We start from the raw sequence: 288,358 nt of genomic DNA on the forward strand, positions 1-288,358 counted from the left end.
GGAAAGACACATTGCAACTGCTAAGAACAACCTTAAACTGCCTCAGATACGCAATGGGGATGAGATGAAGGCGAGAGAAGAGAAAGCTACGCCAAGGACTTGTTCTTGCTGTGATTAGCAGCAAGTGAGGAAGGTCCCTTGGACCAGAGGGCAAAGTACACTTTAGATAGTAAGGACTTGGGAATCCCAACCAGGAATGGATAAGAATTTTGGTCAGCTTATTGAATTCTTACTGAATTCTTTTAATGACCAAAACTGACCTCTGAGGCAGGCCTGGTCAGGAAGTAGATGCCACAAGAAATACAAGAACCTTACTTCACTGATAATGGTCTGAGCTCATATTTTGCTCACCTACCTTCTCCAAAGGCATCTCTGTAATCTTCTACATTAAGTCACCTTCAAACTCCCACTTCTTTGCTTGAAGCCTAAGAAGGCTTTGGTAGGCAATGTTGAACCCTCTATTTTGGGGGATTTTTGGCTCTAAGCAAGTCTCTTTCCACTCTTTGTCCTGTCTCTTACTCTAAACTGGTGGAGTCCAACCATTACAAGTAATCTTTGCTAAGAGAGTACCAAGAGTGCTTATTTGTTCTCTGTTTGGGCCATTTAGAGAACCATTCTAGAATAGTTTAGATTTGCTCATAGGGTAGGCCCAGAACAATACAACAGCTCGTTTACAACTTCTCTTGTCCTTTGTCAAGTGGCAAACTGGGGATTTCCTAGAAAAGTTTTTAAACCCTACCTTAGGTCTCTCCCTGTACCTTTCCTGCTTTCCCTTCTTACAGTTAGGATTCTTGTTTCATTTCAAGCTGAAACATCTCATTCTGCTCCAGTTCTCAAGTATTTTAATACCTCGCTTTGCTTAAACTTAATCCTCTCTTGAAATCCTCCTTCTTCCTACTGATGCCACTAGCTAGACTAATATAATATATTCCTTGAAATTGGTGGACATTTTGAGCTGATAATGAACTCTTGATTTGCCCAACATTCTGTGGCATGGATAACTTTGATGAGTTCTTGGCTTTGGTTTGGTTTATTTTTTGATATTTTATTGAGATATAGATGAAGTCTAGACTACTGTTTTTCAAATGGTGGGCCTCAAAAGTCGTTAAGGACAGGTCACACAAGATATACAAGGTAAGTCATTGAAACTTTAGTTAATCCTTTAAAATTTATCAGAAATGATAACTATAACAACAGAATATCTGGACACTTGTAAATATTCTTAGAAGAAGTGGCATTTTTGTTTCACTTGTGGTGGAATCCAGGTTCAGTTGGTTAGACTTAAGGTATGACAAGCAGAGAAACACAGAGCTGTAATCTGTAAAAGTCTTGCATTGTTTTTTATTTATTGAATTTTATTAGACTTAAGGGCTACTCCAGTCATATCCAATATGGAGTGGTTTACATACCTAAATTCAATAGTATGATAAAAAAGATAATTTTCAAAACAGTTGCTGAGGTCAATCCATAGCCAGATGCAAACCTTTCTTCCTGCGGGGGGGGGGGGGGGATGTCAAATTCAGCCACATCAGACCTCAAAAACTTGATGGAAAGTCAGGTTTTAATTGTTTTCAAAAACCGCAGGGAACTGAGTCAGTGTGAACCTTGGGAGAATTCAGAGAAGCACGGGAATGACTGAGAAGGGCTGACCGCCATGGTTCCTGAGATGTCACTTGCTAGTGTTAGGAACCAAGAGGGATCCCTCCCTTCCAGTTCTCATTGTATGAGTAGATACCACTGGGATTATGTGGTCCTGAAGATATCCTGAGCCACGTAATATTTAAAAGTGACAATCAGGACCTTGAATTGTACCCGGAAGCTAACTAGCAACCAATGCAACTAGTACCCTTATCTGCTTCAGCCACTGCATTCTGGACCGGTTTCCAAGCAGTCTTCAAGGGCTGCCCCATGTAGAGTGTGTTGCAGTAGTCCAAGCAAGATATTAGGTGTAGATAACCTTGTCTGATGGTAGACCAATAATACAAACAGAGAACAAATAAACTTTACCCTATCCCTAGCTATGACTCTGACTGACCTATCTTTGGGTTTAATTGAGGTTCTACCACTTTAAAAAAAATTGTAGAACATCTTTAAAGTAATTTTCACAATTAAATGGAAGAAAAATTAATATGATTATAAAACATTTTTAAAATTCACACATTTGCAGTGGCATACAATAGCTTTTAAAATGTTACACCTACAAATAAGAGTGAATTGAATTCATTTTGAGATAACAGACTTGTTCCCACATTCCATCTTTCGAGAATTTGAGAATTAGATAAATACATTTAAACTCAGAAGCTTCTACTGAAATTGGCGGTCTGATTTTCCTATGGCAATGAACATATGTCTTGTAATATGAACAAACATTTAACAGGAGCCAAAGTAATTCCAAAACAACATTTAAAATATAAGAAATCATAGCGGCATCAACATAATAATTTATAGATGCTAGCATCTGGTCTGTGTAATATGATTAAAAACTGGCAGTGAAACACTGTGTGCATGTGTAAGAGTGTGTGTCCACCCAGAGAAATGTGTGTTGATATAACCTATCTTAACCTGAACTCACCATCTGTCAAGTGAAAGAGCAAAGCTGTCACGGGTACAAACTTGTTGAGAGCTTAAGTGGAACAAGAAAAATGGATGTTTCACTTCATGGGTAAAGGGCAGGGAACGTGATCTAGTTTGCATCAGTTAGTGACGTGTGCAGCCAACAATTCTGTGATATGGGATTATATCAAAGGAAGACACTCTGAGATCCTACTCCAAGGAACTTCTTGGAATGCCCAACTACAAAGAATTCTTCCGGTGAGATGTATGGATGGGCTTAACAGCAGCTATATTGGTAAGAAAATATAAAGTCACAACACTCAAAGATGTTGAGTACTAGGATATATTATATATCTAATCAAATGATTATTGGCAGTGGTTGGCATCATCTAACAGTTCTTTATAATATTGACTCAAGGCTTTCTCTACACCTGTTTATGTCCATCTGAGATGTATCAGTAGAGAAATGCCAAGTACCCTCTTCCAAGTAACCTAAAAGCAGTCTCTTGAGAAGTAAGTAGAAGAGAAAGATGAGAGGAAATTTCCAGACATCCATAAATACTTTTCAAGGCTACCATCTGACTGGAATATTAGGTGGAGAAAACAGGGAAGTGTAGACCAGCAGATCAAGTGGGTTACTTCTCAGATGTGTTGGTTGGGACTACAAATCCCAGTTCTCTCAGCCAGCATGGCCTTGGTTTAAGGCACTTATTTCCCCACTTATCTCCCCCCACCCCAATGCAAAAGTGGCTAATACATTTGGCCCCACCATTCCAGGACTTCTGAGAGGATCGTGTGCTTGCTGTAAAGGAAAATCTCCTTTTCGTTGCGCTCAATTTGATGACTTCCTGGACCCTGGATCGATATCATTGCTTTGGAGACAATACGTGTGTTTTTTCTTATTTCTCAGTATAGTCTATACCTCTGAGTTTTATCCAGTGTCAACACCCATCTGGGTACTAATCAGCTCTGGTTCTGCTTAGCTTTTTGAGATCAGCCAATGTTGACTAAGCGCTGCCAATCTAGCTATATCAAGGGACTTCTACCTTAACTATTTGCATTTTAGGGAATGCCCATGGCTAAGGGAATAAGAATAGTGAAATGGATTAAACACTGCTCTTTTGAAAGAAAGGCAAGGAACAGAATTGGAAACTGTTTCTTGCTGACTTTCACTGGCCAGTTTTCAAGGGAAAAGTGTACATATCCAAGGACAGTTCTCTAACAAGATCTGGAAAAAAAGGATTAAGGAATAATAGGATTAATTATTCTGATTCTAATTAAGTGATCTAAAAATGTAATAACATGAATGGTTGTTGAATAGATCATAAGGACCTATAGACATGTATCTTAACTCTGATATTAATTATGGCCTTTAATTATTATAAAAATGGAATTAGCAGATGTCTAAGAAGTAACTTGCCCCATGTCCCATCCTTCATCCCTTATTTTTCCTTTCTATTCTGTTCATTTCTAATGCACCGGCTTTTGGTGCTTTTCTTAAGTCTTCAAACAATGATTTTGGTATAGTAAAAAAAAGTGTGTGTGGGGGGGGGGAAGTTAGGGTAATTGAAATGATAGTTTCGATTCTTCTAGCTTCTTCCTCCCAGAAGAAGAAATGCTAAACAGCAAAATCAGGTCAACCTACTTTTTTCATTTAAGAAGAAATGCTAAACAGCAAAATCAGATCAACCTACTTTTTTTATTTAAGAAGAAATGCTAAACAGCAAAATCAGATCAACCTACTTTTTAAATTTAACTTATAAATAACTTGCAGTTGGCTTCTTGTTTTACGACTTTTCTTTAATTGCTACTGTTGCATGCCAGCTTGATGATTTCCACAAGCATTTGTTTTTCAATACTGCAACAAATAAGATCCAAACATAAATTGAATTAGAGTCGCTGCCTATCAATAAACTTTGGATCTTTTCCAGTTTCAAAACTTTCTAAGCCTCAAATTAGGTGTCCTTCTTGGGATCTCACGAAAAGCCATGATTTTCCACTATTAAAGTACACTACTGTTGTATTTAAATGCACAGCCCCTTCATGTGCGAGGCAAAACAATTTAAAACTTTTTGGAAGGAATAGCCATTTCGAAATTGATAATTAGCCTGGCTCTGAAAACCACCGTTTTCTGTATTCAGATGTAGCTGGAGGTTGCCAGCTGTTCCAAACCACAAAAGTTTAATGTCCTTTTGTGTAAAAGGAGGAAAGAGAAAGCTTGAAACGTGCAGCAATGCATTTCATAAAAGGGAGCTAGGGAAGTTACAGCTGAAAATGTTTCAACCAGCTGAGCGCCGCTAAATGTATTCTCGGTCAAAGCAAAATCAAGAGACACCACCAACAAAGCAGCCTGCATCGTGTTATGGTTTCAGCAGTGAGGTTGATTTCAAATAAATTTATTCGGACATAAATATCTAGCCCAGCGAACTACAGGATGCCGTTCAGACATTGGCAGTATACTTAATTGAATGGATAACCTGTTCTCTAATATACTGGATTTCAACTTTCTTCTGCAGTGTAAAATAATTTAAATCTTGGTTTGCGATGACTTTAGCATCTCACACCATTGGACAGATGTGTGATTTTATGTTATTCTATCCCTCCAGCTGCTCAAAGACTAGCTGATTTTTTATACAGCTTAACCGTATTATGTTAATTTCATGAGTTGTAGCTGCGTTGACTGATTGTTTCTCTGCCATCTAGTCAGTGTTGACTCTCAGCGACCACCTAGATAGATTTTCTCCATGAAAATCTGTCCCTAACCAGACCAGGTCTTCCAATGGTGCCCCATCTCCACTGTAACTGAGTTCAAAAGCAATAATGCTCTTCTTATCCTGTTTCTATCCTGTAGCTGCATCAGAGATTATTATCTGCCTTCAGGGAGAGAGGACAATTCGATCTGAGACCACAACATGCAAGTTATCAGTGGACTTCCAGGAACAGTTCAAGTATCACCAATAAATGCCTGGATAGCTCAGAGCCTTGTTTATGGGACTCCTTTCTTCAATTCTCTCTCTCTGTAAGAGAATGTAGATTAGAGACCAGGTTAGGGACAGATCATCATGGAGAAAATCTAGCTATGTGGTCGCTAAGATTTGACAATGACTTGATGGCACACAATCAAAGGAATGCAGAGCTGTCCTTGGGGAAATATAGAAGAATGAGGAGATAACCTTGATGAAGGAATGGATGAGCCATTAAGGAAAAAATGACAACTCAGTCCTGAGAAAGTATAAAGTATAAGAAAGAAATTCAGCATAACCCCACCTTGATTTTGTTGGGTATAAGGGGCAGGGAAATTCTGATGGACTTTGAAGTTTTGGTTTCTTTCTTTCTTTCATTTAATTAATTAATTAATAATTCAAATTTGTATGCCACCCATTTCACTATACCCTACAACAATAAAGGAACATTTCCTGTAATCTTTATGGTGTTTGTTTCCTGACCTAGCCTATCTCAAAGGGCTGACACTGCCCATCCTATGATTATCATGACTAGGCAAGAAATAGCTATATGGCTTTAGAAGAAAGGGGTGGTGGTGGTGGTGGTATCACATTTGATTTAGAAGAAAATGATAAAATGAAGGTTCTCTAAAAACAAGACAGGCTTTAATTTTATTAATTTAGTAATGCTCTAACCCAGTGTTTCTCAACCTCAGCAACATTAAGATGTGTGGACTTTGACATTAAACATTAAGACATGTAGATGCATGCTGGCTGGGGAATTCTGGGAGTTGAAGTCCACACATCTTAAAGTTGCTGAGGTTGAGAAACACTGCTCTAACCAATTACTTAAAATTTGTGTTGATTACACAATCAACATTACAGTGAAACCTCATTTTCACAACTAACTGGGGAAAAAGTCATGAACAACCATTAAATATTAGTCTATTTGCATAGGGACATCACTACCTAAATGATGCAATTTGCCATTGCACGTAAAGCCTATTATACCCAAGTTTGCCAAATTGAAGTTTCACTGTAGTTTTTCACTTACTATTTATAAAATTTCTATGCAAGAGAAAGACTGTGTAAAATTAGAGAAATTACTCCCCCCCCCACATACACACACTTCCAAGAGGGTGATGGGTCATGTAAAGCCTTGTCGTCAGCCCTATTTGGTAGACCAGATCAGGAAACTGACTCCACACGAAGACTAGAACTCTACTTGGTTGAGATCATAACAGAATCTTACAGATCTGACTGTGCTTTACTACCCCTCCTCCTTATACCCCACTGAATCAGAGGGGCTAGTCTGAGCGTCTTCCCAATACTATCTCCCTCCCCAGGACTTAAGGAATCCTTCTAAATGTATCCTCTTTGTTTACATAACAGCTTCTGAATATTCACTTCAAAGTCACGTCTACACTTACACACAGGGACGTAACATAATGTAGCATCTCTCTCTCTTTGAGAGCTTAAGGGAAGGTGCTCTGTATGTACCATTCTAGTTTTTCATGTAGATTTCAGTTTTCACGTAGAAGTTCATGCACCATGTACCATTCTAGTTTTTCATATACCCATCTTGTTAGTAGAACCATCTCAGAGGTGCCCTACTGAAGATGGACTCAGAATAATGGTACAGGTATGTTGCAAATTTTCTCCCACAACACACAGCCATGTGAGGGTCTAATTATGCTTGATGTGATTACCAATATATTCATATTTTTAGTGGTTACAGATACTTTTCACTGAAGTCATGTGCCCTCTAGTGGAGACGTAAAGCATGCGAACATAACATTTGCCGAATTGGGCTGACAGCGACAGCACCCTAACCTTATTTTTCAATCCTGGACAATTCCTTCATTCCAACTTTTCCAGCATATCTGAAATCTACAAGGTCTCCTCTCATGAGTCTGCCACTTTTAAACGGCACTGTGGGGGTGAGGCACTAGTCAGTACACAACATTTCATCACCTACCCATTGCAGGTAGACACCAGTGATGTATCTACATGGGGTGAAAGTCATCATCTTGTTCATGAGGCCTCTGTAAATTTGAAAGGTCCTGTCTTTAACCAAGACATCGACACTGGCCACCAATACAAAGTGATTTCACTTTTCCAGGAAAGACAGATGAAAACAGGTTAAAATGGCTATTGTTAATCTGAGTACTTGCACTGTAATATAGCCATAGACTTGAAAATATGACAAAGGCTGTAATTCTATTCAGTTGACACAAACACCCAAATCCGGTGGCAAGTGTACAAAATAATTTATTACAGCATTACATTGTTGACTTTTTACAGTAAGTTTTCATTCAACTATTGATCCTAAGTAGATGACAAAGGAGATTGTCTTAATGACATTTACCTCGGTAAAACTTCCCTTTTTGAATTTTGCATAGGACCTAAGTAATCTTAAATATTTACATTACTCAAAAAAATGAAAACAAACTGGTTCCATTGTTTTCCCCCCAAAATGAATTTTTTTATACAAGCCACAGTGTATTTTTACTTTTTTACATTTTCATGTCATTTAACTCCTGAAGAAAATCCCTTAAAACAACTGAATCAAAACTTCGATATGTTGTAGGTGAAATGCATTTAGATTAACTCATAAAAAATAAACGGGGAAAAAAAGATGAAATGCACTTTATAATTAGACTTAATTGTGCTTTTTTAAAAATAACATCTTAACGTTAATAGCTTTACAGCATGTAAAACAATAATATTTTTGGAAATATTGATTTCAGGTTCATTTCTTGAGAATTTTAATGTAGCTCACCATTATTATTAAGACAAGACCATATTCTCCATTAACTGTTTTTTTCTCTGTTTTTGAAGGGAAATGTTTTAAAATTCCTAAGTAACAAAAAGGTATCTTAACAGTCTAATGGCAACTGAATGGTACTAAGCGTTTAATGAATTGTTGAAATGAATAATTTTGGACCAAGGTAATCTGCAGTTTTAAAAAAATACATATTCCAATTTAAAAACCCAAATGAGCCTTTCCAATTAATCAGCAGCATTTCCATACAACACTATGAGACTGACACACTACTGTATGCCAGGACCTATCATGAGGATTCGTGCTTTGAAAGAAACAGAGAAGATGAAAACAATGAGGAACACATGTGATGTTATATCTATTCTGGTTTGCCAACTTTCCCATCCAGGGCTGTCCGGGGCCGGGGTGGGGGAACAAAGTCAAGATGACGGCATCTTCTTTGATCGCCCCATGGACATCCCTGTCTTCCACCCAACATGTTTTGAAAGAGGTGACTGTATTTATTGGGCTATGCAATAAAATTTATGGGTCCATGATTTAAAATAGAAAGATTCATAGCTGTACAAGTATAAACATGACCAGTATTATGCAGAGAGAGTAACAATAACATTGGCAGCTCTTGTTGAGGGCAAAGGAGATACAGCACAGTAGATTTGCATCCAGTTGCCTGGGCTTGACGCCTGAATCGTTCCGATTAGATCCTGCAGAAACCTGACCTGTCAGCAGCCAGTCTGTCTTCTGTTTTACATTTCATTGGACAGCACATCATGATTAATGGCTGTATGATTCATTGGTGCAAAGCAACTGTCATCTTCATTGGCGGGAGGCATAAAGGCAGACGCTAAAGGAAACAGTTTGTGGCACGCTGTCCGATACCCCTCGCTCTGGCTGTGGCATTCTCCAAAGGTGCCATCAAGTAAGAAATCCAAAACCGTTGTTAAAGTCTACAAATACACATACGCAGAAACGTCAAAAGCAGAAACACCATCTCTAACAGCCTCTCCTTTTTAGTACTGAAAAGAATACCCCGCATCTTTTCCCTTTTCTACAGAAAACCCAAATACCATATTCTTTTTGCCATAAGACAGAGTATCCTATGCAAGCCACTAGGCTAATGCTAAACATTCAATTAGGAATCAATTTATGTTTTTTTTTTATTATTTAATTAAACATTTTAAAGAAAGAATATACAGTGGGGCAAAAAAGTATTTAGTCAGCCACCAATTGTGCAAGTTCTCCCACTTAAAAAGATGAGAGAGGCCTGTAATTTTCATCATAGGTATACCTCAACTATGAGAGACAAAATGGGGAAAAAAATCCAGAAAATCACATTGTCTGATTTTTAAAGAATTTATTTGCAAATCATGGTGGAAAATAAGTATTTGGTCACCTACAAACAAGCAAGATGTCTGGCTCTCACAGACCTGTAACTACTTCTTTAAGAGGCTCCTCTGTCCTCCACTCGTTACCTGTAGTAATGGCACCTGTTTGACCTTGTTATCAGTATAAAAGACACCTGTCCACAACCTCAAACAGTCACACTCCAAACTCCACTATGGCCAAGACCAAAGAGCTGTTGAAGGACACCAGAAACAAAATTGTAGACCTGCACCAGGCTGGGAAGACTGAATCTGCAATAGGCAAGCAGCTTGGTGTGAAGAAATCAACTGTGGGAGCAATAATTAGAAAATGGAAGACATACAAGACCACTGATAATCTCCCTCGATCTGGGGCTAGCCAGTCTCCAGATCTCAACCCCATGGAAAACCTTTGGAGGGAGTTGAAAGTCCTTGTTGCCCAGCGACAGCCCCAAAACATCACTGCTCTAGAGGAGATCTGCATGGGGGAATGGGCCAAAATACCAGCAACAGTGTGTGAAAACCTTGTGAAGACTTACAGAAAATGTTTGACCTCTGTCATTGCCAACAAAGGATATATAACCACGTATTGAGATGAACTTTTGATATTGACTAAATCCTTATTTTCCCCATGATTTGCAAATAAATTCTTTACAAATCAGACAATGTGATTTTCTGGATTTTTCTTCTCATTTTGTCTCTCATAGTTGAGGTATACCTATGATGAAAATTACAGGCCTCTCTCATCTTTTTAAGTGGGAGAACCTGCACAATTTGTGGCTGACTAAATACTTTTTTGCCCCACTGTAAACAAGGAGAAATAAAATACAAGTATAAAAAAGTAAAGTACAAAGAGTGAGACAGAAGTAAGTAAGAGATTATATGGAGATTACATTTTTCGAATATATCATACATTACATGAAATGTGTTATAATACTTTTTGAAAAGAAAAATAAAAAAAATCACCATTAAGCTGTGAGTTAAGGATACCTAGTTAACACAGTACAAATCCACCAACTAAAATTAAAAGCTATAATAAATTAGGTCAGTACTGGAAATCTAATTTCCGAAGTACAGTGGAACCTCGGTTTACGAACTTAATTCGTTCTATGACTCTGGTCGCACCCTGAATTGGTTGCAACCCGAAGCAAATTTCCCCATAAGGTTCAATGTAATTACCGTTAATCCGTTCTGGCGTGGAGGGGGCTATTGTTTGGAGGGAGAGTCCCCCTCCCTATGACCACGTGTCAGGGACGGAAAAATGGCCGTGGACCACGTGTCAGGGGCGGAAAAATGGCCGCGGACCACGTGTCAGGGGCGGAAAATGGCCGTGGACCACGTGTCAGGGGCGGAAAAATGGCCACGGACCGTGTCACGGGAGGGAAAATGGCCACGGATCCAGTTCGTAACCTGAGGCGGAGTTTGCAAACCGAGGTAAATTTTTGCAGCCGGAGCTGGTCGTAACCCGAAAAGTTAATTAACAGAGGCGTTCGTAACCCGAGGTACCACTGTAACTGAAACACAGACTGTATGCATAGAATTTGGGGTGTGGTACAAATCCATGTATTTAGCTGCAGTCTAGGAATAGTTTTCAGTCAGAACTTAATTCTACATCCGATTTACTTTTTACATATGAAATTATTCTGGACATCAAAGCACGCTTCCACAACCTGGCAGGCCATTCCTTCACGAAGGAATCAAACATGTATTTAAAGGATCTGCTATCTGCGATCACAAACTAGGAAGAAAAGTTATTTTTACCTTCACATTTCTGTCTCTCATGGCTTCATCTAGTCTAGTAGCAATAGCAATCGCTTTCTCTTGCCTTGAATTATCCAGGAAATACATCATTTTGGCACCTCCAAGAGAAAAAAGCAGCTTGTTAAAAGCAAAAGGAGATTTTAGTTTTATAAAAAGAAAAACCCAGTGGTTTTATGCATTAGAGGAATACATTCGTCATTATAGCTGATCTGAGATACGAGCATCAGAGATTTTTATTGCATGGAAAAAGATCTTTCTGCTGATGGCATTATTCACTGGACTCTTAGACAACTAAATTAAAAGGCAGTCACAACAACACGTACGCATCTTTTTTTCCTCTCTCTCTGAAGGGGAAGACAAATTAAGACCCAGGTATTCATCAGAAATTATCTAAGTAAAATGAAAAGATAATCTAGCTTCTTTATTGCTCTATCTATGCTTGTGACCATGTATTTTACAATACAATAAAATGGTAATGAATTTGGAACATTTTGCCATATGAATCGAGCATGCAATGTTGTGCTGTTCCTGTCCTTTTGTATACAGTTTATCCCTACAGTGACACGCAGGCTTGTCAACACATCACCGTTTATATACACCAGTCAGTACAAACCTGAAAGCAGATGCCGTATAGAGGTAGAATTGCGCTTGAGAAATTCTTCATTAAAACTTTCCAAATCTTTGCTAATAAAAATCTTCTGCATTTCTTGGGTAAGGACTTTGTTCACAATTTCTGGCAAATTACTATGATTTGACACTAAGAATATAAAAAAAGAATGTTATTGCCCCAATCCAGGATGTAGACAAAGGTGTACTGTGTATTTTATTTCAGGAAACTCAGCACAATTTTACGACAAACTGCTAATTTTATTTTGTACTTACCACACTTAGAAAATTTAATCAAACATTCATGTAGCCAAGGGTTATTGTCATCGATAGCAAAAGCTCTTTTCACTGACTGCAACATTAGCAGAAACTTTCCTGAATAAACAGGAAAAAATGCAATATTATTACTTAAATAAGGTTATCCAATTGACATCAAGGACTAATAAATTTATGCAGCAAATGAAACATATTTGTCTGTTATTATAACAATCTAAAATATATTTTATTAAACTAATCTAGAACTTCTATATGTATTCTGTACAGATAATTGTAGATGCTAAAATATTAAATACATATTGATCAGAATATGGTATTGGGAGAATGTACATATGTAAGCGTTACAAAATCATCTACTTGTCATATTTTACAGCTGCACGTATTTTACCTTTCCTAAAATATATTTCAAAGGCTAATAGATGGGTGTCTATGTTATCTGCCACAAGATTCTTCAGAGGTATAAGAAACTTAATAGCTTCCTCCAATGGATTCTCAACCTGTTTCAACAAAAGAAATTTGAATAAGTTACAAACAGGAGTACGAGAAAGTAATTTCAAAAGAGTAAGCTTGTTAAAATTTGATGCCACATGTTTGCTCTTTTCCCCTTTTTATAATATTTAACTGAGTAGTGTTACTCCTAGGATAGAGAGAGATCAAAGAGGATTGTTTGAGGTGCACCATCACTTCAGAAGACATCTGATATCTGGGTTCTAACTTCCATCTACCCCAATAGCTACAACCAAATTTAGTCATACTTGTCCAGCTGTTAGCTAGGGACTGAAACTAAAAGCAAGCCTTCAGGTTATAGGAATTGGTTAGGACATAACCTTTCCCAATTGGAAGAGGAAGGGAGAAAGATGACAAGGGAAACACTTATTTCTGATCTCTTATTAGAACCTCTGAAGAGTCCTCCAAAAGCAGGAAGGTCTCCAAAATCAGCTCAAACGTCATCCTGGGATTAGAATATGTCACAGTTCACAGGCTAAGGTTAGATGAAATGCACAGGCAGATTTGTTTCCAGGCCCTGCATCAGCCTGAGAAAGAGCTTACTGGCATGAGTTTTAGGGTTCTGTCTTGCGTCCCCATGGGGGGTGCCAGTCACATTTATTTTTTATGAGTTAGATTTATCTCCTGCCTTCCCTCCAGGAGAAAAGCCCTCCCTTCTCCAGTTTTTCTCACAAACGCAACAATGCTGCAAGGGAGGTTGGGCTGAGAGAGAGAGAGAGTAACCCACAGTCACCCAGTGGCAGGCTAAGAAAATTAACCCAACCATTCGTAACCGTTTTCCTTACTCAAAACAACGTAGGACAGACATTTGCAGCAGGCAAAAAGTAGAGTTCAAGTTTACCCTTTCCAGTTTTTCAGGAACTAATTCTTCCTTGGGGCCACTAGTTTCTTCTTCTTCTTCATCTCGTTTCTTCTTCTGATTCTTCTGCTGCCTCTCTCTTTCTGCATGCTTTCTCTCCTCTTCAAGTTTAGCCTTTTTCTGTGCTCGCCTTTGCTTACTGAGCATCTTCTTAAGTTCTTTGGCAGAAAGGTTTTCTGTAGCAAACAGAATATATATTTTAACAGGAGCTGAATCAATGTCAGGGGGACGACGATTCAAAAATGACAAAGGCAATAAAATGCAAATTAGCTATTGCATTCGGCTATAAGAGTTACTACTTACCCTCGCTTACAAAAACAGCTGAAATGAAATAATTAATTAAAAATAAGAAGACATTCACTAGGGTCAAACAGTGCTTTGGACTCAAATGAAAAAATGGTACCATAGAGTGTGAATTCCTTAAACCAGATTTCTCCAGATTTCTGCAGTGATTCCCAGAGATCCTGGGAAAAGCAGCAGCTTTTAGAGTTAGTTAACTGCTCTGAGGCATATTTTTCCCTTTGAATCCAAAGCAGTGAACTGCCTTAGCATTCAGAGTATATGCGATGAATCAGCAATGACTGGGTTTAATGTTCCAGCAGGGAGGGAGAGTTTTTCCAACAATCATTTGTGAGGTCACTTATGCTGTCTGTGGCTAGCCAGAGTTTCACTTGGAGAACAGATGGCAATTTTGCAAAAAGGCCCTCTTCTATCCCTCTGAACTTGCTTCAACAGCTTATAACAACAGCAGTAAGGCAAATATAACAAACTTGCAGCGGCCTAAGAACCTGTCTTAGCCTTCTTGAGTTAAGAATCCATGCCTTACCTGTCAGCCTTCCCAGGTAGACCAGACAGGAACCATGACCAGATGAGCTAATTCTACTTTATTGTAAGGCTACATTAACAGAATCTTGTAAGTCTGAAACTCCCACCATCACTTTTACAGCCTGATATGTTAGGGAGGTTCCTTTCTGAGTTGCTTTCTCTTCCCGTTACACAGCTGCGGGCTATGCCCCCTCTTACCTGATCGTTCCCTAGGCAGCATCTCTTCCCTGTCTCCCAAGGTCATTCCCACATACCATTATGCTACCTCAGCCTTTCCTTCAACAGATCACTCAAGGATACCAGCAAAATGTCTTCTTACAGTCATGGAAAAGCTGTGCCAGATCTGTATCATTTCAGCCTGATGGCAGGGGGTGATCCAAATCAAATGCTCTGCTATTTATTTTCTGAACTTGAAGGAACGTTTACAACTCAAGGCGGAAAAGATATAGCTCAAATACACATTGCCAACAAGTCCAGCTGTCTAGCGGATGAACATCATGTCAAAGATTCTTTTTTCTTTATTTTTTCTTTATTTATATTTCAAATTTGTCACCCCCCATCTCACTGCAGAGTGGCTCTTTCAATTACAAGCTTTTAGCAGTAACTTATATGCTGATTTACAACTGTGCTAGATTCTTAAAGGCACTCTGATTATTCCCAGAATGCTCCCTGCCCTCTAAATCACCAAAGATAAAGGCACCAAGTTGAAACTTTTTAATTGAAAGCAAAACAAAACAAAACGTGGCTTTTAAATTCTTAGAGCAAATAATCCAACTTTTGGAATCATCTTTTGGAAATAAATTCTGCTCAAAGCGTAAATACCTGAATTTACTTCTTGCTCTTTGCTCTCACTGGCTAGGGGGTTGTCATGAAGCTTCAAGTAAATTTCAATTGCTGATCGAGCAGCCTTGAAATAAAAAGTGTGTTTTCTCAGAACATCTTCCAACCTCAAGAGATCAACATAGGCACGCAGGGTCATCTTTCTCATGCAGTACGTATGGAAGTCAAACTGATCATCTGTGATCTCGAAAAAGTGCTGAAACAAAACAGAAAAAAGGAAACCATTTCCACAATGCAGTTAATTTTTTAGGGTTCAGTGTATCACTGAATACACCTAAAAAGATGGTGTATTGCTTCTCAGTAACTAGTGCATCAAAATGAATTTTAAAAAATCTAACAATGAGAAATACTTTTTCAGCATTTGTCCAGAATGGGATGAGCAACACAACGCCTAGCATCTTATTTACCACCTGCTCCCCAACAAGAAGAGACTGCGCAAAAGGATTTGGTGACTGAATGATCTAATATTGGCAGTATGAATTTGGGCAAAAAACAACCTAAAAATGTAAAAAAGGGTGGAAGTCGGAATGTGAAGCTTCTGGATATAAAACTTTTTCCTCATCCCTTAAAAAAGCAGAAGAAGAAAAAAATGGTTCACACTCTTCCAGGTATGTGGCTCCTTGGCTGGAAACAGACCCACAGGGATCTGTGGAGCAGAAGAATGTTCATATGGTTTTCTCCAAATGCATTTGTGCTTCACTACAAATGCACACTTTGCTGATCAGAGCGTTTAATGCCTGCCTGCTCCTGATTTCTGGAGGTGTACCCGCTCTTGAGTTCCCTTTGAATCATGGCGACGCAACAGTCAAATACACAATTTGTAGCAGGAAAAAAGGCTTCCAACTTTATAAAGCCCTTTCAAACCCTGCAATTGCTGTGAAAGGAAGGTCAGGTGTTTTTCCAAGTAAGTTTAAATCAGAAAAGTTTTCTTAGATGAGCTGAGAATATGGTAACGGAGATCGAATTTTCCCCCCCTTCTATTTGATTTTGTTTTGTGGCAGGATCGTTTTAAATTCGGGATCCTTCTCTTTCCTTTCGGATGCTCTTTGCATGGTGACTAATCAAACCCACGTCCCTTATGGGAAGTGGTACTCAGGAAAAAGGGTATCTGTTGGCTGACTTACCCTCTCCACTTCGTGGCACTGTTTCAGAGCATCCCCGTATTTTCCTAATCTTTGAAAAGCTAACGCACACTCTGTCTGAAACCACATACATTGCATTTCATTGAGATTCTCTGTTGCAGAAGTCCCCTCCTGAAAATAATAACAGCACTTCAGAAATACTCTAGAAATAGTCTTATCCATCAAGACATCTTATAAGAACACTTCTGTTATCTTATGCTTCATCACTGTCATTATCATCATCTTCGTCATCTCTACCTCTGTCCTTCTTCTTACAGCCCTTGGAGATACTTACGTGTCCTCCTGCAGGTCACAATGATACGATTTTCTGCTTTTTACAAACAGATTTTATTTAGAAGAATACATTTCCCCAAATTTAGCCTCCAGACGCTTTGGACAGCCTTCCATCCAGACTGCAACTGATTTAAGTTTTATTTTTAAGAAGGCATTTTTCAGAATTTTTAAATTTTCATTTTTAATTATTTTTTCATTGTTCCGTTAAGTGGGAGATTGTGAAAGTGGCACTATTCCAATCAGAGAGGACTGTGGAAACTTTCAGCGTCAGATGGGGGAAGAAATTAAGGAGGTACAGGTAGGTCACGATTAGTGTGAGTTCGAATAATGCAATATTCGATTTAGTGAGAATTGTAAATTGATACCAGGCCGTGTTTAATGTGACCCAAAATTCAGTTAATGCAAAGCTAGTGCATGCACAATTGAGGGTTTGTGCCGTTGCAGTTGGGGGTTTAGATGCCGCTAAACTTTGTGGGTGCAAAATGGAGAAAAGGAAGATTCTGTCAGAGAAAACTTGTACTAAGTTTTAAAAAGAAGAGGCTCGTTATTATATTAGAGCAAAAATCCGATGTAATTGAACAACATGAATGTGGTCATAGGAATGCTAAAATAGGATGTTGGCATGCTTGAATCTATGGTAGAATTTTTTTTTTTTTTTGCTTTCTATAGCTATTCTGTGACGTCGTTCACCATGCAATTAAATTGTAAGTACATTCTTTTTATCCTTTACTGTAACATTCCATTAACGTACATATAAAAATTTATGCTTAAAAATTTTCATGGCCTATTTCTGTCGAGCTAGAGGCAATTACCATATTTTCCATAGAAATATCACTTTGAATAGCGCAAATTCAAATGACGTGACCATTTTGTGGACTTCATTAACTGCGCTAATCAAGACCTATCTGTATTTCAAAGTGATTAAACAGTATTGTCATATATATATATCAGTTGCAAATAATCACCCTCTGGGGGAGATGGGCGGTGTATAAATTTAATAAATAAATAAATAATGATAAACATAATAACCGACAGTTCAAGAATCCAGGGAATTTCATGAAGAGTTCTATAAATGCATTATTATAAATGGTTACGGTTGGGAAGAGATCTTGTAAATCAGTCTCTCTCAACCTTGGCAACTTGAAGATGCATGGACTTCAACTCTGCTAGGGAATGCTGGCTGGGGAATTCTGGGAGTTGAAGTCCATACATCTTCAAGCTGCCAAGGTTGAGAAACACTGTTGTAGATCACTTAGTCCACCCCAGCCCAGTGCAGAACTCCACTACTATAGCATCCTTGACAGATGGTCATCCAGCTTCTGTTTAAACACCTCTAGCTAAGAGAAGGCCAGCACCTCCTAAGACTAAAAGCACTCCACAACCCAACCATACAGGCATTTATCCCCAAATGTAGGATTTCAAGCTAAGAAAATCAAATCCAACCAATTCCTTTCACTTAGTGAACAAGGCTGTAACTCTTAACTCACACTAGCCATTTCATAACTGAAGAAATATTGATCTTTATAAAACAGAAGAGCATAAATGCAAAATGCAATGTACAAATAGCAACACGAACACACAATAGTTGCATGAACTGGATGATCATTAATATGACTTGAATTGGAGGTTTAAAAAAATAGGATGCAGTCTTAAAAATTCAGTAGTAAATCCCACTGAGTTACAAAAGTTCACATTTGCTAGGGAAATACCACTGAAAATAGAGTTGCTTCCATTACTTTGTTCACGAATAATATAGTAGATTATACTTGCCACAAAATTATTTATAATGAAACTATTCCATGTTCTAGTCCACATTTTAAAGACTACAAGGAAAACTAAGAAGACTGTTCTTCCTAGAAATTAATCACAACTTCTATTTAGACTCAGTTAAAAACCAGCACCACGTTATATTTAACGGGCATCTGTTAAGTATATCAAAAGTATATTTGAAAGGATTTGGTAAAAAAGTTTATAATAGCAGATGCTTTTTTTTTTTTACAAGGACAAAATCAAGCTTTAATTCTATTAATGTTTTGTAATAATATAATTCTTTTTTTACCCTTGTGAACTTGGAACACATTTCCTCAGCATCCTTGACCATGTTTGCCCGTAGCATGTACTTTGCACACTTGGAATTGATGAATCTGTCTGCTGTATCTAAGGATTGTGCCTCATCCATCCATTTCGCAGCTTCTTTGAGATTGCCTACATGCTATTGGACAAGTGAATCCATTTTTAATTTCATCGCCAATTATAAGTACACTGTACAGAGTCCAAAAGGGTAATATTTTAAAAATCTTCCTTTGGCTTGGAACGTTAGAATGATAAAAATTACAGCCATCCTTCCCATATTTCATTACATGAAAAATAAACTCAGAATATACGGATGAAAATTAAAAAGATCATAATTAGAAAACTATCGTGGTGGACAAATCACATCTATAATTATACAGCACTAGAGCGTAGATCAAACCCAGATTTTCTCAAGAACGAAAAAAAAATGCATCTTTTAGATTAGAAACACAGCAAATAACTAAATGCAAACACTTTCAGAACACATAATTCATCACTTAATGAATCTTCCACTTCTACCCTATTCATCTAATATGTAGGAAACATTATGTCATCCATTTATACACATACTAGCATATGTGTACAAATGCCAGTACTTAATATGGAAATAAAAATACAGAACCATACTTAATCTACTTGTACAGACATCACTTAATGCTATTATATACTAGCCTAGTAAAATTTGCTCTCTTTTTGCCTTCTCTTTAATGCCTTTTTTCTATTCTACTTACCAGAAAAAGTAATTTACTGTATATAAGACCAGCTCAATTTGTATAATTCTTTGGGTTAATTTGCCCATATCCCCAAGTTTTGATTGACTGTGAATTCAGGTCTGCTGATCAAGGAAGCTTGGTTTGAAAAGCAGACCAATTCCAACGTTTTCCAAGCTCTGTATACAAAATAACTGAATCTGCAATGCATAAGTTCATTATCAATAATGATGGAGAAGCTAAATCTTAATTCTCTTTCTTCCGAATATTACAGGTTCAAAAGCACCGGCACCCTAACATCATGTTCTGTTTGAGCTGACACTCGTGTATTGGGTATCAACCCACAGATATTTTCTACCTAGGTTTACAACATTGTCGTCTTGAAAGTACAGGTCATCCTGATCTTCACTATCTACCTTTGATTTTAGGTGTATTATCAAGATGTATGAAATATACACACACAGATTACATATTTATTCAGAATATGGGATAATTAAGGAAGTGTAATTACCTTATAAATTTTGGCTTTCAAATAGAATAACTCTATTAGTGTTGGAGTACTAGTAACAGCAGAATTAATGTAATCCAATGCCAAGGAAAACTGGCCAAGCTTGTCAAAATGCTGTGCAAGGAAGTAACGAACCCAAAGCAGCGTTGTTGGAGGTTCTCGCTCCCCATTTTCTGCAACAACGTATACAACATGTCACAAAGCTTAGTTTGGAAGTATATTATTAAAATGCTTGCTTCTCAGGAAACGGTTCCCTCCTTGAAGATATATCAGTCCTGAATACACTTATTAAATATTGTATTTCAGCTACATTCCTCAGCACTGAAGCTTACCATGTGGACTAAACAAGTGACAGGTTTTCAAAGAAGTTTCGTAACCGGTAACAAGCTCTTGGATTGTTGAAATCTACAAAAGAGAGTTAAAAAGTTCATTCTAAAATGCTCCTGTGGTTACTGTCTTAATGAATCTTCATTCATTCTCTAGATAAAGCACATCACTCAATGAACAAATAACATTACCCCTTCTAACTTGTTATAAAGGAAGGTACTTTTTTACAACTCGCTACATTCTTGAAAACACTCCCCTGGAAAACCATTAGATGGTGACAAAGAGTTGCCGGTATCTCTTTGCTGCCATCTACAGGTTGTCTCTTTCTGCAGCAGCCCTAGTTATCTTCCAAATAAAATGTCCTACGTTTTCATTCTTTCTTTTTCTTGAAGTTCCACTGAGTGCTACACTTTGGCTTCTTTAACAACTGCATGCTTCCCCACGTATCTGTGGGGAAAGATACAGCCAGAAAAGGATGTTATGTGGAGAACAGACAGAGTGGGCACTGTACAAGTTTGCATGCAAGAAAAGCTGTGTGGATTCATACCAAAGATTGATCTATTCCTACATCTTACTTGTCGCAGTAGCAAATAAGAAAAGCCTGCAAGACTGATGAAATGTTAGTAGTCCGTTGCAAATCTGAACAGAACCGTCGCCAGAGAAGATGCATAATTTAAGGGTTCCAGCCAACTAACCATACATGCATACATTTTAATTGTGAGCCACCCGGAGTCGCCCTCTAGGGGAGATGGGCGGCATATAAATTTAATAAATTAATAAATAAATAAATTTTCCCAGGATATTCCAGGCCATTCTCTTCCCGCACAAAGAGATATTCCATAGTCAGTGGCCACTAAGGATGCTTTTCATTACACTGTGCATAGTTTCTCACTTTAGGATTCTGATTTTTTTTTTAAAAAAAGCCTTTTTTGTATTTCGTTGCCTCTCATAATTTGCCCAAGCCTGTTCATATCTCCTTGTTGTGCAATTTCAGCAACCTAAGGATGACATTCAGAGACTGGGCTTACTGGTAGTGTTACAGAACAACCCGACTGTCAACTTTCACTATTTAAACCATCAATATAAAGTAGATTATAATCAAGCATTCTAATTTCAGAGGTAAAAAGCTAAGGGAAAAGAGGGTCAGAGAGCAACTTATGATAGCCTACAACATGCCATCCAGAAATTCACATGGTTCTGCTTCTCTGAAAGTCCCGTATCGATTTTTTTCTTGCCACCGCAAAATTTAGCAACCAGGGAGAAAACTACTGGTGTGCTTCCATAGCTTGTATTAGGCCAATATAGTTGGACATGGAGTCCTTTCCAGCAGTCACAATGCATCACTCAACGGAACAATCTGCATCAAAGAACATTAACATCTAGTTCTACTTTTCCTGCAGAAGCAGAGGAACTGGATTTAGCAGGAAAAAGAGCAAGCCATGAGGACCTCAGCAAAGGGCCAAATACAGTTTGTTTTATATTTTGTCCAGAAACAAATGGCCAATTATTTTAATTTGTCTGCGTGGGTATAGGTGTGTCTTCCAAATCGACTCCTGGCAACTGCCTGACAAGTCCCTGCTGCAGTTTTTTTGGCAAGATTTTTGGAAGGAGCTTGCCATTGGTCAACCTTCTGCTAGGGCTGAGAGGGAGTGACTGGCCCAAAGTCACCAAGCTAGCTTCCTGCCTAAGGCAGAACTAGTATTTATGGTCTTCCAGTTTCTAACCCAATGCTTTCAACTCCTCCACTGAACTGGCTCTCATTTTAACAGCAGCTGTCTACGGTTCAGCATATACCACTTTGGTTCAAGCATCCCAAACCCTGGGAAGAAAGTTCATAGGTTTGTTGACTATAATTTGCCAAACTCCTCTTTCCATCCTTTCAGGATCAGTCTACTTTAACTCATCTCATGCAGTACTTTCCATTTTAACGATATTTTTGCAAGTAGTCAGCCAAGTTCAATGAAACTGAATTAGAGGACGGCTTCTTTTATATGATTTTCTCTTTTGATATAGCATCTTTACAGTGAAGCCCAGGTTCTGACTGACTGTACGTTTTGCAAAATGTAAAATAAGAGACTGAAAACAAGTGGGAGAGTTTGTTAAGAAATGTCTTTTATGTATGATCATTACTATTATCTGTCATTGGTTCAGCATACCTCCAAAATAACACGGTTTAAAATCTTCAAGAATAAAAGAAGATATCCCAAATGTTCTGAAACCCTTTTTCTGTGTTTTGCTTCAGGTATACAATTACAGCACTTACCCAATTGTTGCTAATTACAAATATGGCAACACGCTAAGTGATTTGGGTTGATCTTTATTGTGATTTGTTTTTTGTTGTGAGCTGTCAAAATATTGAGAGTCTGGTGGCATACAAGTTTAATACATTAAAATTAATTAATTGATCCTACATGCGTGAACTGGCCGTTCAGCTCAGCCCAAACATCTCATGAAATCATGGTTAAGGTTATCTATCTATTATGGGATGGGATAGATATCATTACCTATGATATCTAACAAGTGCTTAGATTGTGTCCGTTCCTTTATTTCCAGATGATGCTACATCACAGAGAAAAGATGTGGTTGAAAGGATTGAACCCAAAATATAAGAAGCTCTAAGCCATGTTTTATCTCTTGTTATAAAATAAATCTGCAACAGGTTTTATATGAAAGTGACATCTCAGGAGAGCATAGCAAATTAACAAACCTTTTGGTATTATCAGTCTGGTTTCTAAAGTGGGTGAAAATTCCACCCAGTAGAAGCCAAGCTGTACAAATCAAGCCCATGAAGACAGACAAGAAAGTCACAATTACTGTTAAAAGATTTGTAAAATATACAAAACTACATACATGTGCTCTGTGTGTGTGTGTGTGTCAGTCCGTGCGCATGCATGCGGGAACTGTAAGAAAACTGACCTTTTCTGTACTGTAGTATAAAGATTTCAAAGTGGTAAACAGAGGAGGGCAACCTTTACTGAAGTTAACCCTCAGGAATGTATCCATTAGCTCTCTAAATTTTTCACCTAGAAGCAAAAATATATTGGTTATATTACAACGACTCAGTGTGTTCATTTTGCATAAACAGTACGAAAAACCTAAACGATACAAAAAATAGCATTTTGAGAAGTTAACGTTGTAACTTGCATTTCTCTAGAAAAACTGTAGAAATTTGGTCACTTTGCATAATGTATACAGGTTGCGGCTAAGTAACCTGAACTTTGGATTGCCGGGAACAAATTCATTTCCAAAATGCATACGGTACATAACGGCTACTGCCACTGAACACCTCTGGATGGAATCAATGACAATCATGAATTGTTCAGTCCCTACACGGTAGTTTTAAGGAGACCCTGACCCACTAAAACCACTGGCTATTATTAGCTGCTGGAGTACATCAAATGCTAAATTGACTGTGATTATATACAGAAAATATACAAATACGCGTAAGAATCAGCTATTATTATTATTATTATTATTATTATTATTATTATTATTATTATTATTTTGTGGCTGATCCATATGCAAGTGATCCAAGTTTTGAGAAATAATCTTAATTTGGAAATTTCAATTTAGAAGGTGATGGAGTCAATCGTTTTATAATAAATATCTAATTCTTATGCAGCTAGATGAACATTCCACAGTAAGTCCAACCACTGGGCTCAGAGATGCCCCAACAGAACTTTACAGGCTTCCAAAAATTACTTCCTTCCCCTGTTTATAAATGCTTTGTTGTACTAACTGTACAAGGGTGATTCTAGGACTAACTGAAGTGGCCTGAGAATTATACCTGCCATTAAGGACAGGCAGCCCCAAAATACTATAATAAGTATTTCAGCTTAAATCTGGGGAAGGAGCCAAACCAGATTCCGAAACTTCTGGAGGGCTACACAAGGACATCTGGTGGCACTTTGGCATCTCCAAAGGGGCTGCGTTGATTTCTTTTTTGCCCTTTGGGATGGGTTCTGTGGGGTTTCTACGGTGAAAATAGAAATGAGATGTGTTTTGGCAGAAACCACTTCCACCCCAATTCCTAGCCCGCCCTTCCAACCTCCTTCCAAAATGGCCTGAGATCACATCACCAAAAATTGACAATTTGCAGCTGAATTTCAGGGATGCAATATTAGCATTAGGCAGGGGACACATAAGGAACCCATACTTTTCAGAAACAAGGCTGGACCCATGAGAATCCTCAAATTAGGAATATAATTATTTAGGGGAACTGCAGGTTGAAAAACAGGTTGAACATTATTAATTGGACGAACTATTTACAGCTTTTCCATCTTGCCTCTACTGAATTTCAGTTCAATGGATTCCATCTAAGACATTATCTTGTCCCACCACCTCATCTGGTAGGATGAAAAGCATAGATAGAACCGAGTGTCACTCTCCTAACGGTGACACTTCAGCCCACATTCTGGATCACCTCTCAGAGACTTTATGGAGAAGCTGAAAGGCATTAGGAATGAAATTAAGAGCCTGATATTAGAACTGCAGGGACTCCACAGTTTGAAAAAAGGAGTGGACCATAACAATACAGCAGCTCCACGTAGAAGAGAAGAAAAAGCTAATACTTCACACCTCTCCCACCCTTTATCACATTCTTATACCCTTACAAATGGTGGGTCTAGACGCTCTGCTGTCAATGGCATTGATGGGGAGATTCAATCATATTCCCCATCAAGAATATTTATATGTACTGCTCTCTGCCATGGCAATAACTGTTATAAGTTATTGGATCTGAACAAAATCCAACCATGCATAGCTTCTGTTAAAAGCTCTTAAGCTTTTATGCTGGATGCTTTGTATCTGAAAATTGCTTTTTGGTCTATGACTGTATCTAAACAAAATAAAATATGTTGTGTTAAAAAAAAAGAGAAATCTTTCACTGAAGATGACATGCAGATGGAAAAAATACCAGGAACTGAAAGTGATCTAAAGCTTTTTAAGTGTCTTAGAGTGGTACTATAGAAATAACGCAACATTACCTGTGACAAAGTTTAAAGGTAACCTTCTAGGTGAAACAGCTCGTGGATGTCGCTTGCTTATTTCTTCATACAATTCTAGCCTCTCTTCTAAAGAGTCTATTGATGGATGACAAATGTAAAATTGGAGTTGTTAAGTTTTAAAGTCCTACAATTCAGGAACAAACAGCAATGTAAAACACTGTATCAATAGGGCTTTATTGAGCTGAATCCAATTATTTTGTTTCACCTGCCTGAATTTGTTCTATTAGCGGAAGGCCCGTATCCATACTTGTGCAAGAGTTAAATCCAATACTTCTTTTCCATTTCTACAAGTCACTTTACAATTCACAGCCGCTCCATTAAACTAGAGAATTCTTGTGCGAATTATTCCACCTCAGCAATTAGCATGCCATCCTAATACGTTTTGGCTTCACTTAAGCGGATGCATCTCAACATAGACTTTCTAATTTGAGGAAGTTTCCCAATAAACACAGGGCATAAAATTCCCTTCCACAGAGCAACTCAGAATTAGAAGTGATAGTGAATTTGAGATGCTGTTTTCGAGAATAACAAACAACTGAAATAGTTAAACATCTTATGTTCAAATAGGGAGATATTCTTTTTAAGTATCTTCTTACAGCGGAGTCGCAATCAAACACTACACTGCGACACACAGTTTAAGCTCAGAGAGATTGTAATGAATATTTATTTCCCCAAACATAAGGCTCCTGTGACACCATATTTATTCAGAACCCCCAAAATGCTTTAGACAAAATGTACAATTCCACCGCTTACGTGGCTGTAAAGCTTTTTCCAGGCCTTCGTAGTAACTCCAATTTTCTGCATTCCGGTCAAGAAGTTCTTTGTATATTTCAGCAGCTTCTTCGAGGCGACCCAAATTCAGCAACATTTCCCCTACAGCAATAATATAATAACACCCAACTTCAAAAATGGAAAAGCTTTGGAGGCTGAAAAGGGGCAATTCTTACATTTGCTTCTAAAACACTGGCTGGTAACAATAATAGTACACATATTCTGACACCCACGTGTCTCCCTCAACCATAATATGCCATGAGTCATAAACAGGACTGATGTAAGAAACTGGTCATCATAATTTTCAAAATACTTTGCACACATAGAGAAGCATCCATTGATTATATTTATATCCTGCCTTTCCTCCAAGGATCTCCATGTATCATATTAATCTTTCCCTTACAATTTTGGGCAGCGTATTAGGCTGAAAGTACAGTGAATGAAACAAGGTCTTGAATGAGCTTCACAACTGAAGGCAGATTTAAACCTGGGACAAGTGCAAAAGGGTCACCACACTACAGTGCCTTTCTATTCTTAGTTTACTGCATTGTTGTGCAAACCTACTTGAGAATACGGACCTCTCAGTAGAGTGAAGTTTTATTTCTGAACAAATATCCATAAGATCACAGAAGCCCAAAGCATTTTTTCCAGGCTTCAACTGAAATCTTTGGGCTGCGAGATCTAAAAGTAAAACTTGGCTAAAGTTTTCTAAATGAGCACCAGTTTGGTGTAGTAGTTAAGGCATCAGGCTAGAAATCAAAAGCGGTGGATCCTGAAAATGCCTCTTCCAGTTATCTTCTCAAACTGGTCCCAGCTCTTAGGGATTTGTCAGCCAGTGACAAAACCTTGAATTCAACTTAAGTTTGCTATCTAGGAATGGCTGTAAAGCTGGGCAACCTTCAGGTAAACAGAATGCAGAGTGAAGAGGAAAGAAAGAAAGTAGGTCACATTGGGAACAGTTACAGCCAGTGAATAAAAGCGTGATTTGTAGCTGAAATTGCCCAGCAATCTTTTAGATTGTTAGAACAGCTCAAATGGTGCCAATGTGTCACAGCAGTGGTACACAGGACAATCAGGACTACAAACCTTAGGCAGCTAAAATGCTTGTCGAAAGTTATACTTTGTAGGTTACCAGTTTATATAAGGGATGGCCAAGGGAAAAAAGGAACCTCTGATTTATAGTTCCATAAGAAAAGAAACATGGATATGAAAAAATTAACGACAGAGGCACGTGAAAAGAAAAAGAACCTACCTTTAATTTCGTCTATCATGAGTTTATCACAGATTTGCCTCTCATAAGTTTCTATATGTTCCAAAGATTCTTGAAACAGATCTGCTTCTCTCATCACTTGGTTCTGGTACAATATTAATTCACTATATTCGTAGTCTATTTTGTTAGGGGGAACCTGAAACATAACCCGACAGAGAATACGTAACTGGTTGGGAAGCATTAGTACATTTTTTTACAAATTAGTAAAGAGACCAGGAGGCATTCAATACTTGGCTTTAAACAGTTTAGCAAAAGTCTGCACTTGAAACATTTCAGAGCAGAAGCTGATCTGTTGGACTGTTTCCTCCATTTCACTGGACTTTTCTCTGCTGCTTTTGAAATGGGCAACTTCAGCATCATGAAAAGGCTGTTTCAACTGACAACAGTTGCGCTGGCATTATAATATATTTCAGTACAAGGATAGCCCCTCTGAGTGTAAAAATCAAAGCATCACTTTGAAAGTAATCAGTAGGTCACTGAACTCAGTGGTGAACATACAAGAAGTTTGCATTGTAAATTATACAACATAAGGAATATATTCCAGGTTGCTTCATTACCGTGCTCTGTACAAAGGCCACAATTTGGTTTTGAAGAGCAAAATTGCTTTATGGAAAACTCTAGTTTTTTTTACTCAAAATGCACATCACATATTCCCACTAACTGAAGCAAAAACTATTAATTAAGGCAGAATTTCATTTTAAAAGCTGCACTTTCTTTCCCTTAGGCCTTGGTGATATAATTTTTAAATACAATAGAACAGAGTCGCTCTCACAGAACAGTTCAGCTACTCAAATTCTCATCTGTGGACATCAGGATGGACCTCTTCTGAATAAAATCTTACCTGCTGTGTTTTCCTAAATTCTTCTAATAGTTTTAAGGCCATGTCATAATCTTTTAACAAATGATATGCAATTGCATAGCCAATCCACGATGCCCTCTGAGTGGGCCGCAGCTGCAGTAACTGATATCTGGTCTCCTTTAAAGAAACAATGAACGCAACTAAAAACAGTACTCCAAATAATATAAATTCTTAATAAAGATTTAAAATTAATGCTAAAAAGGATCAAAACCATCAGAAAGACAAAACCATCAGAAAAGCCAAAGAAGACTGTCTCAGAAGTCAACTTGGGATGTTAGTTTATTAGTTTTGACAATCTTAGTGTTAAAATATGCTGTCTAAATAGAGTCTGAATGAATCCCAATTCACACATGCCGGCAGAAGGGTTCTGCTGACTGACTCTACAGTCTACCTAAAGAACAGAAAGAAAGGTCTACTGAAATGTTAAAAGGGAGAAGGGGCATTAAAGGAATGGAGCAAGGACAAAACCAGGTTACTCCATTGTCAATCCAGACCAGTGTGTCTCAACCTTAGCAATTTTAAGATGGGTGGACTCCAACCCCCAGAATTCCCCAGCCAGCATGGCTGGCTGGGGAATTCTGGGAACTGGAGTCCACCCATCTTAAAGTTGCCAAGGTTGAGAGACACTGATCTAAACAATTAAGGAGACACCTACCATTACCAGCACAAAGAGAAAATTAGCTGAACATAGCCTTGCTAAATCTATCAAGGGTCTCCCTAAACCACAGTCTTTCCTCTATGGGTTGGGAAGAGTTTGAACTCAGCACAGTCAGATTAATATCCACTCAACCTGGGCCAAACTCAGGCAGTAAACCCCTGATCCTACCCACATTGCCTAGGAAAGAAATGGACAGTTTATTGTTAAAACTGCCGTCCTGGCATTAAAGAACACAAAGGGCAAGCAGGGAAGCTAGAACCCCAAAAGAGCTTGCAAATTTTCTACCCAGAACATTATTTGTTTGCTATAATTGTGTATATATCTCCTTTAATTGTTCTATAGAAAGCTTTGTTAGCTGCCTTAGGTCCTCTTCACACTGCTGAGCTGAGCACTCTCCACACATCTTGAGTTGGCTGAGAACGATGCTGGCATAAAATTTGCTTCTCCATTGCTACTCGGTTCTATAGCTTCTCTTCCCAGTTCTTCCCACTTCCTTTGACGGTTATGAGTAACAAAGCCTAAGCAATTTTACACGCCATGAGTCTGCTCTTGGCTGGTGTCAAATAAGTAGGAAAACACTACTTTAACACAGATACAGCTAAGGATAACTTATGGCTGTTTCACTCATTGTCTGAGGACAAAATGAAGACAGGTTTGTGCCAGGTAGGAAAAAGCCCACAGATACAAGATTAAAAAAAAATTAAGGTAATATAAAAATATATCCAATATGCAATTTTCCATCTAATCAGTAGAATTCAAGTGTGTATCTCTCTCTCAGCTCCTCAAATCCACTATGTGCTAAGTTCTGCACAAAAACAGATTTAAAGGAGACAATGATTGATTAAACATAAGTACTTACTCTATATCCTTCAAGATCTCTCATTTGGATCTGCAACAGTGAAAGATCTCTTAGGATTTGTAGATTGTCTTTATCTAACTTAAGAGCATTTCGATAGCACTTAATCGCTTCATCGTATTTTTTATCGGAGCGCTGTAAGAGTCCATAAACATGCCAACCTAACAGAGTTAAGGAAATGGACAGACCCTGTATTCTGAAGACAAATTATACAAACATTAGTGCAACTCATTGATCACGGGGTTGGTGTCAGCCGTACAAGGTAGTCCAGAAAGAAACACACCCAGGAGTGCCAGCTCTATCTTTGCTGTAAGGTTACGTTAACAGAATCCTGCAAGTCTGAAAGTACATCTCTCCTCACATGCCTTTACAGTGCAAGAAACTAGGGAGGGTCCCTTCTGAGATGTTTGCCACCCCTACATTCCTGCTGCGGGTTCAGCTGCCTCTTACCTGATCGTTGTCTAGTCTGTGGCTCTTCCTCCTCTCTCCCAAGGTCATTCCCACATACCATTACAATTGGATATATTATTATCATTCTTTGTTATGAAATTAGCTACAGGGGTGATCTCTGATGTGGAGTAATAATACCGTTTTAATCCTCACTTACAAGCTAAAAATGTATTCTGTGCTAACAGTGTAGTTGTAAATATGTACTTCTTTCAATTAAGGGTTGTACAGAATCACTTTCTAATATGGAAAACATGTATCTGCTAGTTGTTTTGTAGCACACAAGGTCAGACTCTGGTTATGACCCTCCAACATGTCCCAGCACATGTCTGTTCTTTCCAGAAGAGTTCCCAAATGCATTCAGTTAACTGATACTACTAATTGGTACAAAAATCAATTGGTCTGGATCCCAAATCAATAGATTCCAAATATATTGTATGTCTTCCTATCACAATATGACACACAAATGTGCTGGATATATTGCAGTTATATCCTTTTTTTCAGTTATGAATTACTGTAGTAGATAAAAGAGTGTCCTCTGATCCTGCTGCTGTTTTAAAAAGTGGTATTTGAACCCACAACGAATTGCATTTTAACAGAAAAACTGTAAAGGAGTTTCTTAGGTTAAAAAGATGTCCTGCTGTTTTGGAGTTTGTGTTGGAATATAAAATATGCTAGAGATCAGAGAAAGGGGGATTGAATCTATTCAGAGATCTGAACCATTGCTAGACAAGATCTAGAGCCCCAGGCCTGAGAACAAATCATTATATGCTGTAATGTCAAACTAGTCTACGAACACAGCAACTTTGGTTTCGCAATGAAACTGAAGTACATCTGACACAAAGACATTTCTCAATGTCTTTCTACAACTGAGGCATCTTTCTTGACTTTGCACTGACATCTTGCACCTTGTGGCATTTTTCACCAGATTGTGTAAACTCTAAACAGGTACAGTGGTCGGGGAACCCCTACAGTGACTGTGCATTTTGTTATGTCTTTCTCCTTCCCTTTCTCCAAGGAACTTAAACCTGTACAGGTTATTCCACTCCATTTCCTCTGTACCCCAATCTGATAAGGTAGGGTAGTCTGAAAAAGTCACTTTAATGAATTTTATGTAGACAAGAAATTTACACATTTCAGAATGAAGTTTGAGGGAGGAGAAAAGACATATTAAGCAAAACTGATGTACAATTTCAAAGGATACACACGTGACTTTTGACATCATTACGAAGCCCTTTACGAACAAATTCATACGCTTCTTCTTTTTTTCCTAAACAGTTCAGTGTCAGGCCTTTCATAGCTAATGTCTCTGGAAAAAAGATTATATATATTTTTTGAATAATGAGTCAAGGGATACAGCAACATATGCTTTAAGGAAGTACAGGTATAATAGCTGAATCTTCCCAAAGACTGCTTGGGGATGCAACAATGCTTACATAAGGCTGAATTTCTACTCTCCCTCCCACCCACTAAAACACAGCAACCTTCAGACTCAAATGGTCCTCAGTTCGCCTTACAAATTGCATTCTGAAGTGAGGATGACATGAAAGTGGTAATGTTAAGACGATAAAATATGATTATCCTGGTTAAAAATGAAGTTTCTGCTATAAACTCAGTTGCACATTTCTGCTTTGTGACCATCAGCCCCTCTGACTCTGGTCATCCAAAGATTGTTCACCTGAGTCTTAAAGATTCCCCAGATCACTTCAACAGAAGTGGTAACTCCTTGTGGGACAGCATGCTAGTCTTTCTCCTGAATATGACAGAGGAATGCCCTATCCCACTCCTGTCCAAACACAAGGCAATTTTGGAACAGCTTTTAATTCTTTTCGAAAAGAAACAACTTCCACCAAACAGAGGTTCATCTTCAAAAGTTCTCCCAGTTCATGTATCCTTTTTGAGACCCCAGATACACATAACAAGAGAAAGAGATGGTAGAGTGGACAACATTAACTTCAAGCAGATGATGAATCATATCTGAATACTTTACAAAATACTAACACAAAGAAAGGGAGGTGCTTTTTTTTTTTAATGAACTTTAAATGCAAGGCACATCCAGGTTAAAAAAAACAAGTATACACAGAGAAAGAACTCTTTACAACGAGTAAATAATTTTTTACTAGTCTCCTCCCCATGATGGAAATTTTCTACCTTTTTCTAAAAAAATAAGCACTGATCCATTGAAAGAAATTGTGTGAGATGGGGAAAGAAAGAAAGAAAGAAAGAAAGAAAGAAAGAAAGAAAGAAAGAAAGAAAGAAAGAAAGAAAGAAAGAAAGAGTTAAAATGATTGAATTTACCCTGTCATCTCATTCTGCAGTATGTGTAGACTAGGCCATGACTGAATGCTTTAAGTTCCATTCAAAAAGGTCATGATATTCGAAATTGGTATTTTGAGAACTGAAAGGACTGCTGATTGTGTTTTCATTTGTATTTTAAAGTTCTGATTTAGGATTCAAAACAGTATCTCACAATTATAAACACTTCGCCTACTTCCTCACTAGATGTATCGTATCTTAGAGCATCCTCCAAGTCCCATTGCACCAACATAATGAACACAAGCTTTGTGTTGTTACAACAATGGTTGGGTGACATCTATAAACTATTTGTGAGGAAAGTGCCTTTGAATATCTCTTAGTAAACAAAACATTGTTGTATCATTTTAAGGAAATAAAGTAACCAAAATTTCAAATGTACCTCCATGTTCAGCAAACTTTGGATTGGAGAGGATCATCTTACAGAATTTGAGTCCATTTTTGTACTGTTTTTGTTCATAACATTTCTAAGGAAAAAAAAAAAGAGAACAAGTAATTAGATCAAGTCAGCAACATACACACGTGCGCGCACACACACACACACACATATACACATAATATTTGAACATGTACAAATATATTCTACCAGCTACTTATAAAAATGAAATATAACTTCAAGGAGGTGTCAGTCTTGACCAGGGAAGAGAAGTCAGTTTTCTTACTCCAAATTGCCTTTGATAAACTGCTTTTTGTCCATTTCTTTCAAATATGACTGTCCAAATATTGTAAAATCTTGGTGTATTTTATCCGGCAAACAATTTTTATTATTAACCATTCCACTTGGTCCAAGGAATGAAGCCAGCACAGTTTCATCACATGACTCAACATAACTTTTTTCTTGTTAATCAATGAGAACTGACAGAATTAGCTTAAGTTTTTTAAAAAAAATCTCTTATATTTTACATTATTTCCCTTTGCTTGATAGCCTAAGCTTTTTTTAAAAAAAATCTTTGTGTGTTACCTATATACTTAATTCATTAAAGATGAGAAAGAAATTATTTCTCATATGAGCAAAAATATAAAATAAAATAAAAATGCCAGAGATTTTGCCATTAGGAAACATATAATTAATCTTCTATAGTGAACAGGTAGTCCTCAGTTTAAGAACAAGTTCCATTCCCAAGGTCTGTCCTTAAGTTGAATTTGTATGTAATGCGGAACCACATTATTATATAACACTGTATCAGTAGTACTGTGTAATGAATTCAAACCACTGTGAATTTAACTCGAATTTTGCTACAATAGGCTCTGTTCTTAACTATGGTTGTCTGTAACCCAGACATTCTTAATCCAGGGACCACCTATACATAGTTCATAACGTACATGAAATGGATTAGAAACCAAATGACTCTTTGTTATTAAATTAGAAGTCCACTAATTGATGGTGGCTGGATGAGTGAATTCATTGTACACCTCTTGAGACAATCTGAAGTAGTCCCACAATTAAGATATTCCTATCCTCCAGCTGTAATGGAAGATTATTTTATTCCAATTCTAAAGTAAGCCAAGCATTATTGCTGAATGTTCATGTGAACTTCCATGCGTATACATGAGAACTAATGAACTTAAAAAATATTGATACTTTTTGCAAAACTCTGCTGCATGTCGATTGTTACACACTGTCAAACTAAAGTGGGGATTTAGTCAGTGACGGTGATTAAAATGAGCAACACCAGTTTTAAGTAATCACAGAAAACACATAAAATGTTGAGACTTTATGCAAAAGTGTGGTGGAAGCAGCTTCATGGCAGCAATTTATGATTCAGGACAATAAAACTGTAGCCAAGGAAGAACAATCTCTTATCTAGAATGGAAACCAGGTTATTCAAACAATAAATAGCGAAAGTAAAACTCTGGGTTGGAAACAAGAGTTAGGAATGAGATATTGACCCACGAAGTATTAAAATATGACTATGAAGAGTAAGTATTAAATGAAATGAGTGTGTATCAGATTTTGGAGTACAGTAATACAATGGAAATTCCCTTCCTCTCATGTCCTCCTGTGTTGCCTCATCATGGTGGGGGTTGTTCCTGGACAGGATGAGCAAAGAATGCTGGGCATGTATGCCAAGAGTATACATTCCCTGCAGGGTCACCCAAAACATGAAGGTCATCCCAGCTGCCCAGGCTAAAACAAGCAAGCACCTTGACTGGGCAGTTGTGATACAGGAAGATGTGGGGGCAGATGATCACTTGAGTAACAAAAATGCATCCATTCATACTGCAAGGATGAACTGAAACCACTCCTATATTTTTACCAAGAAAACCACATGGATAAAAAATGGATGATGATGGATGATATGGTGCTGGATGATGGGCCCTTCAGGCTGGATGGCACTCAACATGCTACTGAGGAAGAGCTGAGGATCTTTCAGAGTACTAATGGTGTTAATAACATGGCCAGATTAAAACCTTTAGTTGCTGATGTTGCCACAGGAAAAGAAAATCTGAAGCCCACAGAAGTACAGTGGGAACATGGAACGTTAAGAAGCATGAACACGGGAAGGATCAGCACAGTGAAAGATGAAGTGAAATGACCACAAATTGACATCATAGGCATCAGCAAATGGAGATGGACTGGGATTAGACACCTATAGTCAGAAGGTCACACCATTTATTACTCAGGAAATGAAACACAAAGAAGAAGAAATGGCATTGTTTTTATAGTTAGGAAGAATATAGCAAGAACAGTGCTTGGCTACAATGCAATCAGTGACCAAATAATACTGATTAGATTCCATGGACAACCATTTAATATGACGATCATTCAAGTTTATACTCCAACCACAATCATGTCAGAACAAACCATGAAAACTGACAAGTAGGGAAGGGAAGCCCAGAAAGACAAAAATCTCAGGAAGGAACTTAACAAAAAGAGACAAGAAGCAGTATTACAACTTCTGTACAGATACTGAAGATGGAAGCAGACAGGGAAAAACAAGGAAAGTCTTTCAAAAGATGTTTGAACTCAGGAGATTCCAAACTTGAACTGGTATACTAAAGGATGCCATGAACAGACAGTGACCGATTCAAAGGAGAATAAACAAAGATGGAAGGACTATACCAAAATACTGCATACTCCTAAGATACCTTAGAAGATAGTCCTTACTTATAAGAACCTCTAGTGCTAGAAGGTGAAGTTAGATTAGCACTCCAGCCATTACCAAGTTGGAAGGCTACAGGAATTATTGGAATATCCACAGAAATATGGCAAGCAACAAAAGAAAAATCAGTCAAGGTTCTAACTAAGCTATACCAGCAAATCTGAGAATGACACAGCGGCTAACATATTAGAAGAGGTCAATCGACATTCCAGTTCCCCCCCCCAAAAAAACCCCAGAGTATGCAAACTATTGTTCAGCATCTTTAGTTTCACATGAGAGTAAAGTAATGCTTAGGATCATCCAATGCAGATAAGAGGCCTAGATAGAAAAGGAGATGCCAGATGTTCAAGCTGGCTTTAGGAAAGGCCGAGGAACATGATGCATTATTACTAATGCACGCTGGTTAACTGAGAAAGCCAAAGAATACTAAAAATAAGTCAGTATGGGCTTCATGGATTATAGAAAGGCCTTTGACTGTGTTGACCATGCCAAGCTGTGGAATGTGCTTAGAAAAATGGGAATTCCAGAACAACCCATCGCAATCTGTATGCAGGTCAGGAAACCACAGTACAGACAGAATATGGAGAAACAGATTGGCTCCAAGTTGGCAAAAGAATGAGACAAGGATGTATACTCTCCTTTTATTTATTCAAACTATATGCTGAATATATATTAAGGGAAATTGGAATAGAAAAAGACGAGCATGGTTTTAAAACTAGAGAAAGAAACAATAATCTGCACTATGCTGATGCTGCTGCTCTGACAGCTGAAGATGCAAAGGATCTGCAAGCTCTAGTAATAAAAACAAGGAGCACAGTGAAAAAAATGAGACTAAAATTAAACATAAAGAAGACCACACTACAGGTAGTCTTCACTTACTGGCCACTTGAATATTGCAAAGGGCAGGGGAGCAGTTAGGAGGCAAACAAACCGCAAAGGTGTGAAACTGACTAGTCTTGGCTCTTTCCAGCTGGAAAGCACAGTCATGGTTACATGATTTCCCACTTAGTGACTGCTTTGCTTAGTGGCAGAGTTGCTGGTACCAATTAGGTGTCATTAAGCAAGGACTACCTGTAATGGCAATAGATACAACAACCAGCCTTAGAATTGATCATGAAGATATTGATGTGGGTAGATAGCTTCTGTAGTTTAGAATCAATCATCAACAGCAGTCAAGAAATACGGTGCAGATTAGCACTTGGTAGAACAGTCATGAAGGTCTTGGAAAAGATATTCAGATACCACGATGTGTGTATAGCTATAAAGATCAGAACAGTGCAAGCAACGGTATTCCCTGTGATACTATGGAAGCAAAAGTTGGACTTTGAAAATGCTAGATAGAGTACTGATGTTTTTGAACTATGGTGTTGGAAAAGACTCCTGAGAATACCATGGACAGCCAAGAAAAGAAACCAACAGATCATCGAAGAAATCAACCTAGAGTTCTTACTGGAGGTACAGGTGATTCAAATTAGGCTCCTTCAGATGCATTATGGGAAGACCTAGTTCTCTGGAGAAGACTCTGATGCTGGGAAAGGTGGAAGGGGACAACCAGCAGCAAGGTGGATAGACTCAGTTACAGTGGCAGTGAGTGCACCACTGAAAGGAACGGGTTAGGAACAGACTGTCATGGAGAAAATTTATCTATGTGGTTGCTAAGAGTCGGCACCAATTTAATGGCAATCAATCAATCAATCAACAATGGAAATGTCTGTCAGTGCTGAATCCTACCGTCAAAAAGTGTACAGAGTGGCTGGACTAAAAACGCAAGTGAAACCCTTTGAACTTTAAACTCACTGCCTTGAGTTGTTTTGATTAAGTAGCCCCATAGGTTGAAGGAATGATTGGACAAATAAACTTCTATTCATATCTGAAAAAGTAAAAGTGGAATTGTATAACTGAAAAAAAATGCTAAAGATTCTGGCTAACACTCTTTCAGGCTACCTGTTTATAGGTAACATTCAAGCATTTTGTGCTAAAATAGGAGTTAAACTGATCCTTGGCAAAATACTTGTAATCATAGATACTGAAACTGATCAAATCCGTAATTTTTGTTTAGGTGTGTTAATATTTAAAACACCGAGGAAGAAACATGTCAAAAGTAGCCAGTGGTATAGTGAACTTTGCTGTCTTCTAGAAAAAGTAATCCCTTAGCTGTTCTAAAATTAGTAATTTATTTTTAGCAAAGAGAGTAGAGTGTTAGAGTGACTTGCTAAGAGGCATTCCATAACCACATTGTAAGCAAGAAATATCAGGAGCAATATTCATCTGCATTTTCTACTAAATAGGTCCAGCACTGTTAGGCCAAGGAAAGGAAGAAAACATAAACGTAGTAAATCTCACCAGTGACAGTTATTTCCCTGTATGATGCTGAAAGACCTTCACTGTTATTGATATAGCTCTACCCATCATAGACATTCAAAGACATGAGAAACTTTTCATACAACTCTAACGTATTAAAACTCTTGCACAACTCTGAACAAGATGTTCTCTGACAAAAATCCAAGAACTCCTATTCACAATTAAGATGTGGAGAATGAATGATTTTAATCAACTTTTGAAATAATGGAACAATGTAAGGTAATCATGAAAAACAGCTACTGGAATACAGTATACCAGTGACCGGGCAAGGTATCGTCACATGGAATAGTACTTGATTTCACAATTGCAAGAATCAAATTCTGATATGTGTACTACAGGGTAAGAAGGAGTCTTTCAAAACACCAAATGTTGTTCTGTTTCTTCTAGTATTACAGTTGTCATCTACAAGTAAAGCTTTTTCCGAGAAGAAAGCTTCAACAAATGCTAAAACAAGTAGCCAAATGTTTACTTTTGATTCACATATCGTTTTGCTATAAAATCTACTTAGTATAACAGAAGAGAAAAATCACATCAAGAAAGTGCATGTTGGACGCAGTTGCTTCCATAGCTGCTTTACAAAAGTTGCAATTATTGAACAATTTAAAGACAATAACACGAGAGAAATGTGGCTGCATTCCAAGCAGTAAGAACATTCAGAACAATGCTTTCTACATTTAATTCTTAGTTATTTTTTGCTGCATGGAAGTGCTAGTGATAATGTGTAAGACCATTTAGATGTGAAAGTGCGCACTTCACATTGATATGATCTAAAACAGAAGATCAAATAATATATTTATGGTTTTCAAAGTAAATAACATAAAGTTAGGAAATATGAATTCATGCATCATCTCTATGTAATGTAATATTACTTATTTTTTTAAAAAATAAATTGCATAATGTTAAAAATATGAATTCATGTGTTATCTCTGCTATTTATATAATGGATATTTATGACTTTCAAAATAAATGCCATCATATTAAGAAATATGATTTCATGTGACATCTATTTATGTAGTGGTAGGTCCACACGTTGCATGATTTTTTTCAACAAATCACCATCTGACTGGGGTCAAAACTCATCAAACTACACCATGGCTTATATAATTAATAAACCTAACCAGCATGTCCAATATTGGCGAGTTATTCACAGGCAGAGTTTGTAGATTACGTCAACCAATGGTATATTTTATCATGGTTTGTTGGATAAGCCACAATGGCTAAATTCACACATCACAGTAAGCCATAAATCTTGGATTACAAACCCATTGTCTAGATTTCCATAACTTGCTAAATAAACAGTATAATGGGTTAGCATGATAAGGATCCCGGTCATTGTCTACCACTGAGAATGGGAATTCCCTGTTGTACAAAATGCAAACTGTTAAACCATAAAGCTATTTTTATTTTATTTATTTAATTAATTTCTACAGCCGCCCATCTCAAGCAAATGACTCTGGGTGGCGAACAACTCTAAAACAATTAAAAACAATACAAAAATAAATATATAGAGCAGCCAAGAAAATTATCATAATAATTATCCATATAGCCAAGAGACAGGGCCCTTAATATATTTGGGGCCTGAGGCCTGGGCACACAGCCAGGTCTTTAAAGCCTTACAAAAGGCCAACAGGCCTGTCCTAAACTCTGAAGGGAGGATGTGCCAAGGGGCAGGGGCTACAGCAGAGAAGGCACGTCTCCTGGTCCCGGCCAGCCAACATTCCTTGGCTGATGGGACCCACATCATACCCAACCTGCTGGACTGGATTGGACAGGTAGAAACTATTAGGAAAAGACGGTCCCTCAGATAACCCAGTCCCAAGTCATGCAGAGTTTTAAAGGTGACAACCAACACCTTGAATTGCACCTGATTTGTTTTCAATTTATTGCAATTTATGAATCCAGCAACTGTGGCTTCTTCAACAATCGATGTTAAAAATCCTGGCTCAGCACTGTATGTGACCCAGGTGTTAACAAAAGCAACCACAATGATTGTTAAGTATCCTGCACATTTCAAGAGTATATTGTTTTCTGCTGCTCTAATTTTTCACAAATAGTTTCTATTTCTAGAAATGTACTCGCTCAACATATTACTAACATAATGAATGGGTGTTTTCGTTCATGGCTATCAACCAACAATCAATTCAGGGTGCTGAATTTTCAAATACAGAGCATGTAATGTGAGAAGAACAGGTGAGTAAGCTTCAATCAGCAAGCAAACTCAGAACATGTTCAATCAGAGCACAAACCAGTTTAGGATATAATAATTATTAACCAGAACTCAACATCTACAGTAGTAACACTTAAATTAAAAGAATTCAACCTGTTTCACATGAATATTTATGTGAATATTTGCAATAACACTACAGATATAAGTATGTCTCTATCATTTGCTGGCTAAGTAAGACGATGTATTTCTATAATCTGATTTTTTTTTTAAGCTATGGAGATTTTAGTTAGAATTCAGTGTAAAGTTCATTATGTTTCACATATTATATTTTTACCTGGAAGCTTTTACACAGACTGACAATAGTAAGTTAGCTTCATAATGTAATACAGTATTGCACTAGACAAGCATACATACATACATATCTTCTCCCTTTTGGGGTAAACAATGTTATTCAGAGCCCAGAAAAGGAATAAAAATAGTAAACCAAAGAAATTAAAATTATGAGATAAGGGAAAAGTAAAAAAAAAAAAAAAGATATGTTAAAAAAAGTTGAGGATGAAGAGCTGAAAATACTTGTGTATTATGCTACAAGCAAGCAGATCACAGTGGGGCAGAGCATATCGCCCACAGCCAGCCACTATGGTTTGCAAATCATGTTTTAACGCTTAAGTGTTACGGAAAAAGCACCCCATTCCTTTCCTATTTACTGAACTTCTTGGATGCTTCTGGATTTTACCACACTGTTAATTTCAACGAAGTAATGTACCTTCCATTTTTATTTCAGTAAAATTAAAATGTGGATCACTCCCAACCCAAGTCCCAGTATTTCAGATCCTGGCAGTTGATAGAGCGAAAAAATATCTTTCAAGTATTGTCAAAATAAGCAAACAAAAAAAGACATACAGTATATTTAATGTGTCTATTTATTAGAACCAGACAGAAGCTACTAATATAAAAAAATGAGATTTCGTAGAATACCATGTCAGAGCCCTGTTTCTTCACAGCTATTAAGACTATATGTACATCCTGTTTGTCCCTGAACCTTGCACTCCTGTTCAGAGACACCTGAAGTTACAACATATGAACAGTGGAAACCAGACTATGATTTAGCTGTATCCTATACTATCAGAATACAGTCCTCTAAATGTCAGTGCACTAGAATTCGACAGCCTTCAACCTGCAGGTCAATAGTGAGGGTTAGTGGGAAGTACAGTTCCCATCTACCCCTAGTGTAAAAGCTTCTTCAGAAGTAGGTCTCTCTAAACTCACGGAGCTCATTTTGAGGTCAGTGAACAGCAATCGACTTGCAATTAAGAACTGCAACCTTCACTGGAACAAAACAGGTTGTTTCTGGAGAAATGCATGAATTCTGGAGAGGACTCCTCAGCGTGGTGTCACCATAGTTCCTGGGGACTGCCCAGACACTGCTATTAGAAGTCGCCGTGAGGCAACATATGACAGTCTAAGTGACTTCCTCATTTGCTTGGTGGACAGTTGACCAACGGTTCCCCAGAAAGAGCAAAATCTCACACCGCAAAATGCTTCTTCTACAGCAAAAGCATTAAAATGTAGGCAACTTACTACTGTACATGCAACGATACTATTTTGGCAGCTATCCTTCGTGTCCTTTATATGAAGAAAGAGAAAAAGGGTTGCACCATGCAACCTATGAAAAAAAAATGTGGGCCTCTTAACAGCCTGGCACGCTTACTACACTTGGCCGTAATGTGGTCTGATTTCATTCCGGCTTAGCTGTTGCATGGGCCCACCTGTTAGAGATCAGTGTTATGTTTAGCATGTGCAACAAATCAAGCTGAGTTTATTTTGCTTCGGGGGCTTAGGAGAATCGTGGCTGGTGACCTGATATGAACAAGGGAAGAAGGGTTAAGAGAGAAAGCTGCGGAAGGACCTGAAGTGTGTTTATCCCCAACGGCGTCGCGTTCAAGCTCAATCAAACTCATCCCCTGGAGCAGCGGTTCGCAAAGTGGGTCCCGCAAAGTCAAATCAATAAATACTTTAACCTTTCTCGCTCTTAAGGTCCAATACGGCACGGACTGACAGATGTAACCCACGCAGCCTCGTTGGGCTCCCCAGTCCTTTGGAGGCGGTCGAGGGGTCCGGAGACCAAAGGGCTTGCGCGGCGCTGCCCTGGAGCCAGCCAGCCAGCCCGCCCAGGACCGAGCCCGCCGCCCTAAGTGCGTCTGCGGCGCCTCCGATCCTAGCCTGGCCCGGGCGTTGGAGGATCGCGGCGAGGCAGCCAGAAAGCAACGCCCGCTGTCTTTCCCGGGGCTGCATTTCCGAGGGGGCCCCAGGACCCCCGAGACACCCTTAGCCACCAGGGGTGCCGAGCCACTGGATAAGGGCCGGGGGGGGTCAGCAGGATGGGGCCAGGCAGCTTTGGGAGGGGGCGCGCAATGCGGGGAGGCAACTTTCGGGGGTGGGGCGGGGGCGCTCTGGGAGGCTAAGGAGCCGGGGGTCCGCTCTTCGCAAGGACAAAGGGCCACGGCCGGTGGGCACGCGGGTGCGTCGCTGCAACGGAGGCGCGGCCCCTTCCGGGGCTTTGGGGGACCGCTCCAACGGGGGCTCCCGGGGCAGGCGGGGGTGGGCTGGGCAGGGCCGGGCCGGGCCGGGCCGGGGCCCGGGGCGGGCGGCCTCGCTCACCAGGATCCGCTTGAAGAGGTTGCTCTCCTTGGGCGGCAGCGGCGCCGACGGCATGGCGGGCGGCGGCCTCTCCGGGCCAGGAGCGCCGTCCGGGGCTTCGGCGCCGCGGTGCGCCCGCTGGGCCGCGCCAGCCCGGCTCGGCTTGGCTTGGCTCGGCTCGGCTCGACGCCCGCGCTCGCGACGCCCGCGCCGCGCCGCGCGCTCCGGGCTTCCTCGGCGGCGGCGGCGGCGGCTGGCGCGCGCGGGCCGCGAGGCGGGGAGGCTGGCGCGGCGCTCTGCCCTGTGCGTGCCGCGCGCGCCCCGTGGCCTGAGCCCCTCGGCCGGTTCGCGCAACGGGGGGGACCCTGCGCCCCCCCCACAAGGGGCCGCGCGCCTGGACCCGCTTTCCCCGGAGGCTCGAGCGAGGTCCAGAAACGGCTTGGCAAGCTAGGCTGGGCCCCTGGGACGGCCTGAGCCCCTCTTGCGAGCCTCGTCTGTGCGCTACGTGGCGGCCCAAATGCTGCTGGGTTCAGACAACAGGAGGGGTTCTGTGGCTCCCACTGGGCTGGGTTCCCGGGACCCACTTTCCCTGCAATGCCTTAAACCAATGTTGTCCAAACTTGGCCGCTTTAAGACGGGTGGACTTCAACTCCCAGAATTCCCCAGCCAGCCATGCTGGCTGGGGAATTCTGGGAGTTGAAGTCCACCCGTCTTAAAGTGGCCAAGTTTGGACAACACTGCCTTAAACCCATTTTTGTGCACCACGTGCACTCTGAACTTGGCAAAGCGGGCTGGGTTCCCACCACGTGCATCCTTAGCGTGGCCCGAGCCCCGTTTGCTGTGTTCACACAACACGGGGGACTCTAAACTCTCCCTGTAGTTGTGTTCCAACCTTGGCAAAATGGGCTGGGTTCCTGCGACACGTTTCGTAGGACGGCCTGAGCCACTCACTCCTACAAGGTTCACACGTTGGTGCATCCTTAACTTTCTCATATCTCATGTTGGTATGACACCCACAGTCCCACCTTCCCCAAAAAACTGAACCGAGATTAACTTAGATCAAGCTTTCCTTATTGTGTGAATGCCCCAGTTGGTGACTAGGAGAATTTGGATACTTTCCCCTGATCTGGAAGATATTCACAGTCATGACTTGTCTTATAGCTTCGTCCCACCATTTATGAGATGATCCAAAGCCTCTCTACAGTGACTTATGATTGGACCAAACCTGAGTCAAGATAAGATCAGGAGCACAGATTTATAGCAGAAGGCCAGGTGAATGATTGAAATAGTTCACCATGCCAAGATATGATGGAACGATGTCTTCAATACGTCTCCAGGCATACGTTCAGTCTCCCAACAAAGATATACAAAGGTCCCATATTCAGAGAGACTATGTTGAGAGAAGCTCCAGAGAAGTTTCACTGGGCTCTGTTGCAACTATTATGAGGATGTTCCTTGAGAATTTACCTTGGAATGCAAGGATAAAAAAAATCATTAACTACTAGATGAAGTTAAATCAGCTTATTGGAAGCACTGATAGAGAAGCTAAAAATATTCGGAGCAATAATTCAAGGACAGGACTTACAGAAGACCTGATGTTCCCATCAAAGGCAATCAGTATAGAGGCTAAGAAGAGATGGGACAGATACTAATGCTGTTGACACAAGCAAGAGTGTGCAAGAACTCAATCACAATCCTGGTGAAATGATGTCCATCTGTGGACAAAGAGTTGGAAGGGACTAAGTGACTGCAAGAAAAATAAGTCCCTTCTCTAACAAAATATCCAGGTCGGCCTGGCCTGTTCTGTGTTGTTTATCTTTCATCTGACCATCTTGACAAAATCACCTTGAAAGCCATTAAGCTTCTTGTTGCACCTAACAGATCAGAGGGGTGACGAATAGTGTTACTTGAAGGTAAAGGAGCTAACGTATGTTACGTTGCTATTGTTTGGCAACATACCTGTAGGCTTGCATTTCATATATATGGTCAATGACAGAAATATACATTGGCTTTGGATCTGAATCTGCATATCCATCATGGTGATGGCTGGATGGGCCCCGTGGCCACGTTTGCACAGCTCAGTCAGCTGGTTGATAAAATGACCCTAAACCCATCAGACCAAGCTTGCATGCTCCAAGCCATGAAAAAATAACTCCAGGAAAATGATAGCAAGCTTAGCATGTGCAGTTGCATCTACGGTACCTTTCATTAACCTGGTTACATGCATTGCGGAGACCCAACCATCAACCAATCAGTCTAGCTGGTCAACATCTTCTCAACCCCAGGTTGAGACATACAAGTTATGGAGTTAATGCAGGCAAAGCAGATTAGGATGACTTGGGAGATACCCAGAACTTTTCTTTGGAGTGATAGATATGCACTCCAGGAATATTTCAGTTTTGTGTTTGCCTTGAGCAGAATTATTTGCAGGGAGAAAGCTACTTTTCAAAATAATTAGTCCAGGTGGATATCTGTTTGAAAGATCTGTCTTACTTCAAGGTAAGATAGACCACTGAGATGAAACTGTGGGGAAAGAGATACCTACAACTCAACTTGGCCAACTTTTCCAAATCATACGATTGAAGAAGAGCTGGGAGGGTTTGAATTCAGTGTGTCTGGTTCTTGGGTGTTGTGAAAGCACACCTTCTAAATAACTGCAGGTCAGACTAACTGACAGTGGAGAACAGGGCTAGAAGCCTCGAGATGAGAATAAAAGTTGCTCTCAGTTAAAGCTGATTAAGTTTCTAATTTTAATTTTTATAGGCAGGTGGACAATTAGGGTGCTAAATATATTTCACTATACTGACCATGATAGGCTGACATTAAAAAGCAAATCACTTGGGTGTTAACAAGGGCTGGGAGAGGGTAGATAAAAAAATTAATTGTGCAAATGCCCCAACTTAGATTTAAGCTAGCCACTTTAAGTAGCACTAGAGGGAGGTGGAATAGGAAAGCTTCATTGCATTTTATTATTTGCAGAATAATGACTAAGGCTGCCAAAATCCAGACGACCACAAGATGGCAGCAAAATGCGAAAACTTTTCTTTATATCTCAGGGACAGCTGGGTCGTTAACCCGCGTGGAAAGTGCTTTTAAAAGTGATTGGCAGGTTTTGTGTGCAAAGGGTTTTTACAAAGGGTTTTTCCTGGTCTCTCTACCCCTAATTATGGCAGTGTGGCATGGAGTCATTCCAAAGAAGCACAGTTCACACCTGTGTTTCTCAAACTTGGCCCCTTTAAGATGGGTGGACTTCAACTCCCAGAATTCCCCCAGGGAATTCTGGGAGTTGAAGTCCACCCATCTTAAAGGGGCCAAGTTTGAGAAACACTGATTCCCACCCATATTTACCACTGCAGGGAAAAGAGCCCTTTAAAAAAATGGAGATGCGTGGAAGATGGAGATTTAAGGAGGAGGACAGAACTGAACTGCAAAGCGCTGAGCCACCAAAGAAAGTAAAACAGGGTTTTTTTTGCAAAACGGGAAGTGCCTCTCCCCCTTCTTGAACCATACTGCTTTCCTACGTCTTTATTAGACTGCAGCCTGGCAGAGGTTAACTCGAGCCTCCCCAGTGGCATTCTGGGAGTTGTAGTTCACCACGAGAGGGCCGCTGGGAAATGTCGTTTTCTCCCACTTCCCGGCTAGCTCTTGTGCAAGCAAGTCTTGGCGCTGGAGGCGGGTCGGGCTGGCTGGCTTCAGGTACCGCCGTATTGTCTTTTGGACCGCATTCATGCCCGGTCTTTTGCATACTTCCCAGGAATGATTTTTTTGGGGGGTGGGGTGCGGGGATCCCCTAAATGTGCAATAAACCTTATGGAGCTCTGCGCTTAGCAATGCCGTATTGGTAGCTCGGGTCCTTCCAGAGGTGCCTTCCAGCTTTGAAAAAGTTTTTGCAACTTTCTCCAGTTCGTTTGCTGGAGCGGTGCTCAGAGGGGACCTGTTCAATTGCCTTAAAACTGGCAGATCTTTCACGCCGTTTGAAAACAAACCTTTGGAGGGGATGGGTGGGTGGGATCCCTTTCTTGATCAGCACGCGCGAGATCGAGTTGAACCGCTGTTTTGGGTTGTTTAATGCATAGGGTAGGTCCCCAGAGCATCCCGTATCACTTCTGGAGGGAGATATTGGTTTATATTCCCACCCATATTTAGCACTGCAGGGAAAAGAGCCCTGTAAAAAATGGGGATGCGTGGAAAAGACAGGGATGGAGATGTAATCTTATTTGTTTAATTATAACCACCTCTCTTGACAAAGGCTCCTGGAACTGCGTGTTTCGGGGGATCCAGTTGTTCCTTGCCTGGATCCGCTCACTTCAAGTATTTTCTCCCCCCGCAGGAACCATATGATTTTCAAGAGTCCCTTAGTGAACTTCCACGTCTGTTATGCTTCTCTTAAATGTTATTGCATTCAAAGTATTTTTTGTCTGTGTTTGTAAATTACATCAAGCGCTTCTGAGAACATAGCTGTGATTTAGAACCTTGAGCAGAACGATGGCCTGTTTTTCTGGGATTGTGTTAAATGACAAACCATTGTGATTGCTGTTAACCAGAAAGGCGTGTGCTAAGCACATAAGTAAGGAAGAAATACTGCTCAAATTACTAGAAGAACAGTTGCGGTTGTAGACATGAATTTAATTTTTAGATTTATACTCCGCTTTCCCTCTGGGAGCTCACAGCAGTTTAGAAAATACTTCTTCCTCCATATTTTCTCCCCCATAGGAACCATATGAGTTCAGCTGGATTTTCAAGAGTCCCTTAGTGAACTTCCACATCTGTTATGCTTCTCTTAAATGTTATTGCATTTAATGTATTTTTTGTCTGTGTTTGTAAATTACATCAAGCGCTTCTGAGAATATAGCTGTGATTTAGAGCCACATCCCAGCCACAGACTGAACCTTTTACACAGTGACTCAGTATTGGCATACCCTTGTTACATGCTCGTTCTAACATTAGTACTAATATTAATTCATACTAATATATTTGATAAAATGTGTGATTTGCTCCTTTGGCACTTCTGAATCAAATGCTTCTAGCTTTAGCTGAAAGATGCAACTTAAGAAGATGGAGGAAGCTAGAATTTGTTTTACTATGGGTCTACCACCTGTAGGAAACGTGTTGAAATTGCAATTATAACACATCAGCCTTTTGCTAAACTATAGATCTTGCAATTATTGCTTGAGAAAGATATTTCTTGGGGGGGGGGAAATGAAGACAGTGGTTCCTACAGTAGGCTTCATCATGTTAGGAAAGATTTTCATATCTTCTAGATGGTGTTTATATTTACAAATGGTTGGTTAGCAGTAGGTTTCTAATGTAAAAGCGTGAGAATCAAGAATATTTGCAAACAGCAGCACTTTCAGCTGATTATTTTCTGTGACCTTTCTATGTATAATCTGAAACTTGACCAATATACTCCAAAGGGAGTATTTACCAGATACATAGAAAATTACAGGATTCATCTTTCGTTACTCTGTATTGTTTTGATTAAAGCAGTGCTTCTTAAAGTGTGGTCAGGGGTCTGCACAATAAAAATTATTTGCCAGCCTATGTTGAAAAATAATTAAAATTCCATCAAACAATCGTGAGAAGCAGTAGAAGCAGTGAATGCATCAATTTTAATTTTTGATATGGTAAATATCGATAAATATAACCCATACAAACATAGGCTCTTTTGGGGTGCTCCATAATTTTTTAAATGTGGGAAGGGGTCCTGAGAGAAAAAAGTTTAAGAAACACTGGATTAAAGTTAATGTACCCTTAAATGAACTTGTCTCTTAGTACCTGTTGCCATGGAAGGAATTTTGGCATAAAACCACATAAATATGGCCAGCCAATCAAATCTTGAATTCCTATAAATATTAATATGCTGTCTCTTATGATTCCTGGGATAGTAAATGAGACTGGTGTTGCAGAATGAGTTACAAGTATAATATTTTTAACATAGGTTTTTAAACAGTGGAGAATAATACCAGTGCCTTTAAATATACTGTTGAAAGAAAAATGAGAAATTCTGTGATTTTATTTCTGTATTCCAGAAGGTTCAACCTGAGATGAAACCTCACCAAGCAACTCCTGTTTTTAGAGTATTATTTAACAAATGCTACAGGTATCACCAAAGGTGCCATCTTCCATTTCTTGCTAAAAAAAGTGCGTTTTTGGTGGAACTGAATATACTTCAGCACAGCTGTAGGTGGAAAACAGTCACATCTGTGAGGACCTTCCATTACAGCCCCACAGCTTTTAGAACACACTGGGACAATGACACTTTGCAAGCATATTTACAGACTTTGAACCAAGAATATGAAAAGATTGATTTGTTGCTAAATTCCTGCTCAGTGAATGAATTTAAGAGAAAGGACCTCAGCCAACGGCTTGCTGAACTATCACCATTTGTGAAGACATTCCAGGAAATACAAGAGGCTGAAAAACAAATTCAGGAATTGGAGAGAATGTGTACAGGTATGCTGTGTTATACAGAGCCCTCTTCTTCTGCCACTCTTTTTGGGGAACACCATCATTTCTTTGTTTCCATTACATCTAAGAGAACCATCACCAATGTCGCAGTTTCAGATGCTCTTCTCTTTTCAGTTTTCCTAGACACCTCAAATTTCTCTCACTTTCACTTACTTCTAAAGCTCCTGTATTCCTCCTTAAATGGTAAGGAGTAAGGCTCGAGATCATCCACAATGGTAGATGTGCAGGCATCTGTCCACCATCATGAGCCCTTATGGAGAGTGATGGTGTAAAAATATGGTAAATAAACAAATCTTGGGGTGTATTAAAAAAAGCAGTACTCTATTTTCTCACACTGTCAGCACTTTCACTGCTGGAATCTACAGCAATGTTCATTTTATTAGCAGGGTTATTTTGCACAAGTTTCTCAGGAAGTGCCTTTCTGAAGAATTTTTAGAGATTGTTCCACTGTTGTGCTTTTCCTCAACCCTGAGTAAAGTTCCAAAGCTGAAGATCACCAATGAGACTCACGTGTGACCCCACATCTTGCTGCAATGTCAACCATCTTACAAAGGAAGTAATGATGCAAATCAAAACATGATATTTCTTGCTGTTATATTCAGTAACCATTACAAAAGGCAGTCTGGATATTCTCTCCCTCAGAAGGAAGAAGATAAGGTGCTTGATAACAGATTGGAATAAGGAATAATTTTGTGGTGCGTAGTTATTGTCTCACTATTACTTCCCCTGCCTGTTTTTGTTAATCATCGACCTAAATGCCTTTTTAAAATTTCATCTGGTTGTTCTTATTATTATTTGTTAAATTTATATGCCACCCAACTCCCAGCAACTCTTGTAGCAGAAGTTACAGCACCAGCATTCTAAGAAACCTTAGAATGCTGCTGATATTCTCCATTTCATTTTTTTTCTGGTGAAATCTCTTTTTGAGTTCAACATCTTTGTAGTTTTCTGTACATTAACAGAGATGTGGCACTGCCTTCTTCTGGGGTATTTTTTAAACTTTTCAATGTAGCCTACTGTCTTGAATGGTCTTCCATTCAAGTGTTAACCTGGTCTGACCATGCATAGCTTTCGGGCTTAACACAAGGTTGCATTAATGTTATGTTGCATTAGATGTCTTTGGATGAGTCTGGATGAACATTTGTGGTTTAAGTCTTAGCTTTGCAAGAGGGAACATTGTGCATTTATAGCTCATATGTGTGAACAAAGAATGAAAGTGAAACAAAATGAGTCAAGTTAGAATCTGTCAAGCTGAACAGGACTGTGTTATCCTTTCTATTGCCATTTTATTACAGAGCTCACCAAATCAGAAGAACAACCACTGCTAGAACTTGCTGTAGAGGAGAAGGAAGGCATGAACCAGAAGATTAGAGCACTGTATCTGAAGGTGAGCAGGAGGCCGGATGCATCCAGCTGTTGTGGTCTCTGATGTCAAGAGTCTTGCGGATGTGAAACTGCTGATGGGAACTCATCCACTTCCCAAACAACACACTGCTTGGAGAGAAAACGTGGATGATTAGATTAAACCAGTTTCTCCATATCACATAGACTGTGATATAGTGTGTAACCAGTCTTTGTGTACTTGAAGTCTTCCATAAGGATAAGGACAACACATGCTGTCTTTTAAGACAGGGCAGAAGTTACCAAAAAGCCTCCTGAATTGAGGGAGGCTTCTTCGGCGAGAGGGTCACAACTGCATCCTTTGACGCAGTTAAACCTCCCTCAAAAAAGCATTGACAGTTTCCCTGATCCAGGTTGGTGAGAAGAAGGAGATGCAACCATTGCTAGGCACCTACTTTTGAGGGTATTAGAGTGGTTTGGCAAGGTCATTGCAGGGTATCTTAAAATCTCAGTGTTGTAGCTGATTGCTCAATAGTTAGCAAAGGCACACTATTCAAAGTATAGATCAGCTGATGTGTGAGAGACTCTACAGGTAATTGAGCTAAAGTATGGCTGGTGTGGGTCTTCTGGGCTGTGTGGCCGTGTTCTTGAAGTTTTGTTTCCTAACGTTTCGCCAGCACCTGTGACCGGCATCTTCAGAGAGCAGGAGCACAGACAGGAGCAGTTCTCTCTGTGCTCCTGCACTCTGAAGATGCCGGTCACAGGTGCTGGCGAAACATTAGGAAACAAAACTTCAAGAACATGGCCACACAGCCCGGAAGACCCACACCAGCCATTGTATGCCGGCCGTGAAAGCCTTCGACAATACATTGAGCTAAAGTATGTTCCTGGGCAGTATTTTCATGTGTTAAGTGAAGGGGTTCGCGGAAATAAACTTCATAGGACAAAGCTTATGAGAAACTCTGGGAATACCCAACACAAAATGTTTCTGCATTATGTTATAAATATGTGTGTTAATATGTACAAAATTCAGGTAAAAAGAAAATTTTGTTTTGTCTCACATGAATTGCAGCTTTGATGAATATTGCAAATGCTGTCTAAATGGACATACAAAATTATTGTCTACTAATTCATTTTTCTTTTTCAGCTTTGTGAGGAGATAACTCCAAGAGAAAAATATGATGAAAGTAGTGTCCTATTAGAAGTGACATCTGGCAGGACAACTGGAGGTCAGCAAAGATGTCAGATGTAAAAATTATTCCAAACTGAGTTCTTGGGTTTGTAGAACTGATTTATTGTGTTGTATTCCACATTTATCAGTTTTTTGTTTAGTTATATTGTCGTTAGTCCTGCTTGTTAGGATTGCATTAAAAATGTTGCTCATGCTGATAGTTCAGTAAATGTTACAGGTTTTTATGTTTCAGGTGATATTTGCCAGCAATTTACTAAAGAAGTCTTTGATATGTACCAGAATTATTCAGAATACAAACGCTGGACTTTTGAAATTATAAAGTACTGCCGAGCTGATTATGGTAGGAAAAACACCTCTTACAGCCTCCACACAGATGACTCCAAAGGTTGCCTCCCCTTTGCCCAAAATGAAACACCTTTGCTTTTTGTTTGCAAGGTGGGCTCCACCACGCTGCTGCCCGTATCTTGGGAAGCCATGTCTACAGGCATTTGAAGTTCGAAGGCGGTACTCACAGGGTGCAACGAATCCCTCAGACCGGCTTATCTTCGAGAATGCAGCGGATTCACACCGGCACCATGACAGTCATTGTCCTCCCTTTGTCTGAAGAGGTAGCTACTAGTTCACTGCTTTTAGTCCAGGGTCTCTCTCCTTCTGTTGAATGCCATGTGCAAGTTAGTTTCAAATAAACTATTTCCATGGGCATTACTCCATCTTGTAAGATGCTACAAGCATTTTCCACGTTTTAGAGGGAGGAAGTCCAATTATACCAATTGCTGGAGCTCCTTCTTTCCTCCTCCCTTAGTTGTCCTTCCTCCCTCTTTCCCTTCCTTTCCTCCCTTTCTCTACCCTTCCTTCCTTCCTACCTTACCTTACCTTACCTTACCTTACCTTACCTTACCTTACCCTACCCTACCTTACTCTTCCTTCTCTCCCTCCCTTTCTCCCTTCTCTTGTCCTCCATCTCCTTCCTTCCTTCCTTCCTTCCTTCCTTCCTTCCTTCCTTCCTTCCTTCCTTCCTTCCTTCCTTCCTTCCTTCCTTCCTTCCTTCCTTCCTTCCTTCCTTGTCTTGAATTGTTGTACAGCCAGACTTCTAACAGGTCACAACAATGTGCAACGTATAAAAAGTAAAACACCCCTCAAAATGTTATAAAATCATCATAAAATGATGAAAAGGCAATAGCAGTGAATACAAACAAACAGCCTGATGCCAGTTCTCACTCCTCTAATTCTGCTAGCAGGCAATTCCTTTGGGTTCTGTATTCTTCAACTAAGGATCCACGGAATCTAATAGTATCCTGACAGCTCTCCCTGATTATATCCCAATTAAAAGACAGTCTGAAAACATGACTTTATTGTAGTTGTTATACTTCGGAGTTGCTCTTCAGGTGCTCTTCGGGAGACTGCTTGTAGCTGGGGTCTGTCTCAGGGGGGAAACGCTATGCCTAAAACTTGTTTTACCTATAAAATTACACATCAAACTCCTATTTCTCAAGGTACAGATAAAAATCAACCCCAGTGATTTACGGATCGATACATTTCGAGCAAAAGGAGCTGGTGGACAGCATGTTAATAAAACAGAGAGCGCTGTTAGAGTTGTACACATCCCTACAGGTATCGGTGTTATATATTTTATCATTATTCCCTTATTCATATAAATGCATATAAATATTAGCCCAATCAGCTGCAAAACCTCCTGGTCAGAAACAGGATGGTGCTGCATTAGGGCTCAGCATTTACCTTAATGTAATACTGGTTTTTGGCAAGGAATCCCCCCCCCTTATTTTAATACTATGTGTTTGTTTTATGCTATGGAGGGAAAACTATTTTTTTTCCTAACCAATTTAGCTTTTAAACTTTCATTTTACACTGTGGTATGCTGAAGAACTTATATAGATTTTTGTTTTTATAACTTATAAACCAGGGGATGGACAATTCCCAAGTTCCTTTACCCTTGTTAAAGGCCAGCTTGATAGCTGCTGGCATTGGCATCTGGCACAAACAGGTGACACCAAAAATGTGTGTTGTGACAGTGCAAAACCTGGGCTTTCATACGGGCATCCCCATACTGGACTTTTCATAATTTTCTCCTTTTCTGCACTGTTGCACCTTTTTGCAAGCTGCATTGTGAACCTGAAAGCCAGTGGAAACTGCTTGTCAGCAGAATGAGATTTGTATTGACAGGCGTCATACTTACTCCAATGCTTTTCAGTTAATATACTGTGTAGGAGAGCAATGTAAAGCAAAGCCTTTTAGCTCTTCTCTCCTCCGAGTTATTCCATATTGTCTGTCTATATTTTAAGAAATTAAGTTTTTTTAAAAATGGAACTCCTTGGGGAGTCTGACTTAAAAAAAAACCCACGTGCATTTGAAGACAGAACTGGATAGGTGGCCTGAAATTCAGGATCTATTTCTCATCTATAAAACAATGCAGTTTGTAGAAAAGTGCCATAAGGGTGAAATGGTGCTTAACATCTTGAATGTATTTTTCTTTTCTGCTGTTTTCCCCTTCCAGCAATGATTTTCTTCCCAACAACCTACACAAACATATGTAGTCCTATTCAGAATTTGGGATGGAAATAGATCTGGAACTCTACTCATAAGGGTGAAAATGACATAGAAGAATTTAAATAATGAGGGCCTATGTGACTCATGCTTAGTACAGTGCAAATTATATTCTCCCTTTTTTATATAGGATCTTGCCATAATGGCCAAGAAAGGACAGTTTGTAATAGAGATAATATTCATAATATTATGGAATATTAATGTCCTAATCTCTGTTTACTATATTCTAATAGGCTATTTTTTTTTCTTTTACACCTGAAGGTTTTCTATGCTCCTTTACTTTCTTATCTGTTACTTACATAAAATTTTACCTTATCCTTTTCCCCCAAATATAAGAACAACATTTGTTGTGAGGCTTCTTTATATAAAAAAATCATTCTAGGGGAGAAGAATGGATTTTTAAGCCTAAAGTAAAAGATGCACAGACGACAGCCTAAACTTCACGCTGTTTATATACACTGTTCCTTGAAACAAGATTTTTGGGTGTTAATTAAACTGGGAGAGGTGTTCTTGTTAGCCTCGCTGGCTCGCAAAAGTTACTTTGCAGATGCCTGACGGATGTTTTCTCGCCTGTTGGAGGGATCAGTGTTGAATGCCAGCAGGATCGATCTCAGCTGATGAATAAGGAAACAGCGTTGCAGACCCTGAGAGAGAAGCTCTACCTTCAGAGTGTTATGAAAGAAATAAACGAACAACAGAGTACGAGAAGACTGCAGGTGGGATCATACTTCTTTTGCCTCTGAATCAGCGTTAGGGATGAGGACCCGCTTGCCTCTGTAGAAGAGGGAGATAAAGACCGCCATCCCTCAAAGACTACATGCTTTGCATAGCCCCTCCCAGCCTCGCGAGGTAGTCCAAACTAGAAGCACACCCAAGAATTCCAGCTCTTTGGTAAGACTACCTTAGCAGAATCTTGCAGGTCTGAAAGTACCCCTCCCATCCCTTGCTTTTACTCTCCCGAAAACTAGGGAGGGTCCCTTCTGAGTCGCTTTCCCCATCCCTCCTCCTCCAGACTCAAATTTTGTTTATCAGACTGTGGTCTAGGCTGCGGCTCTTCCTCCTGTCTCCTAAGGTCATTCCCACACACCATTACAGCCCCAACATTGCTGTTTTAAGGGGAGCACTGAAAAAGATTGGCTAAGCTCTTGCGTGGGAACTGAGCAATCATAGCTTGCCAGAGTTGACAGGATCTAACTGGTTGATCTGACTCATCATCACTGGGAAGCCGGTGGTGTTTTCCCATGTGCTCTAACCAGGAAGAACTTTCCTTCATGCGCAATAGTGGCTGATGTTCCTATTTCTTCCAAGAGATGCACAATACAGCCTCCATAAGGAACTGCAGGAATGATCTTGGAGAAACTCTGTTGTGATCATTACAAAAACATGATTTAAGCCCAGGACGGGAAGAAAACATTAGAAAGATGCTGACTCCACCTTAACTCCCTGGCATATACTGTAAGAGGGAAGGACAGAAAATGCTGTTAGGCCTTCGAGATTCTGTTACTATAGGCCAGTGTTTCTCAACCTTGGCCACTTTAAGATGAGTGGACTTCAACTCCAAACAATTAAAGGAGACACCTACCATGGCTGGCTGGGGAATTCTGGGAGTTGAAGTCCACTCATCTTAAAGTTGCTAAGGCTAAGAAACACTGCTATAGCTTGTTTCAATAAAGTAGAGTTCCTGTATTACTTGGGTAGTCTGTTTCCTAACTTGGCCTACCTCAAAGAGCCAACAGCCTCCCAAATCTTTAGCGTATAGCCCAGAGACCTCCAGAAGTGACCAAATTGTTAATGTGACAGCAGGCAAAATGATTCACTGCATGAGCAGAGACTGGATGTATAACTAAACTTTAATTCGGTGGAAATTGAATTTTGTTTTTGTCCTTTTAATTGAATAGTCATTTACCCAAGAAAGAGAAAGAACTAAAGAAAGAAACAATGTTAGAAGGACAAGCACACACACGAAAATAAACAAATGAAAGTAAAAGATGCTCTTAAGAAGAAAAGTCCAAAAGTTGCTCATGGTTTCCATATGTCGTAAGAGTTGACAAGATTATACCTGTTGCAATTAACGTAATGAATATATTATTATATTATTATTTATTTAAATTTGTTATGGCCACCAGTAGACTCTGAGCAGCTGACAAATTCTAAAAAAGCAGTAAAAACATTAAGAACATAAAACAACACAAGGCAGTCTGGGCTACAACAGCTGTAACAATAAGCAAAACACAAAGTACCCACAAACATCATAACCCCAGGACTGGGACCATGTAACTGGGCCCAAACGTGATAAAAGTGTGATTCTTGCCTCTGGATGTTCATTGTTTTAAGTTTATCAGTATTTTTTTTTCCTAATAAAGCAGTTGAAAAAGCTTTTTGAATCCACAGATCAGTTGTTAAATTTTCAAGAAATTTCCACCGTGGAGCAATACCTGTTTTGCTGTCAAAACTATATAGACAATCAGCTCCTTATTTTTGAGTGGAGCATTGGATTGTATCCAGTTCAATTCAACCAGCCTAGCTCTGTGAAACAGGTGACTCTTGGTTTTGAAATAATGCTAATTTTGCATGTCCATACTGGACAGATGATAAAATATCCCTTCCATATCCCTTCCAACATTTTGAAGAGACATTGCATAGTATATATGCTAATCTAGCAGGAGTTAAATGCTGCCCACGTATCACCTTCAACCCAAGCGTCCCTTAAGCCAGAAACAGGATCCCCTATTTCCATGTACAATAACTACTTACTTCTTTATTGCCAACTCATACTTAATGCTTCTGCTTTCTGTTGTTGCCACGACAACAAGGTGGGTTGGGCTGAGAGAGATTGACTGGCCCAAAGTTACCATTATAGATCTTTCGTGTCATTCCTTTTGATTGTGCCAACTCAAAGGAATAGACTCTAAGTCAAGCCTAAGCAGAACATTATTAAGTGCAGCCTGTAGTTAATTCTGTGCCAACTTTGGGATGTTGATAGAGTTCAGGACTTCCCAGCCTACGTAGCCTGGAATGACGTTATATACACATGTATGTTTGCATGACTACCCCACTGCTGTTAAGCTTTTGTTGCCCTACTGTGGTTTTAGTTTAGATTTATTTTTGTTTGTACACTGGTATTGGACTTCAACAATAAAGATTCATAAAAGATTTGTTCACTAGATACCTCTCTGAATATAGAAAAACATCCAATGTGATTTTTGAAAATTCACTGAGGGACCTCTGACCTCCGCAGACCCATTAAGTCACAGTAGCAAATGCCCAGCTGGTCTTGTGCATTCTTCTTCTTGGTCATAAGACAGATGAAAAACCATTCCTCATTTGGGCTCCTTGCAACCCAGCAAAAATCTGTTTCCTGTGCTAAAATGTAAGGTTGTTATAAGAAATTAAAAACAGCAAAGTGCATGTTATAATACACTGTAAACAAGCATTTTAAGTCTTCTGTTAATTGTGTGTTGGTATAGATCTACATAACACTTTGCCTACAGTAAAAACAAAACATTCTCAGTGTAGGTTTGAACATTCCTACTGTATGTGTATTGCACAGTGGTGTTTCTTCTTTTAACTTATACTGTTTTTAAAATAGTGAAATGAAGTGTAACAATATCTTCTTTCACAGTTAGGGACAAGAGCCCAATCGGAGAGGATTCGCACATATAACTTCAACCAAGATAGAGTGACTGACCATAGGATTTCCTATGAAGTCCGTGATATCAAGGTATCTATTCTAAGCCAGATGGGCAGATTTCTGGCAGCTCCAAGGACCATAGAAGGTGCAATGATGATGTGCTGAAGGGCCAACTTTGAATATATTACCCCTTTTTCAGTTTTTTTGGGGTGTTTTTAAAGATGGTCTTATTTCAGAAGCTAACCAAGAACAATTGCACTGCTGAACATTTGCATTGTGCCACTGATACTCAGTGGCAAAACTATAGAGGGCTCTGAAGCCATAAAACCCAATGTGAGAGATGGGTTGATAGCTGCTTTTCTAAGATGATGACAATATGGGGCTGTCTTACTGGGAAGACTTGTTTGCCCAGTATTCCTTTTCTGATTCTTTTTTCTGTCCAGTTTTCCTTTTCTAATCAACCGAGAAGAGACTCAATTTTTTTTCTTTAAATCAAAGCTATGAAGTGACCTCTTTTAAAACGGAAGCTTCTACAGCTTCAGCTTTACCATTAAGCTATAACTGTGCCCCTTTATCATGTCATCAAAATCAAAATAATGTATTTATATTGTAAACTAGGTTTTTTTCAGAAGAAGGGCTTTGTATTTTGTGTGAACACAGCACTTCTGCTATTCCTTAAAATAGCTCATCTTTTTCAAGCTTCCAGTGGGCCTGAAAAAATGATGCAGCTGCTTTAAAGAATCCATCCATTAGAGTTATTTTGACTCGTAAGTGCAGAAGCCTGAAAAGAGAAGGCTGCTCTGTGAATAACAGAGAGGTACTGTCTTTTGGCTTGCATGAGATCTGAAGTGTTATGCTAATAATTGACCCCCAGGAGGCAGCCAATGACTGGTTTTGCAGTTGTGGGCTACCTTCTAGTGGTCAGTTAGTGACATAATGTTACAAGAATGTAGATGTGGGTTGTTCCCCCCAATCCACCAAGTTTTGGCAGCGGGAGGTGGATTTGTAACCTCACATAGGAGGGAAGGTCACTGTAACATCTCAATTTTTCTAACAAGTTAAAAAAGAAAGGTGTACTGCATTATAGATGTACACCATGAGATCTGAAGTACTTCTGAATCATTTCAAAGCCCTCTAGACAAGTAGAGTGTTGTGCTGGCCAGATCTGTACTGATAAAGATAAACAAAGGTTACTTTGATCCTCTCTGTCCACAGTAACTTATTCAAATTTTTGCTTTGTTTGGTAGGAATTTTTAAATGGTAAAGAACATCTGGATAATCTAATCAGCAGACTGTTGGAGGCTTCACAGATGAAACTTCTGACTGAGCATTTGGAAAACAATTTAAAATCTCTATAAGCAGGCTCCTGAATTGATGAATGTACTTTAGAAAACCCTTTTATTGTGTTTGTAAAATTAAAGAGAACCATCTAAGAAGCACTAGTATCTTTGTTTGATTTCATATTTGGTTAACATGGTCTGTGGTTCCACAAGCATTTTCCAAAGAAATAGTCTACATTTTTTCCCACTATATACAAAGTGAGTACATAACTTAGTAGAATTTCACAGAGAAGTAGTTTCTTTAGTATCCAGTTCTGGCTTGGTGATTGGTCTATCAAAGTGGGATGAATAGATTAATAAGCGAGTAAATTAAAAGAAATCAGTAGTCTATGAAGGTTGCTGATGAATGTAACTCTTATAGGGACATATTCTCTAGAGAAAAAAAGTAGTATTTGAAGTCATTTTCCAGGATATATTCTGCAAAGTGCACAGACAAAACAAAGAAAGGAAAACACAGGGGTATTCACAATGGCCGTAAGAAAAATTCCAGCAAATATATTGAGACAACACTCAAAATAGATTAATCAAAGACCACACAAAGGGTGTAGATGTTCACTGCATGAATATGATAAGGGAAACGAATTGATGAAAATGGGGAGCACGTAGAGAGAAAGAAAAATAAATGCTAATTTGATACTGAAAACTGGTGGTTATTTCAAGTTGGTTCTAAGTAGAGATGGTTCTGGACAGAGTTTGCAGCCTTTCACCTGGGCTCCACCTGTGGCTGTGGCGGATTCAGATTGTCTCAAGGATGCAGAGGGTAGACCAAGCCAAAATGCGGAGTAATCACACATAAGCAAGCACATTCTAGTTTTTCAACTCTTTTGATTTCAGTGTGCTTTTATTCTTTTAAGATTAAAAGTCACAAAAGGACGATTATATTAAATCTATTAAAATGTATTAAATCTATTAGAAAGCTTACAGCATTTCCCAACCAGAACATATAATTAATAGGATTTTATTTTAAATTACTTTGCTGTTTTGTTTTTTTTTTAAACTTCATTTCAGACATCCTGGATCCAAAATTTTAAAGTTTCAAAATCAAACAGTAGTTGATAGTATAGAAGGGCCCAGACTACAGTGTAGGAAACTGATTTCACTCCATTGCAATCTTGTTCTACACTCAGCATATGTTCTGCTCTTAACTTCAAGAGTACTGCTAAGTTCAGCTTTGCTCTTGATTTGTGGGTTTGGAGCCTCCTAGTTTACCCGTGAGTAAGCTGGTTAATTTTCTTAAGCCCTTCTTTGTTGTTAATAGTCTTATACACTGTAATGAGAAAAGGAAAGGCAGAAGGCAGTTCCACCTTATTACTCAACTTCTGATGGCCCCAGTGAAGACAACGAAGCTTATCAGCCAAATCTTTTCTCCCTGACCTTTCCAAAGCCTCTTGAAGCAGCTTTGTCTTGTTCGGTTTCTCCCATGATCTTTCATACCTGGAAGTGAATGGACAACAGAGAGAGATTCAAGGTAGTTGTAGAAGGAAACAATCAATTCAATAGAGCTTTAAAAAAATGCATGCAGTTCTCAGGGCCCAGTTTTGGGGACTTCAAACTGCCTGCAACATCTCCCTACCAATATTTCAATTAACTGACTTTGAAAAAGGTTGCATTTCCCACATCAAAAGTTATGTACATTAAAAATAGTATCTGTCTTTAAAATTAGTATAAATGTAGGGTGTATATTTAAAACCATGATTTAGATATATATGCAACTGAAATCCCATTTTAGTGGACTAATTGGAAGAAATTTCCATTGTTGAAGGAAGTCTGTTGAATTAGAAAGAACATCATGGGGATTTATGTCATTTTTGTATGATGGGGTAGTCACAAAAATTACATCATTTGTGATAAATCATCTCATTTGCACGATCACCTTATGCAAATGTCCTTTACATAATGTTACTTAAATAATGCAAAGCACAGCAGAAATTTGGTCCTGCTGTCTGCATAAACATTGCATTACACTGAAGTCTGGTAAAAAGATGTTTCACTGAATAATGAAAATATTAGATACACTTAATACAGTTTCAAAAATACTTTCCCTCTTCCAAAAGGGGGAAAAATCAGAAACTCCTGGCCTTACCTACCCAGCATTCCTACTTCTCCAGCTGAAGCTTTTATCTCCCCAAAATTTAAGCATCAGCCCCAGGCTTCAAAGGTTTCTGAACTCTGCCTTGGGGACTTTGTAATTTAATCTTCAAACAGTGTTGACTAGTTTAGAGTAGCGATGCATCAGTCTTGTCTCTTTGTAGTTGTGCATCACCTTTGCCTGTTCTTAGTATGGCCAGATCTGGTGGTTATCACCTTGCATCAGTTACATCCCAATTAGTAACGTGAGTCCATTCTTGGAAAGCATTTTAGGGATGTCTGTGCAGAACGCTACTTATGAAAGCCTACCTAGATCTAAGAGTTTGGATTGCCTACGTCTTCTATTATATCCAATATACTGAATGCTGGATTTCTACAGTTCAATTCAGTGCAGCTCTGTTTTCAAACAGCTTGGGAAGACTGTCTTCTCCCAGATGAATCTGACTCTTCTTTAAAAATCACTGGAAGCAGCCTTCTTGCATGCGCCATTGGCTTTGGCGATATGGCAGGAGATTAGGGACCCTTTTGCACACTAACACCCATCATTCAACTGTCTGGATATTCAGTCTGAAGACTTGTTTTTCTCAACAAGTCTTTGATCCTTTTGCTGTTCAAGTTATTTTCTCTTAGTTCCGCATGTTTGAGTTCACATTTATGCTTTAGGTCCTCAGCTACTTCTTTGATAGTAAATCAATCTTGAAAAGTTGTAGCCTGGTTTTACATTTAAAAAACAATAACATTTTTTTTAGTCCTCTGATTTTACCAGCTTGTCTCAGGAATAGAAAATAGCCTGATGAAACATTCCAGACGTGGAAAGCTTGACCTGACCAAAGAAATTAGCACCAGAAGAGATGTTGCCACTTTTATGTAGAGGAATAGAGTGATGTATGATTTTGAACATGGAAGAATGTTCCTTGCACATCCAACTTAGGAGTATAGCAGGTCATCATTATTATGAGTCCGTTCTCTGTATTTTTTGCCAGTTATCTTGAGGAAGGAACCATGGGGTCTTTTAAGTTTCTTCTAAGTTAAGGAAAGAATTATGCTTGAGGTGTAATTATTTTCAGAAAGGTAGCCTTAAGTCTGCTGTAGCTACAAGAAATAATTTATGGTGCCCTAAAGGTTAACATTGCATATTCTTGTTTTATAATCACAACTGTTGGTGAATGGCTACTGTCAGGAATGTAGGTATCCTTATCAATATTCACACCATCTACATTTCATGACCTATCACCACCACCCATCCATTCATCCTTGGGTCATGATAATTCTAGATGAGTTTGAAGACTATATATATATATATATATATATATATATATATACAGTATTATACCATAATACATTTGTTCGCTTTCACAGCGCCAAAGACTCTTTACACTGGATAGGTTTATATACTTTGTCAGGATTACCTTACCAGTGTTCCAGCATTTTCTGGGCTTGACTCTTCTTATCTGTGGTGAGGACATGGATCTGGCTTATTTCAGCACGACTGAATCCCAGTTCATAGGCCACCATTGGCCACTCAAAACCCAGTTGCTTACCAAGATCTCTGATTGACTGGAGATTGATAACAGCATCCTAGTAAATAATATACATTGGTAGAACATGGTCAAGTACTTGACAGAGTCAAAAGGGTGTTAAAATCAGAGTTGCACTTCCTTTATTCCCCACAACTCCACTCTGTTAGAGGCTGGAATGACATAATGTATTCCTATAAAGTCTTTTCCTAAAGTGGAGTTTCATCCTGACTAAATAAGGGATGGAAGCAAAGAGAGAATTCATCTGGAAATCATGCTCCCCCTTGACTTTTTCATTTATACCCCCCCTCATTACAGCAAATATGTAACTTTACAGACAAACCTACCATAATAGCAGCGATATGAAGAATCAAAACCATTCCCTACTTTTTACATTTAGATCAGTGTTTTTCAAACTTGGCAATGTTAAGATGTGTGGACTTCAACTCCCAGAATTCTCCAGCCAGTGCTGGCTGGGGAATTCTGGGAATTAAGTCTACACATCTTAAAGTTGTCATGTTTGAAAAACACTGGTTTAGATGAATTGCTTTCTCTTCACCTTACCTCCTTTTTTAAAAAAAAAATTTCATCCAGAATTTGAATATAACATTGAAAAACTGCTCCAGGTTCCATCAAAGTATTTGTGCAATCTTATTCTCATTAACACTGACATTTAAATCATAACTAATACTGATATTTTACTTTTCTTTCTTTCTTCCTTTTTTTGTATCCTTAATGGTTTAAGTTATCTAAACATTAGAATGTTAATAATCTTTAATCAACACTGTATAAATGCCACTGTATCGAAACAATATAAAGCATTATGCTGCTGAAAGGATTAGTGAAAATCTGAGTGAAAGACCTGCAAGATTTACATGAATACAAGACTCTATTATTTTGATGGCACCATGGTGGCATTTGCCAGACATGCATTCCATTCAAAACTCAAGCAGGACATTCAGAACCTTGGTCTCAGGCTTACGATAATTAGAATCGTGTGAGTCCAAAGAAGGGTTCTGACAAAATAAAGAAATCTATTGCTTACCTCTTGGGCTTTATTTGGCATTCTGGTTCAGGATCCACAGGGTGCTTTGTTTCAGGAGGAAAGCTGACAGGATGGAAATAAAGATTTTTTTTTCTATTAAAACTTTGTGGCATGTATCATCCTATGCCATAATTTTTATCAGTCATCAGAAGGAGTCTGGTAGCACTTTTTAAAAAATTATTTTATTAAAAGGCATGAAAGTGTCTGCCTTTTAATAAAATGGGTTAGGCTATAAAGGTGCTACTGTTTCTTGATTTTTTGATATCATAGACAAACCCAGCTCTCCTCTGTCTGCAATGAGAAACACAGAGTTTTAAATCAGTAATGTCCTACGAATTACGTTTGGTGTCGAAGCTGAATAAGTTGGTCCCAACTATTTTGATAATCCTTGTATTAAAAATGACAATTCTTTAAATACTGGTTGACTGTTCATTCATTGTTTACCAATGAAAAACAGTATAAGAGAATGAATCATAGCTTATGGTTTTATTGTAGGTACTCCCACTCTTAAATATGCTTAAAGGCAGTCAATTGAATTCAACATAATGGATCTTCTGGTGGGAGCACGCAGGGCTGAACCCTGCCTAGCTCTGGGGAAGCAATTACCTTCGATTAAAAGATACCTTTTGGAATTCTGAGGACCCAACTCTGCAAATATTTCTAAAGACAAACATAGACATGAGCCCACCACATCATTAAAATGGTAAATAATAGAACTACTCTCTTCCTGCAACAGTCAACAAAGTTTCTTCCTTACTTATCTTACTGTTTTTTTTAATCCTATAGTTGCTTTTCTTCTTCTTCAATTTCAAATATCTCTCAGGTGCCTGTGCAAAAGTCAGAGCTTTGAGAAACATCTAGAGAAAACTGATTTATGTTAGGACAATTATTTGAATATATCCAAGTGTTGCTAGACACTAACTACAACAAAACTAATGTTAATTTTTAACATGCTTTAAGCTATTTGTTACCCATGACTGAGTACATCTGAAAACTTTATTTCCTAGTAACTGTTGTATAATACTACATTTTGTTCCAGTCAAGGAGAACATACATTTCCAGAATGTCCAATACATTCTTGAAATGAAGGTCACCCAGTTGAACTGTGTATTTTATACAAAAACTATATAAACAAGGTAACTTTGGATCTTCTTATTTGTGGCAACGTTAGTGACAGTGTTAAATTAGAGATAACTCTCTACTGCTTTTGAGTCATAATCCCTGAACTGATTTTGATTTAAAAGCCAAGTATATTGCAATTCTATATTTTTTCTACTTTTGTTATCAATATTCTAAAAGGACATCAGCTATTTTCAAATTTAACATCATGGATCTTCTGGTGGGACCATGCAGTGTGAAAGTTAGGAATGGAAAACCCAAGTAGATAAAGAGATTTGCTGAGAATATAATTTTTTATTAGAGATTTTAATTACAGTAATAAAAAATAATACAAACTAAATGCAGAGAAAGTAAAGTAAAAAGCAAGTAAAAAGTGCAAAGAAGGAAGAAATAAAGAAAAGAAAAAGGAAAGAGTAAATAAAGAAAAGGAAAAGGAATGAGAAGTGACTCCCAATGGCTCCTCACCCCTGTAAGGTTACAAACAGGTATCTCTTCTTCCCATAACCCATCCCTTATCGATAAGCAAATCCATAAGACATCAACTTTTCAATCCTGGTGTCAACAAAAAGTCTGTAAAGCGTTGCCAGAATTTCACAAAAACATTTATTTCAACCTTGATTAAATAAACCAACTTTATATTCCTTCCTTTTTACCTCTGAAAATCTTAATCTTTAGTTCATTCAAATATTGTCGTAGGTTTTGATCTCTCATCAATTCTTCTTTGTCCCATTGTACACGCCACTTGCATATCTACTTTAAATACCTTCTCTATCTTGTAATCCATCCTTGTACTTTATCCAATATTTCTGATTCCATTATTTCTGCATCAAGCAAGATTTGTTTCACATCTGCAATTCCTTCATTAACGAGCTTTAAACATAGTCTGTCCATACAGGCAGAGATCATTATTGATATTGTTGATATTGTGGCTACTAATTTCTGGCCCCATTCTTTGAAGATCTCCTTTAATATTTCAGATGTTATCGTGCTTTGTATCTTTTTGAAAATCCCAGTTCAAATCAAAACCAAAGGCAATTTTTTTTTTCTTTTGGCCTGGAATCTTTAGTCCCCACTAGCGTCCAACTTAAATCATAAAGTCTCTCTTCTCAAAATTCTGAATTACACTGACCAACAAATTGTGAAATGAGCAAACCCATAATTTTACTTGTTGTGATGTGCTATCCTGGTCATGTCTGAACCCAGCAACTTTAACTGGTAATGGGATTGTTTGAGTTTACTTTTGAAGGTGTCAGCCTGCAATCCAAAAGCATGCTCAATTCATCAGATTTGCTGATCCTTTCCATACATTCAGCTTCTTTGTCTATCATATATATTATCCATTTCTATAAGGTACGTATATTTAATCCTTGAGAATACCATACGAATTGCCAGTTTGAAATGTTAAGTATTTTAAACTGTAGACTACATTCAAAGTGAAAGTGTGTAATTCCTAGCAACCAGCTTCGTAAAACTGATATAATCATTATATTCTAGAGGAAAGTGTAATTTTTAGGTTTAAAGAGGGTACCACAGAGAAACAAATATGCTTTTTTTCAAAATGTCTTACATTTGGTAATTGGTGTCTGGCAATTTCCAGCTGATTGACTTGTTTGAAAAGTCGTATTTAACATCTTTATTTACAAAACAACTGTCACAGTCCAATCCAAAAATATTTTACAGCTTTGGAAAATAAAATTAAAAGTGTTTTAGAGTATTGTACAATAACTGATAGTGGCAGATTTGAGCTAAATATTTACAGTCCAGATTTTAAAAAGTTGAAAATACTACTAAGCACATAACTGGTTTTTTTTCAGAGCTTGGCTGTACAGGGAGATTTCAACGTTCAGTGGATTGTAGTGAAACAAACAGAAAAACGAAGGTTGGAGTGAGAAGGAGATTGTAATTGGAACAGAGTGGATTTTTGCTTTGGTCTTATATGTATTTGTATGCCTTTTTTTTTTTTTAGGTGCTTTCAGGTCAGTGTTGACTCCTAGTGACTGCCTGGACTAGTTCCTGCAGTTTTCTTGCAAGGTTTTTCAGAAGCGATTTGCTGTTGCCTCATCTTCTTCTTATGGCTGAGAGAGAGAGACTGGCCCAAGGTCACCCAGCTGGCTTCGTGCCTAAGGTGGGGCTAGAACTCACAGGCTCCTGGCTTCTAGACTCACATCCTTAATCATTACACCAAACTGGCTCTCTTACAGGCAAATATGAGCAAATATTTCATAAAAGTCTATTCTTATTGGTAGTTCTGAAAATGACAATTAAAAGAGCTGAACGCCTTTGTAAGAGAAAAAAAATAGCAAGAGCAGACATAGCCAACCTTCAGGCAGTTTTTTCCCTAAATCTTTTCTTTAACACTCTTTTTCTTTAAAACAGCAGGACACAATTAAAATAACCCGGAGCTTGAAAGTACTGTCTATCTTAACAGTCAAGGAGAACAATATATTTTGGGTCTGAATCCTGTGGCAGCAGCACAATTAAGGCAGAGGGGCAGAACTCAAGAGTATGCAAATACCAGCACAGAAAGTATGTGGGTGATCCTTTATGAGTACAGGAACAGAGCAAGAAAGCAGTCCCAGGAGAGAAGATTTCTTCAGAAATCATTCCTGCATTAGAATTCAAAGACATGCAACAAAGAAAATGTTAAAAATCTTTTCTTAGTCCTAATAAAACTTAGTTCAAGTCATCTGTAGGGTGGAGGGGAGAGGGAGGGAGGGAGAAGAGGATGTATTTCTAAATGGAAGCCCTCGCTCAGGGTTGCGCCCAAAACATTTAAAACCAATGAACAAAAACTGTTAACTGCATTTAAACTGTGGTAAACGTTAGAGCTGTGTGAAAGCCTTGAAAGAGGGATTTGGCAAAAATGTTAGTGTAAATGAAGCCCCCCCCTTTTAAAGCATTAAAGCAGCTGTGGCCCAGGAACACACCTGGCCCAGCCCAACTCACCATACTGAAAACCTGTTTCTTTCAAGCAGTAAAGCTTTCTGATGTTGTCCATAAATACTAATTTCTGCCAAGGCGACTAAAAACAGAATTGATCCTTATTGCTGGATTAGTTTCTGCAACTCCATAAGGAATGAAGAGCTACAGTTTCCCATTCACTGTCTTTTTAAAGTTTATTCTAGCAGAGTGATGGCGAACCTTTTGGGCTCGGTGTGTCAAACATCTGGAAAATGCCTAACTTGATTCTGCTGATGCATCACCCCTCCCCAGACAAAAGAGAAACAATTCTTTACATATTCATTAATTAAAAAAATAGAGTCCAATCATGCGTGGTGCTGTGTATTACATAAAGAAACATCAAATAATTACAAAAATGAAGTACGAGTGAAACAAACTCAGTGTCTTTGGTAACTCAAACAGGGAGAATAGCTGTTGTTGGGTGTTGGTGTCACCCAAAACGTGGCATGTCACCTTTGACACTTGCGTCATAGGTTCGCCATCACTGTCCTACGATCTGTAACGCTAGCAGAAACAGCCATATAGAGTCGATTCTTATTATTTGTGGTAGTTATGCTCTATAAAGTTGCCGCAAACACTGAATTAGCAAACACTGACCTGCTGCCCCTAAGAAAGGACACTGGTCTGACAGTTGAAACTAGAAGCAGTGTGTCACCTCGTTTGACCTCAGCTGGGAATGTGTGGTCGGGTGACTCAAATTTTTTCACTGCTGTGCGCATGTCTGTGAGTAGGCCAAATCACAAATACGGAATCTGCAAATAATGAGGATCGAGTGTGCAACTAACACTACAGTTTTAGAATGAAGCTGCCATGGGATTTTATTTTTACTCCCCTCCCCCAACCCAGCATTCACTGAAACTTATAAAGAAATATGGCATAAGTAATGACTGTGTTTATTTTTCTTGGAAAAGGATTCACTACAACATACTGATTAAGATATCATGAACACCTTTGACATGGTATTTAAAAATATTATATTTACACGACCTCATAAATGAAAAAAGAAAAAAAAATCCAGCAAACAGAAAGAACATCACCTGGAAAAAAATGTTTTGTACATTTTATACCCAAGATGTTTTTGAAAAACGATGAGCTCTAAAAATTGTGTCTTTACAATCATGTCTTGTAAAGAAATTGTTTAAAATAGTTCATTCCCCGCCCCCCCCAACATCCTTCTGCCTCTTCTTCTGAAGATGCTTCTAGACAGTGCAGTTTAAGACATCAGTGATCATTCAGTCTCTGTCGAATGTTTCGAGATTCAAATTTCCGCTTTTTGAAGACCGGCATTCCTTCGGTTGTGTCGCCGAGAGAAGTGACGGTTTTTTCTTTAAAGATTACTTTGGCATCCTCTGGTACTTCTAAAACAGGGGCTGGGAGAGTGTCACTCTCTGTACTGGGAAGCTCCAAGTCTACATTCTCACTGAATGGAAAAGAAATGAGACGATTGTTGAACAAAAGCTATTTAAAAAATAAAACTGGCCCAGCGTGGCAACTTAGGTACAAAGTTGCCGACCGAACCCTAGCCATATATAAACATATTTCAACTCAACCTATCTTTCCCTCAAAACAGCAGGCTGAAAGAACGCTGTGACCAGCAAAAATACATTTCACAAAATTTATAACCTGCAGATAGAGAAGTAGTATAAATCTAGCTCGGTGTTCCTCAACCTTGGCCACTTGAAGATGTGTGGACTTCAACTCCCAGAATTCCCTAGTCCACACATCTTCAAGTGGCCAAGGTTGAGAAACATTGCTCTAGCTATAAATAATAGCACATATAAGATGGGAGAAGAGATTTTTGGCAAAAGTCACCATCCTGAATAGGCTAAGAGCAATAAGAAAGGACTTATCTTCCAACATGCAAGGATTTTCACGAAGCTACAAGAATGAAATCCTATGTATATCTACTATTGCACATAAAACAAGAACTCTATTTGCTTTTCCCTCATTCTGCTGATCCTATTCTTTAAAACAGAAAATAAGGTGGGGCAAAAAAGTATTTAGTCAGCCACCAATTGTGCAAGTTCTCCCACTTAAAAAGATGACAGAGGCCTGTAATTTTCATCATAGGTATACCTCAACTATGAGAGACAAAATGGGGAAAAAAATCCAGAAAATCACATTGTCTGATTTTTAAAGAATTTATTTGCAAATCATGGTGGAAAATAAGTATTTGGTCACCTACAAACAAGCAAGATGTCTGGCTCTCACAGACCTGTAACTACTTCTTTAAGAGGCTCCTCTGTCCTCCACTCATTACCTGTAGTAATGGCACCTGTTTGACCTTGTTATCAGTATAAAAGACACCTGTCCAAACCTCAAACAGTCACACTCCAAACTCCACTATGGCCAAGACCAAAGAGCTGTCAAAGGACACCAGAAACAAAATTGTAGACCTGCACCAGGCTGGGAAGACTGAATCTGCAATAAGCAAGCAGCTTGGTGTGAAGAAATCAACTGTGGGAGCAATAATTAGAAAATGGAAGACATACAAGACCACTGATAATCTCCCTCGATCTGGGGCTCCAAGCAAGATCTCACCCCATGGGGTCAAAATGATCACAAGAATGGTGAGCAAAAATCCCAGAACCACAAGGGGGGACCTAGTGAATGACCTGCAGAGAGCTGGGACCAAAGTAACAAAGGCTACCATCAGTAACACACTACACCGCCAGGGACTCAAATCCTGCAGTGCCAGACGTGTCCCCCTGCTTAAGCCAGTCCATGTCCGGGCCTGTCTGAAGTTTGCTAGAGAGCATTTGGATGATCCAGAAGAGGATTGGGAGAATGTCATATGGTCAGATGAAACCAAAGTAGAATGTTTTGGTCTAAACTCAACTCGTTGTGTTTGGAGGAGAGAGAATGCTGAGTTGCATCCAAAGAACACCATACCTACTGTGAAGCATGGGGGTGGAAACATCATGCTTTGGGGCTGTTTTTCTGCAAAGGGACCAGGACGACTGATCCGTGTAAAGGAAAGAATGAATGGGGCCATGTATCGTGAGATTTTGAGTGAACACCTCCTTCCATCAGCAAGGGCATTGAAGATGAAACGTGGCTGGCTCTTTCAGCATGACAATGATCCCAAACACACCGCCCAGGCAACGAAGGAGTGGCTTCGTAAGAAGCATTTCAAGGTCCTGGAGTGGCCTAGCCAGTCTCCAGATCTCAACCCCATGGAAAACCTTTGGAGGGAGTTGAAAGTCCGTGTTGCCCAGCGACAGCCCCAAAACATCACTGCTCTAGAGGAGATCTGCATGGAGGAATGGGCCAAAATACCAGCAACAGTGTGTGAAAACCTTGTGAAGACTTAAAGGAAACGTTTGACCTCTGTCATTGCCAACAAAGGATATATAACAAAGTATTGAGATGAACTTTTGATATTGACCAAATACTTATTCTCCACCATGATTTGCAAATAAATTCTTTACAAATCAGACAATGTGATTTTCTGGATTTTTTTCCCATTTTGTCTCTCATAGTTGAGGTATACCTATGATGAAAATTGCAGGCCTCTCTCATCTTTTTAAGTGGGAGAACTTGCACAATTGGTGGCTGACTAAATACTTTTTTGCCCCACTGTATATCTCTAAATATCACACATAAGCAAAACATGTAGGTAGAAAAAAAGAAATCAACGAAAAAGAACGAGTGTACTTTTAAAAAAATTAAAATTAGAATTTGCTTTGAACATTACAGTTCGTTTAAATGTCAAATCTTTCTAATAGTAAATTACTCTGGAGTCTAGGTTTGAAGTACCGTATTTTTCCGTCTATAAGATGATACTTTTTTTCTAAAATCGTTACACTAAAAATTGAAGGGCATCTTATGCGAGGAAGTAAGCCAAGGAGAGAACCGCGCGGTTGCAAAACTGCCCGTGCTTTGTCTCTGCAAACAGACTTCCTCCAATCACGAGCCTTATGTAACTGACGTCAGCTGATGCTGAACAAACCAAGGAGGAAGTCTGTTTGCAGAGACAAGCTATCGGCAGTTTCACTCACGATTGAATGTAATCAGTTATGCAAAAGAGCATGGAAATAGAGCTGCAGAGAGACAGTTTGGACCTCCTCCCACTGAGTATATCATGTAAATGTTACCTAATTACTAAATAAAAATGTGTTCTGCTTTATCTTTAAAATATTGATTTCCTAATTTTGGGTTGGAAAAGTGGGGGTCTTATACATGGGGGGATCTTATAGATGGAAAAATATGGTAAGTGTGTATAAGTGTGTACCACCTGCTTCCTTAACCTAGTGTCCTACTCCTGAGCATTCCCAAACATGTTTATATGACTGTGTTTATAAAGTATGTCATATCTTTATGCAGTAACTAACTGCTTGGACACATGTGTATTGTAAATACAGGTATGACACAAATGCATGGTGCCCCCTTGTACTTACTAAGCAAGTTCCTTACGGAGACAACAATATCTTCAGCCATATCAGTTCATACTATAGCTATTAACCATTACGCTAAACCAGCAAAATATAAAATAAATGTAATTGGGACATTGGCTAATCAGTGTCATTCTGGCCAAATCTAGCTGTCACTGGTCAAGCACCCCCAGGTACATAAGTAGGTCTTACTATGGATCTTCTTCAGTGATCTCCTCCCATTTGCCATAAGGTGTGACCTTTTGAGATGAAGCCTGTGATGTTTCTTGTGGAACAGATGGACTATTCTCATGGTCAGTCCTATCTTGTTTCACCTCCTGCCATTGTCCGTAAGGGCTAATCTTTTTGGGTTTGTGAGGCTTTTCTTCTACTTCTTCATCACTATCCGTCTTCCTCTGAGAAACAAGAGAGGGGATGTCTTGTTACACAGTGATGTTATAACAACAACATTACTTTCTTTGAAAAAAAAAAAAGGAGCCCAAAGTTCAGATATTAGGATTTTTATATTCAGTAAGCATACAGTCCTGGAAATAAGAAAATCAACAATTTTTCAACCACCACCTTGAGTTTACTCAAGCTTTTCTTCCTAATTTTACTGATACAATTTGGACTATTTTGTCAGTAACAGCTACTAACTATACAAATGATAACTATAGACTATAACTACGCTGTATACCTTTATGCCTCTAATTACAATATAATGATAGAAAGGTAGATTTTCCTTTAAGATGACCCAAGTGCACATTTGTTGGAATAGACTACTTTAAACAAAATATTTATGGGCAGGCTAACAGCTTGATACAGTATTAAAGGGCGTGGAACAAATGGCCTTAGCTATACATATTCTTAACAGGGTTGGGCTATTGACTGTATCTTGGCATCAACATTCAATTGTAGAGGGAATAGGGAATGGCCTTGAAGGACAGGAGGAAGAGCTGCTACCAAGGCAACGGTCCAGTAAGTGGGGCCTGAGCCCAGGCCAAAAAAATAACTTGAGAAAACATCTCAGACAAGCCCCTCCCTAGTTCACATGAAGATAAAGTGAGGGTGGGGGAAGCACGTTCGGACTTGCAAAATTCTGTTACTGTAGCTTTTACAATAAAAGTAGTCCTAACCCTATATGGCTTTGGTTCCATATTCTGGTCTACTTAGTTGATATGTTTTCATAAATCTACTCCAAGTAATTAATTTCAAATTAGGAACTTCCTAATTAAATATGACATTTTCTTGCCAAAGGTAATTCCTGAAAGAACAAACATTGTCTGGGAATTTTAGAGCATGCTGATACTGGTCAAACAATGAAAAAAATTATCTATTAAACAAGAGCTGAACTTTAACTGAAGCAAGGTCTAAAGCAGTGAGCAATACTACTTGGAAATAGTCATAGATGGCCAATCTAAGAAACATATTAAAACTGTATTAATATTTATTACCTGAAGGGCTCGTTTTGGCTTTCGTAATTCATTTTTGCTGCCTCCCTTTCTGGCATCTGATTCAGCTTCTTCTGCACCCACTCCTTGGACCTCTTCAGAATGGTTCTCACCTGGATTATTCTTTATTGAAGGAGATACGAAACCTTCTGGCTTCTCCCACGTTGATACTAGGCAACATCAAACAGCTGTTATATGTGACCAGTCTGGAAATTAGCCTTCTGAAAATCTGAAGCATCTGAGTCCGAAACACGAAGGCCCTAACATATATGTCAGTGGGGTCAAATTAATAAGATTAAATTAAACCAATGTTTGTTTCACACTTCACTAGCATAACAGGTACACTCAGATCCCAACTGAAACTGCTGGACCCAATTAAAAATCAAGGATGGACTTCTGTAGCTTTTTTGTTATTTTATAGTTGTACACCACCTTTTAAAAACGTGGCCTCAATTTATAAAGTAAACAATGCAATAAAAATAGCAATGTCTCAAAGTAAGAAGTAGCATCATCCTGCCAGATATAAGGATTTAAAACTGCATATTTATTAAAGCCATAGACAAATAAAAATTGGAATCATGTTGGTAATCTTTATATAACCTTAAAAGGAACAGCTTGCTCTTCTGCTTGGTACCAACAGTCTTTGAAGCAAAAGCTCAACACCCAAAATAGTCACTTTTATGTGAGATGGGTGGCTATATAAATATGATAAATAAATAAACAAATGAATGAATGTGATGAACCAGGGTCTGTTTGAAGCGTCACAAAATTCCTACATAGAAAAAGTAACTACGGCCATCACCAGCAAGCAATGCACGGGAAAGTCATGAGAAATGGAGAACATAGGATCTAACTCTTAGGTATGAATGCTGCAGCCAATTGTTCTCTCTTAGCTTCTTGGGAAAGCAAAACAGACACTATGGTCACTTGCTAGGGCTGGACAACACGGTGACCGTGGACATCTCCATTAGCACCAGGCATCTTTCCTGCCAAGATTTTTTTTTTAAATGGGAAGGAATAGGTGGGAACACTTGGCCAACCTTGTGCATGCTCAAGAGCTAAGCAATGTCAGGCCTGTTTAGCACTTGGATAAGAGTACCTGCAGGCCAGACTGGGAAGTTGAAATCTGCAGGAAAGACAGACAGACAGAAAGGGATGGCAAATCACTTTTGCAACAGTGGTGTGGAAATTGCATGAAGTCATCATGCAAAGTTGAGCTTTATTCCAAAGATGATTTTTCCTTTATACATGCTGCAAAGTAAAGTGGGAACTTCCACCATTATCGTCATGGTTACAATAATGCCTCTGGGTCCATAAAGCTTAACTGGTAGTTAGCTGCCACCCAGTGTGTCCACCTGCCCAGAAAAAAGGCACAAGTAAATCTTTTCTGGGGATGGGAGGATGGACTGGCCACTCCATAATGGAAGCCGTTTTGTGAGACCACCCAGGCAAATTCTCAAAATTCCAAATGCATCCATTGCCTCTCCTATTTTATCTGAACAAAAATATTCCTTGTCTAAGAGATTTGGCTTTCTGGCTTGAGGAGCAGCCAGAATAAAACCTCTTACCTCCAGTTTCCTTGTTGTAATAATAGATGCGGCCATCATCATTCGATCCCGCTACCCACACTGCTGCCTGAAAAACAAAGGGAAAACTAGAACAACCAAGCAGTAAAGGGTTAACTAAAACCTTATTCATATACTGGAGGAATGTAATCAAGTAAAATTGACATCTTTTTCCCCCCTCTCAAACACTGATTTTACCTTGTCAGAACTGGCATAAAGATACATTTATTTAATTTTTTTAACCGAAAATTATAACTTATCTACTCTAAGCTTGCTTCCTTTTTGGCAACAATAAAAGTACAACTGTTGCAGAATCCAATATTGTGGTCACCATACATATCGGAAATTACGCTGTTAAATTAACCTATGTAAACTAGAGACTTCTGGCTAATAAATGTGTTCCTAGATAATCCTGTTCCTAATCACATCCATTCAAAACTGATACAAGTAAACTAATTTTTCAGTGAATTGAGAATAATTTTTTAAAGTTTTTTTTGCAATGTCTCTGACAATAAACAAGCATTCAGTTACCTTCTGGGAATTCTGAGAGGTGTCCCGAAATCCGTCTGGTTTCTCCCACTGTGATTCTTAATAGTAACAGAAATAAAAAAAGATTTCAATTCTATCTGCATTCAGGAAAAAAAAAATATTCATCTTATGAATGATATATATTAAAAGAATAGAGAGAAGAAGAATAAATGGCAACTATAAAAAAAAGAGAGAAATCTGTGGCTAAATATCACTTTGTGTTTTGTTTTTATGGCAACCATAACAGTTTCTGGATATATGACTTTTTAAAATGAGCTTTCCTGCATTTTTACCTCCAGATATCGTGTTGTAATAATAGGTGTAGCCTTCTGGAGAAAATCCTTGCACCCATTCCTTCGTTCCATTGGATGAAATTCCCTTGGTTTGTCTTCCTTTTTTCCTCTTTTCTTTTTTCTCCTTCTTTTCTTCTTGTTTTTTCGATACTGAAGGCTGTCCTACAGATTCTGAGACATGAAATATTAGATTTTAATGCCCACCTGAGAAGTTCCTTGGAGAATCTCAAGGCTAAACAACTTTGCATCCATAGGATATTCAAAACATCTTTGAGGCTCTAGCAATGTCTGCCAAGCAGCATCCTTCATGGGATACAGTGTACAGTGGGGCAAAAAAGTATTTAGTCAGCCACCAATTGTGCAAGTTCTCCCACGTAAAAAGATGAGAGAGGCCTGTAATTTTCATCATAGGTATACCTCAACTATGAGAGACAAAATGGGGAAAAAAATCCAGAAAATCACATTGTCTGATTTGTAAAGAATTTATTTGCAAATCATGGTGGAAAATAAGTATTTGGTCAATATCCAAAGTTCATCTCAATACTTCGTTATATATCCTTTGTTGGCAATGACAGAGGTCAAACGTTTCCTGTAAGTCTTCACAAGGTTTTCACACACCGTTGCTGGTATTTTGGCCCATTCCTCCATGCAGATCTCCTCTAGAGCAGTGATGTTTTGGGGCTGTCGCTGGGCAACACGGACTTTCAACTCCCTCCAAAGGTTTTCCATGGGGTTGAGATCTGGAGACTGGCTAGGCCACTCCAGGACCTTGAAATGCTTCTTACGAAGCCACTCCTTCGTTGCCCGGGCGGTGTGTTTGGGATCATTGTCATGCTGAAAGAGCCAGCCACGTTTCATCTTCAATGCCCTTGCTGATGGAAGGAGGTGTTCACTCAAAATCTCACGATACATGGCCCCATTCATTCTTTCCTTTACACGGATCAGTCGTCCTGGTCCCTTTGCAGAAAAACAGCCCCAAAGCATGATGTTTCCACCCCCATGCTTCACAGTAGGTATGGTGTTCTTTGGATGCAACTCAGCATTCTCTCTCCTCCAAACACAACGAGTTGAGTTTAGACCAAAACGTTCTACTTTGGTTTCATCTGACCATATGACATTCTCCCAATCCTCTTCTGGATCATCCAAATGCTCTCTAGCAAACTTCAGACGGGCCCGGACATGGACTGGCTTAAGCAGGGGGACACGTCTGGCACTGCAGGATTTGAGTCCCTGGCGCTGTAGTGTGTTACTGATGGTAGCCTTTGTTACTTTGGTCCCAGCTCTCTGCAGGTCATTCATTAGGTCCCCCCTTGTGGTTCTGGGATTTTTGCTCACCATTCTTGTGATCATTTTGACCCCATGGGGTGAGATCTTGCTTGGAGCCCCAGATCGAGGGAGATTATCAGTGGTCTTGTATGTCTTCCATTTTCTAATTATTGCTCCCACAGTTGATTTCTTCACACCAAGCTGCTTGCTTATTGCAGATTCAGTCTTCCCAGCCTGGTGCAGGTCTACAATTTTGTTTCTGGTGTCCTTTGACAGCTCTTTGGTCTTGGCCATAGTGGAGTTTGGAGTGTGACTGTTTGAGGTTTGGACAGGTGTCTTTTATACTGATAACAAGGTCAAACAGGTGCCATTACTACAGGTAATGAGTGGAGGACAGAGGAGCCTCTTAAAGAAGTAGTTACAGGTCTGTGAGAGCCAGACATCTTGCTTGTTTGTAGGTGACCAAATACTTATTTTCCACCATGATTTGCAAATAAATTCTTTAAAAATCAGACAATGTGATTTTCTGGATTTTTTTCCCCATTTTGTCTCTCATAGTTGAGGTATACCTATGATGAAAATTACAGGCCTCTGTCATCTTTTTAAGTGGGAGAACTTGCACAATTGGTGGCTGACTAAATACTTTTTTGCCCCAGTGTAAATGAAATTTAACAAAGCAAGTTCTGCTGGACCTGTGGATCTTTTCTTTAGGCTTAGTCACTCTTCACAGTTAGCAGAGATACTATCAGTGAATGGTATCAAACTGGTGGTGGAATGCGATTATTTTTATGGATTTTGTATAGCTGTGTCAAGTGAAGCTGTTAGGAAGAGCCAAAGTTTCACATTATGGCTCTTCTCTTTGATAATCTTGGATCCTACCTGCCTTATGTCCGAGCCTTTTCAAATCTTCTTGGTAAGCCTTTGTGGCGGCTTCTTCCATAGCTGCAAACTCCTTTGCCATGTTTTCTTCTTCTTTTGCCTTTTCTAAGCTTTTCTTTTTAATCTACAATTAAAAGAGGAGTGAGCAGGATCCGTGATACAGGATTTTAAAGTAATCCATTTAGGTTTAAGGAAATCACTTGGAATTACCTCACTAATTTTCTTCGCCACATTTTCCTTATGGTTCTTTCCTCTTTCATGGAAATCAATGCTCTGTAAAAAGAGAAGAGTCATTCCTAAACTACAGAAAAATAAATTGGATGGAACCCATTTACAACTGGGCATAAATACTAAAGCTAAGCACATCTACCAGAGGCCTACAATTAAGGAGAAGGGCAGGAGATATTTCAATCTTGCCAAATGGTTGTCTGAAGAATGTCTATTCTCTCAAAGAACCTGCCCAAGAATTGTTTCAAAGGCAATCAAATCAATGACGTTTGATTCATGCAGGCATTTTAGGTGATTTAGAGAGGTGTCCTAAGCCAGTATAACCTTGTATGAGATGTATTTCAGCTCTTAACTAGAGGTGAAATCTGAAGCAACAACAAGAGTTCCACATTCAGCCCCAAGAATCCAGATCCAACTAAACCTGAAGGTATTAAGCATTAAATGTACAGGGATTAGCTTACATTGCCTACATTTATTCTGCTCTGCCAGCCACAGGAAAAGGCTAGGAAACTAGCAGCACATCAAAGGCTTTCTAAGGCTGGATTGACCTCCTGATGAAACTTAAATCTAAAACTTTACAATCCAAATTCCAGAACGTAGATCCACTTAAGAATATAGTAAAAAGCCCATCATACCGGTTTGTTGTCTGCTATCCAGCACTTGCAATAATCACAGAATTTCTTGGGCTGAGATTTCCAGTAATCGGCCCTAGAAAAGAGATGTTGGAAAGGAAAGGTATGACTTTTAAAAATAAAACGCTCTTTTTTACTTTTGGCAAGAGGCAACACAACAAAACCCAGGTTTCTAACGGAGCACTTTAGTGCCACGGATTTATCTTCTGGACCTAGATAGACCAACCTTGGTGATTTTCTGCTAGGTCTCAGAACAGGGATGGGCAGTTCCCCATCTGTCAAGGATCACAGCTCACTCCCCGAAGCAGAGAATTTGGCATATAACCTGAATAAGGAGGGCCTAGAATTTTCAGCCATCATTTATTGCTTCAGGAGGTTCTAAGGGAAGCAAACTGGGATGGGAGGCAAAGCAGCCCACCACTGTACCTCAGCACAACGGCAGAGTTTAGGCAGTATGATTTTATTTTGCTCCTAGAGCTTTGCGGTGAGGCAAAGCTTAAGGCTGAGGAGGGGACCAGTTCAGCTTCCACTCATTATCAGCTTTGCTTTTGGGGGGGGGGACCACACATTAATCCAAAGAGGGAAACAAGCCTGATGAAAGTTGGCTAGGTTGCCCCCAAATTTCGCGCCTGTCTTGCTGCAACCGGCCGCTTTCCCACCCAGGTCGGGCCCCCCGTCGGAAGTGGCTATTGTTTGACCCCTCCGGGCATCCCACCAAAGCTGGCCGACAGACCACAACGGTGGCATTTCCGGCCACAGCAAGCCAGAACTCCGACGCAGCACCTGGGCCGAGGACACCGTGTGAACGCAATCCGGAGTCCCCACAGAGGACCACCTCTGACGAAGCCAACGGAAACACGTTACGCAGCCCGCCACAAGCAGCGCGCAGAAACCGGGGACACGGAGGGTTCCGACCCCGGGTGTGAAACTGCACGGGATTCTCAACCTGGGTGGCGTTCCCTCCCCACGACGGTTACAAACACGTGTTGAGTCAGTCTGTGAAAGGACCGGCTATTCCGGGAAGCGTGACGCGCCCGTGGGGTCCTTAAGGGTGACCCAGATAGGAAAAAATCGTCCGATCAACTTATTACAATAACAATAATAACAATAATAATAATGGTGTGAGATGAGGAAGGGCGGGGCGGGCCGGGGTGACTCACATGGCTTTCCTTCGTGGAGGGGGGGGCGGCGGCGCCACCCGCAGACGGCCGACCAAGAACTCGGCGCCAGCGGAGGCGCTGTTTGGTGACGTCAGCCCGCGCCGGGCGCAGAGGACGGCATCCTCGGAGGGCCAAGCCCGGCGGCGTTCTCGTCCCAGAGCTGGAGCGCCAGAGGCGGAGGGGAGTGTGAGCGCTCGGCGAGGCGGCGGCTCGGGGCTTTCCAGGCCGGGCCCGGTCGGACGGCTCGGGTCGGGACGGAGCGGGCGAGTGGGCGACGAGTCTCCTTCGCTCGGCCTGCCTCACCTCCCCTCGCCTCGGCTGGCCTGGCCCTCCCTCGGCACAACAGCCCTGCGAGGTAGGCTGGGGAGGCCCGGCGGGGCTCTTTCCCTTTTCCTCCCTCTTTAACTGGCGAGTCGCGGGGAGAGGCGTGAGAACTGCCCGTGGGGCCAGCCCGGGAGAGCCCTCCAGGGATCGGCGTCGAGAGGTCCGGCTCCTCCGGGGGGCAAAGAGCGGCCTGGGAGGGGCTAGGATGGCCGGGCCCCCTTTAGCGCTTTTAGGGGCTACGGGGGCTCAGGAGCAGCTTTTTTATCCCTAAAACCCCAAAATCCCCCCCTTCCGTGAGGCTCTGCTTTGCTGGCTGTGGGATAGGCCCTTGAGGTGTGAATCCGCCCCCCCACCCCCATTTACGTTTAAACAGGCGTGCCTTGATCCCAAAGTGGTAATAATTTGCAAAAATCTCACTAAATTAATCCCATAAATAAATGAGGAGTAATTCCTCCCCTCCCTCCCTTCTCTTTAAAGCCTCCTAAAACTCCTGACCCTCCTGTGAATTTCAGAGTTTAAATATACACCAATTTTCTACCATTCAGCTTTATTGGGTGGGCCTGTAATTTTAGATACTATAATAAATCAACAAGGGGCAGATTTCAGGTTTTTGAAGGAAACCTCAGGAGCCGTCAACCAGAGAGGTGCCATGTTGTACTTGGCTATGGTTTGCCCTAACTGTTGTTTATTGAACAAGCCATCATGGTCTGCTTTATACATCATACAGTATTTCTGGCCGTGAAAGCCTTCGACAATACATACAGTACTAACCTAAAACCAGTCAAGCCGCATAGCTTCGTGAATGTCTGATCCAGGCTGCTGGGATTTGGCTCATTCGAAGAAAAAGGGTGGTGAAGTTGAAAAATTATATTATGGGGGTGCGTTGATATGTTGCAGAAGCTTTGGTGCATCTTCTTACAATCTCCTTTGCTACTGAAATTTGGGGGTATGGCTTCAGTGGCAAAGCAGTTTGAAACTGTTTCTTCCATACTGGCCACTGAACTGAAAACAGAAAATATACATGTTATTTCATACATACATTTGATGTATTTTTATTTTGTAATGTTTTGCTCCAATGCTGCCTGCTTCGCCTGCGGCCCACCTACCAGCCACCCACTCACTTCATAAGTCAGAATGCAATACTTAGCCCAGAAAAAACTCTCCACCCTTCCCTAAATCCTGTTTTCACATGACAGGGTCATGCCTGTCTGTGTCTCCCTCTAAGGACTCCCCTCCCTTTCCTTCTTTGGTTTAGCCATGTGGCAATCAGACACTTCTGCTTTTTTTTGTTAACTAGAGTTTAGCCTAAAATCCAGTTCCTAAATTTTGGATAAGTATCTGAAGCACGACAGCTTTGTGAACCATGATTTGAAGATGCCTTATTTCAGTGAAAACATGGTTCAGATCCTCAGTTTATTCAGATAGAGCTGTAATAGTAATGTGGATGGTCAAAACAGGATCATTTGCTTTTGGACTTTTCCTTGCAATAGAAGTTGCGCTCAAAGAGTTGCTTAATTCCAAGGCTCTCATCAGCTCATCTTTTAACTGTGGTTTAGCTTTAGTGCATGGATAGCTATAAATGAGAACCAAATAAAATAGTTTGAAATAAGCATTTTATTCTTCATATCATCCTTGAAGCATTGAGCATTTTAAATTAAATACTGAACCTAAAGAAATGAAAATGAGGCCTTATTTCTGACATTTGATGGATGCTGTAAAAAAGGCTAACTATGAGAAAGCATTCTAAAAACTACAGAAATTTGGAGAATAATCAAAGTATGAACAAGGTTAAATGTTATAGACGTTCACTCACAGCTCTCTCCCTGTGTTTTTGTGCATTCCCCCAAATACATTTCACAATGTCTGTAACTTATAGGATTGTATGGCAAGCTGTATGGTGAGCAGATGAATGCAGTAATGACTTCATCCCAAGGTCAGCATTAAAAATAAATGTAAACTAATTATATTTTCAAGATAATAAGTATGTTGTCTTACAAAGCCTCACAGATAAATATCTACCTATTTACTGGTACATGAAAGCCAAACCAGATGTGATAATAGCAGGCAGTTTTATTTTCTTTATGGTCAACAAAATGAGGACTGGGATATATGTATCTTATTGTGGCAATAGAAGATCTTATACTGTACTGTAGAAGAGAAAAATATAACTTCTGTTCTTCAGAGTCTTGTTTTCTCTCAGATCTGATCCCATTCTGGACCTAAACCTATGAAGGTGTAAATACAGTGTACAAATAAGAGTCCTATCATAATCCCAAGTACATAATTCTATATTTAGTGACTGAATGACTGCCATCAAGTGGATAAATATGTGTATTGTACCATATGGATTTAGATTTAAGTTAGCATTACATTTTATGGGCAAATACAGATGGATTAATCTAGTGACATTTATTGTGAATTCATGAAGTAGTCTATGAAATAATAAAAGCTGATTTCAGTAGGCAGTAATGTGTGCATAATTAAAATGCTTAAAATTTTTGCAGGCCTCTTTATACTAAATAAACAGGTGTTTAACTTGTTGGGATTATGAAATCTTGTAAGCTTTCACTTGCATGAAACTAAACAATTGTACATTATTTTTGCAATAAATTACTGTAGGTCTGTTGTTTATGGTAGGTTATTTTGAATGTAGCAGATATAGTATTAATTGAGCGCCACATATACTGTTATGGTAGTCTTATAAATTTGTTAGATTAATATGATATTTTTCATATATTTGTAAGAAAAGCTTCCAGCATCAGGCCAGTCACCCATTTAGTCTCCTAGCCAGATGCATTTAGGAAACTCTCAAACTTCCAGAACATTCACTGCTGCTCTTACAGCTGGCAATTAAGGTACGTTTGGTGGGATTTCAGAGATAATAAACAGCCATAAATCCAAGTAATTAATGCTCCATGCATTTCTTCAGCCCCTATTAAAACCATCTAAATTGGTGGCCATCATTATATCTGATGGCAGCAAATTCCACAATGTAATTATAGTATATAATGAAAGATAATGTGTGTGTGTGTATAATATGTGTGTTATATAATTATATTATTTAATATAACTATTACTCTAACCCAAATCTCTTTATCATCCCCAGTTCTCCTTTATTTAGTTCCGAGCTCTAATATTGTGAAAGAGGAAGTAAAACTGTGTATTGTCAGCTGTATCTCTTATTTTGAATCTCTATTGTATCTCCTTAACCTCTTCACTCCAAGGTAAATATTCCCAAATGCTGTAGCTTTTCCTTTTAATAGAATTTCTCTAGTTTGTTAATCATTGTGGCTGCCTTTCTTTGCAGTTTTTCCAGTTTATCATGTCCTTTTTTCAGACGTGATGGCAAAACTGTCCCCAGTATTCCAAGTGCAGTTTTATCGTTCCTACATCCCCTGCCCTTTTTCAGTTCCTTTCCTGATTAGTTCAAGCACGGGATGTGCATTGTTCACAGCCATTGCACATCGGTTCAACATTCTCATTGAGCTATCCAGCGTGACTGCAGGATCTCTTTCCTGATCAATCCTTACCAGCTCATAACCTTTTGGTAGTTCAAATGAGGCCTGGAGGCCTTGGGCTCAGGGGAGTAGAAGACTCCTTGGGGTGAATGTGCATGCAAGGTTGGTTGTGGGCTGTTCCTTCCATGTGAACCATGGTTCTTTGTTTCCCATCTTCTGTTTTTATCATTTGCTGCCCATAATCGTTTGGAATCAGGTGGCCTTACAAATACTGTGTGATTTATAAACAAACAAATAATGTGCCTATTTTTCACCAGTCTTCAGCATTTTATTCTTGCTTACATTATACAGTTGTACCTCGGGTTACGAATTTAATCCGTTCCGTGACTCTGGTCGCAACCCGATTTGTTCGCAACCCAAAGCAAATTTTCCCATAAGGTTCAATGTAATTACCGTTAATCCGTTCCGGCGTCCGCGGACCACGCGTCAAGGGCGGAAAAACGGCCGCGGACCACGCGGCAGGGCGGAAAAACGGCCGTGGACCACGTGGCATGGGTGGAAAAACGGCCGCGGACCGCGCAGCAGGGCAGAAAAACGGCCGCGGACTGCGCGGCAGGGCGGAAAAACGGCAGCGGATCACGTGGCATGGGCGGAAAAATGGCCATGGACCATGTGGCATGGGCGGAAAATGGCTGCGGACCACATGGCACGGGCGGAAAAATGGCCGCGGACCACGTGGCACGGGCGGAAAAATGGCCGCGGATCCGGTTCGTACCCCAAGGCGGAGTTCGCAAACCGAGGTAAATTTTTGCGGCCGGAGCTGGTCGCAACCCGAAAAGTTTGTAAGCAGAGGTGTTCGTAACCCGAGGTACCACTGTATTTGCCATTTTGTCACCCATTCAGCCAGTTGGAGACCTCATTTGGGGGACTTTTCACAACGCTTTTTGATTATACTACTTTGAATAGTTAAGTATTATCAACATACTTAGCTATGTCATGGTTCAGTCCTTAGTCCAGATTTTTTGTAAACAAATTAAAAAGTATCAGTTCTAACACTGACCTCTGAGAGACCTTACTTTAAACATCTCTTTCATTTGAAAATTGTTTATTCCTACTTTAGTTAGTTACTAATTACTGAAAATGCCTGTCTTCTTAGCCCATGGATGCTGAGATGGCTTATGAACCTCTGGTGAGGAACTTTGGCTTTTTGGAAGTCCAAATATATGTTACCTATATGTTTATTGACATTGTTATAATGATCTTTAAGTTATATTTGCTAGTGAACATATTTAGATGTGCGATAATAAAGATTTGGGGTTTTTCTGGCTGTGGTTTTGTTTCTAAGAAATGATTTTTTTTAAGGAATAGAACATGAAGATGCAATAAGAATCTAAATTTTATGAAAAATGTTTGCATTGAGACATCAGCTTAAGGTATTACTGAGTCTTGTGAGCAATAAGTTATATTTCTTGTGCCATAGAAGGTTTCTGGTGGAATTGTAAGTATTCTGGAGGTTTTGATTTAAATCATGTGATTTAAGGTGCATCTATTCATTTTTTTGCAATTGGAGCTGGAAAATCTTGAATTGTTTCAGGTATATGTCACCCAGTGTCCTTTGGGATTGGAGCAAGTTATAAGTACTGCAAGTAAACAAACAGTGAGGCTTTTAACCCCATCAGTAACAAGTGCTTTCATTGTTATTTATTTATTTATTTAATTTATATTTCAAATTTAGATACTGCCCATCTCACAAAAAGTGACTCTATTACATTTTTAAAAATTGTTAACCTATCTCTGAAACATTTGCTATTAGATAAAGATATAACAGTCTCGTGGTGGCTTTCAAGGTTATAAAAATAAAATACATTTATGAGCGTCCAAGTGGTGACCTCGGTGATCGGGTGGTGTGGACCGTTGATCTTCACAGTAGCGCCTGGGTAGCCTGGGGAAGACGCTGAATGCAATAATCACCCTTTCTTCTTTCTTCTCTGTTGGAACATGTTGCTGTGGTGGTTCCTGGTAGCTGGCAGTTTTCATTTCGCCCTGCTGGGCCCAGATTTAGTAGCCAGAAGTTTGTGAGGTCATCTTGATTGCCAAGGGTCCCCTGCCGTGGTAGTAAATGGAAAGGAGATGTTGAGAAAAATAGTCTTTTCTTTCTTGCTGCGGTGTCTGGGCAGCCAATAATATTTTATGGCTGATAATAATGGCTGCTTGCAGGTGACCTATCTGGAAACAAAAGAAACCCTGCCTGCCTGCAGCTTCTCTGCTGCCATCCTAGCACGCTTTATATATTTTTACAGTTTGCCCCATTTACGTTCATAGACAGAGGCTTTTTGATTGATAGAGGCAAGCTATTTGAATGTGTCAGCATGTTCAACCTAGGTTAGGTAAAATTGGCAATGTGACTTTAAGATGTAATGGCTTAATCATAAATGCAGAGACCATCAACTGAAAAAAAAATGTGGAGGCCATCAACTGAAAACAGATTTACACTATAAAGGATAAATTGTGTAATGGATATTGATTGGCAGCCACTTCATGGGGCATTGATCAAAGCCTGTATATAATTAAATGGCTGTCAGATGTGGTGGTGTTTAGAACCAGTTAACACAAAAGATTAAATGTAATCCATGGAATCTAATGCTGAACAAAATTCTTCTTCCAAAGGAAGCAGAAGAATGCAGTTCTCTTGTCATTTCCAAACTGGCTGCTGAAGTTTGGGAAAGCCTTTGAGCAGATTTTGGGATATGCGGAAGATGGCAGAATAGAGGGGGAAATGCCATTCTTATGTCTGCCAACAGAAGCATTTGGTCTGCAAGTGCAGGCACTGGATTCCTCTAATGGCTACTTTCACACATTGTGATGAGCTAACAATTTGCTTTTTTCTATAGTTTGTTAAACTGTACGTGGCCTGGGTCACGTAATCCTAAGTATGAATCATGACTTACAAATCACAGAAGACAACATGCTACACTGAAACCAAGCAAACCACATACAGTAGTGGTTTTGTGTGATATGTGAAACAGTTGTCCTGCTGGGCGTAGTAGTAAATGTTGGCGTTTGTACCTATTTTCCATTTAATCTTACTGTCTTTCCTAATATACATACTTCTAGAGTAGTCATCTTTAGCCTTTTTAAAGATGGACCTTCTTTAGCCACACATGCATTTGGAAAGACTTCTTAATTTTCAATCCACTTTGTTTGGGTCACTGTGTGTCCTGTTTCTAAGGCACTTGTTGTGAAAGTGTGTAAGTCAAAATGAGGAAGGCCAAGGCCCTTCTCATACATGGCTAATTTAGAGCAGCAATCAGCAGACTTCAGGCTTGTAAGAGATACTTCAGTGTTCTTTTCTAAACAAGGGTTGCCTGACCTGTTTTGCGGCAGGATCCTCAGCTGCAGAGCATGACCCCTCTTACGGTCATTGGGGGTGGGGGAAGAGTGTAATTTGACTTTACTTGTTCCCGACTTGAAAGTGCTATTCAGGAAAAGCTGAGTTTTGCCTTCCCATTATCCAAATGGAAAACAAACAAACGTAAGCTAAGCATGGCAATAGTAATGTGTTTACTTTTTCATCAGAATGGGATGACATTTGCAGGAAATGTGTACCATTATGAAAAAATGAACCCTGCCAAATGTTGTGGTAAGTTGTGCAAGTGTTTTCACATTTCACTCTTTTATAAACAAGGTTATTAATATGCCCCTTTTCTTTTTGGTATTTGATTGGCAGAAAGGAAAGCTGTATCATTGGTTGAAGTTTAATAAAAATAAGTACAGGAATTTCCAGGTTACCCAGTCTTATGCTTGTTCCGACTACTGCTCCAGTATTCCCAGAAATCCTTTGCCAGCACAGTTTGAAACACTGCCGCTCTCATCCTCAGTCTCTCCAGTGACACTGTCTAATATACAAACATATACACACCTGTGAACACAAAGCTCAGTAGGGCCACAATAAAATTAGAAGGAATGCTGCTGTCAAAGACAGAAGACAGGAAAAAGACCAGCGTGCACAATTTATATACATGAAAAAAAGAAGCTAATAATAAATTGCATTCAGGAGAAAAATAAATGAGGGAGGAAGACTGAGTTAAAAAACAACAACAACAACACCTAGTACAATTTAAAGTTGTCGGGAGGGAAAGGACAAAAAAGGAACTTGAATTAACCCACCTCAAGAGGATGAAGCAAAAATGGAAATGAAGATGATGAAATAAATAGGTTGCTTGAAAGAGACACTACGTAAAAGGAGATCTTGAGCTGTGGTGGGATGTGCATACAATGGCAGAGGATATGTGTCAGCTACACTGCAACCCTGCAATTTTGTCACCCTTTTCAAAAGACTGATTGGGGCAGCCAGTTGCAGATACTCCTCTGATTTGAGGATGGTCATGTTGATTCCTGAATACTTTCTTTTCTTCCCCATTATATGTCCAAGCACCAAAGATCACTCTTGAAATCATACTTTTTTGGGTGCGTGTGTGTTGAAAGATGCCCTTGCCTCCCTAGCATACTGTCTTGATACCCCAAATTGCTCCTGTTCACATTGGGTTCATAGTTCAGCCACATCAGGTCATACTCCTGGAAAACCATGTTTCTTTTACTTGAACGTATACAAAGAACGTGTTCATTGAATTAAGGAATTCTGAACCCAAGAAGTTCTTTAGACTACCAAAGCTGGCTAGAACTCATCTTCTGTTTCTTTTGTCCCAAAATCCAGTTCTGGTTATCCCTTTTTAGCAATAACATTAATATTAGTTGTCTTGCTACTATTGTTAGGCAATTGGAGTAAGAAATCCTGGCCAGTAGACTGCAAATCTTTCTATCACTGATTCAGAGTGTTGAACTTCATAACAACATACAGGCTTCTGAGAGTTTTGAATGAACTCCAGAAGAGCCTTGTGCTGAACTTGTAATACTGTGGACTTTATTCTGTAATTCGTCTGTGAATCATGGATTCAAGATGGACAACATGAGTTCATATAGTAGGAAATTTTAGTTTGTAGTAACTTTTGTTGCAATATTTGCTGTTACCTTCAGGAGAGTCTAGTGGTTCAATATTTTCAAATATTTATGTTATGAAATATTTCAAAAATCTGCTTTCTCAAACAGAATATATGAGTATTATAAACCTTTGTAATAATTCCATAAATCTTGACCCTGAAAAGATTGTGTACATAAGATGTGTAATAATTGGTTGTAGTGTTGATGTTGCTGTGTATCTGTCTTGTCTCTGAACAGATCAAAGTAACATTTCTTCTATGCCATTTTATCATTGCAATAGTTCTGTGGAATAAACTAAGCTTAGAGATGGTGCCTGGCCCAGGGCTATCCATTCAGCTTCATGACTAGGTATAGAGAACCACGGAGATGACCTTGGAGAAACAATGTGACATCAGTTGGCAAAGCATGATATAAGTGCAGGACAGGAAGAGAACATTAGAAACAAACTCAAACTGCCTCTGCCTTAACTCTCTTGAGTGTAAGAGGCAAAACGCTGTCAAGCTTTCAAGATTCTGTTACTATGGAGTCTGTTTCCTGACATGGCCTGCCTTAAAGAGCTGATACCAAGTGAGATGTGAATCTGCATCTCTTGGATTCTAGTTCAACAGTCCAACTGTCATTTATCTGGGTTAGAACGTAAAGATCTGGAAATCCTTAATGTATAGTGGAACCAAGTCAGTATCCATCTTTGAGCTCTTCTCAGATACTTGCTGGTTTGCTTTTTTTTTACACATATAGGGAAAAGAAGTTGAATTTTATCAGAAGGATCTCAGGGAGCAAGTATTTCCTCTTTTGGTTCCTTTTCTTAGTCTTGGAATCAAGTCATCAACACTCTCCAGCTCAGTTGTTCTCTGTTGTTGATTTTATGTCAAATTATGAATTAGTAATGCAGGCCCAGGCTTGTGTTTCTATCTGTAGCTCATTTCTTATGGCTATCCAGCAGCATCTCTTGGTGTAGAGATAACTCATTTCCATAAGTAGGGCTTAAATGATGCCATTGCTCTTCCCCGAGCCAGCATATATATGAAAATTCTCTTGATTGATTACCATTCTATAACCATGAATATTGCCTATAAATACTCCAAAAGCAACTGTGCTAGAAACGACCAAGCCTTATGAGTGATTTGCATGTAGCAAATCTTGTTTTTTTAAAAAAATCATTTTAAATTAAGGTGAAAATATATTTAGATTTTCAAAGACCTTGAAATTTTTTAAACAAGGTTTTGAAAGGAACATAAGACCAAAAGGGGAGGAGGCACAGAGGGACCTAGTAACACTTTGTATCTGAAGAATGAGATTCTGCATCATATTTATTATCTGTATGCATTGAATAAAAAGGTTAGTACTGTAATATAAACTATTTTTTATGATTACCCACGTATGTCAAGCTTTGGGTAGGCTTGGTAACTAATTATTATTATTTTTTTTAATCAAAATTGCCTAGCTCTCATTTTGACAATTAAAAGATATTTGCTAAAGGTTTTGCTTATGTTTGGTTCTTCAAGTGATATGAGGACACTGTCACTACGAAAACTAGCATAAGTTGTGCACCAGAAGTCATTGTGGCCTTAGGTTATGAGAGGTGTCCCATCCTGTAGCAGGAACTATGGAAAGAGCACTGTGTCACACTCTCTCATGTGCTTTATGTAAATGCACGTTGGCTTCAGTGCCTACCTCAGGAGGAAAAGCTAGGTCAAGTGCAGTGTGAAACTGGGGGACTGCCATGTGCTGGCTCCTATTGCTGGCAACCTGTTTGTGACTCCCTGACATTAATCATTTGTGATTGTTCATTCTAAACATTACATTTCCTCTTTTTCTTCATTGCCCATATTCAGCCTTAAAAATATGAACCCTCCCCATTGAGCTTGCTTAAATGATCTTAAGTTGTTTAGCTGCTTTTTCCTTCTGTTTACCATTTAACAGGTTGAAATATATTTGCTAATGTGGCTACAGCTTGTGTAGTCTGAATATTTGATCAAAGTGTTCTTCAGCCCTATTTCTTATACAAGAGTTCTTTTTAGTCCATTAGTCCAAACTTCTTTGTTTTGTGTTCATGCTCTGAGTATTTGGCTAGGGAATGCATATTTTGATTAAATTCCATATCTTCTCAGATAGGGAGAACCTGTTGGAAAACTTGTAAGGAAAGTAGGTGCTGGTTATAGCCATCCTCCCCAGTCTGGTTTTATGTACTTAATGCAACAGAATTGCATGTGCAAACAAGTTTCCTATTTCTGTTTCTGCATTGTCTATAAACAAACTCAGATTAATTTCTTAGGCTGGGGTGGGGAATCTATGATTCTCAAGATAGCTTTAGAGTTTTAGTATGGAACTATCTTCCATGCATACCCAGTGGTGAAAGGTGCAGACAGTTGTAAGTCAGCAACAGTTGGAGACTACAGGCTATTTGTTCAGACTGCTTAGAAGTATTTTCTAATCCTAGTCTATTCATATTTTTAAATCGTATGTTAAAAACTATGCATCTTAACTTCATGAAGTCATAGGGCTTCCGTGATGAGATTGTTGCTTTTTAACTAGCTTGCTGAGGAATGATCAAGATGCATTCATTTAAAATATTCCCCCAAATATACAGTATTTGTTTTTTATTTTTGTATGCTCACAATATACTTGTACCTTTCCCTTTTGGTTGTTTAGGTACTGTCAAAACCTAAGGAAAATGAATGACTTTTTTATTTTTATAAAATGGTTATAATATCTTTCAAAAATATTTGACATGCCAACGTAGAGGAAATATAAAATCAACTTGTACTCATAAAAGATGTCCTAAGGCAGAGGCAGGCAGCCTTATATTTTCTAAATATTTAGTCTATAACTCTCACAGTTCCTTATCATGCTTACTAGGGCTATGCAAGGGGAAGAGTAGAAATATTCTGATCTGTTATAATTTTGAATCTTATGTCTTTTATATTGCAGAATTATGCATATATTCTAGGTTAAATTGTCTTGGTCTGGCAGTCTTTTTAGATGGTTGTATTTCTGTTTTCTCAGTATACCACTGTAATGTCTCAAAACACTGGTTTGGGTACCAAATTATGCACTACTTTAATAGGGTCCTTGCAACAACTTGGAGGGTACTTCACGTAGCCATTTCTTGAAGGCGTATCCTGTCTGCTTTGAGAACCTTTTGAGGTCATTTGTGCTGGTATCTGCATGCACAGGAGACACTCTCTTGCTGGCAGCAGTTTCAGTGGAAAGGTGTACTGTATAGGTCTACCTATGTAGAGATTACTACAGAAGACCTTGGAAGCTGCTTCTCTCGGTCTTCAAAGAAATGGGGCTGCATCAGTGTTTGAGAACTGCCACTTTTTCGCTGTGCTGCCCTGAGCCAAGTTCTCCATCTGGTGTGCACAGCCCAAACTCTAGTATATTCTGAGTAATACATTTGGACGCAAGTGTAGGTTTTGTATTGCTTCCAGATTAAGATTCAGCTGAAAGCCATTTTATCATTTTTCACTATCAAAATATTATGGGGGAAGGTTAGGCTAAAGACTGGCTTGCTGTTAACACATGATGATAATTAATTAAAAGGTGTGGACCTGATAGCTCTTTACTCTTTTCTTTTAGCAGAAGCAGATGACCATTTGGGGCCCAGGAATCAATTCTGAGAATGCATGGTGGATGCACTCCCAACATAATTGCTATGAGAAACTTGCCCATGCCCAAAATGTGGCCATGGTGTTCATAACAATCACAAAACACCCATTTATCAGAAGGAAAATCAGCTCTCCCAGGATGCTCTCTACTGTCCCAGGGCCATTGGTGTGAATAAATATGTTGTTAGATGCCGGTGCTTTACTGCTTTACTGTAGAGGCGTATGGAAGTGGCCTTGACGAAGGAATGCAGCAGCCATTATAAAACATCAGTTTAGCCCAGAGAGATAGGAGAGGGTGGTGAGGACATTCAAGGTAACCCCACCTTGACTCTCTTTGGTGTAAGAGAGGGAGAGAGAGAAGAACTCTGTCAGGCTTTCATGATTCCGCTGTTATACCCTATCAAAACAGTTTCGTGGTGTCTGTCTCCTGACCTGGCCTGCCTCGAAAGGCTGACATCAGTCCTAAAAGCCTGACATTTGCTTTGTTGCATGTCAGCTTTCTATTTTTTTTTAAAAAAAGATTGTCTGAAGGAAAAAGTGCGATAGGAGCACACACAGTCTCTGGGGAACTCTGTGTTGCCCACTTGAGTTAGGATCTATGCTGAAGGATATTCTTTTACAGAAAGATTTGGGCACAGCTCATCAAGAAACGGATGATTGCATAAGTAGTTCTAACTCTCCTTCCAATAGCATACTTGCAATACAGGTACCATAATATAAACCCCTGTGTTTTAGCCATGTTGACACACTTCTCAGGGCTTGTTTTGGGTTTTTCAGGGTATAGCTCAAAACACTTTGGAAACCAGCAAAACTGGTTTGATTGAATCCATGCACAGTAAAGAGTTCTGTAGTTCAGCTTCCAGTTCTTTGAAATGTATTTTCTTTAGATTCATCTCTGATCATATTCCGGGGCGGGGGAATTCAGGAAAGGGTTGGAGGAAGACTCTTGTGGTCACTGTTTTAGCTTTTGGCTGCAGCTATTACAAAGGATGGGGATGAGGTTTTTCGGAGTAAAACTCTTGCAATTGTGCCCTTTTTTTTTTTTTTTTTTGCTGACCTACTTAAAATTCTTTATTTTTCTGTCATTAATTGTGATAGCTAATGCAATCCTAGCAATCAAGAGGCCAAATTACAAACCAAGGCATGTTTGTTTTGCTGTAAACCCATTACGCCACATAGATTTGCTTATCTATCTTCAGTATGGATTTATGGTTGTTACTGATACTGCAGTAAAATTATGGATTAATCCTTTTCCCAAACTTGTAGCACAGGGATCAGAAACATACGGTTTTCCACTCCCAGCAGCCCAGTCAGCAGGTCTAATGGTAAGGAATCCTGGAAATTGAATTTCAGAAATTTATGGAAGGAAACATTTTTCCTATGTCTCCTGGAAAGCTTTTTAAACTTACATTTCTGCTATGTATAATGTGGATTATTCCATACATACGCAAATGTCCATGCATATTGAAATAAGGTGACTGGAATTGCTTAGGGTATATTTTCAAAAAAAGTGCTGTTCTTTGAAATGGAGCAAAATGTTTTCTTGAAAAAAAGAAATCATACAGTACTCTGCCATTCTTTTGTTTTCTTTCTTTCATTGCGCCATTTGTGGACATGGTTGCATTGCTGCTTTATTACCTTCAGCACCTGCCTTCAGGTTTATGGGGTTATTTTCCTTGAGCTTACCTTGTGGAGATAGGAGTGATTATGTTTTGGTTGATTGGAGGCAGGCATTTGATGCTATGGGACATGCACATGTTCACTGGCAGGTTCAAGCCATGGTGTGCTGCAGATGAAGCCCAGATTGGGTGGGCGAGCAGAAGCAGAGGCATTGGTTATGCGCTTGACTTTTATTTTTTTAAGCCGCTCCTGGTGTGTACTGTCAACTGTCGGTTTCCTGAGGATATGCCTAATTGTGCAGCATGCTGGTTCTGGGCCGGGCGCCATGGCTACCTGCCTTTAGTCATTTGGACCATCTTCTGACCTGACTTAGCAGCTCCTTTTCGGCGTGTGTCTGCTTCTTTGCTAGTCCTAATTAGGGTAATAATCTGTGACTTCTGATTGCTGTTTCGGGCAGGATGATTTTTCTCTGCCCCAAGTTCCTTTCTTGAATGGTTGCTTCTCAAAATATTTCTTAAAGACAGTTGTCTTGCAAAGGGAGAAGTACCTTTGTCTCTTGAATCCAAAGAGAGGGGACTAGAAAGGGAAATTTCTAAAAAAAAAAAAAAAGGCAATTCTGTTACAAAGATAGGACAGTAAAAGAACCTCCCCCCCACCCCTTTCCTAGTTTTTTTTAGCAAGGTCTGGCATGTGTAAAAGAATTACTAGCCTAACCCCCCCCCCAATCATGGTTTTGTTTAATTGAAGTGAATAGTATTCAAATTCATTTTAACCCAGTTTAAAAAAAATAGTTAAACTGGTTTGGAGTATACAGGGTTTGCTGATTGATCATTAACCTTTCTAAACATTGAATTACTTCATATATCTAGCAAGGAGAGTGCAGGATCTGACAGAGCAGCGCACGTTCTCCTGGTCTTTTTTTGCCCAGTTGTTGAGTGTGCTGCCTGTGTGTTCCACTTTGTTTAGCAATTGTTCGGCCTTTGCTCTTGCTAGCTAAGGTGTGGCTGACTGATTAAGGTTGTTCTCCCTTTTCCCTCTTACCTGAAGATTTGCATGTTTGACCTGGCGGAGTAATTGGGCCCACGGCAACCTGGGCGTGCCTCTATGAGAAACACTTAGTTTCATGTATGACTCATAAGCTGTAGCACAGGCACCACTTCCCCAATCTACAGTAGCCATTTTAACTGCACAAAACTGCTGGATTTCTAGGTATTGTCTAGCTTTTGGGACCCCACAAGCTACGTAGATCAAGGTAATTTTGATTGACTTGATGTAGTAAAATCTCTGTAACTTCTGTTGATTGATTCTAGTAGAGGATTATGTACATGCCGAGTTAAAAAAAAAAAAAACCAGACACGGGTGTGTGCTTTTGACTCGGTTAATAAATGAAACTGTGTCCCAGGCTTAGTTGCATTTAACAAACAATATGGAACAGAGAATGTTTTCTAGAGCATATTACATTCATTTTTAAAAAAAAATTTCCCCCACCCAAAACATTTTGTTTAGGAGAGTCAAGAGAGAAAAAACTAAAACTTTTTTTTTTTTAGCTCAGTTGATTCTGATTAAAAATGAAAACAAGTTTAAGAGGATTGTCAGCCTGACTAATTACCGATAACTGAAACATTAATCTGTATTAGACTTTTGAATGAGAAGAAGAAACACAGATAAGTGGAATAAAGTCAGCACTATGGAATATAAATAGATGCATTTTAGGTATAAGCTTTCCTTCTAAAGTGAATATAAGGTGTGTTCCTTGCATGTTGCATTTTTGACGTGTGGAATAGATGGGCCTGTTAAAATGCTTCAGCTGACGTATTGGTAAAATATTTAGCTTATTCACTTGAGAATGTGCCTCTTTCTGCCAAGCATGTTTTCTACAATTCTTTGTTGTTCATTGTGATTGACTTACTCCGTATGGCTGATTTTGCTTAGTATGGGCTATGACATCCTGCTAGACTTACTGAATTGGGGAGTTTTTGTGGGGATAGTTGCCAAAGGTTTGGGTTGTGACTCATTTGTCAAAAGCTGCATGAAAGAATCTGTTTTTTGGGGGAAACAGTGAGGAGAAGGGGCTTGAAACATATATGTCTCATGATTTCAACTTGCCAAAACATGTTCCCTAAATCAGCTTTCGCCAACCTGGTGCCCTCCTGATCTAGGATTACACCCTACATTACATTAATCTAGTAATTGGCCATGCTGCCAAAGATGGGATCTCTAATCCATTATATTTGAAGGATGCTAGATTGAGGAAGATTGTGATCAAGGATTTTAGATGGTTTACTGCCCCGTTATTTGGGCAACATTTGTTGTTTCTTTAACTGCAAATTTGTCTGAGAAAGATTGGCCTTTAATTTAATTTTCTAATGAAAACAAAACTTGCTCAACTTTTATTAAAACTGAGTGGGATTTCTCAAAACAGAGGTTGTACTGCCAAGGAATAGCTGGCAGTAATGTCAGCATACGTGTAAATACATTGGCATTGCTCACTGTACTGTTAGAGCTATTTACAATTATTATCCCATTCTAAGCCTGAAAGAAGTGCCAAACTAGAGTGCATTTCTCTGCCTTAGTTAATGCTATTGTTTTGTTTCAGGGTTTTTTTTTTTTTAACTAAGGTTTTCAGCAGCTTTTTCAGTGTTTAATATTTTAAGTAGTAGCATTTCCTAGCTTTAGGAGCTTGGATAGAAAATAATAGGAGCTTTCCTATTTAATTTTTAAAAATTAACTATTGAAGTCCACAATTACGCATAGGACTGAAAAATGTATAGCTATTAACCAGTTTTATTAGATGGCTATTTAACAGCAGATTATCATCTCTTGAGAATGATGAGATTTTATAAACAATCCGGGACAGTGTGTATAGTTAAATGGGGAAAAAGTCTGGTGGAGGATGGAGGCTGCTGGGGCATGTCAAAAGTATCTTGTTTTGCATTCCTGATGCTTAATGATGAATTGAATGTCATATCGAAGTTCTGTGATTGCTTTCTGCTGCTCCTGAAGTAAATAAACGGAGGCCAGATCTGATTGTGATGCTGAATATATTTGACTCTTGTCTTTTAGTGCCATTTTGTTGGTTCAGCATTCTGGGAATATGGAAAGTTTAACAGATAATCATCCTGGTTACCTCCATGACAATCCAAGTTTTGTTCAATTTAGGGCAGAGTAACTTTTATTTAGAGTAAGTTATAATGCGATTAATGCATGCATTTATTTCAGTCTGAATTAGTTCTATCATTTGTAATTGTTTTCTGAGACCATACGGTTTGCTTAATGATTTATTGGTGGGCCCAATAAAGACTTAGAAGCTGATACCTTATGTTAGTGTTGATGTTAATATGTCCATTATAAAATCTTCTCAATCCGGTTATACACACTGGAGTTGTGGTATCACTGTTTCATTTTCTGAACAAAATAATACCTTAATTCCAAACTGTTGAAAATATTTAATAGAAATGGTAGTGCCCTTTTTTTTTTGCCCCAGGACACAACAACCCAGATTCTTGCTGCTTTTTGAGGGCTTGCTAGGGGGTCCTTTGAGTGAACTATTAGAATCTTTTAGATACTATATTGAAACTAAAATATTGGGAACTGAATAAAATAGGCTCTATACAACAATGCCATGAATGTTATTAGTTAGAGTTGGTTAGAGATGATACATTGATTTCCCAGGTGACTTTTACAGACCTATTTACATTTTTAAAAAAATGACAATAAATCTATATAAATATTTTAAAAATGTATATACTAATGTTCATTCTACAGTAAAAGAAAATGTAGTACAATGAAGCAGCATTTAAACCAAACAGGAACATTAATAAGCTTTAAAATTATGATACAACTGATGAACTACAAAATAAAAACCTAACAAAACCAATAATCTTAGAGTAGCTTTGTGTTCATGATCGAGGGGTACCTCTTATATAATACCAGGGTTTAGATGGTAGATCACCAGACCTTTTCTATCTCCTCTTTCCAAAAAGCATGAAAGTCCTTGAATTATTTTTATAATATGTTGTCATTATATAGGATGGATATAGGCATAATTTTTGTGAGCAGCCAAAGTAATACTGAATGTCCACATGATTAGTGGTCATCCTACTTTTATAGAGACAGGAATTCATACACTGTCAAACAAATCCACATAGTCAGAACAAAAATATGCAGATTGGTTGTAGAGATGTCAAGTTCAGTGCATTTAAACTGTTCCTGTTGTTCAGAATCTTACATTTATAGTTTTGGTCAAGTCTTCTTTTCCCCTTCCTTCAATTTTATGGGGAATGTAACAATGACAGGAAGAAAGATAATAGTAAATGCTGAACATTACATAAGCACTTTATGAAGAGTGTGGTGAACTCAAATATTGCTGTATAATCACAAGAAGTTAGTAGCTATGTGTGGGACAAAAAATAAAACAAGTGAGATTCTTGGGCACCTATGCTGAATGCTGTTGGCTGAATTTGAAAACAGAAATTTGGAAAATCTTTGCAAATGATTCTATTTGCAACCTCCAGAGTATTTGGAATTTGGGATTGTAAAATATAGCCAAAATTCTAGTTCAAGAAGTGTATAAAGCCTTCTTTATGGACAGCAGATTTGTAAAGTAAGATGTGTGGTGCTTTGAGTTAGATCCTATGAAGTAAGAACTAGCAGGCCTCTGAATAGTTTCAGTTCCTTTAACAGTACATTTCTTCTTTTTTCCCCACCACAATTTGCAGAAGTGGCTTTTAGATGTTGAAAGCTTTTCAGCTCGTTGTGTATGTACAGAAATATATGGTTTCTTTAGGTATCTTCCTCTCTCCCCCAATATGTCAACCTTGGTTACCTAGCTTTATGCTAGATATTTATTTTGAAAACTCCTGGATTTGATGAAAGGGGAAAGCATACTTGCTAAGCCATAGGCTGTTTAAGATGGGGAGGTCAACTTTGCACCAGTGCTTGGTTTTACAACATCTGTTTGAAATATATGTATTAGTGCCCAGAGAGCCCTGTATATAGCATTTATTGGCTTTAAAATCACCTTTGCTTGCTAGACAGCAATTGTGGAATAAATTGGAGGCTTCATCTGTTGATAGGCACCTACTGGCAGTCATCAGAATATTGCATAATAATACATATATCCAAATGAAGCTTGACCATTCAGGTCAGCTTTTTGCCATGGTGCCTACCTACATAGGTGTCAAACAAGACTGTGTTTTAGCTCCTCTGCTGTTTAATTTCTACATCAACAATATGGTGGAAAAACTCACAGCTCTAGAACATCACTCCCCAAGTACCTGCTGTGTTATTTTTATACGCAGATGATGCAGCCATTATCTCAACTTTATCCATTGGACTGAAGAGACCATTAAGAGCAATTGCCTCTTATTTTACAGATAATGATCTGGTTATCAGCTATCAAAAACAAAAAATATGGTATTTTCAAAGAGACCTGTTAGATGTAAGCATAGATGGCAAATTAATGGGAACACCATTGAACTGGTTTAGACCTTCGGCTATATTGGAATTGTTTTCTAAACTATAGGCTTCAGGAGGGCCCAAATTCAATCTTTAAAATATAAGGTTAAAAGGATTGTAGCTATCATCTTAAGGTTCTTCTGTAAAAAAAGAAATATTTATATACCAGATGGATTAAAAATGTTTGAGGCCGGCATAATTGCAGAATTATCTTACGGCTCCAAAGAGGTGCCTATAAAGACATAAAGCCATTAGAAGCCATTCAGTCAAGTTTCTTAAGGGACACATTCCTGATGCATCCCAAACTTAATCCTTCAGGGTGAGGCTGATTAGCATTAATTAAAACTCAAGCACAGATAGCACATGCTAGCTATTGGCTTAAATTAATTTTCAATCCAAGCAGTTTGGCTGTTTTGACCTTCCAAGATTATTTTAATCTTTATGGTGGAAATCACTTTGTTACACCTTAAGGTACTGTCATCTCTCTCCAAATGCACTGGTCTTTTTGGGCTTTGAACACACCAAATCATTCTTCAAGTAACATGCCATAGATTGACCTTCAAAATTATTTTAGCCATGCTCCATCTTGCTTTGTCCCAGTGAGACCAGTGTTGGTCCTGCCCATTATTTGTTTAACACTGAACCCAAAAATACCAGAAGATTTTTTTACACTGGCCTGTTGTAACACCCTTCCATCTCCTCTTGTAGGGCAGTTCCTAAACAGCAGTGTCTCTATCCATGTGTGGGGTAGAAGTTGTGGGTCATATATTGCTGACTGTCTCTTTTATAGAGACATTAAGGCTGTATAAATTTCCCCATTTATAACAAGATACTTCAGCAGGGACAAGAACAACTACTAGTACTCAATCTCCTAGTAGCTAATCAGGAGTTGGAGATCTTAGATTAATCAAATTTTGTAAATTGGCTATGATGGAATGCAAACAACTGCTTCAAGAGGAATGAGCTGATCATTTTATTTTACTCATGTTAATAGAATAAAATTTTGTATGTATTTTGGTATACCATTTTACACAGATTATGCTTTGTTTTTGATATATCTATTTCACTGTTATCTTACTTTTTAAGTTGTTCTGGTCTAAGACCTAAACTAAACTAAACTAAACTAAACTAAACTAAACTAAACTAAACTAAACTAAACTAAACTAAACTAAACTACTGTTTTTCTAAAGCTTGTAGCGAGAGCCAATTTGGTGTACTGGTTAAAAGCACCAGATTAGAAACTTGGAGACCATGAGTTCCAGTCCTGCCTTAGGCATGAAGCCAACTGGGTGACTTTGGATCAGTCGCCCTCTGTCAGCAATAGGAAGAAGGAGGCAATGGCAAACCACTTCTGAAAAATGTTGCTAAGAAAACTGGATGGGCTTGTCTGTGTAAGTGCCAGGAGTCAAGACTGACTTGAAGGTATAAAGTTTTGTCTATTTGAACTGTTTTGTAGCTGTTGTGAAGAAAAGATGCAGCAATGAAGGCAGGAAACACTTGTCACTTACGCTTCATAGCTGTATGCCTGCTTCCTGTCAGTTAGACCACTAGAAGTGGAATAGATGAATCAAGATACTGTGCCACCTTAATTTTTTTTGTATTGGCCACTGTATAACAGTGCTCTAAAGAAGAAAAATATGTTGATATTGAACATCTTTTCTTTCAATTTTATGTTTAAAACATTGTGCTCCTTAGGACCAAACTGTAGTCATTAGAAGGAGGATGTTTCCAAAGCTGAAAAATAGCTACAGAAGCCATGCAGATGATAATTCATTTTCTTAGGTTTAGATGGAAATCAGTTTTTTGTATGTGTGTGTTAAAATATTTCAGGATTGGATGAAAACTTTTGTCTGTAATTCCATATCTGTCATAAACAACAAGACATGTAAAACTGCACGCTGAATGTGCCAATGTGATTATATCACCATTACGTCTCCTTCCTTGTTTGCTTCCCAACTTCATCATTCGCTTGCTTCTTCTTCTGTTTGGTATGAAGCGAAATGTTGCTTGCTGCAGCAGACACAAAAGGATGATGAATCAAGGGTCTAGAAAGGGAAAAGGAAAAAAAAAAGAAAGGGAAGAAAAAGAAAGGGGGAAAAAGTCCTACTTTCCTTACCTCCTTGTTCAGAGTGAGACAGAAAGGATCTCCAGTTCTTTGGACTATCTTGTTTCACTAGAGAAATGTGCAAGTTCTTGATTTTTTTCTGAAACTGAACTGCACTATTGGTTATGAATATTTTTTCTGAGCCCTAGATAAATACCTAAATGCAAAGCTCTTTGCAATGATCTACTAGCTAATTTTTTGTAGTGTTAAATAATTCTGCTATTTGACATTTACAGTAGCTTAAAAAGCCTTAATAGGCCTTGTACTATTATGAGATTGTCAAGTATTCATTGCTGTAAATTTAAATTAAAGAACATAATTCTTTCAATGAACTAAATTAATCTTAAAATTGAGCTCAATCTTTTTCTAATATAATATGGAAGTGGGATTGCCATTGCCTTCTTCTGGCACATTTCTTCAGCTTTCCAGTCTAGCCTATAGCTTTGGATTTTCTAGGTGATTCTCCATCTAAAACTGGAGCTGACACACACACACACACACACACACACACACACAGACATAAATTACAGGTGTTTATTACCTTGGTTGAAGCAAGCACATTATTGATTGAGTCCAAAATCAGTGTTACTTTTCTTCCATATATCAAGGCCGTGGACAAGAATAAGATTGTAGTGTCAATCACAGGTAGTTCTTGGTTAACTACAGTAACTGGGACTGGGAATTCCGTTGCTAAGTGATATGGTCGTAAACCATGACATCACATGACCGTGCTGACTTACGATGGCAGTTCCAGTTGCAGTCATTAGGGGAGTCCCACATGGTCACTAGGCACAATGTCACATGCTCACCATTTGTGATCTCCTGCTGTCTTCTCCATTGACTTTGCTTGTCAGAAGCTGGCAGTGAAGGTCACAAATGGCAATCACATGACCATCAGATGCTGCAACCATCATCGCCAAGTACCCGAATCGCAATCACGTGGCCGTGGGGATGCGGCAATCTTCGAGAACCAGCCGTTAGCCTCATTGTTCAGTGCTGTCATAACTTCAAATGGTTGCTGAATGAATGGTCGTTAACTGAGGACTACCTGCCTGTTTTTTTCCCCCAACACAGTATGTTTTTCTTGCTTTAAAACTTCCAATTGGTGGTTTGGTGCTAATTTGGATGATGGGCTCAGTATTCTCTATGGTGAGCTACCATAACAGCAAGCCAAGGTACTCCAAGATAATGAAATACATTTAAGCAAGTGGTACTACCTTGAACCAGTCATACTTAAAAAGAGTTCAGATATGACTGAGGCCTTGTATGTCATTGAGAGAAATGTCTTTATTTTGTATTGTCACAACCTTGAGGGGTTTTATGTTATTAGAGATGGAGAATTGCTGTATTGTACTTTAGTTTGTTTTCCATTTTAAATTTACCAAGTAGGATAAAGGATAAGACATATTTGCTTTGCCTTCTTCCTCCTTTTACTCTAAGAATTAAAGTGTTGAGATGAGACACTGATTCCTTTTTTAAAACCTGTCTGGTAGACAGTGAAGGTCATAAACTAGCTCTTCCTGTTTGTAGTCTGGATCTTGAACTGTATTTCCAGAATCTTTAGCCTATACTCAGGTGTTTAGTTTTATGAGTTTCTAAAACTACTGTTTCAGTAGGATCTAAATGCAGTTTTAAGATGAGCACTACAATTTTATATCCACTTTTTGTTTTTATTCTAGGGAATCAGGTAGCATATAAGATTGTGTAACCAAAAAATATATCTTTTTATTTTGCTCTAGGCTTGAATCATAAAAACATTGTTGCATTTTTACAATTCTAAACATTATCATAGCAAGTAAAAATGCCAAGACAGATATTATAGAGAATGAGAAGGGAGAAAAATCCAATATTTACTTCTGGGCAATATTTTTTATTAGGATCAGCCAAAATATCACAAATGAGTTTGTGGCATAAGCTTTTGATTTCTCTGCAATCCTTCATCAGGCAAGGCGGGGGGTGAGGAAGACAAAGAAAAGTGCAAAAATTACACCAGGTGATATAGCCATAAAGCATTCATGTAGAACCTGTCTCAAGATGCAACTTGAGGATTAATGTGTTAGTCAGTAGCTGGTGCTACAGGTATTATTTTTACATTCTGGGACAAAAAAGCAATAAACTACTCTTATCCCCTCTCTCATTCTGAAAATACAAAACCAGCTGTCTCCTGTCATGGCTGAAGCACGTAAGTTCCCAGTCTGTCAAGAGAGCAGAAGTAAATCAAAACATGAAAGTCTTTATATTAGTTACATTAAGGTTTCATTTTAAACAGTTATGATGATCTTTGGCCAGTTTGGTGGTGGGTGAAGTAGGAAGAATAGATAATAAGTTCCATTAATTTCATATATTTAGGTGTGAAATGCATACTTTATATAAGAAAGATTTCTTGGTAGTGAGTTGAAAATGAACAGACTCATTATTAAAATGTTGCCCTTGGGAACACACTTGATGGCTGATCTCCAAAACTAATGGAACCTAACCTTGAGTGACTGCTATTTCTACTTTCCTCTTGTTAAAATATTGCCTGGGTTCTCTACTGGGGCCCAGGAATGCAGAAAGTCCATGTCAGTTCCAAAGCACTGTGCAAATCTCATACTGAATTTAACTGAAGAGCAAACAAGAGCAAACTCCAGTACATTGCGTGATGGGAGGAGCTGGGGGTTATATCAAAAAGGGAACTTCCTAAAACAATAACAGCAAAGGGAGTTTCCTAGAAGAGACTCTGGTTGAAAAAAATAGCAAAAGAGATTCTCTGGTTTTGGATAATTTAATTTTATCTTAGTAAGGGAATGCATTAGCTTCTTGTATAAGGAGCAACCTCTTTCCTCATTCTTAGCTTTTCAGTTCATGACATAGTTGACTTTCTATTATGGCCAAATCAGGATTTTTGTATAAGAGTTTTCAAATGTATCATCACTGTATAGTGGCTTCATGTTCTAGCTAGTTTAGAATCCATTAACCATCACTTTCAAATTCAAACTTAGCAAAATGTCTTGCTTTCTGATCAGATTTGTTGACAAGGATTGGCATAATTTTTGCTTCCTGTAACTGTTGAAATTAGGTGCAGCATACTAAAAGATTACATATTATTCATTGAAAATGAGGCACATTGTAAGTAGGAGAACATTTTAATAGTATTTTATGTATGAAGGAGTCCAGTTGAAAGGGGTTAAATATGAAGCAACAAGTATAGACATATCTAGGTATGTAATAGTTTGTTTTTACAAGAGTTAGATGTCTTGGCTGCTTGCATTTTGACATTAGGGTAGGACAGAATAATTCCTGAAAGAAAATAGACAGCAATGTATGAGAACTGGAATTTCAAGTCTAACTGAATTGTATCAGCTGCTCTAGTAGGGATGTGATAGTTCATGTTGATCCTTGTTGATAGCAAATGGAAGGGAGAAAGTATGAATCTGTATTCATATTTAGAGTTGTATAATGGTAATTAAATATGGACAACTTACAGAATTTGTTATTGGTCATACGTCAGGCACTCCTTCAGAATAATACAGTAGGTTTTTATACCCTGAATTTGAGATTCATGTGCTGCATCAAGGGTTTTGGAGACTCTGTTCAGTTTATGTGTTACTATTTTACTTGTCTTTTCAGTGAATGAAGCACATTCTGAATGTTTGTCAGTACGCTGGGTATATATCTGAGTTGGTGGGATATGGGTGATGGTATGTTGGCTTGCAAATTTGTCTCTAGATTAAAAATCCTAACTTGTATAAGATAGCATGAGCATGGTGGAGATAAGACTGGACTTTGGCTATGCTGGTGGTATACTGGCCCAAATGTGCCAAACCTGACTACTGTAGTACTTTCCTTACTCTTATTTATTTATGTGTTCAGTTTATATGGCTGCCCATATCTGCATGTGGCACAGATATGACCAATTTATCCTTCCTCTAGCTTGCTTAATTGAACAAAGCTGTGATAGATGGTAGAGGTCAGTATCTATGGGCCATTTGGTGATGACTGTGGTACATAGAAGACTGTAACTGGGAATATAAGAGGGTAAGCAGCTTAAATGAACAAATTGAATGAAAAGAAAAGGAGAAAATAATAGATATATTGTTTGTGAAACTAAAAGGGTGGGAATTTAATATATCTTTCTGAATGAATGTAGTCCAGTTTCTGGAGTGAAGTTGATGCATACAGATACAGTAGTGAAGATACAGGTTTAATTGTGAAAGAAAAGGCTAAACTGTATGTCAAAATATATAAATTGGTATCACCCTGATTGCTGTGGGTGCTTATAAAGTAGGAATCCATAAGTTGGTGATAGTTGTATGTTATGGTCCAGTGAATGGTGATAAAGGAAGAATGGAATGGAATGGAAAAAATTGTGTTACATTCTGAATGAAGGTGATCTAAAAGAAAAATGTTTATGCTAGTTGACATGAATAGGTGGTTGGGAATGAAATATGAAAATGCCCCCCCTCCAAAAATGGGCAACTTAGAGACCCAAGGATAAATGACTATGGTGACTGTTTGGTAAATATCTCCTTAGAAAATATTTTGTTTGTTTCAAATACTTGGTTTAAGTATAAGCCTACTCATACTTGCACATAACAAAAAATATAAATTTAAATATATCAAATAAAAATTTAGAACTATGATTGATGATATTGTTTAGATGAAATTTGGACAGAATTAATGAAGGATACAAGGGTGATGAGAGGTTCTACATGTGGGAACTCTACTTTTCAGTTTTTCAAGAGTAGATCTTGGGGGGAAAACATTGAAAAAGCAGAAAAGGCCAGAAGTGGAAGAAAGTAAGAATCTTATATGAAAAAATATTAGATTAATTTCCCACTAGAAGGAATGGAAAATGGGTGTAAGGAAAGAGGATGTGGAAGCTGCTTGTAACAGAATGGGGAGAAAAAAAACATCACGGAGTGTCATAGCAGTCTTTGGAGTTATGCTAATGGGAAGTATGAAGAAAGATGCTTTATAGAATGATGAAGTGGAGGTAGCTGTGGATCAGAAAAATGCATATAAGAGAAATGTTACTGTAAAAAGATGAGAACGATATTGGATAATGTGCATAGAAAGAAAAAGAATGTAGTCAGAGAAAGTCATGATTAAAATGAAAAGAGTTGGAAATAATGCAGAACCATTTTGATGGAAATAAGAATTGTTTTAAAAATGGTTGAAGAGGACTGACTGGAACTAAAAATAAAAGGGATGACATGATTTGGGATGTAATCGAAATGAGAGAGTGTTGAAAGGAGTTTTTAGAGATTTGTAAAGTGATACGTTATATGTGATATGATAGTGATATGTTGGTATCTAAGAAGAAATAGATAAAGAATAATGCTGACAATGTTAAATGTTACAGCTGTAGGAATAGCTGGTGTAACTGGAAAATGTTAGAATATGGGTGTGGTTTGTTTATGGAATTATTTTGCAACTTATTTAATGCTTGTGTGAAGATTGAAGTGCCTGACAATTGGAAGAATGCTGTTATAGTTGCCCTAAAAGGGAAAGGTAGCAAGATTGAATGCAAAAAATATAGAGGATTATGTTAAATCTACCTAGGATAGGTACACAAAGTGACAATAAGCAAAATTTGGGAAGAGCAATGATTTTATGTAGCAGAGGGTGTTCAGGCCAGAAATTTTATTATACATTTGTTGATGAAGAGAAAGCATACAATAAGCATGGGTTATTTATATGGGTTTAATTATAGAATGTTTTGTGTGAATATGGAGTTGAAAGTTGGTTGCTGAATGCATTGAAGGTGGTACATTCATATGTAAGGCATGAATAGAATATATAGGGAATGGTTCAACATGAAGTATGAAGTAGAATAAGGATGTGTGATCTCCCTTGATTAAATACAGGTGAAACTCGAAAAATTAGAATATCGTGCACGTGTTCATTTATGTCAGTAAGGCAACTCACAAGGTAAAACCAATATATGAGATAGACGCATTACATGCAAAGCGAGATATGTCAAGCCTTACTTTGGTATAATTGTGATGATTATGGCGTACAGCTTATGAAAACCCCAAATTCACAATCTCAGAAAATTAGAATATTACATGACATCAATAACACAAGGATTGGAAATAGAACAAAGTATTCTATCAGACCTCTGCAAAGTATAAGCATGCATATGTACTCAGTACTTGGTTTGGGCCCCTTTTGCAGCAATGACTGCCGCAATGCGGCGTGGCATGGATGCTATCAGCCTGTGGCACTGCTGAGGTGTTATGGAAGACCAGGATGCTTCAATAGCGGCCTTCAGCTCCGCTGCATTGTTCGGTCTCATGTCCCTCATCTTTCTCTTGGCAATGCCCCATAGATTCTCTATGGGGTTCAGGTCAGGCAAGTTTGCTGGCCAATCAAGCATAGTAATCCCATGGTCATTGAACCAGGTTTTGGTACTTTTGGCAGTGTGGGCAGGTGCCAAGTCCTGCTGGAAAATGAAGTCAGCATCCCCATAAAGTTTGTCTGCGGAAGGAAGCATGAAGTGCTCCAAAATCTCCTGGTAGATGGCTGCGTTGACCCTGGACCTAATGAAGCACAGTGGACCAACACCAGCAGATGACATGGCTCCCCAAATCAACACAGACTGGAAACTTCACACTGGACTTCAAGCGTTGTGCATTGTGTGCCTCTCCATTCTTCCTCCAGACTCTGGGTCCTTGGTTCCCAAATGAGATGCAAAAGTTGCTCTCATCAGAAAAGAGGACTTTGGACCACTGGGCAACAGACCAGTTCTTTTTTTCTGTAGCCCAGGTAAGACGCTTCTGACGTTGTTTGTTGTTCAGGAGCGGCTTGACAAGAGGAATATGACATTTGAAGCCCATGTCCAGGATCCATCTGTGTGTGGTGGCTCTTGATGCACTAACTCCAGCCTCAGTCCACTCCTTGTGAAAGTCCCCAACACTTTTGAATGGCCTTTTCCTGACAATCCTCTCCAGGCTGCGGTCATCCCTGCTGCTTGTGCACCTTTTTCTACCACACTTTTCCCTTCCACATAACCTTCTATTGATGTGCTTTGATACCGTACTTTGGGAACATCCAACTTCTTTTGCAATTACCTTTTGGGGCTTTCCCTCCTTATGGAGGGTGTCAATGATGGTTTTCTGCACAACTGTCAGGTCAGCAGTCTTTCCCATGCTTGTGATTCCTACTGAACCAGCCTGAGAGACCATTAAAGGCTCAGGAAGCCTTTGCAGGTGTTATGGATTCATTAGCTGATTAGAGTGGGACACTTTGAGCCTAGAATATTGAACCTTTTCACACTATTCTAATTTTCTGAGATTGTGAATTTGGGGTTTTCATAAGCTGTACGCCATAATCATCACAATTATACCAAAGTAAGGATTGACATATCTCGCTTTGCATGTAATGCGTCTATCTCATATATTGGTTTCACCTTGTGAGTTGTCTTACTGACATAAATGAACATTTGCACGATATTCTAATTTTTCAAGTTTCACCTGTACTTCGCTATCTACAGTCAGGTCCAGAAATATTGGGACATCGACACAATTCTAACATCTTTGGCTCTATACACCACCACAATGGATTTGGAATGAAACAAACACAATGTGCGTTAACTGCAGACTGTCAGCTTTAATTTGAGGGTATGTACATCCAACTCAGGTGAACGGTGTAGGAATTACAACAGTTTGCATATGTGCCTCCCACTTGTTAAGGGACCAAAAGTAATGGGACAGAATAATAATCATACATCAAACTTTCCCTTTTTAATACTTGGTTGCAAATCCGTTGCAGTCAATCACAGCCTGAAGTCTGGAACGCATAGACATCACCAGACGCTGGGTTTCATCCCTGGTGATGCTCTGCCAGGCCTCTACTGCAACTGTCTTCAGTTCCTGCTTGTTCTTGGGGCATTTTCCCTTCAGTTTTGTCTTCAGCAAGTGAAATGCATGCTCAATGGGATTCAGGTCAGGTGATTGACTTGGTCATTGCATAACATTCCACTTCTGTCCCTTCAAAAACTCTTTGGTTGCTTTTGCAGTATGCTTTGGGTCATTGTCCATCTGTACTGTGAAGCGCCGTCCAATGAGTTCTGCAGCATTTGGCTGAATGTGAGCAGATAATATTGCCCGAAACACTGCAGAATTCATCCTGCTGCTTTTGTCAGCAGTCACATCATCAATAAATACAAGAGAACCAGTTCCATTGGCAGCCATACATGCCAACGCCATGACACTACCACCACCATGCTTCACTGATGAGGTGGTATACTTAGGATCATGAGCAGTTCCTTTCCTTCTCCATACTCTTCTCTTCCCAGAAGGTACAAGTTGATCTTGGTCTCATCTGTCCATAGGATGTTGTTCCAGAACTGTGGATGTTGTTCCAGAACTGTGAAGGCTTTTTTAGATGTTTAGTTTGACAAACTCTAATCTGGCCTTCCTGTTTTTGAGGCTCACCAGTGGTTTACATCTTGTGGTGAACCCTCTGTATTCACTCTGGTGAAGTCTTCTTTTGATTGTTGACTGACACACATACACCTACCTCCTGGAGAGTGTTCTTGATCTGGCCAACTGTTGTGAAGGGTGTTTTCTTCACCAGGGAACGAATTCTTCGGTCATCCACCACAGTTGTTTTCCGTTGTCTCCCGGTCTTTTGATGTTGCTGAGCTCACCGGTGCGTTCCTTCTTTTTGAGAATGTTCCAAACAGTTGTTTTGGCCACGCCTAATGTTCTTGCTATCTCTCTGATGGGTTTGTTTTGTTTCTTCAGCCTAATGATGGCTTGCTTCACTGATAGTGACAGCTCTTTGGATCTCATCTTGAGAGTTGACAGCAACAGATTCCAAATGCAAATAGCACACTTGAAATGAACTCTGGGCCTTTTATCTGCACATTGTAATTGGGGTACTGAGGGGATATCACACACCTGGCCATGGAACAGCTGAGAAGCCAATTGTCCCATTACTTTTGGTCCCTTAACAAATGGGAGGCACATATGCAAACTGTTGTAATTCCTACACCGTTCACCTGAGTTGGATGTACATACCCTCAAATTAAAGCTGACAGTCTGCAGTTAACGCACATTGTGTTTGTTTCATTCCAAATCCATTGTGGTGGTGTATAGAGCCAAAGATGTTAGAATTGTATCGATGTCCCAATATTTCTGGACCTGACTGTATGTACTTGCATTTTTTTATGCAGATGATGTGTTAGTTGATGATTTGAATGAGTTCCAGTAAACATTAGATAGAATGTAGGTATGGTGAGGAGTGTGGATCTGAAAATATTTCAGAGACCAAGTTAGTTGTGTTTGACATGAAGAATGGAGTCAACAATTGTAAGTTATACATAAACAGCAAAAAACTAGAGGAAGTGGATTAATTTGATAGAATGTTTACTGAAGAATGGAAAATGGTTAGAGAACTACTATGATATGCAAATACTGATAGAAAGATGGGTTTTAAATGGTCTGTAGTGAGAAATTTATGGTAATGAAAAGGAGAGAAACAAGAAGAGAGATGGCGTCAGATATAAATGAATGTTGAGCAAATGTGTACTGAATATACAAGTGAGTGGAAAAAGTACTTGAGCTAGTTTGCTCATATAGATAAATGTGAGATGAGTTGTGAAACGTGTGATGGAAGAGTGAATGAGTTGAGAGGAAAGGGAAAACCAAGATAGTTGTGTTTGGGTTAAGGTGAGGAGATCCTCAAAGTGAGAGAAGTAAGATGTTGATGTACACAAGGCAGTGTGTGAAGTGATGTATAATGAACAGTGCTGATGCAAACTAGTTTTAGCTATGCTTCTTTTTCTTTTTCTTAAATTAGGAGTTTAATTTCTTTGATTCAGTATTTTTTGTTCTGTTTCTGTACTGTATAGAATGTTGCTTGCACCAAAAGGGAACATGATGGGCATACATGTATATGTGCCTTTTTCTTTCTGAAGACTGCTTACAGCAAACTTTAAATAGAACCTGTAGGCTATTGCTTTTTTTATTTTGTCTTTCACTATGACTGCCTTCTCCTCCTCCTCCACCACCACCCTGTAGTCATGATTGAGCAGAAAGCAATGCATCAGATTAGGAAGATGGGCTGAGTTGTCATTCTCTCTGTGAAGGGCCAATATGGAATCTTTAGGTTGGTAAAGGTCTCCAGCAGCCCCAACACTGTTCAGAGTGAGGTAGGTGGGTATTGGTAACACTAGAGTACACCTGGGAAATCTGCACGATCCTGGTGGCATCTTCCCTTGCCTGGTGCATAGGGGAAAAATGATGAATCTCCCTTAAGATTCTTGGATGAAAAGGTTGGCAGTAAAGATAAAGGGAGAATACTTTTGACCTTCCTTTTTTTGAAGATTTTATAAGTAATATGCTGGGAGCACTGAAAAAGTTGCTTCCAGCTTTTCAACTTCCAAACCACACAGTTGGTAAACAAATGATTCTAGTTATACTTCTAGTTATAGTACACTGGAAATTGAAAATTAACCAGACATTTTTCTGAGCGCCCATTTCAGTGCTCAAAGTTAATTGCAGCTCAGAATATTGTGTGAGCAAACAGTGTCCTATAATAGTGAAAGTAGTTGCAAAAATTGGGAGTAAATTTAGAGATGAAATACTCAGTATTGTTGATTGATTGATTATGTGCCATCAAGTAATTGTTGACTCTTAGCAACCACATAGAGAGATTTTCTCCATGATGATCTATCCCTAATTTGGTCTTTCTGGTCTTCCAACAGTGCACTTATTGCCACTGTAACAGAGTCCATCCACCTTGCTTCTGGTCGTCCTCTTTCTTTCCACCTTTCTCAGCATCAGAGCCTTCTCCAGAGAACTAGGTCTTTGCATAATGTGTCCAAAGCAGGATAATTTGAGCCTGGCCATTTGTGCCTCAAGTGAGAACTTTGAGTTGATTTGTTTGATGATCCATCAATTTGTTTTCTTGGCTGTCCACAGTGTTCTCAGGAGTCTTCTCCAACACCAGTTTTTGCTGGCACACAAAACTAATAATTTTGCCTACATGAGGCATTTTCTGTTATGTTGCATCCTAGCTTGTCAAATGCTCTGTGTTGTCTAATTAGATGTTGCAGACTATATTATACTGTTTGTACGTCTTACAACAACCCTGAATGGAAATGGGGAGGAGAATAGAGACAGAGGAAAAGTAGTAATGGCAGTATTTTTATTTAATGTGTGTTTATAACATTTGGGAGGTTCAGGTGCAGCTTTGAAAAGGTAGGGTTTCTGTGTACTAGGAATTTATGCTTTACGCAATAACTAGGGAGAAATTTCGAATAAGCTTATTGTACAAACTAGTAACAGTATCGCTTAACTGTTATAAAATTGGTGGCTATCAATAAAGAAAAATGATCTTTCACTTCGATTCTGAGTAGCCTTTTAACAGAAAAAGTAGATCTACAGCCAACCATCAACCATCTCATACCTGATAGGGACTTAAAAAAAAAAATATGTATATATTTTCTGCTGATCACAGGGATAGGGAATTTTTCTGTCTCTGTAAGTGAAAGGGAAGAAGGAAGAATTTTGTGATCTAGCCAATTTGTACCCGACTTTGAGTCATTCACCTAAGACTCCATTTTAGGTCAGCAGAGACCAACTTTGAACCACTCTAACTCATTCCAATCATCCACAAAAGGAATTTAACATTGCTTTGTTAAGTCAGCAGCTTCTGGCTCTTATCTTGCCCTGTGGCATACAGGGAGCAGAGACGTGCCTCCAAAAAATCCAGCAAATAGTATAACTTGCTTCAGAAACAAGGGGGAAAAAATCAGCCACAATTTTATTGGTTGCAGCTGACACCAGGTTTGGTGCTACATCAAGTCTGAATCCAGATGCTTTTCTGATGGCTGCATAGCGCATCACTAGCAAGCCCGATGGGAACATTCGGGGGTAAGATTTAGTCATCACACTGTACCACAGACTGACTGTGAAAGAGCCTGCTTCGCTGTCTAAAATGGTCATGCTGTTAAAGCAGCATCTGCCCCCCAACCTGCAAGGTTCTATAAATATGTACCGACTGAAACTGTAGGCCACATATACGATTGCACATTTGTTTTAGGTAGAAAGTGGAATAGCACATAAACAAATGCTGAGTTAGCAAGTTAGGCTGCAGTGAGGACAGAGGAGGAATAGGTAAAAGTAACAACCACTGTGCCGAGAAGCCAACTTTAGCCCTGTCCTCCTGCAAGGCATTCTGTTAAGTTGTAGAAGGGGGAAGAGAGAGAATCAGGTTGCTTTATCAGTTCAGAGTTAGCCATTTTGACGCCTCCTTTCTGAGTTCTTTCCATTCTAGCTGTTTTTAATAGGAAGATCAATCAGTCAGTAACAAATAAATCCATCTGAATTTGATTAATTTGCCATTGTATCAAGATGTGTAGATGTTCTCTTGTAGAGATGGTGAATCTATTCATTCTCACACTTCTGGTCCTATTTGTGATGAAACCTGCAAATTTTGATAAGATCTTGTAAAAAATGAACTGAACAAAACCTGCCTTCAGCATATTTTGTAAGTATAGCTTAGACAGGATTATACAGTTGCAAGTAAAAATATAGGCACTCTGGTCAAATTGTATCTTTCAGTGAATGCCAACGTGAACAGAAGCTGACACAGCCATTATATAATACAAAGTTAAGCATGGTATATTTCTGCCAATTTGAATGTGTACTTATTTATGTGTAGTTATTTACAGATTTTGAATAAGAAAACAGTGAATATAATAATACAGAAATGTGGACATTCTTTCACTCAGTACTTTGGAACATCTCCTCCAGCAGGAATAACAGCTTCCAAACTTTTCCTGTAGCCAGCTAAGCATCTTCAAGAAGGAAAAATTTTCTCCCCCTACCCTTCCTCACAAAACTATCTCTGAAATATTCTTAGGTCACCTTGCATAGTTTGCATGTTTGAGGTCTCCCCACAGATTTTCAGTTATATTCAAATCTGGGGACTGTGAAGGCTGTTCCAAAACCAACCACCTTCCTTCCTTCCTTCCTTCCTTCCTTCCTTCCTTCCTTCCTTCCTTCCTTCCTTCCTTCCTTCCTTCCTTCCTTCCTTCCTTCCTTCCTTCCTTCCTTCCTTCCTTCTTCTGTGTGTATTTCATGGTTGATTTTGAGGTATTTTTGGGATTGTTTTGTTGAAATATCCAACATCTTATGAGGCAGTTGAAGCACTAAGCATGACAGTGGCTTTGCTTTGGAATAGTATGGCAACCTGTAGCATAGAAAATATTTGTGGGTGGAAGAAATAATGGATTCAATCAAATATCAACATATTCTAGAAAGTCCCCCAGTCACTAAAGAAACTGAAGCTGAAAAGAGATTGGATGGTTCATGAGCACAGTGATCTAAACATTCCTCCAAATCAACCATGAAATACAGAAAGTAAGATAAAGGTTTTAGAATAGTCTTCACAGTTCCCAGAATTGAATATTATTGAACATCTCTGGGAGATCTATAATAAAGACTTGATTTGATTTGCAAACATGCAGTGTATGCAAGGAAACCTACAAATATTTCAGAGGTAGAAAAATTCTGCAAGGAAGAGTGGGAAAAATTCCAGAAGCAAGAATAGAAAGTCTCTCAGCTGATTACAGGAAATATTTGGAAGTTGAAAGATGAAGATGTTCCAAAGTACTGACTGGAAGGATTCCACATTTCTGTACTATCACGGTCATTGTTTTCTTATTCTGAATCTGTAAACAACACACGAATTGTAAATATGTATTCAAATTTGAATAAAGGTATTGTGTTTACCTTTGTACTATGTAGTGGTTTATATCAGCTTCTGTTCATTAGGGCTTCATTGAAACATACTGTTTGTCCAGGGCTACCAATTTGCACGTACCTGTACTGAACTTAAATGTCTTACAAATATTAAAGATGAGAAGTATGTCAAAGAAATGAGGAAGTAACTGACTCAATACCACAAGCATGGTAGGTGTGAATATACAAGGGCTTGCATCCAGATTTTTAACAGCTAAGTGTTCAAAGTTCAGTTTTTTTTCCCTTCTGCATACTCTTTTAATCTCATGTTGTTTTTGTCTCATGTCCTAGCATAGCTGTGAGTTTGGTAGGTCTTTATCCAAACTAAATATAATTCACACCCATTCCTAATCTTTGCATGATAGCAGTGCTAGATGCCAAGGCAGTGTCAAACCACTTATGCTTTATTGGTCAGAAAACTATTGACCAGAAAATATGCCCATGAAGTCAACAGGAGTTGCGCACAACTTGAGGAAGACTGTATGTTTACCATAGCATCGGATGTGCAAGCATTATTTCAAAATAGCCTTATTCCTAAGGAACTGTAATCCTAAAATAATCTGCATTTTAAAAGTTGATGCAGAACTTTTGTTGGTGCAGACTTCTGATTTGCAGACTAATTATCTAATGTTTAACCTCCATTTTCTAAAGCCCTTCTGCCTATAGAATTAATAACCACACTGGTAGGAGCCATTGAATCAAACCCTTTGAAACACATAGCTGATGTAATACAGTATTTTTTTGTGCAACTGTATTGTTCATATGTCCTAGAGAGATGGAATTGCCAATTTAGAGGGGCTCTGGCCTTAAAATTGTCTCCAATGTTGGAAGCTCTCAAATTGAGATAGGGTTAAAGAAGAAATTACCATTGTCCTAATTCTAGCAGGTGACATATTTCATGTGGCAGTGTTCCATATAACAATATTATAGGCAAGGCTTGCTTTGAGCCTAGGTTCCTTCTCAAATTGCCAGACGCTTTCACCTTGCTCTGACAGAAAGTAGATATAGAAGGAAGAGAACCAAGATCAATATATTTATTTAACATGCTCCTGCCTCACTGGGGTTTGTTTGCTAAGAAGGTACTGGCATCATTTTTATAGCTGAGGAAGTTTGCAGAATTAAGGTTTGGTTCTTTCTCACTATTAGGAGAACAGTTAAAACCCATCTACAGTGGTGATTGAGTAAGAAGATTGACAGGCATGTCAGTAGTTTTGCTTAGTAGCGATTTAATCAGTACAAAGCATTTATACAAAATAAAAATAGCGAAGCCTTTTCGTTCTTTCACTTTCCAAAAAGGGCTTGTAGGAAAAGCATGCTTAAGACATTAAGAGCATCACCAACATTTTGACAAGAATTAATACCTATACTTCCCTACCTTGATCAGTTTGTTTTTAATCGTGCTGTGGTTTAGAACTGTGATACAGCCTATCACTTCCGGCTGTACTCATTTAGCTGATCCTTATACATCATAGGTTAGAAGGAGGGAGTTAAAAGTCCTCCTCCAACATAGCCCATTTTGGTGCATTTCTGTTTATCAAGCCCTTGTAGCATACAGTTCTTTGCATGCTTCATTTGCCATGACGTGGTCATTGTTTCCTTCCTGCTGCTTACAAGCCAGTGTTAGAGATAAGAATGCACTCACCGTGCGTTTTCATACTACTGGAAAAAAAAATGCCCCAGTATCTGCTCAGCTACAAAGTGGATCCGAGAAGTGTTTTACACCTCTGAAAGATTGTTGACCTGTAATATATTCTAGGAGTATAACGAAGAGAGATATTTGGTTGGAAAGGAAAACAAAAGCATTGCAAACTGGATCCGCTAGCATTTGGTATATCATACTCCTTTGGACTGCGCATTTCGAGTTTTCAGTCAGGGTTGTTAGTGTTTAACTTTCTTCCTGGTAGCTCTGGGGGTCGGTGGGGGGGGGGGGACACGTCAGAAGACATGTGCTTCACATTTTGTAAGATTCATCCCTTATTCTTGTCTGTTTCTAAGAAATGCTAACGAAGTCCTATAAAATCAAAACATGGCCAAGTTAATATCTGTATTTATTGTATTTTTATTTGATTATTCATACTGACTTAATTTTCTTTTTTTTTTTAGTGGTTTTTCAAGAAACAGTGTTAAAACGTCACTTTAAAAGGAAGACTGACGGAATAAGAATTTCTGCCTGGCATTTGATTCCCTTCAACGTCTCCTGCCCCATACAACTCATTCCTGGTGATAAATTCTGTTTCTTAATGCTGAAGAAGCATTTTTATTCCATGCTAAATTGAGATCTTGGAATGCTTTATTATGGCAGCAGTGGTACAGCAAAATGACTTGATGTTTGAATTTGCCAGTAATGTCATGGAGGATGAGCAACAGGTAAGAAATATCCAAAAGAAGCTCTGTTAGATACTTAAATTAACAAAAGATTAATACCCCTGCTTTACTATCTTTTTTCTTCTGAATGTTTGATGGTTAGTGAAAGGGAATCCTATGTACATTTATTCACCTTTCCTGACCCTTGTCTGTTTGTGAGCCATATAGTTGACAAGTTTGGATGCCTTAAAAGTTTCTGGTACATAGAATTTGTGGACAGTTTAGTTCTTTCCTTATCTTGAGCTGTGGAAGTCTTCAATATAATTCCTTTGGTGGAAGCTTTTCTTTACAAATGTTTGGTTTGGGCAAATATTTATGGGCAGTACAAATAATTAAATAGGGCATAGATACAGAGGGGCTGCATGCAACCTTCTAGGGGTTTAGGTGCAGGTCTCCCTTGCCTCTCCCATTATCTCTGTCTCTGTGAATTTGCCCTACCATCTCTTTGTATGAGATGACTGGTATACGTGTTGGTGAATGTCTGTATGAGAATGGATATAATTTCCCACATACTTATTTTAAATCTGGGGGTCAATTAAGGTATATGGGGATCGGCACAAGAACCATATGTGTTAAAGTGTAACACTTTAATGATTTGATTGTGAGTTAGTAATATCATTTAATTATTGGTATTCAGTGTTTGTCCCCTGCCTAGTTTTCAAACAGCTTTATGTAGCTCTATCTTCTTTGGCGTATGGCCTCTGAGAAGCATATCAATACAACTCTGAAATAGACTGATAGCAGTTCAGAATTTCAGAATCCAAATTGGATGTTTAACACCCCCAGTGCCTTATTTTTTTTTATCTGTTTTATGCACATTTTCTGATCAGACAAAACAGGTTTCAGCTTCTGGCCTTTATAGTCCGTTTCAAAAAATGGCTTAAGACAGCATTTTGCATAGTAGAGAAAGATGGCTATTTCAAAGAGGGATAATAACTCTCCATGGTGATGGTGTTTAGTTCTTTCCAGATTATTAGTTTATATTGCAACAAATACATTTTTGGCTCATTTGTTGTGAGAGTCAGGTGTTGCTCAAGGAAGTAATTTAGATTGGTAAGTTATTCTGTGTTCCAGTATTGAAATCAGGAGTATATGATTGCTAGAGAAAATGTTTAATTTTTTCATAACAGGAGCTATTACATTTTGCAGTGCTACCTGAAGCATACCACATAAGATTTATTAGCAATTATTAGATAATGCCCCCATATGCAACACAGATTCACTCCCTTCCCATGGATTTGTATTGTTGAGACTCAGAATTTAGATTGTAAGAAGAAGCACATAAGCACATAATCTGAAATTGAATAGTCAAAAGGGGAAGTGGGTTCTTCAATATTTTTTATAATTTGTATTTATTGCCAGTTATTTATGTTTTTCCAGAGTTGCAAGTCTTCAGACTTTCTGTTAAGATTGTAGGTGGCCTTGCTCAGGTGAGCTGGAAGGTGTTTCCTAGAGAGTAGGCCAGTGCTTCTCAACCTTGGCAACTCTTAAGATGCGTGGACTTCAACTCCCAGAATTCCCGAGCCAACATGGGTTGAAGTCCACGCATCTTAAAGTTGTCAAGGTTTAGAAATACTGGAGCAGGCAGTACCCTCTTTCCTGCCAGCATGCTTGTTGGAGGCCAAGCTAAAAGACTCTAATTAAGGTAGATTAAAGCAGAAGCTCTTTTCACATCCTGTTCCTCATTGGTAAAACTGCTTCAACAGTTTGTTGTAATGACAAAGAATAAGAGAATCCATGAACAGGTCTTCCTGAGTTTCTTGGAGAAAAAGTGAAATATTAACATGAGGCAGTATTGCTTAGTAAAGCTATGTTTTAATGTACATTTCTGAAATAATGTTTTGCAAATGGCTCTGAACACTCAGAAATGATCTATAAATGTTAAATGTGATCTTATACTGTTATTACAAATCTTATATGTACATAAAGTAAGGGATGGGGCAACAAATCAGCATTTACTGTTCTGGCATTTGTGTTTGTGTTTCCTTAAGCAGGCTGGCTCTCTAGATAACCAATAGTTAAGGCTTTTTGTATTGAGTGAAAAATGTGAAGGCTCTTTATAGCATTGCCTTGCTTTCTATCTAGAGTACAAATATATCCATTTTAAATGTACCAAAATAATTGCTTCAGTGGAGGCCCAGTTCCCTGATTCACTTCCTCTGCATAGACACATATGACTCCTTTAGAGTAAAATGGCTATACGGTAAATCACATGCAGGGATGTGATCTGAAGGCTCTGTGTTTGGGGTTCTTGCTAATTATTATCCTTAAGTACATATGTAGCATCTTTTGAATATTCAAAGAGCAGTAACCCTTAGAACAGGTCTGTAAGGTAGGCCAGTTCTGTTATCCTCATGTTTCAGATGACCGAGAAAGAACAACTTGCTTCAAGCTATCTCAGGGGTTAATTGCCAGTGTGGAAATATAACAGGGATTTTTCCAGTTCATGTTCTTACCCTAACTCAGTTCATTCTGGAGTGCTACGCATGAATGTGTAACAGGCATGTGTTCCACATATTAAATACCAGGCTGGATTCTCTGACACTGAATTGATGTTCTCTTCACTTTGGGTCAAATACTCCTGGTTTTCAACAAACCCATCCTATAAAGGACTGTCATGGCTTACCCTGGGAATTTCTTTTTAGGTGGTCAGGTAACCTAGCAATTTAGAGAACACATTAAGTTAAACTGCTGATGCTCAATTTATGCAATGTTTATAGAAATCCAGGAAGAGAAAACTGAACGAAAGAAAATGCTCAGCTTTGTTTTTTTAATAAGGAGCAGTTGAAAGAGTGAAATAAGTAATTCTACTTGTTCCCTACACAATTTTAAAACTTATCAACTCTTTCAAAACTTTTTTTAGAGTACCATGGCTGAACATTGTAAATGCTAAGTGAGATAGAGTCAAAAATATATAACTTGAAGGTCATCATTTTTCAAATCCAAATATTCTGGTCACAGTTTTTGCTTGGAAAATTGTTTTCAGTAACTCTGGATAAATGAACTTGCAAACCAGCTCAGCCTACCCAATGGCTCAGGCTTCAAAGTCTTGAAGGATATGCATGTTGGGTTTGTTGCATATAGTCACAGAAACTGTCAGCTGTGACCTTATAGTCATAATTAATTTATGCTAAAAGATATATTTTCTGCTTGACAGCCCTGATAAAGGTGCCCAGTTTTAGCTCTGACTGGGGTAGTTCTAAGGGCTTCCCCTGGGCAAAATGGGATTTCTGTTTTGTCGTTGGCTTTTTAGTGGAATCTTGGCTGCACTGTTACAAATTTAGTCATTTTATGAGCTCAGTTATATTGTTTATAGAACTATATAAATATTTTGGATGTGCTTTGTGCTTTGTGTGGTCTATTTGCTTTTAAAGAGGAATACTACATTAACTAAACAAAGATTTTTTTAAAAAAATCCCATGGAAATTTGGGACAGTATTCAAAGGAAAACTCTCTGAGTTCTCTGACATATTCATTTGAAATATCTGACTGATTTGGTTGGAGTGTTTGCTGAAATTACTACAAACCATTTTTCTGGAATGACACATGACAGAATATTTGGTGTAAGCTTGTAATCACATATGGATGCCTTCAACTTAGTTTAGAGGTCCTGCTGTGTGTATTGTCAGCAAGAGAAGTGAGGTTGGTAACAACATAGCATAGGTCCTTCTTGCAGCATTTCCTTCTTAAGGAAGTTAAATTGGCTCTGTCTTTATGTAATTTCAGGTGGCCTGTTCTGTTTGGACTTCTAATGATTTTGAATTTAATTAGCGCCATTATTTATGGCTTTGAAGATGGTTATTCCCTACTAAATTGATTTATATAATTTTTAAACTGTGTGTCACTTTAGGAACTTTTTTTGGCTATAAGTTGATTCATATACTCTCCTTTGAGTTGAGATCTCATGTTGGTGGCTTCATGGATACAGCTGTGTGATTTGTCAATGTCAACTGATACAACAATGTCAATTGATTGATCATTGATACAACCCCACTATTTCTTGGTGGTGTTCCATCCATATACTAACTAAATTCAACCCTGTATGCCTTTTTAAGTTCAACTATGGACTATTAAATGTTGCCAGCTCGCAGAGCTTTATTTATTTATTTAACCTGATATTCCACTGCTTAATGAAGTCTGTGAGCAGTTCCTAATAAAGAAAAACAATTCAAACCTGGATGCTTTTAATTAAAAAAAAATCCTATTGTGTACCTCTATTGCTTGAATCATTTTGATATTAGTGTACTATTAAGCATCAGACTTAAAGTGTGGGTACTGTGAAGAGATCCAGTGCAGACTCAATAGTAGCTTGTATGTATGTATGTGTATATATATATAAAACACACACACACACACGCACACACACATGCACACACACAGAGTCATGGAACCTTTAAACATTAGTAAAAATAGAAAACTTAGTTTGCTGATCTGCAGTAAAAACATTAATTCCGTCTGGGAAATTGTAATTTTGAAATACCATAGTTTATCTGTTAGCAAGTCCCAGTGGGGCTTTCTTCTAAGTAACACTGTTGGTAGGAAAGCTATTTTTTGACTACTTCTGTAAGAAAACTAAACTTTTACAATAGCTGTAAGCATTGCAGTGGTGAGACTGTTTAGTGATGATGGAGTTGCAGTCTAACACAGTTTATCAGTTTAAATATCAGTAATATCAGTTTAAAAGAGATGTAATATCAGTAATATCAGTTTAAAAGAGAAGAGTCTAGATGGGAATGAGTTTGAAAACTACAGAATTGTATTCTAAAAACTTTCTTTATATGCTCTGTGACTTCCTTTTTTAGAAGAGTGTTGCAATAACAGAAGAGGAAGTTAACTAAGATAATGTGCTATGGAAGCTTCTTCATATGTTAAATATTATAAATATAATCAGGATTCGTTGGCAGACCTTAATCATTAGCACCAGGTGCCCCCAAAGGTCAGTACAGCTGCACAGTTAGCCACTTCCAACCTATGTAGGAATTAAGGGACAATTGCCCTGCATGAGATTTGCAGGAATATATGGCAAAGATCATTAAAACCAACAGAACAGCAAAACATTATTTAAATAGGAATTTAAACCAGTAGGCTGTTAAGCTTTGGGAAGATGGCAGCATTAAAGGTATCTTTGTTGAGCCAAAAATACTAAGCCTGGTCGGGTCTGGTTATTTTATTTTTTTGGGTGGGAGACCTTCAGGAAAAAAGAGGGCAGCCTGGGAGATCCAGGACACATTTTTACACCACTGAAGATGTTACCTAGTCGGGTAATGAAATGTTTGCAAGAAAACAACCAAGCTCAGAGAACCCCAAGGACTCCACATTTTTACACCACTTCCATATTGTTGCCAAATAAACTGCAGTTGTGTGTCCCTGGTCATCAGAGATCGACATTGACTTAAAGGGGACTTTACTAATTTTAAAGGAAGGTAGAGAAATTGGACAGAAACAAAATACTAAACTAAATATGGTTTCATACAAAAGTTTAGGCATCCCTGATCAAATTGTATGTTTCAATGAATCTTAGTGAATAAAAGCAGACACAGTCTCTTTCTGGTACAAAGTTAAACACAACATCTTTTGACAAATTTGAATGCATACTAATTATTTACATGCAGATATTTACAGGTTCTAAATACATTTTTTGTTTTTGTCTTCTTTAATAGAGATGATGGATAACCCATGACTGTGCCTGAGCTAACTTTTTTCAGAATGGGAATCAGATGAACTAAGACTAGTAGAAAATAGATAATTCTAATGGACAGATTAAAAAAATTAATGGGTGGGTTGGTTGGTTCCTTCCTTCCCTCCCTCCCTCTCTCTTTTTCTCTCTCTTCCTCTTCCTCTCTTTTCCCAACTTTACTGTAAGAGCTCAAAGGGATCTATCAAAATGGATGAATAGACATTAAAATGGCAAATGCAGGCAAGTATCAAGTGATGCACATTGGCACAAAATACCAGTTGGCACCAACTGACCAGGAAGAAGATCTTGGAGTCATGATGGGTAGCTCAGTAAAAATGTTAACCCAGCTGCTATAAAAGGGGAGATTTGTGAACTCTGTCTTGTAATCATTAAAGAAGGAATTAAAAATATAACAGCCTATCTATCCTTATAAAAAATTACGCACTTGGAATGTTATATTCAGTTCTGATTGCTATGCCTGGAAAACAATATTATAGAACTAGAAAAAAACCAAATGAAATGATTAACGGGCTAAACCAGCTTTCCTACAAAGTCTTCATCATTTAGGACCCTCAGCTTGAGTGAAGGAAGATAAGGAAAGATATCATAGAGCTGTAGAAAACTGTATGACATGAAAAATGTGGATAGGAAAACCTTTTTCCTGCCAAGGATAGAGCCCAAGTTCATTTGTTACAACTAAGTGTGGGGAGATTCAGGACGATGGAAGGAAGTACTTTATATATAGCAGCTCAATCACAGCATTTGCTACCATCAGCCATGGAATTTGGATTTGGCCACCACCATCAGATGGTCTTAAAAGGAGATTAGACAAATTCATGGAAGACTGAGCTACCTGCGGCAACTAGCCTCGAATCCCAGTTGCTAGGGAGTAACAGTGCACTTGCTGAAAGCATCTTGGTTGCAGTGGGATATGGAACGGTGGGCGGCAGGGGCCTTGATTTGATCCAGCCATGGGGCCCTTCTCAGGTTCTGTTGCACTGGCTTTTTATTTTGCATGTTTACAAGTTCAGATCACGGGGGAGTGAATACTTCTGAACATAGTAGAACTTGCCTCTGCAAACTTGCATTGGATGGACTTCTAATATGACAAGTATATGCCCCTCCCCCCAAAAAATCTGGTTTGAAACTTAAGAGTCTTATCCATGAGTAAATGCATCAATAACGAGACAGTCTTCCATCTCCTCTTTGCACCAGATGTGGCACTGGAAGTGGCAACATAAATTTGTGAAACTACTTGCTGCATGCTGAAGTCCCGATTTCAAATTTAGGGATGTTCCTGACAGGGAAATGGTGAAGAGCCCTAAAAACAATTTTTAAAAAATGGTGTCCAGAATTGGATGCAGTGCTCAAAATAGGCTGAGCACTGCAGAATGTGTGGGATGGGGGTGAGGGAGTTCGTTCTTGTGACATGAAAACGATATTTATGTAGCTTAAAACTGCATTTGTCTTTTTTTGCAACCACATCATACTGCTGACCTATATTCTGCTTAGAGTGCACTACTAATTCCAAGATTATTTTGTATCATTACTAAACTGGGTATGTCTCATTTTATGTTTGTCATTTGATTTCCTTTTGCTAAGTGAAGAAGTTTGTATTTATGCTTATTAAATTTTATTTTGTTACTTTTAGCCCATTTTTACTTTATTTAAGATAGAGATTTGCTACAATATTTTTTTCCATTTATGCGACAGAAATGTGTCTTTTGGCTGTATTCTACTTCCTTGAGTACAGTATATAGATTATTAAATCTTAGTATTAAAAATAGTATCCAGTAAATAACCATCAGATTCCTGAGAATGACTGTAACAGTTGCATTTTCTTAGGAATTCGTCTGGATCTTATTTTAAATCCATAAATCTAAATAGTGAGACAAAGTGTTTATAATAGATCTTGAGTATTAATAGAGAAATACATCATAAAAAGTATGTAACTCCCCCACTTCTGTTAACTCATCTTGCTTCTTTTTTATGGTTGAATAGTATTTTTATGAAATGTTCTCAAGACATTTGAAACGAATGCATCACTTTAATGCCATGTATCTGGAATCCAGTATTCTTTTTGTTTTTGCTGGGGACTACAAATCCAAAGTAGTAATGCCCTCATGAATATTTTGCAAGATAGGAATTTGGGAGTAAAATAATTTCCCATAAAGATGTCTTTCTGAAACTACAGGTAGTCCCCAGTTTAAGAATGGGTTCCTTTCCCAAGGTCTGTCCTTAAGTTGAATTTGCATGTAAGCTGGACAGTATTATTGTCTAATACTGTGTAAGTAGTATTGTGTAATTAACTCGAACCATTGTGTATTTAACTTGAATTTTGCTACAGTAGGCTCTGTTCTTAACTATGGGTCATCTGTAAACTGGGCATTCTTAACCCAAGGACTACTTGTATTAAATGGAAAGTTCAACTTCTAACATACATATTGAGAAATATCCTGAATAGAAATAGTTGGTTTTCAGTTGCTTTAGATGGTTCATTTTCCTGAACTGTATGTATTATTTTTAAAACTTAACTGCAATTAGGAAGCAAATATGTATTCAGACAAAGTCGCTCCAACTTGTACTACTTATAAATATATTCCTTCAGAATGACACAGGGACTTCCAAATTAGAGAATGCAGCAGAAATATAACTCTTCCAACGTATGACAGAGCCTTCATAGTCCAGAGTTCTTATTCTCTCTGTTTCTTAAGGGGCTTGGGTGCAGAACGTGCAATCCAGTACAGACCCACATAAACAAGAATATCTAAGTAAAAAATACAGCTCTGTAGCACTAGCTTTACTCAGTTGCTAATTAAGTATTAGAATAATTGCTGGCAGGCACAAGTTCAAAGAACATAGCTGTGAAGTTTGCAAGGTGATTTTGTAGTGGTCCGTACCTCCCTCAGAGACCTTGGGCTATATTTGGGGACTGGTGGAGATGTAGGGAATTTCAGTCCAACCACCAACCTCTTACAAATTTGAACCGGCATGTTGAACTGTAGGTGCCTTTAGAGGAATTTATGGTTCTGCTGAGTTGCTTAACATCTGTTTGCTGTAACCTTTTTCTCTGTTTCAGTGTGGCATTGTGTTGCTGCTGCTGCTGCCTTCTTTCACTTCCTGTTGGAGGAAGCCTGCTTGATGGGAACTTGTTAACTACTAATTTTAAAACATGTTTAGCTTTTTTGTAGATGACTTACCTTATTACAAATTGCTAGTTAGTACTGAGTTTAGAATATGTTGTTAAAATTGGAAATGGGATTATGATAGTAATAAAATTGCAATATATGTGTTATCACAGCACATGGGGTACCTACTTGACCTTGGTAGGTCTAGAAAGGCTAAGTAGAGTTGGATGGTTAGTACTTGGATGGGAGATCTTCAGGAAGATGAGGCTGTAGGCTGGACTGAGAAATGGGGAAAAGAAAAACATGCCAGAAGAAAATGATGGTAAAACACTATTGCTGCTAAGGAAGCTACATGGATGTAGCCAGGGGGAGCCTTTACTTGGTAAATATATATATTGACTAGGGTTCCAAGTGGAAATCAAAGTCTGTTGCTGTTTGCTGGTGGTAGCATTCAAAAATAAAGCAAGAATTAATAGATAGAGGTTCTTGCTATGATGCGTGCAGTCCTTCCTCTCCCTAGCTAGTCTGTTTCTCTGAACAAAAGGCAGGAAGAGACCTAGCCAGAAGAAAATCTACATCATGAATCTACATTGTGGGCTGATTTTTCATATGACTCAGCTATAAGCTAAACAGATAGGAATGATCTGGAAGATGCTGAACCAGACATTCCAAACTATGTATTAGTCTGTTTGAATTTCCCTCCATGGAAATCTTTGTTTAGTGAAACTTTCTTTGTGTTTAAGCAGCACTGGTCAGTCTGACCATATGAGATGTCCCAGACAGCTCTCTCCCCTTTCCCACTGCACCTATATTGAGGTCCCCCAGAAGTTTAGTTAGCTGAGTCTAGGTTTTGTTTCCATTTCATTTCATTTCATTTCTACAAAAGATTACTCTGCTGCTTATGCTATTATGAGGGACTCTTGCCATTAAATTAGGAGTTGCCATGCAAATACAGCCACAGTTAGAATCTATAAAAGGCTGAAAGAAAAGTGGAATATCTGTGTGGTGAAAATTTCTTGTCAGTGTTTTGAATTACTCAGATTCTTAAGGCTTTTATATTTTCATTGCCTTTGACAGACCAGATGTTATTAATATTGAAAACCAACTGAAATTGGGGCCTTTTAGATAAGCATCTTGGTTGCACATAACTTTTGTACTTTGTTCAATGTGGGGTTTTTTTTTGGTGTTATGAAGTATGTTTTGAATTAAGTATATACAATCATTTGAACATTATATAGGGTACCCCTTCTTGTTTGTCTTCTCCGTTCTTTGTGGATTATATGGAATATTTTTAAAGAGTGGATCTCACTCTGTAGTTTAAAATAGTGAAATAGATTACTATAGTCAGCGCTTTCTATATGCTGCTGTGTAAGTGCTGGACTCACTTATTATTTTGTGGCATGCACCTGAATTGGGAATTAATTATGCCTTAAGTATTGAACAATTTTAGTAATACTAAGCATCATAGCAACAGAATTATTGTATTAAACAGAGGCTGAAAATAGCTGAAGAGTAGTTCGGTTAAGGTGACCTAGTAAGCCATAGTTCTCTTAACTATGCAGTACATCAACTTTCATAGAGCTGGAAATAAATAACATATTCTTAAACTAATAATCTTCCACTTTCCTGATTTGAATGCCATGTCAAGTCAAATGTTTATTTGTGGAATCATCTCCTCCTTCTCTTCCATTTTTTACTATACATTAATATAGTCCTGTAGCTTTTGACGTGCCTCGCAATTCACAGATCAGTGAGTGATTCAGTAATGGGTCACAACTTAACAGATGAAGCCCAGGGATCTCTAAACTGTGACAGAAAACAGGACACTGGTGTGCCATAAACCAGAGCAAGAATAGTAAGATGTGCTTACAAAACAATGTCTTTCTCTAGTTGATGCTTGAAACTGAATCAGTTTACACATTTGTGAATTTTTGTGGTGCCAGGTATTCCGCTTGTTCACTGATAAAGTTTTATTTTGTGGCCTCTTTTTAAACAGCTGGGTGATCCTTCTATCTTTCCTGCTGTCATTGTGGAACATGTGCCGAGTGCTGATCTCCTGAACAATTATTCTGGGTTATCTTGTGTTGCTGAACCTAGTGACATGATAACTGAGAATTCACTGGATGTTGCTGAAGAAGAAATTATAGAAGATGATGATATCACCCTTACAGGTGTGTAAACTCCCCCCCCCCCCATTATCACTTAAGACACTGTGGCTCACTGTGTGCAGTTTGTCTGTGTCCAAGCCAAGCTGTGGTTTACTTATTTTGATTATCGTGTTTATTTGGGTAGTTTCACTACCTGAAGTGGTGATGCCAACACAAGTTTGTATTGCATATGGTTCATTGCTGTCATGTTCCAGCTGGAACCAAGGCTTTGTGTTATTTTTTCTCTCCATCTTGTAGTAGGTTGACTTTGTGGGATCACTAGAATGTTGTCTTTTTGGCTCATCCTTTGCCAGGCATGTGTATGACATGCCCTGCCCACTTGTTTTAGTGTTACTTGGGTGTCTTTAAAGTTGGTCCTGCAATGGATTTCTACATTTGGGATTTGATCTCTGAGCAAGATCTTTAGCATTCGCCTCACTGTTGTTCATTTCATACTGTAACTCAAGGTTTCTCTGCATCTCAACTTCTCAGGTTTCACACTTCATAGCCATAGATCCTGGCTGTAACCATAGCATTGAAAATGTCTGCTCATGCTTTGATATTCCCCATTTCTTGTAGTATTGCGTTTTTTGCAGTTAAAATTAAGCCATGGCGCAGTTCTTGAGCATAGTATCTCTGGTCAGTTATGTTTGTGGCATTGGTCTCCTGGCCAAGGCAGATGAAAGAACTGACATGTTCTATCAGCTCTTCATCTAGTTTCATTTCATGGTATGGATGGAATTGGTTTCGCAAGTATTGAGTCGTCTTCCTGTTGATTTTCAAGCTGACAGTTCTACTTGCCACACTGAGCTATTTGGACACTGCTAAATGATAAAGCAAGGCTAGTCTTATTTGTAGCTGCTTATCTGCTTTTATTTTTCTTGTTTAAATAGCTCAGCTTATGGTAGAGAAACAGTCATAACTGCCAGCTCTTTAAGATAAGTGGGTCAAGAGATGGACACCACAGAGATTCCAGGAATGCTGCTGTATTATAGTATGGTACAGTAACAGAATCTTGGAAGCTTGTCCAAGTTTCTCTCTGTTCCATCTTTACTAACAAAAAGTAAGGCAGGATTATTCTGAGTTTCTTTCTTGTGTTTGCTTCAGTGTCTGGACTGTATAATCTTTTCTGTAAGTCCCTCCTTAATGATTCTTTCATACCTTCCCCAGGGTTATCTCTAAATTCCTTTACAATAATTGTAATTTGTCAGTTCAAACATCAGACCAAAGTGCTACGTTCAAACATATTTCAAACTGTGTCTTCTGATTAAAAGAATACAGTTTGTCCACTGAGATAGACAATACACTTCTGAACTGTTGCTTGGTGCTGCTATAAGGATTAGGGAGTAGTTGTTTTATAATCTGATATCACTGATACTAAAATGTAGTGGTCCTCCCCTTATCTTCAAAATATCAGAAACCGGTTGCTCACAATACAGCATACCCAAATTACATGTGTATAGTATGTGGAACTGCTGCGGCTTCCAGTATGCAGTTCAAGGTGCTGGTTACACTTTTAAAGTTCTTCATGGCACAAGAACAGATTGCTTGCAGGACTGCTGTCTTCAAGGGTTTCTTCCCAGCCCACCAGATCCAACAGGGTGGGCATGCTCCAGATCCCCTCTATTAAAAAGTGTCATCTTGTGGGACTGAGGAGGCATGCCTTCTCTGTTGGGGTGCCTGCTGTGATGGCATGTGGGAATGACATTGGGAGACAGGAGGAAGATCCGCAGAGTAGGCAACAGTCAAATGAGAGGCAGTTGAGCCCACAGAAGGAATGGGGGCATGGGAAATGTCTCAGAAGGGACCCTCCCTAGTTTCTTGGACTGTAAAGGCGAGGGGGGAGAGATGTGATTTCAGACTTGCAAAATTCTGTTAATGTAGCCTTACAGTAAAGATAGAGCTAGTGCTCCTGGTGTGCTTCTTGTCTGGACTACCTCAAAGGGCTAACACCTGCCCTGTGGAAGAGCTTCCTCCATGAGATTTTGAGGGTCAGAACCCCTTGGTCTTCCCAGACGTTAGGGCCAGGATGTCAGTACATGTGTGTCTGTTTGTGAATTGGTTATGCAGTTTCTCTGCTTTTTTCCCCTTTGTATTAGATCATGCTAACTTTGTTCTCTTTGAATCATTTTTGTAAATTGGTTGTTAACGGCCCATTGTTATATATTTAAGATGGTGGCCATATACATTTTCTAAATAACTAAACTTGGAGTTATTTTAATCTTATCAATATCTATTTATGATATTTGTATCTTAGTTTCCATATTTGCCTACCGCCCTTCAATTCCTTCTAAACAGGACTTTTTTATTTTTCTGACTGGCTGATCAGTGGGAAAAACAGACAAGAAGATTTATTTATAGATGAAAATGAGTAAGTTGTTTATTGAAAATATATTTAGCATAGTCAGAAGATGAATTTACAAGGCCAGATGTTATCAGTCTGCTTTCCCTGTTGCTTCCTTTGAAAATTAGTGCCTTTTTTAGGAAACAGCTGTTATGTTATACTAGAGGTACCATATAGTTGTTGGACTAGGATCATCCACTGTGGTAGATCATTGGGTGACTTGAAACTCTGTTGGGATGTAGGGATCTGTGGCTGTGAGCCACCAACTTGCTCCATACTTGAGATATACATACAGATATAGATATAGATATACATACATATGTATATACATACATATCCATCACTAACTAGTGGCCATGCTGCCTTCCTTTCATAGATGTGGCAATAGCAGAAGGGTTAGTTCTGTGGTAGAGAACATTGTTTGCACATATACAGCCACTTCTAAAGGGTATCAGATCAGGACCACTCCCAAGACCACTGAAATACTTAGTGTGGTCAACTACATGATTGGCCACTCCTCGGAAGCAAAGGAGCACTTTGGTGTAATTTTGTGATCTGTCAGTTAGGGTTGGGTGTCTTACATTGCTGTGAGAACAAAAGATTGCTTTTAAAAATGTTTTGAAGCAAAGTCAGAAAAAAAGATATTTTTGTTTAGTATAGTTAGTAAGCTACTCATGACTGGCAATGTTAGAGTCTTGTATTTTCGGCAAGAAGTACATTACTGGCTAGATTGTATTAAGCATCTGACATATACTTTCTACAAGCTATCTGTGCTTACACGTAGGAACTGTCGTTGCCCGCTGTGCCTGAGAGCTTACTTTGCTTGCTTTGAAAAAAGAAGCTCCATAAATCCCCACAGCTGTTCATGCTTTGCTTTTTTAAGTATGAAATTGAAGGTTGAGTCTCTTGATTTTCATGAGCCAAGATCCAGAGAAATGGTCTTTGAGTCCTCAGGGGTTTTACATGTATTCTTCTGGAATATATTGCATTGCAACCTACTTTAAAATCCACTCAAACTCAAGTTTATGAAATGATTTGGGTATTATCTGTTCAAAGGACAAAGGTGGATAACTCCAGGAGGCAATACAGATTCATTATGCGAGACCTGGCACTTTTTGGATTATAGCCTCTGCTCCTGTTACTTCAGAATTCCAATGATTTCAATGTTTTATCTTTGCTATAATATTTATTTATTTTTCTCAACTGCTCCTTACTTTTACTTTGTTTTTCCCAGACCCAGCTATCATGCTGACTTAAGGCCCTTACTTTTGCAGTCAGGAAGACTAGATATCATTTAAGTGGGTCTACCAGATAATTGGCTGAAATCTGCAGTACCGGACTCTTCAGACTTTGAGGAGCTAGTGGCCAATAAAGTTAATCAATCAAGTCATGGAATAGAGTTATTTAAGCATCAGGACTGAGTTAAATGGAAACAGGTATTAATAATCTGAACAAGTACCTGAAACTATCTAATTGAGCTAGAGACTAGCAGTCATGAATGTTCTCTTTCTTTGCCCTAGGATCCCTTATGTGGAATGGAGGCAAAGAGAAACGATGTTTTCATTTACCTCTCTTTTATCTGTCTCTCCCTACTTGCCACTCCCTGCCTTTTAGTTGAAGCATCCTGCCATAATGGAGACGAAACAATGCAAACCATTGAAGCTGCTGAAGCTCTCCTCAATATGGATTCCCCTGGCCCAATGTTGGATGAAAAAAGATCAAGTGAGTCTGAGAGGAATAGCACCTCAGCCAGAAAAATAAGAAATTCTGTGTGGTTGTACACAGCTCTGTTGAACAAAGATATTGCAAAAAAGGGAGCTTTAGTTTTTGAGTGAGTTCTCTGGGTAGGTTTGGCATTGCATTGTGGTAAAAGCTGGGGAAGAAAATGAGGCTAATCTTACGAGAAAATTAATTAATCTTTCATTCATTTCTTGGTAATTTTTCAATTTTCCAAGTATATTTGTTTCCATAGTGGTGTCTGGGGAAGAAAGAACAAGAGCAAGCTAATGTTTTTTTAACCTGTATTAATTAAAAATTTTTTAGCATGAATTCCCATTTAAATTAATGAAATGTGAAAACGTTTAGTGTTGACTGGAGCATGCTCAAATATTTAACTTTCATAAAATGTTCTTTTTTCCCCTTGCATTCACATTGCAATTAATGTCCAAATTATTACTGATTCATTTATCTTTATTTGGTTCCAAACCCTACATACTCACACGCATCAGTCATTTCAGTAATGATGGATTGAGGGAATTATAAGACTTCAAGTTGAGCCATTTCTTCTATTTGTATGCCATCCTATCCTATCCCAGAGTGTCACGCGGATTTATTTATTTATTTATTTATTTATTTTGCCTTTTACAGTTAAGTAGCAATGAATCAAGAATAAAATAAGTTACCCAAAGTTAATTCTAAAATAACACTAGCAAATCAGTATTGTGTGTAGGACTGTGATTGGGAAGATCTAAATTCAATTTCCCCCCCTCCATCTATGAAGTTTCCCTTAGCAGTTTTGGTCTAATCACTGCCCCTTAGCCCATCCTTTCTCAGAGAATTATTATTTCTTGGGATAAAACGATCCTTTGAGCTCCCAAAGGAAAGCTGGGATATACATTACATAAATAAATGTAATACATTTTAATTTTTATTAGTTAGTTAAAATGATTTACATTCAGTGCTCTGTTTGGAAGATTTTGCCCATAAAAAGTCATGTAACAATAGTTAGAACTTCTAGTAGAATCTTGACAAACGTTTAGTTACTGTTCTGTTGTTTTTGGGAAGTACATGTGTTTGAAGCGGAGGATGAAGTTGAAGGTGCTCCTATTACTCATGTATCAGTCACATTGGATGGCATCCCAGAGGTGGTAGAGGTTCATCAGATCCAAGATGCCTTTTCTGAATCACCTAGTACACCTGAGCAACCAAAGAAGAGAAGAGGTAAAGAAGTGGAAAGGGGTTGTTGAAGAGCTGCCTACGGTTATTGTTCTTTACGTGCAAAGGTTAAGAACATCTAATGCTCAGGGATAGAGAATCTAAACCAAATAGTGGGCCATCTGGGTAGGAAAATGAATGCTTAGTTCAGTTAAATTCCTTTAGGTTACAATTGCGAAACATTTTGGAAGATACATTTGGGTGTAGACACCATTAATTGAACTGTACAATGCAGACTTCAAGTACCATATTTTTCTATCAATAAGACGCCCCCATGTACAAGACGACCCCCACTTTTTCAACCCAAAATTAAGAAATCAATATTTTAAAGATAGTGCAGAACACATTTTTATTTAGTAATTAGGTAACATTTACCTGATACACTTGGTGGGAGGAGGTCCAAACCGTCTCTCTGCAGCTCTATTTCCATGCTCTTGCATAACTGATTACATTCAATCATGAGTGAAACTGCCGATAGCTTGTCTCTGCAAACAGACTTCCTCCAGTTGGTTTGTTCAGCATCAGCTGACGTCAGTTACATAAGGCTCGTGATTGGAGGAAGTCTGTTTGCAGAGACAGTATGGGCAGTTTGATTCGTGATTGGAGGCTTGTGATTGGAGGAAGCCTGTTTGCAGAGTCAAGCTATTTCACTAGTGATTGGAGGCTAGCAATAGGAGGAAGCCTGTTTGCAGAGACAAAATATGGGCAGTTTTGCAACTGCGCGGTTTTCTCCTCAGCTTAATTCCTTGCATAAGACGCCCTTCAATTTTTAGCGTAAGGATTTTAGAAAAAAGTATCGTCTTATAGTCGGAAAAATACAGTATGTCTATCCTTGCTGGTGGTTTTGTTTCAGATAGAAGCTGCAAATCTGCAGCTTGTCAAATCCAATTCAACCCCCCAGTCATTAACATGTATTTGTACATGTGGAGAACACTTAAAAGTCCCTACTTGAGATCTGTGTTGGTGGCAAAAGACCGTAGAAGTCTTCTATGTGGATCATTCATTAAAAGCAAGGGCCTTACCAGGGTTGAACATTCTTGGTAAGCATTTATGCTGGTGTGAAAATTGTGTGCTTAAGTCAACCTACAGAGTGCAAGGCTTTTTAATACCATGTGTTAAGTTCCATCACAGCAAACTATTATTTAGAGTAACAGTTCTGTTTGACCAGAAAAATCCTAAAGTAACATTAGCAATAGTAATGATTAGCTATATACAGTACTGTGCAAAAGTTTTAGGCAGGTGTGAAAAAATGCTGTAAAGTAAGAATGCTTTCAAAAATATATATTGTAATTGTTTATCAATTTACAAAATGCAAGTGAGCAAACAGAAGAAAAACCCAAATCAAATCAATATTTGGTGTGACCACCCTTTGCTTTCAAAACAGCATCAATTCTTCTAGGTACACTTGAACACAGTTTTTGAAGGAACTCGGCAGGTAGGTTGTTCCAAACATCTTGGAGAACTAACCACAGATCTCCTGTGGATGTAGGCTGCCTCAAATCCTTCTGTCTCTTCATGTAAGCCCAGACAAACTCAATGATGTTGAGATCAGGGCTCTGTGGGGGCCAAACCTGGAATCACTTCCAGGACTCCTTGTTCTTCTTTATGCTGAAGATAGTTCTTAATAACATTGGCTGTATGTTTGGGGTCATTGTCCTGCTGCAGAATAAATTTGGGGCCAATCGCATGCCTCCCTGATGGTATGGCATGATGTATAAGTATCTGCCTGTATTTCTCAGCATTGAGGACACCATTGATCCTGACCAAATCTCCAACTCCATTTGTAGAAATGCAGCCCCAAACTTGTAAGGAACCTCCACCATGCTTCACTGTTGCCTGCAGACACTCATTCTTGTATTGCTCTCCAGCCCTTTGGTGAACAAACAGCCTCCTGCTACAGCCAGATATTTCACATTTTGACTCATCAGTCCAGAGCACCTGCTGCCATTTTTCTGCACCCCAGTTCCTATGTTTTCGTGCATAGTTGAGTTGCTTAGCCTTGTTTCCACGTCGGAGGTATGGCTTTTTGGCCGCAGTTCTTCTGTGAAGACCACTTCTGGCCAGACTTCTCCGGACAGTAGATGGGTGTACCTGGGTCCCATTGGTTCCCGCCAGTTCCATGCTGATGGCACTGCTGGACATCTTCTGATGTCGAAGGGAAGTAAGCATGATGTGTCTTTCATCTGCTGCATTAAATTTTCTTGGCCGACCACTGCATCTACAGTCCTCAGTGTTGCCCGTTTCTTTGTGCTTCTTCAAAAGAGCTTGAACAGCACATTCTGAAACCCCAGTCTGCTTTGAAATTTTTGCCCGGGAGAGACCTTGCAGATGCAGTAGAACTCTCTTGTGTCTTGTTGCTGTGCTCAGTCTTGCCATGGTGTATGACCTGTGACATGAAACTGTCTTCCACAATCTCACCTTAGTAGCAGAGTTTGGCTGTTCCTCACCCAGTTTTAAGCCTCCTACACAGCTATTTCTGTTTCAGTTAATGACTGTGTTTCAACCTACATATGAAATTGATGATCATTAGCACCTGCTTGGTATAACTGGTTAATCATACACCTGACTCTAATCCTACAAGACTTTGTGCAAGTGTACAATGTGTGCAAGTGTAAGAATTGATGCTGGTTTGAAGCCAAATGGTAGTCACACCAAATATTGATTTGATTTGGGTTTTTCTTCTTTTGCATTTTGCAAATTGATAAACAATTCCAATATATATTTTTGAAAGCATTCTTACTTTACAGCATTTTTTCATGCCTGCCTAAAACTTTTGCACAGTACTGTATATATGTTGTGATTTTTTAAAGAGTTTTTTATAACTGTTTTGCTGTGAAACTGTAGAGCTGAAATAGCGTATGGTGCTTAAATCCTTAAAACACTCCTGGCAATTTGGTTACTTAAAATTTGGCCAGGGTAGAAAGAATGACTTGATTGGCCAGTGTTTTTTTTCTAGTTCCTGTTAAGAAATTTTCTGTAACTGCTGCTTTCTTTCAGGGAAGAAACCCAAAGTTCCCCGCCCAGAATCACCTAGTCTGACTCCAAATATATCCGTGAAAAAGAAAAACAAAGATGGGAAGGGTAAGCGCAAACAGTGTGAGCTGTGAGTTGAGGAAAATAACTGAATCTATTAAATTCTGAGTAAAGTAGGAGTGAAGCACTCATGTGAAGATAAACAGCTTGTTCTTATTTAATATTCACTCTGATGATAGGGGCTGGAAATAAATTCTGTAGCTTTCTGACCTTTCATATGAAGTGAACTAGAGCAATCACAATAAACAAGTTGGAAGATTATCTCTCTTTTATTCCTTGGCAACTGCTATTCTATTCTCTCCCTCTCTTCTCCTCTTCCTGCCATTTTAAGGGAGAAATATTTTTTCCAATGCACCATTGTCAATGGACTCTGGTAATGCTGGTAAAGTACTACTCGTCTGAATATAGCACTTCAATGATATGAAATTTACCAAAAATGAATATATTCTTTAGTATGTCGACACACAGCCTGCTTTTCCCCTGACATTCTTTCCACACTTCTAGCTGCCGCCTCAGCTGTTGCCATGTTCAGGAAGCAAGTTAACTTACCATCTAGAGGGTGGAGAGTATTTTTATTAGAAAAGAAAAATGGGCTTAAGAAATACATTGGCTTTGCTCAGGACGTGCTCACTCTCTGCTTTGATCTCATCCACTTTCTCTTGCTATTTCACAAATCTCACATGCGGCCTTCAGACCGCTTCTGCCTCTGCACAAAGTCTGACCTGCTTTTTTAAAATCATTCAACATGAGTCTTCACTTACTGCTACCGTAGGAAGAATGCCATCAGAAGTATATGGCTCTCATGTGGAGATGATAACAGCAACAACAACAAGAATAACAATATATTAAACTTGTATGCTGCCCAACTCCCAATGACTTTGGGTAGCTCACAACAGTCAAAGAAAGAAATTACAATAAAATCAAAGATAAAAGATAGCAAGCGTGACAGACCCGTTGGAATGAAGTGAGGGGTCTCACTGTCCCTCGCCAAAGGCCTGGGTGGAGAGCCAGGTCTTTAGTGCTCTTCTGAACAACTGCAGAGTGGGGGCCATCCATCCAGATCTCGGGGGGAACCTCATTCCAGAAGGGTGGCACTGTTACAGGGAAGGTGCGCTTCTGAGGCCCCAATAGATACCTATTGTTTAATCAAAGGAACCGGGCAGATACTATGGGAGGCAGACGGTCCCTCAGTTAGGTATAGGTAACAACCAGCACCTTGAATCACATCTGGAAGTAAACTGACAACCAGTGCAGCTCGCGAAGCAGAGGTGTTACATGGGCAAGCCCATCCCTGCTTGCACCACTGCATTATTGGGTAGATATTATTTGGCTAGACTGCATAGAATCAGGAGCCTGCAAATATTACACCCATTGTGCTCCTAGTTAGAGCCCCCCCCCAATCAATAAGGTAAGGAATCAACTTTAATAAAGGGCTTTGTCTTTTCATGTATTTGTTTCAGGAAACACAATTTATCTCTGGGAATTCTTACTGGCACTGCTTCAGGACAAAGCTACTTGTCCTAAATACATTAAATGGACTCAAAGAGAAAAGGGCATTTTTAAATTAGTAGATTCCAAGGCTGTGTCAAGGTTATGGGGAAAGCACAAAAATAAACCGGATATGAACTATGAAACAATGGGCAGAGCTCTCAGGTAGGTGAATTTTGGAAAATGCCACCTTTCTTTCCGCTCTTAATGCCTTGCCTTTGGTTGAAAGTCTTTTAAATCAAGTCATGATCTCTATCTACCAACAGTGTTACATGTTTAACAAGTGTTAAAGTAAATAAGCATTATTTAACAGTATTGCTACAAGGTATTTGTAACTCTTTGTCCCAGTTGTGTACAAGTACTGCTACAAATGTAAACTGGAAAATTTTGGAAAGGAAAACGTTTATCCAGTATATGTAGTGCTTTTTTTTAAACCCAGTATCCTCACCACTTATAAAAAAACTTTTTATTTTCCAAGGATTCTATTGTGTTTATCTATTATTTATTTATTTGTCGATCTACTTTGCATGCTGCCTGACTCCCAACAACTCTAAGCAGCTATTTATAACAATTTTAATTGCTTTCTTCAAATATTTTCTAAGGTTGATCAGTGTGATAGGGACTGATGCAGGTTTTGTGTAAATCACACTAGGAATGTTGCTATGGAAGGGTTTTAAAAATAAATTTATCAATTCAGTAAATTAGATTTCTCTTTTAAATTTCAAAGTTTCAGGTAAGTATTGCTTAAATTGCATTTCACACACATGATACATAGCCATCTGTTGGTAAGTGTTTTAAAAAGCGGCATTTACTACTACACTCTTCCATTTTACTCAGTTTAAAAAATTTATGTTAATAGTTTCATTTCACTTTGCATTTTAAAACTTTATCTTACTCCTAATTCTTCATATCATATGTATGGTACTTATTATATTATACCATACCAGATCATCTTGTATTCTGGCGTGAGCAGCTTGTGGATGTATGTAGCCCCTGAACAACTTCTTTTATGTCCCTTGGAATCAGGTGATGTGGTTTTCCGTTGATCCTTGACTGAAAATGAAAGGACAGAGGTGTGTCAAACCTCCAACAGGCTTAACAGGCCTATTAAGATCTAGAATAATTCCAATCCACTTGGAAACCCCATACCTCCAATAATATTGTATCACCCCGCAGTACAAAAAAGCTTAAGAAGAACAACCTAGCAGAGAACTGGCCATGATGTAAAATTTTCCACTCTTAATATGGTTACCAAATTCTATACCTTATTTTCATGACTTTTGGCCCAAAGCTGAAGGTTGGTTCACAGAAGGACTTGATAAAGCCACCTTAGTTCTGTTTTTTGAACAGCATTTCACATCATTAGTTGTAAATGGAAAGCCATGCAGTCCTACGTCCCTCCATTCCTACAAAGCTCTTCTATCCAGTGAATGTTTCCATAAATGGATGGGAGATGTAGTGTTTGCTGATTCTGCCTTTCGTCTGCCTTTATATCTCTTCCCCACAAATCAATTCCAGAAGGGCCGAGGGTAACAGAGAATTTACCATTCTTCTCATTCTGTTCATAGAAGCTTTGATTGAAGAACCTCCTCTTGAGTTGAAGGAAGGAGTTTAATACAATCCAGTATAATTGACTGTGCAGAGGTGTTTCAGAATATGCAGATGAATTTATTAGGTGGAGCTACTTAAAAGTTTTCACTGCTCAATAATGGTAGAAATAGCTGTAAGTTCTGTAAATTCTGAAAAAAACATGTTAGGTGATAACTTTTTATTAGTGTTAAATTGGCCATTAGGCAGATTTGCTTTGCCTTTATGTCATCCTTTGTATAACCTTTGGTGTATTTTCCTTCTTTGAACAGATATTATTACCAAAGAGGTATTCTAGCCAAAGTAGAGGGGCAACGTTTGGTGTATCAGTTCAAGGAAATGCCAAAAGATCTCATCTATATAGATGATGATGATCCAAATTCAAGTATAGACTCTCCTGATTCATCTTTACTCTCAACCCCCGTGGCCAACAGAAATCAAGCAGGCAAATCCAAAGCATCTTCAAATACAGGGTCAAAAGGAAGTGGATCTACTGCTATTTTAAAGATACCAGTCAATGCCAAGTCTTCCAAACTTAAGCAGCCCCTGGAAACTGTTCAACAGCCCCTGCCTCCTATGACATCTGAAGTACTGAGGACAATGCAGTCTACTCAGCCAGTGCATCCAACTCAGCTTTATCGGACAGTCCATTTAATGCAATCAGTGCAACCCATCCAGGAAGGACACACGGCTGTAACAAACAATTTGCTGGATGAAACACTGAATCCTTCTGTTCAAAACATAAGGTAAGAAGATCGAAGCAAATCTTAAGCATCAGGGAACAGTTAGCACTGCTGTCTGCACCTTGAACATTCCTTGCCTGGGCTGAAAAGCCTTTGAAGGTTAAAATGGGGAACACATACCAAAAAGGGTATCTTGCTACATCTTGGAGTTCATCATGGATAGTTAGGTGAAAATAATTATTTCAGTTCAAGTATTTCATCTTGAATCCAATGTGAGGACATCTCATCTTTGTGTTGGATGTATGTGTATCCTTAAGTGTGAGAAAGAATTGATTTTTGCATTTTGAAAACTTATTTGTGTGCTAAGAACACACACCACATATTTCCTTCCATTGATTTTATGCTTGTGGGATGATAAATAGGTTAATAGGTTTTATGTTTGTGTATGTTGGAAAGAAGTTGAGTTGAAGTAATTTACCCAGTTTCCAAATACATATGCCATTTGCTTTAAACCTTGATCAATGAACTGATTATATGTAGCTTAGGTTTGTACATGTGCTGAATCACAAACCAACATGGGGCCCTGAATTGCAGAGTGACATGTTCTTGAAAGTGATTCTGTGCTTGCAGTTCTGGGCAAACAGTAAGATCTACAGATTTATTGAACCCTTCAGAAGCCATACATTAGTATAACTTGTGTTCTTCTTGGAAGGAACACAAATTGTGCAAGTCTGAAATTTCCTAGGTGATTTATACATTACAGTACATGGAATTTGTTGTCTTGGATCTCTTGCTATTCACTTTCACTCATTCACTCTGAATTGCATTTTGCAAGCTCTGAAAGAGCAGTGTCATTTCCTTTGTCATTTATAAAAAAATTGCTGTGCATTTCTGAGTATTTAGGTCTTCATTTAAAAAATGTTCCTCACTGATAATCTCCATGGATCTTTTTTTTTTTTTTTTTACCTTTTCCTAAGAGAGCTGATGGCTTCATTAATAAAGCAAGAGTTTCTGATTTAAGATATATTTCAGGAATCATGTAGTTTTCTGGTTTGGTAGGCATATTTGGAATCTGAAAGCATATTACAGGTGCTTTACAAAATAACTGCTGTTGTGGGGGAGAGATCACAAGACCCCCAGAAAACAGAGGGTGATGTATTGTTTTTCACCTTCCCACATTCCTTCTTATTTTTATTTTTACATAAAAAGAATAGGATCACGTGAGGCATGAAGTCTGGCAGATGTCTGTGGGAGGTGTCACTGGGTGTATGGGTGCCTGGAGTAGCCATGTTAAGACATGGTTTTGTTGGTTTTCTCTTATCCCATCTGAATACATTGGGACACAGTGAAATGCTTTTTATTTTTATCAGGCTGATCAATTTCCAATAATCTTTATGACTCAGTGCTTGATAAATGCAGTTTATTACAGGATTCCAGTTGTAATGTATTATCTTTACAGTGACTAGGAAATGTTAGTTTGTTACACCAGATTCCCGGTGGCTTACCTGCTTGTATAAATTACCACTGGTTGTGGCAGTCGACAGGTTCTGAATATGCATAAAGGCATAAGCTGGCCCTTAGAAAAGCCCAATAAAATCGATTTATACGGAACTTTGTCAAGAATTATAATTAGGGAATGAAATACCCCAGGTATTAGAATGTAATAATAGTCATGTATTTGAACTTGCAATTAACTAGCCTGAAAAAAGGCCTTAAATCAGGATACTGGAGTATTTCCTCTGTGTGAAAAAATATGATGTTTGGGGTCTTTTAGTTTTTTTTTTTTTTAAGCAAGTGTGGAAGGTATGATGCAGGAGCATAAATTTATACATGTCATAGAGCAGGGAGTAATTCTAGAGCTGAATCCAACAGTCAATGAAACCAGAGTTTTTTTCTAGCACCTGTTTTTCTATTCTTTCTCTTTCTGGCTCTCTCCATTCTCCCTTCTCTCACAGGATGTTGATGACAGGGACAAATTGCTTATACCAAATGCCTGAATTTGACTGCAAAGAGATTTTTAAATTTGGCAAGGAGCATATGTAGCTCTAAAATCACAGGGAATATCCTGGAGGTTCTCTTTCTCAGTCCGAATCCTAGAACTCAAGGTCACCAGAGGGCAATAGGTAAAAGGGGATAGATACATCAAATTGGGGGTTTAGCTACCTGAAGATACATTGGTGTAAAAAGGAATTTGACAGCCGCTTGGAGAACACGATTATTAACTATTTCCAGAATGAGAGCCCCTGTGCTTTTCAGTGTTAGATGCTAATGATAACAGTGGAAAAGAACGGTTATGTTCATGGGCATTTAGTTGGCTGGTTCCAGAAGCAGAATGAGAAATGTTAGAAAAAAGAGGCCTTTGGTTTCGTTATGAATGGTGGCTCTTGTGTTGTGTTGCTTATTTTCAAATGGTAGTAATTATTGATAGGAAGCTCCAATATTGATGTTTGCTTGAACTGCTGGTTCCAATCACTGACTTTTCCTAATCTTTTCCTTTATTTCACAACTTCTGGGTAGTCATATTCCTACAAAGCTTGCAGTTTAAGAAGAGGGTTGGATTTACAGGGAAGGCAAATGACTGTTCAACCATGTTGCTTTATTAAAAAAAGAAAAAAATAACAACCAGCAGAACTAACTGGTTTGTGCATTAGCTTCCTTAAGAATGATCTTCCCTTCATACAGCCCTGATGTTGCCAAAAAAAGACATGTGCGATGACAATTTTTGTTGATGCTAATATATTATAGTTGCAGGATTTGAACACAAGTTATATCTGAATCAAGAAAAAGAGGGCACAGAAAGTACATCCGCATCCAAATTAGCAGCAAAGCTCTCAGGACTACATTTTTGTTATTACAATTCTTATCCACACTTACTTGAGTGCAGTATGCTAGAGCCAAGGGACTTGTTGAAGGCTGTTAAGGAAGCGCTAGCTAAACACACCTTTGACTATAGAAATCTAAATAGGTAGGAGGCATTACTTATAATAAAGCTCATCCAGGTTCCGTCTCTGCTATCTCCCATTCAGAGCTTCTTGGGTAGTAAGGTTGACTCCATGGAAGTCAACTAAGCAATAATGGTTAGGTGTGGGATGAAATTATAGATGGCTGCATTAGTAGAATGCAAGCAAAGGGTTAACTGGTTACTTTCTTACAAGGAAGGTAGGAAGAAAGCTAAGATGTGAGAAGCGACAGGAATATTCAAAGGAGATAATAAGCTTATCTATATGTGCAGATGCACGTGCATGCACACGCGCACACACACACACACACACACACTGGTAAAGTTTGTCCCGTAGTAAAATGGTATGTCCGGTAGCATGCCTAATACCGCTAAACAGAAATACTGTCTTCCCATTTTGTAATAAATTCACACAATGTTGTTGTTGAGAAAAATTTGTTTCTAAATAGCAGGTCTTCTGAGTAAGTGATAGACTACAGTAATCTTCCACTTCAATGCCTAAGATATGACATTACCAGGAAAACATCTTATTTATTTATTTTATTTTATTTTTATTTATGAGTTTGATTTGTATACCCGCCCATCTCACATTTGTGACTCTGAGTGGCTTATAAGAGAGAAGATAGCATCAGTGAAGGAACGTAAAGATTTTTTGAGGGAGTGGTAGCAAGATTTTAAATTATATTTATCTCCGAAATAAATCTAGAAGGAATTATGCCACTTCTGATCCAATGAGCCTGTTAAGTACATGACAGAAATGTATGGCAATTTCATTTGTTCATCTATAAATCAAGTTTAACTTCCAAGCTACATTGCCTGTAGGGTAGCTACAAATTCTAAATTATTTCAAATATATGAGGCTCACTGATTCCCACATGTGAAGATGTACCTCTGATTACCTGTTAATTTTCCTAGCTTTTGTTTTACAATATGTCAGTGGAATCACTAAAGAAATTAAGAGATTCTTTGGCTGGATTAGCCAAAACATAAATCTTTTCAGTTGTGGCATCCAACTCCTGATATCCTCTTCTTTTGAGATGAAGAACAGGCTGCTGCTTTGCATATAACCAAATTATTAGTTTATATTTGGTTGTTTTTATGTCAGTTTTTCTGTGGAATGCCATTGTGCTACTTTCCCTGATAGCTGTATTTAATTCAGGTCTTCTTGTTTTGTTTTTCTTTTGTTAATCACTATTTATTATTATATGTATATTACCTGTATTATTCACTTTCCTAAAGAGAGGCTTTACACATATTTGAAAAAGAGAATAGCATGTGACATTGAGGAATGCAGTTGAGTAGTAGCTACTTGGACCCTATATAATCAGCTCAAAAATTCATGTTCCAATTTACTGCCTTGGCTTTTCAAAAACATGGCATGATTTAGAAGCGATGTGGCCTAAAACCTGTGAGTTTATGCAGTTTATTTCTATTTGAGTTGCAGGACATTTAATTATGTTTTGCAAAACAGAGTGGATGGTGCTTTTCTAGTATACCCGGTGCGTAATTTGGGGGTTCTCCTGGACTCATGACTCCTGCTCGAAGAGCAGGTGGCAGTCGTGGCCAGGAGGGCCTTTGCACGACTTCGTGTCGTGCGGCAGTTACGCCCCTTCCTGGATTGGGGGGACCTCCGCACGGTCACTCATGCCCTGGTCACCTCTGGGTTGGACTACTGTAATGCGCTCTACATGGGGCTACCCTTGAAGAGTATCCGGAAGCTACAGCTGGTGCAGAATGCGGCGGCGCGGACAGTTCTTAATGCCCCTAGGAGGGCACATATAACACCGCTGTTGCGCGAGCTGGATTGGTTACCAGTTTGTTTCCGGGTCCAATTCAAGGTGTTGGTCATCACCTTTAAAGCCCTTCATGGCACGGGACCAGGTTATCTGAGGAACCGCCTCGCCCTGGTCACTTCAGCCCATCCCACTCGGTCCAGCAGAAGGGGCAGGTTGCAGACCCCACCGGTCAGGGAATTTTGATTGGTGGGGTCTAGGCAGAGCCTTTTCTGCTGTAGCGCCCGCCCTATGGAACATCCTGCCTCCTGAGGTCCGGTGTGCCCCCTCCCTCATGGCCTTCAGGAAAGGTATTAAATCCTGGCTTTGCCAGAAGGCCTGGGGGCCAGAAGTGGGCCCGCACCTGTGGAGATGGCTGGTGGGATGATGGGTTGCCCCCCTCCCCAGCATCTTACAGATTTTTATAGGGCCAAAATTAGAGGAGGTTTTTAAGGGTATTTTTAATATGTTTTTAAATTATTTATAGTTTTTAGCCATCTTGGAGAGAATTGTATTTCTTCTTTTTTATTGTGAGCCGCCCAGAGTCACCCGTGGGGGAGATGGGTGGCATACAAGCCAAATAAATAAATAAATAAATAAATAAATAAATAAATAAATAAATAAATATCTTGAACCTGCTTTTTTATTTAGAAGATTTAAGAAATCTTCAGAGGCTTTCCCCAAAAAATTAGGAATAGCAAACGTTGTTGTTGTTGTTCAGTCGTTAAGTCGTGTCCGACTCTTCGTGACCCCATGAACCATATTGCGCCAGGCCTTCCGGTCCTTAGCAAACATTAACATTCATGAAACACGGAAGAAAAAAAAAATTAGCTTTAAGACATGGGTACCGATGTCTGTTCTGGGAAATATTTTTCAGAACTATACTTCATAATCAAAAATTAAACCTGGTCTCACCATTATAGTATATGTTTTTAAGTCCAGAAAGAGTGGCTTTCCTAAGTTGAAGCATTTTTCTGCAGAAAATCTGCCAACATTTTGTGTGGTTTTGGGCCTCTGCTGGCTACCATTTATTGATGTGTTCCATAAGTATTACATCTAAACGTGAGATCAAAGCTAAGTCTGTTAGGTGACCTCAGAGGTATTTGTATAAATAAACAAGGACCTGTCAGCTCTATGGACTTTGGCAAATTGTTATTCTAAAGATACTTGCTGGAAGTGGCTGAAAATTTTGTATAAATTAGGAAACATATTGGCTAATCTGAACTATTTTGGATCTCCAAGTTGTGCTTTTGCATAATAGTATTAAATAATAAGTAATAAATAATATTTTTCTTTAAAAATGAGCATGTCTACATATATTATTGAGTTTCAATGCTCAGATTTTTATGCCTAAATCAAGTTTCCAAGAAATAAAATGGTTCCATAGTTGTTGTTGTTTTTTAAATTGTATTTCATCTTAAGAATGGAGCAGTATTTAAGGCTTGGGTTAAGTAGAAGACTGTTGTTGCAAAAATGCAGTTTGTCGGATTTGATAGATATTTACATTTGGACAATTTTGGCAGAAAGAGATTTACAGAAGCACGTCTATTCTTCTCTTAGCCTGAACTGTAGTTGTCTACCTTATTAAGAGCAAAGAGCAAGAGAACTAAAGAATAAATGTTTAATTTGTGGTTATTCAAAGGGTAGGCAATGCATAGTTGAGCGCTGTTCTCCAGTGATTCTGAATTATTACAGTAATCTAATCCAAATGTTTATTTTTTGCATATAGTATTATTTCTCATGCTCTTTAGGGCAAGGGCATGGAATCTGCAGTCCTTATCCTAATTCTAGGCAGTCTACAATGATGGATGAGACAGAGAGGAAAGCCTTCTATGTGCTCTCCAATCACACTTTGCCTATTTTGGCTGTAGTTCCAGCTGCTGTCATCCTGCCTTATTTACATATTCTCTTTTCAGTAGAAAACAAAAGTTTGCCATATTTGATTTAGGAAAATAATTAAAGAAGTTGAGAATGTAAGAGGAAAGTGAGAGAACCCATTGTGAGAGAAAGTTAGGATGTGGCTGGAACTCTATAGAAGAGAAGTCTTGAGTTTGTTTGGAAGTTCTGGCAGGGGAACGCAGGTATCATATACCCTTGATCGAAAATTGGTACACATCTTGAGCTAGAATTCAGTAGGATTGAGAGGAAGAATTATATTTGATTGTGTACATGTGCTCACAATAAAAATGTGGTTTTGGCCGATGAGATATATATAGAATAAGGTATGGATTGATCCTGAAATTCAGTGTGGGGTATAGAAGACTCTAAATATTGGGGAAATGAGATCTTTATCCAGCTATTGTTTGAAATTCTAAATTACCCAGAAATGTCTGGTTAATAGAGAAAAATGAAATGACAATGAGTCCCTTCTATTCTCAGCAATAAAAAACAGGAGTGTGAAGCTTACTTGGTAACGGAAACCAGGTTTTGAGCTCTGAAACTTCTGGTCCTCTCAGAAATTCTGCTAATTAAAGCCAGAAACATGGAGCAGTCTATGGCTGCAGAATGCAAATGGCGGACAGTGCCCCCATTTTGTTGAAGAAGTACTTTGCCTGGAGTGCTTCATCTCCATCGCTGGGTTAGCCTCAAAGTGCTTCAAGGCTCTCCAAAGCAGGAAGATTAGAACAAACATAAGGGATGAGAAAAAAAGGAAGGAGGGGAAGCATTGGGGGGAGTTGGAATAAACGCGATGGACATTTGAGTTGAGCTTGGCTGATTTCAAAGACACGCGTGTGGCATTTTCTTGGCAACAATAACGGCAGGGGTTTGCCACTATTTTCTTCTGGGATGGTCTTCTGCTTTCCTGTAACTTCCCCACCCAGCTGGCCTAATGCTGCTGAAGCTTTTGAGCCCAGACAAGATCAGCCAGGTGCTGAGTATTTACTGAGCAGATTGTATGGCTGCTGCCTATTTCAGAGGGCACGGATTAGGAGATCTGCCATATTCCAACATCTTGTGGAGACCGTTTGCAATTTGATGAATTCAAATGGAGGCAGTTAAGCATGCTATGAAATAAATACATATGAAAGTGTGTGTGCGTGTATTCTGTTTTGCACAAATTGGGCTGCTGTTGACTTTGAAATATTTGTGTGTGTGTTTTTTAAGCAAACCTGAACCACTCACACTTTGAACAGTAACGAGATCAACTGACATTTTTTTGGTAGGTCTTTGAAGAGCCATCAAAGACTTGTTCACCATGCCCATTGATTGGAGAAGCAAGTGGGAGTGATCAGTCACATTGTCCAAATGTAGCCTGAGTCCCCACCCTGTCCCCATGCCAAAAGTTACGAAGCACTTTTAGAGTCCAGAAGTAAATATTCTCCAGTTTGAGTTTAGTTTGACAGAGGAGATAATACTTATATAATACAGATTTAAAACACTTGATTTTTTCCCCCTTATAATGTCCTTTTGTGGGCACCAAATACATTAGGTATACCTTAGAGTTGTCCATTGTTTATAATGAATCCAATGTCTCTGGTAGGCATTGCTGTTTGTTTTCTATTTGTTTTACATCTTCTCCAGAGTAGATTTAAATTAACATGACATGACACTATCCCAGCAGATTTTGTTTCACATTGTGTAGAATATAACAATATTTGTTTTTGTATTAACTTGAAGTAGTTTTAAAATTAAGCATATTTACTGTACTCCTATCCAAGACCTTAAAGGAGTCCTTTGACTCCAAAAGCAGATTGATTAATCGAGGACCAGGTCGGTGTTGATTTTTAGCAATGATAGGCTTTTTCCAGGATGATCTGTCCCTAGTCTGACCCTTCAGGTCTTCCAGCGGTGTAATCATCACTGCTGTAACTGAGTCCATCCACCATTCTCAGCATTATGGGTTTCTCAAGGGTGCTGGATCTTAGACATCTAAAATATCATAATCTGAGCCTGGTCATTTCTGCCTTGAGTGGAAACAATGGATTGATTTGTTCTAGGGTCCATTTGCCTGTTTTCTTGGCTATCCATGGTATTCTCAGGAGTCTTCTCCAAGCCCAGAGCTCAAAAGCATCAAAATGCTTCCTAGCCTGCTTCTTCAGAGTCCAAGTTTTGCTTCCATAGAGAATCACGAGGAAAACGTTTGCCTGCACGATTCTGTTCTTTCAAAATAAAATAGTGCAAGGCTAGATATTCAGTTCTTGACAGACCTGTAAAGGATCAAGCTTGCTTTTACTGGACCTCTGAGCCAACTGAAACCTACTGCAAAAAGTGGGCAGTTAAAGAAGGAAGGATTTTTTGTGAGAGGCTGTGAGATACGTTCAGTCTGGTACTCAAATCAAAAGCAATTCAGGCTTTCCACACACAGCTCTGCTCCACTGATTACACTACTCTAGCTTCATTTTAGCAGTAGTATTCACAGCTGGGTCTTTTTGTTCTTTCTTTCTTTCTTTCTTTCTGTCTGTCTAATTTATTTATTAATCAAATTTATATAATTTATATTCCTAAATAATTGAAAGTTGCCACTGTCTATTCATTGGAAATCCTCTATGTCTTGCTGTAGATCAGTGGTTCCCAACCTATGTTTCAGAGTCCACTGAAGGGTACTATACAGATGGAGCTTACGGCGTGAGCCAAATAATTTTTAAAAAGTAATGGCCCAAACCTTATGAAATGTTGGCGTTCTCAGTGTCTTGCAAGTGACTTCTGTCTAAAGTCTTGTGAGATTTGATGAACTATCTCTGTCTAATCTCTATCTACAGTGGAGCAAAAAAGTATTTAGTCAGCCACCAATTGTGCAAGTTCCCCCACTTAAAAAGATGAGAGAGGCCTGTAATTTTCATCATAGGTATACCTCAACTATGAGAGACAAAATGGGGAAAAAAATCCCGAAAATCACATTGTCTGATTTTTAAAGAATTTATTTGCAAATCATGGTGGAAAATAAGTATTTGGTCACCTACAAACAAGCAAGATGTCTGGCTCTCACAGACCTGTAACTACTTCTTTAAGAGGCTCCTCTGCCCTCCACTCGTTACCTGTAGTAATGGCACCTGTTTGACCTTGTTATCAGTATAAAAGACACCTGTCCACAACCTCAAACAGTCACACTCCAAACTCCACTATGGCCAAGATCAAAGAGCTGTTGAAGGACACCAGAAACAAAATTGTAGACCTGCACCAGGCTGGGAAGACTGAATCTGCAATAAGCAAGCAGCTTGGTGTGAAGAAATCAACTGTGGGAGCAATAATTAGAAAATGGAAGACATACAAGACCACTGATAATCTCCCTTGATCTGGGGCTCCACGCAAGATCTCACCCTGTGGGGTCAAAATGATCACAATCCCAGAACCACATGGGGGGACCTAGTGAATGACCTGCAGAGAGCTGGGACCAAAGTAACAAAGGCTACCATCAGTAACACACTACGCCGCCAGGGACTCAAATCCTGCAGTGCCAGACGTGTCCCCCTGCTTAAGCCAGTCCATGTCCGGGCCCGTCTGAAGTTTGCTAGAGAGCATTTGGATGATCCAGAAGAGGATTGGGAGAATGTCATATGGTCAGATGAAACCAAAGTAGAACGTTTTGGTCTAAACTCAACTCGTCGTGCTTGGAGGAGAGAGAATGCTGAGTTGCATCCAAAGAACACCATACCTACTGTGAAGCATGGGGGTGGAAACATCATGCTTTGGGGCTGTTTTTCTGCAAAGGGACCAGGACGACTGATCCGTGTAAAGGAAAGAATGAATGGGGCCATGTATTGTGAGATTTTGAGTGAACACCTCCTTCCATCAGCAAGGGCATTGAAGATGAAACGTGGCTGGCTCTTTCAGCATGACAATGATCCCAAACACACCGCCTGGGCAACGAAGGAGTGGCTTCGTAAGAAGCATTTCAAGGTCCTGGAGTGGCCTAGCCAGTCTCCAGATCTCAACCCCATGGAAAACCTTTGGAGGGAGTTGAAAGTCCGTGTTGCCCAGCGACAGCCCCAAAACATCACTGCTGTAGAGGAGATCTGCATGGAGGAATGGGCCAAAATACCAGCAACGGTGTGTGAAAACCTTGTGAAGACTTACAGAAAACATTTGACCTCTGTCATTGCCAACAAAGGATATATAACCAAGTATTGAGATGAACTTTTGATATTGACCAAATACTTATTTTCCACCATGATTTGCAAATAAATTCTTTAAAAATCAGACAATGTGATTTTCGGGATTTTTTCCCCCATTTTGTCTCTCATAGTTGAGGTATACCTATGATGAAAATTGCAGGCCTCTCTCATCTTTTTAAGTGGGAGAACTTGCACAATTGGTGGCTGACTAAATACTTTTTTGCCCCACTGTATGTATCTTTGTGCTTTCATGAATGCCTTCTGGAGGTATATGATTTGTATCATGGCACCCCCATGCACTGTACTGCTTACCCATGGGTTTTATTGTGATTCTCAAAAGTTGTCTGTGTATTGGTCTACACAAAGGAAAAGTTCAAGAGTCCATTGGAATTGGATCCAAAAGCTCTTTGCCACCCAGAGTCCATTGGAGTTGGGTGGCCAATAAATTTAAATAAATAAATAAATAAATAAATAAATAGCTGCTGCTTTGCAGCACTGCATGATACAGGATAGCACACAAAAGTGGAGTTTTAACAGTCAGGCCCCTGAATTGCCCCAGGTAAACCAGACAGGAAACATGACCAGATGAGCTAATTCAACTTTATTGTAAGGCTAGATTAACAGAATCTTCCAAGTCTGAAAGTGCAACTCTCCCGCCCTCCCATTTACTGCCTGATCAGTTAGGGCGGGGCGGGTCCTTTCTAAATTTCTCTGCCCATTACTCAGTTGCGGGGTCCTCCCCCTTTTATCTGATTGTTCCCTAGGGAGCATCTCTCCCAGCCCTCCCCCCCCCGGCCTTCCAGAGTCATTCTCACATTCCATTACAAATGCTTAGCTTTTATGGTTTAAAAATATTCCAATGACAACGTAAGGAAAAATATATATTTTGTAACTGGTTATTTAGGAGTTTGTTGTCTTGTATCTTGTGTATTAATGTTGGGGTATGTGTTCTGAACAGAGGAGAAATAGTGTTGATGAATTTACCTCCATTGTCAATTACAGCAGTAGAATCACTCAGGTTAGTAGCAGCTGATGAGTAAATAGTTTCTGGATTGCTAGGGGTTTCATCTTGCCTTCCATATTAAAGAGTAACTAACTGTCTTCCACATCCTAGTTAATGCATGTATTAACTATTAATATTGCAATGCATTTTGTGTTTGATAATAACCAGGGAAGTCTTATGCTATTTATCTATCTTAATAGGACTATCCAAGCCCCAGGCCAGGTTCCGGTCGTTGTGTCCCCTGGGAACCAGCAGCTGCACACTGTAACACTCCAGACAGTGCCTTTAACAACCGTGATAGCCAGTGCAGATCCAACATCTTCAGCAACACCCCAGAAGTTTATTCTACAAGCCATCCCATCTTCACAGCCTGTGACTGTGCTGAAAGAAAACGTCATGCTGCAGTCTTCAAAGCCAGTCTCTCCTCCTTCCTCCATCGTCTTTAGTCCTGCTCAGGTTCACCAAGTTCTCACCAGCAACGTGCAGACAATTTGTAATGGAACAGTCAATGTGGCTTCTTCTCCGTCTTTCAGCAGCGCTACCCCTGTAGTAACTTTTACGCCCAGTGGTTCCCAAGTGGCTGCTCAACCCTCCAACACAGTGATCACTTCAGTTATTAAGGCACCAGAAGCGAAAACAGCTGTTATACAAGGAACGGAAAGATCACAATCTGAAAATAGTACAGGGGAAGAAGGCAAACACTCGGAACAAAATTTCCAGCAACAGCCTTTTGTAGTTATGGTGTCCGCTTCCAATGGATTTCCTTCAGCTGTACATATTAAACAAGAAAGTGAACAGTTAAAGCCACCAAGTCCATATGAGTAAATAAGAAGGAAATTAATTCTAAGGTTGCTGGTTTTCCTGAATGTGATAGAACTTCTTCATCAACTGTGTATGTAACATTTGATTCCAAAGCAGGCATTATAAAGCTATTTTTAATTTCTGAAATTATATTTTAGGAGTAATACTGTAGAGTTGATTTCCAGCTTTGTTATTTCCTAAATGATATAAAATATTAATGTTTCAAAATGCAAGCATGAAGGAACATGCAGTTTATCTTTTGTGATCACTGTCCAAAAATTCTAAATTTCTTAGATTTCATGTATTATTTGTCTGTCTTGCATAATAATGTAATCAATGCTTGAAAGCAATAGTTAATTTCAGGAGGTTTTTTTTATGCCATTATCTGACTCTTTTAGTAAATTCCAAAGATCTGTTTTATCCAGTGTACTTAGAATATATTTTGTTTTATATGGATATAAAAGAGTGGGCAATCTGAACCTCATTTGTCCTATTGCATTTTGCCCCAGTGAGGAATCGTTTTGCAAATAGAAGTACTTCCCTTCTATCAATAAGATATTTACCACCATTTATGCATTCTATTTACTATATATTTTATATTTTCATAATGACAATATCTTTGATAAACTGGCTCACCAAAACAGAAGCTATCACTACAGGTGCAATTATTTTCAGACCACTTAAACCTTGAAGCATAAAGAAATGTGCTGTTTGTTTTCCATTATTTTTATAAGGAAATGAAAAATAGAAGTATATGGGATTTAACCCAAGTATTTTGAGATTAAAACGTTTCTACAAAGTACCTTTTCTATTGTAAATATGTAATTTAATTTCTCAAAGATTTTTTTCATAAAAATATTTCCATAGAACAATATTTTATAGATACAAATAAGATCATTATGTTTAGAGCTCTAAAGTTATACGTATTCATGTATTACAGAGTGAATTTGTATTTAAAAGAAAAATTTTAAATTGTGGGACCTTTTGAAGCTGTTTTGTCTTTTTGTATTTTAATTGGTTTATCATGAAAATAAATCAAGTACAACATCCTTGTATGTTTTTCTTTGTTAATCTGAAATCTGATGTTATGGTAGGCATTCATAAGGTGATCTGTAATGAAATTCCATATGGAACAATTTGCAAGAAGGAATCAGATTTAAGATATGGAAGCCTTTATTATTTTGACAAAGAAGTCTTTAAGCTGTACTCTTGTTGTGTAAGTCGAGTTGACAAGTCAAACTAAGTTTGACAAGTCAAGTTGACAAGTCAAACTATGAATCAGGAGAGAGAAATTAAAGCAGGAAAGTAAGAATCCTAGGAAGCTGGCAGTAATGGTTCAATAAATAAAGTAATTTTTTGGTTAGATTCATCTCTGATCTACTTTACATATATTAAAAGAATCTAACATCATATTTTAAAAACATAATAGGATCAGAAGGGGCCTGACCATTTATTAACTCCTAGTAGCTAGGAGTAGCTAAAATGTCTTGCAGCTCTGTACACCAGCAAGTCCTATTTCATTAAGTACTGGTCAAAAGCCCAGTGTCCAGAGTATATGAACCCTATTTATTTCTACCATAAATGAAATTAAACATATTTTGGCTTGCAAATGCATTTGGTTTGCCCCTTGGCCTTCCTCCCACACTTTCTCCACCTGGAAGAAATATTTGAATTGTTGCAATAATACAGAATTAAGCTGTACATAGTATCTCTCTTAACCTTATATCATGATACAGAACATCCTGGATATACAGGTTGGATTTACTCCTAAAAAGGATAGGTTCAATGTGTGGATAAGCCTTGTATTGTATGGATAGAAAACTGAATAGCCTATACACAATAGATTGTATTACTTGGAGGAATAGCATTGAGGTTTTTAGGCCCCTTAGCATCCCATAGTACTTTACTAATATAATTTTACAGGACAGCATCAGTACACAGGTTGCTGTGTTCCTGTCAACATTTCAAATAATAAATTCCCAACTGTGTCCTGGAAATTATAACATCTGCTTACAATAAAAGAATAAAATAATTCTAAGAATATACTGTAAAAATATCCGTTAACAAATATTGAGGTGATGATCCTACCGCTGATTTCAGTATAAATCCCAAAGACTGACTTGAGGACTCCAAAATGGATTCAAAATCTGAACCCATTTGATCACAATGAATACCTGTGAACGTGGGTTTTGGCTGATTCTGATTTAGGATGTGTTACATAAAATGTTTTGAGGGATGCGAGAATTCCACCAAAGTCACACTGGGATTTATGCTCTATAGATTGCCTCTCCCCCCCGCTTTTTATTTTTCTGGTTGAACGCTGAAAAAAATGGTTCCTACCACAGTGTTTTGGTTTTGCAAAGGTCCTTTATGACTTGCGTTTTTGGGATTCTTTGCAATAATTTATTACAACTTGTCAAAGGCCACATTTGATACTTTCTTTCTATGGAATCTAAGATGTGTTGATTTCTAATGGATATCACTGTTGGTAACCCTTAGTGATTTATTATCATGACATGGGAATTTAATTACTGTTAGTTCTATAAGCAGAATTTCAGATTGAGGTTTTCACTTCTCTTTGGGCTCAACGATCCTATTGAGGAACACGCTGGAATTACTTGTGCATCAGCTTATAAAATATGATGGAATTCAGCTCAGTTATGCCTTACGTATAGGCATTACACTTCAGATATGTAAGTCATGTTACTGCTAGTTTTTTTTTAAAATCAGGATGATTAAAACTACTATATTTCAAAGGAAGGCTGGATTTTTTTTATTTCACAAACCATTTAATTTTATTAGCTGAACAATAGAGCTTGAAAGGATTCATCTTAAATTTAGGGTCATCTTCCTTTTGGGAAATAGAGTATATTTTAATGATTGAAAGGTGGAATATCAATAAGACAAATTATCAGAGTTACATAAATATGGTAACTGGCTCAAAGTTAAATAAGAAAGTTGTGTATTTTTTGTTAATTGTAGTATGTGGTCATTTCAACGAATTTTGAAAATTCTATTTTCTTTATTAATTACAGTGCAAATACGTTTTCTTGAATGTGAAACTTCAATCTCAGCAACAGCAATGTATGGACGTGAATTTATGCAACTTGTTTTAATTTGAAGCAGCAGTAATGGTGTGGTATACTCTTTTTTAAAATTTTCATATACCTTCTTTACAGATTGTGCATATATGTTTATGCACACCTTGATTATTCAATTCTTGGTGATTTTTTAAAGTTGTGTAAATTCTATCCTTTGTAAAGGTGTGAGGAATCTGGCCCGTATGAGAAGCACATGAAGGATGTCATTTTAAGAAGAAGTGGTGAATGGTCCCTTAATAAAGAATTCTTAAACTTTGTTCACCATTGTTGTATTTATTTACTTTAAAGCAATTCAGTAAGTTCACTAAATATTCTTTAGCATAACATTTTCCAGGCAGTATTTCTTTCTCAGTTGAGAAGGGTAGTTTGCACAAGAAAAGAACTGAGAACCCTGTGGTTCACTGAAATATTAAAAATTTGAATCTGGCCTGTGTCTTGAGTTTCTGATTGTAACATAAATTCCCTGCACACACTGGCCTCAATTGTCCACAACAATGGTTTTAAATTTATGGAAATATACTGGACTTTAATGGACCTGACTGAGTAGCATCTGTCCCCATGTTTCACTAATTCAGTGAATGAAATGTCATTTATAGTTCTTGGTGTGATTTTACCAGTTTCAGGGTAAATGCAAATACTGTTGCCCAGGAAAAAAGATGTACGGGTATCATTTTGTCAAAGTTTCTTGAGAAAATCCCTCACCTTTCTTTGAGTACGTTTGGAATGGGCAGCCATAATAAATTTAAATAATAATAACAACAACAACAATAGGATGGAATAATAGAACTAAATGGATAATGCTCATGATTACAGGGTAGAGGACCCACAAAGTACTGTACTGATTTCTTTAATTTATTCCTAAATGATGTGGAGTTAGATACAATAAATAAGGTGATCAAGCTTTCCTTGATGTCATCAAATTACTCAAAATTATTCATGCCTCCATGAACTTGTTTTGATGGATTTGTACAATACACAGAATCATTAACCCACCAAAAAGGCTGGGTTTAAACATGCTAGGCCAAAAGAAAACTAACCAAGATGAACCCAGGTCAAACTTTGAATCCTCTGTCCATGTAGGCTAGAGATGTCTTCCAAATGTTGTTCTGGACTATCCACATTTGCGGATAACATCGTTATCCAGCCATAAAACATTTCTAGCTGAGTGATAGATTGATCACAACTGGGTTCATTTAAGCTGGGTGACACTAAGGCGGATTTCACCCAACACATGAAGAAATTGAATCAAGCCAAATTTTGCTGCTTATGTAAATGCGCCTACTGTATCTACACCTGCCCTGATTCAGCTGGATGGGTGACAACAGCTGTGGACACCCACCCATATTCTGCAAAGAATGGTTAGGATGTTAGGCGGACAGAAGAAACAGTTGCAATTCAATGCTCTTATCCTAAGTGCAGAAAAAGACATTATTTTAGATTGACCCAATGTAAGGACTTGCTAACCGTTGCACTAACACAATACAGAGCTTGGTCTCTGTTCACCTGGTAGGCTTAACTCCTCCCCTCCGTCTTGGGGTGTGGGGGAAATCAGCGAGCTCAGCCTAAGTGCTCGTGCCAAGGGCATCCTTTGTGCCATCGGTGGTGCTGTCTTGCTGTGGGGAGCCTGGGCAAGCTGTCCTTGCCCATTTCTGGGTGAGTTACCCTTCCCTGTCTCTCTCCCGCCTAGTTCAGTGTTGTCCAAACTTGGCCACTTTAAGATGAGTGGACTTCAACTCCCAGAATTCCCCAGCCAGCCATGCTGGCTGGGGAATTCTGGGAGTTGAAGTCCACTCATCTTAAAGTGGCCAAGTTTGGACAACACTGGCCTAGTTCTTTGCTTCCCTCTCGTAATTATTCGTCCTACAGTAGAGGAACCGGCCGCCAAGAGATACGGACGCCACAGACTGGCACTCGGTCAGCAGCCACGGAGGCCTGGGAAGAGAGATCCAAACGCCGTGATGCGTCTGTGCCTACAACGGTCAGACGAGCGCAAGCCGTGGTTTTCCCCCTGGCGCTCCGTGGAAGCAGAAGTTGGGCTCTGAAGAAACAAGACGGGAACAACACTGACGCTTTTGAACTTGGGGGCTGCAGAAGGCTCCTGAGAGTGCCACGGGCAGCCGAGGAAGCCAACCGACGGATCAGCCCAAGCGGCCAGGCGCCGGCGATCCTGCCGCGGACACGCGCTGCGAAGACCCAGGTCCCCTGAGAAGGCCCTGATCCTGGCAGCGTGGAGGGAAGGAAGGGGGAGAGGAGGAGGACGACCGGCAGCCAGGGGGACGGACCCGGCGGACCAGATCCTCACGAAAGGGCCGTCCACGTGGGCTCCGACGGACGGCACACCCGCCTGTCCGCCTCTCCTGCCCGCGGAAGGCCAAGGCCCTGCTCTCTGGGGAGGGCTCTGGGCCAAGGGAAGGGAAGGGAAGGGGCGGCCGGCAGCGGGGGGCGGGCGCAGCCACGGTGCGGCTGGAAGAGCCGAAGGGCCCGGCGGGGGACGGTCCCTCTGCGGGCTGCTCAAGAGTCGCCCGTGGGAGCCAACCGCAGCTCGGTGCCCACGCTTGTGCCCTTCGCGTTGCTGCTTCAGGAGCAAGCGACCAGGCGGGGGGGGCCACACGCGCAGCCGCGCGAGTGGTGGGCGGGGCCGCCTCCGCCCCGCCCCGCCCCCGAGCTCCTCGCGCCGCGTGGGGGCGGTCCCGGCGCCGCCCCGCCCCCTCGCGACGCTGCTCGGCCGCCATTTCGCGGAGGCATGGCGGCGATGGCCTCCTTGGCCGGGTGAGCGAGCGAGCGAGCGAGCGGGCGGGCGCTCTCTTCCCCTTCCCTCCCTCCGTCCCCCCCGCCCTCGCTAACGCTTCTTTCCCTTGTAGCCTCTCCGAGACCGACGTCGAGCGGGAGCCCGAGGCCGCAGCGCAGGTAAGCCGCCGCCTCGGGGCCGGTCGGGCCTGCCTGCCGCCCCGGTGGACCCCGTCCTGGGCTGCCCCGTGGCGGGAGGCGAAGGAGCAGGGATGGGGACGGAAAAGCCGCGCGCCGGGATTTGGCTCCCTCTTTTTCCGAGTTATTTTTTGGGAAGGGGGAGGAAATTCCTGGGATCTCCTCGTGGTCTCCTCTCCCGGCCAGTCGCGGTTGGCGTTAAGCCCGCCGGGAGGGGTCTTGGAAGAGGCCCAGGTTTCCCAGCGTCGAGGTTGCTTTTCTCAGGAAGCAGATGGTGGGGCAGAAAAGGAAAAATGATGACGATGGGGATGGCTGGAAGAGAGTGGGAAGAGGGAGGGCTCGTTTGGGGGGGCTAAAAAAGCAAAAGCAGCGAAGCTTTGGAGTTAGGTCGTCTCTTGCTGGTGGGAGATCTGGTGTTTCTGCTCAAGCGGGTCTGGTGGTGTTGCTCTCCAGAACTCATAAAAATTAGCAACGAAGAGCAAGTGAAATAGGTGGCGAAACTTTTCTTCCCCCAAAGTTTTGGACTTCTGCGTTGGAGATGGATCGTATGTGTGCAATAATGGGAAAACTGGAAATGTGTTGGGACTTTCATTTGTTTATTTTGTATGGGAGCCCATCTCAAATTGATGCCTCTGGTCTGCTAACAGTGCTAAAAGAAAGCATAAATAAAAAACCATAGAAATGACAGGTGGGATGAAAACAGACTCACTGATTCCAAGCCAGCATTACCAGTGTATGGGCTCAGCCACACCTCCTGACCCCCAGGCCCAGTGACTTTGCTGTAGTAAAGATGATGATGATGATGATGATAAGATTTTTATCCCGCCTTTATACATACATTTGCCCGCCTATTTTTTCCCTTATTTTCTGTGCTTGCCTAGAAGCAAAGGAGGGAACGACAGCAGGAAATCTCAAATTCACTTCTCGATTGGGGAATTTGTAAATTGATGTATACTTTTTAATTGACTGTTTTAACTCTGGGGCACAGCTGCCTAAATAAACTATCGGTATAAATAAAAATAGCATGGGCACATGGACGAAACAACAAATTCAAAATAAGCCCTTAAATAAGAGAATTATACCGCCAAATTAAGGATTTATACAGACGACCCTACATATAAGACTATTAAAAATCAGGTCAGCCCCTCTCTTGAACTAAAGTCTCTAAACATATCTGAGGCCTGGTGTTGGTGATGCGTGCATGTAGTGGTGACAGCAAGGTTGGACTCCTGCATTGCATTTTTATGGGTTGGCCCTTGAAGATGGGCAGCTGGCCCAGAATGCACCAGCAAATAAGGTAATTGAAGTCTCCTTGAGGACCCCTATTATCCCTGCATTGAAGCAACATTGGAATTGCCAGTTGGCTCCTGAGCCCAATTCAACAGTATAAGTAGGTCCAGCCTACTTATAGGGCCACTCACTTCCATAGGGGTCTGTTAAAGAGGGAAGGAGTGGTTGGCATTGGGAAGCAATAGTGAGAATAGGAAAACCATCTTTAGAGGGCAGTGGTAGCAGCTGGTTAGCAACTTGGGGAGAAGAATATTTATATGATGGCTGAATTAAGTGCTTTGTGGTTAGCTGTGCATTTTAGACCAGTCTGCAGAAGTACAGACTCTGGGTTTGGGGAGGGGGGGCAGAGAGAGGAATGCTTTCAGTATTCTGATGGCATACAGTGTATGATTAGTGAGTAATGAATTAGGGATTTGTTTAAGGATGTTGGGGATTTTAATGTGATAATTATTTGCAAGTGATTTGGGATAATTGGCTTGCCTTTGTTGGAAATGTGGGTTTAGAGGGAGGCATTGGTGTTTCTAAGAAATGTGTCTTTGTTGTTACGCATTGTATTGTAACCAAGGGAAGCCAAGTGTCTAGTTAATTTTTGCAGTATATCAAACGTGCTGCAAATGCTGAAGATCTTTGGCCTACACCCACAATTGGGGTACAGGGGGATGTGGTATATTCCACCATTCTCACAAATGTAGTTTAAAACCAGCTGTGTGGGTATTTACACTGAGATTGAATGAGTAGATGAAGGCTAAATAAGCATGTCTCTCAGCACCACTTTTGTCTTGAGAGTGGTTCTCTTACATATACAGTTATGAAAGAAATGTTAATCCATTTATCATTGAGAGACCTAAATTCCACAATTCTCTTCCCTTGCCCTGTTCAACTTGCTGTGTCATTTGTCATTGTTTCTGCTCATATATAAGAGGGATTTTACCAGCACAAATTGTGAGTATCTCGAGCTGATTTGAGGATGCCATTAATGTATAACTTTGTAGGTTAACAAAGCTGTGCTGTGTTGTCAGAAGGTACTGTTGCTTGGTGAGCTGTATATTGTGGTTGTTACACCGAATGGAGTTGGAAAAAAAGGATTGTAATAGAAATGGATAAATTCTGTGTGCAGCTGACCAAATGCATTTGGGTGACAAAATAGCTGATTATTTTTGTGCTACATATGCAAAAGAAAACAGTTTTATTGGATGCGATATTGATGTTTCAGGTTGCAGAGAATTGCTTCTGTACCTAAGGTTAACACTGAGATTAAGTAGACTTTATATAACACTACAGTAGCTGTATGCATGCGCTATAATAATTGATGAGTTTTACTGATTTCTTCAACATTTCACTATTTTTTAAATCCGTATTGGCTTGACTAAATCTCTATTCCTTTCTTGACTCAGGCTCTGAGGTTTTTTTCTCCATTACAGATAGCTGTCCTCGGAGCTAGGAAATCTTGCTTCTGGTGTCATTCTTTTCAAAGTCGCATTTTGCTAATCAGTTCAGTTTGATTTATCAAGCAAGACATTTCACTGTAGGCTGTATAAGTTTTTGCAGGAAATGTCAAGTTAATGTTTTGTATTTGCACTTGCAGAAGCTGACAGCAGCCTTGGAACAAAAGCCAGATAATGCAGAATATTACTGCCAACGAGCTTATGCTTACATCCTTCTACAGAATTACCACGGTATCTATTGTCCGTTTTCATGCCGTTTTTGTCTTAGTGAACATTTAATACGTACTTTTATTCATGTTGCATTTTTAAAAAATATTGATACATAGATTCTTTCTTTTGTATTATACCTCCAGTTTTTCAGAAATTATCCTTTCTGCTAAATTCTTAGGCCACTACTTTGCAACAAAACTTGTGAAGAGGTCACTTGGTTGTACAGTGAAACCTCAGTGTTCTGGACCGAGATGCACTGGACTCAGCGTGCAATCGGCCGGATTCCACTGCAGTTTTCACCATTAGTGCCCTTTGTATGCATTGTACAAACAGCACTTATATATTATGTTATTTTGTATAATACGTTATACAAATGACATAATTTGTGTTGTGTGATGACGTCATGACACAAACGATGCAAACAGTGTGTCTGTTTATTTCATATGTGCCATGGTGTCTTTATGGCAATTATGTAACTTGTATAATGCCATCACACAAGTGACATAAATGCTGGAATTGACATAACTTCTGTTGCTGCGACAGTATACTTTTCAGTTTACCAGATTTGGGGGAATAAAAACACCCCCTCCCCTGAGTTAGCCTGGTAAAATGGTGTTCGCCCGTTTTAATCATAGGAGTTTATAGAGAGTTGGAGCATCTAATAATGGTTGCAATAATTATGCATATAGTAATGGCCAAGCTCATGAATTCATTAACTGTTTTTGTTTTGCTAGTCAGCTCAGTGCATATATATGCTTATATTTCAGTTTGTTTCACTTGGATCATTCATCTGTTGTACATTGCTCTCTGCTAGACATTGTTAGTTCAAAGTAATTTATGTTTGCTTAGATCCAAACCCTCCACTTCTGTTTGGTGCAGAAGATCCTTCAATTTCAGGAGCTTATTTTGGGTGACTGCAGTAGGATAGGAAAGTGCCCCTATGCACTGAACATTAGTTAAGTTTTTTATTGTTTTCAGGAGCACATTCCTGAGCATGAGCTAAATATTTAGGTTTTGTAGTAGAAATGTAACACAAATAAAGATTTGGAAAGATAACCTGCAATTAAAGGTTTTCAGACTGACAGTGTCATTTCAATCCTGGAAATGTAAGACGTCAGTTTGTTCTTTTTTCTTTATTGATTTGTGTAAATTTTGTTTCTAATGCATGAAGATGAGCCTAGATTACTTGGATTTTCTAGCATGACAAAATTCTCTTTGCTATGTTCAGTTAAGGTATTGGACTAGAAATAGGGAGACTCGCGTTCAAATCCATCCTCGCTCATGGAAGCTCATTGGGTGATTTCAGCCCAGCCTACCTCAGAAAGTAGTAGTTGTGGGGAAAATGGGAGGGGAGTGAGCTGCGCGCCCTGCCTTGAGTTCCGGAAAGTAAGGAGGGATATAAATCTAACAAAATAAATAACAGAGGTAAGGTAGGGTTCTTGTGTTTTGCATCCATGTTATCAGTTATGAAAGAAATGCAACTTTTTTTTTGCAGATGCTATTACTGATTCAAAGAAGGCATTAGCACTTGATCCTAATAATGCTGTAGCCTTTCTCAGACAAGGGTAAGTGCCCTTTTTCTGGTCACATGCAATTGGGTTTAATTCTACTATTTAGTGAAGATACAGGCTTTGTACCCACAGTATGTTTGTGTGAATATAAATTCCCTTTGTTCATGCCAGATGCTTCACCAGCTAATTTTTCAAATCCTACCTTTTATAAAATGCAGCAGTTGGCTTAGTTTTTACCATGACATTACAGGTCCCCATTCAGTCGACTGTGGATGCAAACAGACAGAACCTGAATTTGGATTTTTCACCAAATGATGGATAAAGTCCAGTGTTTGGGGAGGCAGTTTGGCCAGTGGCTGCTTACGTGTGTGTGTTTGAGCATGATGTCTTCCACCCGTGTACAGGGCCGGGTATCATGCTGTTGGTGGCAGTCTCAGCATCTTCCATGAGCATAGGTGTTCATGATTACTGTAGAGCTCTTTGTATTATTTATGAACTTTTTGTAATGGCTGCACTGTAATTAATCTACCAGGGCTTGAAAGGGAAAAAAGAGAAAGAGTTGATTGAAACATTCTGTTGAAAAATCCCGTTGGCCTTCAATGGCTGTTCCCCCCCCCCCCAAATAATCCATTAAATGAAGGTTTTACCGTACATAGAGCTAAGAAACCAAACAGGCTCTCTGCATTAGTTCTTTCTTCCCATTATGTAAAGTCAAAGATACGGTAATCTGTTAACATGGATGCATTGAAAGATATTACTGACATACTCTCCTTTTATGTGCCCATCAGAATAGGTGAATATTATATGAAAAATTATGCTTCTGCCCTGAAGTCTTTCAATGAGGGACAAAAACTGGATAGTAAGTATGATTACATATAGATTTTAAAATACAGACAAGCCATATAGTATTTCAGAGGAAATGGGGCAATTCTAGCCAGGCCGCAGCAGTCACACTGCACTTACTGCAAAGACTTTCAGCAACTAGTGAGGCAAACACTGGAAATGCCTCACTGCTTCTTTACTTGGAAAAAAACACATTTTTTTAATTGCAAGAGGATTAAGTTGGAAAATTAAGTTAACTTTGGAAAATTAATTAGCGTTTCTCTGTGAGCTGGACTTTTCCAGTGGACGTCATAAAATGCTGTTCGTAGAAATGTCAGTTGCTATTTTATCTGTCTGTGGCTATGTTTATTTGTTACACTAAACTGAAATTGTGAAAGATTCTGGTTTACCACGAGCAAATAGCATTTTAGTTATCTTGCTTCTGTAACTACCGCTTGGTTTTTTCTGCAGTGGAAACAGCTAAACCAACAATGGAAGTTCCTTTCACATTGATTTACTGTAATATGAAAACTGCGATTGCTGGCTTCTCTCTCCTAGGCAAGCTAAGAAGCAGAAGCTGAGATCTAATTGTGGTTTCCTACTCTGCTTTATTAGGAGAGAAACATGCCAGAGTTTCTGGCTCAAACATTACTCTAAAAAAACCAGGAAGAAACATATTCATAATGGTAGGCAGATGTTGCCAGGCTCTGAGCTGGTGCAGATTTTCTCTGCTGCAAAGTTTCCAGGGTCATCTCTACGGTTCCAGCTAGTTAGTTTTAGGAAGAAATAATTCCATGGCTAAGCCCAGCCCCTGCTTGCGGTAGTCTCAGTTGTTCTGTGTTTCTTGCTCCTAAGCTTCAGAGCAAAGAGGGGTATTTGGATCCATGCTTTGTCATCTCTTTAGCCCAACCCCGGGTTAACTCAGAGTGATGATTTGAGGGAATAGATGCAGTTTGTATGTTCTATTTGATGTTTGTTTGTGTGTGCGTGTATACACACACACACACGCACAATGAAGTACACTTGACTGCTAATTTAAATTGGTGTAAGGAACTCTGGCTACTTTAAGCAACAGTAGTATCTGGGTGACCTTGTCCCAGCTTGGAAGCTAAGTAGGCCCAGGCCAGATTCGTACTTGAATGGGAGATTATCACAGAAGATCAGGATTGTAGATTAGATTGAGAAGTCAGAAGACAGTGGCAAAATATTTGCATGGTGCTGCCAAAAATAGTGCATAGATGCGTCCAGGAGTGAATCTTCTTTTCTTGAAGAAATCTGGGTTGCTGCTTGATGCATGTGAAATTGCAGCCTTCTAAAAAAGATTTTATTACCTTTTCTAATGCTTCATATTATTCACATATTCATGATGGTCAAGAATCCACAAATGTGATGGAGAACCACACTTTTTGCCTTTACATATTCCATCTTTTTCAAAATTAAAAGTTAGAAATCAGTCTTAAGGAACAAAAGCCAGAATCTCAAATTCTGAAGAGCTTTCAGAATTGGAAAGAGAAATAAGAGGTGATTATGCCTTTGGTCGATGACACATTGCATTGTTAACTTGCATCTTACATGTAGGTGCTGATTCAGCCTTTCCTGTCTGGATTAAAAAATGCGAAGAAGCCCTCAGTGGTAAGCAGTGTTTTATGTACTTATAATTCTAACCTGCTTTAGAAGGACCATAAATTGACTTTATGGTGCTGAAGAACTCTGGTGGCATGAATGTCTGCATAGTGTTCTACCTGCTCAGCCTTTCTCCACCACTACTTGTCTACATTTCTTGTAGTACAGTCTGTACTTTGAACTGCAGGTGGTTAAACTTGTCTTTTTTTGAGGCAGATGATAGATCATTCTGCCAGTCTGCATGGGCCTTGTTCTTGGCCTGCTAAAATGGTCTCGTGGTTTCCATCAAACCAGTCTTGATGCTCCTGGGTTTTCAGTCCGAGTACAGTTACGTTGTGGATAAAGAAATCAGCCGTGCAGTACTAATAAACCTTTTATTTCATTTTTATGAAAGTTTGCTAGACAGTGTGGTTTTTGCCTTGAAGGAGTTTTTCCTAGGAAATAAGATAGCACATAAGTGTTCCTGGTTTTGTAGCATGAGGAGGTCCTGTAGCATGTTTCACCATGTTCTTTCAAAATAATTTATAAATACTTTTGGAAACGTCTTCAAAAGAGGGAGGATTATCTGATCTGAGCCAGGGGCACAGCCTGCAGGTTAGTGGGCCTACATATATGTGATGTGCATGTTGTTGCCATACCTGTGACTCTAGGCTGCTCACAATACAAGAAACATAAACACATAGATTATAATTGAACAAATTACATTGCAGCCATGTCCCCTAAAGATTATCTTCTAATGAAAAAGCCAGAGGTGTCCCTAGGGTATGGCCAAAATAAGTCAAGATGGCCCTGACGGTGTGACCGAAGCTCCGCTTATTTGTGTGACACACAAAAAACAGGCGGAGCTTCGATTGCAGCGTTGTGGCTGTCCTCTTGACCTTTTCGATCCCACCCTGCAGACGTCCCTGCAAAAACCCAGATACGTCAGGCTCCACCAAGAGCCTGGCCCCAGTGCCTGGGGGAAGGGCCAGCTCATTTATGGTTTTAAATCTAGTGATTTGGTATGGTTTGGAGATAACTTTGGAATTGGGTATGGTGGTGGTGCTTTCTTTTATTGTATCTTGCTTCGCAATTACTTTTAACGGAGAACAGACTGAAATAGTTACTGTTTTTTACGAATGTACCTTTCATACAAACATATGGTGCTTACCAGTAGGGAGCACGGCTTTCTTCCAAATAATTACCGGTAAATTGAGGTAGGGCTCTTCTTGATGAGAACAAAAGAAACTGTTGAAAGCAAGGGAAAAGGAAAGATGGAGAAGATGGGTAGACGTTGATGCTGAAAAGCTGGATGTCTTTGAAGATTAGGCTTGTCCCTCCCTCCCTCCCTCCCTCCCTCCCTTCCTTCCTTCCTTCCTTCCTTCCTTCGCCAAAAGAAGACTTTTCTCTCTTTCCTTCCTTGTTCGGATGCCTCTTTCCTTGTCTCATCTCCATCCAGTTTTGTTGCCCCCAATTCCCTTCCCTTCACAGTTACCACTGTCCTTCATGCTGCCTTCATCTTGTTTTATCCTTTTTTGCGATTTTCTGCTTAAGGAAGGTGAAGGTGCACGTGTATCTTTTGGTGTGAGAATGTTTGTGTACATCAAAATGGTTGGAATGCACAGATGGGGATCACTTAATTTTATAAATGGGGTACCTTATTTTACAAGCAGTTAATTTTTATCAATAGTCATTGATTCTATGTATATTTAGTCCTGGCCCATGCTGTTTTGGAACTTGGCTTCTGGCAGATATATAACATATGTACATAATGTGTATACACAAGTGTGCACAAGCACACATTTATTGGGGAGGGAGATCTTGCATTTTAGATGGAATTGGCAACCCTTGATTGACAAGACAGGGAAACCAGGATTGGGTGGGACTTGTGATTCATTTTTCAATCTGCTCTTCCTTGGGAATGTTCTTAAATTCAGGGTTTAGATTTAGATTTTTTTTTTATCCTGCCTTTATTATTTTTATAAATAACTCAAGGCAGCAAACATGCCTAATACTCCTTCCTCCTCCTATTTTCCCCACAACAACAACACTGTGAGGTGAGTTGGGCTGAGAGAGAGTGACTGGCTCAAAGTCATCCAGCCGACTTTCATGCCTAAGGCGGGACCAGAATCACCATCTGTGGTGTACGTGTTTTGGAAACTACTTCTGTGTACATGTGAGAAATTGCAAAGCATTGTTGAAACTATTTCTATAAAATCTTGCCACTGAGAAGCAAAAGTATGATTTACACTGTTTTGTAATATTTAGCCTGTAAAGAGTATGAAAACATCTTATGGAGTATAAAAACATTGCTTCTGGCACACATTTTTTTATGGCTTGTCTTCAGTTTCAAGCATACCAGTAAGAAATTTTATTGCCTATTTCATAAAAAATACCATATCTTTAAAGAATGAAAAAGAAATCCGCTCCGTTCTTCAAATGTAGTCCATTTCTGAAGTCTCCTTCTGCAGTACCTAGCCTGTGCAAATTTTGCAACTGCTAGTCCAAGAATAGGACCTTTCTCCAGATTATTTAAAAGCATAATTAGAAGATGAACTTTACTCAAGTTCATTTAATTTATTAAAATTAAGATTTGTTACAATCTGGACAAATTCAGTGGTAATATTTAATCATTACATGGATCCAAAATGCCTGCTGTATGTAAAACCTGTGTGCAAAAATCTGCATGGGCTACAGGCCTTGAATCTAGTAGTATGATCTAAACATTATCCATGTTGGCCTGTGCTGTGTATTACCTACAGTCTAATAGAAAGCTGAATATTTCCTGGTGGTATCAGTTAAATTCATGCAACCTGTCTTTAAATCAGTCTCTAAATTTCTGCCCAGAACATCCCTAGTAACCTTCTTTTCTAATGTCTGTCTTAGAAGTCAACATATTAAGGAAATATAGCCTTTATTCATCCATTTAGTCTTACAGGACCTTCACTGGCAAAATGGTTGGAAGCAATTTTCTAGATATAATACACATTTTGTAAAATGTTACACATATTGTTTAAAGTTGAACTTGCTTGTTTTGATTCTGGAGTTCAAGTTTGAAACAAATCTGAAGATTTTCTGTTCGATAAAACCAATTCTGAAAATTTGGGAGATTCTGTCTTTGTGTGGATATTACTGGTTATATGGAAAAACCTTTGGTTAAAGGAAATGATGTAAATTGATCAAAGTGGTTTCAGCACTTGATCTGTAAGGCATATTTTTATTACCAAAACCTTTTCAAAGCAATGATGCAATCTTATTAATGTTTACTTGGGAAGTCTCACTTTCAATTAAGTATTAAAACTCACTTATTTACTAAAATGTATTGAAGAAGAAAAAAGGAAAAATTATGAGTTAATGTGTTGTATGACCACTTTATATGTATTTTAAAAAACATGCTTATGTTTCGTTGGAGTTTTGCCTAAAATTTTGAATTGTTTTTCTCTTGCAGCAGCAGGATCACAAGCTAAAATGGTATGGTTCTTCCTAATAGATTAATTTGCAGATTTTTTTAGACAAAATATTTTGTATAATTGTATGAGTAACCTTTAAAATATCTTTTCCTTGGCCCACATGAAATGTGTCTTTTTTAAAAGAAAATGTAGATGTTTTCATACAACTCTGTGAATGTGTTATTTTTCAATTACACAATGATAAATATCTACAATATAAAACTATAACATAATTAAATACAAAATTACAATAAAATTTAGTATATAATGCACATAGCACATAAGTCATTCTCATTCTCTGCACAGTCCCAGCACTGGACTGCAAATTGTTTTTAAAACTGGAATTTCATTTACAGTTTGATACAAGACTGTGATATTTGTGGGTTGTACAGGAGATAAGAAAGTGACTCCTGTGTGTTCTGCACAACTGACATGGCCAGTTTCTTTTTAAGGGCAGGGTTGTATTTTATTATTATGACTAGTATTAGAGCAGGCTTTTTGGCTTGTTTTGTTTCCTTTATTCTTTATGAATGTGATAAGGCCATCAGAGACTTAATATGTCTATTTTGTTTTCCCTCTTAAAATTGATGAGAAATTACATCACATTTGGTAGTTTACCTAATGTCACTGGTGGAAGGGAGGGAAGGTGTAGGTTGTAGGAAAAAAGGTTGGGGGTTCCATTTAGACTCGGTTTTTCAGCTTAATTTATAGCCGGTGAGATTCAGTGGCATCTGGCAAAACAAACTGAGGATTTGCTGTGTTGGAGATTAATTGGAATTGGAAAGTAGGAGCAGGAAACTGTGGGTGAAGGTAGCCTGTACTTTGAGTAATTCACTGTAAACAAATTCATATTGTATCACCTGCTACCAAGCTGTAATGGGCAAAGGTTGCTGAGTAGCCACCCAGGAAAGTGGCCAACCCCTTCCCTCCACCTAAGAAGTTTAGCCCCTGCTCAGATGTGATACTGGGAATGAGCAGTCAGCCTCCCAGTTAAGCAGTTTGGTGGAGGGTGGGAGATGTGTGTGGCTGGTAATTTCCTTATTTACGTTGGCTTATGTTGTGCTGCTGCGTGGGGAAAGGTGGTCTCCCTGGGTTGGAGAGGGGGAATTGGGCCAGGAGGAGCCAGTTTAGTCCGTCTGGCTAAGAGAATCCCCAAGTATGTACAAGGAAGGCTGAGGAGTTGGAAGATTGAGGAAGGGCTGGTTGGAGCAGGACGGTACATAGATTTGAGAAATACAAAGTGAGAGAGTGAGTGAGAGAGAGAGAGGGAGAGGTAAGTATTTTATATAGCTTTTTAATTAAATTCTATGACTCCTTTTCTTGTATAAGAGATACTTTACAAATACTCAGCTGTCTTGCAATGTGAAAATATAATTATGCTTGGCTTAAAACTGACATTAACTTGTTTTTAACTATTCAATATCTTTTCCTTATGGTGATGCCACTCATGTCTTTGCAACACCAGTCGTGGCCATCTAAGATCAAGTAAGATTTCTCAATGATTTTAAATAATGATTGATGCGATGTATTTTGTAAAAAATATGTGAACATTTTGCACAGTTTCTGTAACCCGCTCTTATGTGCCTGTTCGTGAAATGTAGTCAACCAACCGTATCATCCTCAGCCAGATGAAGGTTTCCTATTCTGTTAAACAGCTTTGCCAGTTTCCTCTTGTTTTTTTTCAGTGAATGGAAGCCCTGCTCCAAACATCAACATGACACCTTCTTTTTCTTTATGTTTTCACATCCCTCCTGAAGATCTGCCTATTCTACAGTGCCTTTGGCTTATTTTCTTAACTCTTCCTTCCACCTGGACCCAAACCCTAATCACACTCAACTCATTTGCTGATTTTTTTCTTTCCTCTTCTGCTTTGTCTTGTTTACTGTCTATTTTGGATGGTAAGCTTCTGGGATCCAGGTTCCATCCATGCTGCCTGTGAGGTGTCATATATGCTTTAAATGATAATAATCCTTATAACAATCCCGAAGTTAATCAAGCAGTAATAGTGTTGTCTCCGTATAAATGAGGAACAGAGGCTAAGATACTGATTTGCCTAACAGGAACCAGCAAAATCCCTGAAACAGTTTAATTTTCTGTGTTAGACTCTTTGAACTTAAATTATTTGAGACTAAATGCCTGAGTTGTATTTATAGAAAATTATTGCAGAGTCTCCTCAACCATTTTGAGTCAGTGGGCACATCTGAATTTCAAAAATCTGTTAGGGGTTGCCTTGATGGGGGTGGCCAATCACAAGCCCTCCCCTTACTGTACTACAAGCAGTCCTCCTGTTGCCTTCCACCTTCTTTAGCCTCAGAGATGCTGTTACCATCCCAGCCTAGCTTTGTTTTTCATGTGAGAACTCTTCCTAGCAAAGTGTTCAGCTGCAGCCACCCACGTTCTTATTTTCCAAGAATGCCCATAGTCATCCTTAAAGGTATTTAAGGCTGATTTTTTTCCCCCTTTACTGCATCCCATTGCATTTTTTTTAAATTAACAGATTTTAAAAAATCAAATAGGTGCCAGAGAATAGGTCTGCGAGCACTTAGATACTATTAGCGTTAATTGAGAACCCAAGGTCTAGTGTATAAACTATGTGTTGCATTCATTGCCTTGAAATATGTGCTGTATCAGTGATTTTCAGTCTCAGTATTCCTTATGGAACCTTATGCATCATAGACAATTTAGTTGTACTGTTCTTTTCAGTGGTAGGGGCAAGCAGAAAGCTTGACCTGTAGAATATCAATCCAAGAAGTTTCGTCACCTTGCTTCTTGTCATCTAGATAGACTGTTTTTAATACACACACATAAGGTTCAACAGCTTTTACGTCCCAAAGATTTGACAAGCTGTGCTCCATCTTTCTTCTTGAGCACTATGTAGTTCTTGAATATAGATTTCTCTCATGCTTCCTAATCATTCTAGGGAGATCTTGCAGCCCACATTCCTGAAATTGATAAACCAGCTGCATGCTTAATTCTCAGGAATGAAGAAATGTGGATTGCTAGTTGCAACCTGGAAGGTTTCCTCTTTCAGTCACTTGGGAGAAGACTTGGTTAGGTTTTATGTACTTCAAACAACATAAGCCATTCTGCTAGGATATCCTCCCTAGTAGGAGAATTACTAAGATAGGTTGCTATGTCCGTTCGCTTTCATTTTAAAACATGTTTTAAAACATTGAAAATTTTAAAAAGTTTTAACTCTTTCATCCAAGTTCAGTATACTTCACTTACTGCAGGGATACATGTAGTTAAAAATAGTTCTTCCTTCGGAAGGATAGATAAATGGGTTGCTCTCTGTTGAATTAAAAGAATTCACTCTTCCTTGCCTTCTTTCCTACTAGCTGAACAACAATTACCCATATGTGTTTGGACTGTTTCTTTGAATGAACTTTGATTGCATCTTAAAATGTCACTGAAGAATAAGATCAATACCAGCTGGTATTGTGTATTCCAGAAACCTTATCTGCTGTTACTTCTCTTCTCATTGGGGGAAAGGGGGGGGAACCTCTTGCCCAATTTCCAAGGATTCTATAGAATACTGTGGCTGCACTCAGACATAATACTAAACTCAGGTTTCATGTTGTGGGAAATTTAGCCCTGTAAAACTTTGGGTCATGCACACAGTCCCATCCCACTCTTCTGAAGGCTGGAGGATGAGATTGGGAATTTCTGCTTTAGCCTAACAGCACCTCTCCTTGTATGAATCTGGACAAACTACTGCTAGTAAAGCTGTGGGTTAGTGAATTCTGCATCCCAGTTTGAAAATAACCACTCCGTAGCATAATAACAGCTGCGTATACATGTAATGTATAAGAAGTGTTTATGTAAGTGCAAATCCAAAACTTTGTGACACAGAGAGCTATTAAGGTATACTGACTTCAGTCAGTGTTTTAGTTCTCAGACCTCAAAATGGGGGCGGGGGGGGACCAGCATCCAAAGTTTGTGTAACAAATCTTATTTCCTTTTTTTTCCCCCAAAGGTATGACTGGTACCAAACAGATTCTCATGTTATTGTAACTATTATGATCAAACATGCAAAGCAAGATGATGTAAACATAACATTCTCAGAGAAAGAGGTAATATATGTATGGAGTTGAGAACCGAGAAAAAAGTGTTTGTAGGCTAAAATCAATAGCTGTCTGCTAGCTAAAATAGGGAGGGAGAGTGTGAAATGAGGGTTGCAATGGATGTTGGTGTAGATGTTCCTGGCTGTGATTTTCTTTGACTCTCTGCCAGTACTTAATTGGAAAAAAGACATAGCTTTCATTACTGACATTGTAAATTTTGACAGTTCTACAAGTTGCTACTTTATATTTTTGTGTCTTGAAGGTATGAAAACATGAAACTAGAAAAGGAAACTTTGTATTGTTTCTCAGTTTAATTATTTATAACTTTTGATCAGTTTCTGCAGTTTATCTAAGCATTTCATAACAATCGGACCCGACAGCTTTTTGACCAGACATCACTTTCTGGTGCCTAAGTATATTGATCCTCAGTTTATTTTCTATCACTGCCTTTTGAAATTCCTAACTTATGCTTGAATACATTAAAAGCTTCCAGGAAAGGTTATTTGAATTTTTCCAAATGAGGATTGAGAAGTCTGCTTTACTAATTGTTTGATTGTGATATGTTGTCTGTCTCAACAGCTAAATATATCACTGAGGCTGTCCTCAGAGGAAAACTACAACCTAAAGCTTCATCTTCTTCACTCCATAGTTCCAGAACAAAGTTTATTTAAAATTCTTTCAACCAAGGTAAATTTTTTAAAGAACAAATGATTTTGTCACTTACTGTAACATGTCACATTTTTATCCTGCCAAAGAGAAAGGGACAGAGGTGCTTCCTGTCTCTTCCTTGTTTTTTGTGGGCCAGGTAAGCCTGTGCCCAACCAAGGAGCCACCATTGCTTTTTATTTTCTAAGAAAAATTTAGACCCATTTGGGTCCTGGGCATTTTTGGAAATAAGGAAGACCCTGGAGTTTGGAGCTTTGCTTTATAGCAGTCCATCCTCCCAAGCCTAAACAGTATGTAAACGATTCCAATAATTTAACTCCGGAGCTTTTGCTTTGCTGACGCAGAAAAGTTGAGTCTCACAGCAGTTGAAACAGCATCTGTGACAGCGGTTTGGAATAGAAATAAAGGAATTTTAAATAATACATCAGGCACTTTAAACACATTGCAATTGATTTCTGGCACATTTGGAAGAAATTCATCATAGCCCTAACATCATAGTCTGACAATCTTTGCCAGATACACCTGTGTTATCATGTATATATTCAGATCGTGCTTAGAGTAATTTAAAATGGATATACCCCTATATTTGTGTTGCATTTATTATGGAATGTAATTTGCAGTTTTGGTTAAACTGTCTTCACCAGAGGGTGCTAAAATATTAAGATTTGCTGGGGGAAAATAATAGTGAAATATTGCAGCTGGCTTAATATTTTACTCTGTTAACACTGCATGATCAGAATAATTGTTTGTCTAAGGTAGAACTAGGAATCCAGTATTTCTTTCATTTCTAAAAGTATTGAGCAAGGAATGAAAGCTATAAACAGTTACTTGAATTAGACACTGAGGTTGTTTTCAATATATTATATCCATTTTAGAAATGTTCAGATTGTTTTAGCAGTTTTGATTTAAAGCTAAAATATTGAAATGTCAGCTGGTATTATAATAATCCAATTACAGTGGTACCTCGGGTTACGAACTTAATTTGTTCCGTGACTCTGGTCGCAGCCCGAATTGGTCGCAACCCGAAGCAAATTTCCCCATAAGGTTCAATGTAATTACCGTTAATCCGTTCTGGCGTGGAGGACAGGGAGGCGGCTGTTGCTTGGAGGGAGAGTCCCCCTCCCTACGACCACGTGTCAGGGGCGGAAAATGGCTGCGGACCACGTGTCGGGTGGAAAATGGCTGCGGACCACGTGTCAGGGGCGGAAAATGGCCGCGGACCCCGTGTCAGGGGCGGGAAAATGGCCGCGGACCACATGTCGGGCGGAAAATGGCCGCGGACCACGTGTCAGGGGTGGAAAATGGTCGCAGACCATGTGTCAGGGGCGGAAAAATGGCCGCGGACCGTGTCACAGGAGGGAAAATGGCCGCGTATCCTGTTCGTACCCCGAGGCGGAGTTCGCAAACCGAGGCAAAATTTTGCGGCCGGAGCTGGTCGTAACCCGAAAAGTTTGTTAACAGACGTGTTCGTAACCCGAGGTTCCACTGTATTTGTAGTTTTAGTATTAGGTTAGCTACATAAACATCTCTTTTAAATTAATTGTAATTATAGAACCCTGTCAGAATCCACACCTTGTTGGACCCCAACTTATAGTAGAATTTAGCAGTTACATGACGTTCCTATTTTCATTATTTTTCTCTGGAACCTTTTTCATGTTTAAAGTGCAGTGTTCCTTAAAATTGTGTGCTGTCATTAGTTAACTTAATACCTGTGAAAATGACAAGATTTAATGTTGTCATTTTTTCAAGTGACAGTTCTCAGGAAGATGTGGGAGGGATGTTTATAGAATAAAAAGTAATCATGCCCTGTTCTTTACTTTGTCAAAATTAATCTGCTGCTATTTTTTAAATAACACAATTTTCCGTTATAGTGTTTAAAAGCCAAGTTCTCATACCTTAAAATATTAATAAGTATTCTACTACAGATAATTACAAAAAAGCCTTATGTAGCCCAGCGGGGGGAGGGGGCAGGGGGAGTAAAAACTTTTCTGCCTGTTAATGGTCCAGGTGGTCTTCAACCATGACAAGGTGTGTATCTGAAGCCTGGTGGTTCAGGAGCATTCTTTGCTAATCTAGTTGGGGAAAAAAACTTAGCATTTGTGCTTGTAGATCCAGTGATGCCTCTTCTAGACACCTGAGGAAATGGGCACATCATGATATCACAAATGATACAAGATGATATTAGCTACTGTTTATGAGCACAGATATTTTTTGCTTGTTTCTTACAAGATGGGGATTGGGGATAAAAAATGCAGTGTTTTGTCTGTTTTCATAAGAAGCAATTTATTTGCTATCTTTAATATTGCAAACAATGTAATGGATTAGGAATAGCTTGTTAGAACCCCACAGTTTGTTTCCGTGGGGGAAAAAATCTGGTTTAGAAAATGGGCTTTATTTTGTTCTGTTTTTTCATTGCAGCTCTCTTGAAGCTTAAGAAAATTTTTAGATGCTGCTTTTCCCTTTCCACAGCAGCATCTGTGCCAAAAAATGTATCCTCTTTCTAAAGAGCATCTCAAAAATGGCCCAAGAATAAGTGAGGGACTTGCTACATTATTATACGGCTCTTGATAGAATATAATAGCTACTAACTTTCAGGTTTATTTTTTAATTTTCTGTTACAGTGGGGCAAAAAAGTATTTAGTCAGCCACCAATTGTGCAAGTTCTCCCACTTAAAAAGATGAGAGAGGCCTGTAATTTTCATCACAGGTATACCTCAACTATGAGAGACAAAATGGGGGGAAAAAAATCCAGAAAATCACATTGTCTAATTTTTAAATAATTTATTTGCAAATCATGGTGGAAAATAAGTATTTGGTCACCTACAAACAAGCAAGATGTCTGGCTCTCACAGACCTGTAACTACTTCTTTAAGAGGCTCCTCTGTCCTCCACTCGTTACCTGTAGTAATGGCACCTGTTTGACCTTGTTATCAGTATAAAAGACACCTGTCCACAACCTCAAACAGTCACACTCCAAACTCCACTATGGCGAAGACCAAAGAGCTGTTGAAGGACACCAGAAACAAAATTGTAGACCTGCACCAGGCTGGGAAGACTGAATCTGCAATAGGCAAGTTGCATCCAAACAACACCATACCTACTGTGAAGCATGGGGGTGGAAACATCATGCTTTGGGGCTGTTTTTCTGCAAAGGGACCAGGACGACTGATCCGTGTAAAAGAAAGAATGAATGGGGCCATGTATTGTGAGATTTTGAGTGAACACCTCCTTCCATCAGCAAGGGCATTGAAGATGAAACGTGGCTGGCTCTTTCAGCATGACAATGATCCCAAACACACCGCCTGGGCAACGAAGGAGTGGCTTCGTAAGAAGCATTTCAAGGTCCTGGAGTGGCCTAGCCAGTCTCCAGATCTCAACCCCATGGAAAACCTTTGGAGGGAGTTGAAAGTCCGTGTTGCCCAGCGACAGCCCCAAAACATCACTGCTCTAGAGGAGATCTGCATGGAGGAATGGGCCAAAATACCAGCAACAGTGTGTGAACACCTTGTGAAGACTTACAGAAAATGTTTGACCTCTGTCATTGCCAACGAAGGATATATAACCAAGTATTGAGATGAACTTTTGATATTGACCAAATACTTATTTCCCCCCATGATTTGCAAATAAATTCTTTACAAATCAGACAATGTGATTTTCTGGATTTTTTCCCCCATTTTGTCTCTCATAGTTGAGGTATACCTATGATGAAAATTACAGGCCTCTCTCATCTTTTTAAGTGGGAGAACTTGCACAATTGGTGGCTGACTAAATACTTTTTTGCCCCACTGTATATGTAACCCTTATAACTCCTTCGTCTTGAACTGTATATAGGCTTTTTGTATGGAATTGTTACTAGTTATTTTAGTATGGATATTTATATATTTATTATTTTCATTGTCTCAGATTTTAATTGTAAGCCACCCAGAGTTACCCTCTGGGATAGATGGGTGGCATATAAATCTTATTTTTATGTCTGTCTGTCTGTGTCTGTCCATCCATCCTGATGGATTTATGATTATATTACTTTACTGGAAAAGAGAAGTTTTTCAGTGAAGGCATTTTTAATTGTGAATTATATGTCTTCCTCTAGATCAGGAGTCCCAAATTCTTTAGCTCATCGACCGCCTTCATGAAGTTTCAGATTGTTCATTGACCCCCAAATATTTATTGTATGAAAATAATTTAATAAATACTACTTTAACAAATAGTACTACAAATAATAATAATAACATTGACCCCTTGGATAGTCCCATCGACCCTTGGGGGTTGATAGTGACCACTTTGGGGAAAGTTTTTCTCTAGCTAAAGGATCAATATTGTCGTCAACATTTTGTGTACTTCGTTGAATTCTTTTCACAATATTGCAGTAAGTTAGAGCAGGCATGATCCTAGTGGTTTGGGCAGAAAGAAATTCTGGCTTATATCAGAGATAAAATTCTGAAAATTGGTATGTAGTTGATTAAAACTGGCCTAAGAAATTAAGTGGGGTTGAGCACATTTTAGTATTTAATTTTGAAGAGCATGGTGTTAAAATCATCCTTTTTATTCTTTCCAACACATTGGGGACTTTGTCCATGTATCAGTCTGTCACGAGGATAACTCTTTGAAAACTGAACAGAATGACACAAAATTTGATGTTATGAGAGAAGCTAACTAGCAAAAGATCAGGTTCAAAAATAGGTCTGATCGGGTTTGGGGTTGCAGAGAAAACTTTGGGAGGAAGCTGTTGAGCAATGGTTGAGATGTAGCTGATTGTTCATTCTATGCCGCCCTCTGCATGCCATCTGCCCGGTCCCTTGTAATACACAGATACACATCAATGCACCATGAGGGGAGGACAGAACACACACATGCACAGTTGCAAAACATTCTGGATTAGATCTACACGCACAATGTATTGATTACATTCTCTTGCATACACACCGAAGAAAATAATTAGCACCTTCCATGGTCACTGCTGGTAAGGGGCCTTGAAAGAATTCCAGAAGCCCTCACTGCAGGCTCCTCTGTCTGGCTGAAAAATTTGGAAAATCCACTCATTCCATTTGGACACTGAGAGGAGGAGTTTTGATCTAGAAGGGGGCATTCAAGTAGCTTGTTGCAAGATGTACTTAGGAATTAGCATTTACAAAGATATTCTTGTTCCTGAGGCTGCAAGGATCCCGGGGTTATTTGGGAGTGAGGTAGAGCTTTTGGTCTCTGCCAGAACAAACTAGTCCAGTCACAAGGTTGAGCAGACAAAACCTCAGTATGATCTGCCACCCTACATTCTTGTAAATGAAAAGTGTTTTTTCTCATTGCACCGTGAACTTAAAAATAGGTTTACTTCTGATATTTTATTCAGGGGTAGGAGAGTCTTGTTGGAATCTCTTCTCTGTTGATACAATCACAAATTAAAAGCTATCATAGTAGGCTGCATGCTGTATATCTTTTTTGATAAATACAAAAACTTGAACTCGCTGATCTTGTCACACAGAGGCTTTCTCAGTTTGACTCTTAAAGGTATCTCATAAATGGCGCAGATTTAATTTTAACTATATTTACTGTGCTTGAGCTCTCCTTTTTAGGTGTATAAAGTACCTTTCATACCTTATCTTAATCATTTTATTGAGGTGTATTTTTCATTTTTCTATTCATCACAGAGGGCCTTAGAAAGTTGCAGACCCAGTTCTTTTTTTATGACCTTTATTAAATTTCAAAAACAGAAAGATAAAAACTAACAAGAACTAATAATTAAGAAAAAGAATAGAAAAGAAAGAATAAAGAGAAAGAAGGAGAACAGAAGTGCAGAAAGATAAAAAGAAACAAATACAAAAAAGAAAATGATTTCTGAGTTCTCTTACAGCGGATATAAGTAAAACATACATTACACTCTTACTTTAGAATTACAACTTAACATCCATTTTTTCTATAATTATTAATTTTACTAATCATCAAATCCATATATCATAATTTCATTTTTTTCCTGTTTCCTGCAAAAAGTCCAAAAGGGGCTTCCAATTAGCATTAAAATTAGTCAACATCTTTTCTTTAATCAAAGCTGTCAATTTCGCCATCTCAGCTAGCTCTGTCAACTTTATCATCCATTCTTCCATTGTAGGTAATATCAAGTCTTCACCTTTGAGCATATAAAAGTCTCGCTGCAGTTATATATAAAAATAAAGGTCTATGAGATTTTTTCAGTTGTTTATCCATCAGCCCCCAAAGAAATATCTCTAGTTTCGATTGTATGTTAACCTTCAACATCTTCTGAATTAGTATATATATTTGAGTCCAAAATTTTTTAGCTTTATTACATGTCCACCAAAGATGATAATTCCCTTTTTGTTGTTCACATTTCCAACATATATTTGAAGTCCCTTTGTACATTTTTGACAATCTTTCCAGTGACAGATACCATCGATACACCATTTTATAAAAATTCTCTTTAAGATAACATAATGTAAATTTCAACCCTTTCATCCACATGTTTTCCCATTGTTCCATTTGTATATTATATCCAAAATTTCAGCTCATTTTATCATATAATCTCTAACTTGTTCATCTTCTGTTTCAAATCTTAACAAAACTTTATACATTTTAGCAATAAGATGATCGTCATTAGTACATAACTCAATTTCAAATAGTTTTATCACGTTCAAAACCATATGTCCTTTATCAACTTTAAATCTTTCTACTAATTGTACACGTGAAAACCATTGACACATATGTCCTTTTGATATCAAGTCTTCTCTTGATTTTATTTTAAATTCTCCCTGATAAAAATCTAAAATGTCACCCTAAGTTAGCCATTTCTGCTAAGTTACCATTTCTCTTCTATAATATGTTTCTTGTGGTGACAGCCATAAAGGTATTTTCGGACACAATCTAGATTTATATCTATTCCAAATTCTCAAAATGGCACGTCTAATAAAATGATTTTTGGAATCTGCATTAACCTTAACTTTATCATACCATAAATAGCCATGCTACCCAAATCATGCCCTTCCGAGTCCAGTCACCTTCTGTTTCCCACCGTCACCCACTCTCTCATCCAGGCTAAGCAGCAAGCTGCAAAGTACAATTTCAAGTCAGGTAAAGCTAAACCTCCTCTTTCTTTGGCATCTTGTAACACCTTGTATTAACTCGTGTTTTTTTCCCCCTGCCACACACATTCAGATATATCTTTCTGCCATTGTTTAAATGGTAAATCAGTAGTTAAAACTGGTATTGTCCGAAACAAAAATAGCATCCTAGGCAAAGCATACATTTTTATCATAGAAATTCTTCCCAACAATGACAGTTGTAATTTCTCCCATCTTAATATGCCTTTTTAAAACTTCACTCCATGTCTTAACATAATTATTCTGAAACAACATGCAATTCATGTTTGTCAAATTAACACCTAGGTATTTTACTTTTTTCACGATCCTGAAACCTGTTTTGTTCATTGATTCTATTTGATCTTGTATCTTCATATTTTTGTTAACATCTTTGTCTTTTGTTTATTAATCTTAAAACAGCTACTGCACCAAACGTTTTTAATATTCTCATTAATAGTTCTATCCCTTTCAACGGCTCTTCCAACACCAACAGCAGATCATCTGCAAAAGCTCTCAATTTGTATGTCTCTTAACATTTTTACACCCATTATCCCCTCATCTTGTCTTATATCTCTGTTCAGAATTTCCAAAACCAATATAAACAAAAGTGGGGATAATGGACATCCTTGTCTTTTTAAAAAGGTTGCAGACCCAGTTTTGAAAAACACTGGCAGCAGTAGATTGTTTGCACACAGAAAATAATTCATAAAGAACAATTTGCCAAAGGCTATGAGAATATCTGTGCATTTGAAGATATTCACACAGTGTATTTCCTTCCATTATTCAAAGTTTATCTGTAATGAAGTTCTTACACAATTTAATACACTTAAATTGAAGCAGTTTGAGATTCTGATGAACTTTCTAGGGAAGTTTGCTGAAATACTCTGTGGGGCTTTTAATTGATTTGGTGGAATCCTGAGTGTATTTGAGTGTTTCAGAGCTTCTGTCATCTGAAGTAGGATTTTCGAAAAGCCATCCAAATCCAGTTTGAGCCATAAAGAAACGTGCAAGTTGCTTGTCAAGATCTCGATGGATTCTTGGGGAGTTCTTTGCACACATCAGCTCATTGTGTCCCCAAATCAAAAGTTACAAGCATTTTCCTGTATTTTAAAATCAGAATGCTAAGATACCAGTGTGAGAAGTCCTGCAGTTATTCTGAAATTTGCCTGTACTTGTGATAGTTGCCATTTTAATTGAGCCCCAGACAATATGGTTGATTTTTAAAAATTATTTTAATCAAAATAAAACAATACAAAAATAAGACCAAATACTGAACACGCACACACAGGTAATCTTCAATTAACGATGGTAATTGGGACCAGAATTTCCATCGCTAAGCAATGCGGTCATAAAGCATGGCGTCACATGACTGCATCACTTAACAATGGCAATCCCAGCACTCTCCGTTGCCAGCGTTAACTGAAGCCCACTGGTCACTAGGTGAGGACTTACTTTGATCAAAGCCATTCCCAGCTTGGTCCCTCAAAGTCCCGAGCCTCAGTAAGGTAAGGGACTGCTTCCTCTTCAACTTCCCCCGCCTGCCTACCTCCTCTCCATCTCTGCCCTTTTGGCTGCCATAAGCTGTTCCGCCGCCCACCCCTGCCCACAACTGTGCCCCCCACACCACACGCCACTACTCTACTGGCCTGGGTCTTCTTCCGCGCCGGTGCATCTGGGGCTCCTCTCGTGCCCCGCCCAGGGCCTTTGTTCATGCCCCACCTACGCGCCAGGCTTATTTTGGGCTAGCACATGAACGGAAGCTCTGGGCTGAATTACTTCAGGCTGTTTTCTGAAACGTTGAATGGCTACTTTCTCAAAATGTTATTGTTATTGTATTCCCACTTTCTGTTCCTGGAAAAGCTCATTTTCGCATGAACTCAGGCTGTGGCTTACAGATTAGGCAGAGTCATGGGAGGGTCATGGGAGAGAAGCTGGGTTAGCCGATTCTTCTAAACGCCAGATCAGAACATTGTACTTCAAGTTCAGTTACAAGGATTTTAGAGTTAAGAGAGAAAATTTACCAAACCACTTTTTTTAAAAAAAATCACCTTAACGTTGCGGATGATCTTTCCCTTCATATTTGTCACAAATGCTAATCTTCTTGAACGTGTTGAACTAAATGCCTTTTTCTTCTATAGATTGAGCTAAAAATGAAGAAACCAGAAGCTCTACGATGGGAGAAACTAGAAGGACATGATGGTTCTCCTGATCTAAAACAAGGTGCACCAGGTTTGTTAGCATGTTGAGCACGCACCCAATAGACTTAGTTCGGAATGTGACATCAGAGGAGAAGGTTGAGTAGATTTACAGTCTGATCCGAAGGACCGGTCAAGTCTCCTCCCACGTTTCAAGTTTCTTGTCTGTGTTTCCTTTCATGTTAGCCATGGTCTTGGTTAAAACAATCCTTGTGTTGATCAATTCATAAGGTAATAATTGCCTCTCTCATTAAGCAAAGCTGGTCACGAGGAGATCTGAGCTGTTGTTAAAAGCTGGATCTCAGTACATTGCATAATAATACGTGATAGAAAAACAGAATGGACAACACTAGACAGAGTGCCTCCTTGGATCCTGATTTATCCAAGTGATCTGTGTGATTAGAGGGAAAGAAACTTTGGAAAGGAGGAGCAGCTGTCTGGGTATTTGGGACTGTGTCATTCTGTGTTCGAAAGCCTGTGGTAGGCTTTCCCCAGACTCTTAGGATGGCTCTGGGGGAATAAAATTGTCAAGTTCTATTATGAGAACGTGTCGTTTCTAGCTTCAGAGCAAGAGATACAAGGCAAAGTGATAGAAAAAGGGCGTGTGCTGGAACCAGAACTTGCAAAGTTTAAAAAAAAAAAACCCAACCTCATCCAATTTCTACTTTTAGCAGCTAAATTAATTATTGCTAAACAGTAGAAATATCTCAGCCATATCTCAGTAGATAAATACTGGATACAATCTGATCTCTAACTTTCCTTGAGAAAGTTTCTGATAAAATCCGTTTCTTGACTACAAAATGGCAAATCATTATTCTAGAGGAATGTTGGATTTTATTGTTTATGTGAGAGATGAGCATCTTTATAACAGTCTTATTAGGTGCAAGTTAAAACATACCAGCATCATGTAGATTTTAATTATAATAAAATAAAAAAGTAAGATTAATATGAAAATGGATGCTTACTGGTTCTGTCCTACTTCCTTTATAAAAATAATACTTTGGTCTGCGGTGAGTATTCCTTTCCCTAATACTGTAAGTGGAAATATTATTCCTAGAGTAATTTTCATTCCAGAAAACCAGAGAGCTTCTTATCCAAAGGATCACTTACCTGTGGGAACGAAATTTCGGGTGGGATGAACCTCTTCTGCACCCAGTTCTTCATTATAATGCTAACTATATAAGAAAGGGGAAATAAAATGCTACTTCAATACATTCTGGCTGTTGTGTCATCATTATCAGCTAAAATTCTCAAGCTTTATCCACAAAGGTTGGGACATATGGTTGATATTACTTAATTTAATTTGTTTTCCAGTTTCAAATTCCACGCTTCTCTATCCATCATCTTCCCACTATACAAAGAATTGGGATAAATTAGTGGGTGAAATCAAAGAAGAAGAGAAGAATGAAAAATTGGAGGGTGATGCAGCTTTGAATAAACTTTTCCAACAAATTTATTCAGATGGTACAGATGAAGTGAAACGTGCCATGAACAAATCTTTTGTAAGCTTTTTTTCTTCTTTTTGCTCTATAAATTTTGAGTTGGGTTTATCATACTACAAATATAAACTGATTTAAGGGTTTGACAGATAAGTAACCTGTGGCAAAGGATGCATTTCTGTTAGCAGAAGGCAGACCTCATTTTCATTCCTTTCCCTCCTTCCCTAATTGGCTAGATATTTTCTGAATTGACTATAGTCGTCGTGGGAATTGAGTATTGTTGTAAAGTAGTACATCCATGTGTCTTTCTCACGTTTTTAGAAATTGGTTACTAATGTTACAAAGTCTGGGTTTCATTTAAATGCTTATGTATTTTTATTTTTGCAGATGGAATCGGGTGGGACAGTATTGAGCACAAACTGGTCTGATGTGGGTAAAAGAAAAGTAGAAGTGAATCCTCCAGACGACATGGAATGGAAAAAGTTCTAACATCCTCCTGGGCCACTCTGTGGCCCATAGTCATGTAATCCCATTGTATGTGGGCACAACAGCCTTGAAGATGACTCACTGAATGTTGGTTTAGAAGATTATTCCTGTTTTCATATCTTTACATACTATAGGAAGACCTCTTCATGAAGATTTTAGAGGTGTAATCAGGAATCGAAATCTCTTCTTGCTGCTGTGCGTGAAAGTGTTTTTGAGAAGGATTTGAACCTAGTCATTGGCTTGCTTGGCTATGTATTTGGAGAGTTAGGAAGACCTTTAATTGGACTATTTAGGATTATTGCCTTATTAAAACACTCAATCCCTTTAAATAATTTATTTGCTCTGGTGATATTGGGGTAAACACACTTTTTGGCTATAGTGTTAAGATTGTTTGCTGCTTAATTTTGCTTACAAATAAAACTGTAAATATATAACTTTTACTTAAAGAAGTCAGGCTCTTTTGTTTGTCAAGCAGTTGCCAAATGCAAGTTGTCATTGTGAGATTTAATGAGCTATGTAGCCCATAAGTATGCTTCTGCATGATAAAATTAAGATTCATGGTACACTTTCTATTAATAATAAAAATAGCAGACTGTGCTGTGTAAGCATTAAATTAACTTAGAAGTGTGTTCTTATAATTTGATGCAATAGAAATAATAATAGCTGCGATGAGACATAAGGAGAAGTTGGTTAAAGCGTACAACACTATCACAACAAGGTTGTTGTTGTTTAGTCGTTAAGTCGTGTTCGACTCTTCGTGACCCCATGAACCATATTGCGCCAGGCCTTCCTGTCCTTCACTGCCTCCCTGAGTTTGCTCAGTTTCATGCTCATTGCTTCAGTGATGCTATCTAACCATCTCATCCTCTGCCGTCCTCTTCTCCTTTTGCCTTCAATCTTTCCCAGCATCAGGGTCTTCTCCAAAGAGATCTCTCTTCGCATTAGGTGACCAAAGTATCTGAGCTTGAGCTTCATTATCGATCCTTCCAAGGAGCAATCAGGGTTGATTTCCTTTAAGATTGACTGGTTTGACCTCCTAGCAGTCCAGGGGACTCTCAAGAGTCTTCTCCAGCACCACAGTTCAAAGGCATCAATTCTTCGGTGCTCAGCCTTCTTTATGGTCCAGCTCTCACAGCCATACATTACTACTGGAAAAACCATAGCTTTGACTATGCGGATCTTTGTCGGCAAGGTGACGTCTCTGCTTTTTAATATGCTATCTAGGCTTGCCATAGCTTTCCTCCCAAGGAGCAAGCGTCTTTTAATTTCATGGCTGCAGTCTCCGTCTGTGGTGATCTTGGAGCCCAAATAAATGAAGTCTGTTACTGCTTCCATTTCTACCCCTTCTATTTGCCAGGAATTGATGGGTCCAGATGCCATGATCTTAGTTTTTTTAATGTTGAGTTTCAAGCCAGCTTTTGCACTCTCCTCTTTCACCCTCATCAAGAGGCTCTTTAGTTCTTCTTCACTTTCTGCCATTAGGGTGGTATCGTCTGCATATCTGAGGTTGTTGATGATTCTCCCTGCAATCTTAATTCCGGCTTGTGATTCTTCCAGCCTGGCATTTCTCATGATGTACTCTGCATATAGGTTAAATAAGCAGGGTGACAGTATACAGCCTTGACGTACACCTTTCCCTATTTTGAACCAATTGGTTGTTCCATGACCGGTTCTAACTGTTGCTTCTTGTCCCGCATACAGATTTCTCAGGAGACAGGTAAGGTGGTCTGGTATTCCCATCTCTTTAAGAATTTGCCAGTTTGTTGTGGTCGACACAATCAAAGGCTTTTGCATAGTCAATGAAGCAGAAGTAGATATTTTTCTGGAACTCTCGTGCTTTCTTCATGATCCAGCGAATGTTGGCGATTTGATCTCTAGTTCCTCTGCCTCTTCGAAACCCAGCTTGTACATCCGGTAGTTCTCGGTTCATGTATTGCTGAAGCCTAGCTTGTAGGATTTTGAGCATAACCTTGCTAGCATGTGAAATGAGTGCAATTGTGCGATAGTTTGAGCATTCTTTGGCATTGCCCTTCTTTGGAATTGGAACATAAACTGACCTTTTCCAATCCCGTGGCCACTGTTGCGTTTTCCAAACTTGCTGGCATATTGAGTGCAGCACTTTAACACCATCATCTTTTAGTATTTTAAATAACTCAGCTGGAATACTGTCATCTCCACTAGCTTTGTTGTTAGCAATGCTTCCTAAGGCCCACTTGACTTCACTCTCTAGGATGTCTGGCTCAAGGTCAGTGACCACACCAGTATGGACATCGGGGACATTAAGATCTTTCTTGTATAGTTCTTCTGTGTATTCTTGCCACCTCTTCTTAATCTCTTCTGCTTCTGTTAGGTCCTTGCCTTTTTGTCCTTTATCATGCCCATCTTTGCACTAAACGTTCCTTTCATATCTCCAATTTTCTTGTAGAGATCTCTAGTCTTCCCCATTCTATTGTTTTCCTCGATTTCTTTGCATTGTTCATTTAAGAAGGCCTTCTTATCTCTCCTTGCTATTCTCTGGAAATCTGCATTCAGTTGCTTATATCTTTCCCTTTCACCCTTGCTTTTCACATTCCTTCTTTCCACAGCTATTTGTAAAACCTCATCAGACAGCCATTTTGCTTTCTTGCATTTCTTTTTCTTTGGGATGGTTTTAGTTGCTGCCTCCTGTACAATGTTACGGACCTCCGTCCATAGTTCTTCAGGCACTCTGTCTACCAAATCTAATCCTCTAAATCTATTCATCACCTTCACTGTGTACTCACAAGGAATATGATCTAAGTCATACCTGAGTGGTCTAGTGGTTTTCCCTACATTCTTCAATTTAAGCCTAAATTTTGCAGTAAGAAGCTCATGATCTGAGCCACAGTCAGCTCCTGGTCTTGTTTTTGCTGTCTGTATAGAGCTTCTCCATCTTTGGCTGCAAAGTATATAATCAATCTGGTTTCGGTATTGACCATCTGGTGATGTCCATGTGTAGAGTCGTCTCTTGTGTTGTTGGAAAAGAGTGTTTGCTATGACTAGCTTGTTCTCTTGACAGAACTCTATTAGCCTTTGCCCTGCTTCATTTTGTACTCCAAGGCCAAACTTGCCTGTTATTCCGATTACTCCTTGACTTCCTACTTTAGCATTCCAATCCCCTATGATGAAAAGGACATCTTTTTTTGGTGCTAGTTCTAGAAGATGTTGTAGGTCTTCATAGAAGCGGTCAACGTCAGCTTCTTCAGCATCAGTGGTTGGGGCATAGACTTGGATGACTGTGATATTGAATGGTTTGCCTTGGATACGCACTGAGATCATTCTGTCGTTTTTGAGGTTGTACCCCATTACTGCCTTTCCCACTCTCTTATTGACTATGAGTGCAACTCCATTTCTTCTAAGGGTTTCTTGCCCACAGTAGTAGATATAATGGTCACCCGAATTAAATTCACCCATTCCCGTCCATTTCAGTTCGCTGATTCCCAAGATGTTGATGTTCAGTCTTGTCATCTCATGTTTGACCACATCCAGCTTGCCTTGGTTCATAGATCTTACATTCCAGGTACCTATACAATATTGTTCTTTACAGCATCGGACCTTCTTTTCGCTTCCAGATACATCCACAGCTGAACGTCCTTTCGGCTTTGGCCCAGCCAAAGTAGCTCTTTCTGGAGCTACTTGGAATTGCCCTCCACTCTTCCCCAGTAGCATATTGGACACCTTCCGACCTGAGGGGCTCATCTTCCGGCGTCATATCTTTTAGCCTTTTAACATTGTCCATGGGGTTTTCTTGGCAAGGATACTGGAGGGGGTTGCCATTTCCTTCTCCAGTGGACCACATTTTGTCAGAACTCTCTGTCATGACCTGTCCGTCTTGGGTGGCCCTGCACAGTATAGCTCATGGCTTCACTGAGTTACGCAAGCCCCTTCGCCACGACAAGGCAGTGATCCATGAAGGGGCACAACAAGGTAGTCCTCACTTACTGACAGCAATTAGGACCGGAACTCTGTTGTTAAGCAATGCGGCTATAAGTTGAAAAACCATGTTCTGGCAGTCCCGGTTGCTGTCATTAAGCAAGGACTCATGTGACTCCAACTTCCTGCAGGCTAACATTGCAAATTATGATTGCGTGACCATAGGACGCTGTGACTTTGTAATTGCAAGCTGGGCGCCGACATCTAGATCACGATCACATGACTCTGGGGATGCTGCACTGGCTGTAAGTATGAGGTCCAGTCGTAACTACCACTTGTTCAGTGCCATCAAATGGTCATTAAACGAGGACCACCTGTATTTCTATATGGCTCATCATGTAAGTTAAAAGAATCTGCTTCTTGGAATTTGTCATCTTTCCTTATTTCCCTGAATGAAATGTTAAACCATTATACCAGACTTATTAATCAGAATTTCTGGTGTAATTAGCATATTATCTTTATTTCGAGAGAGGGAGTTCCAACCACACTAAACACCACAATTCCTGCAGTGACGCAGATTATCATTTTTGTAACACATCATTGAATCCTCTTTAAGAGGCTCCCTTGTCATTTAAGGCTCATTTTGTAGGGCTCAGAGGAAATTCAGTGGAGGCCTAAGTCTTTCACCAAGTTAGAGTAATTCTCTCCACACCAATGGCTGCTTGATATATTTTGTAATCAGAATACTTCATAGATCTCTTCACATTTGTTCAGATGTGAAATGCCTATTAAGAGATACTTTTGTGCTTTAATTAAAGATACTGTGTATCCTATTCAGATAACCAGGCAAAGATTTAATCCTTTTGCCTCCTTGAGGCAAAAAAGTGGCTAAATCCCCTCCCTTTTTAAAAAAATTTCTATTCCATCTGAACTGCATTGAGGCAATGGAGAGACTGAATCAGGAATTAGGCGAGACACAGGCCTGAGAAAACTCTTCTAGAACTGGTGTCACCCTGAAACAGGAAAGGGAATTCATTCAAAAGGAAATTTGCTCAAATAGCCAATAGTTGCTTGCTTGCATGAATTTGTTTTCTGACTTTGCATTTGATCTGAAGTCACAAGGCACCCAGAATCACACTGTCTTACCCACAGATCAACCAAGCTTTTGATCCTATTAAGTTGATACAGCTGTTGGTAGAACATTGTATTCAAGGTATTCTGACCTTGACTCTTCCTTGAGCTACTCTTAAATTGTCTAGTCAGGGCCAGTTGATCCAGAGCCTGCCTGTCCATCTGATTGGGAACCTACAGCCCAAACTTTTCTTTCAGTAGGAAAAAACAGGTTCCCAATCTCAGGGATAGCTTGCTGTACCTTCGGGAGAGATGTTCCATCAACAGGGGAATTTGGAAGAGGGGGAGCTTAAGAGTGCGTGTCTCTTTCACCCATCGATAATCCTTTTCAGATGATTGCCAGTTCACCTTTGGATCGATTATTAAACATTTCGGATCTAAACACCTTCTGACTGTGTTTTGGAAAGTTGCACTTCCCCTTTCCCTCAGCTTCTGTTCATAGTTGTCTACTGTTAGGGATGAATTCTTGTGAGATATCTTCTACGTAGAATTTGCAGAGAGAAATTGTGTAAGACTAGCAGCTGCTTCTACCACGCAGCTAAAGACCCCGAGCCAGCCCTGGGAAGCCACGTGTATCCTGGGTCCTGGGGATGTAGAATGAGCGGGGCTGAAATTTCAGACCTTTCGCATTTTGTTGCGGAGGGGTTTAAGAGACAAAATGGGTGGGTTCATCCTATAGAGGATGAAAGATGACCGTTTTTTAAAAAATCCTTTAAACCAGGCTGATTTTCTTCCTTTAATTTTTTTTTTCAAGTGGCAAACCAGTTACCTTAAGCTTCCAGGACTTCGGCCCCTTTCCCGGCAGAAGAAACATGTGAAAAGGGTGTTCAAAATTTCCTTCTCCACTGGCTTCCGTTTGTCCTTCTGTCTGTGTAATAAAATAGTGCTGTGTTTTCTCTGTATCAGTAGAGGGAGCTGTAACACTAAACCAAAATCTTGGCATATGCTGCCAGTGAAAAAAAGCTCCATTTTCCTTTTACCTCCCCCCCCCCTCCAAAAAGCTACAAAATAATAAAGGGAAATTAAATGTAAAAATAAAAGCAGAACTAAAACTCAGTCTATGTTGGGGGAGTAGCTTTTTCATGCCATAAAATGCCCAGCGCAGTCCTTTTGCTTACACAAGATGCAACTCCAGCTATAAACTGTTATGCTAATCCTCATTTTTTCATAGAATACCAGCAAAATCAAGGTATTGGTGGCGGCGGTGGCAGCAGCTTTCATACAGAGTGATTTTAATGGATTTTGCTGATCCCACAGTCCCACTTTTAATCTTTAATGCTTTTCTTCAGCCCTTTCATTCCTGGCGGCAGTTTAGGAAGAAAAGGGTACGGAAATTAGTTCCTTCCAGCTTTGTAACAATCCAGTCCTATTTGAATAACAACAGAGACTAGTTTCACTTTGGATTTATTCATCACTCTCTATATCATGGAAAAGTCCTCTCAGAAGTAAAGGTAGCTAACAAACTTAGCTGGAGCAAATGTTCACACTTATTTCATGCAGCCAAGTATGGGGAACAGGCTGAATTTCACCTACCAAGGAACTTGCGTGTTGGAAAGACCATATTGCCCAGAAGCAACATTTAATCTAGCTCATTTTGAGACTTAAGGTGATTCTTTTTTAAACTGCCCTCCTTGCTTCAGTACAGTTTTTACAGGCAGCTTCTAAGTTATAGCTCTTCATTTATACAGCGCATAAAATATTAACATGAGGGTTCTATTTTATTTATATCTACAGCAGGTGATGGTATTTTCATTTGTTTTCAAAAGCCCTTTCACACACACACAAACCGAGGGTTGTAATTCTTGGGTTGGGGATTCCTGGCTACGTCTGCACATCTGGTCTGCGGTCCAGCCTGGCCCCCTTTCATTCTCTTTCACACAGCGCCCAGGATTCGAGTGACCCACCAACTGCAAGGCAAGATAAGCCGCCAAGCAGAGTGACACCCCTGGAAATGATAAGGCCACGGAGGAAAGCCCAGGAGAGGTTCACAAATCCGTCGGCAATGCGTGTAGCTCCGGGTGCCCTCAATGCAGCAGATCCCTTCATGATCCAGCTGTGAGTCAAAGCTCATCCCGTCACCCTCTTCTAGCTGCTGAAAGGAAAAGGACAAGCACAGCCTTAAATATCGTCTTTTAAAAGACCTTTATCTTTAGGTCTCTTTCATTATTAAAAACAAATGCCACAAGGCAGCAGGTGACAGGGTTTCCAAGTCTCGGCACTCAGCACACATTAAGGCTTCAGATTATGTTGTGTTTTGGTTGGAAAGGGCCATAAAGGTCCCCAAATTAGGGGTCTTCAAAAGCCTGGTGGTGGGGCAGGTTTGGGATTTAGTGACCAGCCTGCTTTCCAGTCTATTCCTTTGGTATGTTTTTTTTTTAAGGGATTGTGAGTGGCCCATGATACATTTACCCGGGCCAAGCAGAAAGGGTTGACTATGATAATGCAAACACTATAACCCAGTTTATTTAACCTAACAACTAATCTAGGCGGAAGGGAGTATTTTATCTGGGGTTCTTTGGAGCTGAACAACTTCCCAATCAGCTTGGTGCAAATTGCTGACCAGGGTTTATCCCACATATGGGAAAGGGATAAAGTCCTGGAGCAATCCTGTAAAAACAAAAGGTGTTCCTGGGCACACTGCTGCTTCTTTACTTTTTGCTCCCACCCCATGACCCCCACTGCATTTGAAAAATGGGCAGAAAGGGATGAGAGTAGGTGAACCCTCTCCCCAACTCTGTCCGTGGGAGTGTCTGATCTGATCCTCCCCAGATACCTACCTACCTACCTACCTACCTACCTACCTACCTACCTACCTATTTCACCACAGGGGGAGAGCAGTGCAAGAAGCTTATCTAACAGGTGGTATTACTCTTGGCACAACCATCCTTCTATCCCTGGCAAGTGATCCAGGAAATGCCCTATTATTCATTGGAAATTAAGGCTCTCGCTTGTATCTTAATTTCTTAATAGCTGGTGGTGGCATTTACTGTAGTAAGCCTCAGCTTAGATCTTCTTTAAGATCTCCTGAGTTGCTTTAACTGCCATGGGGACAGGCGGGGATTCCTTGGCAGTTACAGGCTTGCAATGCAACTTTGATGGCTACAGAACTGGTTCAACCTCATTCCCAAATGTTTGGTCACATCAGGGACCAAGTATCACCATCAAAAGTCCGGCTCTACTAAAGTTCTTGTTTGCTGCATCTAATGCTTCAATACATTTTTAATTTCATTCTATTTTGGCTCAGCATCTACAGAAAAGGGGAAATGGGGGCTAAGTGACATCAGGTGACTTTACTGCATAAATGAAGTATATAATTTGGGCCCTTTCAGAAATGATGTCATGATGGAGGTGATATCATCAAGGCATGTACAGGATGCCTACACTCAGGAGCCATTGCTCTAAGACTATAGCATCATATTTCATAGAACCCCTTTTTCTTCTAATTTCAGATTTGGAGATCGTAACCAATAAATATTTCTACTTCATCCACAGACATCCACGGAAACCATTTAACAAGGCCCACGTGCCTTATTAAGACGACATACTGATCGGGAAACACATGGCCCTTGTTTTTACTCAATTAAGAAGTAATAAAAATATGTCTGTTCTATTTAAATAGAAAAGCAGAAGAATTTGGAAGGGGAAAAAACCCAGTAGGCTTTCAATATGCCGACTTTTTTTTTTTTTTTTTTTTACCGATTAGGTATATTCAGTCATTGACACATTGCATCAGCCATTGTTACATTTTAGATTTAAATCCAGTGTTCTGAAAACTTCCTAAGATGTGAAACTTTTAAAAGCAGAGGTGCAAAAGTGTGGACAGACCCCACAGGGACCCTACCAGCATGTATTCTATGGCCCCGGTAGCTGTGAATAAACATCTTGAGATGTTTTTGCCTGCTTTTGTGATCAGAGGGGCTGAGGGGCAAAACCTTGCAGATGCATAAGGAGATGGCTTCACCCCTTAAAAGACCATTATTCCCATCCTCAAAGGGCCCCAGTCCTGCTCCCTTTCCCTTTGTGTGAAGATACCGCGCAAAGTCTGGTGCATCCCTCAGGCCAACTGAAGTTGTGGGTCCCTGCCTAGTAAATCTCAAATAAAAGTTGGAATTTTCAAATGGAGGTGAAATCAATTCAGAAAGATTTAAGAAATATGCAAAAAGGCTATTTTATATATGTTTACACATCCATGTGTTGCCTAGTGCAGTTAATGGATGGTATTATGTAAAAAAGGCACAAAAGTTTGCTTAATAATACATTAAAATACATTTATTTATTTCTTTTCTATCATATTTTCATTCTAGTGCTCACACCTACACAAACCACCCTCTCTTTTATCTCTGGAAAAACTCAGTCCTAAACAAATGCAGAAGCACAACAATATGTCCATTAAAAATGCGTTTCAGACTACACAATGGAGACAGCCATTGCAGACAATATAGTTTTGCATTTCCTCCCATTACTGTATCTGGACAGATGAAGTCCTATCATTAGCCAATGTGAAACAAATGTCCCCAGTTGGTGATAACTGGGGGCAACCATAGCAGCCCACCCTTTCTATTCACCCTAAACCTCCCACCCATCTCTTCCTAGTGGAGGAAACAACATGGCATATTCTCTACTATGTAGTCAGAATGTTCCAGATCTAATGGGAGACATCATCTTGTTCTCTAGAAGTGCATTACTAGGGAATTAGGCATGTATGGATGTAAGTGTGGTTGGGTGATGCTGCCATCTTTACTTCAGGCACCATGTTGTCTTGGGATGGACCTTCTTAGAGTGATGCCAGGGCAGGGGTGTGGTTGAATTTCACTCTTGCCTCATCTAGAAAATGGGTGGAGTAAACACATTTCAGCCGTTGAGGCAGCAATGAACAAAGGCCTGCCAAAGCTAAGAGAGAGTTGAAGAAGTGGAAGGCTGGGTAGATAGATGACTTATGACCAAGTCTATAAAGGTATGACACTGTTAACCAATACTCACGTGGTCAGGATTCTCTGGATTAAAGGTTGACCTGATGATTCACCCAGAAGGTTGGGTAGCATTAGATGAACGTTCTTGTTCATGAGCCCATTGATTAGAGTGGGGCCTGGTATTTACTTCTTCAGCAGCCGCTTCAAACTGATCCGGATCAATGTTTGGTTGTGTTTGGCGTGTCTTCCTAGTAATTCCCTTTTTCTTTCTTTGCCCAACTATATAGAAAGAAATTAGAATTCGTGCCTCATTTAACAGATGCTACTAAATGTATTTTAAAGGTCCAGACTGGATTTTAAACCTGCGTACTTGCCCAATCACAGCTTCTCACCTAACCTGAATCTGGGTTATGAGTGCACAGGGGCAGCCCTTAAACAGGGTTCCAAGGAATTGGAAGGCCAGTCAGATCTGACTTCCATACTCAAAGATGTGTTCTTGGGTAGTTGCTCACCTTTTCTCAAGCTGGCCAGATAATAAAGCCAAATAACACTTCCCAGATTCAGAACAGTCCTAACTCTAGCAGGATGTCATGCCATCCCAACAGCTGTCTTTGAGGGGAAATTATGGGGTATCTGATTCAAAGACTTTGTTCCTGTGATGGAGTTCCTGAAACATAATCCCACATTTTGCTATGTAGCTCTTATTATAAAGATGCCCGGTTGCAATAACTCCCCATCTAGTCAAATTTCCAGGCCATTCAGATTCAAATTATTTACACTTGTTACCGTCTGGTTGATGGGATTTTATTTCTCTGAATGTGGCTAAGTTTTGTTTTGCTGTTCAAAAAATACTCTATACCTTGACCGCAACAGTTTTACAATTATTAAGTTTTATTATGCTTTTTAATTGGTTGTCTCAGAAGTTGTCTTTTTCTTTTGAATTGGTCAGTCAACTTAATAAGGTAGATTACTATTACTAGAATGGCCAGCCCAAACAAATGCTCTTTCTTTATCTCCCCATAGCTCCAACTTCCAGGCAACTTAGAAGCCCCTTAGATGTTTAGGAATAGACTCATCATCTGATGACATGGTTTCCAGTTCATAAATGCTTGTGTCTGTTATCTTTCCCAAAAGAGCTAGCAATCAATTGATTAGATATGCTGTTTTTCTTCAGTGGCTGCAGACTCAGAGCCCATGTTCTCCCATGTCAAAGTCAATCATAGTGGGAGAGAATATCCACTGTACATAAAAAGGAGCCCCAATTCAAGGATCACAGACAGAGACCGTGGTCAACTGCCAGGGACTTTAAAAAATTGATGTCAGCCAGAGTCACTCATAATGGGCTAAGTGGACAAATGATGATTCAGTAAATAGATAGGCAGATATTAAAAATGTAGCCCTGTGAAGACCGTCAATCTTCCCTAATTTGACAGCTGCTCCATATATGTGTGTATTGATGCTATATAGATCATGGTCAGAGATGGTTTACAGTTAGGAGGTAACAAAATCTGAGATATTCCATCAAGGAAAAGTACCTTTTGGAGAGGATGGTCGAAGCCAGAGAATTTGCAGAGCATGACAGAGCTCTAAAATCTTAGGACACAGGAAACTGTAATTCTTTATTGTCTGGTTTGCAGCCACTCAGACAAGAGAGCTTTCACCAAATTTAGCTGGTAGGATTTCATCTTTCTGTAGGGGGAAAATCATAAATGTTCAGTTGGCTCATTTGGAGATGTGGGCATCCCAGAATAGATAAAGATCAGTTAGCTAGAAAAAAAACCCGGGATCTCCCTGATCTTTACACTGTTATTTTGCATCTTACATGATTTTTACTAGGTCCCATCTCAGTTGCATTTGAGCTTTGCTAGGTAATAATTTTAATAAGTGAAACAAAGGTGACTAAAATGGCTCCAAAAATAAAACAAATAAATAGCTTGAAGTCAAACATTAAAAAGAGGTAGAAACTGAGACTGTTCTAATTAACTGTTTATCCCACTATGATGGGCAATATGGCCCTCTTTTCCAGTTGTGTGGCGATAATACAGTGGTACCTCTACTTACGAACGCCCGTACTTACGAAATTTTCGAGATACGATCAGCTCCAGCCCCAAAAATTTACCTCTACTTACAAATTCGCCTCGACTTACGAGCCATTTTCCGCCCGTGCCACATGGTCCGCGGCCATTTTTCCGCTTGTGCCACATGGTCTATGGCCATTTTTCCGCCCGTTCCACGTGGTCTGCGGCCATTTTTTCCATCCTGCCGCGTCGTCAGTGGCCATTTTTCCGCCCCTGAGGCATGGTCTGCGGACGCCAGAATGGATTAACGGTAATTACATTGAACCTTATGGGAAAATTTACTTCGACTTGCGACCAACTCGACTTGCGATCAGAGTCACGGAACGGATTAAGTTCGTAAGTAGAGGTACCACTGTAACTCTTGGAAATGGGGACTTTGCCTGTCCTTCAACTCCACAAAACTGCATCAGTGCACAGTAATCACATACTTCAGGTGTCATTCTCACCCTTCCATAGTGCTCCATGTTCAGAACAACAGTATGCATATCAGCCCCAACCAGAATTTTGGACTGCCCATATTCTAGTACCATCTCCATCCCATGTATAGGATGCCCATTATCCCCATCCAGAATGGTCAATAAGCCTACTAGGTGGTGACGGTAGTCCTATGTATTGGCAGGAAGGGCAAAAACTGAAGGTACTTTAAGGCATAGCTAGTATATAACTCCTGTCTTAGCAAGCATATCTCAGTCTACGTCAAGGAAGGAATTATGACTCAAGGCTTTTGGAAGAGAAAGATTCTGCAGATTAGGTGAATTTGCTAGTGGTCCTAATAATTTCTCTGTGTTTGTTTAACACAGTGTTGTCCAAACTTGGCCACTTTAAGATGAGTGGACTTCGACTCCCAGAATTCCCCAGCCAGCCATGCTGGCTGGGGAATTCTGGGAGTTGAAGTCCACTCATCTTAAAGTGGCCAAGTTTGGACAACACTGGTTTAACATGAGAGCCATTTAGGTGTAGTGGTTAAAGGCATCAGGCTGGAAATGGGGAGACCATGAGTTCTAGTCCTGCCTTAGACACAAAACCAGTTGGGTGATTTTGGACCAGTCACTCTCTGGCCCAGGAAGAAGGAGGCAAGAGCAAACCACTTCCAAAAACGTTGCCAAGAAAATTGCATGGACTTGTCCAGCAAGCCATCAAGAATCAAGACTGATTCAAAGGTGTGTGCATGTGTGTGTGTGAGAGAGAGAGAGACAGAGAGAGAGAGAGAGATATGCTGAACAAAGTCTCCAATTGCTTCACAATGATCATTGTGTTCAGTACTGTTGAACAATAAAATGAAAAAATGGAAAAAAAATAGTATTATTTAGCTACTTTCTCTTTATGCAACAACTCAAGCTTCTCTTGTACATTACACTATCTAAGGATGCATGGTAGTTGTAGTGCAGGACTGAGAAGGCAGAAGAATATTGACTGAATTTATTTAGCAGTACCATGCTGGAATTAATGGGGTAAGCAAACAAGATTACATTAAAAAAAAGTTTCAGTTGAGCAAGCAGAGGCTTTCAAGTCCATAGAGACCCAAGTAAGTAGATAATAAAATGAACAGGAAAGGGCCTCCAAAGACCAAACAGTTCCATGAGACTCCTAAATATATTGAAAGGAGTTTTCTTCGTTTTGGGCTCTAGCAGGTACAGCCACTTTGCTCTGGAAAAATAATTCTGCAGGAAGTGGAAACTTGATGCACAGATATATTGCCGCAGCTTGAAGGCTGAAATGCACTAGGTGGGTAACATGGCTTGCCCAGTGCCACTGTTTTAATATTGCCCTGGGCTTCCACAACCCAGCAGACTTCAAACGTGCAGCGTTAAAACTCTGATCATCTGTTTTGTTGGGACTAGAAGCCCCACGTACTACTTTGAGAAAGGTATGATTTCATTATTTACCTACTGTAGACGTTTCACCTGTGCACCATGGCCAACCTCCAGGAACCCTAGGGTATCCCAGGGGTGTACAAGGTGAATAAATACATTAATAGATTGCAAAAGAGGAAATGAAATACTGTACTGTCAAGTGTGACACTTGTCAACCAGAAACTACAGATGATTATAATGAAATATGATCAACCTTTATTGAAACTACTGTGTATAACTTTATATACATCCATGAGAATCTCTCCCGGGCATATTTTTGATAGTTTTGCTTTTTTTCTTTTTCTCCAGCTGTTTGTTTTTTCCCTTCTCCTGCTCTGTTTCATTGAATAAAGGCAGAAAATATAATAAAATAACCCCCACCCCTCAGTCAAAATCCAGGACAAATGTCTCATGGACACTTCACTATAACAAAAATGGAATTAAAATGCTCCAGTTAAACTACCATTTACCAAAATCAGAAGGGAATTTAGTTTGTCTTTCAAGCCTTTCTTTCTTTTTAAAGTAAGTTTATTTTTATTTTGAAAGGGTTCCATAAATCCCGTCCTTCTCCGCATACAGCACAAAAGAGCCAGAGGAGAGGATAAAATGTGAAATTTTAAAAATCTCCTTGGCTAAAAGACAGCCAGTAACAAAATCAATACAGTTACAATCTGCAAACAACTTGGACAAATAAAATTGATCCAGGGAGATAGCAAAGACAATCTCAAAAACTTTATTAGAGGACATTCACAGTTTTGCTTTTGGATCCATATACTATGTTAGTGATTTTCCCCCCCCTCCGCTTCTGCTGCCATGGAGAAGCAGCAGTCTATTGTGTAAAAATAATAGTTGGATTCTTTAAAGTTTCTAGTTCAATCAGTACTATTTTCCTACATTGCTTTGAAGATGAGAATGAAAAACCTTTAGGGTGCACTTCAAAACGACAGCTTTTTTTAAACGCATATGTCAAGCTTTTGGTCAATATAATTGCTTTTACTGAACAAGACTTTTAATCAGAGTCTTCATATTAACAGGGAACTGGAAGCTGTTCACTGCAAGCTGAATCTTGAGGGTAATACAAATTCTGGGGGAGGAGGTTAAATGTAAAGCATTTCTAACTGATGTTTATCCTGTATAATCTAAAGGAATCATTAACGGTGCTCTCACCATCTCTCTGGATGGCAAGAAACAACAATTATTTTTTTTTCTATGGTCTGCAATGCAGCCTTTTACAATCTCAGTCCTTTCTTACTCTCCACATTTTCTGTTAGAGACAAATACACCACATTTCATTTCTTTGCTCATATGCTGTAGATGCCTCAAGCTCTCCTTCGTTCTGTTTGGTTTTGTTCTTTCTTTTCAGTGTTTTTCCCCCTGGAAAAATGATGCCCTAGACAGGCCACAATACTTGGTTCCTTGGCATTACTAGTTGAGAGCGCCTGGTGGTTGATGACCCTAACTTTTAATCCTCTTTCATGCAGCATTGTAAGAAAATGGGGAGTGCCACCTAATTAACTAGTTTGGAGTTAGAGTCAAGGAGAGAAAGGGAAATACTTCTTCACACAATGCAAAATCAATGTAGCTGGTTGCCAAAGTACAGAGAGAAAGCCCTATTTAAAAAGGATGGACAAATTCATGGAAGCCGAGCTATATATTATATATTAGCACCCATCAGTGCGGATGGCTTACTTGTGAATCTGCTATAATGCTTGGTTGGGCACACCTACAAAAATCTCTACCACAGCCAACTTCTCCTTTTAAAGAAAAGCATTCTGTTCTGATGAAGTCACTAACTCGCTATAAACATGTAACACACTGGAACTTTTATATCTTTCTTGGTGGTCATGTTAGAATAGATTGCTTATTATGGACGCTCATACAGATTCTACAAATTACGCTCTGAACTTCATACTTGTAGATGCTCTTGGGGTGATGAAGGATTGCTTTTTAAGAAATGTTTAAGTTTCCTTTGAGTTTTGCTCAATTGCTAATGACATCAGGAACATGTCCACGTGATTTTCTTGGCAGCCACATGGCCATCGACTTCTTCCAGGATACCTTTCCAACAACCCTTCTGGGATTCCCTGGTGATCTCCCACCTAAGTAGTAATCAAGGTCTGGCCCTACTTAGCTTCTTGAGATCAGCCAAGATCAGTCCTTGGCAAGACTTGGATCAGGCATCATTGTTCACCTGGCAAGCAATAACTGCGGAGCCAAGGGAACAGCCACCATCACCTCTGGACTGGGGGTTATTTTAAAGACCACCGAGTCCCTACAGTTTGGCATTGTTGCTTGGCCTGGAAGGAACTTTTGCTGCAAAGCCCCAGATCCACCAGATAGAGCAACAGAACAGTTTATCAGGAAAGCAAAGAGAAAAAGCTCCTTCAGGGTTACTCCACGCCAATTTTATAGGAAAAAGGAGGCAATCTCTACCTTTCTTGCCCACAAGGTACATGCAAACAACCTTCTCTTCTTCTTAGGCTTAATGTATCTTGTTTGAAGTTCAACCATATTTCGGAGGACTACTTACCAGATCAAAAGAGAGGCTCTCTTTTGCCATTGCGCTGACCTCAGGGATGTGAATTTTAGCTTGGGCTTTAATGAAGCATTTTTCTCCTCCAGCAAAATGGGTTCCGGCAATGCTCTAGAAAGCAAGATTTTGATTATTAGAGTAAGTGACCTCAAACATAAAACAAAACTGGGCACACAGAGTGAGGCTCTTTCAACACGGGTGGCAAGAAAACTGGCAAATGAAATAAGGTTTTAAGGAAGTTTTCAAAAAGCAGGTGTTCAGTGAAACATAATGTTTTACCTCTTGTTGAATACACGATCTCCTTTTGCTTTATTTCGTTCCCTAGAGGTAGATAGAAGACTCTTTTTCTATCCATCCTGAGTAATCCTTCCCTTCCAGACTGGGGAGTCGCCATTGATAAGCCAGATTTTAAGCCTTTTCCAGGGAGTAATTATCTACACAACACAACCCATATCCGTGGCACTTTGCAAAGAGTAAAAAGCAAATTCCTAGACAAATTATGTGACATCCTTTCCAAAGCCTACACCAAAGGGAGGCCAGGGAAGAAGAGGACCTGCAGGCAGGGGAGGAGAATCTACAGACATTTCTGTGCAGGCAATGGCTTTCTCTGTGGAAGGGAAAGTTGGACTTCGAGGAAGCAGGATAGAAACACTATCGACACTGTTGGCTTTTACTGCTGGAGAAAATTCCTGAGAATACCATAGATAGCCAAGGAGACAACAGATGGACCCTAGAACAACTCAATCCAAAGTTCTTGCTTGAGGCACAAAGGACCAGGCTCAAATTATTATATTTTGGACACATTGTGCAAAGACTCAGATCCCTTGAGAAATCCGTAATACTGGGAAAAGTGGAAAGAAAGTGAAAAGGATGAGGTAGATGGACTCAATTACAGCAGCAATGAAGGCACCATTGGAAGACCTGAAGAGCCAGGTTGAGGGCATATTTTCATAGGAAAAAAATCTATCTGTATGGTTGGGAAGAGTTGACACTGACTTGATGGCAAATAATCAGTCAATCATTACAATCCAAACCATTATAGTCTAGCAAAGTTATTTAGGGGAATCCCAATATGACACTGGGAGACAGTGGCACCACTCTCAAATCTGAGCTTCTCAAATTGGTACCTGTCCTTAACATTGGAGATAGACTCACCTCATATGCAATATAAGGGGTCACTAAAATGGACACAGTATCATTAACTACCAAAGCTTATTTATTCTCTTTATTTGTATAAATCTATATCCTCCCATTTGTTGTCCTTCTGCAAGGAGATCTGCAACTGGGTAGATTCAATAGAGGACAACTTAATACCAGACACTGAAATTTCGCCCTCTCGACTATATGTGGATCTTCAAAATTAAAGAGAAGCACAGATCTCTGCTAAATTTTAATGGCTATTAGTCACATACAAAATTATGTGTTCAGCTGAAAATATGAATTGTTCTAAGTTATCAGAGATTTGTTTCATTCTTGCATAGGGAGATGTCTACTTGATGGACAGCAGCTTAAGATACGAATTCTTTTAATAGGAACTCTAGAAAAACGTTTTTGCATCAGGCTTATCAAAGCTTATTCTACTGAGCCAGAGCTATGATGGGTCATTTTCATGCTGGAAGTGATAAATATCAATATTTGAATTAATACTTTAGTCTACTTGGGTCAAACCATGGTCTGTATGAAACTTTCTCAGGCTTTCCATGGGGGCCTAAGTTGACCCAGTGGACCAAATTTTGTATAACCATGGTGGGTAGAAAGACACACGGGGAAATATCTTAATGACTCCCCCCCTCCCCCATGAATACCTGAGGGAAAATCATTAAACCATGATCTTCCCTGTGTGCCCTACTAATTAAGTCCCTGTGCCCTAAAAGAAGGTGGAAATGAGATTTCTCAGACCAAACAGTGCTGAAATATCCATGAATGATTATAGAGAACTCTATGACATGTTTTGTAATACATGTTTTTAGCATTTGATTAGAATATTGGAAACCTTTAACAAAGCGACATTGCAGCCACAGAGGACCTAGGAAACTAATTAAAACAGGCTCTCAGATTTCAATAATGCTTACTGCTGAATAAGCAATATTGAAGGAGCTGGAAAAAATATTAAGGGAAAAAAGAGAGGGATTAATGGGGCCCAATAATTTTGACAAAACCATCTTGTCTTTGCACATGTGCATGAATCTGAAACAGAAGATCAGAAGAATTCATCTGACATCAGAGCTCACTCTATTTATTCCTTTTTAAAAGAATGCATTCCCAAGTTTTTTAGGTTGTTCCAATTTAGATTAATTTTCAAATTTCAACCATTTAAGATGACTTTTGTTGAAGGTGCTTTTTTCTGGATAAAAGAACTTAATCACTTGTACTTACAAGCTGAAAATCATGAACTTCAGTTGCTTCTTCCCTTCCACTTCCAGTTTTAAAGATCTGCAGATTGTTAGCAGTATCTACTTCCATTGATCCTTCTTGTATTTTTCCATCAATACTCACTGTATAATGTACACTGTAGGTCTAGAAACAAAATAAAATCTTTTAGGTGATTATTTTGATTTAAAGCAAATAACAGTGTTGGGAGTATATTTTTTATTAAAACGCAGTTGCACAGAACTGAGCTTCTTACTCTGTTGTCTCTGTCTAAGCTCAGAACTTATGCCCATTTGTCACTGTAACACTAGATCTTATTTTGTGTGCGTGTGTTTGTGTCCTTCAAGTCAGTGTTGACTCCTAGTGACTGCCTGGACAAGTCCTTGCAGTTTTCTTGGCAAGATTTCAGAAGTGGTTTGCCCTGGCCTCCTCCTTCCTAGGGCTGGGAGAGAGGGACTGGCCCAAGGTCACCTAGCTGGCTTCGTGCCTAAGACGGGACTAGAACTCACAGTCTCCCGGTTTCCAGCCTGGTGCCTTAACCATTACACCAAATTGATTTAGCATTTTCCATAAAGACAGTTCTGTGACTTCTACTCTTAAGTAACTTTCTAGCAAAAACTCTCAGACCACAAACGTCATTAGGTTTCTCTGGAGTAAATCACTGTTATCTCCATAAAGTAGAAACACCATGGAGTGTATCTACAGATAACCAGGAATCGTTTTCCCCCCCACAGGTAGACTATATGAATCAGAATATCTATCTTTATTCATAGAGAGTTCAGAAATATTAATACAATCTCCCCTTCTATTCTCCCAAGAAGTCTGAAAGGTAAGTCAGGTTTCATTTACAATTCAACCTGAGAAAAGGTGACAGTTATGCCACAGTGAAGATTGTAGTCCATGTCAGAGTCTCTTCGAAGCAGGCGGGAGAGTGAACACAGGTCTGTCTGGGGTTTATTAAAATAGTTGGAGCCAAGCTCAGAAACACTTTTTTGGAATCAAATCTACAGCATTGCAAAGAGCTCTACCTTTGAATGAATTATGTGGACTGATCAGTTGATTAAAATATCTTAAATTTAAATTCTTAAATGACATACCCCTAAACACGTACATCAGATTGTATTCAAATGTTTCTTCTTTTGCTGTTAGATATATGATACAAGATGTTTATCCTATATCTATATCTATATCATATCAGGTTGTGAGGATTTAATTAAGTTTAAAATGTGCATGGTTTAGGTCCATATGAAATAAGCCACACATTCATTTTATTGAAATCAGCAGTACAATTTAGTAATGACTTATTCAACCAACTTCATTGGGGCTAAAGCAGGATTTACACTGAATCCAATCCCCTACCTGGTTGGTTCCTCCATCATTTTATCCAGACATCTCTGTCCATGAAAATGGAGACATTTAGATGATTTCTAAACAGGGGGGATTCAATTTAGCATGGCCAGAAAAGATAGGTTTTAATTCTATGGCCAGGAACACCTTCTATAAAGCTGAAGCCAAATAAAATAAAATAAAATAAAAATCTGGAAAGCAGAAATGACCAGGCTGGAGTGCAAGAAAAATAAATTGCTGAAAAAGCTTGGCAAATTCCCAAGATGAAATCAGAAGTCAATTGAATTGTAAATGAAACCTTACAGAATAATGGAAGGTTTGTTCTAAATGCAGCTTATTTTTGATGCTTCTTTCATGACGGAAATATTCCAAACGTAAGGTCCACCTTATAAATCACAGAAGCTCCTGCTGTTTCTCTGGGAACCCATGATGTTGCTTTCATCTCATGCCCAGGCCATGAGACAGGCTGGGTTAAGTTGCCTTTAGCTGTAATGGCATGAAAGGGGCATGCTTCCCCTTTTCTGAGGCCACCCCAGGGAACATCAAGGTCTCTATAATTGGTTAGGCTGTGTCACCCTCTGTCCTGGAGAGAAGTCAGTGACCGGGACAGAAGCAACAGAGGATAGGGGTTGGCCATGGGGAGAGGAAATGGGGGCCAGAGTAGGTTTCTGCTTCCTTTAACTCAGCAATGGAGAAATGCCTTTTGATCAAGTTAAGCATATTTGAATGTAGATCTCCCTCCCCCCCCCCATTCATTTCGGAAGTCAAATCACAGAGATTTATAGCAAAACACAATGTTCCCAATTCTCCATTCATCCTAAACTTTTATTTTTGGTGTAAATTACTTTCAATTATCAGATATATCTTTTAATGGTATGTCATTATCCTTCCTTCCTTCCCTATATCCCCTCCCTCCCTCCCTCCATCTCTCCTGCCTGCCTGCCTGCCTGCCTGCCTGCCTGCCAGCCCGCCTGCCTCCCTCCCTCCCTTGCATTTTCACGTTTATTTTTATGTAATGTAGAGCATACATACACACACGCACGCACACCAAGCAATACATTCAAGGCAAGCAATTTTCAGTACAGCTTCCATAATTATTGCTGTTTGATTCAATTTTCTTTGGGGGAAAAAAAGGAAACTGAATCAGGTTTCATAGCTTTGCTTTATGGATGCTGCTTGCAGAAAGGATACCAAAGAGAGCTGAATAGTGCTTAAGAATTGATGTCCCCCCCCCCCCAACACTGTGGTTTTTAAAAAAACAACAACACTCTTTCAGGAATGGCTTTTAAAGCCCATTTTAGCTCTTTTGAGAGTCTGAAATATTATGTGTACACTCATCCTCTGTCTTTCCTCCTGAAGCTTAAGACCAGGACTGCCTCCCCCAGTTTTCCTCACAACAATCTTGTGAAGTAGGCTGGGCTGAGAGAGTGCAACAGGGAGCCTCCACAGCTGTGGGTGGACTTGAACCTGGGTCTTCCACACTTCATCTGCTGCACCATACTGGCTGCATGATCAGGGGCTGCAAATGGTAACCTGCCCCAAACGTTTGGTTGCTGTGGTGTGACAGCAAAAGTCACACACCTCCCCTCCAAGGCAAGTGTTAATTCCAACAGAAGAGACCTTCTGTAGCTCAGAGTTGAACTGTGGAGTCCTTGGTGCTCTCTGAGCTTGGCTGTTGGCTGGCAGATGTTTCATTACCTGACTAGGTAACATGATGTCACGTAGTTGGGTAACAAAATGCCTGCCAGCCAACAACCAAGCCCAGAGAGCACCAAGGACTGTAGGGTCCTCATTCCAGGCTTGTCTTTCCACCAAGCAGTAGACCAACAGCGTATCAATCAAACCCTTTAGCAGACCTTTCATGAAGCCCTGAAGCGGCTGTGTAAGGTGGAAGCCACGATCTACCAAACCACAGAGCCGGCCCCTGGAACCAAACGCAAAGGGGAGATCCACTCTTTTGCCACTTATCTCTTTGCTGTCCACTTTCCAGGAGTAAAAGGCACCAAGGACCCCGAAGAGAAGGAGGACCACTCCCCCAGGAAGCACAAAGCCCCCAACCCTGAGCAGTCTTCTGGTGCTGGATGGCTTGGCCGGCATTGCTGAGGACGCCTGCGGGAAGAGAAGCATCATTAGGAGGGCTTTGGTGGAAGGTGCCTCATATCCAGGATAAAAGGGAAAAGTGAAGGGCTTTCCCATATTGAAAGGAAAAGTCTCCTCTGGGTTGAGTTCAAATCCTGGTGTCTTCATGGCCATGTTTTCGGCCATGTTCTCTGGAAGTGGTTTGCCACGGTTTTGTTCCAAGATGGTTTGTTTGACTTCCTGGTGTGGCACCCAACTTTACTCAGCCCTACTCTGCTTAGCTTTTCCAAAACCAGCTAAGGGAGGCACCTGAGCTAGGCAACCTATTGATATAAATGAATGAATGAATGAATGAATGAATGAATGAATGAATGAATGACATCCCAAGATCTTTCTTTTCTTCTGCTCCTTCCTTGAATGATCAGGAGCTGCAGGAGGAACAAAACCTCACCCTTTTGCAGTTTCTTATTTATAATGCAAGCTTTTTTTTTTTTTTTGCTTAGTTTAAAGTTTTCGGTATCCTTTTGTGTTCTTAAAACTTTTATTTCTTGTGAAAGGTTGGGGGAAAAAAAACACCCGGTTGTTTAATTATAGATGCTATCATGAACTTAATGCTAGCCAGATTTTATAATGCTTTTTTTTCTTTTTTTTTTTTGCGAACTCAGGATTTTTCTGCCCAGGACAGTGTTGGACTGTGGCCACATTCCCCTACTCTACCTCTTCCTCTGCTGGTGAACCAGAAAGAATAATCAGCCCAACAAAAGGGAAAAGTAGATGTAAGGATACACATTCCATCTACAAAAAGTATGTCCACGTAACCAAAGGTCCAAATTGACGGCTAAATCCATATAGTTACAACAGATTTTGTCTGTTGCCAAAGTTTGCCTAAGCAACCATAGCCCACTCTGAGGACCTGGCAACCTTTTATGCAGAAGTGAATTTGATGGTGCCAAAAAATTGCAGTTTCTGGAATGGGGACATGGGCGGGATGGGGAAGTAAGCTGCATCTCTTTTGCACAGGCTTACGGCTTCCCCGCCAGCTTTTCTTCCCTCTGCTCCAAATACTCTCCATTCTCAGAAGTGGGAAACATTTAGGGCAAGTTGTTTGACTGACTACGAATTGTGGATTCCCATCCCCCATGTTTATTCGTTTGTAACATGCCAATTTAAGAAGTGCCTAGTTGAAGATCACATTGCCTTGCAGTTAACTAAAGATTTTCCTCCAGCAAAATACACTTCTTTCATTAGATTTAGATAGCACTTTTCCTCCTGGAGCTCAAAGCAGCATGCAAACTCTCTCTTCAAATCCTTCCCTACAACTAGAAGCATATAAGGTAGGGTAGAAAGTGAGTAACCAACCCAAAGTCAACCCAGGGAGCTTTTCTGGCTGAGGGAGGACTAGAACCTGGATCTTCTTGCTCCTAGCCCAGTGCCTTCACCACTACACCACATGGTTTTGCCTTGAGAATGAGCTTTGCTCTGCCTTCTGTTGGAAAGTTTGAGTTGAGAAGATCTACCTGCAGGGAAACCATACTGGAGGAAAAATCGAACTGTTTTGGAAATGAAAGCTTGGAGGAGACACAAAACACTTTTTATTTGGACCTTGTACCTTGAGGCAGGGTGATCAGGCCAAGTTGTTTAAAGGAAAGAGCAGCAGTCCCATCAGGGATCAGGAAAATCTCTTGTATTAGTGGTGACATCAACAAGATTTGTCTCCTGCAGGTCAGTAGAGTGCAAATCCAGAACAAATGGGCAAATGGGAGCACTTTTTTTCGTGGTTTCACTCACTTCTAGAAGGTGTGACTTTTTAAGAAAAGGAGTGGGCCGAGGGAGAAGGGAAGCCCTCTGTGGCATTCACACAATCCCTGTGACCTGCTTCCTGAATGAAAGCATTATCCTGCTTTGCAGAACGCACTGTGGGTGGGAATTAAGCAAACCCACTGACTCTGAAACAGCCACCCCCAACTTGTGGAAATGGAGACGGCTAACTTTTGAACTCACCTGGTTCTGTCGATGCAACTTCGAGGGACTCTACCCCTCCCAGCCATTGCGCCTTCTGGCATCATCGAAGGCAGGGCTAGGAAGATGCCAGGGGCCCTGGACGGTCGGCAGAGGAGCCCCGCGACCCCCCCTTCCGAAGTGGATCCGAAGCAAGCTGGTCCTGTTCAGAATCCCTCCTAGCTCTCTCGGGGGAAGGGGAAGGAGCCCGTCCTGCTGCAAAGGCAGCCTGGGGGCTTTCGGGGGAAGTTACTCACTGGAGGTGCCGGGGCTCGTTCCGCACCCTCCAGCCCGGCTGAAGCAAGGAGCATCTTCTCCAGCGGCTCCTGGGCCATCCGGCTCCCCGCAAGCCGAACCGGACGGGGCGAGAAGGCGCAGCTTGGCCACGGCCGTGTTTGGCACCTGGCCTTCCCTCCCCAGCTTGGCCGGCGAGGCGCCCATTTATCGCCGCCGCCCCTCCACCTCCAGCTGGGGAACAGAAGCTCTTCTCATGGGTGTGAAGCGCTTTCCAGGAACGCACTCCAAAGCCGAGGGCTTCAGCAGGGCTTAAAAGTTGCCTGGCGCGCTAGCGCCAAGGAGAGGAGAGGAAACCTTCTCTGCGTCCTTCCACACAGCCCCGAAGGAGGGAAGTTGGCTAACCAAGGGGCTGGAAGACCAGGGTTGGAACTAGATTCAAGCCACATCCACGCTAAAGATGTATTGGTGTCAAGCACTACCTGGGTGATCTTGTCTAGGCAGAGGCTAAGCAAGTTCATTCCTGCCTGGGACCTGGACAGGAGGTCTAAAGTCTCTAAAGTGAGAGATTGTGGCGAACAAAACGTGTCCGTGGAGTTATTAGGAGTTAACCTCAAGGGAGTTGTCTCCTTTGGGGCCCAGCTACAGACAGCCCCAGTTAGACCTTGACTGAGGTCAGGAAGTTAAGTGGGATGGATCTTGTGAATGGGTGGATGGAGGAACCACCAGGCAATCTTAGGGTAAGCTGCTTCTTTATTCCTGCCAAGGTCCATAATGTGCTCAGGAATCAAACTTCCCTTGTGTGCTTATTTTACCTTTTATAGTGTCATCCTGTCAATGCTGTGGTAGTATGAAGCCTGTTTTCATTAATGATAGATTGCCACATGATGACTGGAGGATGCTAGAAAATGCTATGAATTCCTGGTGTGGAATTTGCCAATGAGACTGGTCAGCGAACAAAAAAATCTGTAGTTTGCATAACCTAATTCACCTTAGATAGGTCATTCTGTCGCACAACTCTAGACCATCTTTCTGTAACATGGAAACAATATTATTCTAGACAGTGGTTATTCCAGAGAAATGGAAGTGAAGTAACTTGAACTTTCTGTTGTATAAATACTCAATATTATTATTATTATTATTATTATTATTATTATTCAATGATTTTTTAAACATGACTTTCTAACATGGATGTCCTTCTGACTGACTTTATTTCATTTTCATTCCACTCATTCTCCAAAGCCATCACAGCAATGTGCATAACTTTTTCTTACCCCGGCCTCTCACCATGTAACTTTTATCTTCATGACATGAGTGAGTGAGTTTAAGGCCCCCCCCCATCGTTGCCCCTCCCCTCCCGTTGCTCAAGGACTTTGATTCAGAATCTGTTCCAAATTTCTGCAATCTCAATATGTTGACCTTGTTTGAGAACATAATCGTCGTTCTTTCTCTGGTTCTGTGCCATTTCTAGCTTGTTGTCTTCAGGCATCTGGTACTTCATGGGTCTTTAAAGGAGAAAGGTGGCTTGGCGGGTTTGGAGTGTACCCACTGCTCAGAATTTTTATGCCTACAGCCATAGATTTCTGGGAGGTATGCTAGTCATTTATTCTCTTTTCCTTTTGTGTGGAAGGTGGGGCGCTGGGGGAATTTAGCTCTTCCAAGACCAGCAGTAGTCCAGGATGGGATCCAGGGGCATCAAGGTGGTGGTGGTGTTAAAAAAAAGTCAAGATGGCTGCAGTGACCCACATAAAAAAGGGGGAGGGCTTCAATTGCATGGTTGTGACTGCCGTCTTGACTCTTTTGACCACCCCCTTCTGTGGACAACCCAGGCAGAATCCCAACTGAATACCACTTCTTTGCACTGTCCCTCAGGGTTTGGTGGAAATGAAGGCAACCATGGTGCCTTTGCCAGGGTTAGGAAACTGAAGAGCAAAGCAAAGGTATTTGAGGTGTGTGCCTGTATAGGTGAGTGTTTGTGTAAGAGAGGTGTCTGTAATGGTATGTGGGAATGATCTTGGGAGATAGGAGGAAGAGTCACAGACTAGGCAATGGTCAGACAAATGGCAGCTGAGCCCACAGAAGGAATGGGGGCATGGCAAATGTCTCAGAAGGGACCCTCCCTAGTTTCTTGGACTGTAAAGGCGAGGGGGGAGAGATGTGATTTCAGACTTACAAAATTCTGTTAACGTAGCATTACAATAAAGACAGAGCTAGTACTCCTGGGTGTGTGCTCCCTGTCTGGATGACCTCACAAGGCTGACACGAGTCTTGCAAGTTTGCAAGAGGCTCAGCTGCCTCTTCCTCCTGTCTCCCAAGGTCATTCCCACATACCATTACAGTGTCTTTGCAACAGTGCAATAGCATCCATTTGAACATCCATTTTTGACTTTAGGGCTGAGAGAAACTGGCTTAAAAAGGAAAGGATTCCATCCAGAAATGATCAAAAGAGCATAGTTGGTTTGCTCCTCGTACTACAAGACCTCCGATGACCTTTCTACCCAGGGAAGTTCCACTTCTTGCTTGATCGCTTCTGTGCCTGGGAGTTCTTAAGCTTTGAGAACCTGCACTTTAGTGGAAGAACGTGGGACAGAGTTTGTTGCCTGCATTGTATTCCCAAAGGAAGGGCATTTTTAACTCTCTCCCCGCCTCCCGCCCATGTCTGTCTGTCTCTCTCTCTCGTATTCCTCTCTGTTCTGCAAGGATTGCGTTGATGGGCAATTCTCATTCATCAGCAAAGATCAAAGGACATTCTGTGCCCGGCTACCTTCCATTAGAATTGCAGTCCTACAGAACTGATCTCTGTGTGTGTTTGTCTTGTTGATCCTCTTTCCTCTTTTCTTCCCCTGACCCTGATTAGCCTTTGATCCTTAACTATATGTGGTTCTATTCTCTTATTTAGCTCCTAGGCTTAGGTATTCACAGTAAGCCATGCTGTGGTTTGTTTACTTTTAGCTTAGTGTGGTCGATGAAGAGCCATTGATCTTGCAAACTATGGTTTGTGCTGTACCGCATTGTAGGAATACAGGCATTGTGGCTTAATAACAAGAGAAAGGGGACATTTCCATCCGGTGCTGCTCCTGCTGACTTCATAGACTTTCCCATGTAGTTTTCTAAATGTTCTTGGCAGCAGTATGGAAGTGGTTTGCCAATGCTTTCTTCTAGCAAGAGGCTTTTCAACTTCCCAGCCTAGTCTATAGCTCTGGGATTCCATAGTGGTCTCCCATCCAACCATCTAATTAGACCTGACTTTTTTTAGCATCTTAGCCCAGACAAGGGTGGTTGGGTGCTAGTCACTTGCTGGGACGAATGGCTAAACTGAGCACCATGTGTGAGCCAGGCTACGAAGAATAAAAAGCTACTTAATTAATTCTCCATTCAATTGCAACTAATCTAATTTTGTTTCTGCTGTCTCTGTGTCAGACTTTTTTTTCTCCAGTGGGTTGGGTATCCGTCCCATCCTTGCCAATCTCTGAATGAACAGGAGTATCCATGATTATCTGGTTTGTAAGCATGCGCATTTGTATGTGTGTGAGAGACAATATGTGTGTCATGACAACATCATGCAAAAGACATTTAGATGATGGCCTAATATGGACACTTACATTTCTATGTTTATATTTTCCCTTTAAAAATTCCAAGTTGGGATTTTAAAGTGTTCTTCGCTGTCCTAGGAAAATTTGGGAGACAGGGGTGCAGACTAAATACATAAATACAGTGAAGAGGCTATATTTGGGTTGGAGAAATGGGTGGAACAGTCAATGCTACTCAACATCAAGAAGGTTAAAAAAAGATGGATGTTGACAGATCCATAGTGGTTATCTTCTCCTGGTCTGATTTTTTGAGCCTGTTTAGTGGAGAGTGACCAGCTTGGAGTGAAAGTTTTGGATAGCATCGATGTCCATATCTAGATCCCAGGGGTTGAGTGAACTGATTGTTGATGTGGATGGCATTTTAAAAAGAGTTGGTATTTATGACACCTTCCTTCAATTAAAGACTCTATCAGGGAGAAAAAATCAAGATGACCTCACAAAAGATACATTGCATTTTGTGGTTGTGGCTGTACTCACACAGTACCTGTCCTTCTGGTTCCCTCCCCCCCCCGCCATTTAGAGGAGGATTCATAAATGTGTTGACCCATGCTTGTGGGGAAGTCTGCTATAGCCCTCCTTTTAAGCTGGTTGTATCAAAGACTAAGTTTTTAGCACTTCAGATGTCAGTGAAAGAGAGCCCAATTAAAGATGTCAACTTATCTATTATATATTTCTAGTCAAAGTTAAATGAAAGATTCATGCTGAAAAAGAGGTCATTTCCTCTTTGCCCAGAGCTCCTATAATGTCTTCTTCTTTTATGTTGGTTTTGATAAAGAGAGTCAGTCTTGGAATGTTCTGAGCTCCTAATTCCCACTTTCACAAACACGGCTCTCCAAATTGCAGAAGAAAACAGATGTTCAGCTGTGGGCCTTTGAGGATGGTTCTTCTTATGCAACTGGTTAAGTCCTTTCTCCACAAAGGTCCTCAGCTTTGCCTTTGAAATGTTTTTAGAAGTCATCACTAATGTACTTGGGATATATATATCCCCAAATGAAAGTAACTAGCATTGCTGACTTGTATTATCAAGGTCCCAGATTGTTGCAGAGAAAAAGATTGTCTATCAGTCTCTTCGTTTGCTAACCACAGCTTGGTCTTTGGAGGGGGAGGGGAGTCAGTTTCTATCATTAACAATCAAATACTGAGAAAATCTTAACAAGCACAGATGTTGCCGAAAACAAATGCAATCACAGTTCATTAGATCAGAAGCATGGCGTGCTGCGTAACTGTCTAATTGGCTTGTCCCTAGATGGAGGGATACTGTCGTTGTTCATTTCTAATGATAAGTCTTCTGATCTTCTTCATTAGCGAGCAATTTACTGTCCCCAGAAGGGTATGAGTGTTTGCAGTCAACGTCTGATCTAACAAAGGTAGAATCCAACGCTTTGAACATTGCTGTGTAGATGCTCCTTAACTGAACACCAGTGCAGTGAAGGGAGTGCAAGATGTGCTGTGGAGTGCAGACACGGGCTTCCTGAAACCCTCAGCTTTCATTATAAACAATGCCAAAATCTTCGTGTGATGTTTCCAGGCCATATGTTTGCATGGATAAGGCGTAGAAGTGTGTATGGACCATCTGGTGATTACCCAAGTCCCACAGGAACTCAGGAAGCTATCTTAGACCATTATTTATCCATCTTATGCTAGGTTAGATGTTTTATGGGTTCAGACTGGTGCTCACTGATATTGTTACATTGGTCAAAATCTTCCCCTCTGGCTTTAAAGTCTCTGCTGGTATCAGTTGAGTATTTCACTGGGGGCTTCAAAGTGAAGAAATGAATTCCAACCACCTGCCTTTTCTATTCCTTTGAACACCAACAGAGACCCAGAGGAATTCTTAGGCTGTCCTAGCAGTAAAGATCTTGATTTGGAAGGGCTTCTCCCAGATGCCCTCCCCTAGGCCATTGCCTGGGCATATCTGTGAGTAGGCAGGGGAAGAAGAAGAGGGGGACTGTTACCTTCAAGATAGTTCAGAAGAAGCACATGTATGAATACTAGCTCTATCTATTGTAAGGTTACATTAACAGAATCTGGCAAGACTGAAAGTATTTCTCCCCTCCTTTACTTTACTCTGCAGGAAACTAGGGAGGATCCCTTCTGAAATGCTTCCCATGCCCCCTTTGCTTCTGTGGGCTGAGACATCTTTTGCATGATGGTTGCCTAGTCTGCAGCTCTTCCTGCTGTCTCCTAAGGTCATTCCCACATACCATTACAGGGACTGGAGTATCCTTTGTCATAGGAAAAAGAAGCAAGGATTGAGATGGGGAGAGATGGCAAATGGCATTTCTGCCCTGTGGGCAGATTCAGAAGTTAAGTTACTTGCCTTTTAACTTTCCGTTTGCTTTTCTTTGAAATGGGAGTTCATGACTGACCACACCCACCTTGATGCCATTTTCTTGTGAACTTGTTTTTCCACATTCTTGAAGATTGGAGACAGTTGGATTGACTGGCTCTCTTCACTGTCCAAGGTCCTGGAGGTCTTCCTTCACTTGCCACAGCAGAGGCTGTGATCAAAACTTCTGCTCTACCTGTGCAATATGGTGTCCCTGGTACCTAAGATTTACTCCCTCTTGAATGTGATGGTTCTGTTAGAATCTCCTTAATGAAGGATTGAGTGAGAGTCTTCTGAACTCACAACACTTTAAAGGCCTTTCCCCACTGCTGAGCTGAGGTGTCTCAATTCATCCTTCAGTTAAACTAGCATACATTTGCGATGCCCATTTCCAATCCCTCTCTTGTCTCAACTGCCTCTGCTCCCAGTCACTGCTAGTTCCCAACTTTTCTCCAAGGAAAGTGGTGACAAAGCCTAACTTCAAGGCTCCCTATGATATTGTTCAAAGAAGGAGAAAGAACATGACATTGATGCTGATAAAGCTAAGGGCAACTTAAGTTATCTCAATTGTGGGCTGAGGGTGAATTGAAAGAGATATCAATGTTTTCAAGACAGAGAATATTTGTGCTCTGGGTTGTGTGCATGGACTTAATGGTGACAAAGTATCCCTTACAGATTGCAGTTGAATGGGGACTGCCCTAAGTAGTATATGTTCTCAAGCATGAAGCAGGAAGGCTGGAATTACAGAGTCCAAATGTGCTTGTGTTTCTCCCAGGTGAATTTAGATGGCAAACTCCTTGGGTCAAGTATCTCCATTTTATACACTGCAAATCTCAACACAGGGCAAGTAATGGATAACTAGCACCTACAAATGGCCATATTAACCTGTGCAAACAGATCACAGTTGCCACTGGTTTGAACTAAAGCACTATTGTTAATGGTTTTTGCTCAAGAAACTCCCATCCCAGTGCCTACTTGTCTTTTGATCAATTGATTATGTGTCATCAAGTCAGTGTTTACTCCTAGTGATTACATAGATTTTCTCCATGACTATCTGTTTCAAACCTGGTCCTTCAGCTTTTCCAGTGGTACACTCATTGCCACTGCAACTGAGTCCATCCACCTTGCTGCTGGCCATCCTCTTCTTCTTCTTTCTTCCACCTTTCCCAGCATTTGAGCCTTCTCTAGAGAGCTGGGCTTTTGCATAATGTGTCCAAAGTAGGATAATTTGAGCCTGGTCATTTGTGCCTCTAGTGAGAACTCTGGGTTGATTTGTTTGGTGATCCATTGGTTTGTTTTCTTGGCTGCCCATGGTATTCTCAAGAGTCTTCTCCAGCACCAAAGTTCAAAAGTGTCAATACTTTTCCTATCCTACTTCTTCCAAGTCCAACTTTCACTTCCATACTATTCCTTATGGGAATAGTAATATCCACCTAATTCCAGGATGATATGGGGATGATTGCACATGATCTATGGGGAGTGTTTAGAACTCTAAAAGAGTGTAATTGAAATATAATGTGATGCCAATAAAGTTCCAGATTCTGAAACCACTGATATAATTTATGCACAGACAAATCCTCTATGCAGAAACTTGAATCTGGATTTCTTAAAACAACAACAACTATTCTCTCTCCCACCTCTTCCTCTCTCTCTTCTTAATTTGATGGTGGGATTTATTTTATTTTTGGTGGGGAGAGGACATGCTTTCTCTCTCTCACTGCTCTTAATCCGAGCCCTATTAATTTTCCCAGCGTGCTTTGTAAATGTAAATCCTCCATTGAATGGGATGGCGTTTAGGTTGATTGAATGATTATTTTTGTGTGCGCCTTCCTAATAAAGGAAGGGGGATTCCATTCAGAGAGTCCAAACGCGGGCCGTGAAGGAACGCAGCGCCGTATGTTTGCTGATTGATGGATGAAAAAAGGTGACCTGCCATCGGTGATGAATGCTGCCTTTGAAGGAGGGAGCCAAGATATTGCTCTCTGTGTTCAGCTTTTATTTTTTTTGGAATATCCGGCCAGCGGCATGAAACAGTCACTCCGACTGAAAGTGAGACCGGCTCATCTTTCAGGAGACAGTTTTGGGGTTGGCTTATAGTGTCAGAGACCGCACTGAAAAGCCTTCCAGAATGTTAGATGCAACAATGGAAGGGGAGCCCTGCTTGCCTTTTAGAAAGCCCTGCTTGCCTCAGAGAAATACACTCGCTTCCTGGCCAAAGAGGTTTCCCCAAAGAAACGCCATGTATGCGAAATGTTTGGAGAAAGGCTGTCTTTACAATGAAGGGAGATAAATTCCTGCAGGGGTTTATGAACTACACGTAACCTTGTACTGACTTGATCTCCACCTCCATTGGCTTCTTTATTCTGATTTTGAAAGCTTCATTCTACCTCTGTTGACCTTGCCCCTTCTCTAAGTCTGTATTCAATCATAAAGGAAAGGCTTGCTCAATGCCTGGGGATTTGATGAACGGATCTATTGAGGGTTTTTTGTTTTTTTAATCAGCGGTACAGAAGTAGCTTGCTGTGGCCTTCTTGCAGGATTTTGTTTTTATTATTTCCTAGGATTTTCTGGTGGTCTTCCATCCCTCATAAGGCCCACCCATGCCTTTTTGTCCATGCTACCTGTTACGCTGGCTCATAATGAGACCTTTTTCTAAATAATGCCCCATACTATGTGCGAATTTCTGCTGGATCTTTAATCCAAAACATAGGAAACACAGGAAAACAGAGAAAAGCAGTACTTCTAGTTTCACGTCTTAGTTTCAGGAGAACTATGATTTTGTTGAACAAGGAGCTTCAATTTCCCCAAAAAACTGGCGATGTTTCCTCCCCCAATTATAGTTTCATACATGCATTTCTTTATATGAAGATGAATATACATTGTAATCTAGAAACAGCTGTAGCAATGTAATTTATTTTGGAATCTGTTAATGAATTGAGAGGCAGATACAGCAATTAGTTTCCTGAATCAAGTGCTGTTAAATTTGTTCTCAAATTGCAAATCACGCACCTCATTTTACTCAAGGGAAAATGCTCAAGTACAAAAATTCAGTACAGGCATTGTCCTTGATCCCAATCATGTTATCTCAGGAGGTGACAGCTCCTGGCTGCTCACCCTGTCTGGGTTAACAAGTTAAGTAGGCTTGGGCCTGGGTACTACATGGATAGGAGACAACCAAGGAACTTCAGGACAATAACTTAAACTGGGAAGTCTAAAACTATTCTGGAAGAAGACAGTGGAAAACCATTTCTGTACCAGTGCTAAAAAAGTGAAAAGGATTTGTCCATGAAGTCCCCAGGAGCTGGGCTCCAAACTATGACATCTTTACCTTTTAATGGTTATATCTGTATTGTTCTGGTTCACGGTCTCTGGGGCAGCTGTATTTATATTTCATCTGTTCATGGTTAACCACAAATGTTGGACTTCAGGATGACTTATAGCTAGGTTATATAGGCATAATAGGTAATCTCTAATCAGTTGAAAGTTCCCCGCCCTTAATGTGAATCTTCCAATGATTATGGGAAAATTTTAGCCTGGTTCTCATGATTACAGATCAACCTGGTATGACATGTTCTTCAGACAGACCATCCTGCTTCTGAGTATCTGAGCATTTCTAGATGCGACTACATCAAACAATTTCCACATCAATCTCCATTGATGTAATACTTACCACACTGTATTTTTTTCTGTAGGATTATCTTGCTGCAAAGTTTAAAGAAGCCATAATCTAGTACCCTATTGGACGTCTTTTGATCTAACATGCATCCACTTTTAAGAGTACTTCCAAACAGAGAACTCTTTGAGTTATCATTTAGAAGACATTATTATACTATTGTCTCTTTTTCTTCTAGATTTTTTCTTCTTAAAAAAAAAATAATGAAAAAGGCTGATGGGAAAACCCAGCAGGCGGGGCAATGCAATTGGAAGACTCATAAGTTTGTCCTGCTTATAAAATCCTGTGAATGAGAGAATGATGTTTGGGTAGGATGACCGGGATGTGGAAGCATCCCATCTCTGGTTATGGTGGCACATTCTTCCATGATTACACTTGATGTGAGAGTTGAAGTTCAACAGATTGGGTCAGCCTTGGGTTGAGGAGTTGGTACTTTCTTCTGATCAGGAAAAGGTTGTTGCTTCTTCCCATGGTCCTAAGAGGATTCACAACAACTCTCCTGAAACAGATAGAATGGGATTTCTGAGTCTCAGGTGTACATATGGACCATGACATGCCTGTTGTTTTTAACCCCATGACATGGAAGATGGACTTGTCCCCAGGGCTGGGTAAAATACATTTTGGTATCCTCAAGTTTTCTGTCCTTCAGAAATGTATCTGGTAGCTTAACTGTTTTTCTTGAACTAGGAGAAAATAGCTAATGGAAACTATTTGATTTCATTCTGGCCTTGACAATGTAGCCTGTTGTTTGCTGAATAGCCTCTTAGTTCTGTGTCCTCCTTAACCTACACTGACTTTTGTGCTTTAGAAGTTGTTATCATCCCCAATATCTTTTTGCACTGGTCTCTTTTTTTCTTCCTAAGTGCTCTATGCTTTGATGTTTCATAAATCTTCTTTTTCTCCTTGGTTGTGACAAAAATAGTATCCAGCAGCTCCCTTCTATCAGTACATCAGTAGAATTATTTTCTTCTACTGCTAGCGTGTTTCTAGTCAGCTATTAAGCTTTCTGGGTAACATAAGCCAGTCTTTCCCATAACCTTTTTCTTTTTCTCTCCCCTCCCATGGGGTGTTAAAATATTTGGATGAAGGAAAGCATGTGTGCTTCACAGAGCTCCTTGGAAGAAGGATGCACAAGAAGTCCAGGACATTATGTATATACCTATGTACACATGCACACCAAATATCTTGAGCAAGCCTGCTCTGGTTGGGAACTTGTTGTTAAAAGGAGAAAACCCTAATGTTCCTCTTATCTTCTCACTGGGAGAAGGGCTGAACCACCAGATTCTACAGAGTGGGAAATTGGACATATGTGTGAAGTGGACATCCTGTGTGGGTTAGTGTTAAGGTTAGGGTTGGTGGATGTGATTAGGTTTGGTATGTTTGATCTACCCTGTGGAAAAGGATGCTAATATGAACATCATTTTAATGAAAAATAATTAAGGCTGCAGTTATATATTACTGGGGGGAGGGGTTAATTAAAGGAAAACGACAAGCCACAATTCTCAGCAAGTAGCTGTTCCTGGCTGGCCTTGGCTGATCTCAGAAGCTTAGTGGGGTCAAACCTGTTGGCAGACCACAAGGCAAATCCAGGGGGAAAGTTGAAAAACTGTCCTGAATCCCAGAAGAGAGCAGTGCAAACCAGTTCCACAGTGTTGTCTACAAAACAGGGTGGGCAAAAGATTGACTCAAATGAGTTTTTCTTTTCACCCACCTCTATCCCTACCCGTTGCTCTCTAGCCAGGTTCAGGCGCTGTTTCGAAGTTGGGCAAAAATGAGTAGCCAGCAGCTTCGTGGGCGAGAATCAACAGCCCCGAAAGAATTCTGCATTCTGAGGCATCTCTCTGTCGCTCCCTTTCTCTCTTTCCAGCACTGCATTTATATCATGAGCAATAACAAAAGTCATTTCTAAAAGCAGGCAAATTGGGGGAATGGCTCCGAAAATAGCACAAAAAGCTGGGCTTGATATGAAAGAACTGAGAAATATCAAAGGGGAAAGAAATGCATTGGATGATCCAGATTCAGCCAATGGGTTTTAGGGCTAAATTACTGGCTACCTACATTATTTTCGAAGAACATCCTGAGCAGAGGATTAGTCCAAAAAGGACACCAAGATCTGCTATGACCTGGACAGGTTTTGGCTTAACCAAATTGTTGTCTCAGCCCCTCTCAGGGGCTTGCTGATGATGGGAATTTTAAAGATGAAATGATCCCTTTGGGTGTATTATTGTCATTTTGCATCTGGCTCCGTCTGCAAGACCAGCCTGCAAAGCTGGAAGGGTATGTGTGTGTGTGGCTTTGTTATTTATTTTGCCCCACACCCTGGCTTTATTTCCCCTATCTGCAGAGGGCGAGCTAGTTTGACATGTGGGCTGAACTTGCTTTCAGACTGATTCAAGGCATTGGCATTGAAATGTTGGTGAAATCATCTTGGGGGGGGGGGGGTTCTTTCTTTGTCGCATTTTTCTTCTTTGATTAATGGAGTCACCTAAACACGGACAAGTGGAATGGAATAAAACCCCACTTTGAAATACTGAAATCAATGCTATTCTTCTCCCATCTACTCCTCCATCATGTAGAGGTAGCCCCTGGATCCGAGCTGCTGTGAAAGGGTGCCCCGCCAATCTGTTTGCATCCGTCCACAAATAAGCAAACATCTTTCTCTTCCTAAACTGCAGCTAATTTGGAGGTTTTACAAGCTGACACGCAGTTTGATTAAAAACAACTTTGGGCTAAGCATTATTTTTTTGCCAGCTCGACGATCCAAGTGGCCCAGGCCTTCCTGGGCATGCTCTCCTCCTCGTATTTCCCATAAAAAAGAAAAGAAAACTGGGTGCTTTATATCTGAATCAACATATTTGAAATATTTTTTCCTCGTGGCCTCTGGTGCCAAAAAGAAAAAGGAAAAGGAAAACAGCCAAGGGGAATTTTTTTTCTTCTCCACTTGCTAAACTTCTGAACTGAAACCTTTATGGCTGGTGTGGGTCTTCCGGGCTGTGTGGCCGTGGTCTTGAAGTTTTGTTTCCTAACGTTTCGCCAGCACCTGTGACCGGCATCTTCAGACCCACAAAAATACCCACAAAAAGGGTCACATCACCCTGGGCACAGAGAGAACTGCTCCTGTCTGTGCTCCTGCACTCTGAAGATGCCGGTCACAGGTGCTGGCGAAACGTTAGGAAACAAAACTTCAAGACCACGGCCACACAGCCCGGAAGACCCACACCAGCCATCGTATGCCGGCCGTGAAAGCCTTCAACAATACATTGAAACCTTTATATTTGTGCCTGAGAAAAATGATAGACATCTACATTTGGCTCTGGGATATTATCCAAGGCACTTCACATCTCCCTCTATTTTTCTACGACCCGGATAATATTCCCCTTATTCTAGTTTCCTACTCCCACATCTGGACTTTTCAACATCAGGCTACATCTTGCATACAGTTCCCCATCCTATGCCTGATTTTCTATGACTTTAAGGTGGCTCTATCAGAATAAGGAGCCTACTGCTGAGATGAAAGAATACAGCTGTGCTTTCTGGCTGAGAAATTGTGATGACCTGGGTGGCAGTAAAGGGACAGGTTTTTCTGGATCTCTTGTATCGCCATCTAGTGGAGATCTGGTTCTCAGCAGCCTGAATCTGCTAGTGCTGCATTGGTTGTCACATCATTCCCAGGTCAGCAGGACCATTGAATGTTGGTTGGGGGTTATGGGCATTGTAATGCAACATCTGGAGGCAGCTGCCTGGAGAATAAAATGCATCGCACTGCTCCTGACTGCAAGCAAAGAATAGCACTTTGGAATATTTTCCGTGGAGAAAGAAGATGGGGACAAACCATTCGGTAACAATAGAAAACAAGAAATGTTCCATTGCAGCCATTTATTGCCGTTTTTCTATTTATAAGGAATCTTTGAAAAAAAGAGAGCATCACGAAATATGATCTCCTGTATCTTCTGTGTGCAATCTGTAGTTTGATCACATACACAGCATAAGTTCTCATGCATTTTCATTGTACATACTGTATGAGGCTTAGTGCGTGAGCCTATGTTTATCACTTAAAGGCTGCCAACTGTTTGTAATTGCTTTATTATATTATATTATGTTTCCCCCCCCCTCCTTTATCACACCTTACCACATTGTTCAGGTAGAGTTGATTTAAATGCCTTTTAGTGAGCATGCAAGTGAGGTGAAAACTCGCGATATTTGAGATTCATATTTGGGACAATGTGAATGTTATAAATGTGTCTATTTATTTCTAATATCCATCATACAAGTGATGTCTTGGAGGGTCCCAAGATATATTACTGATTTGAGGAAGGTGTTCCTTCCTTACAAATTGGGAGAACCTATTCAGGTTCTTGCCTGTCCCTCCTTTGCTCAACTTGCACTCTTGAAAGAGAAAAAACAGGATTAATCCAACCCCCACCCCAGCTTTCCCTTTTCAGCAGAAGACTGACCAAATGGTTTAGTAAAGGGTCATGTTATTAAGATGGGGAAGATCCTTGTTCAAATAACTCATTTTTTTTTTTTCACATTTAAAAGGATGCAGCAGGGGACTTGGGAACTAAGTTTACTAAAAGCTAAAGTTATCTGCAAGCCCAGCTTGATTCCTGGTGACTTAATAAATACAACTCTAGAATTTTCTTAGCCACAGTGTGGAAGTGGTTTGCAACTGCCTTCTTTCAGGATTGTTCTTCCACTTTCCAGCCTAGCCTACAGCCCTGGGATTTCTTTGTGGTCTCCCATCCAAGTAATAATCAGCCCCAATGGAGACCAAGCAAGGTCAATGAATTCTCGCCAGCTGCTGAGGATTTGATCGGAACAGAAGCATATTGAAACTGCTTCCTCTCCCCTCTAACACTATTCCACAGGCGACCCCTCTACAACTTCTTTAAAGTTTATTTTCTTTGGTCTCTCCTGCATTTTCTAATTCAGGTATGGTTTGGCTCCAAGGGAGCAGCGTCACTCATTAGCCCTTTCCTGGGGCGCAAGGTGGGGGATTACTGGGAGCACTGCAAAGAGACTGCAGGCCAGGAGAGCAGAAATCGATGTATGTCAGCAAGCAACACTGCAACTCCCCCAAAGCAGAGGCTCCCGCCATACGTGGCGTGAATTCGTTGCCCTCCAGCTGCACTTCTGGAAGGTGCTTCCATCCTGTTCGGTACCTGTCTGTAAACATCAAACCAAAGCCCCCTCTAAAGCCCGTTGGAAAACTTTATGAATTTTGCATCAGGCTGTGTCCCTTCTTAGCAAAACAAACGAGGGGGTTTGTCTCAGCATATGTGTGCTAATGAGATGACAGCTCATTTTGCTCTGTTTCCTAGAGGAGCACGTAACGTCAAAGGCCGATATAATTGCCGTCAAGTAAGAGTTCTCTGTCTAAGCTAGAGAACACAGGGCTGGCAGCAGAAGTGATAATTACTGCATATTATCCATTCCAACCTGTAGGTGAAGGTGTGAAATACACCTGGGCTAGTTTATTTGTAGTGTAATTTGAATGTGTCTGCATCTATGATGTTGCCTGCCTTAGTAAATCAGAGCGTTTCCCCACTTTGTTCCATAAAATAGGTGTAATGGCGAGTGGGGATGATCTTGGGAGACAGGAAGAAGAGCCCCAGTCAGGGGAATGGTTGGATAAGAGGGAGCTGAGCCCACAGAAGCAATATGGGGGTGGCAAGTGTCTCAGAAGGGACTCTGCCTAGTTTCTTGGGCTTAAAGGCGGTGGGGGAGAGATGTACTTTCACACTTGCAAGATTCTGTTAATGTAACCTTACAATAGAGTAGAATTAGTCCATCTGGGTGTGCTTCTTGTTTGGACTACCTCGCAAGGCTGACAATCTTGCAAGCCTCCAAGTCCATTCCTCCCCCGTCACCTTTACAGCCCAAGAAACTAGGGAAGGTCCCTTCTGAGGTGTTTGCTACACCCCCTTTCCTCCTGTGGGCTAAGCTGACCCTTATCTGACCATTTCCCTGGCTGCGGCTCTTCCCCCGTCTCCCAAGGCCATCCCCACGTACCATTACAGTAGACCAATTAGGTTAGGAAATGATACTTTCCCTTCCCACGGAAAAGAATTGTAATCAAGGCCCAGCCTGGGGAAAAATATTTTTCTCTCCTTCTGATGAACTTCCTGCACTGACTGATTTCTGGTCAGTGTCGCTTGGCTGAATGATTGCCTTCTGAATTGAGTAGCGCTCTTTACAACGCAATTAGTTTCCCTAGAAGGCTTTCCTTATTAATTTTAATTATGTATCTTTTAATTATGCACTAAACCTGAGTCATTATACAGGCACATTCGGCAGTTTCCATGCATCACAAAAAATATCTTCATACCACTCCATTTCCTGGCACTTAAATCTGTCCAATTTTATACTGCAATTACAATGGCCAGAGCTGTTCCTTCTATGAAAAAGGAAATAAAATTCTCTAATTGCTTGATTATGCTTAGCATTTATGCAGTGCTTTTGAGTGAAACACTTCAAATGCGTTATTTCAGCGTAATTGTGACTGCTGTTTTGAACCTTGGTTTCCTGATGTTGTTGGACTGGAATTCTCACCAGCCCCGACATCATGGCTAACAATCCCCTCTTGTAATGGTGTGTGGGAATGACCTTGGGAGACAGGGCAAAAAGCCACAGACTAGGCAATGGTCAGATAACAGGCATCTGAACCCACAGCAGGAATGTGGGCGGGGCAAGAGGCTCAGTAGAGACCCTCCCTAGTTTTGGGTGGGTGGGTGGGGGAGAATTGTCCTTTCAGACGTGCAAGATTCTGTTAATGTAGCTTACAGAATTAGCTCATCTGGTCGTGTTTCCTGTCTAGTCTGCCTCATAAGGCTGACATCTCTTGTTATAACAAAACAAGATCTGCTGAGATTGGGAAAGCTTGCTACAAATGAAAATAACCGCCTGAGTGGTGTCAACGCGTTGCTTTCAGTTTGGAGACAGCAGACTAAAGCAGAGAAGGAGACTTCCTTGCTCTAAGGCACAGGTGGGAAACAGCATCTGGACCAAGGAGGGGATCGCTTTCCAAGGGTTTTCTTAGAGGTTTGAAAGGAGAGGAGATGGAGCAGGCAACGTTTCAGGGAGAGGATCAGTCAATAGGATCGTACCGACATGTTGAAGAGCCTTTATCTCTTCCTTTAGGGCTTTGCCCTGAGATATTCAGCCAAAATGTGTGCCAGGTCTTAGTCTATGCTATGCCATACAGATGTGGACACCCCTTGCTTTAAATGTGATTGGAAACAATGTCCCCATGCTGGCTGGGGAATTCTGGGAGTTGAAGTCCACTCATCTTAAAGTGGCCAAGTTTGGACAACACTGGTATAAAGGGTCATAATTGCATCATTACTCATATCATGTAAAATCATGGTGGAAATTTAGTCTGCTGAATGGAAGACAGACAAACCAAAGTTTCATTCCTTTCATACGTGATTGAGGGAGCACCATCTGTGCCATTTAGTTTCAGTGAGACTATTAGTGAAGCAAAGATAAACAATCTCCAAGAAAAAGCATTTGGCCAATGAAACAAAGATTCTGGGGACAGCAGGAGAAGACAGAAAGCACCCCATTTTCCTTACTCTGGAGAATCAGAGCCAGAAAGAATCATAACATGCCGGGTGTTGGAGTAAGGAACCCCTTGTTTGATTCTTAGGCAGAAACGTGTGAAAGAAGAGACTGCACAGGTGGTCAAGATACTGAGGCTGTAATTTCACTTGTGTAAATCTACTTTGAGAATATAGTCATTCGTTATAAGTGTAATTACAATTTGGGAAAGGAGATGGTGTTCTTTCAGATGATCGGCTTATAAATGTCTGTCAAACATGAGATACGAACGATTAAGTTAATATTGGATTAGAGAAAATATGAAATGAAAACTGGTATTGAAGCCACTCCAGCTATCCAGAATGGACAGATCTACATGTTACTTCGTGTGTGGGGTTCCAATAGGCTTGTTAAGCAATTACTTTACAACCTTGATGCAGAAATAGGTTAGTGCTTTGGGTGAATACTAAACGCATCTGGGAACATTTTCAGGCTATTTCCCCCTCTCTTAACTTGTTCTGGATTTTGCGTTTTAATAGAAAGAGATTTTATTGTGACTCAGAGAATGATTAAAGATAAATACTGTGTGTTTAAAATACTGTAGAGGCATATAATCCCTGTGAGGTTTGATGTTATATAACCCCCACCCTCTAAATATATCTGCTAATTTTGAAGTTTATGGTATATCTCTGAATATACTGCTATCGCTCAGAACTAGAATAAGCATTTTTATGTTAATTGTTCAACATGATTCACATCCCATGTTTCCCCAAGTTCATAGAATCACAGAATCCTAGGGTTAGAAGAGGCCTTGGAGAAGTTCTCGCCTTCCTCTCTGCCAGGCTGTCCAAATATATTTTAAAACATCCCAACATCTTTTGCTTTGTATTTGTTGCATGTTGTAGTATTGCCGTAGAGGAATAATTTTTGCAGGAGGACATCAATGCTTTGACATTGTCCTCCCAAAGGGTGGGAGGGAAGTAACTTCTTTTGTGGGTCCTTGAAAGTCCCACCAGTGTCACCAGGTCAAAAATGGCCAGAACGGCAGTGCCCTCTCCTGGCCTACGTCCTTTAAAATCTTGCTCTTCGAAATGCTTTTGAGATGTTCCTTTGGGTCTAATTCCACTCGACTGATTTACTGTTCTGGGCTCCATCTTGGCTTGGAAATTCCTTTTTGCAAGTTGCTTTGAATATAAGCTTATTTTTGGAGGGCTGTTGCTGATTTGGAAGAAGGCAAATTCGATTTGTTGGAAGTCCTTCAGCAGGGAGGATCTAGAGGTACTGAGGAACAGATGGGGGGAAGAGACACAGAACGCCTAAGCATCTCACTTTCACATAATTTTGATATGATTTTTTTTTTAATGAAAGCTCAAATTTCATGCTTCCCTGCAAAGCAAATATCCCCTGGAAAGATCTCCCAAACAAGTGGTGGCAGAAGGGAAGGAAGATTTCACCACGTTCCCATTTCTCGTCCATCCTTCCAGTCGAATTTTGTTCATGCCTCACATTCTGATTGCCTTGGATTAAACATTACCAGAAGATGTGCTGCTAATAGCCATTTACTGTGAAATCCACCTTCTTCCCTGACTTCCAAGCCATTTCTTATGAAAAAGATTATAATAAATTAAGTGCTTAAACCAGCACTGTGCAAGCTTTTTATATTATTTTATGGTGGAGGGGTTTTTTTTGGTAGGATCAGAATGTTTGCACTCACTATTTAAACATTCAATTTATTATAATGGGAAAATATCAGTGAAAAAGAAGCATGTTAATTAAATGTGGATCTAGGAAACATGAGTCATCCAGCAGAGACCCCATAATGAATATGGACAGGTAGATTCTCCCTGCCCCCATTTTTCCCCCTCATTAAGAAAATGAACATTTACATCTTGAAACCCTGCAGCTATTAGTTATTTTTAATGAACAGTGTTGCCATTTCAAAGCTGAAATCTTCATATGGTACAGCTGAGATATGCTAGGTCAGGAAAGAACTTCTAATTAAATTTTTGAGAAGTGCTCTTCACCACCAATAATTGATTAGAATCGTTACATGGATAATCAGTTTCGCAACTAAGTAAATAACATAAAAATAAGTAACCTTATTTACTTATGGAAGGGGTCAGATGGGGGAGAATAAAAAGCAAGCGAGGGCTTAAAATGAGGGTAAGCGTGGGAGGGAATCAGGAAAAGGAGGTGAAAGATCTAAGTATGGAGGGAGCAGCAGAGCAGAGACAGAATGCTAAGCCTGAAGAGGACTTTGCTGTTTAGGAGAGCAACATTGCGGTAATCTGATGACTTTACTGTTGTATCTTGTGGGTGCATGTGTATGTGTATGTCAGTGTTAATTCCCAGCAACTGCCTGGACTAGTCCCTGCAGTTTTCTTGGCAAGATTTCAGAATTGATTTACCATTGCCTCCTCCTTCCTAGGGCTGAGAGACAGGGACTGGCCCAAGGTTACCCAGCTGGCTTCATGCATAAGTTGGGACTAGAACTCACAGTCTCCTGGCTTCTAGCCTGATGCCTTGACCACTACATCAAATTGGTTCTCTGTTGTATCTTCCTGCCAAAATGTTTAAAATACTTTCCACCCAGTCAGTAGATGGCTTTCCATCTAGCCTTAACTCTAGCAATTGTGTCCCTGGATACTAAAAGAATGAGCAGAGGTGATCATAGAATGGATCTCAGTAGTCCCAAAAGACTGGAGAAGACAAAACAAAACTAAATTAAACAAAAGTGAAGACCTAAGAAATTACAGACCTGTCAGCTTCAATTCTGTAATTTGGCAAGATCCTCAAGCAAGTTATAAAACGTGTTCGTGGGCACTTGGATAAGAATGCAACAGTTAATGAGAGCTGACATGGTTAGTCACAAACAACTCATACCAGACTAAGCTTACATCTTTTTTTGACAGACTTACTACCTCAATAGATTGGAGAAATGCTATGGACGTAGTATACTTAATAAAGCATTTTGCAAAATCTTTTGTGATATCCTTACTAATGAAATGGTAAAATATGGGCTAGGTGATAGAACTGCTACACGGATCCATAATTGTCGTAATGACTGCACGCACAGAATGCTTATAAATGGCTCCACTTAAGCTTGGAGAGTAGTCCTGAGTAGAAGGCCACAGGAGCTATTCAACATTTTTATTAATGACCTGGATGAAGGGGTTGAGAGGACGATGACCAGATTTGCAGATGGCTCAGAAGGAATGACTAACACTTTAGAAGAGAAAGAAAAGATTCAAAAAGATCTAGACAAGCTTGACCATGGGTCAAAATGAACAGGATGAAATTTAGCAGGGAGAAATGTAAAGTTCTGCATCTGGAGAGAGAGAGAAGTAGAAAAGGCCCAAGTATAGGATGGGGGAGAACTGGCTTGGAGATAGTACCCGTGAAAAAGATATAGGTGTTCTGATGGATCACAAGGTAAATGTGAGCCAGCAGTGTGATGCGGTTGCTAAAAAGGCAACTGGTATTTTGGGAATTATTAATGTATTATTGAGATGCGTAGAGCCAAGAATGCTGGAAATAATTGTCCCACTCTACTTTGTCTTGGGCAGGACCCACTTTGAATGCTGTACCTAGTTTGGGGCAGCAGAGTCTAAAAAGGACATTGACAAAATGGAGTGAGTTCATGGGGGGGGGGGCAAGATGGTGAAGGGACTGGAAATCAAGACCTATGAGGTTAAAGGAACGCATATGTTTGGCCTGCAGAAGAAAAGGCTGAGGGGAGATGTGATAGTGGTCTTCAGTTACCTCCAGGGTTGTCTTGTGGAGGAGGAAAAGGACTTGTTCTCTGATGCTCTGGAGGGCAGAACCAATGGGTTGAAACTGCAGGGAGGAACATTCCAATTACACATTAAGAGGAATTTCCTGACAGAAAGAGCTGTCAAACAGTGGAACAGACTGCCTTATGAAGTGCCTTGTATCCCTTCACTTGAGGTCTTCCAACAGAAGTTGGATAGCTGTCCATCTGAAATGCTATAGCAGATCCTGGACTAAGCAGATGGTTGACCGGGGTGACCTCCAAGGTCCCATTCAACTCTGGGATTCTATGAATCTATTCAATCTAGTCTTTTAAAGTGTAGATTGCCTGCAAAAGTCACCTTATTCAATTCCTGGCATTCCAGAGAAAAGGCTCAGGTAGCAGGAAATGCCATTGGACAATTCAGTATCCTCTTGCAGCAAGGTAGCCTCCCACATCCTTAGGCTTTCACAGTATACTTTTACACAAAAGCTTTGAGGAGTTGTTCGTTACTTAACAACAGAGCGTACGATGATGGTCCTTTCTTCAGTTCCATTTCAATGCAAGTAGGTCTTGGAAACAAACTGCATAAAAAGGTGTAAGTCATATATATGTTATTAAGAATTTTGATTATAATAGTAAAAACTAATACAAACTAAACTTAAAGAAAGAGAAGAGAAAGAAAGGATAAAAAGTGCAAGGAAAAGAAAGAAAGAGAGAAGACAGAAAAAGTAAGAATATAATAAAGAAAGAGAAAAGAAATATATAAAGAAGTTACTTCCAACCTTCATCACAAGTATAAACAAATTTAGTGACCCTTCACCCCTCTAAAGTTACAAACATTTATCTCTTCATTCCATATCCCATCTCTTATCTATAAACAAATCCATAAAACATCGTCTTTTCAGTCCTGGTGTCAGCAGAAAGTCCATAAAAGGTTGCCAGAAGTAACAACATATCTTGTTTTAACCTTGATCAAAGAAACCAATTTTATATTCCTTCCTTTTACTTCTAACAGTCTTAATCTTTAGTTCATTCAAATATTGTCATACAATTTGATTTCTCTTCACTTCTTCTTTGTCCCATTGCAGAGTTCTTCAGTGCTTTAAGAACCCTCTTCTGTAAATCCAATAGGAAAAAAAAATATCCAGTCACTCTCTTGGTTTGTCATTTGTATTTCCCTTTTAAATTTTAAAACCTCAGCCAGTTTCTTTCGTAGATCCAGTGAAACAACATTTTCTAAGTCATTCTCTTGGCCTGTCAGTTGTAAATCCACTTTCAATACCATCTCCATATTGTCAGATAACATTTGTTCTACATCAGACATTTCTTTACTATCATCTTTTGGACATAGTCTGTCCACAGAAGCAGACATCATTACTGACATTGTTGATATTGTGGCTACTATTTTCTGACTCCATTCTTCAAAAGTCTCATTCAATATTTTTATTGTTATGATGTTTTGCAACATTTTACAGGTTTATAAATCTTTTCTCTACCTAAAAACTTGTTTTTGAAATCATGAAATTGCTTATTTTTGTTGTGTCTTGTAAAAACCCAAACAGGATCGATGTGATGGAATGTATCTACGAGGAGGAGAGTGATGTGAGAGATCAAGGTTATCAGGAGGGAGGGGGTGCATTCCAGGAGGGGGGAGGAGGCAAGAGACAATACAGTCTGCAAGGGGAGCATAAGAAGCGAAAGAGGTTCAGGATAGCCACTCCCTAGAATCTCCCAGGGTATATCCACTAGTTGCTCTAGTATAGATTTAGTCTGGCAAGATTCTGTCTATATGATGTGAGCAAATAAAGGAACTGTACTCGACTGGACTGTTTCACCATTGTTCTTGGGCTGGGCCTGACAATCTATTTCCTATGAGAAGCTGTTTGTAATTTATATTAATTCCAAAATCTTACTATAAAAGTTTCAATATTCCAATTTTATCTGGACCCTCAGTCTGTTTATAACTTTCTAGGATCAAAATATTATTCTGCTTTTTGCTGTTTATTTCAGATTCTTTAAATTCTTAAACTTATGATTAAATTTTTCTTTCATTCAGGACTGAAGTGATTTCAGACTTGTCTTTCTGAAGGTTTCTAATAGCTTAGAAGTAGTTAATGAGCAATTTCTGAAAGTGATTAGAAAGTGAGACTCGTGAACTTAGTGTCTTTTAAAAGTCTCTGCTATGGTTGCAAGCAAGATGGCTTATCCTGTTGTCTCCTGGTGCTCAAACCTGCAGAAAACTGCTGTCCTACAGTCTCTTTGTGAGAAGGAGCTGTCTGGAGCACATGTGGACAATCTCCCATCCTCTCCTTATCCAGAGAGGTTCCAAGTCTACTCACTGGTTCCTTGATCTTTGCAACTGTCTTCAATTTGCCATATCTCCCCCAGAAGGTGTAAGTCTGACTGTTATTTCAGCCTTCTCAGCACATCCCTAATGTGCCTTTATGCTGTCCTTTATTTTATTTATAATCAAATTGCTTTTTAAAATTAAAACTACGTGGTTTAATCTAACAGAGAGCTCTGAATACCCTGCAGACCTGTCTTGGAATTTTTAGCCAAGTTACTAGAGTTGTCTTCTACAACCCAGTGACATTCTAATGGGTTGGGCAATGGTGTGCACAATTCCTAGGAATTCTGGGAGCTGTAGTTCCAACACATCTAGAGGGCAACAGATCTGGTGAGCAAGGCAATACAAGAAAGAAGGTGTTAATAGTCTGTAAAACACTAGGTGACAGCAAAGAGTTAACATTTTCTGCATATCTGTGCTGCCATCTAATGGTCACCTTGATTTTTGTAGCTCAGATATGATTGTCCTAAGCTAGGTAGTGTAGTTAAGAGTGACTTTCCTTGGATGCTGAAAGACAGAACTCAAACTCTTTGAGGACCTCTGGTTTCTAAAAAAAATCCTGTTCAGCAGGTTGGCAAGACCTTACCTGACTTAATTTAGGAGCAGGAGCTTAAATGACATAGAGATGGCCTGTCCTTACATTAGAGTGCTGTGTTTTGTGGACTGTTAGGGGAATGTTTGGGTCTGCCTTTGGGGGGTTGGGGGCAGGCCAAAGTATTATGGTGGTGATGGTGATGGGAAGATATGGCGGGAGACAGGGAGCAAGCCATTCTCAGGGAACGTGGGGCCAATGTCTTATACTAGTTTTGCATTCCAGCTCCTTGGTCTCAGCCCCTGAACAGGTAGTCCTCGACTTACGACCATTCATTCAGAGTCCATTCAAAATTACAATGGTGATAAAAAAATTGACTTATGACCTGTACCCGAAGTTACAGCCATTGTGGTGCCCCTGTGGTCATGTGATCAAAATTTGGGTGCTTGGCAGCCTGCCTGCGCTTGCAATTGCAAGGATGCTGCGATGCTCCTCACCTGCCTATCTCTCCCCCCCCCCCAATCTAAGTCCTTTTGGCCTCCCTGTACAGTGGCTCTTAGCAGTGGCAGTGCCAGGGCTGGGTCTGAAGTAGAGGCCTGGGGCCTTCAGCAGTCACAGCCAGCTGCCACTGCCCCCAAGCCTCTACTTCAGCCCCAGTGCCACCACTGCCACTGAGAAATGCCGCCTCAAGCCCCACACTGCAGCTGGTCACCCCAGCACCATTGTGCAAAGCCCCAGTTGCCCAACTGCCTTGCACTCCAAGGTTCTGCTGCACCCAGCTGACCTTTGCTATATTCCTCCTATTGCTGATGAGGCGTGCCTGGCCTGACCCTATTGTATGTGAGGCAGTGCTGGCTGCACCAGGCCTTCTTCCCAAGGCTGCTTGCACTGTTCTCCAAGCTGCTCGCACCATTCCTTCTCCAAATCACATGCCCCATTTTCGCGATCCTTCAGAAACCTTCTGGTCTTCCCTAGGTCTTGCAAGAACGGGTGTGCCATTTGGAGAAGACAGGAGCCCCTTTCTCGCAGTGCTTCAGAAGACCTCATTCTCCATATCGCATGCCCCATTCCTTCTCCAAATAGTGTACCCGTTCTCATGAGACCTGGGGAAGACCAGAAGGTTCTGAAGGATCGTGAGAATGGGGCACGTGATTTGGAGAATGAGGTCTTCTGAAGCCCCACAAGAATGGGGCTCCTGCCATTATAAGCCCACCTTACGAAACATCCTCCCCCCACTCCCCGAAGTGAGGCTGGCTTCATCTCTATTGATTTTCTGGAAGTCCCTCAAAACCTGGCTATGCCATCAGGCCTGGGGGGCCCAGGGGACTGGAGAGGTACTGAGGTGTCTCCATTGTTGTTAACATCTGTTGTTCTCTCTTAGCCTTTGTGATTTTTTAATTTAAAAAAATGTTTTTATATTTTAACCATTTTATAAGTACGGTGCCCAGAGTCACTTTTTCGTGAGATGGGTGGCCATATAAATTTGATGAATGAATGACTATATAAATAAATAAGTAAATAAATTTACGGTAGGCCTATCTACCCGAGGTCAAGCAGTCTCAGGGATGAAAGAGCTGGTACTCACCCCATGGCATCCACAAAGGACGTGCAGCAGGGAAGCAGATCAGAGGCACAGCTAGTCAGAACAATTTTCTTTGCGAGAATCTTCTGTGGGAGGTTTAAAAAAACCTGGCTGCCAGGCAACCAAGAAGGAAGAAATGATGCTTGTTTGCAAAACAGGAAAAGATAAAGATTTACACCAGTAGCCGGCAGGGTTTCTTTGTAAAACACAAAGATGCTGGAAGGTACAAAGTGCAGACCTTTAGCAAGAAAAAGAATAACCATTTTCCTCCCAACATGGTGATAATGCCTTTGATAACCGGTGCTTAAAAGCTTGTTTTCAAAAAGATGGCTTGCTGCTACCCAAGTTATCATAGGGCACTTTGAGACTGTGTTTTTCCAGCTCTGAATCCTATCCAGTCTTGTAGGCACCCCAAATGCACCCAAGACTGATTTGCTCATCTGCTCTGCCTTGCAAGACCTGCACGCCCATCCTTCAGTCAAGTGAAGCGAGCTGGTGTGAAATTGAGCAGAGTTAATTAGCAACCGATCAACTGAAGCAGTCAGTTTGCTTCCAAGAGGGCTAGAGAGGAAAAGCTTCTGGAGAGAGTAACTGCCTCGCAATAAAAGGGACCCATCTCCAGAAACAATGGAATGGGCACGCTTTGAGATTTTGCCCAGTTGCAAGACGCTGGATACAGGCAGCATCCTGTGATCATCAGAGGGCCCGTTTCATCCGAACGCAGGGCCGAACCTTCATTTCAATAACTCCTGAATGGCTTCACAATTGCTCACTCATTTGGGAACTTACAAGATTTCCTTTAACTGAATCTTGGCCATGCCCACTTAGCTAAACTGACATAGCTCTGTAAATCATACGTAGATTGGCTATTGAGAAATTTCACATTTTTTCCCCAGTGGACTTTAGAAAAGCAGAATGGGTCAGAAACAGAATCTAAAACCACAATAGTCTTGTTGCATCCTGAAGCCTAACAAATTAATTCTGGCATCTCACACACTAGAGTCCATTCTGTCAATTGCATGAAATATGTCCAGTTACGCTGGCCACCAGGATTTCATCCTATCTGATCCTATTGGGACTCCTCAGATGTGGCTAGACAGATTTTATTGTGTTGGGTTCAAAGTCTCTACTGAGAATCGAACTCACAAACTTTTGCATTTTAGTTCACTATATACAGTGGTTTTAGGAGCTATCCAGTCCTGAGAGACTTCCGGTGAGGACGTGGTGAGCTAGAAGTCCCTGAGAAGCGAAGACAGCATTACGGCTGAAAATGGTGACCAGAGGACAGATCCTGGCTGGCAAAATCTCTCTGGAGAAAGAAGAGATCATAGGATTGTACTCTGGACAGCTGCTCCTCACGAGTCGACTGCAGGAACCAGAGTTTTTGGGGTTGGCTGGTGAGTGGAGTGGCTGTGAGTCAAGGGATTACAATTACACCCACAGTCGTAATGTAGCTTATGTAGACATAACATTCATTTGAGCCTCATCCCTTAATCCCCTTTGGGATTATCTTTTTACTACTTTTCAAATATTAAGAACCTTCAAATATTAAGGCAAGTCTGGTGGCATTTACTGGGTGAGTTTCTTTCAATCCTCAACAAAAAAAGTTTTCAAGTACTAGCTTAAGGATTTAGCATTTTTGGGAATAAACAGCAAAAGGGTGATTAGAGTGTTGTTTCTGGAAAGCTATAACTGGATTAAGGGTCTGGATGGACTTGAAAAGGGATTTTTAAATTAATTGAAAGAATCCTTCCCATGGCAAATGGCTAGTGTTTTGAATTCCGGGGAAAAAATACCCCATATGATAGGATGGGATTTTGAAGGTTGGACATTAGAGGGAGCCAGAAGGAAGAAAGGATTATAACTGAAGGAGAAGAACACCTATTCTACCTGTTAACACAGAATGGAGCAAAATACTTTAACACTGGATGTACTGAAGGATATTTGTGAACAGTGGACTCAGAAGTTAATTTTAAGAATGTCATCATAGATAGAGTGTGTGTATGATGTCATGGAAGAGGAACAAGTTCTACCCAGATAAGATGGAAATAGATTTGAAGATGGATTTAAAAATAACTGGCTACAAGAATGATCTGGAAAAACATGAAATACTGGATATACAAATGAAACCAGCTGTTTTAATAATTAAAAGGGACATATTCCAGTCCATCACACATACAAATAACAAACCAGGAGAGTAACTTGAATAATTTTCTTGATATTGGATTTACAAAGGAGACCTGTTAAAGTTTTAAAAGACTTGGTGAGAAGGAACAAAGAAAAAAAGGAAAGAAATCAAGTTCTAGGACATTATTTGAAGGGATTAAAGACAATGATTGTTAAAAGTAAAGGGAAGGAATATAAAGTTGATTTATTTGATCAAGGTTGAAATAGGTGTTGTTATTTCTGGTAACCCTTAATGGACTCTTGCTGACCAGGACTGAATGATGAGGTTTTAACAATTTGTTTATAGATAAGAGATGAGATATGGGAAGAAGAGATCATTTCTTGTATTTTAAGAGAAAGTGATAAGTTATTAAAATTGTTTATACTTGTTGTGATGAAGGGGGAAGTCATTTCTTCATATATTTTCTTTTTCTCTCCTATATTCTTATTTTTTCTTTCCTTCCTATTCTTTCTATTTTTTTTCTTTTCCGCACTTTCTATTTTTTCTATTTTTTCTTTTCTTTTTTGTGGTTTGTATTAATTTTTATCTGTATAATTGTAATCCTTAATAATTTTTTTTTAAAAAGGAGTTATCTAGTCCTAGCACTCAATGGTCCATAGTTGTCATGATGTAAAGTAAAGAAAAAGCTGGGGTTAAGTGGCAGTGAAATAGAAAAATGGAGATGGGGACAATTCTTTTAGAGCTTGAATGTCATCAAAATAAGCAGACTGATGCTTTACAGCCATTGCGGTTGGTGATAGACCAAGTAACATAATAATTAATATTGCTGGGTGAATGCCACTAGTACACTTGCAGAAAGCTGGGAAAACTGTCTCTAGTTAGTCCCAAATCAATAACTTCCTTTTGAAAGGAGTGTCTCCGTTTCAAGTGCTTTTTTTCTTCCAAGGATGAGCATCTTAAAGCTGCAAAATGGTCCTTGAGTAGGTTAAGATGTTCTCCCTCTTGCTTTTGCAATATTGCCACTTTCCAGGCTATATTTGTAGAACTAGGACGAAAAATGATAAGGAAAACATAAATTTTGGGAGACGTTTATGCATCAAGAATGGAGCCAAAGTAGAGGACAGAATGCTGTGGAAGGAACGTGGGAAAATCTAGCACCTAGAACATCAGATAAATAAGGCTGGAAAAATGAATGAAATTGTGCTTGCTAGAACTTTGTACAGAATACCTCGAACAGAGGAGGAGGTAGAAGATGTGATGGAGCTAGAAGGAAGAAAAGGAGAGTGCCGTACTGCCCAACCAGGGGTAACATGACAGTTTGGTTTCTAACTAGAGATCTGGTGGCACAGACCTGGCCGTTGAAGGATTGGTTGGCTCCTGAAAAGCTTAAGAAGGGCAGTGCTGCAAAAGAAGTAGTAGCCAGGCCGGATTGCCCCAGTGGCTGTAACCCTACAACGAAATGAAGAGCTCTGAGCAACAATGACCTTGTCCATAGTGCTGGTGTTCCTTCTCCATGGCAGAGAAAATTCCAGCATGGACATGCTTTATTCAAAGACCAGAGGAATCTGGGAAAGAAGCCACTTAGCTTGATTGCCCCAGGAATTGTCCTAAATGGTGGGAATAATCTGCCTCTCTTAGAATACACTCAGGGAAGGAAAAGAAGCTGAGCTTGAGTTTGTGAGGCCCAGAGATGATGTGTTATATATAAAAAAGGGAATGTTAAAAAAAAAAAAAAGAATGTGAAGCCTCCTGTAATTACGTTCAATTCACAATCCATGCAGTTTTCTGCACAACAATGTGGAAATGGGTTTCCCTTGCTTTCTTCTGGGATATTTCTTCATCCAGCCTGTTCAGCTTACACCTCTGGGATTTCTTTGTTGTCTCTTATCCAAGAACTAACCAGGCCTGACGTTCCTTAGTTTCCACCTCCAGAGGAGGCCTGCCATGTTGTGTGACCAGGGAGCAACCCACGAGCTATCCTCTAAATCCTCTTTACAGCTCCTGTGCCAAGGAGCTAACGGTGGAAAGTGTTCTTCTGCTAGGAGACCTCAGCACAGCTACAGGAGTTGGTAGCAACTATCTTCAAGGTGATTTAAAGGGTCTCAGAAGTGATAAAAAAGTTCACTTGGCACAAAGTAATTCCACGATACAAACAAAGGGGACAAAAAGGGAGTTTTATTGAACTGTACATTTGTAAGAAGATGCCAGAAAAACTATAAAGTAGTAATGAAAGAAGCTGTCAACAAGATCAAAATCTCTGTCCAAATATATATTTTCTTAGGCTATTTTATTCCTAGACTGTAATCTACAAACAGCGTTAAACCTTGATTTTATAGATTCTCAGTACATGTTAGTATTACAAAGTTCTGGAAGGAAAATCAGTTCATTATCAAAGAAAAGGCTTGAGGCTGGTTTGTGATTGAGTGTCGGTGGCAAAAAACGACTTTGTTTTGCAAAGCCAGAGACAAGAGGAACAAGGTTATTGGAATTTCTTTCTTTCTTTTTTTTTGAAATGAGAATTTCATGTTCATTACTGGAAAGTGCAAAAGCAGATATATTTTTAAGAGTAAACATGGATGCTGTCCCTTGTACTTGTTTATCTGAGGTGCACTGTGCCTCCCATAATAGGGAATGGTGATGATATTTGCCCTACAACTTGGGCGGGGGGGATAAGTGGTTTTTCTCAATGAAGCAGACCAAAACAACTCTTTGAGTGGCCAAATGCTAAGCGTGAATGAATGAGTTGCTTCTTGCATCCGGAATTGCTCATTAAAGTTTCCCATAGTCAAAGCAGATCATTCCTCTCTTCATCATGGCCATCTGCTCCTTTTCCAGTTCAGCTCCCAAGACAATATCTTCTCAATATTTTCTGTTCCAGTGAGGTTTCCTTCTTTCTGATGAAGGTCAAATAACATCTATCAAAATGAGTGTTTTTCAGCTTTGTTGCAGTGACAGCAGACACTTATTAGACTGTTTCTCATCAAAACTTGGCATGATTTCAGTCAGGGATGGATAACATTAGTCAGGCAACTTAATTTTTGTCCGGCCTCCTCAACCTGTCATTATATGGATTCTTGGATTCCCCACCAAAGTCAGAGTGTTGGGGAGATTAGCTATGGATTCCAGGCAGCTTCAGCAAAGCAGAAGTAGGTTAGCAGTCTCTACTCCTGTCACTTTGAACATCTGTAAGAGTTTAGAGCTACCAAGCTTAGGTTAGAACTTGAGGATTTGGGAAAGAATCTGATGAGATTGAGAGATGAAGCAATTCAACCTTCTGTATCATCCTGACCTTGATGTTATAGTGAGAGATGATGGCTTGGTTTTCAGGTCTTACTGTTTTCATCTAGCCCTTTCTGAGGAAACCTGATTCCCATTTCATCACCATCACCACCACCACTATAATCTAAATCCAAATTCTAGGCAACCATTTGTTACTATACATTTTGTCTTTTATGTGCACACTGGGTTACAAATAATCACAAGAACACAAGTGTATTGGAGCATGTTATCAAATTACAGAGCTCTCAGCCATACGGGACACCCAAAGGCAATACATGATCAGGTTCATCCTTAGTGGGACTCATCAGACATTCATAGCCAGATCTTTTTGTATGGGGTTCAACCCTCTACTGAGAATTGAACTCATGGACTCTTGCTCTTTGGATAATTATATTCAGTGACTAGGCCTTAGGTGTTATCCCAGAATGCTATATGCAGTCCACCTTCTCTTAAGCTGTCAGAGCAGAAAGATATACATGTTACATTACATCATGTCCCCATGTTTAGGATTTTACATGACTTCCACCCCTCTCCAAATCCCCCCCCCCCCGCCTCAGGAATCTATTCTGCACTCTGGTACAACAGAGCAGGGTTCCTCAACCTTGGCGACTTGAAGGTGTGTGGACTTCAACTCCCAGAATTCTCCAGCCAGCCATGCTGGCTGGGGAATTCTGGGAGTTGAAGTCCACACACCTTCAAGTCACCAAGGTTGAGGAACCCTGCAACAGAGAACATTTTCTGTATGACACCCCTTCAAGTACTTGAAGAATGCTATCTTATTTAAACATATGTCAAAGCCATACTTACAATTCTCTCTTTGTCCGACTAAATCCCAATCTAGCCATGCCACCCTTCTTTGTAACTGTCCAAATTTGCCCGAATATTTAAAAGACTCTGATTTCTCTTCAGATCGTATAAATCTTCCTGTCTGTTAAAAATGTGGTGTCTAGAACCATGCCCCGTACCTGAGGTGAGATCTGACCAATGTGGAAGAGAGTAGACGGTGGCTTGAAACCTCTAAAACTCTGTTGATGCAAACCTCTAAACCTTAAATTGCCTTTTTAGCAACTATATTCCAACATATTCCACTTGGAATAACAACAATTCCAATATTTTTTTCAACACATATTATTTCCATATCAGGCATCCTGTATGCTGTACCTGTCTGTCTTTTACCTAAATGACTACATCTGCATTTTTCTCTATTATTCATTTAATTTCAGCCCACTATTCTAACCTATCAAGATTATTTTGATCCCCCCCCCTTCTGTGGAATTAACTATGCAATCACATTTTGTCTCATCTACATATTTGACAAGCATTGTCACCATTAAAATCATTAATAAAAACATTGAAGTGTATCAGGTCAGGACTGTACCCTAATTTGTGGGTCAGAATATAGTGGGGTAGGGTACTTAGTTCACCTTTGCTAATGTCAAGATGCATTAAATGTGTTGCATTTGCACAATCTACTAATGGAGCTGCTCAATTAAACAATGGCATATGATTTGTTTGGTATGACTTATTCTTGACAGATCCATGTGTTTTCAAGTTACCTGCAGATTGTTCACTTTATGGTCTTCTCTACAATTAACGTCTGACTAGTTTGTAATTTCCTGGTTCCTTTTTTCAGTTCTTTTTGAAGATAGGGACAACATTTTCCATCCTCTAGTCATCCAGCGTTAATGGATGGATTTCTCAAAGATGGTTGGATGGCTGTTTCTTCAGGCTGCAAATCATATGGTCCTAACAATTAGAATTCCTTCAAATTAAAAAGGTATTTATTCCCTAGCTGGTCAAGTTGGAGCTGAAGTCCTGCTCCTTCAGCCAACCTTTCACAACACCCTGATTGCGCTATCCACTTGGGGCAACTGAGGCCAAATGGGAGTTAAGTGGTTCTACCATGGTTAATGCCATGGAGTGACCAGGAATGGAGCATTGCTCAGAGGCTTCACCTTTCTTAGTTCTAAGCTGAGCTTGGTAGCTCTCTATAAACACTTATAGATGTTCAAAGTGACAGGAGTAGCGACTATAACCTACTTCCGCTTTGTTGAAGCTGCCTGGAGTTCATAGCTAACCTCCCCAACACTCTGACCTTGGTGTGGGGTTAGGGTTAGGGTTGGAGTTAGAGGAGGCCGGACAAAAGTTGCCTGGCTAATGTTACTCACCCCTGACTGAAATCATGCCAAGGTTTGATGAGAGACAGTCTAATACTAAAAACAAGGCAAAATATTCCCTAGTGGTCTCCCATCCAAGATCCAATCCTCTTCTGTTCAGCTTCTGAGCTCAGACAAGATTGAACAACAGCTCTCACCTAAGCAAACCCCCAAATGAACAGAGACATAAAAGCCTGTAATTACATAAATTGACATTATATTTATCCTTATTCTTGCAAGCTCCCCAAAACAAGTCACTTTTAGGTTCTTAAGGGCTATTTATAGAAGTAGTGGGCTACCTATGACCTTTGGGCATCATCATTTTGGGTTATTTTACAGCCAACTGCCACTTATCATGAAGTTTTCCAAAGAACCTCTTGATCCGGTCATTGACTAAACTATAGTCATTTGATCTGATCCATGTTCTCAGCATTGTGTATTATTTGGGACTGAGATATGAATATGATGTAAATATAAACATGATGAAACTGGTACCTGGCCTGGAGTTCAAATCATGAAGGATACTGGTACGGCACAGATGTTTCAGGCCAGTTTGAAACCAGGTTTCTACCAGTTTCCTCATCTGTGATCCCTCAAAAGTATCATGAAAGCAACCTGCGATTGTGTTTACCTTTGTGGATCTAAAAACATGGAGTGCCACGATCTCACACGTAGATCCCAAACTCTTCTTTTTGTTGCCCCTCCTGAAAAGAATTTCCAAAAATCAAGCCTTCCAATCATTCTGCTGTCGGAAATAAAAAACGTAACATAACCGCTGCCATAGTCTTAAAAAAACTAAGTAGTCTTAACAGAAAAAAATCACTATAATTTTTTGGGTCCTATCTACAGTACTGCGGCTCTTAGCTTTCTAAAACATTTTAAACGTGCCCCACCCCCACAGCTGCCTAATTTTTCCCCAAACCATGTAAATGTATATAATCTGGGAAAATCAGATGACATAATCTGAGGAACAGTCTTGATTGTATTATCTATTCTAAACATGAGCTAAATTATTTGAATGGCATGTGGGGCCTCGTCATTCGTAGCACTGACTCTAGAAATGTAAGAGGTGAATTCAACTAAGCTTTGATGCTATTAATTCTATGGTGGCATTCATGACTCTTGGTTTTCCTATGCAAAAATAGTTTTATCTGCTAAGGCCAGTGAATCATGATATTCAAACCCCTCTGACACATAACCTTTATTAGTGTTTATACAAGTGACACAGAATAATTAATCCACATTTAGTTTGAAACTCACCATGGATTTCAGAAACACAATTCACACTTGGTAAAGCAGTCTTTCCAACAACAAGCAATTGCTTAACTAACATTACAGTATTTTATGGATCCCTAAAAGATTCACGGTTCTCTCTTTTTTCTGAGCATGTCTTTTAAATATTTCCCTGGGAAAGAATATTTGATCCTCAAGGTTTTATTATATAAAAATAGAGTGACATTTCTCTATATACAAACAGTACATTACATGATATACAGGTTGAAAAAAAGTGATGAAAATGCAGACCTCGGGTGAAACTAAGGAGGAACATCAGAAAATAATTAAATACTGCACATTTCATAAAAATTACATTAACAAGAATTTTTCGTTTGCAAATATCAAACAGTACCAATGCAATTGGAAATCTTTCCCAACAACTTAATTTATACATATTATCTATCTGTACACACACATACATGTTTATGCATGTAATTTTGTGTATATACATGTACAAATACACACAGACACATCTTTTTCCATACATATGATATGCATGTATATTTGTACATATACACATCTTTATATTTTAAGGCACATTTTACTTATATACATCACCAGACCCGGTTGATAATGTCTTGGAGATGGTCTAACAATGAGCACTTTTCTAGGTCCATACTTAGTTTGGGATGGGGAGAATTAAAGCAATGTTTCATTTATCAAAAAAGATACAAAAAGGCCTTCCTGGAATCTTGGGAGAGATGACTGGGTCACAAAGCAGTGGGAAAGACACTTTGCACATGCTCAGAGTCACTGTCCTCTTCAACTACACTGCAAAGGAGGAGGGGAGCAAACATCCCCACAAGTGCAGCCTTTTAGAAATACAGGTTTGGAGGCCAGACGCCAGTTTCTTAAACAGGGCTCGTGGCTGGATGCTCACATGCTTCAAGTGCTGGAGACGTTTAAACCTTCTTGCTGGTCTCAGGGGGAGAGCCTAAATAATGAGTAGAGGGAGACTCATATAAAGGGACTGATATCTCCTGGAGGTCAGGCAATCTTCCTGGATGAGGAGGAGACCGCAGGGCAACTGTCCTGTCATAATCCCGGTGCAAAACCTTCTCGTAGACACTCTGTAGCCCAACCGTCTTTGGCAGCTGGGCATGGTAGAAGTGATCACGATGGAGCGAGTCTCGGGGCAAGGACGTCGTTCTGCAGAAGGTGGAGAGCTGAGTTTTGGGGTGGGGAGACGTGTGAGGATTGGGTTGGGCGCAGGAGGGACTCCAACATCGGTCTGAATGTCCCAGGAGTTTGCATTCAGCGGTACAAGCCCACAGCCCTAGAAAAAGACAGGTGACAAAGCAGATGTGTAAACACCAGATGCAAGAGACCAAAGGCTACGAAATGAGGCAAAGCAGCACAGGAAACAGTGCCAGGAATTCCAAGCAGGGTAAACACTTCCGCTAGCAAATTTGTCCTGAATTGGCAAGCTACCTCGCAAAGAAAATAAATTATATTCTGGCATTTGGGACAAGAAGCCTCCTTATTGGTTCAGAATGGGATTGCTATGAATGCAGAATTTTCCATTCCTGCTGGAGATCTGGCAACGGAGGCCCTCCTGCATGCATAATTTTGGGATCTGAACCCCTGCAAGGAGTTGGGTTACTGTTTTATTGATAAAGCGCATGACAACAGCAAAAGCTCAGGCAGGATCCAATCAAGGTGTGGCAACTTTAATTTTATTCTGTTCAAAGTCCAGTAGACTTTCCTACATTTATGTAGTCAATAAATCAAATATATGCAGATTTGAGCAATCAATGAATCAACAACTTCTTCCTCAATGGATCCTGCAAGCCCACTTTGAAATTTATTCATTGACTGGTCTCAGAATTGCAAAGAATCATAGCATTTGTCATGTCACTAATCAAATCTTCAACTGGTCCCAACCATCCATGTTGAGTAAAGGCATGGTTAGTGTAGCTCACACATGAAAAAAACCTGTAGCATTGCCAATACTCCACCCATCACTTGGCTTCCATCTAGATACGATTGCTGAATTCCCAGGAAACGATATTGACTCCAATACTGTGTCATTTATTAATTAGTTCACTTAATATAATTGGGGGGAGGAGGGGGAAGAAGGTGGCCTAGAGTTCACTGTGCAAATATCCAAATTGGCTTCTCAAAGCCTATCACGTAAAACAGTTTCCCCAAACCTAACATACCAGTCTACAGTTCTTACCACTTCCAGGGACTGTTGTCTGGGGAAGCCAACCCAAAGCAATAAAAAATGTAGATGTGGTTGAGATAACGTGTGGGGTTTTTTTGCTTGTATTTTGACAGTGTGTTATATCTGTGTAATTATCTCTTCTAATGGTTCCCCAAGGGGAAGAAATGAGGATTGATATGACTAACAATGGACAAATCAAAGTCAGTTTAAAAGGATCAGAGAATAAAACAGAACTGTCTTGACCCCTTGAAAATTCAGTGAGCTATCTAGGGATATACTGTTATTAAAACTCATAATGAAATGGAGTGATATTTGTCCTCCTATTATCTTTATAAGATCCAAGTAAAGTAGAAGTATGCTACACAAAGCAGTGATATTGTGACCTTCATCAAATTAAACCAGATCTCCTTGGTTTGTGTTCATCATTTTATCTTGTACATCATAACAGCTTTCAGGGCAAGAGTGGGCCATCTCTGGCCCTTTATCTGTTGTTGGATTTCAGGTTTTGTCAAGCTCAGCCAGCATTGCCAACGATCAAGGACTATGCCAGCTGAAACCCAACCACATGCAGAAAACCAGCTTCCTCCAACCCAGGGTCTCCCAATGTTGCAACTTCCAGATGTGCAGACCAATCCTCAGCAAATGGCCATGCTGGTTGGGGAACTCAGGGAACAGAAGCCGACACATCTGGAATTGTCAAGATTGAGAGATACTGCTCTAACCTAATACAGTGGTTCCCTCTCACCATGCATGTTCCCAGTAGCAATTTCCCCCCTTCAGTTATCAAGACAAAGCCAGACTCTATTCTAAGAATGCCTTCCATTTTTAATGGTGAGGAAGCAGTGGAGAAATCAGCAACTGCAAAGAGTCTATACGCTCACCTGACTTGGTAATAAAACCATGTAGTTCATGAGGGCCAAGCAATCATATCCCTATTCAGCTATGAAGCTTTCCAAGTGACCTTTTATGATTCAGCATCTCTCAGCCTCAAAGGATCGTAGTGAGAATAAAGGATCATTTTCTCGAGAAAGAGCAGGATAAGAATGTAATATTTAATTAAAGGGGATCTGTTCCTCCAAACAATGGTGTGGATGCATCTGGTATCTTCTGCCATGCTGGTGCATATGTCCCCAAGAGCTCTTGCAAGCGGCTATAAGGAACAGCGCAGTTGCAGCTCTGCATATTCCTAGGATCAAAAAGAGCTTTCCCAAAATGGATGAATATCTAGGTCATTAGAGGTGCTTTGCAATGAACATCCTGCTCATTTTATTCTGTTTTAGAAGCAACAGTTTTGTCTCTCTGTGACATTTCTAGGTCAATAAGCTAAGGGGTAAAAGACAGCTTACCATTCTGCATGTGAGTGATGAGGTCTTTCTTGAGAGCATCTCCGCTGATGTCAGAATCGCTGTCGTTAAAATCACTGTCACCTTTGCCACTGTCTTTACCACTGAATTTTTCTCCTTCTCTGCCCGATAAAGTATTGAAAGAATGGCCCTTCCAAATGGCCACCGGGGCCACTGGCTCTTTGCTGTAACTAGGGGTGGAAGTGTAAGACTGGAAGAGGGTGCAGGAAGGGAGTTGGAGGGGTGGAGGAGAGAAACATGGACACACAAAAAGAAAAGACACAATTATTGTCAGAAGAAACACTTAATAAAAATAGGCTAACCAATAGCCTGGTTCACCCACAAGTGACCCCCACTTGAAAGCAGCTAACCCACATGGATCCCTAATACCTTCAACTCCAACATGCTTTATTTGGGTTCAGTAAATCTCTCGACAAGCCTGTGAGTAACTCTGTTCCTGCCTTGTTATTAATTAGGGCATGCATTTTTCATTCGACATTCAGGAGCGAGTTAAGCTGCAATGAGCAAGGGAACTTTCCTTCTCTCCCCAAGGCAAGTGAAGCTGCAGGAGGTTACCTCTGTGTTTGCTCCTCGGAGTCGGCTCTGGCTGTCATAGAGACCGGTGCTTTCTCGGCTGTGCTCAGAAGTTGAGATATCCTCACTGGCCGGAGAGGGCTCGGGACTAGCGAAAGAAGATTTGCTGGGGAAGGAATGCACTTCAAAGTGGGGGCTGGAGGAACTGAGGCCGCCATCACTGGTGCTTCCATCCTGATGCCCCTTCTCCAGATGAGAAGTATCAAGGGGTTCCTCCAAAGCCCCCTTCTTCTCCTTCTTGCGCTTATTGCAAGTGGTGGCAATGGTGATGATGGCTACCAGGAGCAAAGTGCAGCTCCCAGCCAGAACAATGATTACAATTAAGGGGACATCCCACTGCAAGGTCTGGTCTTCCCAAGAGCTTGGCTTGGCCACCGAATCCTGGCCACTAGAGGGAGGCAGTGATGCAGTCACCAGGAAATTGACCATGACTGTGGTGGAGAGAGGTGGCATCCCATTGTCAGCCACGGTGAGAAGCAATGGATAGACTTGGCCCAGCTGTTCTTCAGATAAGGTCCTTGTGAGCATAACCTCCCCTGTTTTCTGGTTGATGGCAAAAAGGTCTAGGGTTCCTTCCTGCTGCTGGGGATCTTCTGAGAAAGTAAAGCTCAGCTCTGCATTGATGCCCTCATCTGCATCTCTGGCTTTGATGTGCACAACAAGGGAGTCTCGGGAAGCTCTGCTGGACACACCAATTTCAAGGGACCCATTGGTGAGCACAGGAGATGTTATGACAGGGGCGTTGTCATTTTGGTCCACCACCCGTACCTTGACCAAGGCTGTACTGGAAAGTGGAGGAGATCCCCCATCCATGGCTTGGATGGACAACTCCACCTGCTTCAGGATCTCATAGTTGAAAGTTCGGAGAGCATAGATGGCTCCTGTGGCTGGATCCACTGAAACATAGGTCGAGATAGAGGCACCCATGACTTGACTGTCCAGCAGGCGGTAGGTGACCTTGCCATTGGGGCCCAGGTCAGGGTCAGAAGCCAGCACCGTGGTCAGGTAGGCCCCCGGGGGGTTGTTCTCCAGCAGGGCCACCTCGTAGCGCGCCTTGGCAAACCACGGGGCATTGTCATTCTCGTCAGCCACGCGCACCGTGAGCGAGCGCACGGTCTTGGCCGGGGGAGAGCCCAGGTCCTCGGCCACCAGCGTGAGGTTGTACTCGGCCACGCGCTCCCGGTCCAGCGCGCCGGTGGTGAGGACCAGGTAGCTGGCGGCGTCGTAGGCGCGCTGCAGGGCGAAGGGCTGGTGGGGCGCGGCCAGGAGGGCGCAGCGCACCTGGCCGTTGGCGCCCGAGTCGCTGTCCGAGGTGCTGACCAGCGCCACCAGGCTCTGGGCCGGCGCCGCCTCGCTCACGTGGGCCACCGGCGAGGCCTCCTCGTCGTCGGGGCCCGCGCCGCCGCGAGCGTCCGCGCCCCCGGCGCTGAGGGCGCTGATGGCCACGGAGGGCGCGTTGTCGTTGACGTCCAGCAGGCGCACCACCACCTTGCAGCTGGCCGCCAGCGGGCTGGCGCCTCGGTCGCTGACCTGCACGTCCAGCTCGTAGGTGCGCTGGAGCTCGTAGTCGACGGCGGCGCGCAGGCCGAGGCGGCCCGAGAGCGGGTCGAGGCTGAAGAGCTGGCGCGCCTCGGGGGGCACCTGGCTGCCCCAGGCGTACAGCAGCTGCCCGTTGGCGCCCTCGTCCGGGTCGGAGGCGTCCAGGTCGAGCAGCAGCGCGCCCGGCGGCGCGTCCTCGGGCAGCTCGAGGGTCAGGAGCGCGCCGCGGGGGAAGGCGGGCGCGTTGTCGTTGGCGTCCAGCACGCGCACGCTGAGCGTGGCCGTGCCCGAGCGCGCCGGGCTGCCGCCGTCCTTGGCCACCAGCTCGAGGCGGTAGGCGGCCTGCGCCTCGCGGTCCAGCGGGCGGAGCAGCACCAGCTCGGCGCACTTGAGCCCGTCGGCGCGGCTCTGCGCCTCCAGGCCGAAGGGGCTGCCTGGCGAGAGGGCGAAGCTCTGCAGGCCGTTGGAGCCCACGTCCGGGTCGTGCGCCAGGGCCAGCGGCAGGCGGGTGCCGGGCGCCGCGCTCTCCGACACCTCCAGCGCCAGGAGGGGCTGCGGGAAGCGCGGCGCGTGGTCGTTGATGTCCCGCACCTCCAGCTCCACGTGGACCAGACGGAAGGGCGGCGAGGACGGGCCGCCCAGGCTGAGCACGTCGAAGGCCAGCAGGCAGGGCGCCTCCGCCTGGCCGCACAGCTGCTCGCGGTCCAGCCGCTCGGCGCCCAGGCTCAGCTGCCCGTCCCGCTCGCGCACTCGCACCAGCGAGCCGTTGCCCGGCGCCTTCACCAGGCGGAAACTTCTCTCTCCTCCCGCCGGCGCCTTTAGGGGCAGCTCGTCGGCCAAGGTCCCGATCACTGTGCCGGGAGGGTCTTCCTCGTAGGTGTGGTACCGGATCGTCTTGCCCAGAGCGGAGGCGAGCAGCCAAGCGAGGCAGAGGAACCCCACGGGGTGGCCCAGCACGCCCGGGCAGCCGCGGTCTTTGCGGACACTCATGCTTCGCGCGCTGCCGAGCACAGAGGGAGAAGGAAAGCAGGCAGGCGGAGCGGGCAAGGCAGCGAAGCCCCGTCCCAGCTGCCTGGCTGTCAGTACTCCCCTAAGCGGGTCCGGACTGGACCCCCGCCCCGCCCCGCATCGAGCCCGCTTCAACGAGCGGTTTCTCGCGGGTACCTGCTCTGACACTCCGGTGCGCCCTGCCTGCCTCCCCTCCTCGGCTTCTAAGCCGGACCGACCCCGCCTCGGATCTTTAATAGACGCGGGTATGCAAATGAACGTCGCCCGGCAGCCAATAGCAGCTTCGGTATCCCCCCGGGACGGCTCCTCGAAAATTTTTAGACGAGGAATAAAGCAATCAATGGAGTGGGGGAACCGACCCGCGGGAGGGGAGGCTTTGCGCCCCGAGCGCGGGGGGGGGGGCGGGGGGAAGACCCGTTGCAGGCACCCCGCTTGGGACGCCTTTGGGTTTTCGGTTCCTCCCCGCTCTGGGTCTCGCCTCTTGGCTCCAGCGTTGCTCCGCGGCGCGGGGCTACTCTGGGACAAACCCGTTTGGCCGTCCGTCGGAATTAGACCAGCTCGCCTCCTTCGTTAAGCGGGTGGGATTCTTCGGAGCCCGCCGTGAGGTTCAAGCGGAGACTCCCTCACGGGAGCGGGGATCTCGACCTTGGACTCTCCTCCTCCCGATCCAGAAATGCAGCTTGGAAGAAAGCCCCAACCAATGAACAAGGGGGCCCTTCCCCGAGTTGGCCAAGCGCTCTGTCTCTATGCAAAGCGGGGAGGTTGGGGGCTGGCGAGCTCCCAGTCTGAAGCCAGGGAGCGGGCTGGGTCGGAGGAAGAGCGAGGGCGAAGGCTCCCCAGGGAGGGCGCGGAGCCCGCCCGTCGAAGACCCCAAGCTCTGCCTTAATGCCCTGGGGCGGGCTAAGGGACGGAGAGGAACTGAGCAGAGCAAGCCGGGCAGCCCGTGGAGCCGATCCTGCCCGGTTCCCTTCAAGCACCCCCTCGCCCCGGCCCCCTGCGGCCCTAACGCTTCAACCGGGGCGCCCAGTGGGGCGAAGGGTCTCGCGGCTGAGCCTTCCTCCGGTGAGGCGCGGGGAAAGGGGTCTCTCTTGGTTCGCCCCTCTGGGAACCCCACGGGGAGCGCTCGCTCCGGAGAACCGAATCACAGCGGGACCCTGAAACCTAGACCCGATCGCACCTGGAAGGTGGCGGCGGCGGCGGCGGCGCGTGGTGAAGCAGCAGGCGAGGCGTCAGGCTCCCGAGGCAGCTCTTCGCTTCCAACGCTGACGAACGGAGCGGCGCGAAGAAAACAGGGCAGGTGTGGAGAGATCCGCCCCCTCGCGCGTGGCGCTGAGCCCTCCCTGGTTGGGAGACGTGGGAGCCCCTGAGCGCATTCATACAGCGCGCTGGACCCGGCTGCTGAATGGACCCCTTCCCTCCACTCCCGCCATACATTAAGCCCGGTGCCCATCAGTACTAAGCTGCGAAACCAGAGGAAGCAGGAAAAGCCCAAACCAAGTTACAACGACTCAAGCTTAGTGGGCTGTGCGAATGAATGAAACCCTGGGAGGCTGCGCGGCTGGAGACAGAACTGCTGGTCCCGCAGGAGAGTCCCGGGTTAGCCCCAGAGGCGCACCTAGAACCTCAGTCCTTACAATGCAAAATTAAATTGGCTGTTTCGGGGGGAGGGGGAGGAGGAAGCTGAGCTCCTTTCCTCTCCGCAGTTAATGTCCTCTTTCCCCTCACCCCCCATAAGTGCCGGCATTGCCTCCCGCTTCTGTTCGCCTCTTGCACGTGGTGCGGGTCTCTGCCAAATAGCCAGCTGGCTCAAGCTGCGAGCCTGCCAGTGGAGAGCATCCACCAATGGAGGCTTCAGCAGGAACGGGGTGGGACTGGCTTCAGGACTCGGCCTGCCGCTCTCTAGCCTCCCTCCCGGCCCCAACACCCCTTCTGGGCGTCTCCTTAGTTAAAATAATGTGCGATAAGAAAATGTAGGGGAAGACACCGCATCGGAAATAGCTACACCGAGGAGGGAAAGGAATGCTGCCAAGGCGGCGCATCTGGAGTGGAATAACAGAAACTGACTAGCTTAGCTAACCATCTCTCCCAGGTCAGGAGAAGCAAAAGGGATTGAAACTGATACATACAGGGAAACTGGCAAATAAGTCAGAAAAGCCCAATTCCAGGTCCATCTTTAGTTTTCAGATACTGCAAGGAGGAAGAGGAAAAAATGGGCATTTCAGAATACTGTTAAATTGGAAGCCTGAAGTTGATGTTAAAACAGGGGATGGGGCATGGGTGTGTGTGAAAGGAATTCAGGAAATGAAGGGCTAAGGAAGGGTGCAAAGGATGGGGGGAAATGGTCGTGGTGGAGATTAGTTAGTGATTGGGAGGGGAGGTGCATCCTCCAACACCATCCCAAAGCCTCCAACACCCTCTAACCGTGCTTCTCTTCACCTGACTTCACCTGGTGGTCTCCCATCCAAGGTGATGAAGCTTGGTCACTGTCACCCACTTTGAGGCTGATGGTGCTGGAACTGAGCAAATACTCTTCCTATCCCAATTCGAGCGGGGACATCTTAATACTACCGCACGATAAGGTCCTGTGGGCTCCTGACGGGAGGTCAGGATGGGTCCTTTGGTGCCCTCAGGAGATGATTGTGCTGGAACAGCGCAAGTGGGAAGAACCCCTCTGACTCTCCTGCAAGCTTCTTAAGCCAGAGGAGCAACCAAGGTTCAAGACCCACTGACACGGAGACCCTCAGGTGATAATCTACCCTGCCCTTTCCTTTGGGGGATAGATAAAGTGAGCCGATATCTCTGGCCTATGAACTAAAAGCCAATGGGCTGGCCTTGTTCTCGGTTTGCGTCCAGCGGATCCAAGGAGGTGGCGTGCTGGACGGGGGTGGCAGGGGTGAGAGCCAGACCCGGCATCCGCACCCAGGGCCGGGCGGGCGGGCGGAGTGGGAAACACCTGCGCATTTCAGCGCAACTTCTCCTGCTGATTGCGAGCCGCGCGGAGCTGGAAGGCAGAACTGAAAGGCGGTTCCAATGCAGAGCAAGCCGCGCGGGGCGGTGGGGTTTGCTGCTTTCCTCGTCCCCCGGGCGGATTTGCTTCCTCCCCTTATGCCAAAGAGGACCATTTTGCACCAGGTGGGATGGAGCTGGCCCTCCTTGGCCCACAGCTCAGGAAGCCACTGCGTTTATTCACGGGTTAATCTGGCTGTCGATCATCTCCTTTCCCCACTGCTCTCTTGTGGGCAGCGTGTCCATGTGCGAGAAAACCTTGGGTCATGGAAGGCTAAAGTAAAGCCTCCCTCAAGCCCAGCTTGACTCCTGCAGATTATATGGGCAGTCTAGGTGACAGTGTGGAGCAATTTGCCAGGGTCTTGTTCCAAGCTTTTTGACTTTGTTAGTGGTGCCCAAACTGCCTTAGCTGTATTTTCAAGATCAGCCAAGGCTGAGGAGATGTGGCCACCAGTTGTGATTAAAAGTCAAATATCTCTCCACTTCAGGACAACTCCTGGTCACTAAACAGGTTTAGACCTGTTCGCTACTTGGATGGGAGATCACAGGAAGTACCAGGTCTTTAAGTTAGATGGGGAAGTGGAAACAAACCGCCCCAAACAATAAAACTCTGCTGTATTGTTGCCAACAAGTGATGAAGTCACTAGGGAGAAAAGCTGTTCGTTCTTCTCAGAGTCGGAAGCTCAGGAGCCACCTGATGAGAGGCCTTAGTTGAAGAAAGAGCATCTTTGCACAATGTAAAATGAGGCCCAGAATTGTCCGCAACCTTTTGGAGTTGGTTGGGGTCCTTCTGGATGGAGAGGAAACCACTTCAACCATCAGCTAATAAGTGAGGAGGCTGTTGCTTTTATGTCCTGTTTGAGGCCTTCTCAAAAGCATCCGACATGGCAGGAGCACGAGGTGATGGACCCTCAAAGGGGAGTAAGAAGAGATTTTCTTACCTTTGTGTTCCTGCTTGTATCTCCCTTCAGTTGACTTGGAGATGCAGTGATGTTTCTGCAATGTTTCTCCTTCAGGCACCATGACTGAATCTGATTCTTCCACATCATAGAAAAGGCTCCAGCTTTGCTGATCAGTTTGATGTCTACCCCAAGTCCACTATTGTATGAGCAAGCAGGGCTGCAGGGTGGCCCTTCATCCGCCCACATTTTCTCTTATATCCTGAAAAGGAGCCACCCCGGAAACAGATTGCTCCCCACCCCAATCTACTTTATGCGTTAGGTGGGAGACGGAAGGAAAGTCCCAACTTGGCACCTTCTAGTATTGACCTCACCCAGCAACAACATTCCCCCATTCTTGAAGGGGAAAGGGATGGTGGGGGTTGCAATCTCACACCTCTGGAGAGCACCAGATTGAAGGAAGTTGCAAAAAGCCACAATGCTGATCTGTACCAGATGAGCCAATCTGCTAGGCGTCCTTTGCCAGATTGTCTAAGCAACCATCCAGTTCTCTGTGCATTTATTTGGAAGGAAGCCTCTCTGGTTTCAGTGGGCACTTTTCTCAGGAGTACGGGCAAAGGAGCAGCATTAATCCCCTTGCTGGATGAGCAGATCTAGATGTGATTAAATAAGTAATTACAATAAATTAATAGAAATACAATGCTGTGAGTTACAAGCAATTAAAATCTCCCAGGAACACAAGAGCCTGGAGGCTAAATTGGTTTAATGCTGAATAAACTGGAGGCAACTCCATCATAACGTTAAGGCTGGTTCCAGGATTGCATAGTCCCATAAACTCTGGAAGCCAGCAGGTTTTAATGCAAACAGCTTCAGTCCTCAAAGCTGGTAGCGGTGCACCCCTAAACCACAGAGCACGCTGTCCTGGATCGGGTGCCTTGCTGGCCAATGAGGAAGAGGCTGCTGATGTAATTAGGCTTTGGGAAGACTCTTCTAAGCCAAGGGTACATGGGATAGTAGGTCATCCTCCTAAAGGGAGGCTGTGACTCGGTTAGCAGGATTGTGTGTTGCAAGGCCCAAGAAGAAGGACATACAGTACAACTGGGTTCATGGCTGTGCTTGCATGACATCCACAGCCCAAGCTCATACAGGTCATGTACAACTCAGGGCATCATGTGAACTTTAGGCTGAAAAAAAGCAATGATTTATTTAACCACGGGGAAGCATGTGAGAACCCAGCTTACTGGTAGGGTAGGATGCTAACCTAATGTAGACTAGCGCAGGGATAATTAGACTGATCACTTATAACAGAGAGATCTTAGCAGCTATGGATCCTGATTCTATGCATACTAGCTCAGAAGTAAATATTCTTGTCTTCAGAGTGGATTTCTTCCACTGGGTGGGCAAAATGGCTGCACAGGTAGTCCACGTTTAGTGACTGCCTTGGACGGCGGCCATTTGCAGTTACGACGGTGATGAAAAAGTAGCTTTGTAACCAATCCTCGCATTTATGATCTTCGCAGGTCTGTAAAGCAAAGGAAAGATGAAGTCAGATCATCTGCACAGTCGCAATTTCACGTAGTTACTGCTTCGCTTAATGACTGAGTTGTTGGTCCCAATTGTGGTCCCTAAATGAGGACTAGGACTACCTGTACAATATTTAAAAGGAAACCTTCCTTCCTTCCTTCCTTCCTTCCTTCCTTCCTTCCTTCCTTCCTTCCTTCCTTCCTTCCTTCCTTCCTCAGAAGGTCAGATCCTTGGTCTGGAGATCTACAACATGACACCACCTGTACATTTCAAACACCACAGCTATCTTGCACTTTAAAGGGACAGACCAAACCCCTTGAGCATATGACACTAACCTCGCCTTATCCCCAGTGCAAAATTACATGACTTTAGTGCCAGAATTAAAAGGTTGCTTCTCAGCATGACACTGTTGCATCACACTGTTTGCAGTGTGTTAAATCTGCGTTGTAGTCCGGGCTTTGGGGGAACTGGCTGTGTGACTGGGCGTATCTTGGATGGTTGGGGTTTCTTCAGGCCGTCTCCTCCCTCTCTGGCTGCTGATTTTTAAAGCGCTGGAAACATCTTGCCACGAAAACACAACCAACCATGAAAAGAAACAGAAACAGAATTTAGTTTTGAACTGTTCAACATTTGCTTGGGGGAATGCCTAAAATCATACCCTAATTGCAATATGCATTTATGCACAGAAAGCTTCAAGAGGAGCAGCGTGGTTTTTTTTCCCCGTGGGGTGCTCCTAAGTGGGAGACAGATCCCAAGAAACTGGCGAGGTGCATTTTCTCCTTACTTTTTTTTCTCTTTGTAAGGAAGTTTGTATTTAAAAAAAACCAACTGTCCACCTCTGGTAAGTGGGGAATTGTAGGAGGAGAGCTGCAATCGTATGGTTGTCAAAAGCGTCTGCCTTTTAATAAAATTGGTTACCCTGAAAAGAAGCTACCGGATTCTTTCTGGACTTTGGCATGTAGGGAAGCATCCTGACTTATCTGTTGTGCCTGTAGAGAGAGAGGAAACATTTGCGTAACTCCAGAGTGCACCCAGGTCTTCTGGTGATGTGATGGAGCAACGCTGGTGGCGGGGAATCAATTCCCTGCTTGGTGCGAGTTGCGAAAGAGGAAAAGTCTGTGTGATGTCGTGTACCTGTTTCAGATGCAATAGAGGTAGAACAGAGACCGGGATGGGGGCCACCAAGCCAGGGGTGGCATTCTTCCTTATGGGCCTGAGAGCTGGATCATGCTTCAAACCACCCATGGCGAAGGGCTACAGAAATCTTGCAAACAAAACCCTGCTTCTCTGGAGAGTTCAGTTTTTAGAAGAACAGCCTTTCCCAGAACAAAACTTCCCAGTCAAGCAACTTCCCTGGGGATTTCCTGTGGGCCCCCCCCATCCCATCCCAGTCCTGACCAGCTCTTTCCTAGAAGGAGATGCAAGCAGAGGAAAGGGGTCCCTGCTGCCAAGAGGCCACGGAGGCGTCCTCATCCTTGCACGTCAGACGGAGCCTGGCTGCAACGCGGCGGTGGGGGTGGTGGGGGCAGACGGCTGAGTTAAGGGGTCTCTCTCTCTCTCTCCCCCCCCCCCCCCGACCCCCGATGGCTCTCCATCCCCTGTGATGGCACGCGAGCGAAGTGAGCTCAGGTGCCTGAGCACGGCCACCAGCCCGTCCACCCGGGGCAGCCGTTTCCTTCCAGATTATGGAAATCGGATTTAAGCAGAGCCACAAAGGGAAGCGGGGGGGCGCAGAAAGCGAGATCTTCTCCTGCCCCCCGCCCCCCCCCGCCGATCCCGGCAACAAAAGCTCCCCCGAGGGCTTTGTTCGCCTCCAGAAAGCTGGAGCTCCGGAGCTTAGCGCCCGCCGGTCCCAGACCCGCCGGGAGGCCTGAGAACAAACGGCGCGTTTGCGCATCGCGCCCCTGCCAGCGCGCCGAGCTGGGTCGTCCGGCCCCGGCCCCGGCCCCGGCCCTTAATGCCGGCTTTGTGGGGGCCTCGCGTGCAGCCCCCTCCGCTTCCGCAAGATTGACACGGCCGTCACGTGATGGATTAGAGGATTCCCCCCCTGCCCCCCGGGGAGACTTTTGGAAGGGGCGAACAATGGGGCTGGACCGGAGCGCTCCCCTCGGCCGCCGCCGTTCTCAGGCTGGCTAATAGGATTAGCGCCTCCATTTCAAGTTCGCTACAGCATGTAATTTCTTTTTAATTAGGATTAGATGGCAGGGAAAGGCAACGGGGCTCTCGGAGGGAAGGGGGCGAGGGGTTGGAGGCGGCAGGCCCCCGCCCCGTTTAGGGAGAAAAGCCTCTCTCTCCCCAGGATCCTGGAGGGGCCTTTCCTTTGGCTGCCCGCCAAAGTCTTTGCGGCTCTTGCCCTCGGCTGCAGCCTTCTCTCCCCTGTCCTTTCTCTAGTTTATTAAACCAGTTTTCCCGGGAGGGGCCCGGAACATTTTGGTTCCGGAATGATTCGGATGGCTCCTGTTTGCCAGCCGCCAGTTAAAGCTGGAGAAGTGGAGAAAAACATCCCTGCAGATATAATGCTGCCAAGAAAACTGAAGTTAGCAGAATCGGGGGAGCCTCCTTGGCTTAGCTTAGGCGGCAGCATCAACTTCCCAGTCTAGCCAGCTACCTGGGCTCTCCTAGTGGCCTCCCATCCTATCTAACTCCAAGCCTGCTAGGAGCTGTCCCCTGCCGTGATTGAAAGTGAAATCTTGGCAGGGGCCCAGCTATTCTTCCACCTCAGTAATGGGCTGCTCTATGCCCAGAGCAAGCAAGGTCACAAAAATGTGTGCGTTCAACGCCGGACTTCAACTGTTAGCAGCATGATGACAAATAGCCCAGAAAACAAAATGAGGCAGCTCATTTGGTGAGTTGACAGCAGCAAGTTATTAACTAGTTTATGGTTGATGCAGTTTTGCTCCTTGGAGGAAGCCTTCCGAATTTTCTGCTTCAAGCTTCCATATCATGTAGTTCCGTGGGGTGTGGGTTGCTCCAGCTGCCGAAAAGTGTTAACCTGCTTTCCCCTGTGCATTTGAGCAACACGAGGGCCCTGTGACTCTCCTCAAGGACAACCCATAAAATAAGACTGGGGGGGTCTGCAGCAAGAGCAAGGAGTGGGGGCAAAGGAAGGCAAGGGTGTCCCTGTATAGTGACATCATCACACACGTGATGTAATGTGGTTTTTACACAGTGCAGTTATCAAACTGGCATCATTTCATGATGACGTGTGCTGTCCCTGTGGATCTCAGCAGATGCTTGTGTGGTCACGAAGGGTGAAGTGCATGGGGTATCCCGAAGTTGTGCTTGTAGATGAAATGTCAATTTTAGCTCCTAGTGCTAAGGCTGGGCTGCCCTCCTTGAAGTGACTGTGCTGAACTCAAACACCTGCATTTAGGGATTCTGAGATGAGAAGCTTAAGAACATCTGCAGAACCTTGCAATGTGGGCTTTTGACAGCTCAGTAGCTGGGTGTGCAAAAGGTCCTTAGCTCACTTCTGAATTAACCTGTTTTCTGGGTTTGGACAATTGCACAGAGCACAATAGAAACGGACTCCAAACTCTGGTTTTCACAACACATTAAATTATGAAAGAACGAACCAAGGTTAACCCTAATCAACCATAGCATGTATTGTGGACCCAGCCCGTGGGCCTTGGACTCCCCTTCTCTGTCGCACCAAGCAAACCCATAATGTGAAGGGAGTCTTCCAGATGCAGGTTTTGGTATCTTTCGATATGTCCTTGTTTGCTGTGCCTGTGTGTGTGCCCTTTTTGAGTCCTTTTTGAATCCACTCAAGCACAGATGGGACACTGGAAAACATTTCTGCAGGTTCCAGCTGCTCTTTGTGGCATTTCCCATTCTTCTTCACACTGTTGTTTAAATACAGTGGGCCATGTGAACCGAGTCAGGCATCCCCCTTGCCCCCCCCTTCCTGGAATTCAACTCCCTTTGCTTGTAAGAGTGCATGAGGTAGCTCTTGACAATGAAGAAGATTGATGGGAAGGTAATAGACCTGGGCTTCCATCCAGCTAAATTAATCACAGCTAATTTCAGCCTCATTGATTGCAGTGAGAGTTTGTCACAACGTGGGGGCCTCTGGAGAGGCTCTTTGCTTGGAACATCGCAAATGTGGAACTTTCACTTCCCCGATCAAGGGGAGAACCTGGAACTGGTTACAGTTCCATCATAGGCACCCATGGTTGAGCTTTCAATTGGCAAAATGGCGGTTGTCGCCTGTGTTGATGTTGTGACTTTCCATCACCCCTCTTGCTTCATTTGGAGCAACCCACACACGCCAATAAATTCAACCTCTAGCTTCATCTCAGCCAAAATACTTAGCATTCACTGTGCTCCATACCAGTGAAAGATGGTGAAGAATAAATAAAGTTAAGTGTAAAATTGCCTTCGGGTTGAGCTTGACTCTTGCACATTAGTGAGACTTAGATGACCATAGCTGATTATTGGAAGGGACACCATCAAGAAATCTCAGGGTTGGGGCTAACCCACCTCCAAAACAAGTCCTGGAAGAAGGTGCTGGCAAACCCTAAATGAAGGACAGCACCTGATCTCTTAAAAAAAGAAAAGAAAAAGCTAAGCAGGCTTGGATTGAACTGGCTTATCTTTGGATAGGAGACCATCAAGAAATCCCGTCCCAGGACTGCTAGTGAGAGGGGGAAGCGGAAAAACCATTCCCGGAAAATGCAGTATTGTCAAGAAAACCACAGGGACGGATCCATCTGGAGTTGGAGGCTGACTTGAGAGAATCCTTAACTTTTCCCAAGAATAAAGATAGAGCGTCGTTCTTTGGGACAGCAGTGCTGAAAGGACACAATCAGCCAGGGGATGAAAGGGACCTCGGAGGTTTATCCTCTTGATCCTCACTTGCCAAGAGAAAAAGCATCATGGCAGTGGGGAGGTGAGGAAAAAAACCCACTGCAGGAAACTTGGTTCTTTTTTCTCTGCTTGAAAGAACCCCCAACTCAAATTCTCTCTTGCCTGGGGATTGTGAACATAACTCTTATCTTCCTTTGGCCTCTGCTGCTGTCCTCCACAGGAAGGGTTGTCTGGACTCATGCCTTGTGCACGTGGTAGGCATGATTGCAATTGATCATAACCAGCATCATTCCGCTCTTCCGAAGAGGCAGTTCTGAACGTGTTCCCTGGATAGCAAATTCCATGGAACAGTCCTGGAAGCGAAGTATCTAAACATATAAAAAACAAAAACAAACCCTTAGCAGAGTAATAATCAATTTCAGAAAACTCAGAATTAGCAAGTTTTTAAAAAAAATCGGGGCACAACCCATGTGTGGGTGCAACTCTATGAAGAAAAATATGCAGAGCCTACAACTTGTAGTTCTGACTTAAGCCATTGTGATTGGAAGTGAAAATCGATTTCTCCCTCTCTTTATTTCCCTACTTTCCCATCCTCCATGAGTAATTTCCCCCATGGCATCAGGAGATTTGGGGGGGGGGGGTTGTTCTCCCCAGCTTTTGAAGAATGTGTTTTAACCTCCTTCTATTCTGTTGCTATTTAATAATGATCTGGTCTAATATATCATTTTGATTGTGTGGTATGGATTTTACTGTTGTTTGTGTTTTATTGTGAACAATGCTGGGAGCTATTTGGCTGAAAGTTAGAAATAAAAATACAACCCAAGCACATTGTTACTCTTTCTAAACCTTTTCTTCACTTAGCCCACCTACAAAGAGTGCTTACTTACAAATAAGCATTTGTACGCTGGGTTGCTTTCCAATCAAGTTCTATTTAGAGTAGTTTTATTGAAATCAACAGGGTTTAAGTTAGGTATGATTAATTTCCCCATTGATTTCAGCATGTCTACTGAAGGAGTCCCCAACTATTTTTGGAATATTTGAAATTTTGAAAGCATTCTTTCAGAATGGCTGTGGGGTTGTCTTTTCTAATTCACAGAATGGCTGACTTGGGAGGCATCACCACTTAGCAATAAAAGTAATTTTAAATTCCTTGCAAAAGTTGTTGCTAATTTGCTGTCATTTCCCCTCCTGTCAGACATAACCATGTACAAAACAGTGGTTTTTAATTGATTGCTTGATTAATTGATTGATTACATGCCATGAAATTGGCGTCTTGATTTTCTCCATGATGATCGATCCCTAATCTGGTCCTTCAAGTCTTTCAACAGTGCACCCATTGCCACTGGAACTGAGTTCATCCACCTTGCTGCTGGTTGTCCTCTTCTTCTCTGTACTGGAACACTACCTGACACTCTTCTTCAGATGGTGTCCTACCATCTTTTTTTTAAAAATCTTTTTCTCTGGATAGATGGACACTGCTTTTTTAAAAAGAAAAATCTATAGAGTTGTTAAGAAAAAAAGGAGAGGAAGAAAACACCCCAGTCTTCCTATTTTTCCTATCATTTGGGCCAGAGTTCTGTCAATTTCACCTGTTTTAAAAAAAATGGTCCTTGAGTTCAGGTGTCACAATTCCCTCAGGGATCTTGTAGAAAAGAAGAAAGAGAAAAGAAAAGGAAATCCACCTTTTCAACCTTCCACTGGTGAATTTGAGGAAGGAAGGAAGGAAGGAAGGGTGGAAGGGTGGAAGGGTGGGTGGGTCAACATTCCACCATTCACTAGAATGGTGATTGTGGTGATGATGATGTAATTATAATGGTTCAATATTACATCAGTCTCCTGGTGAGATAGGTTCATTGGTCATATATCTCATTCAGAAGGTGGCAGACCATTGGCAATGCAGAATAGAGTGGCCATGGAAGCCATAACCTGTGACCAGAGGGGAGGGGAGGTTCCTGCCGCAGAACCCAGTAATCAATTGGAGTGGAGACATTTGCCTATCATGAAATGAAGGGCCTCATGCTAACCAGACAGCCCCACTTGTGCTGGCACAAATGGGAAAACTCTTCTTTTGATGCACACTAGGAAAAGATAGTGGGGGGAGGTGGTGGTGGTGGTGGTGGTGGGGAGGAGATGGCCTTCCTGGCATTGGAGCAATCTGGTCATGCAGGTCAGACCTATGTCAAGTTGAAGTTATCTACATTCTCTTTTGCTCACTACAAGATTTGCCTGCCTGCCTGCCTGCCTGCCTGCCTGCCTGCCTGCCTGCCTGCCTCCCTCCCTCCCTTCCTCCCTCCCTCCCTTCCTTCCTTCCTTCCTTCCTTCCTTCCTTCCTTCCTTCCTTCCTTCCTTCCTTCCTTCCTTCCTTCCTTCCTTCCTTCTTCAAATGATAAAATAGAGATACTATCATGGATCTCTGTGGAGGGAAGAGAAAATGAAAAGAAAATTACCTTTTGTTGTTAGATGTTTTCAACAAAGCAGAGATTCTGAATGAGGTAGGTTTCCATTTGATCATGTGGGGAGTATCTACATTGACCAAGAAGTGAAATAGGTCAGTCTATCAATTTCTCATTTACCACGATCCTGCACAAACTGTTCTTCCCTCTGATCTGGATTAAGTTTCAATTCATTCCTCCAAATCCAATCTAAAAATGCCAAATTGACCAGCTCCTTGGGATTACAAAGTGAAAAAAAGCAGAGGAAAAGACAATGCCTCATTTGCATATTGCTGAAATCATAGCTGAAGTTTTTCAGTGACCTGAACCAATATTATTTCTACAGAGGCTAAAGGATATAGGAGAAAGAGAGAATCTTCTGAACCTGAGTGGTAAAGGCCATGCGCTAGGCAACATTGCTATTTGGGCTTATTCTCACACCAAAAGACTGGAGCCATATCAAGCAGAGGTTTTCAGGCCCAAGCTAGCCTGAGGTCAAGGAGGAAAGGCAATTTAAGGATCTTTGGATACTGAATTGTGATAAGGAATTGGGAAGAATAATATAAAACTGATCATGGACAGCCCATTATCAAAAAACGAGTAACTTTTGTGTAGGTGATTGAAACAAATGACCGAATTTGGGTCAACTGTATGATGATGTTTGGGTTTAGTCTTACCATCTTCTCAAGATCAGGATGGAGTACTGGAATATGTTTTATTTGCTGCAAGAATAGCTTTTTCCTCTGCACCATAGAACATTCAAGGAGGCACCCGAGAACTTAAAACACTATTCTTTCTTTAGCAGGATAGAACATTATTTTCCTCTCTCTTCTCTTCTCCTACAAGTTCTACTGTATACATTCCACCCTTGGAAGAGCACAACACTGGCTCTGATGTCTTATCAGAACTCACATTTCTCCCAGCAGCAGGTTGTTTGCAGAGAACAAAGGACATGAGAAGGCTTAAGAAGTTCTGCTTAAGCAATATATAAAAAGAATAGTGGACTCTTATGAGTACTTAGCTACTTGGAGGGTTTTTTTTAGATGTATACTCAGAGCACATACCTATACTTCTGTTAGGAGATGTCAACGTGACATTCCTCACCAAATGATACGTCCCCTCCATCACTGTTGCTTGTCAATAAAGCAACATGCATAGCTGTTGACATTGTAGGAGGAAAGCTGTGTTAGTTTATGGTAGCAAAAAAAATCAGAAGAAGTCTAGTAGCTCCTTTTCTGAATAACACGTTTTATAGAAAGGCACAAGCTCTCGTGAGCTGTAGCATCTGCTGAAGGGAGCTGCAGCTCAGAAAAGCTTATGCTTTTTAATAAAATGTGTTAGCCGGAAAAGGTGCTACCAAGACTCCTGATTTTACGCCTAGTTGTAAAATATATGCAGCAATTCAGCCATGGTATCCTTGTCTGGCACTGCATTTATCTGTTTGTTTTTATATTATTTTCCTTCCAAGGCAGCTGAAACAAAGTCTGCAGGTTGCAGTCAGCAGGAAAAAGCTAGATGTTTTTTCACGAGCCTAGTCCAGGTGTTAAGCAAATTCTTTAAATCAGCGATATCTTCACTAAATATGGGCCAGTCTTCCCCCTCCTGTGCGGCATACGTTGGGGTCTTCAACTGTCAAATCCTCTACTGAAAGAGGCCAAACACTTTGTAAAAGGAATTTGTGATCTGCATCCAGAATAAACCAGGCCCATTAAATTAAATTGTTACTGCGCAGACCATGTCTTGTATAAATATCCCTGCAAGGACAAATTCTGAGATGGGTCATCTCTCCCCAGACTGGTGGTTTCATCCTCGTATCTCTTTAATCATGGCAAGAACATGCCCCAGTAACTGCTTTTTTTATGCCCTGCCCGCATATTGTTGCCTTTGTCTTCATGCCATCTTTAGCTGTTAACAGGTTTAGAGCAAGCAGAGCACTCTGTTTCTGAGTCAGAACTGGTAGATACACCCCAGGACAACCAGCATTTCCTAACCTGGACAAATGCTAGATGTGTGGATTTCCCAGAATTCCCCTGCTAGTATGACCATTGCTGAGAATTCTGGGAGTTGAAGTCTACACATCTGGAAGTTGTCCAGGCTGAGAAATGCTGGCTTAGGTCAATAATCATAAGCTCAGATCCGTATGCCCCAGACCATGTATTAGAAGAAAACAAGCCTGTACAGGTAGCCCCTGGGTTATGAATGCCTGGTTTATAGACAACCCGTAGTTAAGAACAGAGCCTATTGTAGCAAAATTCGAGTTAAATACACAATTATTTGAGTTAATTACACTATACTGCGTCTATAGTATTATACAATAATACCGTTCCAACTTACATACAAATTCGATTTAAGGATACACTTTGGGAATGGAACTCGTTCTCAAATTAGCGACCACCTGTATTGTTCTTTAACTATACTGTAAAGAAGTTCCTATAGTTCATAGCATGGATTCCAGGCCTGAAGCAATTCATCTTCTGCCAAAGAACCATGGCAACAGCTTCATGCCAGATGTTTGAGTTTTGGTCAATGAGTTTCATTGGCTGTTTAAAGTTTCCTGCATCCAGTTTAATTGCATTTATTTCATTCAGTTTTTATTCTGAGATTGAACATTGATTTCATTTTAGATCTCAAAATAGATGTGAATTATAATCCACATATAATTCTCTTTTACTGTTGACTGGGCTGGCTGGGAATTCTTAGGCAAAATGCGTTTTCATTACATGTTGATCTAAAAGAATAATGTACAAGTGGGAGCTGCAATAAAATGTAGCATGTACTCTTCCCCCTTAAACAAGGCTCCTGTTAAAGGCCCTAGCTACTGTAGCTCTTTTCTCTAATTAGAGCATTTCACTCAACCCTTAATATTTTCTTCACTTTTCAGGAGAAATGTTCAGCCCTTGGCACCAACTACCACGCATTCTCTCTTAGAAGGAAAGATGTGCATAGTTTCCCCACTATTACTCTCATTTGAGTTCTCAATTTTAGTTTTATTCTGTGTTGAGTTTTAGATCATCAGCTCCTTGGGGCAAAACCTGATTTACTTATTTATTACTTTGGAAAGTGCCATGACCACTGATGATATACTAACAGCCTAATTATAATAATAATTTCAACTCTACAAGTGTGCAGGAGATCTACAATTTCTTCCAGTACAACTTTTTTCTAATTACCAGCTGAATGTCTTTAAAAGAAAAATGTTGAGGACTTGGCACGTTTTTACTCAACAGTATCTGAAGGTCACTTTGGGCTTCATTTGATGATTTTCTTGCTAAGCCTTTCTGCTTTGAGGCTCAACGATGCTTTGCCTGAGGGCAAACCTGTATCTACACTTCTTGAATATTTTAGAGTTGTTTTGCTCTTGGGGAAAGCTGTTGTTTCAAACCCCTTCACTTGGGTTTAAAATCAGATTAAGGAAATGCCTTCTGCAGGGTTTTCAGGTAGCTCCCTGCTGTGTCAGCCCTGCCTGGAGGCTCCAACCACAGGGACATTGGCAAATTTCAAGGTCAGATGAAATGTTAGCCATACTTTTTCAGAAATTGTGCCCAAGTTAAATAATCACTTGGATAGATTTCATAATGCTTATTAATTTTCATAGGCAGAAGGTTTCTAACCACTTTGTAACCAAAAGCAGAGAGATCCTAGTAGGGGGAAAAAGGAAAATTGACAAGCAGAGCGTACACCTATGTAGTTTTCTTGAAAATGAAACAGGAATGACTTTGGACTCTTCTAGACTGACAAGTTAAAGTGCTATCCAGCAGTCTCTGAACCAGGAGGCAAGTATGCTGGCATAAATTGTGATTTTGCTGATCCCTAATCTGCAACAAGATCGGGACTGAGCGCTGTTCTTTCACACCTCTTGCAGGCCAGCTTAAGGAATGAGGTTGGTGGATTCTCCCAACTTTATTTCCTCCTCCCAACTTCCAGTAAGAAAACGATCACCAGTCACTCCCACTAATGTGGAGTGGGTGAGTGCAGATGCGTGCTTAGAACAAACTAAACTTGAAGTCCCTAAGCACCAGAGGGCCAGCACTCTGGCACAATGTCATGCCCTCCCCTCAGCTGTCCTTGAAGGCCGATTCAGGAAGATTTCTCACCTGGAGAGACAAGCCACCTGTGACTCTGGACACACAGAAACAACAGAGCATGTGCTTCTCCAGTGCCTGTATTATAGACACATTCGTACTAGCCTCATCTGGCCATTGCTGCATAAATACCCAGAGCACACAGGACAATTCTACACCTCCCTGCTGCTTTCAGATACCAACCCTGCTACAACATACAATGTTGCCAGGTTCTGTGCAGCAGTGCTCAAAATTCGTTGATGATGACATGTGCCATAAATGAGACTTAATGAATACCTAGTTCACCATATTGGATTGTTCTGTAATTTGATAGATGTAGTCTTCCACATAGTAACCTTTCATGCTCCCCTACACCCATCTAATGCTCCTACCCCTTCTTTTAGATTCTTATAGACTTTCTGTTTTCTATCTTCTAGTGTGCGTGTGCGTGTGCGTGCTTAACTGACTGCACCCTACCTTCTTTATGCTGGTCTATGACTGTAATAAAGATTTGATTTGAACAAAGGAATTAGCCACAAACCAGAAGCTATAGAGCACTACAAAGGTTTCCAAGCTGTATACTGTAGCTGTTCTTAATGTTCTCCAACTAAGGCTGGCCTAATAGATTTGCGCGAGTCTATTTATTATGTTGTTCTTTTATAAATTACTCAAACGAACAACCCAACAATTTAGACCACTTCCTTGCTAATTTGTCTCTCCACAAATGCAGGCTGGATGTGCCAGAGTCTGGACGTTTTGTAGCCAAAGAAGACCTATTATACAGTGATCTGTATCCAACCTTGGTCTGTACCCAGAAGCAATGGAGAGTTTGATTAAGGGAGCCAAACATTGCAGCACTCCTTTGGCTTAGAGCGTGGATGGTGACACCTTCTCTGGTCTTTCAGACCCTGTTACCCTGCTCAGTGTTGGCTAGGATCCAGCAGAAGACATTTCTATCATCTGCTTCCTTGTTTTTTTAACTTCTGCTTCCATTACAAAACAGCCTTGGCAAAACTTCCAAGTTTATATTGATAATTCCAGATGGCCTACAAGAGAACGTATCAAGACTTAGTAAGTTTTTTTTTTGCAGAAGCAAGCAAGCAAGAGACAACTCAAGGTAAAAGATTTTCAGCAGTTTCAGGGACAGATTTAGGTAGTAAATTAGCATACAAGAAAACCAATTATGAAAACTTTATTCAAGCTAAAGTTTTTTGCTGAATGACCAAGTTTGACTTAAGATCCAGCTCAGCAAGGTAGAAGTGCGGACCAGCACAAGAGAGGGCTCAACTCGAGTTTAGAATAGATCTTCTAAAACTTAGCCCAGAGTCCTTATTTACATATTTTCTAGGGCTGCCCGGCTCCATCATGGCTCTAAAGAGCCTACAGTATTAAAAAAAAAAAAAAAAGTTCATTCTTCTCCTGGAAGATTCTAAAGTGGTCCTTTATTTACCACACTTTTCCATCATGCATTTTGAAAGTCTCTTACTTTGGTTGAAAAGCTTTTTCTAAAAGCATAGCAAGACCTTTTTTAATGGCAATCTTTTAATTGACCCTGAAAAGATAATAAGGACGTCAGTTTTCAATTTACTGGACTTATTTGAAGGTTTGGAAACTCCTTCCCATTAATCTGTCCATCAAAATGTCTCTCATATTTTGTGTAATTAGGGAAGATTTTAAGAAGTTCTTTGGGGCTTGGTGTTCTATTCAATTCATGTGAGATATTGCCTCCATGCATTGCCCCGTTAATCTGCCTCTTCCATAGAACCAATTCAGACTTCACCAGAATTATAGAGTTGGAAGGGACCTCAGTGGGCATTTAGTTCAATCCCTGCTCACTGCAGGATCCACTACAGCATCTCCAGCCTCTGAAGATCTCCATTGAAGGAAAACTCACCGCTTCATGCAGCTCACAGCTCACACAGTCAGGAAGTTTAGCCTGAATCTACTTCCTTGTAGTTTTAACCCATCAGTTCCTCTATGTTTTTACATTTTCAGAGTAATTGGTAGGTTCTCAGTCTTACCATATGGCAAAACAAGGATTTACTTATTTAGAATATGCATCTCTTATTTTTGATTCCAAGATAAAAATGGAATGATTCTGGGTACCTGAGTCAAAATAAACCATTACAAAGTCTGATGGGTATAGGCATTTAGACAGTTTGAAAACACTATTTTAATTCAATGTAAATAGATGTTTACATGGAGCAAGACTGTAGATTCATAGAGTTGGAGATCATCAAGTCCAACCTCCTGGACACTACAGGATTCACTATACCATCCTCAATAGATGACTACTGAGACTCTATTGAAAACCTGGGAAGAAACCACTCCCTATTCCACTGATTCACTGCTCTTACAGACAAGAAGCTCTTCCTCATGTCTAATCTGTATCTCCATCCTTGAAGTTTCACCACATTAGTTCTAGTCTTACTCTCTGGAGCAAGTAAGAATAAGTCTGAACCCTCTACAATGTGACAGCCTTTCAGATATTTGAAGACAGCTATAATGTCCCTCTCAATCTTTTGCAAGCTAAACATATCTTATAACCATTCCTTGGTTTCCACCATCTTCATAGCCCTTTTCTGGACTTGCTTCAGTTTGCCAGTGTCTTTGATCTAGCCCAGTATAGCTGACCTTGACTTCAGGATTTGAATCTCAAGATTTAAATCTGATCTTTCTATCTACAAATCACAGACATGACTTTTGACCTCCCCCCTGCCATCCTTTTCCTAGAGTGAGTGAATGTTGTGTGGTCTCTGTAACCTAAGGTCTTTGTGAGCAAGGCTAGACATCTAGATAAAATAGAGACCTCTTCTGCCCACTGGTTTAAACATCAGTCAGGCAAGCAAATGTTACTGCATATGGCCATAAATGACCATTACAATATAAAATACTAAAGACAATATACTTAGGCAAGACCATTTATTTAGGAAGAAGCTAATACATAAACTTTTAAAAGGGACAGGAAGAGAGCACCCTTTCCCACAGCTGTGACTGAATGAGATCATTGAAACTGGATTGTTCTGAACGGTGCTAGACTCACATAGTTTTATGTGAAATTGCATTATTTAAGATGCATTGCCTAAGAATGCAAAGATTAATGAGTCGCTCAGAGGCATACATTTGGAAATGCCATATTGAGAAGAAATGCTTGGTGAGAAGGCCATTGCTAAGATCTTCCATCAGTGGCACGCTTCTCACACTGTGCCTGACACTGTCTGAACCGTTCACAGACCTTTAGCCTGCCTCTTTCAGTCTGCATGGCTTTTCTGCTAAATTGCTTTTTACTCAGAGGCAGAGAGAAAATTGCTTCTTGCAAAGCGCCATAGGTATGCTGTGCCCGTAATGAACATCGGAAACGACAGCTCAGTGCCTTCAAGAGTTAACAACTGGATTCCCTACAAATGCAGTAAGAAAGGGAACAGGTGCAGGACTGAGATTTAGAGCAGAGAAATTAATGCTTGTATACAGTTGCATTCATTGTGGCATGAGAAAACACATTCCCTTTTGATTCATGCGCTCCAATGCGTCATTTCTCCTGCTAAAGTTGACATGTTGTTACTTCCTTAGGTAGGAAAGGCACATAACTCGAATGCTTGATGTGCTGGAGATGACAACTCCAATGCAACCAGAAGGGTCAGTGGAAAGGGGAATGCAGCTTTCAAGGATGATCGATAGTCTCAGCTCGCCAAACTAGATCAGGACTGCCTAATGAAGACTAAGCCTCAGAACTGCTCCTGAGGTTTCACGTTTGGAGCTGTAAAGCTACAGAACATGTGCAGAGAGCATTTTTGTTCTACGGAACTTTTAAAACTGTAGAGCCAGGCAAAGCATTTCTGAGCATATATTGATGTAGAGTCATTAATATACCATCGGTATTAATATACCACTAATAACCCAGTGTGTTGTGGTTCTCCACCAGTTTCCAGAATCAGACAAAGAGAAAGGGGAATGAATTACAGTGGCTGAAGAATGGCATACAGTAGTTGAAGGGAGCACAGCCTGAAGGAGAAACATGAACTACTTCCTTCAAGCATTCCAGGGGCATTTGTATTGGGTATTCCCTCTCAGAAGCCTTTTTCCTGTTCCTAGGCTCTTTTGGATTTCCATCCAGAAGTTGCATGGTTGGTCATTTGTGTTTTCAAGCCAAGGACCCCTGAATGTTTTGGCCTTTCCTTGGCACTTGTCTAGCCCCTTCCAGTGCAATGCCCCCCTCCTGTTTAGGTCAATGGAACTTGGATGTTCTTATCTTTGGATTCACCATACTGAAACATTTAAGCATTTTAATAGAGATTTTATCTTGTATCTATTTTATTAAATGTGGTGCTGTAATATGTGCTTCCTGATGCATTACTTTGTGTTTATATAAGCTGTTACCACCCATCCCTGAATTCCTGGGGCTCAGGTAAGTTGTAAATTTAGATCATGGTGCACCATCTCAATAAAAGGTTAATGGCAATACATAACATACATAAATAAATACTTGCAGAGACTTAGATTTGAACATTTTCTCCCATCATTCCCACTACGCTTGCAAACACATTGACCTGGAATTAAGTCCTGCTGTGGCAGATTTATACATATGTTGACCAGCTGAGATGAATGAATCCACCATCATGGACAGAAGTCCACTTGCAGTTTAATGGACCCTCTAATTCTGATTTGTTCCTCAGATTCCCTGCAAACACAAGGAAAAGAAATCACAATTCAGCTTCCTGGATTACAGATGATGAAGGAAAACTAAATTCATGATGAGCTTATCTGTTTGGAAACGATGCCAAGTGCTTCAGAATAGAGCAGATGGGTTATTGGCGGTGACTCATCACTTTGATCATAATATGCTTATTCGATAAGACTTGGTGACAAGTTTGCTCCCAGGGACAACTGAACAATTAATGAGCTGGTTTCACCCTTTACCCATCTAAATAGCTTAGGATCTGGGCATTTGAAGGATTGCCTTGTCCAGCAGAAAACTGACCATTTTTAAGTATCTACCAGAGATATTTATACCCTTCTCTAGGTATAAATGTGTTCAGAGGTGAACTTGGCCACCAGGTGGAGAGATGATTTTTCAGTGATCATGAATGATCAAAGAGGACAAAGAGACATACATTGGCTATCAAATTAAAAGCAATTGTTATTCACCTGGCTTTCAGTGGTTATTTATTTAGGAAATGTATATGGCTTCTCATCTGATGAACAAGCGCTGGGTGGCTAACAACAACAAAGAAAAAATACAATGGAACTAAATTAAACATTGTGTTGTATTGGATACTGTTGACTGGCTCCTGGTTGCTCTCCCTGTTTCTGCTCCTGCACTACTGTTCTGTATTTCTGTACTGCTGTTTGAAATTTACAGAAAATAATAATAATAATAATAATAATAATAATAATAATGATGATGATGATGATGGTGATGATGATAGTTGCCATTGGGTCTTTACTCAGGTATACTTCGAGTAGCTATTGAATATTGAAATCTATAGGATTTCTAACTTAAATCCCATTGATTTTAATTGGTCTATTTAATGGCTCAACAAATCTGAACAACAATAAAATGCAAATGCAAAAATGTGTTTGCTCTGCTGTTATTAGAAATGTGTTGTTGGTGTTTTATGATTATTGTTCTAGTGCAGTGGTTTAAAAATTGTATTTATAGTTTTGCTCGGGAGTCGCTTTGCAGTTGAAAGCAATGGAGGAAATGAATAAACTGAATATAAGGTAGGCCAGGTTCAGGAATTTTCATAAATTGAAACAGAGGAGGAATTACTGCTCTTCATATTGTAACCTATGTATGGACATCAAATCATAGGGATGCTTCTAAGCATGGAAGCCTAAGGATATATGATTCTTTGCCTTCCAGTCATATGATTTAACTCCCCACCTGGACAGAGGGTCTCTGTAGTAGGTCTTATAGGTGCTCACTTCAATCTTCAATAAAACAATAGAATCTTCAGCCCAAACTGGGCCTGCTTCATAACTGATGCAAACAGGTAATTTTAACCTTGGGCTTCATGATGTTATGGGAAGTGGGGTACTCTCTGCAGATTGAATATCTATTATTTGGAAACAAGCACCCTTTATTACTAAAAAAAAGTATTTAAAGTAAAAATAATGAAGTGAGCATCTCCAGTTGCTGAGCTTCGTAGTTGTATGGGTATCCATATTAATAGCTTGGAAATCAGATCCCAGTTTTAAAAAATATGCCTTTAAAGCAAATATAATAAAATGAGCAGCTGTCCAGCTGGCTGTTCAGATTAATGCTGTACATTAAAAAAAGATAGGAAGAAAGAAAGATGATCATATTGGATTTGGTATACCCCTCATGTGCCAAGAATTGCTGGTAGTCCTGACTGATGCTATTCCCACGACAACATCCAGATACCCTAATTGTCCCACTATCCACATCTACAGAATGTTGAAAATTAGTCATATCCAAATCAAAACCTGTGTTCCTTTTAATTCAAACAACATATGTCAAAATCAAAGACCTTGAATCATGACCTGCTAATTATTCTACTCTTGGATGCTAGTATGGAAGCAGAAGGATGGTGTCTGGGGAACAGGAGAAGGTGAATTTTTCCATCCTTTGGATAATGTTATGTGTGGTGGCCAGTTGGGAGGGACCTGCTACAGCTAGCTGATGTATTTTGTTTCAGAATCCACTGAAGTTATTTCCCTGAGTTTTGCAAATCCAGGGGGAGGATATGGCATATGGATGGTTCCTTCTTGTTTTAAGCTGTTGCAAATGCTTCAATCTTGATATCTATATTGGGAGAAAGCTACTGTATGCCAACCTTTCCCTTTAGGTGTGTTGGACTTCCATTTTTTGCCATAATCTCCTGGGCAGCAGGGCTGTAGGCACAGGGTTGGCAAAAGATGATTGATGGAAATTTGAAGCCCCTCCAATTTGTGTCAGCCTACTGAGAGAGACCTAGGTACAACAATGCCATCCCTTATATATTAATATTGCAACAGTGTTCCAGATAGCTTCTGGCCTAAATTCAAAGTGCTGGTAATGATCTTCAGATAATGACCTAAATGGGATAAAGTCAAGATTTCTGCAGGCTAACCATATTAATTGTCTGATTGCTTGATTCTTTTTCACAGGTCCTGTACCAAATATTCCTAATGATGAAATAGGACACTTCTTAGGGGTTGCATTTCCATTGGATTCAACATTTTTTTATTGTTTCTCTTGATGTACTCAACTCTTGTTGTGCTCAATTCTCACTTCCATTTAACAATGTAGACAGAAGATTTTATACACAGTTTTTGCTTCTGTTGACAAATATTCCACACAGCAGAATGGTGTTCACACATGCTAAACACAATATTCAGTTACCCCATAAGCAAACCACACCCATATTTTAACATTTCTCCAGTTACACCATCTACACCTGTTGTCTCATCATTTCCCAACATTGGTAACCTCCTCCTCCTCCTCCTCCTCTTCACAAATCATCCCAAATCATTAAACCACTTATTATTTTCATTATTTGCTGGAGACTCCTTGTTTAGCCCTTTTCACCCATTTCCTAAAAAGTTTATCTCCATCAACGTTGTTTTGAGTTCATCTTCTTCTTTTATTCTTAACCATTCCTTCTTCTTTAGAACTTTATTATCTGCAGCCATTTTTTCTCTATGTACACATCATACAATATGTTCCTCTCCCCCTTTCTCCCCTTTTTTGCAGCAATCTTCTATTCATTTTTCCCCTTCTTCTTCTTTCACTTCTTTCCTTTTCTACCATGTCCATTTCCCCTGCAAGACTCACACTTGACAATATGGCTTGTCACTCATTCAGAACTGCAATCACCCTTGTATCTTTCGCTAGTTCTCTCAGCCATCCCTCATAAATAATCAGATCAATTGCATTTTTATATTAATTCCTTTGCCATATACACATTTGAACAGACGTATACTTACATTGCATATTAGAAACAGACTTTTTCTAAGCTCACCAAATAGACACCATTTCATTCATTCTCCAGTTTCTAAATGGCCCTGTCCCTTTTTCTGTACTCCCTTGTCTGCTTCTCAGCCATCAGTTTGTGTCAGTTGATAGAATAATTTTTCCTCTGGATTGCGTTCATTCAGAATGTTCCATATTCTTCTCCAAATCTGTTCCTTATTACCATTTTCTGGAACGTAACATGCACCTGTCCCCAGCCTGTAGGTTCCTACTTCCATATATACCCACAACAGTCTAGATGACACCAATCCATACTTTCAGACATAGCTATTATCTCTTTTATTCATAATTAAAGCTGTGCTTTCACTTCCCAGTGTGTGTTCACCAACTGCATGCCATGAGATCAGGACACCTTCCCTCAGTTCTAGTACGCCACTTTCTCTTAGTTTCATTGGCACACAACGTAGCCTAGTCTAAGCATAGGCAAGATTGCTAGCTTTAGCTGTACCTATGCCAGATGTAGCCTTCCTTGCCAATGGTAAGGACAGTATCATTCAGTATGGGAACATTTGTTGGACAAGAGCAACAGAAGTCCAGTTTTACCCAAGCTGTGCAAGGTAGGATCTCTAATCTACAAGCCAACATGTTGCTGCCTGCCTCCTACCAACTCAGAGGCATATGCAGTATTCTGGCATATATTCAGGATGCCTGAGCACCTTAATTGGGTTTGTGTGTGTGTGTTTTAAAATATTGATCACTTATTGGAAAGGCATCATATTAACAGTGTAAATACGTATTATTCACTTTCATTTTCTTTATTTAATAATGAAGCCTTTTATGGCATCATCGAGACCAACAGATTTACTGCAGCATAATTTTTTGTGGACGAGAGCCCATTCTGTCCATGAAAGCTTTTGCTACAATAAATCTGCGAGTCCTTAAAATGTCACAAGACGCTTGTGTTTTTTTTGCTGGAACAGAGTAACATGGTTACCTCTCTGGAATTGATTTTATTTTTTTATGCCTGGAAAAAAAAAAAAGCTTTTGCTTTTTGGCTGTGGAGTAGCTGAAAGGTTGCAGTGCCACAAAATGGCAGAGCCTTTCCAACGTAGGGTAAATATGCCTCTAGACTGCATGTTAGGTGACTTTGTTTTTTTACGAGAGGAAAACAGAAAAACAGCACGGTAGGATTCTAGGATATCCATCTTCAAGGTGTTTCCAAGGAGAACCATGTCTGGAAGGATAAAGTAACTCAGGCAGGGTTGCAACGGGTCTCAGCAGATGGCAGGAGTCAACAGCAGAGCTGTTAGTACAACTGTCTACGATGGATGCCAAGGAACCAGATGAGCCCAGACGAACATGCTTCACGACGCTGGATCCATACACCCTCAGCTTAATCCTTGGCTTCACTGAGCTGGAATGGATCACTGTCCAGCCATAGAAAGGGACTAATGAAGAAGATGACGAACTATTGATCTTATGGCTGTAATAAGCTTCAGTCTATGTTGGTAGAAACTTCTTCGAACTTGGCTGATGAAATATAATGGTGAGGACGAAAGGCACTGGGGCAGATGGTCGTAATGACCTGTTCAGTGCAGCCATCTTTCCATGTTTTCCTTTTAAAACAGAATGCAAATTCCACTAATTACTAAACTGCAGAAACAAACAGCCACGGGTATTGATTTCAGAGAAAGAATCCACCCCACTCCAAAGGTTTAGGATGAGGAATAGCAGCTGAAGAAATGAAAATAAAATAATCCAATTAGAATAGGTAAAACTTCACCATCAGTCCAGGCGATGTGAGAAGCATAACATGATGCTTAATTAGCTGCAGGAGAAGAAATGCAATCAGAGAGAGAGGGAGAGAGAGAGAGGGAGAGAGGGAGAAAGAGGGAGAGAGAGAACAAGCTTGTGATGAGATATGATTTGTACTGGGCCAGGGATTTGGGAAATGTTCAGATCCTTCATAGGATACAGAATGACCTTGGGAGACAGGAGGGAGAGCCGCAGACTAGACAACAGTGTATAAAAGATGTCTCAGCCCACAGAAGGGGGGAGTATGTGTGAAACATTTCAGAAGGGACCCTCCCTAGTTTTCTGAACAGTAAAAGGAAAGGAGGGGGGAAATACTTTCAGTCTTGCAAGATTGGGTTAATGTAATTTTACAATAAAGATAGAGCTAGTACTTCTGGTTGTGCTTCCTGTCTGGACTACCTCGTGGGGCTAACAGGTAATGTACAGAACTTCCAATAATCTTTTACAACTGGCACCGTTGCCTTGAAAAATAAAGAGAGAATGCAGCAATTGAAAAACCAGGATTTTCTTATTTTAGACCAAAGCTGATATTTACTGAAATCTTGCTGGTCTTAAGATATCTGGTCCTGAAAATATCCAGGTGTTTTGAATTTTAGTAGTGACTGATGCATCTTCTGGGCTATTAAGCAGTTGTGAGATGCTCCAATTCTGCTCTGCATATACTGTGATGAGAATTCTAGTAGTAAATTAGCTTAAACACATTACATCTTATCAAATCTATAGATGGGCAAGTCTTGCTGAAGAACAATCAACAAGGGTTATATCATACTAAACTTCTAGAGTTCTTTGCAGGTATCAACAAAGATTGACTTGCTGGATATCATGTATTGGCTTAAAAAAGTAGCTGCCTTTAGGATGAATAAGAGCAGAAAATAAAGAATAGAGAAACATGGCCAGATTTTGCAATGGAAGGACATAAGTAGTGGAGTCCTCATTATTAATTTATTGTCCTGCTGCGCCAGAGGAGCTGAATGGTGACTCAATTTTCCCACTAGTACTTATAGCCACCTTCTAGAGTCATTCAGTCATTGTTGTGTCAAAATAACAATAATGAGGACAGGCTTTAGATCAGATCAGCAATAGCTATGTGGTGCTATGGAGATGCTATCAGTCACCAGTGGGAAATGTAAATCTTCTTTTTGGAGAAACAACAATCAGCCAGAGAATGAAGCAGGGTCTATTAACCAAGACAGCCAAGCTAGCAAAAGAATTTAACATGCAGAGGGTTCAGAGAAAGAGCAAAGTCTACATTCCAACCAAGTATGGGTTCAAATTGTCAATCCTAGTGAGCAAGTGTTCTGGCAGGTGACCAGCAGCCCACCCAAAAGGAAAACATTATTTCCATGCTGGGTTATCTCCAGTTGGCCAGCTTGATACACTAGGTTCAAGCCTCTGGGTTAAATCAATGGGAAGCCTTGGTTCAGGTCAGACTGAGAATCTACCTGGAAGCAGAGTGACTTCATTCTGAAGATTTGAAGGATGCTCACAGGAGTTCTGATCAGGTCTGGGAATGCAGGTGGCCCACTTTCAGGGACCTGTTCATCCCCACTTGTGCTGGTGGGTCTCCTCTCCTGGTCCCCATCACCTCCAAGCCTTTCCTGGAACCTTCCTCTGAGGATCAGTTCTACCCTACTTTGGAAGTCCAAAAAGAAGTTAGAATGAAAGGTAATGTTATAATCCAATCTATCTTTTAAGCATCATATTGAGAGTTACATTATTATTCACAGCGTAATTTGCTTGGGAAAGAGGCAATAAACATATGGCAATAAGTACAGCACGTTTGTGAGTGGGCATAATAAATTATTTGAATTAGCTCTGCTTTTAATGCCCCCTCAATATATAGGTCTTACTCCTATCACCCATAGCCTATGTTAAAAATGGCTTGCTTATGAAATGGTTGGCAAATGTTTTGCAATTACAGCATAGCGGTCTCCTGAAAGAAAAAGATGGGGAATTGCTGAAGTAGACAAATTTTATGTTGTCACAAATTATTTATGGTTGTAAAGCCAAAAAGGCATTTGCAAAGAGATCCCAAGGATTCTCTCTAAACTTGGTGAAAGGCAAATACAGAGGGGCGTAGACAAGAGTAAGCTTATAAGCATTGAATCAAAATGACACGTATGTGTTGATAATATCTGATTAGTCAGTAAAAAATTGGTGGTGGTTACAGTCATTTGCTTGATGGAAATATTGATCCACTGAGTGCTTATGGATATGGTCTATGTTCTACTGTATGTTGAGGACTATAAAGACAGATTTGGTGTGCAAGATGTCAAAGAGCCACTAGATGGCAGCAGAGACAGAGGGGAAACTGTAACTCTGTGCTGCCATCTAGTGGTTGACTAGAGTATTGCAGGCCAGATCTGGAAGCTTTATTTAACATAAGGAATCAAAATCAAACAGCCCATATAATTATGTCTTTGTATAAATTGGAAGAATTGGAACATCTGGTTAGAACATCTGGCTTGCCATATAGAAAGAAGATGCCAGGCTGTCCATCTGATCCAGCACTGATTTACTTTTTATGGTGGGGTCAGACCACCATTGATTTCTATAGGTGAGGTGTAGATATGCATTTCATTCTCCCACTGAAACCAATTAAACTTTATTAGATCCTGTCTTTTCTCTAAGAAGCTAAAGCTACTCGCCCAGTGCCCACTTAAACATGGAGTTTGCTTGGTGACCTTGGCTCAATCACTGGGGCCATTTATCCAATATCAGCAAGCTTTATACCTAAATTGGCACAGGACTCTAAATCTCCCAGTTCTTGTCTGACCATATACCACATGGGCTTTTTTTTGAATGGCAAGACCAAATTTGGTTACTTGGGCTGTACTGTGTTTGCCTGCTCAAGAATGAAATAATATACTTCTTTCCCCACACCCAAAATGATACTTTTTCTCATCACGAGATCTGCAGAGTGGCACAGCTGCCAATGACCCTTTGCATCCTGGTGGTAACATGTAATAAAGTCAATGCTTCCTCAGGTCTAGCATTTCCCTAGCCAACTTCCATTCACTGCCTCTTCTCCTGCTTAGAGGGAAGCGATGAATAGTGAATGTCATGACCACCTCCCATGATTATTTTACTAGGAATACACAGAGAGAAAAGGTGGCAGTGAGGTATCTTTCCCAATCTATACCTAAACATTTAAATTACTTAGCATGCATTCTGATGGAAGTAGGTGACAGTTCTCCATTGAAACTATGGGAATTTTCTGTGTGCCAGACCTGACCCTGTAATGGGTTGGAACATAGGTGCTCCTGAAGAGGACATGTTAACTTTATTGGATCCTCTTGTGAGTTTTTATTTATATGGCTTATTAAAACTTCATGGGCTTACACAGTCAGGAAGAGGTTTACTGACCTACTGATGTGTCACACAGCATACGATACAAACATGCTTGTCTTTGTGGATCCCACAATGTCAACAAATATTTTCTCATTCAAAACTTTATGTGGATTTCCATTCAATGGGGCATCATATGTTTCAAAGCACCCAACTTAATTAGGTTATAGATCATGATTTTACTATCTGAGAGGGGTCAAATAACAAAGATTGATTTTATGGAAATAATGGGATGGGCACAAATTCAGGCAGGAATTTGTTTTGTACAGGTTATAATTCTGGATTTGTTTTCCATGCTTTGGGTTAATTAGCTACCATGTTGAATTCAAAATGCGATAATTAAGCAAATTAAAGCTGCAGCATAGTTATTAATGAGGCAAAATATGCTAATATGTTTTTGATAAATAGCTTTTTCTTTTGTTCCACATAAAGCTGGCAAACATCTTTTATTCCAGGCCAGACAGCTTATCTCAAGTGATTAAGGGGAAAAGTTCAACATTATACACTGCTGAACAAATATTGTAAAGTAGGTAACCATCAAAATTAAGCATTTGCTTAAAAAGCAGAAGATAAGAAGCTAAGAACTTGATTTGCAGCTAATAGATTAAAGGAATAGTAGTAGTAGTAGTAGTAGTAGTAATAATAATAATAATAATAATAATAATAATAATAATAATAATTCACCACCACTGTTTGTCACTATAGTCAAATAATCTCCACTGTTGTTTGTCATTGCATTGATTCCTCTTTCAACAATACTGAACAAGTCAGGGCACAGCTATCAAACATCAGAAACATCTGCCAGGTTATCCCACCTCCTTTACATGGACAATCTGAAGCTTTATGGAAAAATACCACCTGAAATGGAATCATTGCCCAACATGGTCCAAATATACAGCCAAGATATTACAGTGGAGTTTGGATTTGACAAATGTGCCACTCTGACCATCAACAAGGGAAAAATAGTGAAAACTGAAGGAATCAAGATGCTCTATGGAAATAAGATCAAGAGTCTGGATGAAGAAGATCACTACAAACACTTGAGCATCCTTCAGGCTGACAACATTAAGCACACTGAAGTCAAGAAGAAGGTTAGTAGTGAATACATCAGAAGAGTGAAGAATATATTAAAGTCCAAACTCAGTGGAGGAAATATCATCAAGGCAATTAACACCTGGGCAATTCCAGTCATTAGATACACAGCTGGAATAGTGGAGTGGACTCAAGCAGAACTAGAAGCCCTGGATAGGAAGACCAGCAAAGTAATGACAGTGAATCATGCCCTTCATCCACGCAGCAACATTGACAGATTCCACTTACCAAGCAGCATAGGTGGGCATGGAATGTTGCAAGTACACCAGATAGCTGAAGAAGAAAAAAGGGCAGTGGAAGAATATCTGAAGGACAGTGAAGAGGATGCACTGAAGCTAGTACACCATGAAGGCTTACTGAATGCCAAAGAGACCAAACTGGCCTGTAAGAAAGACCAAATGAAGCATAGAAAAGAGACATGGCAAGGCAAAGTATTACATGGCCACTACACAAAAAAGCTAGCAGGCAAAGCAGATAATAAGACCTGGCAATGGCTAAGAGCAGGAAAGTTTAAGAAAGGACAGAGGGGCTAATTCTGGCTGCACAAGACCAAGCCTTAAGAACAAATGCCTAGAAAGCCAGAACTGAGAAGATGGCAACAGACAGCAAATGCTGCTGAGGAAACAGTAGACCACCTAGTTAGCTGCTGCAAGAGGATCACACAGACTGACTACAAACAACGGCATGACCAAGTAGCAACAATGGTGCATTGGAATATCTGCAAGAAATACTATTTGCCTACAAGGAAGAACTAGTGGGACCACAAAACAGAAAAAGTAATAGAAAATGAAGAAGCTAAAGTGCTCTGGGACTTTAGAATTCAAACAGACAAGCACCTGCCACACAACTCCCCAGACTTAACAACTGTTGATAAGAAAGACAAAAAAGTCTCAATAGTGGACATTGCAATACCTGGAGACAGCAGAATGGAAGAGAAAGAACTGGAGGAAATCACAGGATACAAAGACCTGCAAATAGAAATAGAGCAACTATGACAAAAGAAAGCAAAGATAGTCCCAATAGTAATAGGCACCTTGGGTTCAATCCCAAAACATCTGGAGTATCACTTGAAGACCATCAGCATTGACAAAATCACCATCAGTCCATTGCAAAAGGCAGCTTTACTTCCTGCGACGATACCTTTACACCATCAACAACATCTGCCTATCCCAAGTCCTTGGGAAGGACTCAATAGGTGGATAGAAATGCCAAATCCAGTCTAAACATTTGGCTGATTGTGCAACCAACAATAATAATTTTACATCCTGCAGTGTAGAGGATTACAGAGATGGCCTTGAAAATGATATTCAATAACTGTTACATAAACATCAGCTTAGCCCTGGAGGGAGTCAGAAAGAACCACAAGAACGCCTCTTTTTGATTCTCTTTGGTATAAGAGATGTTCTGAAATTCATGCATCAGGGATAGAGTCATTGCTGAGGCCCTCACCATACAAAGAGTGTCTACTGTTGACCTATGGAACACTATGCAGTAGCATCCTTTACTTGTCTCGTGCACTAGGTGGTTTTATAGATTGGTTCCAGTGGAGCAAAGAGCAAGGAAGTTGCTGTATACTCTATTTTTTGGTTTCCACTGTCTTTCCCTTGCTGTATGGAGCACCCACCCGTTTTCACTCTAGGCATCTTGCTGAAAAATCCTCTGGCACTGTCTTCTCCACCTCTTTTGGAACATCATAGAAGGTTGGTTTCTGGAACTATAGAATTGGACAAGGCCATCAAGGCCAGGGACCAGCCCCCTGATCAATGCTGGAATCTGAATTAAATCATCCTTGACAGGGGGCTGTTTAGCCTGTGCTTGAACATACCCAGAGATGGAGAGCCACCTCTTCACTGAATAATTGGTTCCCCTGTCTTGCTGATCAGCAGCTTTCCCCAACATTAAATTGGAGTCTGCCTTCAGTTACCAGCATCCTGAAATTCTGTGTGGAGGAGGTTTATCCCATGGAACTCCAGTTCAAAAACATGTGATTTCTAGATGAACAACCTTTAAGGGACATGTAAATCTTCACCCCTCCTGTCCAACTCTAAACTTCTCATCCTTCTCCCTCCCAAATATCAACTGACCAATAGGAAAAATGGAGATCTTGACAGCAATACATGCCCCACATTTTCCTCCTGGAGAGGAGGGAGTATATGGATATTTTGCCTGCATTATGTCCACCCATAATATGATAGGAACAGATGTTTAAACCCAGCATTTTGCCCAGTTTTGTAGAAGACTGAATTCTGCCTGTAGTTGTATCTTGCACAAAGCTTCATGTTCTCTTCCACATTACTGAGGTGGGGTGGAGAGAACTGGTCCCAAGGTCTTTGTTTATATGGGGCAGGGACAGTTGTCTGTGAAATTTGATGGGACTTATTTCTGTTTCAATATACTGTAAGTAGAATAAGATTATAGCCTCCAGAGAAACCTGTCTATTTCTCTCTGCAGCTAAGACTAGGTCAACAAAGACATGAATATCCTTTTCTCCCTTTTACATGGGATTGGCTCAGCCTGGCTGGGACATGTCTGTAGGAACCCCCTGAAGGATTATTACCTGCTGCTGCAAAGGAAGATGTTTAAGTGGAAACTGTACATTCAACCAATGAATTTTGTAGAAGCTTAACTTCATAGGAATGATGCCCCAGGCAATGAGCACGTGGTCTGAAAACTAAGAGGTTTAATATTTTATAAAATATCCTAATGCTACCTAACAGAGAGATGCAAACTCCACAGGATTTTCTGGGTCAAAATTGTGATTAAGAGAAGATCTATTACATCCATACAGTTACTCCCCCCTCCCCTCACATAATTTATGAAACCCATTCTGCTCAATAAAACGGCAATTTCTCTATTTCTGAAATCAGTAAACCTATTAAGAAAACCCCAGTAATGAAAACCGTTGGGTGGAAAATATTTTCTTAAGTATCTTTGTGAGTAAAGTTGCTAATGACAATTGCTCGGTAATTCTAATTATACCTCTAATGGGAGTTGTGATGGGAATATGATGCCCTATTTAGCAAGAGTGTAAGTGGGAAGGAGCAAGAGAAGTGGACATTCATCTAGAGCCCTTGGTAAGTAGCCCCTTTTACCCTCTGGCCTGTTCCTCAGCAGGTGACCTTCTAAGGTGCATTGCCTTTTAACTAGAAAGCTCTCTGTAGGATTTCAAAAGCAAAGCCCTCTATCCAGATAAAACGTGGTCAAGCGAATGAGGTTGCCCTAGTCTTTCCTTGAGCTAGAAATATCACCTCTTTGCTATTCTAAGTTCTATCTCAAGCTTTCAAAAAAGTTTGGTAAAAAAAAAAATCTGCCAAGGACATTCCTTTGCCCTTCCATCTATGGGGTCAGTCCTTTGCTCTGTCAGTTGCAAGGACAAAGGATAATTTGTACCAAGCAGAGGTGTCCATGGAAGGGGGTGTCAAAAAAAATCAAAATGGTGCCCACTGCCATGTGATCAGAGCCCCATCCTTTTACAAGTGTCACAAAACACATTGAAAATGGGCATGGCATTGATTACATGATTGTGGCCACCAGCTTGACCCACTGACTTCTCTGCAGACACTCCTGATACCCAGACATTTTCTAATCTTTTAAATCAACATCCTAGTTCTACTTCTTTATATTGGTTCTCCCTTATTTTGTGTGTTTCCACTGATACATGGTATTTTTTTTCCTTCTTCCTTGGATGCTCAGTGGGCTTGCGTGATTTCAGTTTTACATATGATGCAGTATGCATACCGCAAAAATCCTGTTGGCAAACTCACTTGAAGATTTGTCCTACCATCTGGCATGCTCACAAATGCCGGCAAACTCTATTTTTGCCTAATACAAATTCAGCAGATGCTGCAGGACAGCTACATAAATAAATAAAACTTGATACAATCAGAAAAGGCACAGCAATGTTGTAAGTCTCCTGATATTTATACAAACGTGATCTAGGATCATGATGTGTTGGCAAAACACAGTGAAATATAAAATGGCAAGATCTTTTCTCCTGTTTAGACTGTAAAATCCCCAAGAAGTGACAATAGAGTTCTCTCTTAAGGAGTGAACAAAAATGATATATGGGATTTTCTTTAATGAGCTCTTCCACACCAGAGATGTTCCATTTGAGAATCATACCCTTTTCTCCATACTGCTCCCTTACTTAACATGACCCTGGGGTTTCACTCTACTTTCAACCCTAAATCATAGATTGTGGTTTAGTGTTCTGGGTGATCCAAGCTATTTCCTTCTAAGCAACAGCACACCTGTCCAGGCTTGCAAAGATTGACATGGTAACAGTAAACACAAACAGGCTGATCCTTAGAGTAAATGTTTTCAACAATGAATTACTTAATGAGAAGTTTCAACTGACCTTGGATTACAAATCAAAGCTTGATAAAAAAAAGTTTGCCCCAGATGCTTGTTCCAACTTTGGTTCCTAAAATGTCCATTAATTTGGAAGGAAAATCTAAAAAGAAAAAAAAAAAAACAACCCACGAGTAATGAGGGAACATTTGGAATTGCTGAGCTGATGGAAAAGACAGTTAAAAATTGAAATCAAGATTAGAAAGCAGAATAAAAAACAAAACTCGTAAAGGGGCTTATAAATGACTCTGAATGGCTAGATCACCAAGATTTCAGAAGTAATTAGGTAGCACTGTTGAATTTAGACTCAATCACATGAATATGTTAAAATTCTTGCTTTTATTTCTTTCAATGGGTTAAGAAATATCTGCTGTAAGGGTCTGTTTTTGTAGCTTTGTTAGAGAGCTGATGTGTGTGTCTATATGTGTGTGCATGTATGCATACGATTCTAATAGATTTATTGAAAAAAATATATAGCTGTGCAAAAGTTTTAGGCAGGTGTGAAAAAATGCTGTAAAGTAAGAATGCTTTCAAAAATATATAAAAACTGGGTGAGGAACAGCCAAACTCTGCTACTGAGGTGAGGTTGTGGAAGACAGTTTCATGTCACAGGTCATACACCGTGGCAAGACTGAGCACAGCAACAAGACACAAGAGAGTTCTACTGCATCAACAAGGTCTCTCCCAGGCAAAAATTTCAAAGCAGACTGGGGTTTCAAGATGTGCTGTTCAAGCTCTTTTGAAGAAGCACAAAGAAACGGGCAACACTGAGGACCGTAGACATGGTGGTTGGCCAAGGAAACTTCATGCAGCAGATGAAAGACACATCATGCTTACTCCCTTTCGATATCGGAAGATGTCCAGCAGTGCCATCAGCACAGAACTGGCGGGAACCAGTGGGACCTATGTACACTCATCTACTGTCCGGAGAAGTCTGGCCAGAAGTGGCCTTCATGGAAGAATTGCGGCCAAAAAGCCATACCTCCGACGTGGAAACAAGACTAAGCAACTCAACTATGCATGAAAACATAGGAACTGGGGTGCAGAAAAATGGCAGCAGGTGCTCTGGACCGATGAGTCAAAATTTGAAATATTTGGCTGTAGCAGGAGGTAGTTTGTTTGCCGAAGGGCTGGAGAGCGGTACAATAATGAGTGTCTGCAGGCAGCAGTGAAGCATGGTGGAGGTTCCTGGCAAGTTTGGGGCTGCATTTCTGCAAATGGAGTTGGAGATTTGGTCAGGATCAATGGTGTCCTCAAAGGTGAGAAACACAGGCAGATACTTATACATCATGCCATACCATCAGGGAGACGTGTGATTGGCCCCACATTTATTCTGCGGCAGGACAACGACCCCAAGCATACAGCCAATGTCATTAAGAACTATCTTCAGCACAAAGAAGAACAAGGAGTCCTGGAAGTGATGGTCAGGCCCCCTCAGGGCCCTGATCATCGAGTCTGTCTGGGATTACATGAAGAGACAGAAGGATCTGAGGCAGCCTACATCCACAGGAGATCTGCGGTTAGTTCTCCAAGATGTCTGGAACAACCTACCTGCCAAGTTCCTTCAAAAACTGTGTGCAAGTGTACCTAGAAGAATTGATGCTGTTTTAAAGGCAAAGGGTAGACACACCAAATATTGATTTGATTCGGGTTTTTCTTCTGTTCGCTCACTTTGCATTTTGTAAATTGATAAACATAAAGAATTGCAATATATATTTTTGAAAAGCATTCTTACTTTACAGCATTTTTTCACACCTGCCTAAAACTTTTGCACAGTACTGTATGTATGTATGTATGTATGTATGTATGTATGTATGTATGTGTGTATATACATCAATAAA

At 40.4% G+C, this 288,358-nt stretch overlaps 8 protein-coding genes across 16 annotated transcripts; 3 read left to right on the top strand and 5 right to left on the bottom strand.

Annotated features, from left to right (window-relative positions):
- Positions 1 to 7,748: 7,748 nt before the first annotated feature.
- NAA16 (N-alpha-acetyltransferase 16, NatA auxiliary subunit) lies at positions 7,749 to 43,165 on the bottom strand. The gene is made up of 20 exons (XM_088139489.1): positions 42,819 to 43,165; positions 32,908 to 32,992; positions 31,417 to 31,521; positions 29,769 to 29,926; positions 28,234 to 28,368; positions 27,375 to 27,528; positions 26,105 to 26,224; positions 25,331 to 25,426; positions 23,262 to 23,368; positions 20,351 to 20,423; positions 20,022 to 20,191; positions 18,787 to 18,939; positions 16,437 to 16,565; positions 15,295 to 15,508; positions 13,630 to 13,823; positions 12,670 to 12,778; positions 12,282 to 12,380; positions 12,013 to 12,156; positions 11,400 to 11,497; positions 7,749 to 9,224 (listed from the first exon to the last, which is right to left on the bottom strand). Exons 1-20 carry the CDS (start codon positions 42,870 to 42,872, stop codon positions 9,024 to 9,026), a joined length of 2,598 nt encoding a protein of 865 aa, XP_087995615.1. The 5' UTR covers positions 42,873 to 43,165; the 3' UTR covers positions 7,749 to 9,023.
- Positions 43,166 to 46,371: 3,206 nt separating this feature from the next.
- On the top strand, positions 46,372 to 59,427 carry MTRF1 (mitochondrial translation release factor 1). Of its 4 annotated transcripts, none has more exons than XM_007438870.3 (10): positions 46,372 to 46,493; positions 48,827 to 49,250; positions 50,561 to 50,652; positions 51,754 to 51,835; positions 52,031 to 52,138; positions 52,234 to 52,406; positions 53,292 to 53,409; positions 54,940 to 55,076; positions 57,983 to 58,081; positions 59,239 to 59,427. In XM_007438870.3, exons 2-10 carry the CDS (start codon positions 48,842 to 48,844, stop codon positions 59,347 to 59,349), a joined length of 1,329 nt encoding a protein of 442 aa, XP_007438932.2. In that variant the 5' UTR covers positions 46,372 to 46,493; positions 48,827 to 48,841; the 3' UTR covers positions 59,350 to 59,427. The 4 variants fall into 4 exon arrangements, with proteins under 4 accessions (XP_007438932.2, XP_025029356.2, XP_087995616.1 ...); XM_088139490.1 differs by lacking the exon at positions 46,372 to 46,493 and adding an exon at positions 49,649 to 49,960 and having other exon boundaries at positions 49,117 to 49,250; XM_025173589.2 differs by lacking the exon at positions 46,372 to 46,493 and adding an exon at positions 49,652 to 49,960 and having other exon boundaries at positions 49,124 to 49,250.
- A 1,028-nt stretch (positions 59,428 to 60,455) lies between these two features.
- Positions 60,456 to 64,778, bottom strand: LOC148216165 (p53-induced death domain-containing protein 1-like). The gene is made up of 4 exons (XM_088139582.1): positions 64,739 to 64,778; positions 63,982 to 64,044; positions 62,834 to 62,997; positions 60,456 to 60,765 (listed from the first exon to the last, which is right to left on the bottom strand). The coding sequence occupies exons 2-4, from the start codon at positions 64,000 to 64,002 to the stop codon at positions 60,537 to 60,539; spliced, it is 414 nt and encodes a 137-aa protein (XP_087995708.1). The 5' UTR covers positions 64,003 to 64,044; positions 64,739 to 64,778; the 3' UTR covers positions 60,456 to 60,536.
- A 4,140-nt stretch (positions 64,779 to 68,918) lies between these two features.
- Positions 68,919 to 80,698, bottom strand: WBP4 (WW domain binding protein 4). Its single transcript, XM_007438871.3, has 10 exons — positions 80,437 to 80,698; positions 79,280 to 79,352; positions 78,627 to 78,689; positions 78,417 to 78,540; positions 76,272 to 76,442; positions 75,982 to 76,037; positions 75,454 to 75,520; positions 73,889 to 74,055; positions 72,648 to 72,850; positions 68,919 to 69,481 (listed from the first exon to the last, which is right to left on the bottom strand). Coding segments are annotated over exons 1-10 (1,125 nt in total). The 5' UTR covers positions 80,439 to 80,698; the 3' UTR covers positions 68,919 to 69,282.
- On the top strand, positions 80,613 to 157,057 carry ELF1 (E74 like ETS transcription factor 1). 5 transcript variants are annotated; one of them, XM_088139492.1, is made up of 9 exons: positions 80,613 to 80,791; positions 117,851 to 118,114; positions 128,913 to 129,087; positions 133,022 to 133,129; positions 134,192 to 134,347; positions 137,339 to 137,422; positions 138,835 to 139,027; positions 140,722 to 141,195; positions 153,120 to 157,057. In XM_088139492.1, the coding sequence occupies exons 2-9, from the start codon at positions 118,043 to 118,045 to the stop codon at positions 153,742 to 153,744; spliced, it is 1,887 nt and encodes a 628-aa protein (XP_087995618.1). In that variant the 5' UTR covers positions 80,613 to 80,791; positions 117,851 to 118,042; the 3' UTR covers positions 153,745 to 157,057. The 5 variants fall into 5 exon arrangements, with proteins under 5 accessions (XP_087995618.1, XP_087995619.1, XP_007441085.1 ...); XM_088139493.1 differs by lacking the exon at positions 80,613 to 80,791 and adding an exon at positions 95,597 to 95,699; XM_007441023.4 differs by lacking the exon at positions 80,613 to 80,791 and adding an exon at positions 117,430 to 117,575.
- A 2,384-nt stretch (positions 157,058 to 159,441) lies between these two features.
- On the top strand, positions 159,442 to 186,447 carry SUGT1 (SGT1 assembly cochaperone of MIS12 kinetochore complex). 2 transcript variants are annotated; one of them, XM_088139497.1, is made up of 13 exons: positions 159,442 to 159,590; positions 159,683 to 159,728; positions 162,622 to 162,712; positions 164,187 to 164,256; positions 164,991 to 165,061; positions 166,603 to 166,656; positions 170,075 to 170,097; positions 171,541 to 171,560; positions 174,052 to 174,148; positions 174,719 to 174,826; positions 184,026 to 184,107; positions 185,397 to 185,584; positions 185,909 to 186,447. In XM_088139497.1, the coding sequence occupies exons 1-13, from the start codon at positions 159,565 to 159,567 to the stop codon at positions 186,008 to 186,010; spliced, it is 978 nt and encodes a 325-aa protein (XP_087995623.1). In that variant the 5' UTR covers positions 159,442 to 159,564; the 3' UTR covers positions 186,011 to 186,447. The 2 variants fall into 2 exon arrangements, with proteins under 2 accessions (XP_087995623.1, XP_087995622.1); XM_088139496.1 differs by having other exon boundaries at positions 159,444 to 159,590; positions 184,026 to 184,116.
- A 5,662-nt stretch (positions 186,448 to 192,109) lies between these two features.
- On the bottom strand, positions 192,110 to 210,532 carry CNMD (chondromodulin). Its single transcript, XM_025173162.2, is given in 7 exon segments — positions 192,110 to 193,121; positions 196,010 to 196,218; positions 197,475 to 197,628; positions 202,401 to 202,514; positions 204,780 to 204,920; positions 208,074 to 208,229; positions 210,455 to 210,532. Coding segments are annotated over 7 exon segments (1,071 nt in total). The 3' UTR covers positions 192,110 to 192,902.
- A 34,051-nt stretch (positions 210,533 to 244,583) lies between these two features.
- LOC103056747 (protocadherin-8) lies at positions 244,584 to 251,439 on the bottom strand. Its single transcript, XM_007438170.2, has 3 exons — positions 248,702 to 251,439; positions 248,129 to 248,336; positions 244,584 to 245,891 (listed from the first exon to the last, which is right to left on the bottom strand). The coding sequence occupies exons 1-3, from the start codon at positions 251,246 to 251,248 to the stop codon at positions 245,518 to 245,520; spliced, it is 3,129 nt and encodes a 1,042-aa protein (XP_007438232.2). The 5' UTR covers positions 251,249 to 251,439; the 3' UTR covers positions 244,584 to 245,517.
- Between the last annotated feature and the right edge of the window lie 36,919 nt (positions 251,440 to 288,358).

Source organism: Python bivittatus, unplaced genomic scaffold (genome assembly GCF_059951505.1).
Source record: "Python bivittatus isolate LINGU-HERP-01145 unplaced genomic scaffold, Pbiv_v1 ctg000210_np1212, whole genome shotgun sequence".
NCBI classification, from domain to species: Eukaryota; Metazoa; Chordata; class Lepidosauria; order Squamata; family Pythonidae; genus Python; species Python bivittatus.

What these genes read in the sequence shown, in the direction of transcription:
- NAA16 (XM_088139489.1), bottom strand. Translation starts at nt 42,872, where the DNA reads ATGCCGTCGGCGCCGCTGCCGCCCAAGGAGAGCAACCTCTTCAAGCGG. An exon ending in TCACTTGTTTAGTCCACATG is followed by an intron (nt 20,192 to 20,350) that starts GTAAGCTTCAGT and finishes ACGTTGTTGCAG; the next exon opens with AAAATGGGGAGCGAGAACCT. An exon ending in TGAAAGCCAAAATTTATAAG is followed by an intron (nt 18,940 to 20,021) that starts GTAATTACACTT and finishes CTTGTCCAATAG; the next exon opens with CATGTAGGCAATCTCAAAGA.
- ELF1 (XM_088139492.1), top strand. Translation starts at nt 118,043, where the DNA reads ATGGCAGCAGTGGTACAGCAAAATGACTTGATGTTTGAATTTGCCAGT. An exon ending in TCATGGAGGATGAGCAACAG is followed by an intron (nt 118,115 to 128,912) that starts GTAAGAAATATC and finishes CTTTTTAAACAG; the next exon opens with CTGGGTGATCCTTCTATCTT. An exon ending in ACAATGGGCAGAGCTCTCAG is followed by an intron (nt 139,028 to 140,721) that starts GTAGGTGAATTT and finishes TTCTTTGAACAG; the next exon opens with ATATTATTACCAAAGAGGTA.
- WBP4 (XM_007438871.3), bottom strand. An exon ending in TTACAACAAGGAAACTGGAG is followed by an intron (nt 74,056 to 75,453) that starts GTAAGAGGTTTT and finishes GATGTTGCCTAG; the next exon opens with TATCAACGTGGGAGAAGCCA. An exon ending in AGCCAAAACGAGCCCTTCAG is followed by an intron (nt 72,851 to 73,888) that starts GTAATAAATATT and finishes CTTGTTTCTCAG; the next exon opens with AGGAAGACGGATAGTGATGA.
- LOC103056747 (XM_007438170.2), bottom strand. Translation starts at nt 251,248, where the DNA reads ATGAGTGTCCGCAAAGACCGCGGCTGCCCGGGCGTGCTGGGCCACCCC. An exon ending in TCCGAGGAGCAAACACAGAG is followed by an intron (nt 248,337 to 248,701) that starts GTAACCTCCTGC and finishes ACCCTCTTCCAG; the next exon opens with TCTTACACTTCCACCCCTAG. An exon ending in CATCACTCACATGCAGAATG is followed by an intron (nt 245,892 to 248,128) that starts GTAAGCTGTCTT and finishes GTCTTTTTCTAG; the next exon opens with GGCTGTGGGCTTGTACCGCT.
- LOC148216165 (XM_088139582.1), bottom strand. Translation starts at nt 64,002, where the DNA reads ATGCCAAATAAAGCCCAAGAG. An exon ending in TGCCAAATAAAGCCCAAGAG is followed by an intron (nt 62,998 to 63,981) that starts GTAAGCAATAGA and finishes ATTATTTACTAG; the next exon opens with GATGCTGTTATCAATCTCCA. An exon ending in CAGAAAATGCTGGAACACTG is followed by an intron (nt 60,766 to 62,833) that starts GTAAGGTAATCC and finishes ATTCACTTCCAG; the next exon opens with GTATGAAAGATCATGGGAGA.
- SUGT1 (XM_088139496.1), top strand. Translation starts at nt 159,565, where the DNA reads ATGGCGGCGATGGCCTCCTTGGCCGG. An exon ending in TCGTGGCCATCTAAGATCAA is followed by an intron (nt 171,561 to 174,051) that starts GTAAGATTTCTC and finishes TTTCCCCCAAAG; the next exon opens with GTATGACTGGTACCAAACAG. An exon ending in TTAAAATTCTTTCAACCAAG is followed by an intron (nt 174,827 to 184,025) that starts GTAAATTTTTTA and finishes TTTCTTCTATAG; the next exon opens with ATTGAGCTAAAAATGAAGAA.
- MTRF1 (XM_007438870.3), top strand. Translation starts at nt 48,842, where the DNA reads ATGAAACCTCACCAAGCAACTCCTGTTTTTAGAGTATTATTTAACAAA. An exon ending in ATCTGGCAGGACAACTGGAG is followed by an intron (nt 51,836 to 52,030) that starts GTCAGCAAAGAT and finishes TTTATGTTTCAG; the next exon opens with GTGATATTTGCCAGCAATTT. An exon ending in AGAGTACGAGAAGACTGCAG is followed by an intron (nt 55,077 to 57,982) that starts GTGGGATCATAC and finishes CTTCTTTCACAG; the next exon opens with TTAGGGACAAGAGCCCAATC.